The sequence below is a fragment of the Mastigoproctus giganteus genome, chromosome 1, assembly GCF_048544385.1.
Source record: "Mastigoproctus giganteus isolate SK-2022 chromosome 1, ASM4854438v1, whole genome shotgun sequence".
NCBI lineage: Eukaryota > Metazoa > Arthropoda > Arachnida > Uropygi > Thelyphonidae > Mastigoproctus > Mastigoproctus giganteus.
In genome coordinates, this window is record NC_143575.1 from 259768314 (window position 1) to 260056671 (window position 288358).

Genomic DNA, 288358 nt, shown 5'->3' on the forward strand with positions numbered 1-288358 from the left:
ATAAGACGATTCGTCATAGCATGAAGGTTTAGGAAAAAGGAAGACCTTTGTAAAATTTGCGTCGCACATCCTCACGGATGAGCAGAAGCAACGAAGAGTGTCATCGTGCAAAGACTTCATCCAAGCTTGTCAAGACAATCCTAATTTCGTCGTCGACTGTATTGTCACTGGAGATGGGTGTTGAGCGTTTCAGCACGACCCAGAGACGAAACGTCAGGTTATGCAGTGGACTTCAAAATCATCACCAAGGCCCAAAAAGTTTCATTTACAGAAGTCTACTATCGAGACCACTTTTTTGATAAACAGGGTGTGATTCACAAGGAAGTTGTACCTGAAAGAGATGAGTCAATACTGCATTCTATGTATAGATGCTTCCAAGACTATTGAAGAGCATTTCCCTGGTGAGGCTACAATTTCGAGAGAAAGGTAGCTGATTCTTATTGCACGTCATTGCCCCAGCTATTAAATTTGTTGAGAAGACATTTCTGACAAAACATAGCATGTAGAGATCAACCATCCACTCTTCTCTCCGATCTAGCACCAGCGGACTTCTTCCTCTTTCCCAAGGCAAAAACTGTCTTCAAAGGAAAGAGATTTTAGGATGTTGAGGGCATAAAGAAAAACATAACCGCCAAACTGGACATCATCTCTTTGGACACCTTCACTGAATCTTTTGAGAAACTTTTATAACAGTATAACAAATGCATTAAATCAGGTGGTAATTTCTTTGAATTAAAACAAAACTATTTTTGAGCTCCATCGCTTTGTGTTCTTTTTATTGCACCAGTTCAGGAACTTTACTGCCACACCTCGTATATGAGTTTCTCGCTTTCCATCTTGTATTCAAATCTTCAAAGTTAGAACACCATTCTTATAAATCACTAGCAGTCAGTATAATATTAACCTCGTCAGCTGTCTGAGCTGAGCCATAAATAATAAAGTACAAGCACCATTGTTACTCTTGAGAGAAAACTGCCACAACAAACGCTCCCAGCAATTTATTTAAATTAAAAGTTTAGACTTCCCGATTGAGCTCGCACAGTTGTTAATTCACATCACTTAGTGCAGCCCTTAACTCAACGTAGAACTAAATGAGGTAAATTTATTAAGGAGCTGTTCAACCACGAATGCTCCTATTAAACTTGAGGAAATGTTCGTTAAAATTAATCAATCACTGCAAATTAAGAACATAGAGTTTTTAATGTGTTATATGATGACATTGATCAAGTTTTTAAAAAGAACGTTGTTTTTCTTGGGGAACAGATTTTTTTTGGTCCATCGTCTACTATGATTATAATGGGTGGATTCCAATGATATCTTTATATTGTATATTATGTCTGTGCGAACGCCAAAGTAACTTTTACTTCTAGAAGTTATTTTAAATTAAATAACGTATGATTCATTAAATTGAATAAATCATATTCAGTTTAATATATCATAAAATTGAGATTGAATTAAAAATAGTACAGGAAGAATAGTAGAGGAAGAGTATTTGGGACTTATGATTTTGTTAGATATGAAGTTCTTCGAGTAGGGAAGTGTCATGGTGACTTGTTTGTTAGTAGAGTTTTAGGAGCATCAGCAGCTAAGGCCATATTGAGCCGTATATAATATGTCTGCAAATTTCGTGTGTTCTGAGATCGATTTTCTGTTTGCTGGACGAATAACCCGAGTTTCCGGGATGAAAAGACCATGCTACTATTCTTGAAAAAGGCCCAGTAAAAATTCATTCAGTCATTGAAGGGACTCGAGCTCAGGTCTTTTCCACTCGGGAGGACCGCGATTCTACCAACTGTGTTATTCACGAAAGGTCATGGTGACATATCGATTATTTATCGATTACTTCCTTATAAAATTACTATAAGATTACTTCCTTACTTCCTGCTAGCTTGGGGGGAGACAAAGACCAATAGATTGACAGTAGCCACTGGCAGAGGTGAAAGAGATTCTTGCACTGCTTCTATTAGAATGAGCAGAAGCCTGAAAAACAAGAGGCATGATATTTCAGAGACTGCTGGGAGCCATTGCGGTACAAGTAAACACAAGGGTTGTGTTAGGGTAGCTAAGAATAGAAACGGGTGCAGGTATACTTGCGTGTACACCAATGCTAGGAGTTTAGTAAATAAATTTGATGAATTTGAGGTATTGCTCAAAACATCAAAGGCAGATATTGTTGGGATATCAGAGACGTGGTGTCACACAGATATAAGGGATGCAGAACTGGAATTTGGGGAGTACAACGTCTACAGAAAGGATAGACAGGATAGGAAGGGGGGAGGGGTTATGCTATTAGTTAAGAAACACATAAAAACCAAGGAAGTGAAGCCAGTCGACATCGCCGGACAGTGCAGTGTTGAGTCAGTTTGGTGTGACATAAGCATTGGGAGATCAAAATTGAGAGTAGGAGTGTGCTATACGCCTAATGACTCTGATGAGTATAATAAGGAACTGTACAGGGAAATAGAGTGGGCCAGTAAATCAGAGAGTCTTATAATGGGAGATTTTAATTTCCCAGATATTGACTAGAATTTGGGGGCTGGTTACTCACACACTAGCAGGGCTTTTGTGGATTTACTGGATGATTGTTTTCTACATCAGCATGTTCGGGAGGCTAAAGGGAAGGGTTATTGCTTCCGTAAAGGCGACTACGATGGAGTGAGACAGTATTTAAATTCTATACAGTGGGACCAACTGATGATGTTACCAACAGCAAATTCAAAATGGGAAGCATTCAAAGAACTTATCTTGGAAGCTACTAGGCTTTACATACCAACTAAGAAATATTGTTCAAGGTTTAGGCCAAAATGGATGTCAGATGAACTAATGAGGCATATGGCAGAGAAGAAAAATGCATGGGATACTTACAAATTAACACATGACACAGAAGCCTATGATAGATACAAGTTGATATGCAACCAAGTTACAAAGGAGGTTAGGCAGGCGAAGGCAGATTACGAGAAATCCTTGGCAAGGGATGCAAAGAAAAACAGCAAAGAGTTCTTTACTTATGTAAACTCTAGAAGGAAGGGGATGAATCAGATTGGTCCACTTGATATTGATGGGTCAACTGTTGATGATCCTGCTCAGGTAGCTAACAAACTAAATCAATATTTTGCATCGACATTCACACATGAGGAGTTATTTAGCAAGGGGAATGCCAGAGGTGTATTCAACTCTAGCAGTAAGCTACAGAATCTTGAAATAACTGGGAGTAAAGTGGAGGAGAAACTGTTGAAGATAAACACAAGAAAGGCACCCGGGGTGGATGGGATCTATCCAGTTATATTAAAGGAGGCAGCAAAGGAAGTAAGCAAACCCTTAGCCATAATTATGAGAGCTTCCTTGGACTCAGGGGAGGTACCCATAGACTGGAAATGTGCAAACGTGACCCCAATTCACAAAGGAGGATCAAAGGCTGACACAAGTAATTATAGACCTGTGAGTTTAACTTCTGTTCCCGGAAAATTAATGGAGGCACAGGTTAAAGAAGCATTGCAGGATCATCTAGACAAGACTTCAGTTATAGCTCGGACACAGCATGGTTTTGTTAAGGGGAAGTCTTGCCTGACCAATTTGATTGGATACTATGATGCAGTCACAAAAGAACTGGATGCAGGGAATAACTTTGATATTATATACTTGGATCTTAGAAAGGCTTTTGATACTGTTGCACATGGAAGACTGCTACACAAATTGGAGCAGTGTGACATTGGAGGCAAATTGCTGCTATGGATAAAGGGGTGGTTGAGGGGGAGAAGACAGAGAGTGGTAATCAATGGACACTGCTCATCGTGGACTAATGTTATTAGTGGAGTCCCTCAGGGCTCAGTGTTGGGTCCATTATTGTTTTCTGTATTTATAAATGATATTGATGATGGTATATCAAGCTTAATGTCCAAGTTTGCAGATGATACAAAGGTTGGCAGGGTTGTCAAGGACACTACTGACACTATGCTGCTGCAACAGGATCTGGAAAGGTTGAGCAGATGGGCTGAGAGGTGGCAAATGAAGTTTAACATTGACAAATGTAAAGTACTACACATGGGAAACAGCAACCCCAGAGCAACGTATCAACTCTGTGGTACTACACTGACAGTGGTAGAGAATGAAAAGGACCTGGGGGTAATTGTGCAGGCAGATATGAAGTTCTGTGAGCAGTTCAGATGGGCTGCAAGAGTAGCTCATGGTGTCTTGTCAATGATGAACAGGATATTTTCTAGCAAGGTTAAGGAGGTGATTATTTCCTTGTATAAGGCAATGGTCAGGCCACAACTTGAGTACTGTATACAGGTCTGGAAGCCTCATTTCATGTAGAGCTGCTGGAACGAGTACAGAGAAGGGCAACAAGATTAGTGAACGGAACGAAGGGTTGCTCTTACGAAGAAAGGCTTAAGTTTTGCAAATTACAGTGTCTGGAGACTAGTCACCAGCGAGGTGTTCTGACTGAGGTGTATAAAGTCTTGAATGGTTTGAGCATGCTCAATGCTGATGGGATTCTTCCTCTTGCTGAGAATAATCACCTGAGAAGGCATAAATTCAAATTGAGGAAGGACAGATGTAGGATAGATGTGCGGAAATTTGCCTTTAGCCAGCGGGTAGTTGGTTGGTGGAACAGACTTCCATCCATTGTCGTGGAAGTTGATAGCCTAAATAAATTTAAGGCTCAGCTGGACAGGTATTTCGAACGAACGGAAGGCTGAAGTGGAAGTGTTTTTTTTTTTTTTTTGGCGGATGCTGTATAAGCATGCTTTCTTGCATCATATGCCTCTACTAATGCTAATGCTAATGCTGATGTTTGCGGGGTGATACTGTGTACCAACCTCTCGCCAGATTAGCTGACGTCCAGAATCGCTGCTGAGACTGAATCTACTCTCATCAGTAAAGAGTACCTTAAGTACAGATTTTGTGGTTGTAACTTTTAGAAATAGCATTGGTCCTTAAGTTTTGCACACCAGTGTATGTTTGGTTGTCATGATTACCATTTGCATGATTTCTCATATTTCCATTAATTACGCTTTTTACCCTTTCGGAAGATATTTATAGCAGTTAGGTATATCAGGTGGAGTCTTTATTGAAGTTCATTCACAAAGATATATATCCCATCTAAAAAATGCAATTGGAACATTTCTGGAACCCACAATGCAGCTCAAAACACATTATTTGTAAAATTCACAAGTAATGCAGTTTTTTTGTCCGCCACTGTATGTTGTCTGTGGTCAATTTGATTTGTGCCGACAGAAAACCCGAGTTTCCGGAAGAAAAAAATCCATGCCACCGTTATCTGAGATCGAGTGACGCAGAATCAAATAAGAGGCACATAAAAATTCCTCCCGTCATTGACGGTTCAAGCTGAAGTCTTTTCCATCCAGTGGGGATGGACGATGAGTATATCAGCTGTGGTTCCTATGAAGGCAAAAGGTCCAGTTCGATAGCCGCTACCTATCGAACAGAACTTTGACCACACCAAGAAAATATTAGTGTCTCCAGGGCTGTTTTAAGAACTCTCGAGTCCCCCCCAGGCGATTTTTAAATGTTGCTCCTATTCAATTTAATTTTTTTTTTCTTCCGGGTCTTCCTTAGTCGCATTTCTAACCATAAGTTAGGACCCCAGTAGGACGAGGCCCCTGGCGTCCGCCGGGTGCGCCCATCCGTTAAAACGGCCCAGAATGTCTCTGTTTTCTTTGGTTTTTTCCTAAGATTTTTGGTGCCCTTATTAAAAATATATGGGCTACATGCATAAATTTATCAATAGCTACTCAGACATGATTGTGAATGCTCTGCAGAAATCTGAGAGTAGCAATATCATCGGCTGGCTGTGCTTTATATTTTTGATAGGCTTTGTTACATTGAACGTGCATGCCAAAAAAGAGTTTGAGCCACTATTCGAACCTAAGGTCATCCAACTCATTGTTAGGGGGGGTGGTTATAATTCAACCACTGAATGTAGTAATATACACTGTGCTGCCACTTTATTAGGTACACCTACCTAGTAGCGTGTTGAGCCACCTTTAGCCTTCAAAACAGCCTGAATTGGTCAAGGCATGGATTGAACAAGATGTTGAAAACGTTGCGCAGGAATAGAGTCCATGCAGACATGAGTGTGTCACGCAGTTCCTTGAGATTCGACGGAGGTGTAGGCCTGCTGCGAACAGCCCTTTCCAGCTCATCCCAAAGATGTTCAATAGGATTAAGATCCGCGGACTGAGCAGGCCACTGCAGCAAAGAACATTGCCATGTTCCTGGAAACATTCCATAGTGATTTGGGCTTCGTACACCGGCTGATTATCCTGCTGGAAGTAACCATCTGACTGAGGATAAACTGCCAACATGAACGGATGCACTTGGTCAGCAACGACGTTTAGGTACGATGTGGCATTCAGACGTGAATCTATGGACATCAATGGACCGAACATGTGCCAAGAAAACATTACCAACACCATAACACTTCCCCCACCACCTTGCACAGTAGTCGTAAGACATGCTGGGTGCATGGATTCATGTTGTTTTCGCCAAATTCTGAGCCTTCCATCAACATGTTGCACCAGGAACTTCGACTAGTCAGACCAAGCAACTGTTTTCCAATCCTCGATAGTCCAGTGCTGGTGTTGCTGTGCCCACAGGAGGCGTGCTCTTTTGTTCTTCATTAATAACAAAGGTACGCCATGTGGCCGTCGGCTGTGGTATCCCATTCGCGACAAAGTGCGACTAGTGGTCCGTTGAGATATTTTGTTCTGCACACCAAGGGTGTATTCTGACGTGATGTGCGACATTGTGGTCCGTCTGTTTCCTTGCACAGTTCTAGCCAACCTCCTCTGACATCTCTCTCATCAACAAGCGATTTTCTTCCACAGGAGTGCTGTTGAGAGGATATTTTCTGTTCGTTGCACCATTTTCGATGCACCCTTGAAACTGTGGTGCGTGAAAAGTTCAGGAGAACTGCCGTTTCAGAGATGCTTTGTCCAGCACGTCTTGCACTTATTATCATGCCACGTTCGAAGTCCGTTAGATCACTCATTTTCCTCATTCTTGCTACAGTTTGTACGCTTAACTGATACTACAAAGGTTGTTCTGCTGCATGTGACTTGCAACGTTGTGGGACAAACCATTTGTGTGCACAGCAGCAGTGTACCTAATAAAGTGGCAGCACAGCGTATTTTGTCAATATATTTTTTGTTTTCACTTCAGTTATATAAAAAAATATTTTCTTCCGAGTATTTTGATCCATCAACCCAATTTCGAGATTGTTTTGTAGGAATTTATACACACCACGAAAAATATTTTTAGGTATCTTTCAGAACTGCACAATAGGTCTTTTGTTTTCCCTATGTTAGGTTCCAATTACATAAACAAACATCTCATGCAATGTACTCAAGGACAGCTAGATAGTTAGCAGTTATTTATAGTCATTGAATTTATATTTTTCAGTTATGCAACGTTGTAAAATCCGTTTCCTGTAACAGCTGGTTGTACATTTACCTCTATGAACTCACGAATGAATGCCACAGGTTTAAAATAACTATAATCAGATTTATTATGAAAACTAATTTGGTTCCATGGTCTATAGCAGTGGGTTGCAAATCTACTGGAAAGAAAATCTCTTTTCAATATATCTTTTATCAAAAGCAAATTTGTTTATAATAACAAAGAATTACCAGTTCTTAGAATGTTAATGACATATCAATAACAACATTCAAATGTTTCTTGATCATTCTAAGGTGGGTTTTTGCAAGTTTAATTTTACTGCTTTTAATCAAAAGAAAATACTTCACACATCTACAATCATCGACCTCCTACACTCATTATATTCGCTTTCTGTGCGAATATAATGACTGTAGAGGTCGAAATGAGTTGTTGTTGGGTTTTTAGAATCATCGGCGACTAAGGCAATGTTGCTCCGTGTGTATTGCCTGTAACCTGCGTGTTCTGATGTCGATTTTTTGTTTGCTGGAAGAAAAACCCTAGTTTCCGGAGAAAAAACTTCTACTCTCGCCTGAGACCGACTAACCCAGCCACGTTATAAAAAGACCCATAAATGTTTCTTCCGTCATCGATGGGACTGAAACTCAGGTCTTTTCTACTTGGTGTGTGGGGGGGGGGGGGATGAACAGTGATCTACCAACTGTCCTACCACGAGATTCAGGTCGAGATAAGTAAGATGTATTGAATGATACATGTTACAGCAGCATATACGTTTTGAATTAATCATTTTGCATGAAGGAATGTCATTTTACATTTTATTATTATATCGTATGTCTTGTGATAATCATAAGACGTTTCTTTTTACCTGAAATATTTTGGAGTCTCCAAACAGTGAACCAGATGTAGGAACAGATCTAAACGTAGTGTGCGGGAAGCAACAGATATATCATGTACGAGAGAGAGTTAGCATTAGCATTATTTGAGGCATATGATACAAGAAAGCAAGCTTATACAGCATCAGCAAAAAAAACCTTTCCCATTTCACCCATCCGGTCATTCCAAATGTTTGTCTAGTTCGGCCTTAATTTATTTAAGCTATCAACTTCCACAACAACAGATGAAAGTCGCTGTCTACAATCACTACCCACTGGCTAAAGACAAACTTCTGTACATCTATTCTATTCTACAACTGTCTTTCCTCAATTGGAATCTATGCCCCCTCAGGTTCTTAATCTGAGCAAGCGGAAGTGTCCGTCAGCATTGAGCCTGTTCAAACCATTCATGGCCTTATACACCTCAATCAGATCACCTCGCAGGTGACTAGTCTTCAGATGCTGCAACTTGCAGAGCTTAAGCCTATCTTCGTAAGCGCACCCCTTTGTTCCTCTCACCAATCTTGTTGCCCTTCTCTGACTCATTCCAGCAACTCTACATCCTTCTTAAATGAGGCTTCCAGACCTGTACGCAGTACTCAAGGTTTGACCTCCTGACCATTGACCATTGAATTATACAGAGGGATATCACCTCCTTGTCACTGCTAGAAAAATTTCTATATATCATTGACAAAAACTCCATGATTTGCTCTGGCAGCCCATCTGCACTGCTCAGAGAATTTCATATCTGACTGCGCAATTAGCCCAAGGTGTTTTTCATTCTCCACCTCCCTGAGTGTAATACCACACAGTTGGTACGTTTCTCTTGCGTTACTGTTACCCATATGCAGTACTTTGCATTGGTCAAATGTTAAAATTATAGGGGACAGGGTATTTAATGGTACTTCAAGAAGTCATTGTGTCCAACGTTTGAACCTTGCAAAACTAACTGTAATCAACACAATGAAAAGATGAAAAGAAAAAAAAAAGTTTAATGAAGGTGTGTGCAAACAGTAAGATAGGACAAAAACTGGTGGATAGGGAATTACTGATCCCCTTAAGAAGCGAATCCGAGCGACATCATTGGAGTCCAAATGTCTCCAACTGTGTTCAAGCTCTGTAAGGAGCTGCTTACAAGCCCCCAACATCATATTCATGAACACCGGACATCTTTATATGATTCAGGAACGATGATACATACCCAGCCTATCATTCTTGGTCAACGGTGAAAACAGGTAATAGTAGTAGTAGTGGCGTGTGATGTAGAAAGCAAGTGTATGAGCTTATGCAGCATCAGCCAAAAAAAAAAAAAAAAAAAAAAATCACACCATTCCCTACAAATGCCTGTCCAGTTCCTCAAATTTATTTAACCTATCAACTTCCACAAGACAGATGGAAGTTTATTCCAGCAATTAACCACCCGCTGGCTAAAGGCAAATTTCCTCACAATCTATTCTACATCTGTCTTTTCTTAATTTGAATTTATGCCCCCTTAAGTTTGTAATCTGAAAAAGTTGGAAGGATCCCATCAGAATTCATCGTGCTCAGCCCATTCAAGGGCCTTATACACCTCAATCAGATAATCGCGCAGGTGCCTAGTCTCCAGCCACTGCAATTTGCTGAACGTAAGCCTCTCTTGGTAAGAGGATCCCTTCATTCCCCTCACCAATCATGTTGCCTTTCCCTGTACACACTCAAGCAAATCTACATCCTTCCTAAAATGATTCCTCCAGACCTGTGTGCATGTACTCAAGGCGTGGCCTGACCATTGCCTTATACAGAGGGACAATCACCCTCCTTCTCCTGCTAGCAAAATTCCTATATATCATTGACAAAACCCTATGACCTGTCCTGCAGCCTGTCTGCATTGCTCAGAAAACTTCATATCTGACTGCACAATTACTCCCCAGGTCTTTTTCATTTTCTACCACCTTAAGTGTAGTACCACACAGTTGGTACGTTTCTCTGGGGTCATTTCTACCCATATGCAGTACTTTGCATTTGTCAAGGTTAAACTTCTAGTTGCCACTTCTTAGCCCATCTGCCCAAATTTTCTAGATCCTGTTGCAGTTGCACACTGCCATTACTGTCATTAACAACCCTGCCAACCTTTGTATCATCTGCAAACTTCGACGCTAAGCCTGATATACCTTCATCAATATCATTGATGAATATACAAAACAACAGCGGACCCAACACCGAACCCTGTGGGACTCCACTAATAACATTAGTCCACGAAGAGCAGCACCCATTAATTACCACCCTCTGTCTTCTCCCACTCAACCATCCTTTTATCCATTGTAGCAAATTACCCTTATTACCATTCTGCTCCAATTTGTACAATAGTCTTCCATGCAGGTTTTATAGGACGAGCCGAGTTAGTTTTCAGATCAGACGGTCGAGTGTGTGTGTGTGTGTATGTGAAGAATTCCTGGAAACGTCACTTACCGTAAGATATTGTGCCCATAACGAAGTTCGAACAATGCTAACCATGGTGTGAAGCTGTTTGTTGTTGTGATTAGGACCGTTGGTCGTAGTGCAGTACCATCAACATTATATCGTGCACTATCTTCTTAAACCAGAGGGTCTCCACTCGTTGGCACACCTATGCAAGTGGCTTCATCTTTATATTCTAGCACAATAATCCTCTACAGCGATCAGGATGACAATCTAATTTGGGAAAGATGGTCCAACAACTTGACTGACTCAAAGTCCGTCACTGAATCTGAAAGAATACCTTTTGAGAATATATAGAGCCAGAATATGTTACAATTAATACGCCCTTCTTCTATATATTTGTTTGATAGGACATGAGTTCTTTGTTTTTGCTTTCTCCTACAAGAAAGACTGCCAAATCGAGTGCAAAAAAAAAGTTTCTGAAATCAAGAGACTTTTGGCTAGTGTTTTCAATACAGATGAACCTCAGTCTTAAAACTGATCTCAGCGTGTTCTCATCTGGAGGTGAGAGAGATATCACATTTCCATATCTCTAACATCATGGAAAGGGAGCTATCGTGACAGTGGCCTGAAAATTTACATTATAAAGGTGGGCACACTATGCTTTCTCTTATTGAAAGAAATACCTCGTTTACTCAAAGGTAGAGGGAAAGAGAACCTTGAATCTGAAGTGAAGCTTTTTATATGTGCTATATTTCCTGAATTCTTTTTCATGAATAATGTTGTTATCCATGATTAATTAATAACTTGGGGTAATTGTGCGGTCTTATATGAAGTTCTCTGAGAGTGCAGACAGGCTGCAGGAACAGCTCATGGGATTTTGTTAATGATATACACAGGAATTTTGCTAGCAGGGATGAGATCATTATCCCATTGTATAAGGCAATGGTGAGGCCACATCCTCACCATTGCCTTATACAATTACCTCCTGCAATGGGTACATTCCATTTTTTCCCCATTTATTAATACACACAGTTTACATAATTCATATACTGTACAGGGTGATTCACTACCAGTGCGACAAACTTGCAGGAGGTGTAGGGGCACAAAGGCGAATCGGAATCACATAGCATTGCAGGGTCCGAAATGCCTTCGTCATGCGGTTGAGGACGTTGAACGGGAGGTCGCGTGAAAAACGACCCCGCTGGAAGTCAGCATTTGCGAACCGGTTCCTGAGGCAGAAGGATGGACGAGTATTCAAACGCTGAACTGGCCGACATGCACCTCTCGTATGGAGCTGCGGACTGTAACGGGCGCGTCACTCTGCGCTTGTACCAGGAACGTTTCCCGCACAGGCGTGCTCCTCATCATACGATTTTAATCGTATAATGAGAAGGTTACGTGAGACTGGTTGTTTCACGAGAGGTACCATGAATCGAGAGCGAACGACGAGGACGGCAGACAATGAGGAGAATGTCCTACGTCTTGCAGAAGGCAATCCGAGTACGAGTACTCGAGCGATAAGCCAACGATTGGGTATTTCCGAATCCACTGTATGGAGGATACTGTCAACAAACCAAATGAGTTCATACCAAGTGCAACGCATCCAATCATTGGAGCCTGTGGATTATCCACTCCGGAGGACTTTTGCTACTTGGTTTCTTCAACAGAAACGGTTCGCAAATGCTGACTTCCAGCGGGATCGCTGTTCACGCGACCTCCCGTTCAACGTCCTCTACCGCATGACGAAGGCATTTCGGACCCTGCAATGCTATGTGATTCCGATTCGTCTTTGTGTCCCCTACACCTCCTGCAAGTTTGTCGCACTGGTAGTGAATCACCCTGTATATACAAAACTTATAGATTTATATATAATTATATATACATTTCCATCATTGTGTGCTTGTATGTACGTGCATCATGGTGACTCCAATACCCATTTCCACCTTTGTTCTCTGTGTTGGTGTAGAAACTCTAGGCCACTTCGCCACCAGGGAGCAGCAAACACCTGGGCAGCTGTCCTATATGTGCACAAAATCCCACACCCACCAGAGATAGTGCAATACTGATGGGCCAACAATCCCATTCCAAGGTTGCCCAGACATGGAAGCCAGGGAAAAAAAAAAAAATAATAAAATACAAATAAAATAAAGTGGCTTAGTTACCCATACTAGTACCACTACATATTTTTAGGTAAACATGGCACCGAATGAATGTTTAAATTATAGAAATTTAACATTTATCACTACTTAAGTTTACTCATAATAGTACCGAGTCCAAACAAGTCCTGGAGTAACACCAAAACGAGTAAACCTTTGAACATTACATTATATTCACTATTTACAATATAAACATTCAGTTGTTGCCAAAGCCCAACTCAGGCAAACACAACAGCATCTTAACTTTAATATCTTCTCCCAAACTTTACAAGTGCTAACCTCAGAGCGATGTACTTTTGCCTAGCAGTTTGAGCTCAATTCTCTTCTTGAAAGCCAAGATGGAGAAAATCTGTAATGGTTTGAAATTAGTTTTATTTTTAGTGCAGTGGGTACAAATTAAATTATATTAGGGCCACCCATAATTTCTTACATCTACCCAAATTTTTCAGTAAATTGCGTGTTCTCTGGTCGATATGCCTGGACGAAAAAACTCCAATTTCTGGGGGAAAAACCTTGCTATCTATGCCTGAAGCGACTAACTCAGCCACGGAGTGAAAAAAGCCCATTAAAATTCCTGGCGTCATTGACGGGATTCGAACCCGGGCCCTTTCCACCCGGTGTGGGGAGGACGGTGACGATACCAGTGTGCTACACGTGCAGTGGGTACAGAGAGGACCAACGAGATTGGTGAGGGGAACAGGGTGCTGTACCAAAAAAAGGCTTCAGTTCCTCAAATTACAGAGCCTGGAAACTAGTCACCTGCAAGGTGATCTGGTTGACGTGATTAGGGCTAAAATGGCTGGAGCAAATTTAGTGTTGAAGAACTCTTTCTTCAGACTATGTACACAAGGAGCAAAAATTCAAATTAAGGAAAGATCGTTGCAGAAACGATTTGCAGAAGTTTGCCTTCAGCCAATGGTTGATTATTGGAACAAGTTTCCATCTGTTGTTGCGGCAGTGGATAATTTGAATAAATTCAAGAAAGTGTGTTGAATAAATTCAACACACTTTGGAGGGGATCAACAGATGAAATATTTTTTTTTGATAATACTGTATAAGCTTGCTTTCTTGAAAATTTGCCACTACTAATACTTGACACTACGAATAGGCAGATAAAATGGGCAATTAGATCAGATTTGAATTCGACTGAGCGTGACTGTACTTTATGGAAATGTAAACCATTCCAGGTACAAACGGGCATATCAATCCCTTCTCAGAAAAAGCCATGCTATAAAATCTATTTCAGAGAAATAGATTCTCATTCCAACCGAATATTTTACCGTTAATATCTTTATGGGCCTGTCATATATAAAATGCCTTCCATCAAAGATTTTACAAAATTCCATCACTTCTTTTCTCAGTTCGAGTAGTGCTTTAGGAGCATTTGTGACCAAGGCCATGTTGCATGTCTGTGGTTGATTGTTTGCTGGATGAAAAACCGTTTCCAAGAGAAATAAACCATGCTACCCTCTCACGAGACAAACTAATCCAGCCACGACAAAAAGCCCGTAAAAATTCCTCCTGCCATCGACAGCACTCTAACCCACTTTTTCCACCAAGCATGGGGAGAACAGCAATGCTACCAAATATGCTAAGTACGAGGGTTCATTTTCTCAGATTTATGATTGTTTATGAGCGTACACAAAAATTGCCATGCTAATATACCTAAATGATTAAAAGTGAAAATAAGCAGGGTATTGAATCATGGCGGCTGTATGAGAAATTTTATTAGCTGCAAGATGGTAAAGATGGATTGCTGCAGAGCAGAAGGTTGTGATTAACGGATATTCTTCAGATTAGTGAAATGTCAGGAGTGGGGCCCAAAGGATTGGTTCTTGGACCAGTTGTTTCTCATTTTCATAAACGAAATCAATGAATGGATAGAAGGAGTGACATCAAAATTTGCAGACAAAGATTGGTAGAGTAATTGATTCATTGAAGAGGCCTCTGGAGTCGGGAACTCTAATTCATCTGTAATGTTATTGAAAAACAGGCTCGTATTTATAAAATGCCTTTATTATAATAAAATATATGCATACTGACTGTATATTAAATACTGTATAACGAGAGTAAAATACAATAAAATATAGTTAAAAGTGCTAAAAATCACTAAAAACCATTAACACAGCTTTCGACAGCAGCGGCCACCATCAGTAATAATGGTTACAGGTTATCTGACAATTTATATAACGCATTTCAGGTCTGTGACACGAACTATGGCATCTGCGCACGGTCCACCTCTCGTGCATTGGAACCAGAAATTGGATGGGCTACAAAGAGTGGATGAATGCGACAGCCCTTATCCCTATTAAGACTGTAGCGTTCGGACAAACATTCTTAAACTCTCCAGCCATGTCCAGTTCCAAAAGCCATGTGCTCTATCCACAATCACGGCTTTAGCTGTAATTCCATGCCGTTTCCCAGGCATGGCTGAACCTCAGTAACTAGCGGTCTTGAGGGCTCTATCATGTTCCCCCAGGTGATCCTGCAACCTGCGTTTCGTTTCTCCCACATTACACTCCCCACAATCAGGGCACTCAATTTCATATATAACCCCACTAGTGTCAAACCCTCCAACCTGGCCGCTGCACACAGTGTATCTTACACGAACGTAAGATATGGGAAATGGGCTCCGAAATGCCGACAGTAAGGAATGTATGCAGTGGCAACAGGTATAAAAGTATCTCTGCGACTATTACTCCTACCTCTTAAACCTATCTCAATAATGTTCTGGGGTAACTGCACGTTACAAGGTCGACCGTAACACGTTTATTCTCGTCAGCTTTCAGATGAGGAATGTGTTACAGCAGATGTAGTAATGTGCGGTTACCCTCAGAACCTTATTGAGAGAGAGGTAGGAGTAATAGTTACAGAAATACTTTTACACCTGTTGCCACTGCATACATTCCCTACTGTCCTGGCATTTCAGAGCCCATTTCCCATATCTTATGTTTGTGTAAGATACGCTGTGTGCAGCAGCCAGGTTGGAGGCTGCATACAGTAGTGTCCACAACCAAAGATCCTATTGCAGGTAATGACACTAGTGGGGTTATATATAAAATTGAGTGCCCTGATTGTGGGATCACCTTGGGGGAAACACAATAAAGCCCCCAAGACCACTAATTACGGGGGTTCAGCCATGGCTGAACATGCCTGGGAAACCGGGCATAGCATTACAGCTAAAGAAGTCATGATTGTGGATAGAGCACATGGCTTTTTGAACTGGAAATGGCTAGAGAATTTAAGAATATGTTCATCCGAATGCTAGTCTTAATTAATAGGGATAAGGGCTGTCGCATTCATCCACTCTTTGAAGCCCTTATCCTAAGGAGACGCACAATTTAGAATGGCCCGCCCAATTTCCAGTTCCAATGCACGAGAGGTGGACTGTGCACAGATGCCATAGTTCGTGTTGCAGACCTGCTGAAACATTATATAAATTGTCAGATAACCTGGAACCATTATTGCCGATGAAGGCAGCCGCTGCTACTGTGTTAATGGTTTTTAATGCTTTTAACTTTATATTTTATTCTCGTTATACAGTATTTATTTATTTTATTTTAATATAGTTGGTACGCATACATTTTATTCTATTATAATGAAGGCATTTTATAAACATGAGTGTTTTATAATAGCATTACAGATGAATTATAGAGTAATTAATGATCAGCCCCCAGTAGTGCCTTCAGAATGACTTGAACAGGCTTGTGAGGGGATACATTTGCACATCTCTAACTAGATGAAGGCATTCTCTGAATCTAAAGATGCTCTCATAATTATGGCTAATGGTTTGCTTACTTCCTTTACTGCCTCCTTTAATAGAACTGGAAAGATCCTGTCAACCCCAGGTGTTTTTTTGTTTAATTTCTCCTTCATTTTGCTCTCATTACAAAATCATTTAGCTCCCTGTTAAGAGCTTGATAAACTTCTGGCCTCCATTTCCCTACAGAATATCTGTGAATGTCAATGCAAAAGTCATTCAGTTTGTTAGCTACCTGAGCAGGACCATCAACAGTCGGACCAATCTGATTCACCGCCTTCCTTCTAGTTTCTTTGCATCCTTTGCTAAAGATTTCTTATCTGCCTTCGCTTACCTAATCTTCTTTGTGACTTGATTACAGGCCAGCTTATATCTACCATAGGCTTCTGTGTCTCCTAATAATTTATATGCATCCCATGCATTTTATTTCTCTGCCACAAGTCTCATTAGTTCATCTGATATCCATTTATACCTAAACCTTGAACAGTATTTTAGTTGGTATGAAAAGCCTAGTAGCTTAAAAGATGAATTCCTTGAATGCTTCCCATTTAGAATTTACTGTTGGTAACATCATCAGTTAGTCCCACTGCATAGAATTTAAAAGCTGAGACCACTGTAGTGACCCTTATGAAAGCAAAAGCATTTCTACCAGTTAGTTCTTCCTTTATCTGCAGATTCTTAATGCATGAATAATCACTGCTTATAACCTACTCACCAGGGGCTCACATCTGGTGAGTACTGGCTTGGCACACCCAGGGTCCTCAGCTGGATATCATCATTCTTCTCTTTCTTGGTGATTCCCTTCTACTTTTGTCTCTCTCTCTCTCTCTTTCTCTCTCTCTTAGGGTAACTTTGGAATTTTTTTTGGCTGGTGCAGCATAAGCCTCAGGCTTCCTTGCACCATATAGCTAATAATAACAATCAGATCAGCAGTGACTCTGGCCTCCCAAACATGCTGTGGAGAAAATAATCATCCAATAAATCCGCAAAATCGTACTAGTGTGTGAGTAACCAACCCACAAGTTCCAGTCAATATCTGAGAATTTAAAATCCCCCATTATATGGCCCACTCTATTTCCTTGTACTCATCAGTCATTAAGCTCACAACACATTCCAAGTCCCATTTTTGCTTTCCCAGTGCTTGTCACACCAAACTATCCCAATATTGCACTCTCCACTCATATCAACTGGATGCACTGCCTTAGATTTTGTTTCTTAATAGCATTACCCCTCCTCCCTTCCTATACACATTGTACTCCCCAAATTTCAATTCTTCATTCCTTATGTGTGACATCCCAACAACATCCGCATGCAGACATCACTTTCGATACAGCTACTCTGGACATTAAAAAAATCAGCAGTTTTAGTCACCGACACCCCTGCTAAACATGCACCAACAATTTGATCTCTTTGAAATTCAAATTGGTTAATCATTTTCATTTACTTTTTATATCACCTCTAAATAAACATCAGATTTTATCATCTTTCCTTCGCACAGCACTAACTGCATGTTCAAAAATACACCATACAGCCAATACAAAAATTACTACTTTCATATATCAGATGTTTCCAGTATTTTGTCCATCCTATATATATATAAAACAAAATCACAAAGGGAAACTGAAAAATCTTTAAAATTTTCACTTGTAATTTATAGTCATTTGGCTCACTGATCTGCAATGATGACAGTAAAGCCATTTAAAGTTAGCTTCTCAGGAACTAGAAATATATAAACAGTTTTTTTTGTTTTCTTGGTTTGTTCACTGTAAAAGGCAAAATAAGGTAGTGTACTATATAAAAAAAATCATAAAATCAGTGAAGTACACAAAAAAGTACATCCAGATTAATTTTTTATTTTTGTTAAGAGAATTTTGCATATGATTTTAAATGCATACAAACAAACATGATTTATTTCAGCTTAAATCTTTTTTTATTTTTAAAATTTCTTTCTTTTTTTTGGAAAGCTACAGTGAGTGTCCCACAAATACATTCAGGAGGTAGACATTTATATTTCTATGTATAAATAAATAAATAAATATATATATATATTTTTTTTATCTAATTATTTTTTATTATATATATATATATATTTATTCATAAGGTGCATTTGTGAAAGCAATAAAGAACTAATCCTCAAACATCCATTCCATTATTTTCTAAACTTTCAACAAATAACACTTTCTGATGGCTGTCTATGAATTGTTGTAATGCAACTACTTATAAGGTTAACATTCAAAAGCACAGAAATAGTAACCATACCAATAGGCACTATTGTACCCACCAATGCCTGACATGTACACACTCACTCATTCACACAAAACTGCACTGGGAGGAACACAGGCATGGCCTAACTAGGCATATTTCCCCCCCCCCCCTTTTTGTAATAGGTGTGTATTGTGGATGTGTGCATGTATATATATTTACAACACTGAACATACTGCACAAGGCAAACCTGCCCAAATATCCCTTTTCTATGAAACAAGTAGATTAGTACAACTGTCAAAATTAAACCTGTAAAAGAAGAGAATTTAACTTATCCACAGTTTTATCACTTCAGATCATATGGGCCATGCAATTATACTTAAGAATATTTTAGAATTAATGTTCAATTTTTGCATAACACTGAAATGTCAATCAGTGCAAAAAATCATATTCCCTCTGATTTCTTCAATCCATGGCTGATAAACCCATTGCAACCACAATATACTGTAAATGTTAATACTTACTAATAAACTGATTATCATATACAGAAATTTTTAGTAGTTTACAAAAAAAAAAAAAAAAAAAAAAAAAAAAATGTAGTATTGTGTACAAATGGGCTCAAGGCAGATAAGAAACTCAGGTATTATTCATTGCATTAATGAAAAATGTAAGATTAGTGGTGGATGTTTTTGAGATAACAAATATATTCAGAAAGGAATATCTCTACTTTTACATTTTTAGCAATACAGAGAAGATTGCAATTACACAGTTAAATCTCATTACAACGAGCTTAATTTTAATGGCAAATTCACTATAATGAAAACATTCCACTAACCCAAGCACGGTACTAAGTACTATTGGTTCTAATACCTCTCGTGTTTGGGATTCACATAAAAAAAAAAAAAAAGTCTCGGATTAACTTCCCTTGTATATATTAATAGTACCATGCAGGTTTTTTTTTTTTTGAATCAATTAGTTATGAAATTTTCCCTTAAAAATTATTTCCAGTCTAACTATATATAAAATAGGCTTGTTTATAAAGAATTAAAAATTGTTGGCAAAAAGTTTCTGTTAAGTACATGAATGAATAAACACTAAACCATTAGTCACATTTTTAAAAGATTTTAAAGAGTAACCTTTAGCTTAGATGTTGAATATCTGATATTGTAAGTATTAGAACTAAAAAAAAAAAATTCTCCAACAGAATGTCTTCAGTAAATGACTGGAGACACTGACTGTTGGAGAATTTTTTTTTGGAGTGGGGGGAAGTTCCTAATTTTAAAATTGTTAGAAGGGATGGGATATACTTTACTGTATGATCTTATATTGCAAACAGTATAAGACAACATCACATTAGATGAACTTTGAGAGAAAAATCATTAAAGACAAATTAAAAAAAAGAATATCAATGTTTGCACAAAATCAGCTGATCAAATTATGGAGATATATCCAAAGTGTTACAGCATCTCAAAGGAATTTGCTGAGCCTACATAATGAATTCAAAAGAGTATGGTTTTGTCGATGATATACAGGAATTTTGCTAGCAGGGATAAGGAGGCAATTATTCTTTGTATAATGGATAAGGCAACGGTTAGGCCACATCTTGAGCACTGAATACATGGGCGCCTCCGTAGCCAGGTGGGCAGGAGTAGCAGTGCGTAGCACACGCTTCTTGATTAGGCCAGGGTTCTAGCCCGTGACCACCAAATACGGAGGATAAGGAAAGGTTGGGGGAATGACCACCGCATATTCCCGGAGCAATATGGCCTTAGTTGCTAATGCTCCTAAAAACCAAATAACAACAACTGAATATATGTCTGGAGGCTTCATTTTAGGAAGGATGTTGTTTTGGTTTTTAGGAGCATTAGCAACTAAGGCCATATTGCTCGGGGAATATGCGGTGGTCATTCCCTTGACCTTTCCACATCCTCCGTTTTTGGTGGTGACGGGTTCAAACCCCGGTCTAATCAAGAAGCGTGTGCTACGCACTGCTGCTCCTTCCCACCTGGCTACGGAGGCGCCTTTTAGGAAGGATGTGGATCTGTTGTTGCCAATCTGGTTGTCCTCTGATCTGTTGGATCAGAGGACAACCAGATTGGCAAGGAGAACAAAAGGGTGCAGCTCTTACCAATCATGTGTAGTCTGAGCTCTTACTCTTGCTCAGACTACACACGAAGAAGCATAAATTCAAACTGAGAAAGGATGGTTGCAGGATGTGCGATATTGAACTACAGCCAGAAGGTAGTTGATTGTTGAAAGAAACTTCCATCTGTTGTTGTGAAAGTGGGTAATTTGAATAAATTCAAGGACTACACAAACTAGTGAAGTATGGACATGGTGTGGAAAGTGTTTTTCCTTCTTTTTTTTGGCTGATGCTATATAAGCTTTGTTTCTCGCATCATTTGTCATCATTCAGGTAATCCATGTAAAGCCTGTTTTGTACATGCTGCCCAATGAAGAAAGAGTAGCTACTTTTTCACTTAATGACATGCCACTGTACATGTTGCCCAGCTTATTGTTCTGCTGTGACAATAGTGACAAGCTATACAGCTTACAGTCAGTTCTCAATAATCAGGAATATGCTAAATTGTGCAGTATATGGTTATAATAATACTGTTAGTACTTAAATGAAACATACCTAGAAGCAACAATATGAATATTAAATACTACTTTTTTCCAAAAAATGACACGAAGCATAAATAGCTTACAGAATAAAACAGAATAATAGTATACAAAATAAAAGGATAAAATATGAGTGACATTAAATATCTTCTGAAATCATTGAAGGAAAAGAAGAGCTTGTATATATTACAAGCACCACTTCTGCACCACTGTAATGGATATGCTGTCTGGGTTGAAACTCTTTTTGCAAATCAGATGAATTCACCAAGGTTTTTCCTTAAGTGTATATGCAAAAAATAAGGTGAATATGTGGTCTGAGATTCCTTGCCACTTACCTCAGCCTTTTCATTTTAAAATACATTATATACACATTGTTTAAGGTTGTTAATGCAGCATCAACAAGTGTTTGTATATGTATGGATTGTCTTAAACCCTAGAGGAACATTCTGCCATCTATTAACTGTGTTTACAAGTAATAGCAGCCATTTTGTTATTTATAATTTTGAAAAACTGGCATGGGAGGGTATAACCCTCCAATGGAATTTGGATCAAGAAGCTGATGAAACCGAATCAAATAATATATAAATGTAGAGGATATTACTGCATTTAGAAAAAAAAAAAATAATTTTTTTATGAAATTTATTTTGATCTTGACTTTATTTTTGATAATCATCTCACTATAATGTCGAACTTAAAGCTGAAATAGGAAAGAATATTTAAAATTAATTTCCACTTTTTAAAAACTTACAAATTTGTCAAAAAACTCACTCCAGATGGCATTCATTGTGGTGAAAATAAACAAGGGTGTACTGCTGTGCACACTGTCCCACCAACTATTTTGCTAGGATGTAAATTCTCAATAACCAGGAATAACTCAGCATTTTTAAAATAATTTGCAGTAAATTTTGGTTTATAATGTTTAATTGTACAGCATATGGTTATCCCAATACTGTTAATATCAATAAAACAAACATTAAAGCAACCATACAAATGTTAAATATACTGGTGTGCAAAACTTAAGGACCAACACTATTTCTAAAGGTTACAACCACAAAATCTTTACTTAAGGTACTCTTTACTGATGAGAGTAGATTCAGTTGCAGCAGTGATTCTGGATGTCAGCTAATCTAGCGAGAGGTTGGCACACGGTATCACCCCACAAACATCACTGAAAGGGATCGATATGGCGGTCAAGGTATTCTTGTCTGGGGAGCCTTTATCTTGGATGGACATACACAAGTCCAGATACTGGAAGGCGGTACTGTAACCGGTGCATGCTACTGTACTGAGGTAATCCTTCCCCATGTGCGTCTATTCCGAGGCGCCATCAGCCCCGAGTTCATGTTTATGGATGATAACGGCACACCCCATCGCCCTGCAGCTGTTGATATGCTTTTGGAAAGTGAGGACATTGTTCGTATGGATTGACCTGCCTGTTCCACTGATCTAAATCCCATCAAACACATATGGGATGCTGTGGGGAAATGCCTTGTGGCATGTCCACACCCACCAGAAAATGTTCACCAGCTGAAGATGGCACTGACAGAGGAATGGATGATGTTACTGCAAGAACTTATCAACAACATTGTTCTAAGTATGGACAGGCAGTGCAAAGCCTGCATCGACATTAGGGGTAGCCATATCTCCTACCGAGGACCACCTCTTCCCTTTGTTCCATTTTTGGCAGTGATGTATCATGGCAGCCAGTGCTATGTTGCCATTTTTGTATAAAGTCCCTCTGTACCGTTTTGTTTCCATTGCCATGTCGGTGTTGTTTCCTTCATCATTTCTGTACCTCACGAGGTTCCTTTGGTATGCTTTTCCGATATCCAGGCCACTCCTATGAGAAGCTACAGGTAAAAACCTAACTGGTCCTTAAATTTTGCACATCAGTGTACTACTCTTTTCCTAAAAATGACTGTATGAAGCAGAAATGGCTTAACTGCATGCAAAAGAAAGGGATAAAATTATTTAGAAAAAAAAGTGAAATAGCACGTTCTAGGCATTTGCAACTCATGAAGGCAGTTCTGTGAGCATTGACAAATTTATTATACTGTATTACAACTATAATTAGGAGAACAATTCTGTCCTAATCCAACAATTTAATAATTAGGTTATTAATATTGTAATTAGCAAATTATTAAATTGCTAATTTTATTTTATTTAATTATTATTATTTAATTCTGTTCCTGGTTTTAACAAGAAGAAATGGTAATGTAAGAAGTGCAAAGAAAGACATTATGTCACAAATTTTCTCAGTCAATAAATAATTACTTGCTTTTCACCATGATTGACTGCATTCAATTCTGGAGTGGTAGTGGAATAACAATTGGCAAAAGCAGCATAGATGCACGTATAGTGCTGCCACAAGGTCTAACCAAGAAAAATAAGTCTTAACGATTCACAGTTCCTGAGGATTTCGTTGTAATGAGATTTTACTGTACCATAAGAAACAGAATTTACTTTCTTGAACAAACATATAGCATTATTTAAAAACTATGACCAAGAAATAAGTGCAATAAGTTCTGCATAACAGTAGGTAATACACATTTGTTCCAATACAAATGACAGCAAATACCATTATGTCATACATCATCCAGTAATATCACTTTGATAAAAATAAATCAGGTTTTAAATCAAAAGAATTTTCCCATGCTCTATAAAAAACTCTAAATTCTGGCAATGCCAGCAGGAAACATAAAGGAGAAAAACTGCTTGAGAAATACTAGAGCTAATAAAGCATTTTAAAAAAAATTGGGCAATTAGGTCCATTTTGAAATGCTCAACTTCAAATGGATTTAAAGTATACTAAAATTGAAATACATATATATAAATATGCTTTAATGATTCGAATGCCTTAAATGAAAGGTTATCAAATTGTATTAGCTGAAATTGCAGAGAAACTTATTGCATTTTTGCTATGTTATACATTAAGCACTATGATTAAAATGTGAAAGTATTCTACATTTCTAACTATATGAGAACACGGCAACAATAACTACCATCTGTACAACTGTTAAAATGTAATCATATATTTACTATTACCAACAAATTAATGCAGCTCATTGGTATATCTACAAGGCTTGGAAAATAAAACAAAAATGCACAACTTATTACTGCATCGTCTTGTATGGTTTATGCTACTCATTATTTTTTATGTTCTGAAAGCTCATGTTGAGCTGGAAGAAGTAGAAATAAAATTTTCATTGAGTTTTTTTTTTTTTGAGCCATCCAGAATATTTAATTAGATGGGATCATTTGGCATAAAGATATACAACGCAAAGAAATTACACACGAAAGTGCCGTTCTAGTGGTTATTAATTTATATTTTGAGCACTAGATCTATATTAATTATACCAAAAATAGACTTCTGTCTTCTAATAAAGACTAATATCAGATAATACAGAGGTGTATTAATTACTGTTTTGACAAGACATGTATGATCAATTTTTCTATGATCTAAAATGCTATTACAAATTTCTAATTAAGATACTTTGTTTTTATGTGTCACAATTTTCAATACAAAAAAAAAGAGAGAACAATCAAAGTAACTGTTAATTTGAATTTCAAACCTTCAATCACTTTTTTTTTAATAAAAAAAAAAAAAAAAACTTGTTGTATTAAAAAAATATGCTACTTTAATATTCTTTAAATTAGTGAAATCTACTGTAAGCAAACACAAACAACTGGCATATCTGTATAACTGACACAATGGAATTTTTAATGCTTTTCTAATATTTAACAATGACAATTATTTGTATTATGCTATCCATAAAGAAGAAATTTTCTTTCTAAGAGAAATTTCTTTTCTCCATTTTCTGTATCATGTAATAGCTGTAAAATTTTCTTTCTTACAGCTTAGAAACTACCTCTTTGAAATGAGGCAAATTTAATGCATCGCACTGTTGTGAAAGAGAGTTTCAGTGTGGTAAAATATTAAAAGTTATCTAGACCAATGGTTTCATAGCTATTAGAAAGTAAACTGCTAAAAAAAAAAAAAAAAAAAAAAACATTTCTAGCATTTTTAATATATATGAGGTGTAGCTGTTAAATAACAAGACTATGCACACAGCCACTATACATCAAGTGCCACTTGTGAAACAAAACAAAGGCACAGCAGTTGATCTTGAGCCTTTCCCTAGTTGATTGCCAAATCATGTTCGAACACACTCATTTTCTTTGCAGTTTGTTGGAAAAATGACAGACAAAAGAATTGAACAATGAATAAACTCATGTGTTTGAATGGCATAAAAGATTTTTAGAAGGAAGAGAGAATGTGGAAGACAATGAACAAACAGGTCACCCAGTATCCATGAAAACTGATGAAAATGTGAACAGGGTAAGGACATTGATTAGAAATGATCATCGCTTAAGCATTAGAATGGTTCCTCAGAACTCAATATGGACAAAGAAACAGTTAGACAAATTCTAACCGAAAATTTAGGCATGAGAAAAAGTGAGAGCCAAGATGGTGCCAAAAATTTTGAATGAAGATTAAAGAATGAGAAGACTCCAAGTTTGGGAAGATGTTTTGAAAAAATCTGAAGATCTGGACTTTGAGTAACGTAATTACTTGTGATGAAAGCTGTCTGTTCCAGTACGACCCAGAAACTAAAAGACAGCCAATGCAATGGAAGACAAAACAATCCCCAAGACCAAGGAAGTACGAATATAAAAATCAAAAATGAAAACCATTCTTCTTGTTTATTTTTATATTAAAGGAATTATTATGGCTAAATACATCTCGCCAAATCAGACTGTCAATCAAACATACTACATTGAATTTCTGTCAAGGTTGTGTGAAAAAATTTGAAGGAAGAGACCTGAATCATGGAAGGATGGTTAGATACTCCATTGAAACAATGCTCCAGCACACAATGTGATCTCTGTTTGCCATTTTTCAGCAAAAAAAAAAAAATTCTGTGTGAGTGTGAACATGCACCCTACTTACCAGACACCCTGCAGACCTAGTCCCTTGAAACATTTTTTCCCTTCTCTAAACTGAGAAGGGTACTTAATGGAAAATTTACATTTTACACTTTGGATGTACATCCCAGATAATTTGCCTAAAGTAAAATAATAGATTGGATTCCTACAGTCTGTCCTCGTATAGCACGATAGTTGTGTTCCTAGAAACTCTCGTGCAATGCAAAATCGTGCAATATAAACAACAGGCCCTATGGGAAAAGTGGGGTTAGGTGCCGACCACCCAAGATTGAGCACACATTTGGAACCAAAACATTGCCAAACACAATAAATAATCGGGTAATTTTAATCGTTATAAAATACTTACGTATTTTATAACGATTAAAATACGTAATAAAAAATATAATATATTTTTTATTATAATATAATAAATAATAAAAAATAAATATTTTTTATTATATTATAATAAAGTATTTTTAGTATTTTTTAATACTAAAAAGTATTTTTTACGAATAAAATACGTATTTTATTCGTAAAAAAATTATTATTTTAAATAAAATAGTCGTAATAAAATACTTACGTATTTTATAATACGTAAGTATAAATTATAATACGTAAGTCGTAATAAAATGCTTACGTATTTTATTACGACTATTACGTAATAAAATATTGCTAGCTTTTGCTTCTATCGTAAGCAAACTTGTGTTTTGTTTGATTTTCTATCCAAACAGATGACAGCCGTTCCATCTCTTCCAATTCTTGTGTCTTAATCTAATGAATTTTAATTACACTTTGAGTTGTTCCCGCTATGAAAGTTGTTTTTATTTTCTCTGCATTCTTTCTAATTCTCGGCGTTGCCTCATTTCGGTCTGTAGCACGTCCAACATCACATGGTCTTTCATTTCGCTCAAAGCGTTTCACAATTTCATATTTTTTTCTCTATCGACAGAGGCGGACTGGCCATAAGCCTTACCCGGGAAATCCCGGTGGGCCGGAGGCCGGTGTGATTTTGCCATAAACCGTAGTATGAGGCCACTATAAATTTTCCCGGGTAAGAATTTTTGATCCAGTCCGCCTCTGTTTATCGATGTTTTCCTTTTATTTTTCTCTCTGAATATGCAGTGTCTTCACCAGGACGCTTCCTTTTCACACCTTTTAAGTATTTTACTAATTTTTAGGGAATAAAGCACAATTACAAACGAGGTGGCACGCTTGATACACATAAACAAAGTTGCGCGCGTGTAGCAACTGAATAAACAACACCGTAAAGGCCGAGATACACTATTAACACCCCACATTTTACTAAAGCACATTTCTGGGGGTTACTACCATAAAACAATAAAAACAATTTCCAGTTGCGTTTCTGCTAGTGGAATCTGTTATAAACTGGTAGTAAACTCCATCTAATTGCATTTGCTATTATATCGATAGCTGGAATTGTGTTGGTTTTTATGTTATTATGGTGAAATGTGTTTCCCCTTCACTGATATAAGAAACATAAATACATTTTCAGAATCTTCTTCATTCCTATCGTGTTGCGTTCAGTTGGGGTGATTCCGCGTTCGACTGCCATTTCTTGTAAACACAAAGGCGAATCGTGTATAAGCGAATTCGGTTCGTGTTATATAAGATAACGTTCCCCTATTTATAAATCGTGTATGATCGAATTCGTGTAATGTAAACACGTGTTATACGAGGACCGACTGTATTTCTGATGAATCCAGTGGATGATTCATCTGCAATAAAAAGAGAGTGACATGTTTGTAAACATGTATTTTCATTGCATTTTGGGAATTTAGTGAACAGCCATAAAGGATATTTTATTTTCAAACTGTGATTGTAGCTATCAGACATCTGTATAATAATCTATCATAATGGCATTTAATTGGATGAGCCATATGCATGTATTTTTGGAAGTCTACAAAATTTGAGCGTGCCTGTGGAGCAATAAGTATCAGGATCTTTCACAGCAAGTTCAGTTAACAGTTTTGTTGATGCTCCCAACTGCTTTTGCTGCTTGATCCACAGTTTTATCCACCAATGACAGCATCAATGTTTTTTTTCTTCTTTAATTTCATTTAATAATTTAGTACATTCTTCTGCAAGGGCTATACGTTACAGGCTAAAAGTGATGTCAAGAAATTTATTAAAAGTTTAATGACATACATTGCAAGTAAATGACACTTATTAAATTAACTCCAACATTCACTATTTCAGTTACCGACATTTTGGAAACTGATGAAGTGAAAGCTGCATTAAAAATATTGAATCGTGTAAATTGTGTCAGCTTTCAATTCTGTTTCACTGTGGGTGAATCATCTGGGATGTACATCCAAAGTGCAAATTCACCTTAAAGAAACCCATTTTTAGTTCATTGAAGATATTCAGGAAGAAACAACTGAAGTGTTAAAAGGACTTACAGAAATGTTTCTATGCTTGGAAGAAACATATGGAACAGTGTATGTAAACACAAGGCAATTATTTGACATAGCCCAGTGGTCAGGAGTGTGAGTGCAGTAGCACATGCTCTTTGAGTGGACCAGAGTTCAAGCCTGTGACTGCTAAATACGATTAACATTTGTATTGATTGATTTATTGTAAACTCTACTGACTTGGTGGTCGTGCTGGGGTATAAACAAGAACTTTTTTTTTTTTTTTTCTGAAGGGGATAATTTGTTGTTTGTTTGTTTGGTAGTTGTTGGCACATCGGCTTCTGTGGCCATAATGCACCTCCCAAGGTTTTTTGCAGTACTTTGATCCAAGCCCGAGGCGGGATTCGAACCTGCGACCTTTGGGTTGCTAGGCAGGCACTTTACAAGTTATCGCTAGCTGGGTGGGTAAAGTACAAAGTGTCAGTCTTGTTATTTAATAGGCATACCTTGTAAACCATTGCAAAAAAATAATACTAACCATAATCATTTCACTCAAGAAGAATCACTAAAGAAATCATTGCTTTTAAACTAATAGTACTGAAACTGTAATACTGGGAAATTTTCCAGAGTATCCTAATTTATCAAAAACTAATAAGCTATAATGATATTTAATGAATATAATAAGATGTTAACAGTGGTCATTAAATTCTGATAACCAATCTTACTTCTAAATTAAAATTCTACTTTGTTCATTTATAAATGCAAATAATCCTACATTAACCTTGTAAAATATTTTAAAAGAAGAAATAACTTATTTTCTTTATCTGTGCAGGTTCTAGAGAAAATAATTTCATACCCTGTATTTCAATGGTATGTCTTAACCACAGATATGGTCCATAAACATTAACATATTAAAAGATGGTGCAGTCAAGAAATTTATTAAAATTTTAACAACATACATTGCAAGTAAATGACACTAACTGGCAAATACAAACTGTTAAATTACAAGGATTGGCAACCTATAGCACCACAAGATGGTTCGGTTCAACTTAATTGTTTTAATAAAGCAGAAAAAAAATTCAACAAAAACAGACAATTGTGTTCCAATTTAACTTTAAAGCGGAGTCCTCCAAGTGCATTTCAAAATCCCCCAACTCATGTGTTGCACTCATTTTTAAGAAAATCAGAGTAGTTGCTTCAAAAAATTCACTACTGGTACAAAAAACCCAGAACCAGAGCAAATCCAGCAAAGGACGACCTCCCCACAAAACCAGAATGAACTTAGTACACCACTTATGGATGGTTGCCAACTCCTGACCTACAATAAACAGTTAAAAACACAGTTTTGTTTTGTTTTTTTCTGAATTAATTTTTTTACCTGTCAGAAATTAATTTTTTAGATTCATTTCTTCTAATCGGAAGGAGGATCCTTGATTTTAAAACAAAACTATGTATAAAGACTAAGCAAAACTACTTCATAAGACTATAAACTCTAAAGGAAATAAATGTTAATATTAAACTGATAAAACAAAAACCTTGTCATTTGGAAGAAAGAACTATTCTTGGTTGAAAGAAATTGTGACACTGCTTTTACAGGTACAAAGAAAATCACTAGAAACATATTATTATAATGTGTGTGTGTGTGTGTGTGTACGCGCACGCTAATGAACTGTAATATAAAAAATATTACTTAAGAGTAACTTCTGGCCTTGATTTTTCTAACCATCATTTTCTATATATATTTTTTCTGCCACAGTTTGATATGTCACATCTTATCTTTGACAAAATAAACTGATCAGTAGCTGCTCAAATTTGTCTACTTCAGTGTATAACTACCCATACAATTACTACATCTACAGAAGAGAATGAAGTCCAATGACCATACACAGAAAATAACAATCTTACCACATATCAATCTGATGTAAAAAATAAGATCATCTCGTTGTTAGGCATCCTGATAATGTAAAAGGGGAAGACATGAAACATGATACAAGTAAACTAAAACATCCCTGAAAAGTTCTATAAATCCACATAAGAATTTTTAAACTCCTTAGTTAAAAATGAAGAAGAAAAACATGAATTAAAAACTCAGCTACAAATAATACATATACAAGGCACTGAAATACTATTTTGACCAAAATTAGCATTTAACACATTACTGTTAGGAACATGGCACTTATAAAGTTTTCTTCGCTCACATATTGCAAGTTGTAGACTAAATATATTTTCACATGTGTACTCTCATGTTAATTAAAAATTGCAAAAGACAAGAATTTTTTTTTACTGCAACATAATTATGATTAATTTGCTATAAACATAATAAAATAATCTAAATCAAAAATTACAGGTAGGATTAACCCAAATGACATGTCACAAAAAACAAAATTTTGTTTCAATGTAGTTTGTAACTAAAAGCTAACCAACACAAACAAGTTCTTGTTATGTTAGAGTTTATTGAATTTGACAGCATTTGCCCCTTTCAAAACAATGGTTCTTATTTTTTGTTAGAAAAATTCACTTTAATATCAGTCTACAATATATACATAGTACTGTCATAAACACCAATACAAAGTTTAAGCAATGAAATATTTTAAAAAATTACACTATTTAGTTCTTATTAATGGCAAATGATGCAAATAATTTTATACAGAATCATAAGCAAAAAAAAAGCAGCCAATTCCCACATTACTTGTCCATCCACCCTAAGCCAGCCCACTTCCCTCTTGTTGGGACAAACCTCCACATCTATCCTGTAACTATTCAACTTACTCCATTCAAAGCCCTAAATACTGCAATCAGATATTGCAGGTGTCTAGTTTCTAGATGATGGAATTTGCAGAACTAAAACCTTCCTTGATAAGAGTTCCCTTTTTATTCTTGACAAATCACATTCCTCTTCTCTGCACTCACTCCAACAGACTTGCATCCTAAAATGAGGCTTCCAGACCTGTATGCAATACTCAAGATGTGGCTTTACAACTGCATTATACAGTGGGATAATTACCTGGCAAAACTCCTGCATATCACTGATAAAATTCATTGAGCTGTCCTAGTGGCCCATCTGCACTGCTCAGAAAACTTCATAGTTTGACTGAACAATTACCCCTACATCTTTTTTGTTCACTTCCCTGAGTATTGTACTACATGGTGTTATTCTGGGATTACTGCTAACCATATGCAGTTCTTGTATTTGACAATGTTAAACTTCAACTGCCATTTCTCAGCAAATCAATTTTTATAGACCTTGTTACAGTAGCATATACTGTTTACTGTCATTAACCACCCTGTCAACCTTCATATCATCTCAAACTTAGACATTAGGCCTGATATGTCTGCATCAATACCATTAATAAATATTGAAAACAATGAGTGCAGCAAGCCAGGGCACTCCACTAATAACATTTAGTCTAAAAAGAGAAGTGCACATTGATAACCACTCTGTCTTTTTCTCCCATTCAATCGCACCCTCATCCGTAGTAGTAACTTGTCCCTAATGCCACACTATTCCAATTTTTACAGCGGTCTGTCATGTGGAAGCTTTTCTGAAATCTAATATGTGATGTCCTGTTCCTTTGTTATTGCATCATAACCCATCAGACTAGTCAGACATAACTGCCCCTTAATAAATCTTTATTAAGGCATTATTTCTTTTAACCATTTAGTGCATTCTTTGTGTGATGCATACCAAAATAAGTAATTATACTGTTCCCTATGTAAACATTTGCACAGAGTGGACTGCACCATGTAGCTAAGTGGTCAAGCATGGGAGTACATGGCACATGCATTTGAGCAGACCTTAGTTCAAGCCTTCATGACTGCTAAATGTGGTTAATGATTGTTCTCATTTTCTGAAATAATTGTAATCTTCTCTGACCTAGTGATTGTACCAGTTTATAAACATAGCTGAGTGGTCAGGGATGAGTGCAGAAGCACATATGTTTGACTGGACTGTGGGGGTTCGTCTTGTGATTGCTAAATACAGTTAATGAATATATTCATTGTTGAAATGATTAAATGGAATCTTCTTTGATCTCCAAAGTATAAATAGAACATTTAAGAACACTGAATAGCTGTCATAACACTACAGAAAACAGAGCAGTGCTTCCAACATTTCCAGAGTATTGGAGTCATTAGGAATTAGCAAGCAATTTTGCTACTGTACCATTAAAAGATACAGTGATAGCCCAGAACAGATGTCTGTACTATTAAAAGATATGATATCCAGAAAACAGATGATACTGAATCTCTTCTTCTATGCACAGCAAAGACTCTAGAGGGGATAAAAGCTATTAACAAATTTATTGAAATTATTTTTGTGAACAAATGTTACAGCTGGGGGAAAATGGTGTATAACCTCATGTTATATAGGAACTCAGGAGGCTACAATCAAGTGTTACTGCAGCATTATAAAAAAACAGATAATGAAAAGGACATTCATTCCTGAGCCAAAATTAAATTTTTAAAATAAAAAATATTCCAAAAGAGGTTGCTGTTGTTATGCATAAGATAGAGAGGGGTCATTATTGTGTATCTGCAATAGTATGGAGGCGCCTTCGTAGCCAGGTGGGCAGGAGCAGCAGTGCGTAGCAAACACTTCTTGATTAGACCGGGGTTCGAGCCCATGACCACCAAATACAGAGGATGTGGAAAGGTCAGGGAATGACCACCGCATATCCCCGGAGCAATATGGCCTTAGTTGCTAATGCTCCTAACAACCAAATAACAAACAAGCAATAGTTTGGTGGGGTGTGTTAAACAAAAATTCTGCAAAGGTTCACTTTTTAGACATTTTAGAGTGTGCAGCCTCTTAACCAAACCACATTCTATGGAGGCACTGGATCTTTTAACAGGATTCAACCCCTATTCATGGAATAGGGGTTGAATCCAGTGAAACATGGAATCTGGGACTATGTCCCAGATTCCATGTTTCACTGGAATTGCTTTCTGGATTACAGATTATGATCAGAGCTGGACTTTATGCCATGCCACAAAGGCAGTGGATGGGCATAATTGAAATAATTGATTATGAAATTTTGATAATCAATTATGAAAATGCAGATGTGGGCTATTTGGAGGGGGGAATACATGTACAGAGAGAGAGCAAGAGCATACAATGCCAGACTTAAGCTTTAGTTTTAATAACATCAGTTAGAATCCCTCCACTACCTTTTTTTGTTTCCATAATTGATTACTAGTCATTTGATCATGCTTGTAACTACACAAAATACACCTAAGCCAGGGGTGGCAAACCCATGGCATGTGTGCCCAAAGTGGCACACATACAAATTTTTTGGGCATGCGGAATTCAGAGTGTCCCAAAAATTTTTCAAATTTTATGCAGTGATTTGTTTGAAATCAGAGTAGTGAGACATACTGACGAAACTGTGAAACAAAATTAAGAAAAAAATTCTTACCCATTTACTTAGAACATAAGTTATTGGTAAAGTTATGTGATATATATTATCCACATTCAGTATTTAGTGTAGCCTCCTTCATTGTCAATTACAGTTTGTATGTGGTATGGAGATTATTCTTCATTAATTCCCATAAATATTTTAATTGCTATTTATCCATTACAGATTGTTCAGATTGTCAGCTCAACCAGCAAAGAAACAAAACCATTCAAATGAAGAGGGGAGTAGCAGAGACTTTCAAGAATCAGTGAAAGATGTGGTATGATTAAAAAGGATAATAAAACATTATGCAGTTTGTGTTCTGAAATGCAAGGGTAGTTTTTAAAAGATGTAGCTAATTTTGGCATGCACCCTTAAAAAAGTTCACAACCCTTGCCCTAAGTGATTTGGTCAGAGCACAAAAAACTACACAAGGGTAGTTTTTTTTAAAAGATTTAGCCAATTTTGGCATGCACCCTTAAAAAAAGTTTACAACCCTTGCTCGAAGCGATCTGGTCAGAGCAGCAGCTAATATTTCACTGGACACTATGCATACTACAATAGATCTGGTACCACAAGACTATGCTATAGCTAAGAGGATAACCATTTCAAACAACACTGCTGAATTCTGTTATTTTGTTTACTGATATATCAATAAATAAATCCCATAAACTAACACTTTTCTATATATTTTCTAGTAATAATTGCATGAAGAACTTTTGCAGCAGTATTTATTACAGTACTGTGTATAAAAGACAAGTTATTTCTTGTTCAGTTTCTTTTTCATCTTCTTATACTAAAAAAAAAAAAAAGTTAAGTTATTCATGTTAGTCAGCTTGTGATAATTTTCCATATTTCAATGCAACTTTGTACATTTACTTTCTGTTCAAAGTATTAGTACATTTCTCCTGTAATTATTAGGGAAAATTATATACAGAAATGTAATTCTTTTATTTGAAAATCAACTTCCTGAAACTCCCCCCCCCCCAACCCATCTCTTGATATGTCCAACAGAAATTTCCATAGAATTTTCTTAGATATGCCAAAAATAATTAGTATTACTACAAAAATGAGAAATCTGATGAACAATACAGGAAAGATACTTTCACTTTGTGTCAGTTTCTATTTCCAGAAGGGAACTGTATAGGTTGGGGCACAATACTTGTGTGGGACACCTTATCAATAACAAAGATACTATTTTTGTTAACAGAAATCTTTCAATTCTATCAACATTTATTAATGGGGGGAGGGGGAGAGAAAAGAGTATTTAGTCAATATGGTACTATAATTGAAACAGAGTAACAATCAGCATTTCAACTTAAAATAATTTATGTATGCTGATGATAATGAAATTTTAAGAGACCACCACAATGGTGAATTCATAAAATATTGGGATTTTTTAAAGCAGTTTATCAGAGATGGAATTAGAAAACATCCTGCACTAATTGTAGTGCACAATCTAATATGACCCAATGATATGGGTCATATCATTGGGTGGGTCATATGGGTCATATCACCTTTATTACCTTTTTTTTTTTTTTTTTTTTTTGTGATGAAGATTATAGAAATAATCTTTATTGCTAAAAGTTATAAAGAAGTTTGTTGGTTATTAAAGAGCATGTCCTTTTTCTCTACAAATTTATGCTAGCAATAGCAAACAAACACAAGAAAAATCAATGGAAATGAATATTTAAGTTTTATCTGTATGATGGACTAAAACAAATTAACATGAAGGATGGATTTAGAATCCTGAGATGAGGAATAAAACAGATTCACTTTGGGAGCTTAAGAAAAACTTCAAATGTTTTGACAGCTTCATGAACTTTATTATAGGAACTATGGAACTTTTATCAGGGACTTTAAAAAATGTATATACAACACTAGATAATTTATTTGGATCTCAGATCACTGAATCAGTTAAAATAGCATCTTGCTAAAGAAATGTAAGACAAATTCATGTACTGATAAAAGAAAAAACAAGGAATGTTAGATTTCAGAGGGGTTGGAGAGACTAAATCACATGTGAATGTGATTTTTTCTCTTCCTCAATTACTACTGATAATGTAAGGGAATAAACAGTGAATCACACACTCAAAGAGAATAAAAATTATAAAATATTATGAATATAACAAAGGACACTTGCTTTTTTACACATTAGCATTGCACTGTGCATTGCAATTTTAGTTCATGAGGTAGGATAGCATAGCAGGATACAATGTTGTTTGAGTAACCCATTTAATTCACTTCTGTAACATTAAGGCATTGTTAAAATGTTAAATTCATAACTGTTATTATACCACATGGCACATTAGGATTTATCAATCACTATGGAATTAAAGTTCACACACATCTATATTCCATTTTTAAGAACTTTTCAGGATGAAAGTAACATTCATGTAATAGATTTCATATACCTGAAGCAAAGCAATGTTTAAATTTTCAACTTAACCAAAAATTTTAATCTATCAATGAATATTACTTTGTTTTTGAGATGAAATTAGATAGATGAAATGAATGCAAAGGTATTGATAACTTGATTAATTTCCTTAAGAGGATTTTATGATATCCTTGAAATTGCTACCTACATCAAGTGGTCATGCTTGTTTTTGTCCTGCCAAATTATCAAAAGCAGGAAGAATTTAATAGAATTCCTATTAACAATGCGAAATTCTTAATTCAGTGAATAAGCTAAGTGTTTAATTATCATTTATTGTTTTTACTAGAAAATTTTAAAAGGCAAAAATGATTTCAAAGGGATTGGGGGAAAAGATAAACAGTCACATTTGAAATTAACTGACCGATATAGTACTTTTCCCCCTTAATTACTACTGATAAATAAATCAGAATGTTTTAAATGATGTCCACATAACTTCAATTTTTATAGCAAAAATAGTTGATGCAAAATACCAATGGAATTAATTAAGTATGAGGTGCTACCCAAATGTTATGAGAATGGCCATATAATACTACTACTGATAACGGTACAAATTCTTCTGACTAGGTGGTGATACACATACTTTTGCAATAGTTTGTCTAGTTCTATATAGACAAACTATTGTAAAAATTGTATATATATCATTCTTCAATTCCAATGTTTAGTGAAGGATATAATATGCTCTGCAATTTTTTGAAAAGTAAGCAATTCAAAAGAACTATGAATTTATCAAGTTTTGTTTCAAGATTGTTGACACTATCTTGAGAGGAAAAAACAATCTTGAAAAAAGTTGTTTCAAGACAAACAATCTTGCTTTTGATAATGCATCTTCACCAAAGATTGTTTTAACAATCTTTGGTGAAGATGCAGTATCAAAAGCACAAAAGTTTAGGCAGTTTTCAAATTGGTACACTCACCCTGTCTGTAAAACAGTTTCCATCCAAGAATCAAAGATGAAATTGAAACTCAAAGGAAAAAGATTTAACATCTTGGAGATTCAGCAAAAACTGTGGGAGTTACTTGAAATTTATGTATTATGAATTTCAGAAATGCATCTAATGATGATAGGATCACTATATTAGGTATTTGAAGGATTAGGTAAGTTAGGTGAATATTTGTTTTTAAATTCAATCTCATAAATTTTGGGTAGCACACTGTAAATTAGCAAAATACAACAATAATTTGCAAATACTGAGGTTAGATAATTATGACTGAAATATGGGGCAATTATAAAGTAACTTCTTGAGTTTGAGAGGCCTTATATGGAAAGAGTTGAAATATTTCTATAGCAGGCATGTGTTTGAGATATCCAATGTTCGATTTGCATAATTGCATAGTTTGAGTTTGTGTCATCAGGTGTAGGATAACTATTTATTGATGATGACACTGATGGGGTGTAACTTGATGTGATGAAGCATTGGTATATGCAGGATAAAATGTTGAAGCTGTGTATGGTTAACTGAAATCCAAAGGGTACCACTAGTGATTTTACTTGTGATGAAAGATAACATTAAACTGCAAAAATATATATTTATGTGGTCTAATGTTGCATAAATATATATTTATGCAACATTAATAAAATTAATAAAAAAAATATTTTTTTTCCTGAATTCAAAGATAATGAATGTGGAAAGTATCTTTTGGAATATGCTGTGCCTTGGAAAAATATATAAACCAATTAAAGAAGAGGGATGAAAAATACTAATAAAATAAAAATCTAAAAAAAATATTTGAAGGTATTATTGCAGATGGGGAGGGATATAAAACTCAGGACTCTATGAAAGTCTAAAAGTAGTTCTCAACTGAACAGAAATTGTCATTCCAAGAACACCTCCAATTAACCTATGTCCAGGGGATCAACTAACACTTATTCTGGAACAAACCAAATTTAGCCTTCCAAGGTAAGGGTCAATATTTAGAATTTTCTTGGATTAGCAATTTACATTTGGTTGCAAACTGTTATCAGATTTTAGACTTTTATAAAGTCATGAGTTATATATCTCCCCTCTTGCAACAATACCTTCAGATTTTATTTTTCACTTTGTTCCAATCAATAGCAGTTTTCATATCCTGTCTTAATTGGTTCATTTATTTTTATTTATATATTTTTCTAAGTATTCTGTTAGGTAGATTTCCAATGAAGGTTGTAACATGCAGTATCACTGAATTTGCACAAACATTTTTGTGGTCAAATGTGTATGTAATCATTCATCTTTCTTATTTTGTTTTATTATTAATAGTGATTTTCATATTCCCATCTTAATTGGCTCATTATAGATTGTATTTAAATATTTTTCTAAGATACTGCTGTGTAGCAGAGTCCCAAAGAGGATTACCATATCCAGTATCCTTGAATTCATAAAATTTTTTTTTGCATTCTGCAGTGAGTGTTATTCTTTCATTATTAGGACTGCTAGTTATATGCAGTTTCTTCTCAGTTGGAGATACATTTATCCAGAGGCTCTGTAAAATATGTAACTTTTCCCCATTCCAAGTTCGTGTACTTCAAGCAGATGGCTATGGCACGTGTCCTATACTTTCTTGCCAACTTAGAAGAGGTTATGAAATGGACAAATGGCATTCTATGGACAAACACATTTCACTTTGTCAGGTTGCATGAGCATACCAAAACATGTCACCTGGGGAAAGTGACATGATATGAAAGTAACAATCTGGTATGGATTCATTCTTAACCTCATCATCCTTGGTTGATATTTTGGGAAATTAATGGAGCAAGAACTAAAAACATGTACCATCATGACAGTGGTGGTATTGCTGTTATCTGTCCACGGTACACCCACTTGGCAAGACTAGCAGGCAAGAGAAAAGGTTAGCTACATGAGATGGTGCTCAACTACACATTGGCCAATAATTCAGGGAGATTCTTAAACATTTTTCTGGCAATGTAATTTCACATAAATTTCCATGCACATGGTCTTCCTAAATGTCAGGCTTAACATCAGCAGATTTCTGGTTATGGTGATACTTAATCAGGGGTTGCCAACCTGTGGCTTGCAAGTGGGCCATTTTTTCACACTGGATGGACTGTGGCTATGTAGGCAGTCCTGAGTGTTGTGTATCCTCCAAATAAGAAACTATAGTTTCGCATTGGTTTTTGAAAATAACCATTTTTAGTAATACAGTGGATTCCAGTTATTTAGGCCACTGGTTAATCGGGGCAGCCATTTATTTGGGACAAATTTCAAAGAACAGAACCCAATCGAGAAAATAGCAAGACCAGGGTTTACTTCACTTAATTGGGACAACATGCCATTTAATCAGGGCAGGAGACTGCGGCACTTGAGATTACCCTACGATTGTCTCCGACCATACCACATGGTTTGTGATTTCTGGAAGTCACAACCATAAAACAATTAACAGTCCCATGTTTATTGGGCTTTTCTGTTAGTGCAATCTATTATAAACGGATACTAAACTCAATCTTATTGAATTTGTGATAATACCGACAGCTGGACTGTGGGTTATTATGGTGAAATGTGTTTACACTTCCATCAAATCTTCAATCTATATAAAAAAATAAATTTTCAGAATCTTCTCTTCATTCCTATTTTTTAAGCTTCGTAACTTGTTACTCCATTCTCACTTGCGTGTATCGTGTTATTTGCAATTTGTGTGTGCCATGTTCTTTGTTATCGTTTGCTTATCTTTTTTACTGTTTTAAATTTTAACCCCTCCCCCAAAAGTCAGTGAATAGAAATATCAACTAGTGTAGTTAGTATGTACATATCACAGTACGTATTAATTAAGCTATGCATGTAAGCGTAATTTATTTTTATTTTACTAACCTGTGGAAAATATTCTTCCGATTTTCACGCATCATTTAATTGGTAAGGTAATAAAGTGTAAATTTGCACTTAATATATCTTTACTTTAATAGCCTATTGATAATATTCCTCCTATTTTCGCTAATTAGAATCACTGTTTAGTAGAATTAAATTCAATTTACAAATGTTATCACAATGAATGGCGCTTACTACATATCGTATAGTGAACGGTAGTTTGCTATGGTGAGTCCATCGTAACGTGATTTGATTGTACAGAGAATCAATCATAAAGCAGGGTTCAATTGTATTTTTAGCTATTTACGTGAAACTTCGCATAATTTAGCAGCCGCTTAATCAGACCAAAATGCACTAGTCCCGAAGTATCCCAAATAACTGGAATCGACTGTATTAAATTTCTCTATATTGTTTTTGTCCTGATTTTTATGCATCCTCTCTCTCTCTCTCTCTCTCTCTCTCTCTCTCTCTCTCTCTCTCTCTCTCTCTCTCTCTCTCGGTATTTAACAATATTATCACAACCACATAATAAGATATCATTATTAATGTCATAATAACACTGAGCAACAATGAAGCAGTTTTACCAATAGAAATATTGTGAACTGTGTATTTTTTTTGATGGTGAATTTGAATGTGCAGCCTAATTTTTCCTATCACCCTCAGTTTGTTAGATATTTCATATTTTAGTTTCACATACTTTGATTTTGTCAATCTGTTCATACAACTACTATTACAAGTGGATCAAATAAGTAGAGGCATACGATGCAAGAAAGCAAGCTTATACTGCATCAGCCAAAAAAAAAAAAAAAAAAAAAAAAAAACCAAAAAAAAAAACACCCTTTCCATTTCACCTATCCATTTGCTTCAAATGCTTGTCTAGTTCTTTCTTGAATTTATTTAGGCTATCAACTTCCACAACAAAAGATGGAAGTCTGTTCCACCAATCAACTACCTGCTGGCTAAAGGCAAACTTCCACACATCTATCCTACGACTACCTTTCCTCAATTTGAATTTATGCCCCCTCAGGTTTGTAATCTGAGCAAGAGGAAGAAGCCCATTAGCATTGAGCCTGCTCAAACCATTCAAGACCTTATACACCTCAATCAGATCACCTCACAGGTGCCTAGTCTCCAGACACTGTAATTTCCAAAACTTAAGCCTTTCTTGGTAAGAGGACCCCTTTGTTTGTTCCCCTCACCAATCTTGTTGCCCTTCTCTATACTCGTTCCAGCAGCTCTAGATCCTTCCTAAAATGAGGCTTACAGACCTGTATGCAGTACTCAAAATGTGGCCTGACCACTGCCTTATACAAAGGAATAATCACTTCGTTATCCCTGTTACCAAAATTCCTGTACATCATTGACAAGACCCCATGAGCTGCTTTTGCTGCCTGTCTGCACTGCTTAAAAAACATCATATCTGACTGCACAATTACTCCCAGGTCTTTTTCATTCTCCACTACACCGGGTGTTGTACCACACAGTTGGTACATCATTAGGTGTACTGCTGATTATTGATTGAGAAGATCTGGAGTGAGGGGTTTCCTAGTTCTTGCTGAGTGGTAAGCATTTCTATTTACAAAGTTGTAGACTTTCTAGGTCTAAATCCTGGCCATATAAAAAAATCATTGCTTTCTCTACAAATGGGACAATCAAGCCAAAACTATTCATCATGAAACAAAGATTTGCCCCTTACATGAATCTTGTACTCAGAAAGAAATATGTCATCCATAAGCTGCTAGATGATTGAACAAACATATTTTTACCACCAACTCATATAAGGTTAGGTCTAATGAAGAATTTTGTAAAAGCCATGGACTGTAATGGAGATTGGCTTTCAATAGTTAAAACTAAAGTTTCCATACATTCTTTTTCTTCAATTGTTGTCAGTCCCCTGCACGATGATCTCCCCCACGTCTCTCCATGTTTATCTTATTGCTGCAGTTCCTATCCATACATTTCTGCAATTTTCTGGATTTCGTCTCTCCATTATTGCACTAAGTTTTCTTCTTCCTTATTTACCATATGGTCTATTCCATTAATTTTCAGGTCCATCTTTTTTATCACTACACCATGTGATATGTCTAATTCATATTCACTTTAAACACTTAATATGCTATTATGTCAGTCACCCCTGGTTTTCCTCTGACCCACTCATTTGTCTTTCTTCCCCTTAAGGTGATTCCCAATATACTTCTTTCCATCATCTGTTGTGTGACTTCCAATCTTTGGCCTAGTTTATCTGTTAAACACCATATTTTTTCCATATATTACAAGCAAAATGAACAGATCAAATACTCTTCATTTTCAACTTGCCTGAAGTTTATTTTTCCATATGTTGTCTGACCAATGATCAATCATATTTTCATTTGATTATTCAAGCTGTTCAGAAATCAGTTAGCCATATTTTTGTTTAGATAAAACAAAAGAACAGTGTAACATTAGAAAGAAACCTTTAGTTGAGTTTTTTTTTTTTAAATGGTGTATTTTTTTGCAGTTGAGTGCAGGAAAGGAATGGCAAGATCTCCCATTATTTTTCAATGGAGAGTAACAGAATTTTAAGTGTCATGCTTTTCCAAGTAAATTTCCAGGGTCGATTTACTTATCAGCATAACCAAATTATATTCAGTGCCAAGCTTAATTATTCTTTCAATTTCTTCCCTTTGTCTATTCTCCTGTGCTTATTATATGCCAACATTGTTTCAATTTTTATTTTGCTATTTTAACAGTTCTTACAGGTTCCTGTAAAATGCAAGGTTTTAGATTTGGGGAACAGCAACCACAAAATAACTTATATACTTGGGGATGGGGGTTGAATTAAAAACAACAGAGGAAGAAAAGGATTTGGGAGTTACAATTCAGGAAAGCCCATAATTTATTGAACATTTACTCATTAAGACAGGGAGGTTATAATTCCACTGCATAAGGAAATAAGAGAACACTTAGAATATTGTGTTTAAGTATGGAGACTGCACCTGAAAAAAGACAAAGCTTTTTGAAAGGATCTGAAGATGAGCAACATGTCTAGCGAGATCAGAAACAGGCACATGTGAGGAAAGAATGTAAGCTACAGAGCTTCATAACTGAACACCTTGAGGAGAGCTAAATGAAGTCTGAGAAAGAATAGTAAAATGAACAAGGGTGAAATTTTCACTTTTATAAATGATTCCAGAAGTAGGACCATAAATTTAAATTACAGGAGAAGAGGTTTTGAGTGGATTGCAGTAAGTTTTCTTTTAATTGGCAAGTTGTTAATTGCTGGAATAAGTTGCCTCCATGGGTAGTTGAGGCAGACAGCTTAGGAAAATTCAAAGGTCAGCTGGACAGGTACCTATTTGAGGAGGGATTCAAATAGGTAGTTTATTTTATTATTTATTTTTTATTAAATATTTTTTTTCATTCACTATTTTTTCACATATGGCTAAAACTAATACTAAATGACACAGTAGTAATCGATAGAAAATGAAAAGAAAATTCAAGACTTCCTAGATCTGGATGCTTACATAAATTAAAAAAAAGACCCATAAACATGACAGAATGAAAGGTTAAGACAAAATTAAAAATGTTAATTACCAGACCAGAAGAAAACAGATTATGACCTTTACAAATGCTGAATCCCCACTTGAAAGCCCCATATATCTTTAAATATATATTAATAATAGCTGACTGGTAGATTTTTTACCAAGACAGTACCAAAAAAGCCAAGAGCTGTCAAAAACCATGATGCCCTTTTTGAAAGGTTAAGAGCAATATATCTCCAACCTGATCTACTGATAATCACACCTACATTCAACATAGCTAAGAGTAAAAATGGCTCTGAAGGTATGGTAAGATATTCATCTTCTAAAAACCCTTAGAAGATGAATTTCAATATATCAGATACATGGCAAAGAAGAGAATGCCTATTCTGATAATGAAGATTTCAACAGAAGAAAGTAGACTGAAGAAGAAATGAATCAGCATAATCCAACAGTGGAACTTTAACAATACTTTATATCTCTGTACTAATACAACAAATTTCCAGAACACCTAAACAGTGTTTGAAATATCCACTTATCACACAGGTTACAGTGCCATTAAGAGCATTCCATAATACAGCAACCTGAACAACTTCAGAGGTCCAAAATACACCTATTTGTGAATGCAAATAAGTCTATACTGGTAAATCAAACTGATGGTTCAACAAAAGAAAGGAAAACCACATAATACATATATAATATGGAAAAGTTAAGAAGTTGGATCCTACATGCATTGGAATGAAGACTGACATTCAGAGCCAGGAAAACAAAATTTCCACTGCTCTAGGGTTTGAACAGGACAATGCTACCAGTTAACCCAGGAAAAACTTTGGAAGCAGAAGGCAGTGGAGCAAAAATTTCCATTGAGAACCAGAACCAAATATCCTATAAAACTCAGATACAGAAGATGCTAAGAGAAGATATTCAGGGTTTATGTAATCTCTTTTTGTTAATAACAAATAACCAGATATTAGTTGCCCATTTTTACAGTAAGGTTTAATTCTGATTAGTAAAAGATTTGGACTATTTGCAATAATAATCTAATTTAATAATTGGTAGTAAAAAAAAAAAAGAAAAAAAAAAAAAAAAGAAAAAAAAAAAAAAAAGAAAAAAAAAAAAAAGAAAAAAAAAAGGAAAATTTGTTACATTAAAAGTAAGAAAACAAATAATCTTATCAAAAAACTTATTCACCAGGACAAAGTAAGACAATTACATTGGCCAATTGCAACACATGATGATAAATACTGTAGCTTTTTCTGCACAACAATTTACTCACTTTCAAGTTAGCCACTGAGCCGAAACCCCATCAAGATTATTAGCTGATTTCACATTTTCAATCATTATAAAAAAATATATAAATAATATTACGGTTTAGAATAGGGTTTTTTTTTTATAATACAATAGAACCTTTACAAAAAATTTTTTTACTGTGTAACAGTATACTAAAATGAAACTTTTCCTCTTTTTACCCAGACTTGAGAATAAACCACAAAATTTGGCTTCATCACTAAAAAAAAACAGAGGTCTCCAACTGGCTGAATACAGGGTCAATTTACTTATCAGCAAAACCAAATTACATTCAGTGCCAAAATTAATTTAAACTTCAAATTTATGTGGAGTTAAGTGTCCTTTACTTAGGATCATTGTAAGTAATAAATTTAAAATATGATTTTCCCACTCCCACATGTCTTTTACACAACACTTAAAATGTAAAGTTTGTATACCAGTAATAAAGCTTTCTGACAGCCATGTTGTTTTAATTTTTTTAAATCAGTTTATTAGTCTTATAATATTAATTTTTCACCTAGTGGCACAAACTCAAACTATGCAATTATGCAAACAAAATGCCTATGCCTAAATATAGGAATATCTCAAGGTTTCACTCTTTCCAATAAGTACTTTTAGAGATATAAGGTCTCAGAATCCCTGGAAGTTTTTATTATTATTTCTGTACATGCCTAAATATAAACAAAAAAAGGTTAGGCAGAAAAAGAAGGTGGGGGAACACATTTCCTTAGCCTCATAATTGATACCATATAATGTATTACAGTAATTGTGTTGTATTTCCATGTTTAATTTTAACAATGTATACAGGACAAAAGAGGGCAGCTTCAAATATTTTCAAACTATGCTCTCACAGGTCTATGATAATAAAATCTAGACTTTCACATCTAATATTTCTCAACAAGTATTAACCATAACAATCACAATTTAAGACACACTAATTTTTTGCCACCCTTACAAGCAGAAATTATCCAAAGGATAATTCAAAATTTTAGATAAATCTCCTAAAAACTGATAAAAAAATCTATCAATGTCTTATGCACATTATGACTCAATATAGGCTACAAACATGCACAATTAATGTCCTAGATACGGAAAAGACTTTCATATCAAAATCAACACTTTCATAAATGAAATATCTTTTTTTCCCTGCACTGTCAACTTTTCCTTTTGATAATCTACTTTATAAAATTAATTCTTTAAATATAACATTATACTATATTTACAATGACTAAGTATAGGATTTCAAATAACATCATGTAATGGTGCCTCTTGCCTCACAACGAATACTGGAGAGAGAGAGAGAGAGAGAGAGAGAGAGAGAGAAACATACATTTTCTCTTAATTCAATAAGTTACCCACAAAGAATGAAGATTTAACAGACAAATCATCTAAAGATAGACTATAACCATGCAGAAAATTTTCATAAAATAATTAAGTCATATAAGACTTAAATTCTTGCAAAGGGACTTTGAATTTACTGTAATTCTTTTATATTTTAATTAAGCTGTCTTCAGATAATTCAGTTAATTCCAGTTTATGTTTTATACTGAACGATTAAAACAGCATACCAACTTTCTTAAAATTTACTTATAGCATAACTCTAAACTCAAATTACCATTAAGTTTGTGAAATTACTAAGAAGAACTGAAGAAAGGATATTCGAGATTTAGAGGGAGAACAAACTTGAGAAAAGGTAGTTGTAATAAAACAGAAGATAAAGATATGAATGGTAATGTCAGTTATTTCTAAATTTATCACCAACAATACAGTAGGCATTAAAATGTGTGAGGTAGTTTTGGCATTACATGTGACAATTTAGTAAGCCTACCTAAAAACCAGCTCATTTCATTACATGCACAGAGCTCAAACTGCCAAAAAAAAAAAAAAAAAAAAAAAAAGAAAGAAAAAAAAAAGTATGTGATCTTTATAAAATGCACATATAGATAACAACAATAAAATCTATACATAATGAAAATCCCAATGACAAGGATATCATCTACACATAAATTAAAACTGGATGTTTTTCTAAAAAATTATAAATGGTACAACAAAATCAGTGTAGTTTTATTTCTTGAGCTGAAGCAATTTCATTAATTATTTAATTTAGCTGCTATGCACATCTACAAAAATATCATACATTACAATAAATTTACAAAAAAGTTAATTCTCTCTTGATTCACTGTCATTATTCTCGGTGGGAGGAGTCTGAGTGCCAGTGGTTTGGGTTTGAGGTTGTGTAGTTTGTGTGGCAGTAGACAACATCTGATGTGATGTTGATGACCCTGAGTTATTACCATCTCTTTGTACTCCCAGCGATATACTAGTTGTATCCCTTGATCTCCGATTTCTGTTGTTTCCTACTAGTTCCTGTTTTTCACTGTTCATTGGAGCTCTGTGAGTAAATGAATAATTTTGTAAGTATTCAATACCATGTCCTAATATCAAATTCTATATTAAATATGTGGATAATTTAATTTTTAAAAATCTTAATTCATGTTAAATCCCACCCCCCATCCAATAGTAACACCTCAAATCAAATTTGGGTTGATTTATAAAATGCACATATAGATAACAATAAAATCTATACAAATTTGGGTTGATTATAGAAAATCACTCACACACACACTGTATTTAAAGTTTACAGTCTATATGTTTCTGCCACATTTATTATTCAGCACAACATTTACACAACATATTTAAGGCACCATTTTAGAGAAATGGTGCCTTAAATTAGCAGAAACACAACACTGGTCATACCAATCAATTAAAATAAATAATATTATTTCCTATGGATAAATCTTCCCTGCTTAACTCAGATTCTTTATTGCTGTATTTACAGCTCCAATTAAGAATGCTTAGTGGGAGAAACCTATATGTCACTGAGAGAATCCCAAGAGTTGTCCTAGCAGACTGTCTGCACTGCTCAGAGAACTTCACACTGGATTGTATAATTACCTGTAGGTCTTTTTCATTATCCACTACCCTGAGTCTGGTACCGCACAATTGGTATCTTACTCAGGGATTATCACAAACCATATGCAGTAACTTGCATTTATTAACATTAGAACTCAACTGCCAATTTTTCTGGCTATCTGACTAATTTGCTTAGGTCTTGTTGCATTAGCAAATCCTGATTCTTGCCATTACTCATCCTATCAACCTTTGCATTATCAGTAGGCAATGAATTATATGCACTAAAGAACAGGTCAAATACGCATACAAATATGCACTACAATTTTTACATTTATTACTTATTTATTACAATTAATCGAACCACAGTTTCTTTGTATTCAACATGCTAAGTAATACAACCATTTATGAAAAGTGTTTCCTTTAAAACTCAACTGGAATAATTTTTATTATAATACACAATAATATATATATCTCAAAGTGGTCCACTGTAAATTTGTAGCATTTATCGTCCAAGATCATTTTATGCGCAGAGAATGACCTTTCTGCTTTTACAGACTAGGCTGCATTTAAAAATGTGATCTTTTGAAGCCTCTACTTGAAATGAAAGTTAATTTCCTTTCCCATTTATGAATTCATCTATTTTCCCTAAAGTGTGAAATCCTGAGTTCTTTTCTAAAACATTATTGTATTTTCTTATTTCTTCTCCTATGCCTCCAGGCACAGCTGAAATTTGCAATAAACTTTTTTCATCTCTCCAATTGCACTGCTTAAACAAAGTCCCATTTCAAGTTCGGCTATATAACTAGGAAACCAGCTGAAATGAATCAAGACAAACAAATATTTTCTAACCAAAGAACTGGAAAGCATTGTCTTAGCACTAACAATAGCTAGCCGCTGAATGCATACTATCCAAGGAATTAACAAATTCTTTTATAAAATCAAAATTTTTAGCATAAAACGATGCTGCTTGTAACAATGTTCCCCATCTTGTGAGAATGGGAGCAGGTGGGAGAAGGAAAGGGAACATATTTCTATAAGTTGCTATTCTCAAAGGCACTTTTGACAAAATCTTTTTTATACTAGAAATAATTTTGTTAATTTCACCAAAATTCTCTCGAATTGCCTCTACCAACTTACATAAGCCATGGGCTATGCAAGTAACATGGATCAGATTTGGATAGAAAATTGTAACATAGAAGTAAATTTTACCATGTTATGAAGCAGCATTGCACAAAATTGAACTCTTTCACTATGGGTAAATTCTGGCCATAATAACTGCAAAGAATCATTACAAAATTTTGCTATTGTAGAGTAATTCACTTTTTTTGAGGGCCTTACAAGCAAATAAATGTGGATGAGTTGGTTCTGCATCTAATTTTCCCGCATATGAAATGTGCAACATAGCAGCCACAAATGGCTGTCGTTTCATCAATGGGCATCCAAACGTTGTTTTCTCTAATATCTTGATGAATTTCGCCAATAATGTCATCATAAATAGCATAGATAATTCTTTCAAAAAATTGCTTGAAGGCTCAATTGTTTAACATACTGAAAGGGATATTGCTGCTTACTAGGGTAAAACACAAATCCTTTGAAAAATCACTTTTCTGTTGAAGTGCATGGCTTGGTTAAAAGTGGCTGCTCTGGAAATTTTTCCTTGCTTTTCCTTTGCTTGGTCATATTGTGTGATGCTGTTTTCACATGTTAGTTGATCTGGAATTTTTCCTTGCATGGAACTATCTTTTCGCAAGCAACAACAGAACACAATAATGCCATCCATAGTGAAATCCTTTCCACGACTGGCAATCTACGATTCCATACAAAGTTTTCTAACAGATTTAATTTTTGGCATGTTTACCGAAAACATTTCATATGATGCAGTCGATAGCATGAGAATTAATAGCAAAATAACATTAAAACTGTTGGGCATTTACGTGTTTAATTTTTTTTCTTTCCTTTTACTTGCTAGCACTATTTTCTATATTTGCATATTACCCTCTCTTTCTGGGACCCTTTTCCCACAGAATTACCGGTTGTTTTCTATATCTGCCACCTGCTAGACAACACTCACCAGTTGGCTCTTTTATCCATAATTTTTGATGCACCACCACTGTCCTCCCCAATTCTATAAGGGTTCCCATTATAGACCTCTAATGTCTACCAGATTTCCACTCTCTTGATAGTGTAGTAGGGGTCTTCACATCTTTATACCATGATCTGGAATTGCTTATTCCTTTCATCTCATTTTCAGTGTTTTCACATACTCCCTATTACTTCCCTTGCTTGAAGATACTCAGGTGGTACCATTTGGCCAAACAGTTAATTCTTGTGTTTACTACATACGACGCAGTTTACTCTCAAAGCACTCATTTCCTTTCCCCCTTAACATTGCCCCTATTAACTACTCTCTACCAGCAGCACTCCCTCAACAACTAAAAATAAATATATTGCTTCCGTTTTCTGAAATTACAAGGAGTCCATTGATTGCCTCCTTTTAACATAAGCCTAGTCCTCTTTCTACCAAATTTTCTTTCTAAAACAATAAAAATATACATATATAAACATAACATTGGCTTTACGTAAGATTTAGAACTTACAAAATGTGTCCCATGTTGATTTGAGAAATTTTCCAATGCTAATTTAATTGCAATACATTGACTTATGTAGTTTCGAGATCAACATGAAAAAAATTATCAAGTTAAGTAATATTTTTTATAAAAACCCCAAACCATGAGAGGTACTAGAACCTAGAGAACCATTAGTACTGTGCATGGGTTGAAGACTGAGAAGAAAGAAGGTATTTGTTGACATTAGACTTGAACTGTAGATTGCAATATTTGGGTATGTATGAAGGCAGGTTGTTCCAGAAAATGGAAGTTGAATAAATAAATGAGGAAGAAGAAAAGGTGGTTCTGTGAGTGTGAAGCTGGACAGGATGCTGACTGGTTGTGGCACGTGTTCAAATTGCTTTGGAAGAGAGAGCAGGAATTATAGAAGCCGATTCAGAAGAACAGTGCTCATGGAAGTAACCACAGAAAAGGCATGTAGCAGAAACAGAACATCAATGAGACAGAGAGTGGAGAGACTATTAGAGATGAGTCATTAATTAAACTAACTGACCTCTTTTCTATGGAATATAGAAGCCTAAGAGAGGTTTTCGGGACACCAACCCCGATGCGGGAACAATATTCCATGGTAGGACAGATTTGCAATTTGTACAGAGTGAACAGCTGTTTTGAAGAAAAGTAATGCCAAGAGCGAAAGAGAAAACCCAGTTGTTTAGATGCAGAGGAAGAAATATTTGTAATGTGCTTATGCCAAGAGAGAAATCAGAGTGTCATCAAAGATAAGCATAGAAGCAGAAGAATCCTTTTTGCTAGACAAATGGGTCTGAGTTTTAGAAGGATTGAAATAAACTAAGTTATCTTTTCTTCATTGCAGAATTACCTGGAGATCAGCATTTTCAGAATTGGTAGTGGATATTCAAGAAGTTAAAGCTGTTTGTGCAAGACACTGTTTCTCAAACTGGAATGCAATGTGCTATCATCAGCAACACTATGAATAGGATTTCAATCAATGGAAGAAGGTAATTAATATACAAGAGGAGAAGAGTGGAAAAAAGAACTGGACATTGGGGAACACCAGCATTAGTGGAGAAGTCAGAAGACAGAGCCATCTACCATCACACATAGCAGTGTGTGTGGTCAGATAGAAAACTGGTTACCCAATTACAAAAATCAGTTGGCAAACCATAAGATGGAAGCTTATTTACAAGACCTTTATGCCAAATATGATCAAAAGCATTTGAAATATCAAGACTGCTTGAGTTTAACCAAACTTTTCCACTGAATTTGTCCACAGATGGGTAACATAAGCCAGATTATCACCAGTGGATCAACATTGATGGAATCTATACTGGCAATCATTGATCAGATGGACAGTTTCTAGATAGTTTAAGAGTTGGCAGTTAATTGATTTTTCCATTACTTTAGAAAGAGTAGAAGCAAGAGGGATTTGTCACCCTTTTTAGGAACTGGCTGAATATGAGAAAATTTTCTTGCAGACAGAAAAACACCTCTGGAATAAGAAAGTGAAAAAAAAAAAAAAAGTGACAAAGAACAGGAAGAAGTTCAGGAGCACAGGTTATGAGAACAAGTGGAGAAATGCCATCAGGATATATAGCTTTCTTAGCAACAAGATTGATCAAAATTCTTCTGATATCCTTTTAGCATAAGACCACAGGAGGCATTGAATTGAGTGTTCTGGGAATAGTGTGAGGTAGTTTACCCACTTCCCACCATTCCCAGTACACTTGATAGAGATAGATTATCAATACAAGAGTTGAAAGAAAAATAGGATGCTAGCAGGTCAGCTTTATCTTTGGGTGAAGTCACATAGAATATTTTTTTTTTTTTTTTTTTTCTTGTTAGTTGTTGGTGCATCAGCTTCTATGGCCATAATGCACCTCCCAAAGTTTTTGCATTTTACTGTGATCCAAGCCTAAGGCGGGATTTGAACCCACGACCTTTGGGTTGCCAGGCAGGCACTTTACCCACCTGGCTAGCCCGGTCGGCTGGTCATAGAAGGCACAAGAAATGAGTGAGTTGCTTTTGTCTAAATGCTAATGAAAAATCTGTGGTATTGAAGCATTCAGTTTCTTATCCAGCAAAAAATTCAAGTTGCACCCAGTGCAGGAAAGATAATGGCAACCACCTTTCTTTGTGACATTCCAGATGCCACTTTGATCAATTTTACTCTGCATGGCATAATAATCAATGCAACAGTGTTTCAGTACATATACCAGACAGAAAAATGCTGTTTGCTGCAAGAGGTCTAGTCTGCTATCAAAAGGAGTACCACTGCTGCATGGTAATGTATGCTTACACACTTAATACACCATGTGGGAGAATTGGGGGAAAGAGTGATTCATCACCATCAGAATGCTATCTTTTCCCAAATTTAAAGAGGCGTCTGTGAGGAAAATACATCAAGAGGCTGTCCAACTTTCTCGATCACTATGATAAGTGCCCTATCTGTATCCTCGGTTATCCCACACAGGGGTCTCATGGGAGTTATAGAAAGCTGAACTGGGCAACACAAAAAACTGAAATTCTTGGTAATAAAAAGTTCACTGTTTTATTTCTGCAGCTTTGTTCATTTTGTTGTAATAATTTTTATATATTGGGATCTAATTTTTACTTTTGAAACACACAGACACAGGGTGTTTCAAAAGTGTGTGAAAAATTGTTGGGACATGTTTTCAAATAATATATATATGTAAACATATGCCTGAAATGTACACACAGACACAGGGTGTTTCAAAAGTGTGTGAAAAATTGTTGGGACATGTTTTCAAATAATATATATATGTAAACATATGCCTGAAATGCTATATATTGGAATTACTACATTAGATTTTCAAAAAACATACAAACCTTAATTAAGGTTCATATACTAATTTTAGAATTGTTTGAAGTGACATCAATGCAGACTTTGGCTAATCAAATTAGTGACTGCTTGAGGTATTCCAAATGCGATGCCTGCGGCAGATACTGGGCATCTCACTTCACGACTGTATCACTAATGATACCATCCGCGGCAGATACTGGGCATCTCACTTCACGACTGTATCACTAATGATACCATCCGCGCCAGATGCCAACAGCAACCAACCATCGCTGACCAAATACCTAATATATATATGTAAACATATGCCTGAAATGTACACACAGACACAGGGTGTTTCAAAAGTGTGTGAAAAATTGTTGGGACATGTTTTCAAATAATATATATATGTAAACATATGCCTGAAATGCTATATATTGGAATTGCTACATTAGATTTTCAAAAAACATACAAACCTTAATTAAGGTTCATATACTAATTTTAGAATTGTTTGAAGTGACATCAATGCAGACTTTGGCTAATCAAATTAGTGACTGCTTGAGGTATTCCAAATGCGATGCCTGCGGCAGATACTGGGCATCTCACTTCACGACTGTATCACTAATGATACCATCCGCGGCAGATACTGGGCATCTCACTTCACGACTGTATCACTAATGATACCATCCGCGCCAGATGCCAACAGCAACCAACCATCGCTGACCAAATACAGAAGCGAAGGTTTAGATGGTTTGGCCATGTATGTAGAATGGGCGCGAATAGAATACCATCCACACTCCTTTGGAGACAACGACCCACCCAATGGAGCATTCAACGGACCGTGCCTAGCAAAACGTGGGCCAAGCAAGTGGAAAATGACCTGAAGGGCCGACATCTCGACCTTAATCAGGCCAGGACTGACGCCATGGATCGTAAAGCATGGAAGAACATCACAGAGCAAGTCCAAAACCCTGCGGCACCTACAGCAGTATACTGGTTGCGTGGCCAACTGCTTCCTCCAGCCGCCAGCTAAGGACCAAAGAAGAAGAAGACTGTTGAACAAGCCCGAACATTCCTGCAACAGTGCAGACTGTTTTGCAATAACATTCAATTTATTACAATACTGCAATTTTGAGATATCCATTATCTTTCATGCACTAGGCTTCAAATAGCACCAGAAGGCTTAGTAAAGGAGATTCAAATCACAGACCATACTGGTCAAGCAATATGGCTTCCTCAATCTACCATCTAAGTGGTTAAGTAGAAGTGAAGTGAGCCTTTGTTCGCTGGCTGAAATTATGAACGAACCAAATGTCACAACTTATCCAGAGGAGAGGAACATCTTCAAGAAATCTAAGAAAAATATTTAAGCAAGCCTGGCTAGTCAGTTGCTACAGAAGGATATGTGGCCAACTAAAATATGGAACCAGATGTTAATAATAGAGAATTGCTCTTGATAGACCCTTACCATTACACTCTACAGATTTTCTTTCACCACTTGTAAGTTGTGCAAGTTGATTCCATCCTTGGGAAGAAACTGTAATTGGTCTTACAAACTTCCCAGAAACTAAAAAGGAACAAATACTGATCATTTGGTGTAAATCTATTTTCTTGAGGGATGCTTGAATAACCAAACTAATATAGCTTTTTGAGTGTGTGTGTGGGAGGGAGAACGAGGGCACTGTTGAATTGGAAATGATAATAAACCTTCCCAGAGACTAAAAGAACATAACCAGAAAATTTTGTATCAATCTGATTTTATTTTTTATTGGGTAATGCCCAAACATAAGAAATATACTTTCATTTATGCACAGAAACTCTAAATTTTATGGGGAGGAGGAATGAATTTCTATTAGTCCAGTTTTAATTAAATTTGGGATGACATGATAAAATTTTTCTAAAAGAGTCAAATATAACATTTCATGAAAATGTATCCTCTGGGAATCAATTTATCATAAGCAGAGATGGACACGAAGACAATAAGCACTTAAAAACAGCTAAAAGGCTTTAAAATTTTTGCAAATAACCAACTGACAGTAACTTTGCAATCTCTATAGATGTGCAAAGTAAAGAATTTTTGCAGGAATAAAAATCATTGTATAAGAACTCTTGTACTGAAAAGAATAAAGATTATGCTGAAAATTAATAATAAATTTTCTTATTTATGTTTTCTGGTAAAAATACTAACATTTTAAATCCCCTTTGCATAAATGTAAAAAAAAAAAGTATTTTTAAAAGTAAGAAATTAAACTCCTAGCACTTGATTTCAAAAGTGAAACTGAAGGTCTTAATATGAATGCTATTTGCTAATACAGTGGAACTTCTCTATTACGAACTTCTATTTAACAAATTTCTCTATATTACGAATTTTTTTCGCAAAACATTGCACCTTGAAACGAAATTACATGTAAAATTAACCCCATATAACAAAGTGTTAGTCTCTCTATAGCGAATTTTTAAAAAAAATTAGTGAAAGCATTTTTGAAGATTTTCAAGCATTTACTGCTAAACAGCAGCTCAAATATACTGCCTCCTTCCTTCCAAAATTGCACATTAGCATCCAGAATTAAATAATAATCCTTTTAGTGAACACTTGTGGCTATTGACTCCCGTAGGAGGGCTTTTGTTTCATTTTTGTTACAGTTATTAAACCAATTTCTTAAAAGTTTTCTTAAAAGGTTTTCTTAAAAGTGGTTGTAAACTTTACAATAAATAGGGTAGATTTGTAAATTGATGTTGGCTCATTGAACAATCGACAAATTGAATTTGCCGATTGTCGATTGTTCATTTTTCTCTGAATTGGCAAAAGTTTGGACAAACGATGTCACTGAATACACTATTCAAAATTGTTTTTTGAAAGTGGGATTTGCATTGAATACAGAAGTCGAACAACGACTGGACGAACAAGATGAACTGCCCCTTTCACAACTGAAAAACGTTTGGACATTGTTAGAATCGTCTGGAAACATCGAAAATGAAATAACACTGGATAGTTATGTTTATGTAGATCACAGCAGAACATCCAAATGAAGATGAAATACTGTTAACATGATCACGAAGAAATTAACGATGACGCTGAAGATGAATCAGAACAACCCGCAGAAAAGCCAATTCACAAAGAAATGATTAACGCTTTTAAAACGGCTTGTATGGGTCTACAGTTTTGTTAAAAATGTTCCTGATAATGTTTTTAATGCTATGAACAAATGTGAGGTTTTCTTTGAGAATCAGACAATTTTTTAATTGTACTGTGCAAATGAAAATTACAAATTTTTTTAATTTGTGATACTTACCAGTGAAAATTGTGTAAACGTAATTTAAATAAGTATGTTTTTGAAATAAAATACATTGAAAATAAATGTAGATTCGTTTTCATTTTCTAATTAGATAACAATTTCTAATAAAAAAGATATTCTCTGTATAACGAAATTTCTCTATAATGAATTTTTTCGCTGGATTTATCGAATTCGTTATAGGGAAGTTCAACTGTAATTACTAAAGTCTCAGTTGATAATTTATGGATTATTCTCTAACTCCACTTCTATGGATCTGAACATTGATCTGTCAAAAGAAAAATCAATGTTGAGATCTAAGATGTGAAACAAAATTTTTCCTCTGACACAAAAACAGGATAGACAAATTTAGAAAAAAGAATAAATTCTAAAATGCAAATTAAATCACATATTAGAAAAAGAGAACATCCTATTCTTTTTGATTCTGAAAATAAATAAATAACTGATATATAAATAAATAACTGTTGTGTATATATAGGCTATACACAACAGTGAGGGTTTAAAAGAAGTTTTACTTTATAAGTTACAATTATGAAAACTTGAGAGCCAATTATAAATTGGCTCTAAGTTGCCCGAAGAGTTAAGAGAATAGATCAATTCATCCAAAATTCCCTACATATTGAACCTTTCTTTGAAGGTTTCAATCTGGTAAAAGTGGCTAGGAATAATTTATAACACAGATGGTACTATATCCCTTGCTGCCTGAATGGCATGAACCAACTCAAGCAGAGAGTAATAAAAAGTTATTATATTAACACAAGGCTTTTTTCATGTATAATTCCTATAATAAAACCAGATTGTTATACACTTTAATTAATCTGTAAGTGATTGCCTGTTTTTATTTTCTCATGCTGTTCTTGGCACAAAGTAACAAATAATAAGTATATTGTAAGGCTTAAAAAGACAGCAAAATACTCACACTGGCCTACAAATACAAAGACAGCCTCTATTAGTTCCATAAATAAGGCCTTGGCCAGCCTGAGGTAACCAACGTACAGAGTTTAGGCTAACTTGTGGTTGCTGCCCTACTCCAGAAAGCTGGGTTAAACTTCTCACATGCTGAAACACATGCAGAGCACAATAAGAATTATTTATTATGGTTGTCAGTTTAGATGAAATATCTTTATTATCAAAAGAATATTTTTTGTTTTTGTATAAAAAAATATATAGAAAAGCTTTACAAATAAGAAATCCAAAACCTCCTTACTACTATCACTGATATGAGTTCTCATATATCAAATTATCAATTATGTAAAACTCTATAAAAATACCATTTATGGTGAACATAACAGGTTTGAATTAGTTATCATAAAATTCCCACTGTACAAAATCAAATTTTAATGTAGACTAAACATTTCCTAACCTTTAGAAAATTAGGGGGCCAAAGACTCTTGAAGCTAATCTTTAATCTCTGTACGCCACAAGAAGTGAATGTGACCCATGTAAAACACCAAAATAATGGTGTTCATGATGTGAATAAGAAGTGTGATAGTTGAAGTCAATATTATTCTTTTGCAAAAAATGATTGTTGAATAGAACAAGACTGTGACAGAATTATATATAAAACGATATTGGACAGAGTGTTTTTGCAACTAATATTTGAATTAAACAATTTTGTCTCTCATATTATTAATAACTATGCATCTTGCTATAGCTCATATAATAACATGAATGTAAGTACTACTTAAACTCCTACCAATCCAAGCTGGAGAGTCTATTCACAAAAAATAATAAATAAATAAATAACTGTTAAAAAAATAATTAGCTTTACAGAAGGTGATTTCTACATGTTAGCATGGGGTTGTCAAGCAACTCCACTGTGTGTTGTTTTACAACCTTTACAATGGAAGATGCTACACAGCTTCCATTTAGCAAGCACAACTGGTTTCTATAGCCATGGGAGAAGAGGTTTAAGTCAAAAAAAGCAGCCCTGAGGGGGGGGGGGGAGTGGGTGCCAGAAGAGTTGTTTGCACTGTGTGTGTTTTTTTTTATGAAAACTCCAAACACGAGAGGTATTAGAACCTAAAGTACTTAGTACCATGCATGGGTTTGAGGTTGAGAAGACGAAAAAATATACTTGTTGACCCAGACCAACTTCTGTAGACTGTAGTTTTCAGAAAAATGTAGGAAACAAGGTTCTTCCAGAAAATGGCAGCTGAAGGAATAAATGAGGAAGATGAAAAGTTGGTTCTGCGAGTTTGAAGTTGGACAGAAAATGGATGTTGGCTGGTGGCGGCACATGTTCGGATTGTTTTGAAAGAGAGAGCAGTCATTATAGAAGCCAATTCAGAAGAACAGTGCTAATGGAAGTATCTGTGGAAAAGGCATGCAGCAGAAACAGTATGTCTATGAAACATCAAGTAGAGAGACTCTGTTAGAGAGGAGTCATTAATTAACCTAACTGCCCTCTTCTGAATGGAATCTAGAAGCCTGAGAGAGGTTTTGGGGGCACCGCCCCAGATGTGGGAACGATATTCCATGGTAGGGCAGATTTGCAATTTGTACAGAGTGAACAGCTGTTTGAAAGAAAAGTAACACCGAGAGCAAAAGAGAAAACCAAGTTTTTTAGATGCAGAGGAAGCAATATTTGTAATATGCTTGTGCCAAGACAGATAAGAAGTCAGGGTAATCCCCAAAAGAGATATATTATTTTGCCTAGAAATTGGAGTGTCACCAAAGATAAGCATAGGAGCAGAAGAACCCTTTTTGCGAGATATAAGAAAAGATTGAGTTTTAGAAGGATTGAAATCAACTAAGTTGTCTTTGCCCCACTGGAGAATTACCTGTAGATCAGCATTTAAGGAATTGGTAGCAGATATTCGAAAGTTGAAGCTGATTGAGCAGGGCAAGGTTTCTCAAAATGGAAAGTGGAATGCAATGTGCTATCGGCAAAACTATGGATAGGATTTCCAGTCAATGGAAGAAGGTCAATAATATACAAGAGGAAAAGAACTGACCTTGGGAGACACCAGCATTAGTGAGGAAGTTAGAAGACAGAGAGCATCTACCATTACCCTCAGTAAGCGATCAGAGAGAAAACTGAATAACCAATTACAAAAAACAATAAGATGGAAGCTTGTTTAGAAGACCTTTATGCCAAACACAATCGAAAGCCTTTGAGATGTCAAGAGCAACTGCTTGTGTTTCACCAAACTTTTCCATTGAATTTGTCCATAAATGGGTAACATAAGCCAGAAGGTTTCTAGGTAGTTTAAGAGTTGGCGGTTAATTGATTTCAGAAAATCAATAGTTAATTGATTTCAGTAAATCAATAGTTAATTGATTTCAGTAAATCAATAGTTAATTGATTTCAGTAAATCAATAGTTAATTGATTTCAGTAAATCAAAAATAGAAGTAATTTCAGTAGAAATCACTTCTTTTTTTGTATTACTTCTATTTCTATATTTACTTCTATTCAAAATAGAAATTACTTCTATTTTCTAAAGAGTAGAAGTAATTTCAGTAGAAATTACTTCTACTGTTTAGAAAGAGTAGAAGTAATTTCACTGGGACGATAATTGGATGGGAATGATTTGTCACCCGTTTAAGGAACTGGCTGGATATGGGCAAATTTCCAAGTAGAAGGAAAACCACCTTTGGAATAAGAAAGTGAAAAAAGGTGGCAAAGAACAGGAGTAAGTTCAGGAGCACAGGTTTTGAGAATAAGTAGAGAAATACCATCAGGACCTGGAGCTTTCTTAACATCAAGATTCGTCAAAATCTTTCTGACGTCCTTTTGACGGAAGACCACAGGAGGCATTGAATGGAGCAATTTGGGAATGGTGGGAGGAGTTTTACCAAGATCACTAATACATGAGTTGGAAGAAAAATGCGAGGCTAGCAGGTCAGCTTTACCCTTGGCTGAAGTGACAACACAACCCTCTGCTTTTGACAGAGGTGGGAGCAGAGATGTGCAAAAGTTATGGCCAATAGCTTTGGCAAGAGACTAGAATGCTTAGCTACCATTAGGGCAAGAAGCAAGTTTTCAACTCTTAGTCTGTTCAAATCTAGTTTGAACTGATTAATAACTGCTTTACAATTATTGCGAGCTTTGGTGTAGGCAGAAAATGAAATTGAAGAATTAAAAACAAGCCAATTATGATATGCAACTTCTATCAAACAGCCTTAGCACATTTTTTGGAAAACCAAGGTTTAGATAATGGATGAGATTTTAAAGTGGAGTGTGGAATAAAGGATTCCGTTCTACAAGAAAAATTTCACTGACATGATCTGAGTAAATGTTGACATCAGAAGTTTTGAAACAGTAATCCGACCAAGGAAAAGAAATCTCACAGGTCATCCCATTTTGCATTCTTGTAATGCCAAACAATACGAGGTTGGGAACAGCCATGAGATAAAGGCTCCATTGGAGAAGAGACAGTCACCAAGTTGTGATCTGAGGTGCCTAAAGGACCACTCACTTCGACAGTGTACTTAGAAGGGTTGTTTGTGAGAAAAAGATCAAGCATGTTGGCTGTATGGTCTTGTAGGTAAATGAACAATCTGTGCAAGGTCATTAGTAATTGCAAAACCCTCAGCATCTCGACCGGCTGGGTCAGTTAGGAAAACGGAAGCCAGTTGAACTTGTGACCATTAAAATCACCAAGGAAAATTACCTCACTGTTAGGAAATTTGGACTGGAGAAAGTCAAGTTGCAAAGAGAGGAAGTCAAAGAGTTCCAAGTGATTAGTGGAGTTGGGAGAACGATAAAGACAACAGATAAATTTGACACAATGAAGTAGAGATTTTAAGCCAGAGAAGATTGAAAAGAGAAGATTCCAAATTACCAAGTCTCTGACAAGGAATATCGGAACGGACATATGCATAAGTACCATCTTTGAGACGAAAGGAATCAAACAGCGAATAATTTTAGCAACTTAGATGAGCAGTAGTTGAATCAACCGATAACAGATTCTGTCAGAAAAAGTAAATGGGGTTTGGTAGACTTCAAGTGGAAATGGACATCATTGAGATTAGAATTGAGACCACGTATATTTGCGAAATGAAATAGGATGTGTTTAGAAGGGTTAGATCTTTTGGCAGATAAGCTTACTTTATTAGTTTGACGATACGATGGTTGGCAGGGTTGTCAAGGACACTACTGACACTATGCTGCTGCAACAGGATCTGGAAAGGTTGAGCAGATGGGCTGAGAGGTGGCAAATTAAGTTTAACATTGACAAATGTAAAGTACTACGTATGGGAAACTGCAACCCCAGAGCAACGTATCAACTCTGTGGTACTACACTGACAGTGGTAGAGAATGAAAGAGACCTGGGGGTGGTTGTGCAGGCAGATATGAAGTTCTCTGAGCAGTGCAGATGGGCTGCAAGAGTAGCTCATGGTGTATTGTCAATGATATATAAGAATTTTTCTAGCAGGGATAAGGAGGTGATTATTCCCTTGTATAAGGCAATGGTCAGGCCTCACCTAGCGTACTGTATACAGGCCTGGAGGCCTCATTTCAAGAAGGATGTAGAGCTGCTGGAACAAGTACAGAGAAGGGCAACAAGATTAGTGAATGGAACAAAGGGGTGCTCTTACGAAGAAAGGCTTAAGTTTTGCGAATTACAGTGTCTGGAGACTAGGCACCAGCGAGGTGATCTGATAGAGGTGTACAAAGCCTTGAATGGTTTGAGCATGCTCAATGCTGATGGGATTCTTCCTCTAGCTCAGAAAAATCACCTGAGAGGGCATAAATTCAAATTGAGGAAAGACAGATGTAGGATAGATGTGCGGAAATTTGCCTTTAGCCAGCGGGTGGTTGGTAGGTGGAACAGACTTCCATCCCTTGTCGTGGAAGTTGATAGCCTAAATAAGTTTAGGGCTCAGCTGGACAGGTATTTCGAACGAACAGAGGGGTGAAGTGGAAGTGGTTATTTTTTATTTATTTATTTTACTTTATTTTTTTTTTTTGGCTGATGCTGCATAAGCTTGCTTTCTTGCATCAAATGCCTCTACTAATGCTAATGCTAATTCATGGTGTATTCAAAAGTAAGAAAAAGTATGGGGGTGGGGGGGGTTTACATGCTGTATGAAGTAATGAAATTTTTGGATATGGTGTACACATGGTAAGAATATACCCAGATCCTTGACGTAACATGGCCTTGACAAATATGGCGTAACATGGCCTAGCGAATAATTTTAGCAACTTAGATGAGCAGTAGTTGAATCAACCGATAACAGATTCTGTCAGAAAAAGTAAATGGGGTATGGTAGACTGCAAGTGGAAATGGACATCATTGAGATTAAAATTGAGACCACGTATATTTGTGAAATGAAATAGGAAGTGTTTAGAAGGGTTAGATTTTTTGGCAGATAAGCTTACTTTATTAGTTTGACAATTCATGGTGTATTCAAAAGTAAGAAAAAGTGGGGGGGGGGGTTACATGCTGTATGAAGTAATGAAATTTTTGGATATGGTGTACACATGGTAAGAATATACCCAGATCCTTGATGTAACATGACGTAACATCAGAGAATAGGAGAGTACTTGGACACATTGAAGCAGAACCTCCTTGCCCGCAACAAGAGACTATGCCAATACAAATAGAGCTCTCAGAGGAAAATAAAGAACTGAATCCTTGATGAGGACCAAAGAGGCTTCTACAGGAGTCTCAGAGAAGATGGGAAAGAAAAGAACGGAAAACCCGAGCAGAAGACGATTGAGGAGTTCTGGGGAAACATATGGAGCAGGGAATTAAGACATAACAGCTGAGCCACCTGGATAGAACTAGAATCCAAGAAATCCAAGGATGTACAAGAAATGAGAGAGTGGGAGATTCGGGAAGAAGTAAAACAGATGATCAAGAACTCTCACAAATGGCGAACTCCAGGAATAGATAATGTCCACAACTATTGGTACAAGAAGCTCACTTGCACACACAAGCACATGGCAAAGCAGTTAACCCACATGGTAAGGCACTCAGAGACAATCCCGAAGTTTCTCACTCAAGGAATCACATATCTGAAGCCTAAAGACGAAGATACAAGAAACCTGGTGAAATACAGGCCAATCACCTGCCTCCCAACGATGTACAAGATCCTGACCAACTGCATAACCAGGAATATATCAGACCATTTGGAGAGCCAGAACATAATGGCTGAACAGCAGAAAGGATGCAAGGAGCAAGTAACCATAGATGCCGCAGTTATGATGTAAGCCTACAAGAAGCGCCTCAACATGTACCCAGCCTACATCGATTACCGCAAGGCCTTCAACTCTGTACCTCATAGCTGGCTTATAGAGACCTTGAAGATCTACAAGGTCAATCCAATAGTGACAAACTTCTTAGGAGAAATGATGGCGAAATGGAGTACCACCATTAAGGTCGAAAACATCGTAACCAGGCCAATTCCCATCAGGAGAGGAATTTTTCAGGGAGATGCCCTGAGCCCATTGTGGTTCTGTCTAGCACTTAACCGGCTATCTACCATGCTCAACAGTAGCAAGTACAGATATAACCTCAAAGAAGGAAGGAAGGAAGAACCTGTATACCCTCACCCACCTGATGTACAGGGATGACATCAAGCTCTATGCGGGAACCGAGAAGCACCTCCAGCAACTACTCCAGATCACCAAAGAATTCAACAATGATATTAGGATGGCATTTGGCCTAGACAGATGCAAGACACACAGATTGCACCAGGGAAAATTAGTCAACTGAAACTACCAGCTGCACACTGGTAAAGAGATCAAAGCCATGGCAGAGGAAGAGGCCTACAAATACTTGGGGATGATGCAGGCTCAGCAGGCATAAGGAAATTAAGGTCTGCCTGACAGAAAAATACCATCAGACTCAGAAGCCTGCTGAAAGCAAAGCTGAACGGAGGGTACACAGTTAAAGCCATAAACACCTATGCAGTCCCAGTGCTAACATACTCCTTCGGGTTCAGATTGGACTAACACCAAGCTGGAGGATATCATGAGAAAGACAAGGACAATGATGACCAAGATATACCAACACCACCCGAATTCAGCCGTGGAGAGACTGACAATTGCCTCGAAAGGAGCCTGATAGACTTCATTGAGCAACAGAAGACAGCGATTGATAACCTGAAGGATTACTTCCATAAACATACAGCAGCGAGAGGCCATAAGGAAGATAGACAAGTGGTATACCCCACTCAACCTACACGAGGAGTACCCTCCCAACCATGAGGCACAAACAAAGCTAGAAAGATCGGCAGAGAAGACATTACATGGCAGACACTACAATGATCTCCATCAAGATCACATAGATAAAATTGCTTCCAATGCATGTCTCACGAGCGGGATGCTCTTCCCCGAGACTGAAGGATTCATGTTCGCCATCCAAGACCAGGTAATCAACACCAGGAACTAAAGAAAATACGTTCCCAAGGAGCCCAGAGTGTCTGATGACACATGTCGACGATGCTACCTGGCCTAAAAAACGATCCAACATCACCACGGGATGCAAAGTTATCATCCAGACTGAGTACACTCACAGACACGACCAGGTAGCCAGGATAATACATCAGAAGCTAGCAAGGAAATACCAGTTAATTGAAGAAAGTGTACTGTACTACAAGTACGAACCCCAGGAAGTATAAGAGATCCCAATCCACAAGCTGTACTGGGACTGCACCATAATAACGGATAGGACAATCCCGCACAACAGACCGGACATTACCCTTATGGACAAGAAGGAAAAGGCTACCTATCTGATTGACATAGTGGTACACCCAACTCTGGCAACCTGCAGAAAACCCATGGGAAAAAAATCAGGAAGTACACGAACCTAAGACAGGAGATCAAAGAGATGTGGTATATGCAACAAGTAACGACCATCCTGATCATCGTGTCAACCATTGGTACGGTGCCAAAGACCCTTCATAACAGCCTAGCAGCAATAGGTCTCCCAGCGAACACCTACAAGGAACTCCAAAAAGTCACAATCCTGAACACCTAGCATTAGCATAGGCATATGATGCAAGAAAGCAAGCTTATTCAGCATCAGCCAAAAAAAAAAAAAAAAAAACCCACTCCCATTTCACCCCTCCGTTCGTTCGAAATACCTGTCCAGTTGAGCTTTAAATTTGTTTAGGCTATCAACTTCAACAACAAGTGATGGAAGTCGGTTCCACCAACCAACCACCCGCTGGCCAAAGGCAAATTTCCGCACATCTATCCGACATCCGTCCTTCCTCAATTTGAATTTATGCCCTCTGAGGTGATTATTCTGAGAAAGATGAAGAATCCCATTGGCACTGAGCATGCTCAAACCATTCAAAGCCTTATACACCTCTATCAGATCACCTCGCCGGTGCCTAGTCTCCAGACTCTGTAATTTGCAAAACTTAAGCCTTTCTTCGTAAGAGCAACCCTTTGTTCCATTTACTAATCTTGTTGCCCTTCTCTGTACCCGTTCCAGCAGCTCTACATCCTTCTTGAAATGAGGCCTCCAGACCTGTATACAGTACTCAAGATGTGGCCTTACCATTGCCTTATACAAGGGAATAATCACCTCCTTATCCCTGCTAGAAAAATTCCTGTATATCATTGACAAGACACCATGAGCTACTCTTGCAGCTCGTCTGCACTGCTCAGAGAACTTCATATCTGCCTGCACAATTACCCCCAGGTCCTTTTCATTCTCCACCACTGTCAGTGTAGTACCGCAGAGTTGATACGTTGCTCTGGGGTTACTGTTTCCCATATGCAGCACTTTACATTTGTCGATGTTAAACCTCATTTGCCACCTCTCAGCCCATCTGTTCAACCTTTCCAGATCCTGTTGCAGCAGCATAGCGTCAGTATTGTCCTTAACGACCCTGCCAACCTTTGTATCATCTGCAAACTTGGACATTAAACTTGATATCCCATCATCAATATCATTCATAAACACCGAAAACAACAACGGACCCAACACTGAACCTTGAGGAACTCCACTAATAACATTAGTCCACGTTGAGCAGTGTCCATTGATTACCACTCTCTGTCTTCTGACACTCAACCATCCCCTTATCCATAGCAGCAATTTGCCTCCAATGTCACACTGCTCCAATTTGTGCAGCAGTCTTCCATGTGCAACAGTATCAAAAGCCTTTCTAAGATCCAAATATATAATATCAAAGTTATTCCCTGCATCCAGTTCTTTTGTGACTACATCATAGTATCCAATCAAATTGGTCAGGCAAGACCTGCCCTTAACAAAACCATGCTGTAATTGTAGGATACTCAGAGAGTTCCATGACCAACAGTAACACCAGACATAACTACCCTGTCTACTTGGTAGTAATACCCTTCATGAGGTGGAACCCCCAATCAGAGAGAAATAATATAAAAGCAATAATAATAATCTGTGGTAATAGTGCCATAGGAGGCACTAGAGATGTACACATATCTAACAGCTAGTTCTTAAGCATTAACCATTAGTATTTGCTGATTATTATTGGAGTAGGTGTACTTATGACTGAGTTCCACTTGAGCAGAGAACAGTCACCCTACAACCAACCAGACAGGACAGCTGTGCTCTAGTGGAGACCCATATCTATGCAGTTAATTAAGGTTATACAGAAAAGGACAGACTTAAGAGTGGGGTATATGTTTTTGGTCTAAGTGGTGGGAGATATGCTTTTAGCTAGGAAGCACAGATTCTAAAAAAGTACAACCACTGAATATGAGTTGCCGGTATAATACTGAGCCAGTCTCGTATGATATAAGTAATCAGAATACAAAAACAAGTTAGTTAATATAAGCAGTGTATTACATTTCAAGTGTGTTATCAAACAACAATGATTTATAATAAATAAATCAACTCATCTACATGAAAATTTCTAACAAAAATTCATCAAATATTCTAAGTAATCGCGGAAATTTTGAAATGGATCAGAGCTCCTGTTACAAATTTACAGTAATATATTTGTAGGGAAAACTGGGGAGGGAATGCTATGAAACTGAAATTGAACTTGGAACAATTCCAGCAGCTAACACAATATATATTGAAACCTTTGGTAACAATCTGCATTTTTCTTGTTGATTAATATGAAAAGAATACTTTCATTTAAGCTGATTTTTGTAGGGGGGGGGAGAACAAGGGTTGTGAAACTGTAATTAAACCTGAAAATTTCCCCACGAACAGACTGCAGGTTGCAAATTTGGCCTCGATCCAACTTTTCATTCTAGAATACTAGGAAAAATATGCATTTATTTACATGAATGGATTTCTGTAGCAGGAAGGGGAAGGCTACGATTGATCTTAAAAGTTTTCCAGGGATCAATGAAATGAAAGCCAAAAATGTGATAGATCGAACATTTTCTTAAGTAATGTCTGAACGTCTGATAACATATTTCCATTAGAAGTTAAGTAATGTACACAGTGCATTACATTACAAATGAATTCTATTTTTATTTAAAATTAATTGAATTGTTTTTATTTTTTGGTGACTGCCTGAAATGAAAGATAAATATATCTTTTTATCAAATAATTATTAAGATTATAACTTTATAGAACGCTTAATACAACTATACAGTTTTATGTGCTCAAAACTTATAGCCATTCCATTTAATTACCATTGTATAATAATTGTTACTCTCCTCCTGTATACTTTCTTCTGTTTGTTTTTCTCTGTAAATGTACATAGATATCTTCACAAATGACAATTCGTTCACGAGTTGTACATAACAATATACACAAAGCATGCATAGACTGTCTAAAGCTAACAATCTGCATTAAAACTACACTTGAACTATAAATTTCTTTTCTTTTTTACCCCCATACAAATTGTATGGAAAAAAAAGAAATAACTGTTGGATTTCTATTTGTCTGATTTTGAAAAAATCTAGGATGGCTCAACAAATCTTTCTATATGAACCAAATATAAGATTTCATGGAAATCCATCCACCGCAAGTCAGGCTATTATTTGCTGATGGACAGACATATAGGTAGACAGGGTGAAGACAAATATGTGCTTATGCATATATACTGATGAGCCAAAACATTATGACCAGCAATTCATTATGCAATTCAAAGCAACTGCAGGTGAACTACAGCGCGTGCGTGATTCAGGACATGGTATAAAAACACCTGATACTGAGCTCCGTTAATCAGTGTTAGTCTTGTTCTTCACACGGGAAAGGCAGAGACTTAGGTGACTTTGACAAAGGCCAAATTGCAATGGCCAGACAATTGGGTCAGAGCTTATCCGAAAAGGCACAGCTGGTGGGGTGCTCATGGTCAGCCGTGGTTAGTACCTACTGAAAGTGGTCCGAGGAGGGGAAACTCACGAACCGCCAGCGAGGTATTAGACGACCACGGCTCATCGATGCTCAAGGTGAGCGAAAGCTCTCCTGGATGGTACGTGGCAACAGAAGGGCAACTAGCCGGTAATTGGAATGCTGGTGACAGGAGTAATGTGTCACAACACATAGTACATTAAACCCTGCTGAAAATGGGGGCTGCATAGCTGCAGGCCGCTCTGAGTGCCCATGCTAACCATGGTTCACTGGTGACAGAACCTACAATAAGCGTGAATGCATCAAAACTGGACCTTGAGTGATTGGAAGAAGGTCATCTAGTTCAATAAATCACGTTTCCTGTTGCACCATGTGGAGAGCCGGGTACGTGTGCGTCATTTACCTGGGGAAGTGATGGCGCCTGGATGCACCATGGGATGAAAACAAGCCGGTGGTATCATGCTTTGGGCGATGTTCTGCTGGGATACCCTGGGTCCTGTCATCCATGTGCCAGGCACTCTGATGTCTACCACCTACCTAAATATCATTGCTGATCAGGTACACCCTTTCATGGCAATGGTCTTCACTTCTGGCGGTGCTGTCTTTCAGCAGGATAATGGGCCATGCCACATTGCCTGGATTGTTTAAGACTGGTTTGCGGAACATGAGGAAGACTTCCAGGTATTGCCCTGGCCTGTATAAACCTCCACAACTGGATGGCATGAAGCAGACTACCACACTAATAACACACGTGTACTGACAACTGACAGGCACTCTGCACCATCGTAGGCAAAAGAACAACCTGCAAGGATGATATGCGCAAACACAGCCCCTGGCTAGCGAACCTGTGGACTAGCACGTCGAGTGCAAGGGAAACAGACAACCGTGATCAGGAAGAAATACCAGCTGAACAGTGACAAACCACTGGACTTTCCTCCGGCAGGGGGAGCAGAGGGGACGGCCTTTTCCATTCCCCCTCCTTGCCACTCCTCTCTTTGCCCAGTTGGGGCATGGACCTGCCCCACTGATTATCTGGGGTTGCCTTCTCTATCGTCCCCATATTTGGCATTCCTACTCAATTTTCTTAACCCCCACCAAGCGAGAAATTTATTTTTATTTTTTATTTATTTATATTTTTTTTTAGGTCCTAGGAAATCTCAGGAAATTAGGTGGCAGGACCTGCCACAGTAAATATTTCAATACTAGTGTACCTGGCCTGCCTCAATGAGGCATAGAGTGGACAACATTGGCCCCAGCCCGGTCTAGTGGCTAAATGGCCAGAAGAACAACGATACACAACACCACACTTACAAAATCCATACACTTTTAAATCTCTGGCCTTTACAGTGAACTGTCACACCCACAATGAAAGCAACATGGAGATGGGGGAACCCCTGGTGCTGTTAGACAAGAACACACTATACACTATTGCTCTGGCCTCCAAATCCACAGACATCAAGCATCTGTGGCTTGTGTTGAAGCAGCAACTCCGATCTGCGGTGTCTCAACCATGGATCTTACAGAAGTTAAAGGATCTGGTGGTTATGTGTTGGTACCAGATACCAAAAGACACATTTAAAAATCTTGTAGCATCCATGTCTCGCTAGGTACAAGCTGTTTTGGCTGCACATGGAGGACCAACATCATATTAGGTAGGTGGTCAATGTTTTGGCTCATCGGTGTATACTAAAGTGTCTAATGAAGTAGGAGTATGTATAAGCCAAATAGAGTGGGCCAGCATATCAGAATGTTTATTGCAGGGGATATTAACTTTCCAAACTTTGAGAAGATGACTGTTTGCTACATCAACATGTTAGGCAACAAGAGAATGCAATATTCTTTACCTGATTATCAGCAGCAGGGGTTATTCATTAAAATACCAGCTATTTTAATGAATGAAATTGAAAATGTAAAGGAACAACTAGGCAATAGTGGCTATAGTGTATCGGGATTTATTCAAAGAAATAACTACTGTCAATGGTTAAGGGGGGGGGAGTTATGCTTTTAGTTAAGAGTCATTAAATCTAAAGCATGTGCATCAAGTTGACATGGGTGCCCAGCGCATTGCTGAGTCAGTTTGGTGTGACATAAGCACTGAAAAAATGAAAATGAGAGTAGGAGCATGTTATAGGTCTAATTACTGTGGAGTATAACAAAAAACTTTAGAGAAAACAAAGTGGGCCAGTAAAACTGAATGTCTAATATTTTAACTTTACAGACATTGACTGGAACTTGTGGGTTGGTTACTCACATACTAGCAAGATTTTGTGGGTTTACAGAATACAGTCAGTTCTCTGTAACGGGGTACATGTGTTCCTAAAAATCTCTGTGTTATGGTATTTTGCACATTAAAAACAACAAAACTTATGGGAAAAATAGGGACAGAGACAGAGCACTCAAAAAAAAAAAAATTCAGTCTGGTATGTAAACGCTAAAAAATGTTAGAAACCCAATAAAATTGCTAACACAGGTTTAAACATCTTAAATTTCTAATAAATAAATAAATATTACAGTAAATATAGCACCTTGACAAGAAATGAAGTTTGCTTAATTGATATTTCTGTTCACTGACATTTTCTATTTTTTTGGATTGTAATATTTAAAACAGTAAAAAAGATAAGCAATCAATAATGACGAACATGGGACACACAAATTGCACAAGTGAGACAAGTTTATGAAGCTTAAAAAATAGGAATGAGGAGAAAATTCTGAAAATGTATTTGTTTTTTATATGATGAAAGATTTCATGGAAGGGAAAATACATTTCACCATAATAACATAAAAAACCCACAGAAATCAGCTATCGGTATTACTGCAAATGCAATAAGATCGAGTTTACTACCTGTTTATTAGATTATTAGTTTATTAGATTGCACTAACAGAAAAGCCCAATAAATTGGGAACTGCAAATTGTTTTTAGTATTTTATGGTAGTGGCCTCCCAGAAATGTGCTCCTTTGCTCACGCTATCACGCCTCCCGAAATTTCTGTTCGAACAGGAAAATGTGAGCTCCCGAAAACATGAGTCGACGTACAATATCACGTGTTATCTTGTGAATACAGCGAATGACAACAGTGTATTCTTGGCCAATGCAACTGCAGTAAATGGGAAATATAATACTCACACATTTGACTTTTGACATTTTTTAAGCTTCGTAAATTTGTATGTATTGCTGCGCAGGTTCTGGCTTGGTGCTGGGTTTTGCATTCACCCGGTGTTACTTGCAGACAAAATTGCGCATGAGTCAACACGAAAATGCTGGCTATAGCAGAACTGACTGTAGTTTTCTACAGCAGTATGAGAAACCAATACTCTTGATCTGATTATCAATAGAGATTCTTCATGCATTAAGAATCTGCAGGTAAAAGCCCTATGGGGTGGCAGTGATCACAGTGCACTGATGTAGGATTTACTGAAAGACAACTACACTTAAGGTGGTAGAAAATGAAAAAGACCTGGGAGTAATTGTGCAGGCAGATATGAAGTTTTCTGAGCAATGCAGACAGGCTGCCAGGGCAGGTCATGGGGTTTTGTCAACAATATATAGAAATTTTGCTAGCAGGGAAAAGGAGGTGATTGTCCCTCTGTATAAGGCAATGGTCAGGCCACGGCTTGAGTACTGCGTACAGGTCTGGAGACCTGTACGCAGTGAGGGGAATGAAGGGATTCTCTTACCAAGAGAGGCTTAAGTTCTGCAAATTGCAGTGGCTGGAGACCAGGCACTTGTGCGGTGATCTGATTGAGGTGTATAAGGCCTTGAATGGGTTGAGCACGCTGAATTCTGATGGGATCCTTCCACTTGTTCAGATTACAAACCTGAAGGGGCATAAATTCAAATTAAGAAAAGACAGATGTAGAAAAGATGTGTGGAAAGTTGCCTTTAGCCAGCAGGTGGTTAATTGCTGGAACAAACTTCCATCTGTCGTGGAAGTTAATAGGTTAAATAAATTTAAGGAGGAACTGGACAGGCACTTGGAGGGAACGGTGTGATTTTCTTTTTTTTTGGCTGATGCTGCATAAGCTCATACACTTGCTTTCTTGCATCACATGCCACTACTACTACTATTATTATTACTGTCAAGAGTAAAAGGAAGGGTTTTGTAAGGATGACTACGGTGGTACCAATGGATGATATTACCAACGGCAAATTCGAAATGGGACATATTCAAGGAAGTAATTGTAGAAGCTACTAGGCTTTTCATACAAATTAAGAAATACAGTAAACCCCCGCTATTCGCGGTATTTGTATTTGTGGTTTCACGATCGCTGATTTAATATAAAATGAAACCTAAAAAAATGTGCATTTTAAAGCGCCGTGAACATTTTCCGCCATAAAAAACATGGGTGTGGCTAAAATTATCTTTCCCGGTCAAAACAGCGCTCAGTGGGTGGGGGGAGAAGGGTGACAAAATTGCGAGCGTGGATATTTCTCCCTAATCCTTGTTCAGTATGTATTATGCGCTTGCCATTGAAGGTTTCATCATTTGCTTTTAATTTCTATGCTTATAAATTGAATAAATTTATCAATTTATAAATTGATATGCTTACAAAAGTGATAAATCTACCGTTTTGCAGTGTAAAACAGACTTTTTTTTCGGACAAGTTCTTTCTAACCCGTACAAAAATATGACTATGAACAACAAGGGAAATGTGAAAATATCAAAGAAGGTGATGACATTAGCGAATAAAATTGAGTTATTAGACAAAATTTCTAATGGTGAAAGTGTCTGCTCAGTGGCAAAACATTATAAAATCAATGAGTCAACGGTACAATCAATCAAGAAATCGGAAGAAAAAATCTGCCGTAGTGTCTGTGAAAACGTGCTAATTGCTTCAAAAATTTGCTCTGTAACTCGTGATGTTAAATTAAAAAATGGAAAAAGCTTTAAATCTGTGGATAGAAGACCGAACTCAAAATAAAATTCCGTCAAGTTCGCTCATCATTCGTGAAAAGGCAAAACTCCTTTATCAACACTTTAGCGAAACTAGTGATAGCACTGGGGATAAGTTTTGTTGCTAGCAAAGGCGCTGGTTTGAAATTTCTAATAAATATTAAATTGTTTCTTATTTTCATTTCGATGCCATATGCTTGCATTTCACTATGTACTGTCTATGTACATAGTCATTATGAAGGTACATATAATATATATACAAAATTTTAGACTAGTTTTTCTTATATATTTCATACTTTGGAACGGAATCCCTTTATTACTATGGGAGCCATAACCCAGTATTCGCGACATTTCTCAGGAACGTAACTCCCGCGAATAGCGGGGGTTTACTGTACTGTTTTAGGCTTAGATTTAAATGGATGTCAGACAAACTGATGAGACTTGCAGCACAGAAGAAAACTGCAAGGGATGCATATAAATTATCAGGTTATACAGAAGCCTACAGTAGACAGAAACTAATCTGAAATCAAGTCACAAGCTAAGGCAGATTATGAGAAATCTGTGAAAAAGAATGCAAAAAAAAGTAGCAAAGACTTCTTTGACCTATATTAACGGTAGAAAGAGTTGAATCACACTGGTCCACTTGATGTTGATAGTTTAACTGCTGATGATTCTGTTCAAGTTGCTAACAAACTAAACAAGCATTTTGCATCTAGATTCACAAATGAGGATTTCTTTAGGGAAGGGGATACCAGAACTTATTGAAATATAACAGGGAACTAATTGATTTTGTGATAACCGAGAGGAAAGTGGAAGAGAAATTGTTGAAGCTAAACATAAAAAAAAAAAAAAAAAAGGCACCCCACAGTGGATGGGATCTCTCCAATTAGAGCATACTTTTATTAGTTGGTTCCTGTTTTCTCACTTTGAATTTTTGGGGAACAAAAGGCTGTGATTGTTCATCCTCACTTTGAAATGTGACAATATCGTGTTCATCGATCACAGTTACACTACTAGAAGTACTTTGCTTCTTGTTTTAAAGTTCCTTTTTTCAACCACAAATCCATGGTCATATATTTTAATATTTCAAAATACTAATAATTGTTAAAAAAAAAATTATACAAGGAAGTGAGTTTAGTTATGATATTGGCTCGCTTCCTCCTCTCCTTCAACCTGTGTACTTCAGGCTAAATCGCATATGAATGGCATATTAGATCACTACATTGCTACTTTTTTTGTAGATATCATTACCTCTACGCATACTCTATGCAAAACAAAGCATTCCCACCAAAATAAAGCATTCCACAGTCTATATGATTATTAGTCTATGCCAGTATATTAATAACCAAAAAAATATATTCTGTTCATTCAGATTTGGCTATGTATTATTGATGCTTTCGCACTATACTTATACATAGTCTAGACTTTTCCATAGCTTGAGGCTTATGCCCTAAATGCTTTATAGACGAAAAAAAAAAAAAAAAAAGTTAAAAATTATAATGATACAAAAGTGGTGTACGCTACAAATTTGCAAAATTTATTTATTATTATTTTTTAATTGTTAATTATGATTTTTTACGGAACACAGTTTGGGAAACACCAATTTATTTATTCATTTTTTGGCTGGCATAGCAAAAGCCTTGGGCTTCTTTGTACCACATAGATACACTACATTTGCACCTAATAATACATAATACAGCAAGTCCTCAACATACGTAAGAGATATGTTCCAGGACTTCTTACGTAAGTTGAATTTTACATAACTTGGGAATGACGAATAAAATATGTCTACTATACCATGATATGCCAAAATTACAAAAACCACGTAATATCCTTAGAAGAATGAAGAAAAACAGTTATATATATAGTAAAAGTTACATATTTTTAATTAGTTCAATTAAACTTTCTGGGGACAGCAGTGAAGTAGCTGAAGTAGCAAATAAGAAAAGAAAACATAAAAGGAAGAAAAAACGCATGTTATTATACTGTAAAAATTGATATGTATTTCGTAGCCTTGGATATTAAGGTTGACTTCATTGGTGCAATCCCTTCACTGCTTCTCATATTCTGTCTTTGTCCTTTATTATTGTATTCACTGCTGACATTGACAAATCTAAATTCCACACGATACTTATTAATATTTGACCATTTTATTACATCTTTATTATTTTATTTTTCTGATCCAAATCATCAGCTTTCCTTTCCTTGGTATATTTACTAGTACTGCTGTCACTTATTCCCTTAGTTGGCACCATGATAATAGTCAAAATGAAATTTTCTCTAAAGAACTTCAAAGGGTAAAGATGGAAACACACTATTATCACCTCATGCAAGCTCACATTTTACTAAAGCACATTTCTGGACGTCACTGCCATAAAACAAAAATAATTTGCAGTTTCTCGTTTATTGGGCTTTTCTGTTAGTGCAATTCATTATAAATGGGTAGTAAACTCAATCTTACTGCATTTGTGATAATACCAATAGCTGGAATTCTGTGGGTTTTTACATTACTGTATTATGGTGAAATGTGTGTCCCCTTCACCAAAATCTTGTCATATAAAAAAAAAAAAAAAAAAAAAAAAACAACACATAAATAAATCTTCATTCTTATTTTTTAAACTTCATAAACTCATTACTCACTTGGTATCTCACTTGTGCAATTTATGCATGCCATGTTCATTTTTTTTTTTTTTTTTTTCACTGTTTTAAATTTTACAATCCTCAAAAAAAATTTACATAAGTCCAAAGTTACATAACTCGGGGGACTTAGTGTACTTAAAAAAAGGCTACGATGGCACTCCCAATACAAATGGATGAGAAATAACGCAGAAAACTGGGAAGAGATTCAGAAACAAATAAAAACTGTGGTTACAAAAGAATTAAGATGAAATGAAATGAATGAATTAGCATTTAAATACTTACTACTGGAAACTTGCATTTTCCATCTGTTTCAAGCCTCAAGATTTGAGCAACAGTCTGTTAGTAAAATAAGAAATATCACAATTTTTAAATATTTCTGAGAATTTATATATACATAATACAACAGATTTAAATAAAATTTTCATTTAATTAGATGCATGCAAAGAAACTTATTTATTCAGAATTCATTTTAATTTCCATTGCTATTTATTGCTTATATCTAAAGCATTTCTGTTCAAATGCAAGGAAACAAAATTCATAAGCTTGCTTTTTTAACCCTGCTGCAATTTGTTGAGACCTCTTTTTTTTTTTTTTTTTTTTTTGGCAGTAATCAAATAAACAGCAAATCTCCTTAAATGGCTTTGACTGCATATATAAAACGTTTTCGGTAACTGAGTTGAACAAAGATTGCCAATTTCTAAATTCTATTTGAGGTTGCTATTGTGCTTTTGGCACAAAACAAATTCATTTCCTATGAGTGTTGTTGCTTTAGATAACATAGAACTTTCCTGCATAGAAACAATGTTATACATCTCTGTGCTTTTGTCTTTAATTTGGCTCTCTGCTGAGTCAACAACATCGTTATGTGCAGTAACAGTAATATAAAGTAACCTTCTGAAGATCCTTGGTGTATTATTAGATCATTACTGGTGTAAACAAGTCTTATTTAAATAGAGAATCAATATTACTATAAAAAACCACCACTCATACAGCAATACTGATTATAATTCAGGATGGTATCAAGTTTCCTTAACCCAAATATAATGACTACCAGGGGAACGAGAAAATGGTTGTTATATCAGAAGGGCATTATATCGATTGTTCATAAATTAGCATTAGGTTAATCATAAATTGGTCAAGGCCAACAACATCGGATGTTACCATGTGTGGAACATAAAAAAGAGGGTAGCTATAAAGAACTTTGACTGTATATCAACATTGAGCTACTGAATAAGCTTGAGCAAGGGATAAAGAAAAGAACCTATCAAGAGAAAAGGATTCGATTAGAGAGAGAAATTAACCATGGCTTCAATCTAGTACTCCTCGAGGGAATGTGCCACTCTTAACCCAAATAGAAGGGAACCTGCCAAGCATTTGAGAAAAGTTTGGAAACTCCTTGCAAAGATTTAATGTGAAGCAACTTCTTGAGTGGAGGCCAATTTAAGTTTTTTATCACTGTGTGTTCACGCCATCTTTATAAAAGAAATGATTTAACAATCTAAGATACAATAAGAAGGGTAAGACTAAAAGGTGAGGTTTCTTGAAGAAAGAAATATATACGCACTAATCAGAATTAGTACAAAGGCCAAAATGGCAAAAATAATTAATAACCACAGCAATAGCACTGTTTGCCATATCTCATGAAGTGAGGTCAGATTTTAATTGAATCAGATTAAGCAATGAAGAGCACTTTCATAAGAAGTAGGGCACTTTCATAGCAGAAAGAGTACCACCCTGTGGAATTCCAGCAGATATTTCTTTAAAATTTAATGTTGCTTATATACATATTATTACATACAACAAAATGGTTATTGCAAAAACAGAGTACTAATATATTGTCGTCTTTCTTTTTAATTTTGCTGGTTGACCCTTGAAGAAGTCATTAGGATTTGTTGCACTTTTTGTTTTTTTTAAGTCATACATTATATTATGTCTTTTAACCTCTAAACAGGCAAGAAGAGAAGAGAACTTTCTGATATAAACTTAACATTTAATTTTTTTTGTTTTTGCCACAAAATTTCACATATTTATTTTTAAGAATCTATGGTCATAGAGGCTCTAATTTTGATACTTGGGGAAGCAAAAGGTAATGATTTATTGTGTAAATTTCTCTAAAAATCTAGATATTAATTTACATAAACTTCAAAAATCAAATTAAGCTTACCTCTCTTTCTACACTGGACAAATAAAGGCGAGAGGAGGCTAATCCCACTACGATGTAATGTCCAAGTGGAGAAAAACTGACTGAAATGGCATTAGGTTCAAAACCCCAGGTATAAAGACATTGGCCAAGAGTAAGAGGAGTAAGTGAATAGATGGCAAGCATAGCCGAGTTAGCTAAAATTGCAGTTGCTGGTACCAAAGCTGCTAGTAGTTCCCCATCACTGGAAATGTCTATACTAGCATCATTATGGATTTTGCATTTCCGTACTACAATATTTTTCTTTTCTAAAATAAAAATTCAGAATATTCAATAAGGATCAAATTTTGAATATAAAAATAAGTATAAAAGGGGAAAAAACAGTAGGGTTAGGGAATTAATGGAGATATGGTAATGCATCACAACTAGAAGATATAAAATAAATTAAAATCAATTTATTATGACACAGCAAATAACACATATATCTATCATAACTACAAACAAAATCAATGATGAAAAATAAGGTTAATCTGAGATCACAAACTAAAACCTTCAGGTGGAAGAAACCTCACAATGAGTGTATCAACCTACTTAACACGTTCACATTTAGACCACATTATGCATTTAGCCCAAGTATTGCATTTTTAAGAAATTTGAGAATTCTGGTGGGAGGTGGTTTTTTTTTTTTTTTTTTCATTTTAGTTTTATGCAAAATGTATAAATGTTAAGAAAATAATATGTCCATATTGGCCCTTTCTACCTCATAATAAAGATAGTATCTAAAATTTCTTCCATTTCAACTTTTCCTCTTTTTCAGTGATGCTTTCAGCTCCTTCATTCAGTAAATCAAAGTATTTATCCCATACTTCTAAAATATTCTTCTCTTCTGTTTTAACTTTAGCTTTATCATTAGCTTAATTATAGGTTTTTTCTCCTGTTCTGATATTTCTTAACTAATGTCAAAATTTTTCTTTCCTGGTACTTTTCTACCTACATTTTTCTCAAAATCTAGCCTCTTTCACTTTTCTTTATATTCAAATAAAGATTTATTTATTGGTTTTATTCCCAAAAAATTTTGTAATTTTGTACAATGTTTTTCATTTTCTCTAACTGCCTCTAACTTCTTTGATCTACCATGGCATTCTGAAATTCCTGTCTTTACAGATCTTTTCCCCAGAAACCACTTTTGTAGCTTCCCGTAAAGTTTTTAAAATTTTGCTATTCTTCATCTGAACTCATTATTAGCAGAAATGCTATTTAAATTTTGGGTAATTTCTATATTTAATGATTTTTTGAAAATCTGAGGATTATTCAATTTTTGTTTGTTGTTAACACAAATGAAAGCAAAACAAACACATCCTTGTGCCTTTGACTAGATGTTCAAGTTTCTAAAACGAGAATACAAACTATACTTTTCATGTTTCTGCTGTGCTCCATTCATGTTAACTTTTTATTGTTACAATAGTGCTTTTGGGTGCATCATTGACTTAGACCAAGGGTTGCCAACCTTTTCATGGTGGCTAATTTTGATATTAATTAAACAGTCGCGGGCACCAAAGAATAATACATTTATTAAGGGTTTTACAATGAAAGATATAAACTAGAAAATTAGTACATACATTACATACTCTGTCATACATAATGTTATCTTATGATTTTACTTTTTTAAATAATAAAATAAAATTTAAATAAAATTAATGTGAAACTTGATTCCATTTCATCAGTTATTGAATGAAAATCTGGAGTATAAGATGAACATCCAGCTCTCAAACAATCATTTAGATGTGCATCTGCAAGTCTAGATCTATTCTTTGACTTCATGAACTTCATGCTAGAAAATAATTACTCACAGAGGTACATTGAACCAAAGCAAGAGTTCACCATTAGTGCTAAATTTTTTTAACAAAAGATACTTATTCTTGTCCACCCAATTCTAGAAGCCATTATCTTTTTTATGACTGTAAAACAATGTTGCTTTGAAGGTTAACAATTTCTAGTTCAGTTTCTGCAATGCCTGTTTTAAATAAGTTTCCAATTAATTAATACTGAAATCTCAGAAATATCTACATTACTGAAGGGATTTAGAATATATTTCACAACTGGTTCAAATTTTCTTGAAATTTTGGAAATGCCATCTGAATTCTTGCTTTAGCCCTTAAAGATGTTCCACAAAAGGCTGAATATTAAAAAACTCTTTTCAGTGGCAGTTTCGATAATGAACTTTTTCAAATAAGGGAAGTGTAACAGTGACTTTTTTCTTATGTCAGATTCCCAAAAGTTTAGTTTACCTTTGAATGCACTGATTAAACTAATCATTTTGGCAAAATTCTTGTATTTTCCGTAAAGTTCAAGATTTAATACATGAAGTTTCAGATTCATATCTGTGAGGAATGTTAAATCTAACAACTAAGCATGGTCATTAAGTTGTTGATAATCCTCATTTCTGTATTTGAGAAATACTTGAACTTTGGGAAGTAACTTGCAAAATCTTTCCAGAATCTTCTCTCTACTTAACAATCGTACTACGGTGTGCAATATGTGCAATATCAAGTATGAAATACTCAAATTCAACTTCTTTCAAGGAAGATCTAAATAGCCTATGCTGCAAATGTGAACGAATGGAATTTATAATTTTTGTTACCACATTCATCACATTCTTAAAACGAATCACTTTTTCACAGAGTATTTCCTGGTGGATAATACAATTGTACGTAATTAGTGCCGGAAATGAAGTATCTTTCTTACACTGACTAATGAAACCGTTTCTGATACCTACCATTGCAGGTGCACCATCAGTGGTCATTGACACTAGCTTTTGAAGAGAAATTTTGTTTTCGGAAGTATAATCTTTAAATGCTTGATAAATATCTTCTCCTTCTAGCTTTGCCTTTCAACAAAAGAATTGTTAGAAGTTCCACTTTCACTGAATTATCTTAAAAAACTATTCGAACTATGACTGCTATTTGTGCTGTATCTGTTGTTTGTTTGTTATTTGGTTTTTAGGAGCATTAGCAACTAAGGCCATATTGCTCCGGGGATATGCGGTGGTCATTCCCTGACCTTTCCACATCCTCCATATTTGGTGGTCATGGACTCTAACCCTGGTCTAATCAAGAAGCGTGTGCTAGGCACTGCTGCTCCTGCCCTGACTATGGAGGCGCCTGTATCTGTTATGTCTATTGACTCATCAAATTGTAATGAATAGTAGGCACAGATGTGAAGACATAAATATAACGTCCTGTCCTAGTGTACCCCAAATTAGCAATGACCCAACAATAAAGCATGTTCTGGGGATCTACCGGGTGATCATTCTGATTTTTCACGTGGGCACATGAAACCCTTCGGTGGGCATCTTGGTGCCTGCAGGCATACGGTTGGTGATCCCTGACTTAGACCATATTGTGCTGTATGTATTATGTCTAAACTGTGTGTGTTCTGTGGTCAATTTGCCAGACAAAAAACTTGGGTATCCAGGAGAAAAAAAACCATGCACCCCCCCCCCACCCTAGACCAGCATTTCCCAAACTTTTTTAGTCATGGAACACTTTTCATCTCACAATATATTTAGGGAACACTTTTCCAACTCACAATATATTTACAGAACACTTACAAAACAAGTTTAGTGGAAGCCAAAGAACTATTTGCTAATATTTTATTACATACGACACACTATGTATCAGGGGCATCTTTATTTCCAACATATGTACAGCTGAAATTCAAATAACTGTCATCATACTTTCGTTTTTGTCTTTTATTAGTTGGTTTCTGTTTTTCCACTTTGGATTTTTGGGGAACAAAAGGCTACGATTGTTCATCCTCACTTTGAAGTGTGACAATATTGTGTTCATTTTCATTAACTACAGTTGCAATACTAGAAGTACTTGCTTCTCATTTTAAATTTCCTTTTTTCAACCACAAATCCATGGTCATTTATTTTAATAATAATATTTTGAAATACTGATTATCAAAAAATACTGAAATTATCAAAAAAAAATTTATACAAAAGTGAATCAGTTCACTTCCTCCTCTCCTTCAACCCATGTACTCCAGGCTAAATCGCATACAAATAGCATATTAGACCACTAACATTGCTACTTTTTTGTAGACGGCATTACCTCTACACATACTTCATATATTTCTATGCAAAACCCGCCAAAATAAAGTGTTCAGCGGTCTATTTGATTATTAGTCTATGCCAGTATATTAATAATTGAAAAAAATGTTAAAAATTATAATGATACAAAAGTGGTGTATGCTACAAATATGCAAAATTTATTTATTTTATTTTTTAAATTATTAATTACGAATTTTTGCGGAACACTGTTCACATCCCATGAAACACAGTTTGGGAAATGCTGCTCTAGACCAACTAACTTTCACAGCCATGTTGTGATAAAGGTATGTAAAAATTCCTTGTTTATTGACAGGATATAAACTCATTTCTTTTCCACCTGGTGTTGGGGAGGATGGTCATAATATCAACTGTGCAATCTATGAGGGCATGTAAACTTCTGGTTATCTGTAAGCTGAAATTTGTAAATGAGAATACATAGCTTGAACAAAATTCTAATAACTTTTTATCAATATTGTTGTTGTATCTTTCCAATTTTCCCAAAATACTTGTAATTCTTTGGATGTAATCGTCATTTCCTACCCTGCTATTTAAATTCTCAACTAATACTCTTTGGTATTAGTATTTGCAAATGATATAGGGAAGCAAGCTTATACAGCATCAACAAAAAAAAAAAAACAGCACTAACTGCATCACCTGTCCATCCCCTCTAATAATTTGTCTAATACTTTTTTAAATTTATTCAGCCTACCCATCACTTCCACAACACCAGATGGAAATTTATTCCAAAAGTCACTCTTTGGCTGAAAGCAAATTTTCACACCTGTATCCTAGCACCATCTTTTTTAAATTGAAATTTGTCCTCTAATGTGTACTAAAAAGAGTAAGGATGTTATCAACATTTAGCGTACTCAATTCATTTAAGGTCTGATTGAAGAAAACACTTCAATCAGGTTTCCTTGTAAGTGCCTAGCTTTCACATGCTGAAATTTGCAAAACCGAAAATTTTCATGGTAAAAGTACCCTTTTGTGCCCCTGAGTAATCAGCTTGCTCTTCTCTGCACCCATTCCAACAGATCCACAATGGAATGGTTACCTCCTGGTCCTTGCTGGCAAAAATTCCTGTATATCACTGACAGCACTAGGATGTGCTCTCCTAGTGGCTAGTCTGCATTGCTTGGACAACTTCATGAAAGACTGAAATTACTCACAGGTCTCTTTTGTTCTCCACCACCTTGAGACCTTGATGTTAAACCTCAATTGCCACTTCTCAGCCAAGTGCTTAATTTTTGTTAGGTCTTGTTACAGTAATTTACCTAATTCCTACATTATTCATCCCCCAAAAAAAAAAAAAAAAAAAAAAAACTTTTTATTATCTGCAAACTTAGAAATTAAGCTCGATATGCTTTCATCAGTATTTTTAAGAAATACTGAAAACAATAAAGGGCACAGCACCGAACCCCCAGGGACTCCACTAGTAACATTAGTCCAAGAAGAGCAATGCCCACAGACAGGGTTCTGTCACTCATCCATCTCTTTGCAGCAGATTTTCTTTTTCATTGGTTTTTACTGCTCTTTTTAAGATATTAAAGAACTCTTCTATTTCATCAGGAATATATCTGTAGATAAATTTTGTGACCTAGGTTTTCAACTTAAAATTTTCCCCCATAATTCTAGTGAATAGCTTCTCAACTAATGAAACTTTCTTTGAAAGTAGTTCTAAAAGTTGTTGCTACACCTTCCTAGCACTCTGTCTTACTTCCAAAAAAAATTGGTCCTTGAGGTTGTCACAGACATTCTCTCAGATATGCCAGACAAGCTGTACTTGCTACCTGGGAGTCTAAAACGCTGATGGAACTGATATTCGGGTGACACTCAAGTCAAGTGGACCCAATTTTGGCGAAGTCCGGACGGTCTGTGACAGCCAAATCCTCTGCTTACACCTTCACGATAGTGGGACTGTTAGTAATCCTGGGTATAACCTCCATGCACAAGTACATGGTGGGTGACCACCCAGATGTGAACCAACATAAGCAGGGATCGAGGTGTGGCGCACACACCACATGGAAGAACGCCGCCCCTCTATGTTACCAGGCAGTACTAGGTGGCAGTCTCCAGTGGGGCAAAGACAACTTAGTTGATTTCAACCCTTCTAAAACTCAGTCTTGTCTTATATCTCACAAAAAGGATTCTTCTGCTCCTATGCTTATCTTTAGTGACACTCCGATTTCTAGGCAAAATGATATATCTCTTTTGGGGATTACCCTGACTTTAATCTCTCTGGCACAAGCACATTACAAATATTGCTTCCTCTCCATCTAAAAAACTTGGTTTTCTCTTTCGCTCTCGGCGTTACTTTTCTTCCAAACAGCTGCTCACTCTGTGTAAATCGCAAATTCGCTCTGCCATGGAATGTTGTTCCCACATCTGGGGTGGTGCCCCCAAAACCTCTCTCAGGCTTCTAGATTCCATTCAAAAGAGGGCAGTTAGGTTAATTAATGATTCATCTCTAACAGAGTCTCTCCACTGACTTTCTCATAGACGTATTGTTTCTGCTGCATGCCTCTTCTACAGATACTTCCATGGGCACTGTTCTTCTGAATTGGCTTCTATAATTCCCGCTCTCTCTTTCACAACAGTCTGAACACGTGCATCCAACATCCATTTACTGTCCAACTTCAAACCCACAGAACCAACTTTTCATCTTCCTCATTTATTCATTCAACTGCTTTTTCTGGAACAACCTTCCTTCCTTCATACATATTTCCTGAAAATTATAATCTACAGAAGTTCAAGTTCAATGTCCACAAATATCTTCTTTCGTCTTCTCAACCTCCAACCCAAGCACGGTACTAAGTACTATAGGTCCTAATACCTCTCATGTTTGGGGTTCACATAAAAAAGAAAAAAAATGAATTTATGATTACTGTTAGCCGTAGCTTTCAAATATTCATTCTACTGGTATCTGTGACATCTGCTATTCTGATACTATAACCTATTTCTGGTTTCATTTCGTCCCAAAAATTCAAGAAAGTAAAATAAACCAATTATAAAGGGGTTTTTTTTTTTTTTTTTTTTTTCATGTTAAGTGGCATAATTGTTATTCATCATTTTGCTTTTCATCTGTCAAATAAATGAACAAACCCATATTTGCCACTAGTAACAATGTTTTTAGAAACTATATCATTCTCTCATTTTCTTTACTTAAGATTTAATGATTATAAGCAGAAAATCATTAATGAATACACCCAATTTGCTCAAATCTCATTTCTGCATATTAAAGTCTATATTCTACAAAAAGTTCCACTCAGAGTGCCTACCTTGTGTGCAATTTCATACAGGTAACTTCTAATATTCTGAAGAATATTTGAGAACTAAGCACACCTTGTAATTGCATCAAGCCCAGTCAAAGAATGGGAGGTCTTGGTGCTACCTCTGATCCAGTCTACAGCCTGGAACAGTGCAACCAAAACATGATCTAACAATAATATCTAAATATTTATTTTTGCTATAAATATGATTATTTTATTCATATATATTTGAGATATATGTGATAGTGGACCAGAGAGTAGATAACTTGATATTACACACAGATAAAGATACTATAATCAGAGTAATCAATCATTACTCTGATTTTAGGAAGAATGTAGAGTTGCTAGAACGAGTACAAAGAAGGGCAACAAGATTGGTGGGGGAACAAGGGGTACTCTTACCAAGAAAGGCTTAAGTTCTGCAAATTGCAGTGTCTGGAGAGTAGGCACCTGCGAGGTGCATTGAATGGGTTGAGCAAGCTGAATGCTGATGGGATCTTCTTGCTCAGATTAAGAACCTGAGGGGGGTACAGTTTCAAATTGAGGAAAGACAGTTGTAGAATAGATGTGCGGAAATTTGCCTTTAGCCAGCGGGTAATTGACTGGTGGAACAGACTTCCATCTGTTGTGGAAGTTGATAGCCTAAATAAATTTAAAGCTGAGCTGGACAGGCATTTGGAACAAATGGAAGGGTGAAATGGGAGGGATTTTTTTTTTTTGCTGATGCTGCATAAGCTTGCTTTCTTGCATCGTATGCCTCTGCTACTGCTAATTAATATTTAGGTCAAAAGGGGGGGGGATATTTTACAACTTATCATTTATGAAAACCTGTTCAAAACGTTTATACATTACCATCATTAATGCAAGGTATCTTGAAATGCGAGAAATCCCAACACTGTATTCGATGCGTGAAGCTGTGTGTTGCATCATGAATTCCAAAGAGAGTTCCTGTAATCAAAATTCATTATATCTGAATCCCTTCCACTGATATAAGAACATATATTAGAACATAAACATTATAAAAGTAGCAGTTTTAGACAATAAATAGGCACTAGCCTTCTACACAAAGATTATGAATCACTGCATGAAGAAGTTTTAAAGACAAAAATAACTGATATACATGTTTGTATTGATACAAACATATTTATGTTTAAATTATTTTGAGTTGAAACTGATTCCTCCAATCAAGCCAGAGGCATCTCTGTTTAATACTATATATCAATATATATATATATATGCAGGTCTTAAGGATTCTACTGATTGTCAATGGTGACAAATTTGTAAATTACTGAAACGTTATCTGACCTTAGCTTTTGTCATTTTATTTCTAAAGTCAAAAATTGCAGATACTATACAACCATTCTCACGAACAGAAAATTCAGATTCATAGCTTGCAAATTATAAATGGTACAGGGGGAAAGATACCTCATGTGAATAATGAAAAACTCTTTAGATTCATTTATGTATTTAAACTTTTATTCCTACATGCAAAGTGTCAAGGTGTGTTTGCTTTAATTGTGGTCTCCAGGGTTTCTCCTATATGCCGATGTAGCATCTGAAAAGGCCAGCAAGTGTATATATGTAGGTGTGTACATATATGTGTTGTTAGGTTGAGTGCTGCCACCTGGCAACTTGGCAGTCAGGGACTACTTTTAACAGAAACTCTTACTGGGGCTATCAGGCAAGCCTGGGAGCCCCAAGGTGTTTAGGGAAAGGAAGTGGGGATGAGAAGTATGGGAATTGGAAGGGAAAGTTGGATAGAATATAAGAGGAAGAAGCAATAGAAATACCCTGAAATAGAAGAGAAAAGCTTACAACAGTTTATAGAAAATGAGAGAGAGAAAAAAAAATTATCAAAGGAAAAGAAAAGAGAACTTAGAAAGAGAAGTAGGGGTTGGGAGGGAAGGGAAAGAGAATAGACAGATTGGAGATGAAAGACTGAGGCATCCCCTGGAAATAACTAAGAATGAAGAGAATAAAAGATAAATAGATAGAAATAAATTGACATATTATAAATAAATTGATAGAAATAAATAGAAATGAGCAGTGGACAATTTGACCCAGATAAAGTACATATATACAATGTATACTATTAGCTAAGTGAGTAAGATCACCACTCCAGGGGAACTTAATCAGAAAATCCAAAACTATGAATAGCAATCCATTACATTAATTAACACCATTTCAAAAGTATTACTATTAGGCCACAGCAACCACAGCAACAACCAGTCCAGTCATTATACAGGACTCAACTACTTAGCCTCTTAATAAAACACCATGATTATCTGATCCTACACTATCAGATTTCAGCATTAAACTCAGAAGGTAAATATAGTATACAAAACATAAAAAGCACCTTGTTAGTGTTGTACAATTCAATATCATATTTACAACATGCATAAACAACTTTTCCTCTGTACACAAAATCGCTATTATTATCCTGATAGTCTTTACAAGTCACACCTTAACAGGAGCCACTAACACGACCAACAGACAACCTGTCCATTAAATCCACTAAATCTAATTTTATATTTACAACAAATAATCTACAAAACAATATAACATTACCATTGTGGACCCAGGATATTTACATAAGAAAAGAAAACTAAGGACTTATTTACAGAAAACATATTTAATGGACAAAGTATAATAGTTCTTGTCCTAGAATACAAAATCTGGATTACAGGGCATTACTCTTTACAGATCAACTCCAATTAGTCTCTTCCTAATCACAAACAGTTTGTCTGCAAAATTAGAAAAGGCTAGGAAATTGTCTTTATCATTGACAAAATGTGGTAGGTACACTTTTTGTAAGAAGCTGTAAATCATTTCTTAAGTCTACATAGAGATAACAGTCAAATATTAAATGTTCCATGGTCTCAAGAGAACCACACTTACATAATGGAGAGGCAGCCAATCCCAGAGTGAACAATTTGGAGTTCAAGATGTCATGCCACGTTAGAGGAAAAGATACATTCAGACCTGGGCAAAAGCAAACCGATTGTTGCTTGATAAATTCTGACACGTTAGGAAAGTAACTAAAAGTGGATCTACCAACTTCTGCAGTGGACCAAGTTAATTGCCAACTATTAACAAACTCTCTTCTAATTCTAGAATTATCATCCTTAGTATGTCTAAATTAATTGAATAGTTGCTCACCCTTGCAGGCAGGGCTTTCCAAAAATAATATTGTAAGTAGTGGTACATAACTTCATATTGGATAGGAAGTTTTCCACTCAATACTTGGAGTGCCATTGTCAACATTGTTCTTCAATTTCTATTGATTGCAAGAAGAAAGAAACTTTGTGCTTGAGTCAAATATTTCAAGACCAAACAATTATTAACATGATAACCCCATGCAATGCAGCATAAAAAAATTATTGGTATAAAAATACACTCTTAGTATAACTTTAAAGTTGCAGGTTTAATCCCCCAGACATTTTTAGTTATTTTAATTATTTTACCAGTTAAGACATTTTATTCAGCACATTTTTAAATGTGCTGAATAAAAACTAAATCTATCGTCCATCATTATTTCAAGATACAGGTGACCCCCGCTTAACGCTGATAATTGGTTCCGTAAAAACAGAGCGCTAAGTGAATCCGCGCTAAGCGAGCGCCACATTCCCATAAGGTAACGTATGTATTTGTGAGTTGCGGTCGGTGCCATAGGATATTTCCTAATCAATAATAAACGGTAGTGAAAAGATGCACAAATGTCGGTCAAAATATTTAATATTCAAATATTTGTACATATAAAATATTCTGCATTACATACGTATATAATTATGTAGTAACTACTTAATTAAACAAATTGTATCAAAATTAAACATAAAATTCCAATTAAAATCATGAATTTAATTGATCTAAATTGATTTAATTTAATTGATGAATTTAATCAAGAAAAATGTGTCGATTTTGGGTTGAACTTTGGCCCTCTTCCAAATAAACTAAAAGGGGTATTAATTTTAAATCCCCCGCAGCGTTACCACCCAACAATAAAGTCAACCGATCCTTCGCCGCTTTGAAACCTGGCATGTTTTTTTTCTTCTTTACCCGGCATGTTTTTTTTTTTTCCTTTCAATATGAAACTTCTTTTAGGCATTCGTTTCCACAAAAGTCCTGCTTCATCTATGTTAAAAACTTTGTTGAGAAGTATAATACATAATACCCCTCTTCAATAATTTTAACAAGTTCTTTTATGAAAGTTTCGGCTCCTTAATCTGCACTTGCGGCTTCTCCCTGGATTTTAAATCTATTCAACCAGCCCTTACTAGTTTTAAATGGTTCCACATTTTTTTTTTTTTTAGGTGAGTTTTCTTCAGATCATTATATTGGCTAATCTCTCTCTCTCTCTCTCTCTATTTTAATAATATTAACCGAATTCTGCATTGGATATTATCTTCAATAAAATTAGTTAAAGTCTTTCCATTTCAATCCTAATAGCCGGCCTAGCCCTAGTTGCTTGCAGTGGAACAGTTATCTTTCCTGCTGCTAAAATTAATTCTTTATTATTTTTTTTTATAATTGTTCTTACAGTTAAACTTGCAAGTCCTAAATTATGGCACACACATTCGCTTGTCTTTGACCCGAATCGATTAGTTTCAAAACGTCTAATTTAATTTTCAAATTCAGTCTTTTTCCTTACATTTATAGTCTTCGTATCGCGCTCAGATGTTGTTGCTTTTTCATTCTTATCAGCCATTATTAACTCTTCGAAAATGTAACTGCGTTGGTTGCATTAATTACGATACAATGTTCAAGTAAACTGTCCGTTTCGCACAATGTCTAATACGATACTGAGTGATGAGTAGACTTCGGATAAATGCATACAACGCAAATATTACAAGCAATATATTTGAATATTTTTTTAAAATGTTGATCTCGGAACTACGTAACAAGTCACTGTTACTGCAATTAAATTAGCGCGCGAGAAAATTTCACTGAGCGTGGGAAAATTTCTCATGTCGGTGTGGAAAATGTTTTAATGCTGTTTTGCTATTCATTTTCAAGCTATCGACTCCAACAAATGAAACGATTTCGTTTAAATATGCCAAAAATTCAATCTGTAAAAGAGCGTTATAGCGATCTGTGACAGCGTTATAGTCAGATATGGGTTATAATATAAGAATAGCGTTATAGCGAATCAGCGTAAAGCAAACCACGTTATAACGGGGGCCTGCTGTATATGTTCTTACAATTTTAATGGATTATTCATTTTTACATTGGGGGAACGGGGTCTATTCAGGTTCAAATAACCTTTCAAAAGCATTTGTCTTAGTTTTGTCAATAGAAATCTGTAGTTTGAACTGCACCAACCATCAAGGTCTCCCAAGGTTTCATTTGTACATTCTTCTAGCTCCATATGAGACTCTCCAAAAAACCAATACGACCAAGTTGTCAGCATATATAGCTGCACCCTGAGCCACCCATTAAGAACCATATTCCAGCAGCCCAGTCCTAGGAACAATCCCAGAGGGCAGTCCTGAGTAACAGCACGAGCAAACGAACAGACACCAGAATTCACCACAAGACTACGACCATGGAAATAATCAGAAACTAAAAGATAAAGAGGAGCAGATACCTCGGCCTCCCGGAACCTCACCACGATACTTTGCCATTATAAGGTGTAGGCCCCTTTGAAGTGGTAGTAGTAGTGGCATGTGATGCAAGAAAGCAAGTGTATGAGCTTATGCAGCATCAGCCAAAAAAAAAAAAGTCCACAAAGAGGCCGAAGACATACTTGGAATCTGAATCTGTTACAAACTTCATAGCAACAACATTTGAACAGTCTTTTGTAAAGCAAAACTGAGTGTTTACTTGTAAATTTTTAGCCTAACATTTCATAAATCTAGTTACAATAACCTTTTCTAAAACCTTACCTAGCACTGGTAGTAAAGCAATAGGATGATAGGAGGAAGGAACATTGAGGGGTTTGTTAGGATATTTAAGCAGAATTTTAAGATTGGCTGGCTTGCTTCCAGGGAGCTGGAAAAAGCCCATTAGCCAAACAGAAATTAAGAAGATTAATAATTAGTTGTGGTTTGACTGACCAGATTCTTTTTAATACTACAACTTCAAGTAAATCCAAGCCTGGACATTTATCCCTCGAAGAATCAATAGCTTTACCAATTTCAAGGTTGGTAATGGGTCCTCATCAGTTAATCCAGTATACATCAAGTGCTTCATACTTAAATTTGTTTGTTTCATACTCTCCGGTACATAAATTTGCCAAGACTCCAGTCTTGGTAAATAATGCCATCCAATATTGCATTCATCGACTCTGTCCAAGAAAGAGTCTCTTGCCCATCTGTCAAGACAGAAGAAAAGATCTCACCAGGGTGCAATTTCTCTGATACAATTTTGTAAGCAAGTGCCCACAGTTCATCTTTTGGGGTCGACTTAACCAGTTTTTCTCAAGCATTCTTCTTTTCTCTGTAAATCTGATTAAAGTAGTTCTGCCTGGTCAACTTGTAAAGGTCAGCCTCAACTCTTGCCCCATTATTCCTCCTGACATGCTGGTAATTATGCTGAGCAGTTTTCAATTCATTTCATCACAGACCACCCTTATGAGGTCATTTAAGGCTTCCACCTGTTCCATTGCTGGCAGCTGCCCAATTCTCTTGATGCTATCACCTGTAGCTTCTACATACATCCTGTTCTCAAAAGTTTCCCAGTTTGCACCCTGGGTCCTCTATCTAGGAAAATCATGCGATTTTCCTAGATACAGGAAATTGTTGTTGTTGTTGTTTGTTATTTGGTTTTTAGGAGCATTAGCAACTAAGGCCATATTGCTCCGGGAATATGCGGTGGTCATTCCCTTGACCTTTCCGCATCCTCCGTATTTGGTGGTGACGGGCTTGAACCCCGGTCTAATCAAGAAGCGTGTGCTACGCACTGCTGCTCCTTCCCACCTGGCTACGGAGGCGCCTACAGGAAATTATGGAAAATCCATAACAATTTCAAATGTTATAGGGTTATGATCACTTGCTAACCACGTAGTTCTAACTTGCCAGTTTCTTGTTATGTCCAAATGTAGAGTTGTACACCATGATATCTATGAAGGATTGACCGAATGCAGAAACAAAAGTAGTGGGGTGCCCTACAGTGTTCCAAAGATGTATATTCTTAGTTAGGATTAACTCCTCTAATAACTTGCCTTTTTGATCTGAAAAGGGACTGTTCCATAATGTAGATGCAACATTTGCATCTATACACAATAACTCTTCTACCCACCAGCCTGTGGAGAAGATCCTCTACATAATTTAGGTAAGGCTCAATCTGTTGATGTTGTTGAGAGCACTAAAAATAAAATGAAATAAAATACACTTGCCCAAACGTACCCTCTAGACAGGTGCAGGCAGAATGTGTGTAGCACAAGCTTGTTATTTTTGTGACAATTATACCTGGATCAACTATAACCAGGGCTGCCCAAACACTGGCCACAGCATTCCTGACAATTCCAGTAGTTTCAGTATTAGATTGTACAATTTTGATGAAAATGGTAATCCCTTTACAACTCCTTTATACAAATATGCTTCCTGAAGGGCTAAGATTTGGATATCATGGTCAGATTATTCTAGTTAAGTCATTAGAGACCGAGATCGACCTTTGACAATTCAAGTGCAAAACTTTAACTGGTTCGCTAATATTACGATTTGTATTGCGATTAAATATAATTAGTAGGAAACCTGGTCACCTAGAAACCTTGTGTATCAATATACTCAGGACAGCCGTTGTCAAGGGTAGGAGTGATCTGCTTTCTTCTTTCATACTTTACAGTTTGGACAAGTTGCAGGGGAAGCCTTGTCAGGGAAAGCCTCAATCTGGTGCCATGATTACCACAATGCCCACAAGTATATTCAGGTTGATGACAATTACGTGTAAAATGCCTGCAACCAAGCCATTTAAAGCATCAACATGCTATAATAAAATTCTCAACTCCATGCGATGCCCATCCAATATATACAGGATTACCAGTATTTAATAGTATTTTCCTAATGTTGGCAGGAGTTTCAGTGAAAGTTATTCTTAATTTTAGAATTAATTTTAAATCTAACCTTGACACATTTTTTGAAATCATCATCTGTTATAGGGTAATCAGTAAGGTTCTTATCATATAAATCCTCAAGAAGATAATTAACAGTGATCTCTTTATTAAAATCATATATTATAAGAGTAGGATTCAATTTCTTAGGAAGATCCACATTCAAATTGTGATGCTTAAACTTACACTTTTTTTAGTTTCTCAAGATCATTATTAGAGGCAGCCTCAATTACAATACCTCTATCTCTAACCTTTCTTATTGATTTTATCTTAATTCTTTTCAACTCTGATTTAAACTCCTTTGTCTTATCTTGTCACTTGTTTTAAGTTCACTTTTGTTGTCAGCTGTTGTTGTTATTTGGTTTTTAGGAGCATTAGCAACTAAGGCCATATTGCTCCAGGGATATGTGGTGGTCATTCCCTGACCTTTCCGCCTCCTCCGTATTTGGTGGGCATGGGCTCGAACCCCGGTCTAATCAAGAAGCGTGTGCTACGCACTGCTGCTCCTGCCCACCTGGCTACCTTTTGTTGTCAGCACGTACTAATACCACATGTCTGGGTTGTGTCCTGGAGAGGATCACACTCACATTAACCTGTTTGCCCACACCAGGAACAGCTACACCTGCATAGCTAGCTGCTGAAATTTGAGAAGGCAATGTTTTACATGCAATTTCATATTTATTCCTACATGCAGGGTATAAACCTTGAGCCATTGGTCAAAATTTGAAACAAAAGGTTAACTTTCCTTCTGCTGAGCAAACATGGGTTTAACTTTCATAGCCAAAGGAGTTTTTGGGTTTGTCAAGTTAATGATTACGATCTACAATCAGATAACTCTAGATTTCTACGCAGAGTATACTTGAAAGAATCAGTGACCATGGTCAATATGTATAAAATATATTAAAAAATACCAAAATATACTTTATACAAAATTATACAAAATTTATACAAAGCCAAGGACCTAATCCTCTTTTTCCATATGCATAAGTGATCCATTCTTGACTAAGGTTTATTGAAGGTTCCATTTCAATCAGTTAATCATGCATAAAGAGTTAGGTTGCAAGCTGAACTTGGTTATCGGCAAAGAGAATTTGCCATTGGCTCCATTTATCACTAATCCAACCAAAATGGTTCTGTGCACATTTTCTATGGATCCCACGACATAGAGTCAATAAAATACACTGCCCGACAAAATTAACACAGCATGTAGAAGACATGGTGCAACTTGCGATTAATTGGAACAAAATATGGTATGGTGGTGTAGAATAATGACAAAATGGGGAGACAGGTATAGGGGACATTTATACGGGTTGTATAAGAATTACCAAAAAGGTCACATTACAGAAGTCAATACAAGATGCTCAAAAATATAGTCACATGACAGTATGCCATATGATTCAGATCCAATGGCAAAAAAGGCCTGACAGCGGTGAACTATGTTTAATATAAGAGTGTCTATAAGATTCTGTGGCAACAAATCCCATTCTTCCATCGGTACAGACCTTAGCTCACCAAGTGACCGAGGAGTTGGCGTTCGGCGTGCAATGTGACACCCAAGGGGGCATCCCATACATGTTCAATCAGATTTAAGTCTGGTGATCGTGCTGGCCATGGCAATCGTTGGATATCTTCAGTTTCAAGATATTCCTCCACCATTTGAGCTCTATGTGCAGTGGCGCTGTCAGGTATGAAAATAAAATCTGGATCAATCGCACCCATAAAAAGTTGCACATAGGGTTCGAGATTTGTTCTCAGTACCTCTGCACAGTTACAATACCCATATAAAAACATGAAGAGAGCGCGGCCATTGATCATTATTCCGCCCCCGACACGAGAACCCCCTCCACTATAGTGTCCCTTTCTCTGATGTTGGAGGAATGGTACTATATTCCTCTTTGCGTTCAGATGAAATACATTTAGAATTTGTTTGTAGTCTAAAATGTAACTCAGAGAAGTTAACTGTACCCCATTTGTCAGAGCTCCAAGTCACATGTTCATGGCACCATTTTCGCCAAGCTCTGCAGCAGCTTGGGGTTAATGGGATACAAACCAAACCACTGGCTTCCTTGTGGAGAGTCCATTTCAATTGAGCCTTCTTAATATAGTCCAGTTGGAAATATTTTCACCTGTAGCCACAGCAATCTCAAGAGACTGTTGATGACAGGACATCACAAGGTTCTGTCTTGCTGCTAGAGCCAGATAACAGTCTGTTCTGGTTGAAGTAGTCCTCGGGCAACTTCCAGCTCTTCTTGTAATAGTTTGTCTTCTCAAATTGCTTCCATAGTGCTGCAACTGTGTGACACATTAGGCCAACATGCTACCTCTGCATGCGACTGACCAGATTCAGGTCATTCAATGGCCTGTCATCTCAAAGAATCATCTACATAACGATGGTTTTCCATCCTCAGTAATGGACATGTGGCTATCCCACTGAGCAAGCCAAAAAATGGGAATGAAGTGATGTGGTGACAACCAGTGTTTTCATAGGCATGAATAATTTGCACAATCTGCAGCTCTGTGAGGTAGTCGATTGATTTCTATTGGATACTTGGAATTTGTACATAAGGATGCCTATTATTTCAAATATTTGCCTTTTGCAACACTAATCAGTGACCAGAATGTCTTATAATAGGGGGGGGGGGTTTAACTTCCCAGATATTGACTGACTGACCAATAAATCCACAAAAGTCTTGCACACTAGCAAGACTTTTGTGGATTTATTGGATGATTGTTTTCTACAGCAACACGAGGTAGTAATACTTTTTATCTGATTATCAGCAGTGATTTTCATGCATTAAGAATCTGCAGATCAAGGAATCACTAGTTGACAGTGATTACAGTGTACTCATGTGAGATTTACTTAAAGATGTAATTACAATTAGGTATAAATCGAAGGGGTTTTGATTTCTCGGTGATGATGGTGGTCTCTGTATTTAAATTCTATACAGTGGGACCAACTGATGATGTTACAAAAAGCAAATTCTAAATGGGAAACATTCATGGAAGTAATCTTGGAAGCTACCAGGCTTTTCGTACAACTAAGAAATACTGTTCAAGATTTAGGCCTAAATGGATGTCTGATAGAATAACGAGACTTGACAGAAGAAAAATGCATGGGATGCATATAAATTATCAGACAACACAGAAGCCTACGGTAGATATAAACTAGTCTGTAATCAAGTTACAAAAGAGGTAAGGCAGAAGAAGGCAGATTATGAGAAATATTTGGCAAAGGATGCAAAGAAAAACAGCAAAGACTTCTTTACTTATGTAGAACTCTAAAAGGAAGGGGATGAATCAGATTGGTCCACTTGATATTGGTGGTTCAACTGCTTTTCTAAGATCCCAACTGTAGATGATCCTTCTCAGATTAGCATTAGTAAAGGCACATGATCCAAGAAAGCAAGCTTATATATCATCAGCTGGGGGGGGGGGAACCTTCTCTTTTCATCCATCCACTCGGTCCAAATGTTTTGTCTATTAATTTTGCCTTGAACCCATTTAAGCTATCAACTTCTACAACAACAGTGGGTGGTTGATTGTTCCAGCAATCAACCAGCCACTGGCTAAAGGTAAACTTCCACACATCTATCCAACAATTATCTTTCCTCAATTTGAATTTATGCCCTCTCGGGTGATTATTCTGAGCAAGAGGAAGGATCCCATCAGCATTAACCATGCTCAAACCATCCAAGGCTTTATACACCTCAAATCAGATCCCTTGCAGATGCATAGTCTCCACACACTAATTTGCAAAACTTAAACTTTTCTTCAAACTTAAACTTTGTTCCATTCGCTATTCTTGTTGCCCTTCTCTGTACTCGTTCCAGCGGCTCTAAAACCTTCTTAAAATGAAGCCTCCAGACCTGTATACAGTACTCAAGGTGTGCACTGGCCATTGCCTTATCCAAGGGGATAATCACCTCCTTATCCCTGCTAGAAAAATTCCTGTATATCATTGCCAAGACACCATGAGCTACTCTTGCAGACCGTCTGTACCACTCAGAAAACTTCATATCTGCCTGCACAATTACTCCCAGGTCTTTTTCAATCTCTACCACTGTCAGTTTAGTACCACACAGTTGATATGTTACTCTGAGGTTACTGCTTCCCATATGCAGTACTTTACCTTTGTCAATGTTAAACTTCATTTGCCACCTCTCAGCCCACCTGCTCAACTTTTCTAGATCCTGTTGCAGCAGCGTACTGTTATTAGTGTCATTAACAACCCTGCCGACCTTCGTATCGTCTGCAAATTTGGACATTAAGCCTGATATGCCGCCATCATCAATATCATTAATAAATACAGAAAACAACACTGAACCCTCGGGGACTCCACTAATAACGTTACTCCATGAAGAATAGTGTCCATTGAATACCACTCTCTGCCTTTTCTCCCACTCAACCACCCCATTATCCATAGCAGCAATTTACCTCCAATGCTACACTACTCCAATTTGTGCAGCAGTCTTCCATGTGCAACAGTATCACAAGCTTTTCTAAGATCCAAATGTATGATATCAGAATTATTCTTTGCATCCAGTTCCTTTGTGACCACATTATGGTATCCAATCAAATTGGTCAGGCAAGATTTCCCCTTAAACCTATGCTGTGTCCGAGCTATCATTGAAGTCTTGTCTAGATGATTCTGAAGTGCTTCTTTAACCAGTGCCTCCATTAATTTCCCTGGAACAGAAGTTAAACTAATAGGTCTGTAATTAATTGTGTTACCCTTTGATCCTCCTTTGTAAATTCAGGTCATATTTGCACATCTCCAGTCCATGGATACATCCACTGAGTCCAAGGAAGCTCTCATAATTATGGCTAAGGGTTTGCTTACTTCCTTTGCTGCCTCCTTTAATATAATTGGATAGATCCTATTCCCCCCAGGTGCCTTTCTTATGTTCATCTTCAACAATTTTTGATCCACTTTGCTCTCAGTTATTACAAAATCATCTAGCTCACTGCCAGAGTTTAATTCCCCTCTGGCATTCCCTTTCCTGAACAATTCCTCATGTGTGAATGTAGAGGCAAAATACTCAGTTTGTTAGCTAACTGAGCAGGATCATCAACAGTTAAACCTTCGATATCAAGTGGACCAATCTGATTCATACCCTTCCTCCTAGAGTTTACATAAGTAAAGAACTCTTTTCAGTTTTTCTTTGCATCCTTTGCCAAAGATTTCTCGTAATCTGCCCTTGCCTGCCAAACCTCCTTTGTGACTTGGTTATAGACCAGCTTATATCTATCACAGGCTTCCGTGTCACTTGTTAATTTATATATATCCCATGCATTTTTCTTCTCTGCCACATGTCTCATTAGTTGATCTGACATCCATTTAGGTCTAAACCTTGAACAATATTTCTTGGATGGTATGAAAATCTAGTAGCTTCCAAGATTGAATTTGCTGTTGGTAACATCATCCGTTGGTTCCACCATAGAGAATTTATATACTGTCTGAGACCACCATAGTCACCTTTGTGAAAACAAAAACCCTTCCCTTTATCCCTGATGGTAGTTACCTGGAAGTAAATCCCACTTCAGCACACTGTGATCACTGCTACCTAGTGGTTCCTTTATTGCAGATTCTTAATGCATGAAGAATCACTACTGATAATCAGGCCAAGAGTATTACTCCCTCTAGTTGCCTACCGAACATACTGCTGTAGAAAACAATCATCCAATAAATCCACAAAAGCCTTGCTAGTGTGTGAGTGACCAACTCACAAATTCCAGTCAATATCTGGAAAATAAAAATCCCCCATTATAAGACTCTCTGATTTGATGGCCCACTATATTTTCCTGTACAGTTTTTTGTTATACTCATCAGAGTCATTAGGCCTATAACACACTCTTCTCAGTTTTGATTTCCTGGCATTTATGTCGCACCAAACTGACTTGATGCTGCACTGTCCAGCGATGTTGACTGGCTGTAACTCCATGGATTTTATGTGTTTCTTAACTAATAGCATAACCCCTCCTCCCTTCCTATTCTGTCTATACTTCCTGTACATATTGTACTCCCCAAATTCCAGTTCTGAATTCCTTATATCTTTGTGACACCATGTCTCTACTATCTCAATAAATCTGCCTTTGATGTTTTGACCAACACCTCAAATTCATCAAATTTATTTACCAAACTCCTAGCATTGGTGTACATGCAAATATACATGCATCTCTTCCTAATCTTAGTTACCCTAATACAGCCCATGTATTTATTTGTTCCGCAATGACTCCCAGCAGTCTCTGGAATCCCCTGTACCTTGTTTTCCAGGCTGCTGATCATTCTAATAGAAGCAGTGCAAGAATCACTTCCACCTCTGCCATCGGCTACTGTTAATCTATTAGTCCGTGTGTCCCCCCCCCCAAGCTAGCAGTTTTCCGACCCATCTAACACTGCTTCGATAGCATCAGCAAATATTCTTGCACCCTTTCTATTTAAGTGTATCCCATCCTTGTAGAAGCGGTCTCTCCTGTTAAGATTATTGACAAAAAATGACTATTTTGCAACTACATTCACACATGGGGAATTCTTTAGAGGAAATGGAGGACAGAAGCTTATTAAACTCTAACTCTGGACATGATATTGCCATGGGGGATGTCTTTGTATGTGCGCGCGATGCAAGGAGTGTAACGAAATCAGGCAACAACTCAGTGTTGTTATGGGCCTATATGAGAGCTTGAAGGACAGGGTGGATGCCCTCAAAGGAACTAAATTGAGGAGCCCATCAAGCTCTCAGCTGCCCACGTCAACGCCAGAGCTTGCACTTGGTCATCACGCAACACAGCGACAACCCCCAAGGCAGAATGCGCTGGTCCCACATAAACTAGTAGTTGTCGGTGATTATTGTCAGGGAAACTGGGAACATGTTTTGTAAAAAGGATAGGTGGAACAGGACCAGGGTATGTCTGCCAGGAGCAAAGGTAGATGACGTTGTAGAGCGGATATCATCTTTTAAGAGCACAAAAGGTGATATAGTTGTACATGTTGGCACTAATGATATCAAGAGTAGGAGACCAGCAGAATTACTTAAAAAGTACAGGTCACTTTTGAAAAAAAGCCGTGAATTAGGGTTGAATTTGAAAGTGTCTGCAATTATGCCCAGACACGATAGGAGGGAGTATATGATGAAAGCCTTGTCGATCAATTCGGAACTGGAAAGGTTATGCAAGGCTCAGGGGGTAGAATTTTTTCAGCCTGGACTGTATTTGTTAACAGGAGAGACTGCTTCTACAGGGATGGTATACACTTAAAGAGAAAGGGTGCAAGAATATCTACTGATGCTATCGAGGCAGTGTTAGGTGGGTCGGAAAAAAGCTAGCTTGGGGGGGATACAAAGACTAGTAGATTAACAGTAGCCACTGGCAGAGGTGAAAGTGATTCTTGCACTGTTTCTATTGGAATGAGCAGAAGTCTGAAAAACAAGATCCAGGATATTTCAAAGACTGCTGGGAGTCATTGCTGTACAAGTAAACACATGGGTTGTGTTAGGGTAGCTAAGAATAGAAACAGGTGCATGTATACTTACGTGTACACCAATGCTATGAGTTTGGTAAATAAATTTGATGAATTTCAGGTATTGCTCAAAGCATCAAAGGTGGATATTGTTGGGACATCAGAGACGTGGTGTCACACAGATATAAGGAATGCAGAACTGGAATTTGGGGAGTACAACATCTACAGAAAGGATAGACAAGATAGGAAAGGAGGAGGGGTTATGCTATTAGTTAAGAAACACATAAAATCCAAGGAAGTGAAGCCAGTCAACATTGCTGGACAGTGCAGTGTTGAGTCAGTTTGGTGCGACATAAACATTGGGAGATCAAAATTGAGAGTAGGAGTGTGCTATAGGCCTAATGACTCTGATGAGTATAATAAGAAACTGTAAAGGGAAATAGAGTGGGCCAATAAATCAGAGAGTCTTATAATGGGGGATTTTAATTTCCCAGATATTGATTGGAATTTGTGGGCTGGTCACTCACACACTAGCAAGGCTTTTGTGGATTTATTGGATGATTGTTTTATACATCAGCATGTTCGGGAGGCAACTAGAGGGAGTAATACTCTTGGTTTGATTATCAGTAGTGATTCTTCATGCATTAAGAATCTGCAGATAAAGGAACCACTAGGTGGCAGTGATCACAGTGTGCTAAAGTGGGATTTACTCAAAGAGGTAACTACCATTAGGGGTAAAGGGAAGGGTTATTGCTTTCGTAAAGGCGACTACGATGGTCGAGACAGTAATTAAATTCTATACAGTGGGACCAACTGAAGATGTTACCAACAGCAAATTCAAAATGGGAAGCATTCAAAGAACTTATCTTGGAAGCTACTAGGCTTTACATACCAACTAAGAAATATTGTTCAAGGTTTAGCCCTAAACGGATGTCAGATGAACTAATGAGACATATGACAGAGAAGAAAAATGCTTGGGATACATAAATTAACATGTGACACTGAAGCCTATGATAGATATAAGTTGATAACCAAGTTACAAAGGAGGTTAGGCAGGCGACGGCAGATTACGAGAAATCTTCGGCAAAGGATGCAAAGAAAAACATTAAAGAGTTCTTTTCTTATGTAAACTCTAGAAGGAAGGGGATGAATCAGATTGGTCCACTTGATATCGATGGTTTAACTGTTGATAATCCTGCTCAGGTAGCTAACAAAGTAAATGAATATTTTGCATCGACATTCACACATGAGGAGTTATTCAGCGAGGGGAATGCCAGAGGTGTATTCAACTCTGGCAGTAAGCTAGAGAATCTTGTAATAACTGAGAGTAAAGTGGAGGAGAAATTGTTGAAGATAAGCACAAAAAAGGCACCTGGAGTGGATGGGATCTATCCAGTTATATTAAAGGAGGCAGCAAAGGAAGTAAGCATACCTTTAGCCTCTGGGGAGGTACCCACAGACTGGAGATGTGCAAATGTAACCCCAATTCACAGAGGAGAATCAAAGGTTGACACAAGTAATTATAGACCTGTGAGTTTAACTACTGTTCCAGGAAAATTAATGGAGACACTGGTTAAAAAAGCACTGCAGGATCATCTAGACAAGACTTCAGTGATAGCTCGGACACAGCATAGGTTTAAGGGGAAGTCTTGCCTGACCAATTTGATTGGATACTATGATGCAATCACAAAAGAACTGGATGCAGGGAATAACTTTGATATTATATACTTGGATCTTAGAAATGCTTTTGATACTGTTGCACATGGAAGACTGCACAAATTGGAGCAGTGTGGCATTGGAGGCAAATTGCTGCTATGGATAAGGGGTGATTGAGGGGGAGAAGACAGAGAGTGGTAATCAATGGACACTGCTGATCATGGATTAATGTTATTAGTGGAGCCCATTAAATGATATTGATGATGGTATATCAGCCTTACTATCCAAGTCAAGGACACTACTGAGACTATGCTGCTGTAACAGGATCTGGAAACGTTGAGCAGATGGGCTGAGAGGTGGAAAATGAAGTTTAACATCGACAAATGTAAAGTACTACATATGGTATAGCCTAAATAAATTTAAGGCTCAACTGGACAGGTATTTTGAACGAACAGAGGGGTGAAGTGGAAGTGGGGTTTTTTTTTTGGCTGATGCTGCGTAAGCTTACTTTCTTGAATCATATGCCTCTACTAATGCTAATGCTAACATGGATCTAAATGATTTTGTAATAACGGAGAGCAAAGTGGAGGGGAAATTGTTGAAGTTAAACATAAAGTTGACTGGGCTGGATGGGATCTATCCAGTAATATTAAAGGAGATGACAAAGGAAGCAAACCCTTAGCCATAATTATGAGAGCATCCTTAGACTCAGGGTAGTTCCCACTGACTGGGGATGTGCAAATGTATCCACAATTCACAAAGGAGGATCAAAGGGTGACAAGTAATTACAGACCTGTTAGTTTAACTTCTGTTCTGGGGAAAATAATGGAGTCACTGGTTAAAGAAACCTTGCAGGATCATTGCCGGATCTTAGTAACCAATCTGATTTGTTACTAAGATGTAGTCACAAAAGAACTGAATGCCAAAAATAATTTTAATGTCATATACTTGTATTTCAGGAAAGCTTTTGATACTGTTGCACATGGAAGACTACTGTACAAATTGGAAGAGTATGCCATTAAGGGTAAGTCGTTACAATGGATAAAAGGATGGTTAAGCAGGAGAAGACAGAGTGGTAATCAATGGACACTGCTCTTTGTGGACTGATGTTATTAGTGTAGTACCCCAGGGTTCGGTGTTGGGCCCATTGTTGTTTTGTATATTTATCAATGGCAGACGAAGGTAAATCAAGCTTAATGTCAAAGTTTGCAGATGATACAAAGATTGGCTTGGTTGTTAACTACTGTAAGATACTGCAACAGGATCTAGATAGTTGAGCAGATGGGCTGAAAAGTCAGAACTGAAGTTTAATATTGACAAATGCAAAGTACTGCATATGGGTAGCAGTAATCCCAGAGAAGTGTACCAACCGTTTGTTACTAAACTCAGGGTAGTGGAAAATGAAAAAGATATGGAGGTTATTTGCAGGCAGATTTGAAGTTTTCTGAGCAGTGCAGACAGACTGTCAGAGCAGGTCATGGTGTCTTGTCAATAATATACATGGAAGACTTAGAAGGAAATTTGCCAGCAGTGATATGGTGATTATCCCTTTGTATAAGGCAATGGCCAGGCCACACTTTGAGTACTTCCTAAAACGAGTACAGAGAAGGACAACAAGATTGGTGAGGGGAACAAAGTGGTCTTCTTACCAAGAAAGTTATAGTGTCTGGACACTAGGCACCTGTGAGGTGATTGTATAAGGCCTTGAATGGTTTCAGCAGGCTCAGGGCTGATGAGATTCTTCCTCTTGCTCAGATTACAAACCTGAGGGGGCATAAATTCAAATTAACATTTGCCTTTAGATTTCTTCCTCTTTTCCATTTGTTAACTATGGATCTTGCAAACATTCATATAAATATAAAACTGCTATCAATATTATACCTGCCATGGTTAATACTGTTCTACCCCCCCCCCCCCCAAAGAAGTTCTTACCTACTATACAAGCTAAATTTGACCCTTTCCAATACATTTTTGAAATTTTTAAGGGCCCCCCCCACTTCCTCTAAAGTTAAGTTTCTGTTTCAAATTCAGGTAACAGCAACAAAATAAGCTCATTCACATAACGAACTACATTCCACAGTTAAGCCATTTAATTGCTCCACTGTTCTTTAACAGCTAACATAAGGTAATTATTTCAAGGTCTGTCATTAATCTTGTTTTACTTGCCCTTAAGTTAAATAAATTACTCTCATCCATCACTAAGATTATCTTACCAGTTACCAACTTATGAGTTGAACAATAATATTTCTGCAGCACTCTTCAGCTTTAAAATATATATTGAAATAAAAAAAATAAAACTATTCATAAAACATGCCTAAAGATTTAATATTACATATCCTTCATATCTAATAATGTTTCTTTTTTTCCTATACAACTCGACAAATCACACTGCAAGACTAAGTGCATAGTACAAATGGCATTCATTGTTGCTCCGACAGGAAAACTCTAGAGACTGGTATCAACACTTATAAACAGTGCTAAAACAAAACAAATTAAACAAATACAAGATATAAAATCCCAATGTAGTTTAAAAGGTTAACTTACTCTATTTCATTCTTTCTTTTTAAAATTTACACTTCACATTGCATGCTTGTATTTTAAAATGTCTAGTTCAGAACTCGAATTCAAAACAACAAAGAGAAATAATTAACTTACCACATCATCTATAGGTAATCAAGAGGGATGCTCTATACTATCTGCAAGAACATCAGTGATGAATATCACCTATTGTGCTGGCTGAAGGTGATATATAGAAAGCTGGAAAGGCATCAAAATGAATAATATGATGTACACCAGCAGTACCTAATGGTTCCTCTAATATAGATGTGACGATGATGTCAGTTAATTTAAACAGGAAAATTGTTGATTTGGATGTTAAAATGTATTTGGCAAACAGTGATCATAGAGTCATTGATTTTAAGTTATTATACACCTGTGATGGAAATACTTCCTTGGTTTTTAATTGGATTGTATAATTATAAAAAGATATATTGGGAGAAGTTTAGAGGGTCGTTGTCTGTTAGCTTTGATTATACCATGGGGGAATTAAATAATATGTCAGCAAAAGAGTTGGTATTTTATGTGCAGAGTTGTTTAGCTAATGCTCTTAGTTTCTCTGCCAGGAAGAAAAGGGAGAGGGGTAAAACTGTTCCATGGTGGTCAGCTGAATTGACCTTGATCAGACGGGAGGTTTTTAATTTACGGAAAGTATATCAAAGATCTAGAGTTAGGGGTGGGGAGAAGAAGAGAGGAATAGGGATCTTTATAAGCTCAAAAGAAAGTATTACCATCAGCAGATATTAAAATGTAAGGTTAAAGCGTGGCAAGATCTTGTGTTTGATGTGGGGAATAGCGATCCTTGGGGCCTCATTTTAAAGCTTACTAGGAATAAGTTCAATATAAGTAACTTGATGTATACTGTGGTGGTAAACAGAGTGGAATCCTCTGATTGGGTAACAACAGTAAAGGCAATTGTACAGAAGCTTTTTAGGAGGGATTGTTCAGAGGATGATAATGAATGGCAAAAAGAGATTAGAAGGCTGAATGAAGAGTATGTTGGGGGTGAGGAAATTATGTTGTTTAATACTGAAGAACTTGTGCAAGTCTGTTCGAAATTAAATTTTAATAAGAGTCCAGGAAATGAACTAGATTGAAAACAATTGTATTGTGAAAGCTATAGAGAATTTTCCTGCCATATTTTTGAACATGTTTAACAAATGTCTTTTGGAAGGTAAGTTTCAGGGTCCTTGGAAAATAGCTTTACTGAAATTGTTGCTTAAGCCTGGGAAAAATAAGAATGACCCAAAAGCCCTTTGCCCAATTTCGTTATTAGCGAATTTGGGGAAGGTATTTGAGTGTCTCTTACTAATTAGACTGCTATCTTTATTTGAAAACAACAATTTATTGTTTCCTTACCAATACGGTTTTCGTTTTAAGAAGAAATTTTCAACTGAGGATGCAATACATGATCTGTTGGATTATAACAGACTGGCAGTTAAAAAATGTGTTAGCTGTGTTTATTGACTTTGAGGGCGCTTTTGATAATGTTTGATATGAGAGCGTCCTCGAGGCTTTAAGGAGACCGGCATGTCCTAATAGGTTATATAAGACAATTCAAAATTATTTAAGCAGAAGGCAGGTAGTTATCAGATATCAACATTTAAGATATCAAGACAGCTTGAATAGGGGTTGTCCCCAGGGATCGGTATCAGGCCCAATATTTTGGAATTTGGTAATTAATTCTTGATCAGAAGGATTGCCACAAAGTAGCTTTTGGGGACGATGTGGTCTTGGCAGTGCAAGGAAATTCCAGAAATGAGTTAGAACTAAAAATTAAGGATATAATTGATAGCCTGATGTATTGGTCTACAAATAACAAATTGATGGTTTCCTCGAGCAAGACTGTAATGATGTTGTTTAAAGGGAAACTTGATTACAGACAATCACCCCAGGCTGCTTATTAACGGAAAGCAGGTACCATTGGTATCTCAAAATAGATATTTAGGAGTTCTGTTAGATGACAAATTACCTTTTTCCCACACTTGGATTTCTTAAGAAGTAAAGTTAAAAATTATACTGCATCTATTGTAAAGTTGACAAGAACTGAGTGGGGATTAAATAAGGGTTCTGGGGCTATATTATAAAGTTATTTTTATTCTAATTGTAACCTATGCGGCTTCGATAGTGTATGGGAGAATATCCAATGTTAAATTTAGAAATAAGTTTATGTCAATTCAAAGATCAATATTTTGTTAGTGATGGTAAGAGCTTGTAGGACAGTGTCAACAAATGCTCTGCAAGTCATTGCAAGAGTATTACTGTTAGATTGTCAGATGTTATATACAGCCTTTTGTTACTATTTAAGGAAAAGGATGCAGATATCATGTCTTGGAATAACTAATGATGTGACAGTGGGAGTTAAAGAAGGAAAAAAAAAAGATATTTTTATAGTAAAAAAGGCCTAGGTGCTCTGGATTCATTACGAAAATTTTTTTTTTTTTTTTTTGTTTCTCAGAGCAAACTAAACTAGAATTACAATTAATAAGCTTTCGGCTGGGAGGCAGCCTTCTTCAGATTGAATACATGAATGGCAGTTGGAATAGAGAAGTGCACTGCCAGGATGGTGCGTGAGGCGCATGGTTAATTGTTTGTTGATGTTTGTGGCTGTGACATATGGTGGTGATGTGGCCAGCGTTTGTCTATGGATAGAATTACTGCCTCTGTGATGGGGTTAACTTGGCAACCACTGTTCCTGTTCAAAGAGGCATCCGAGCATTTTACATTTAACGATTCCAACCAGGTGTGCTGGTTGGAATTGTTCCAGCTGCTACTTTGGAGAGACTGGACGTCGACTCGAGAAACGTCTCTCAGAACATAAAAGGGCGATTCGTTTGGCAGATGTAGAACACTCAGCTATCACCGAGCATGTCTGGACAACCCGCCACGACATCGACCCACACCGCGATGTCGTGGTTGTGGACAGGTCCCACCATTATCTAAAGCGCACCTGGTTGGAATCGTTAAATATAAAATGCTCGGATGCCTCTTTGAACAGGAACAGTGGTTGCCAAGTTAACCCCATCACAGAGGCAGTAATTCTATCCATAGACAAACGCTGGCCACGTCACCACCATATGTCACAGCCACAAACATCAACAAACAATTAACCACGCGCCTCACGCACCATCCTGGCAGTGCACATCTCTATTCCAACTGCCATTCATGTATTCAATCTGAAGAAGGCTGCTTCCCAGCCGAAAGCTTATTAATTGTAATTCTAGTTTAGTTTGCTCTGAGAAACAAAATAAAAAAAATTTTTGTAAAGATATTTTTGGTAAACTCTTGAAAATATGGCAGTATAGATGGGATGTAAGTGTAACAGGAGTGGTTACCAGATTATTTATTCCTAGAGTTCATTTTATATACCAAAATAAGCAGTGGTTTTTTCCTAAAATGTTGACATCCTATATATTAACGGGACATGGATCCTTAAGGAGCAACCTATATGATTTTGGTCTGGAAACCCAGCCAAATTGTAGTTGTGGTTATAATAATCAAAGTTGAGATCATGTATTGTAAGACTGTTTATTGTATGAGGAATATTGCCAATTGTTTAGGAATGAATTATTATATTTTGGAAGAGGATTTGAGCCTCATTACATAGCTAAGTCTAATTTTAGCAAGTTTAGTAATTTTTGTGAGTTAGTGTTTTGGAAGAGAAGAAGGTTACAAGTGTTGGTGGATGTTTTTAGGCATTCTGTATACTGATTAATGTTGCTGATTGTTGCCACTTCATGTAGTCTGATGCTTTTAAGTTTTTGTTTTCTCTTTAATAGTGTTAATATTGCTGTTGATATTGTTTTTTTTTTTTAGGACCACCTGGGTTAGGCCCCTTGAAGGTGGTGAAGATGATGCCCATTTGAATTGCACTACTATCCAATGGGCGTGGAGATGGTACTTAATACCAATAGAGATGATCCAGGCCTGGCTACAGGTACTTAGGGATGAGCACCAGGGGCAGTCATGCTTGAGTGTATGCATTCTGGTGGCAATGAGGTTTTTCTCCCCCCCCCTTCTACTAGTAGTAGTTCTCTTTTGGATATATGATATTGGGTGGAGATGGGTGCTTGCCTGGGTGCCACCATATAGACATTAATATATGATGATGATGAGTACCTAACCTTTTTTTTTTTTGTCTATGTACCCTTAGTCTCAATACAAGATGTCATCATGTATCTCCTTGGTTCTGTGAACATCGCCTTAGTACACGTTACAGAACTGAAAAATCATATTGGTAAATTCGAATTTAGTAGTGAGTGCTAAAGTTAGTACACTAAATAGTGATGTGACTCTAGCTTATTTCTGCCAAGCACAAAATTAACAAGCACCCTGTTCATAAAATTTTCCATTCTGGCTATGCACCTGCATGTGCACTAGAATGAATGAATGAGGGCCAACATAGCTGCAACTACATAAGGAAATTACTTTATATATCATAAATATCATTGTTAAAGAGTTGCTTATATATAATTTTGTTTTATATAATTGTTAGATATACAATATTATTATCATCATAATTTTTTGCATACCCCTGCAATTCCATCAGCCTCTGTTTGGGAGCATCTAGTTTAAACCGTAAGCATTCAATGGATGCATCAAAGTTCAGTTTAGTTTCAACTGAGTAAGTGGACATTGTGAATATCACTGTCGCTGTAACAAAATCTGGTGGAAGTTGTTCGAAAATATATTTTTATGATACAATCTAGATTTATCCTTTGACAGCACTAAATGCAATGATGAATGAAAAACTTAGTAACATTTTATACATTATGGCACTATCAGCCTTTATGTAATACTATGATTCAGACACACACACACATTTAATTGCATTGCACCTTATCATACTGCTCTGATACTGTTTGATTAAAGTAACTTTGCCAATTTGTCAAGGCCAGTCCAGGGCCTTGTCTGAACCAAAATGAACCTCTCTGGAACAATCTGAAATCCAAAGGGGCCCACGTCTACAGATTCAAATCCAACCCTAGTGGTGCAATATTACATTTTAAGATAACTATTAAAATTATGCAAGTAGCAATGTTACTAAAACATCCAAGTTCATCAGAATTTAAAAGTCTGAAATATATATTTTCAGTCAATAGTCAAATTTAATTCATCAAGGTAGATATTTTAACTAGTTTTCTGATTGAAGATGCTTAGTTTCCTAAAAATCTATAATTAAGCTGCATTGTAGGAAGTTAAAATGAAAATTGATAACCTTGGCTATTTTAAGAATAATTAGTTACATTTCCCTCCAACAATATGAAAAAATTTAGTTTCTTTTGTTTATAGAGATATATGATGTGCATGTGTACTCATACAATTATTTGAGTGACTTGTTTATATAATATTTTTAAATTCTAAGTTGCAAATAAGTTTTTCACTTACCTAACCTAGGCCTAAAGCTAGAATCATAAAGAACTGAGAGATATGGTGGCACCCTTCCCCACACACGAGAACCATCGTGATCACTGCCTGAGAGTATGGCTGACAAGGGTGGAGAACGAGGTCTTTCATGTGGTGGAAGAGGTACTGGATCTTCTTGAGGTGAGGATGAAACTTCAATTTGAACTTCTGGGATATGGAAGTGGGACACATGATCAGAGGCACTATGTATCCTTCTTACTCCATCCAGTCTTCCACTAGCACCTTGTCTCTCTGTTTCTACATGTTCTGGAGGAGATTCCAAAGTATCTTGGCTACCTGGAGAGTTTGAATCATTTTGCCTAAACCATGCAGGACTATAAGCAGGAGTACCCGAATCACTGTCATTTCTATTTTCTTGTGAGGAGACATACATATAATCAGGAACAGAAGAATTAGGCATCCTTATCCTCCTCCTGTGTCTGTTTGACAAGCCTGTTCCTGTACTAGAGCTTTCAATATTATCATCATCTGGCCATGGTATTCTTGGTCTATCTATTTCATCTATTCTATGTTCATCACTGCTGCTCATGTTATCAACATGTAATCTTTCTGAAGCTAGTTCATTTGGCTGTCTTCTCCACACAAAAGGAGAATTTTCATGCCATGATCTTGCCTGCCTTCCTCTGTTATCTGCATTAAAAAAAGGATTAGGTAATCTGGAATATGGACGCCGAGACCGTTGATTATGATTTGAGGATTGTGGATCTGTAGCAGCAGTACCTGAGGTTCTTCTTTTTGCCAGTCGATTAGAATGAGGTAGATTAGCAGTTTCTCTGTTTGCTACAGATGCTGTCATTTCATTGTTACTGTTATTATCTTGTTGACTACTACCAGATAATCTACTTGTGCTTGGAGAACCACTAGCTGTAGAGCTATTGCTTGTATCTGTTAATGACTGAGAGGTAGATGAAGTGAGGTGCATTTGTGTAAGTCTGTAGTCTACTTGTAAAATCCTCTGCATTTGGCGAGTTAGCTGAAGACTCATTTCTAGAAAAGAAAATGCAATAGAGAAATTAAAATAATAAAGCCACTAAATTATATTAATTATACAATATTTCTATGACAATATTTACTTATTCATCATTTGATCCTTAAAAAGCATTTATGGATCACACATTTTTTTTGTTAGTTTACTTTAGAACCTTTTAAAAAATGGAAATTAATGAATCTGCACAAATAATGTGTCGCATAATTTTTAATTTATTCAGTTTTAAACAGATTAATTCAATTCATGAACTGTTTTATTTATGAGAAAATAATTAAAATACCATTGGGATCTCATATTCTCTGCTTCAGGATTCACATTTTGTTTTAAACTGAACACCACCCACAAATGTGGTAGTCAGATTATTTATCAATATTTATTGTAATTAAATTTGTCCTCATTTAAAGAGGGGCTAAAGCACACAATTTTATTCAAAGACATTTTTCATTAGTCTGCAAAAATATATAGAAGTAACATGTAGAAATATCAAAACTTGATTAACTAATGCTGCTTACAAAACAAAGATGGGAATTAAAAGACAAACCTTTGAAAGACAAATACAATATAAGCAATATGTACAGATACCTGTACATATTCATGAAAAAAAATTTCAAAATAAAGATTAAATGTTTCTTCACTTACTGTTTTGATATGGAATACTTTAAAGTAAAAATAAGCTAACTTCTCTTTTTTTTTAGAAAGTTACACTAAAAATCTGTTCATAGGAAATACTCATTTTTCTGTATTTTATAATTGAAACATTGTCCTATTTGACAGAGATTTTAATTCCATTTTGTTCTTCTGACAAGAAGAAAATTCAACTAGTCTGTCTCTGAAAAATTCTACACCACTGCAAGAAAAATGAGGATGGACAAGACAATTTTTAGATATCTTCTACTGTACTTTAAAATTCCACTATTTCACAAGTAATGACTAATAGTCCATTGTGTTTGAACATTGGACATTATTAGTGGAGTCCCTCAGGGCTCAGTGTTGGGTCCATTATTGTTTTCTGTATTTATAAATGATATTGATGATGGTATATCGGGATTAATGTCCAAGTTTGCAGACGATACAAAGGTTGGCAGGGTTGTCAAGGACACTACTGACACTATGCTGCTGCAACAGGATCTGGAAAGGTTGAGCAGATGGGCTGAGAGGTGGCAAATGAAGTTTAACATTGACAAATGTAAAGTACTACACATGGGAAACAGCAACCCCAGAGCAACGTATCAACTCTGTGGTACAACACTGACAGTGGTAGAGAATGAAAGGGACTTGGGGGTGGTTGTGCAGGCAGATATGAAGTTCTCTGAGCAGTGCAGACGGGCTGCAAGAGTAGCTCATGGAGTATTGTCAATGATATACAGGAATTTTTCCAGCAGGGATAAGGAGGTGATTATTCCATTGTATAAGGCGATGGTCAGGCCACACCTAGAGTACTGTATACAGGTCTGGAGGCCTCATTTCAAGAAGGATGTAGAGCTGCTGGAACGAGTACAGAGAAGGGCAACAAGATTAGTGAATGGAACAAAGGGGTGCTCTTACGAAGAACGGCTTAAGTTTTGCAAATTACAGTGTCTGGAGACTAGGCACCAGCGAGGTGATCTGATAGAGGTGTATAAAGCCTTGAATGGTTTAAGCATGCTCAATGCTGATGGGATTCTTCCTCTAGCTCAGAATAATCACCTGAGAGGGCATAAATTCAAATTGAGGAAAGACAGATGTAGGATAGACGTGCGGAAATTTGCCTTTAGCCAGCGGGTGGTTGGTTGGTGGAACAGACTTCCATCCCTTGTGGTAGAGGTTGATAGCCTAAATAAGTTTAAGGCTCAGCTGGACAGGTATTTTGAACGAACGGAGGGGTGAAGTGGAAGTGGTTTTTTTTTTTTTTTTTGGCTGATGCTGCATAAGCTTGCTTTCTTGCATCAAATGCCTCTACTAATGCTAATGCTAATGCTAACATCATCTTTTATTGTAGCAATGGCAAAACCTCAAAAGTTGTGACTTCCTCTATAGTCATTTTTTGTTTCCTCATTCTTTGCAGATAGGATGAAGGGAAAATCAATTCCAAAATATCAAATGGAAGAAAATTTTCAATGATACTGATTCTGGAAACTTCTGCATTTTTTTAACATTGAGTCATATACTGATGATGAAATAATTCTCTTCTTCCTTGAGTGCATGTGTTAATTTAAATGTTTGGTTGCCAACTAGCAAATCACAGTAAATTGATTAATGAGGACTTTATTCTGAACAGTACTTATTTACTATTAAAATCATTACTGTTTGTAATTAATTTTGTCCTCATTTAGAGAGGGCAAAAGCACAGTAATAATGTTTGAGTAATGATAACACACTTCAAGCAATGAGGTACTTTTCACAGCATTGGTGCTGTAAAAATTTTGAGAGCAGTGATTATTAAATTATTTATTCAGTTTTTTTTTCAGTAAAGACTGCAGAATTCAGCCAACAGAGCTTGATGATGAGGGAATATAATATGATATAAACACGTGTTGGATAGAATTCAAGACTTCTTTGGCAGTTTCAATTCACTTGATGAATGGCAATACATTAGGAGCATCATTAGGATTGTGATTAATTTTGCTAGTATTTTTTATATTTTTAATTAATGGAAGAAAGTTAAATGGCAGCAACTGCAAACAGAAACAATCACGAAATACAGGTCAACCGTAACTAATCCAGAAGCACTGGGACCAGTGGGGTGCCAAATTAGTGAGTTTGCCAGATCATCGGTGGTTATTTTAGCACATACAGTTTACCCAACAGCTAACCACCTCAATCCTACCTTTAACACGTTGACTGCCAAGCTAGTTTAAGAAAAAAAATTCCCCAGGGGCCAAAAATATTTAGCAAATAATTTGAATTATTTGCTAAATATTTATAAGCAAATAGTTTTTTTCGCTTAAAATATAAAAAAAAAAAGAAGTGTCTTTTTTTTTATGATGCATATATGTGGCCGTTGTGGCCCAGTAGGTTACTTTATTTCTTGAGAAGCCGTGTTGGCCACATACATGTGACGCTATTACGGCATACATATGAAGGTCGTTTGTCATTAGTTTATTGCACGCTCTGTGAGCGCTGCAATAAAACTAATTGCGATAAAATAAACTCTCAAACGCCGCAATAAGTTTGTCAGCATCGTTAGAGTTTTTGTGAAAACAAGTTCGTTAGCATGCTGTATTATCCATCATATTGTGTTGTGTTTTTCAAAAGTTTGTACAAGTGTGTTGTAAAAAAAAAAAAAAAAAAAAAAATCTAAAAAGGAATGGCTAAAAGAAAATTACTAAAATAAGAGGAACTGAGAGAAATTGCTGGAATTTACAATTAAGCAGAGTTAAAACTTCTCACAGACACACCGTTGTCAAGTTTTTTCAGAAGTTAAATTTTATCTGTTATGGACAATGTACAGTGTTTGTGCTTTCCACCACAAGAGGTACTTCCTTTATGCACTGGAACCATAGCTGGGTCTAAATGTGAGCATATTATAATAATAAATGCAGAAAAACAAGTGGGAATGGCTTGCCAGTGTTTACGAGTTCGTGCCAACAGCTGATGCTGCAACCAACGCCACCAAAAGAGTAGCTGCAGTCGGTGCGCCAACCCTGGAAATTTGAAATTATATCCGAATTAGTGGTGGAACCAGATTACCAGTGGCCGGATTAGTGATGGTCGACCTGTAGTGTACCAGTTACTGGATAACCCTATTCATCTGCATAATAATACTAGATGACAAGCATATACAGTCAGTCCTCGTATAGCATGATAGTTGTGTTCCTAGAAACCCTCATGCAATGCAAAATTGTGCAATATAAATAACAGGCCCTATGGGAAAAATAGGGTTAGATGCCGACCACCCAAGATTGAACAAACATTTGTAACCAAATCATTATCAAACACAATCATAATAAAATACGTAAGTATTTTATTATGACTATTACGTAATAAAATATTGCTAATGCTTTTGCTTCTATCGTAAGCAAACTTGTTCTTTGTTTGATTTTCTATCCAAACAGATGACAGCCATTCCACCTCTTCCAATTCTTTGTGTCTTGATCTAATGGATTTTATTGCACTTTGAGTTGTTCCTGTTATGAAAGTCACTTTTATTTTCTCTGCATTCTTTCTAATTCTAGGCATTGCCTCATTCAGGCCTGTAGCACGTGCAATATCACATGTTCTTTCATTTTGCTCAAAGTTTTTCACAACTTCACATTTTTTTCTCTAACAGAGGCAGACTGGCCATAAACCTTACTGGGGAAATCCCTGTGGGCTGGAGGTCAGAAGTGTGATTTTGGCCATAAATGCTAGTATGAGGCCACTACAAATTTTCAAGGGTAAGAATTTTGGACCCAGTCTGCCTCTGTCTATCGATATTGCTTTTCTTTTTCTCTCTGAATCTGTAGTGTCTTCACCAGGATGCTTCCTTTTCACACCTTTTAAGTATTTTACTCATTTTTAGGGAATAAAACAATTACAAAATGAGGAGGCACGCTTGATACACATAAACAAAGCTGTGCAAGTGTAGCAACTGAATAAACAACACCATAAAGGTAGAGACACACTATTAACACCTCACTAGCTCACATTTCTGGGGGTTACCTACCATAAAACAATAAAAACAATTTCCAGTTGCATTTCTGCTAGTGGAATCTGTTATAAACTGGTAGTAAACTCGATCTAATTTCATTTGCGATAATACCGACAGCTGGAATTGTGTGGGTTTTTACGTTATTATGGTGAAATGTGTTTCACCTTCACTGATATAAAAAAACAAATACATTTTCAGAAACTTCTCTTCATTGCTATCGTGTTGCGTTCAGTTGGGGTGATTCCACGTTCAACTGCCATTTCTTGTAAACACAAAGGCAAATCGTGCTTAAGTGAATTCAGTTCATGTTATATATGATATTGTTCCCCTATTTATAAATCGTGTATGATCGAATTTGTGTAGTATAAACACGTGTTATACGAGGACTGACTGTATTTTATTTGATCCAATAATGATTATTTTTTTGATGTTGGGATGACAAAGAATTCACATATATAAAGTCCAATTGGTGTGAAGCATTTTATTTAGAGGTCAGATTTTCATGTGAAGTAAGTTGATTTCCCAACCACTCTTTTTATGACAATTCACATCTTCAATCTATCTTTCAAAAGGAAAGGGGGAAAAAATCTTCTCTTCATATCATCAAGGTGTATACTAAAATTATGGTTCTAAACTCAGGTGAGACCTAGATCTTTGTGTATTCTGCTTTGACTACAATCATTTTGTTTATACATACTGTGTTCATATATGTTTTCCTATATATAAAGACTATCTAAGCTTTCCGTTTGAAACTTATATACTTAAACAGAAAAGCTTAGATAGCTGATATTTATAATGAAGATTTTATGGTCTTAGAAACTCGGAGTGACATCAGATAACAGAGTGATCTGATGTTATCAAATTTAGGTTATCAATAGCATATTGCAGGAGCTGTCGTGTATTAAGACAAAATTCAAGAGACATTGGAAATACAGTACAGATAAAATTCATCCTTGACAATGCCACATTATTCTTTAGATCTAAAATTTGTTTTCTATGCTTCATGATGAATATCCTATTTTGTATGGTTTTTTTAAACCATTTATATTTCCTTTTATATTAAAATAAACTATGATGAATGCCAGGGAGTGATAATGTCAAAAATCCACTAAAAATTCTCTTAAATTCTAAATCTGCCTGAAGAATTATGCTCACTTTCTCAAATGCTGCTATGACACTAACATAAAGTATAGAATGCCTTGTTTGTATTAGAAGAAAGAAATATGAAAAAAATTTGCTTCAAGGAGCTTGAAACAAGCCTTTTTTTTTTTTTTTTTTTTTTTGTTATGTTGTCATCAGCAATAATGAAAAAGGCATTTGAAACTGATTTCCACTTTTTTGTCCTTACTTTTCTGATTTTCAGAGCTGGACACTGATATATTTTTCTCATGTTTTGGAAATTCCAGCTCTTTCCTTTTGTGTAAATTTTTACTGGCACAGATGAAAGTTTTAGTTTAAATTAAGGAACAGTTCTCATTGGTCAACAAATCAACCTCTGTCAAGGGAATGGCATCTTCTATACATATTTTACTTTCTTTTTGGCCTTTTTTGGTATAAAAGCTGGAAACTTCTTTAGTCCTTTTTTGGGCTAAAGGCTGGAAACTTCTTTAGCCCGGCAGGTTTTCAGTGCCTTCTTGAGAAAGCTCATGTTTTTTTGAATAAGATAGGTTTACTTATCAAGTTGGATAAATTATGGACAGTCTCCATCATTCCTTCCGGGTGGGAGAAGAAGGTGGGTCCAGGCGGAGAGGTTCTTTTTGGGTGAGGACATGCTGCCTGCGCTTACAATCTTAGATAGGTGGGAGTATTTCAGTGTTACGTTCTCCTTTACTGGGAAAACCTTGTTTGGGCTGATCTAAACCTGTAATTGGGTAGGCTGAGTAGAGCCCTTTTGAAACCACAACAGAGATTGTTTATTCTAAAGTATTTCTTAATGCCCAGATTTTTCCATCGTTTAGTTCTGGACAAAGTTACAGCTGGATGGTTGAATGCGAAAGACATGCAGATTAGATTGGCGGTGAAGAGATGGTTACATTTACCCAAAGACATTGTAACTCCTTATCTTTATGCGGATGTTTCTGCTGGGGGGGGGGACTACCTTCTTTTCATTGGGTAGTTCCAATCCATAAGCAGAAAAGTCAAGAAGCTGCAGTTTTCTTCCTCCCCACCGATTCAGGTTATCGCCTCTTCTCCCCTGAACGACAAGGTGAGAAATGCAAAGAGGCTTCAAGTGGATGGCAGGAATGTTATTAATTTTAAAGGCAAGTTGAGAGAATGTTGGAAGACACTCCTTTACAATTCCTTTGATGGACAGGCTCTGGAGGAGTCAACAAAAGTTCTGGCTCAGCATCAATGGGTCAGGAGATGGGACCCAGCTCTTGGATGGTCACACTTTTGTTGATCTGGACAAAACTGTGCAGGCACAGTTTTGATTGTGCAGGCAGATATGAAGTTCTCTGAGCAGCGCAGACGAGCTGCAAGAGTAGCTCATGGTGTCTTGTCAATTGATATACAGGAATTTTTCTAGCAGGGATAGGGATGTGATTATTCCATTGTATAAGGCAATGGTCAGGCCACTCCTAGAGTACTGTATACAGGTCTGGAGGACTCATTTCAAGAAGGATGTAGAGCTGCTGGAACGAGTACAGAGAAGGGCAACAAGATTAGTGAATGGAACAAAGGGGTGCTCTTACAAAGAAAGGCTTAAATTTTGCAAATTACAGAGTCTGGAGACTAGGCATCGGCGAGGTGATCTGATAGAGGTGTATAAGGCTTTGAATGGCTTGAGCATGCTCAATGCCGATGGGATTCTTCCTCTTTCTCAGAATAATCACCTGAGAGGGCATAGGTTCAAATTGAGGAAGGACGGATGTCGGATAGATGTGCGGAAATTTGCCCTTAGCCAGCGGGCAGTTGGTTTGTGGAATAGACTTCCATCACTTGTTGTTGAAGTTGATAGCCTAAACAAATTTAAGGCTCAGCTGGACAGGTATTTTGAACGAACAGAGGGGTGAAATGGGAGTAGTGGTTGTGCTTTTTTTTTTTTTTTTTTTTTTGGCTGATGCTGAATAAGCTTGCTTTCTTGCATCATATGCCTCTACTAATGCTAATGCTAATGCTAAAAACCCATATAAACATCCTCTCTACCCTCTCCAGAATATCAAGAGGGAGATAATTACATTGATCTTGTACAGCTGGGTGTAATGCTATTGAAACTGGCTCATGTTGCCTTGCTGTGCCACTGGTCCCAAGGCATGTGCATTAAAAGGCACGATGCAGTTGTAAGTCTTGTAAACAAGCGGTTGTGTCAAAAAGGTTGGTCGACTTTTATGAAGCCCTGATATACCACTAAAGAGGGTTTGAGAAAGCCAAATCTTCTCTGTGTAAAAGATGGTACATCGTACCTCATAGATGTCCAAGTAGCCTGTTCTGGATATTCGCTAGAGGCATCTCATCGCTTAAAGAAGAGAAAGTATGATGGAAACATCAGTCTTAAGCAGCAAATCAATAATGAGTTTGGAACTATGCCTTTAGTTTCCACAATTACTCTAAACTACAGAGAAGTCTGGTGTAAAACTTCTGCTAGACTTTCCCAGCATCTGGGATTATTCAGAAGTGATTTGAAAATGCTCTCTCTCTCTCTCTCTCTGTGTTTTCCAAGGCACTCTTAGTTGCTGGAAAGTGCACCAGCAAAGGACCACCGTGGTGTGAGAACCTGCTATGGTGGTTTTTTAAGGCGTATTTATGTAGGCTACCACTGCCATTAGCGGGAGCTTTGAGGGGAACAGGCATTCTGTGTGGTATCACACACTCAGTCTAAAAGATATTGGAAAAAGATATTGGATACTGATGGATCCAATATCTTTATTTCAGAAGATATTAGGAGAAATCCAGTTGGCCTGCCTCCATAAAATCCACTCATGCACACCTTCTCGATGGTAAGTCAAGCCCTGTTACATCACTTAGGTGACAACGAATGTGTAGAACGGTTCTCTTAAAGATGCCTGATCAGGGTGAAGAGGAAAAGACCAAACCCTCCAGCACATGATAGCACGACGAAACAAATGGCCCTCAGTCCCCAGCGGCTTTCACTCTTATGGCAGCGAGAGGACCAGAGTGGAAACAAAGGGTGCTAAGAATCTCTGGGTAGACCAGGCTGCCATGCACAGAAACTGAACTTGGACTGTTACAATGTAAGATCGCTAATTGGTGAAGATAGGATATTAGAGCTGGAAAAGAAATTAGAAAATGTGAATTGGAAAATCATCAGTTTGGCTGAAACAAGAAAAAGAAATTAGCATCAGTAAATGAATGAATCACTTATAAGTTTATCAAGTGGAAATATGCTGTACACCAATGGAAACAGTGAAAGGAGCAAAGGTGGAGTTGGCTTTCTGGTTCATAAAGAAATTAAAAAACAACATATTGGAATTCAAAAGTACATCACCAAGACTGTCAAAACTACTACTCAGAATTTCTAAGAGATACAAGATAAAGATTATAATGATATATATGCACCAACATCAAGCCATGATGGTGAAGAGTTGAAGAAGTGTACACCGAAATTGAGAGTCTTCTCAATGAGCAGAAAGACCCACTACACTATCATTATGGGGTGACTTAAATACTAAGATTGGAAAGAGACAAAACAGTGCAGAAAGGGGAATTATAGGAAATTTTGGAATTGGTGAAAGAAATGAAAGAGGTGAAAGGCTTGTGGAATTTGCAGAATCTCGAGGAATGTCAGTAATGAACACTTTTTTTCAAGAAAAGGGTGAACAGAAAGTGGACATGGAAGAGCCCAAAGATTAACAACTAATGAAATTGACTTCATCCTCACTAACAGAAGATATATTGTGAATGACGTTACTGTCCTGAACAAGAAAGTGATCACAGAATGGCAAGATGCACACTTGATATAAATGTAAGAAAAGAAAGGGAAAAAACTGACTTGAGTAAATAATATGAAGATCTCGGAGATAACAGAAGAGGAGAAAAAGCAGTATGTACTGTAACTTAAGAACAAGTTTGAGGTTCTGCAGGCTATTCAGGAACAAGATATCAATGAGGAATACTACAACTTTCTGAAATTGATAAAGCCCAAGAAACCTATATGTAAACAGAAATCCAAAGAAGAAAAATTAGTCAAGAAACACTTGTCATGATGAACCGAAGACGACAAATGAAGAGCAAGAAAAACACTGACAGGGAGAAAATTGAGTATACTGAGTATACTGATTATACTTCAATTGAGTATATAATTGAGTATATTGAGTATATTGAGTATATATACTCAATATTGAGTATATTGAGTATAATTGAGTAAATTGAGTATATTGAGTATACTTCCTGATGAGGCATCTTCAATGCCTCATCAGGAAGGATATCGATGAGGCATTCCTGAACATGCATTGAAGAAAATGAAGAATCAGAAAGCCCCAGGTAAAGTTACCGAGATTTGTTAAAATTTGGAGGAAGAGACATTAGCATATGATGCAAGAAAGCAAGCTTATGCAGCATCAGACCAAACAAAAAAAAAAAACGCTCCCATTTCACCCCTCCGTTCTTTCCAAATACCTGTCCAGCTCAGCCTTAAATTTATTTAGGCTATCAACTTCCACAACAAAGGATGGAAGTCTGTTCCACCAACCAACTATCTGCTGGCTAAAGTCAAACTTCCACACATCTATCCTACATCTGTCTTTCCTCAATTTGAACTTATGCCCTCTCAGGCAATTATTCTGAGCAAGAGGAAGAATCCCATCAGCATTGAGGAATAGACTTCCTTGAATGGTTGGAATGTTCCAACCATTCAAGGCTTTATACACCTCAATCAGATCACCTCCCAGGTGCCTAGTCTCCAGACACAGTAATCTGCAAAACTTAAACCTTTCTTTGTAGGAGCACCCCTTGGTTTCATTCACTAATCTTGTTGCCCTTCTCTGTACACGTTCCAACAGCTCTATATCCTTCTTAAAATGAGGCATCCAGACCTGTATACAGTACTCAAGGTGTGGCCTGACCATTGCCTTATACAAGGGAACAATCACCTCCTTATCCCTGCTAGAAAAATTTCTGTATATCATTGACAATACACCATGAGATACTCTTGCAGACAGTCTGCACTGCTCAGAAAATTTTATATCTGCCTGCACAATTACCCCCAGGTCCTTTTCGTTCTCTACCAGTCAGTGGAATACCACAGAGTTGATACGTTACTCTGGTGTTACTGCTTCCCATATGTAGTACTTTACATTTGTCACATCTCAGCCCACCTGCTCAACTTTTCTAGATCCTGTTGCAGCAGCGTACTGTCATTAGTATCCTTAACAACCCTACCAACCTTTGTATCGTCTGCAAACTTGGACATTAAGCTTGATATACCATCATCAATATCATTTATAAATACAGAAAACAACAATGGACCCAACACTGAACCCTGAGGGACTCCACTAATAACATTAGTCCACGATGAGCAGTGTCCACTGATTACCATTCTCTGTCTTCTCCCACTCAAGCATCCCTTTATCCATAGCAGCAATTTGCTTCAAAGAAACACTGCTCCAATTTGTTCAGCAGTCGTCCATGTGTAACAGTATCAAAAGCCTTTCTAAGATCCAAATATACGATATCAAAGTTATTCCGTGCATCCAGTTCCTTTGTGACCACATCATAGTATACAATCAAATTGGTCAGGAAAGACTTGCCCTTAACAAAACCATGCTGTGTCCGAGCTATAACCGAAGTCTCGTCTAGATGATCCTGCAGTGCTTCTTTAACCAGTGCATCCTTAATTTCCCTGGAATAGAAGTTAAACTAAAAAAAAAAAAAAAAGAGAGAGAAGTTAAACTAACAGGTCAATAATTATTTCTGTTGCCCTTTGATCCTCCTTTGTGAATTGGAGTCACATTTGACATTTGTACACCTCCAGTCCATGGGTACTTCCCTGAGTCCAAAGAAGCTCTCAAAATTATGGATACGGGTTTGCTTACTTCCTATGCTGCCTCCTTTAACATAACTGGATAGATCTTATCCACCCCCAGGTGCCTTTTTTCTTTTTTATGTTTATCATCAACAATTTCTCTTCCACTTTCCTCTCAGTTATTACAAAATCATCTCACTGCCACAGTTTAATTCCCCTTCCTGAATAACTCCTCATGTGTGAATGTAGATGCAAAATACTCATTTAGTTTGTTAGGATCACCTGAGTAGGATCATCAACAGTTGAACCATCAATATGCAGTGGACCAATCTGATTCATCCCTTTCCTTCTAGAGTTTACATAGGTAAAGAACTCTTTGCTGTTTTTCTTTGCATCCTTTACCAAAGATTTCTCATATCTGCCTTTGCCTGCCTAATCTCCTTTGTAACTTGGTTACAGACTAGCTTATATCTAGCATAGGCTTCCATGTCACCCATTAATTTATATGTATCCCATGCATTTTTCTTCTCTGCCATATGTCTCATTAGTTCATCTGAAATCCATTTAGGCCTAAACCTTAAACAATATTTCTTAGTTGGTATGTAAAGCCTAGTAGCTTTCAAGATAAATTAAAAATAAAATTAAAATCCCCGATTATAAGACTCTCTGATTTACTGGTCCACACTATTTCCCTGTACAATTTCTTATTATACTCATCAGAGTCATCAGGACTATAACACACTCCTGCTCTCAATATTGATCTCCCAATGCTTATGTCACACCAAACTGACTCGACACTGCATTGTCCAGCAATGTCGACTGGCTTCACTTCCTTGGATTTTGTGTTTCTTAACTAATAAACAAGGGGGGGATACAAGGACTAATAGATTAACAGTAGCCACTGGCAGAGGTGGAAGTGATTCTTGCACTGCTTCTATTCAAATGAGCAGAAGCCTGAAAAACAAGATGCAGGATATTTCAGAGACTGCTGGTAGTCATTGCGTTACAAGTAAACACATGGGTTGTGTTAGGGTAGCTAAGAATAGAAACAGGTGCATGTATACCTGCGTGTACACCAATGCTAGGAGTTTGGTAAATAAATTTGATGAATTTGAGGTATTGCTCAAAACATCAAAGGCAGATATTGTTGGGATATCAGAGACGTGGTGTCACACAGATATAAGTAATGCGGAACTGGAATTTGGGGAATACAATGTATATAGAAAGGATAGACAGGACAGGAGGGGAGGAGGGGTTATGCTATTAATTAAGAAACACATAAAGTCAAAGGAAGTGAAGCCAGTTGACATCGATGGACAGGGCAGTGTCGAGTCAGTTTGGTGTGACATAAGCATAGGGAAATCAAAATTGAGAGTAGGAGTGTGCTATAGGCCTAATGACTCTGATGAGTATAATAATATATTGTACAGAAATAGAGTGGGCCAGTAAATCAGAGAGTCTTATAATGGGGGATTTTAATTTCCCAGATATTGACTGGAATTTGTGGGTTGGTCACTCGCACACTAGCAAGGCTTTTGTGGATTTATTGGATGATTGTTTTCTACATCAGCATGTTCGTGAGGCAACAAGAGGGAGCAATACTCTTGATCTGATTATCAGTAGTGATTCTTCATGCATTAAGAACCTGCAGATAAATGAACCACTAGGTGGCAGTGATCACAGTGTGTTGAAGTGGGATTTACTCAAGGAGGTAACTACCATCAGAGGTAAAGGGAAGGGTTTTTGTTTTCGTAAAGGCGACTATGATGGTCTGAGACAGTATTTAAATTCTATACAGTGGGACCAACTGATGATGTTACCAACAGCAAACTCAAAATGGGAAGCATTCAAGGAATTAATCTTGGTGGCTACCAGGCTTTACATACCAACTAAGAAATACTGTTCAAGGTTTAGGCCTAAATGGTTGTCAGATGGACTAATGAGACATGTGGCAGAGAAGAAAAATGCATGGGATACATACAAATTAATGGGTGACATGGAAGCCTATGATAGATATAAGTTGGTCTGTAACCAAGTCACAAAGGAGATTAGGCAGGCAAAGGCAGACTACGAAAAATCCTTGGCAAAGGATGCAAAGAAAAACAGAAAGGAGTTCTTTACATACTTGAACTCGAGAAGGAAAGGGATGAATCAGATTGGTCCACTGGATATTGATGGTTCAACAGTTGAGGATCCTGCTCAGGTGGCTAACAATCTAAACGAGTATTTTGCATCTACATTCACACATGAGGAGTTATTCAGGAAGGAGAATGATGTAGGTAAAGTAAACATTGGCAGTGAGCTGGATGATTTTGTAATAACTGAGAGGAAAGTGGAGGAGGGATTGTTGAGGATAAACATAAAAAAGGCACCTGGGGTGGATGGGATCTATCCAGTTATATTAAAGGAGACAGCAAAGGAAGTATGCAAACCCCTAGCCATAATTATGAGAGCTTCTTTGGACTCAGGGGAGGTACCCATAGACTGGAGATGTGCAAATGTAACCCCAATTCACAAAGGAGGATCAAAGGCTGACACAAGTAATTATAGACCTGTTAGTTTAACTTCTGTTCCAGGTAAATTAATGGAGGCACTGGTTAAAGAAGCACTGCAGGATCATCTAGACAAGAATTCAGTTATAGCTCAGACGCAGCATGGTTTTGTTAAGGGCAGGTCTTGCCTGACCAATTTGATTGGATACTATGATGTAGTCACAAAAGAACTGGATGCAGGGAATAACTTTGATATTATATACAGGCATACCTCGGTTAACGTTACCTCTGATAACGAAGCCTCGATATAACGAAGTCCGCAATTTCAAGCCCCATTTAACATAAAAAAAATTCCATTTTTGTTTAATCACCTGAAATCTAAACAAACTGAAGAAATTACGGAAACCTTTGGGGCTTCTCGTGGTTGGTTCGAGAAATTTAAAAAACGGGCCAGGATTCATAGTGTAAAATTAACAGGAGAAGCTGCAAGTGCAGATGTTGAAGCTGCAAATAAGTTTCCAGAAAAACTCAAGGAAATAATTAAACGTGAAAATTTTCCACCAAATTTGGTGTTCAATGTTGACGAAAGCGGTTTGTTCTGGAAATGGCTACCAACAAAAAGCTTCATTTCTATTGAAGAAAAATCAGCTGCTTGGTTCAAAACAGCCAAAAACCGTTTAACGTTACTCTTTGGATCAAATGCCTCTGGCGATTATAAATTAAAATTGTTATTAGTTTACCATTCAGAAAATCCGAGGGCGTTAAAAGGTAACATAAAAATGAATTTACCTGTAATATGGAAAGCAAATAGAAAAGCGTGGGTTACCAAGGAGTTATTTACTGATTGGTTTGTTAACCACTTTTGTCCTGGAGTAAAACAGTATTGTCAAAAAAACAAATTTGAAGAAAAAGCTCTTTTGTTGTTAGACAATGCTCCGGGACATCCTACTGATCTTAACACGTTGGACACATGCATTCCTGTCAAAGTTGTGTTTCTTCCAGCAAACACAACTTCCCTGATTCAACCATTGGATCAGGGAGTAATAGCATCATTTAAAGCTTATTATCTGTGTCGAACTTTAAGCAATTTAACTGAACTAGAGGATAAAGAGGAAATGACAGTTAAAACTTTTTGGAAAAACTACACCATTAAAAACGCAATAGAAAGCATTGATAGTTCTTGGAAAGAAGTCACTAAGAAATGCTTAAATGGAGTTTGGCGCAAAATATGGCCAGAAGTTGTACAAGAAGAAGAAAATAACATCCAAGAATTAGAAATGAAGTTATCCAGATGGCTCAATCAAATAGGTTTTGAAAATGTCGATGAAGAGGATGTTAGAAATTTATTGAATGCAGAAGATGATGGTTTTTCAGTGGAAGATTTAGAAAGCCTTGTTAGCAACGAAGACAAAGATAGTGAAGGCGAAGTTAAAGAAGTACCTGCCGAAAAAGTGTTAACAACCAAAGATTTAAAAAGGTGCTTAAATGATATTGAAAACGTTTTAAATTTTTTTAGTGAAAATGATCCTGACTTAGGAAGAAGTGTTATAGTTAAGCGATCAGTGTTAAATGCAATAACTCCGTATAGGCAATTGTTAAATGAAAGAGGAAAAAAGCATAAACAATCAACTTTAACCTCATATTTTAAAATGTGATTTCACTTTGTATGTAAGTTGACTGTTTATTTAATAAAACTTTTCTTTGTTCGAAAAAAAGCTTTTCATTTTCTTTACGTAGGAACGTATCCCTATTCTGGCCATAGTATTTTTACCTCTGAAAACGAAGTTTCGCTTAACGAAGTAATTTCGTGGAACGCATCCTATTCGTTAATCGAGGTATGCCTGTATTTGGATCTTAGAAAGGCTTTTGATACTGTTGCACATGGAAGACTGCTGCACAAATTGGAGCAGTGTGGCATTGGAGGCAAATTGCTGCTATGGATAAGGGGATGGTTCAGTGGCAGAAGACAGAGAGTGGTAATCAATGGACACTGCTCAATGTGGACTAATGTTATTAGTGGAGTTCCTCAAGGTTCAGTGTTGGGTCCATTGTTGTTTTCGGTGTTTATGAATGATATTGATGATAGGATATCAAGTTTAATGTCTAAGTTTGCAGATGATACAAAGGTTGGCAGGGTCGTTAAGGACACTACTGACGCTATGCTGCTGCAACAGGATCTGGAAAGGTTGAACAGATGGGCTGAGAGGTGGCAAATGAAGTTTAACATTGACAAATGTAAAGTACTACATATGGGTAACAGTAACCCCAGAGCAATGTATCAACTCTGCGGTACTACACTGACAGTGGTGGAGAATGAAAAGGACCTGGGGGTAATTGTGCAGGGAGATATGAAGTTCTCTGTGCAGTGCAGACGAGCTGCAAGAGTAGCTCATGGTGTCTTGTCAATGATATACAGGAATTTTTCTAGCAGGGATAAGGAAGTGATTATTCCCTTGTATAAGGCAATGGTTAGGCCACATCTTGAGTACTGTATACAGGTCTGGAGGCCTCATTTCAAGAAGGATGTAGAGCTGCTGGAACGGGTACAGAGAAGGGCAACAAGATTAGTAAATGGAACAAAGGGTTGCTCTTACGAAGAAAGGCTTAAGTTTTGCAAATTACAGAGTCTGGAGACTAGGCACCGGCGAGGTGATCTGATAGAGGTGTATAAGGCTTTGAATGGTTTGAGCATGCTCAATGCCAATGGGATTCTTCATCTTTCTCAGAATAATCACCTCAGAGGGCATAAATTCAAATTGAGGAAGGACGGATGTCGGATAGATGTGCGGAAATTTGCCTTTGGCCAGCGGGTGGTTGGTTGGTGGAACCGACTTCCATCACTTGTTGTTGAAGTTGATAGCCTAAACAAATTTAAAGCTCAACTGGACAGGTATTTCGAACGAACGGAGGGGTGAAATGGGAGAGGGTTTTTTTTTTTTTTTTTTTGGCTGATGCTGAATAAGCTTGCTTTCTTGCATCATATGTCTCTACTAATGCTAATGCTAATAACATAACCCCTCCTCCCTTTCTATCCTGTCTATCCTTCCTGTACACATCGTACTCCCCAAATTCCAGTTCTGCATTCCTGATATCAGTGTGACACGTCTTTGATATCCCAACAATATCTGCCTTTGATGTTTTCAGCAATACTTCAAATTCATCAAATTTATTTACCAAACTCCTAGCATTGGTGTACATGCAAGTATACATGCACCTGTTCCTATTCTTAGCTACCCTAACACAACCCATGTGTTTATTTATACCGCAATGACGACCCACCTAACACTGCTTCGATAGCATCAGCAAATATTCTTGCACCCTTTCTATTTAAGTGTATCCCATCCCTGTAGAAGCATGACACAGAAACTTGCAAGACTCTTCACAAAATACAGTAAGAAAGGAGATAAATCAGAAATTGGAAATTATAGACCGATTAGCTTGTTATACCAAATCTACAAGTGGTTCACAAGGGTCATTACTAACAGATTAGAAAGGATACTTGATGAGAATCAACGAAAAGAACAAACTGGCTTTACGACAGGATTCTCAACTATGGACTACCATGTAATATCACAGCTAATGGAGAAAGCAAATGAACATAAAACACCATTATGCCTGGCATTTGTGGATTATGAAAAAGCATTTGACTCCATACAGCATAAGGCAATGTTTCGGGCACTGGAAAGACAAGGTACAGATACCTCATATATTATGATTTTTCAAGAAAATATATGAGAACACCACCTCCTTTATTAGACTAGACAAATACAGTAGTAAATTTAAAATTGAGAAAGGAGTTTGACAAGGAGACACAATATCTCCGAAGTTGTTTACGTTACTGCTGCCCTTGAGGAATTTTTTTAGATTAGACTGGTCGCAGAAAGGAGTCAATGTGAATGGGGAGTACCTAAACCATTTACAATTTGCAGATGACATTGTGATCATAAGCCATGATCTCAAAGAATTAGAGGAAAATCTTAATCAGTTGTGCAGAGTTAGTAAATATTTTGGACTAAAGATGAATATGGCTAAAACAAAAGTAATGATGAACAAGTATGCCACAGAAAGGGATATCACTGAAAGAGCAGTAATTGAAAAGGTAGATTCTTATACTTATCTGGGGCAAGTCATTAGCTGTAATAATGATAAATGGCTGGAATACAAGAGAAGAATAAATTCTGGATGGATTGCATTCATGAAATATAGTCACATACTGAAGAGCAATATCCCAATTTGTGTGAAACATAAAATAATGAACCAATGTATACTCTCCACCATGACTTATGGAAGTGAAACTTGGACACTCACCAAAACAATGGAAGAGAAGCTGAAAACTACACAGTAAGGAATGGAACGAATTATATTGGGAATCAGACTGTAAGATAAGAAGAGAAACACATGGATTAAGGCAGCAAACTCAGGTAAAAGGCATTCTTATCAAAACTAAAGAACTAAAATGGTCTTGGGCAGGACAAGTAGCCTGGAGACATGATGACAGAGGGACTAAGAAAATAACAGAATGGTACCCAATAGGAGCTAGAAGAAAACCTGGAACACAACAACGGAGATGGACAGATGAAATTCACATGTTCGTGGGTAGTAAATGGATATCCATTGCACAAAACAGAAGGAACTGGAAAGTTGCTGGAGAGATGTCTTCATCCAGCAATGGATTGAAAATGGATGATGATGACCACTGCCATTATGATGTTCGATTTCTCAAGGTACCAAAGTACCAAAATTACATCCAGTAGAATCACCTTCTAGGGCAGGTATGGAGGGAGGGTAGTGCATTCACAGTTGCTTGTACGTTACTTAATAAAATGTTATGACAATGAGCTTAAGATTAAGATTCACATCTGTATCATTGCTATAATTAGTTGAAACAGAAAATTTATAATCAGTTCTAAATAGAACTGAACAATGGTTGTTACAAGATTCATTTTCAACACAAAGTCCAAGGACCTCATGATCCAAACAGAAATGCCTGTGGGAATTTCCTGTGCAAATGCTGATTTTGTCATTTGTATAGCCTGTGGCATGTATTCAAAGGTCAATCTAGTACACAAACCAAACTCAACTGACAATCTTTCCTTTGCACCCAATATAAGGGGTGTACTAATCTCAAATTTAAAACTTGGTGAATTATGAGAATTTGAGTCACTGAAGAAACGGGTTCTCGCCCTAGGAACAACTGAAACCGGGAACTCATCAGGGACTCAAGTATCTTGTGACCAGCCAAGTGATGCACCCCTGATTCGGATCCCAGAACAAAAGTCATGTGCATACTGCTCTGGAGAAGGAAATTTAGTTTTATTGAGAGATTCTATTGTCGCAAAACAAGTAACACTTTGTAATAAAGATAGTGTGGACCAGAACCAGGGTGTTTCCTGGTAGCAACAATTTATGACATTACTAACAGACTGTTAGCTTTTAAGGAGTAAAGAGGGCATGATTATTCATCTGGGGCCTAATGATATTAAATGAACACAACCTGACAATACGTTGGATAAATCTAAGATCATGCTGAAAGAATTCTGCAAGCTAGGTCAGAATGAATGTGTCTGCAATTCTGCCGAAACAAGATAGGAGGCATTATATGCTGAAAGCCTTGTGGATTAACTCAAAAAACCTGAGGGATCTGCAAAGCTCTATGGAGGGGTGGAATTTTTATCAGCATGACCTGCACTTGTAGATAGAAGGGATTTATTTTGCAGAGATGGTATTCATTTGAGCAAAGGTGGTGCAAGGGTTTTTGCCAGTATCTGTTCAGGGAAACTGTTGGTTAAGGGAGAAGAGGAGGGTAATGCAAATTTATATGATGATATGGGTCAATGTAATGTTTGCACATATCAAGGTCCTTGAACATATCATTTGGTCTTGAGGTTGTCACAGACATTCTCTCAGATATGCCAGACAAGCTGTACTTGCTACCTGGGAGTCTAAAATGTTGATGGAACTGATATTCGGGTGACACTCAAGTCAAGTATACCCAATTTCGGCAAAGTCTGGACGGTCTGTAACAGCCAAATCCCCTGCTTGTACCTTCACGATGGTGAGACTGTTAGTAATCCTGGGTAGTAGTAGTAGTAGTGGCATGTAATGCAAGAAAGCAAATGTATGAGCTTATGCAGCATCAGCCAAAAAAAAAAAAAAAAAAAAAAAATCACACCATTCCCTCCAAATGCCTGTAAAGTTCCTCCTTAAATTTATTCAAGCTATCAACTTCCACAACGACAGATGGAAGTTTGTTCCAGCAATTAACCACCCGCTGGCTAAAGGCAAATTTCCGCACATCTACTCTACATCTGTCTTTTCTTAATTTGAATTTATGCCCCCTTAGGTTCGTAATCTGAACAAGTGGAAGGATCCCATCAGAATTCAGCGTGCTCAATCCATTCAAGGCCTTATATACCTCAATCAGATCACCGCGCAGGTGCCTAGTCTCCAGCCACTGCAATTTGCAGAACTTAAGCCTTTCTTGGTAAGAGGATCCCTTCATTCCCCTCACCAATCTTGTTGCCCTTCTCTGTACCCGCTCAAGTAAATCTACATCCTTCCTAAAATGAGGTCTCCAGACCTGTACGCAGTACTCAAGGCGTAGCCTGACCATTGCCTTATACAGAGGGATAATCACCTCCTTTTCCCTGCTAGCAAAATTCCTATATATCATTGACAAAACGCCATGACCTGCCCTGGCAGCCTGTCTGCATTGCTCAGAGAACTTCATATCTGACTGCACAATTATTCCCAGGTCTTTTTCATTTTCTACCACCTTAAGTGTAGTACCACACAGTTGGTACGTTTCTCTGGGGTTATTTCTACCCATATGCAGTACTTTGCATTTGTCAAGGTTAAACTTCAGTTGCCCCTTCTTAGCCCATCTGCCCAAATTATCTAGATCCTGTTGCAGTAGCAGACTGCCATTACTGTCATTAACAACCCTGCCAACCTTTGTATCATCTGCAAACTTCGACATTAAGCCTGATATACCTTCATCAATATCATTGATAAATATACAAAACAACAGTGGCCTAACACCGAACTCTGTGGGACTCCACTAATAACATTAGTCCAAGAAGAGTAGCACCCATTGATTACCACTCTCTGTCTTCTCCCACTTAACCATCCTTTTATCCATTGTAGCAACTTACTCTTAATACCATTCTGCTCCAATTTGTACAATAGTCTTCCGTGTGCAACAGTGTCAAAAGCTTTCCTGAAATCCAAATATATGATATCAAAATTTTTTTTGCATCCAGTTCCTTTGGAACCACATCATAATATCCTATCAAATTTGTCAGACAAGACTTTCCCTTAACAAACCCATGCTGTGTCTGAATTATTGCTGCAGTCTTGTCTAGATGATCCTGCAATGCATCTTTAACCAGCGACTCCATTATTTTACCCGGAACAGAAGTTAAACTAACTGGTCTGTAATTATTCGTGTCACCCTTCGATCCCCCTTTGTGAATTGGGGATACATTTGCACATCTCCAGTCCGTGGGAACCTCCCCTGAGTCCAAGGATGCTCTCATAATTATGGCTAAGGGTTTGCTTAGTTGCCTTGCCGCCTCCTTTAATATAACTGGATAGATCCTATCCACCCCAGGTGCTTTTCTTACGTTTAACTTCAACAATTTCTCTTCCACTTTGCTCTCAGTTATTACAAGATCATTAAGCACCCTGCTACAATTTGATAACCTTCTGCCATTTTCAAACCTTAATAATTCCTCACGTGTGAATGTAGATGCAAAATACTCATTCAGTTTGTTTGCTATCTGAGCAGGATCATCAACAGTCGAACCATCGATGTCAAGTGGACCAATCAGATTCATCCCCTTCCTTTTAGAGTTTATATAAGTAAAGAAATCCTTGCTGTTTTTCTTAGCATCTTTTGCCAAGGATTTCTCGTAATCTGCCTTCGCCTGCCGAACCTCCTTTGTGACCTGATTACAGATTAACTTATATCTACCATAGGCTTCTGAGTCGCTTGATAATTTATATGCATCCCATGCATTTTTCTTCTCTGTTACGAGTCTCATTAGTTCATTTGACAACCATTTAGGCCTAAACCTTGAACAATATTTCTTAATAGGTATGAAACTTTTAGTAGCTTCCACGATTAATTCCTTGAATGCTTCCCACTTAGAATTTACTGTTGGTAACATCTTCAGTTGTTCCCACTGCACAGAATTTAAAAACTGTCGGAGACCACTGTACTCGCCTTTACGGAAGCAAAAACCCTTTCCTTTACCCCTGATAGTAATTAAATCTTTAAGTAAATCTCACGTCAGTACACTGTGATCACTGCCACCTAGTGGTTCTTTTATCTGCAAATTCCTAATACATGAATGATCACTGCTGATAACCAGATCAAGAGTATTACTTTCTCTGGTTGCCTCTCGAACATGCTGCTGCAGAAAACAATCATCCAATAAATCCACAAAAGTCTGACTAGTGTGTGAGTGCCCAACCCACAAGTTCCAGTCAATATCTGGGAAGTTAAAATCCCCCATTATAAGACATTCCGATTTACTAGCCCACTCTATTTCTCTGTACAATTGTTCATTGTACTCATTCGAGTCATTAGGCCTATAACACACTCCTACTCTAATATTTGCTTTCGCAGTGCTTATGTCACACCAAACTGACTCAACAGTGCACTGTTCATCTATATTAACTGGATGCACTTCACGATGGTGGGACTGTTAGTAATCCTGGGTATAACCTCCATGCACAAGCACACTGTGGGTTACCACCCAGGTGTGAACCAATGCAAGCAGGTGTCAAGGTGTGGCACCCACACCACATGGAGGAATGCTACCCCTCTGTGTACCAGGCAATACTAGGTGGTAGATGACTCTCTTCAACTGGTGAAATACCACCACTTTGCTTATTGGAGGACTGAAGCGGTGGAACCCATGTTTAGTCTCCAGAGCTAAGTTCCGGTCAACTCTTCCCCACTCTTCCATCATGCAGTATGACTGATGACTTTGAGGTTATGATGGACATCATGGCAAGATCCAATCTTCCTTACATTTTGAGAGTACAGCTCTAAAACGGTGTTCGTAGGCCAGCCACTAGTTAGTACATAGGACTGAACCTATTGGTAACTCTTTAGGAGGTTTTCGGATTAGCTAGTGTAGAACCATGCTATCTCTATTCTGCTAGACAGTGAATGGAGGGAGTCTGAGTAATGTGTATGCAGGGGCGCTGTTGAGGCCACATTATGTCAAGGATTTGGGTATATTCTTACCATGTGTATGCCATAACCAAAAATTTCATTACTTCATACAGCATGAACCCCCACTTTTTCTTACTATTAAATACAACACGAATTGTCAAACTAATCGAGTAAGCTTATCTGCGAAAAGATTCGAAACCTCCCAAACACTTCTTAATTCATTTCACAAATATACATGGTCTCAATTCTAATCTCAACGACGTCCACTTCCACTTGCAGTCTGCTAAACCCCATGTACTTTTTCTGACAGAATCTCAGTTATTGGTTGATTCAACTACTGCTCATCTCAGTTGCCCAAAATTATTCGCTGTATGATTCCTTTCGCCTCAAAGGTGGTACTTGTGCAAATTGTCAGTTCCGATATTCCCTGTCAGAGACTTGGTAATTTGGAATCTCCTCTTTTCGGTCTTCTCTGGATTAAAATCTCTATCTCATTGTGTCAAATTCATCTGTTCTCTCTACCGTTCTCCCAACTCCACTAATCACTTGGAGCTCTTTGACTTCCTCTCTTTGCAACTTTACTTTCTCCAGTCCAACTTTCCTAACAGTGAGGTAATTTTCCTTGGTGATTTTAATGTTCACAACTCCAGCTGGCTTCAGTTTTCTAGTCACACTGACCCAACTGGTCGAGATGCTGAGGCTTTTGAGATTACTAATGACCTTGCACAGATTGTTCACTTACCTACAAGAATACCAGACAATCCTAACCATACAGCCAACACGCTTGATGTTTTTCTCACAAACAACCCTTCTAAGTACATGGTTGAAGTAGGTGGTCCTTTAGGCACCTCAGATCACAACTTGGTGATTGTCTCTTCTCCAATGGAGCCTTTATCTCATGGCTATTCCCTACCTCATATTGTTTGGCATTATAAAAATGCAAAATGGGATGATCTGCGAGATTTCTTTTCTTCTTTTTCTTGGTCTGACTACAGTTTCAAAACTTCTGATGTCAACGTTTGCTCAGATCGTGTCAGTGAAATTATTCTTGTAGGAATGGAATACTTTATCCCACACTCCACTTTAAAATCTTGTCCTTTATCTAAACCTCGGTTTTCCAATAAATGTGCTAAGGCCATTCAGGAGAAGAATGTTGCATATCCTAATTGGTTTGTTTCCAATTCTTCAGTTTCATTTTCTGCCTACACCAAAGCTCGCAACAATTGTAAAGCAGTTATTAATCAGTCCAAACTAGATGTTGAACAGGCTTAGAGTAGAAAACTTGCCTCTTGCCCTAATGGTAGTCAAGCATTCTGGTCTCTTGCCAAAGCTATTGGCCACAACTTTTGCCCATTTCTGATCCCACCTCTATCAAAACTAGATGGTTCTGTTGTCACTTTGACCAAAGATAAAGCTGACCTGCTAGCATCCCATTTTATTTCCAACTCATGTATTAATGATCTTGGTAAAACATCTCCCATCATTCCCAACACACTCCATTCAATGCCTCCTGTGGTCATCTGTGAAAAGGATGTCAGAAGGATTTTGACGAATCTTAATTCTGGCTTATGTTTCCCATTTATGGACAGATTCGATGGAAAAGTTTGGTGAAACACAAGCAGTTGCTCTAGACATCTGAAAGACTTTAGATCATGTTTGGCATAAAGGTCTAAACAAGCTTCCATCTTACAGTTTGTCAACTGTTTTTTGTAACTGGTTATCCAGTTTTCTCTCTGATCGCTCACTGAGGGTGATGGTAGATGGCTCTCTGTCTTCTAACTTCTCTACTGCTGGTGTCCCCCAAGGTTCAGTTCTTTCCCCCCACTCTTTTCTTCTTGTATATTAATGACCTTCTTCCATTGACTGGCAATCCTATCCATAGTTTTTCTGATGATAGCATATTGTATTCCACTTTCCATTTTGAGAAATCTTGCCCTGCTCAATAAGTTCAACTTCTCGAATATCCACTACTAATTCCTTAAATGCCGATCTCTAGATAATTCTCCAGTGGGGCAAAGACAACTTAGTTGATTTCAATCCTTCTAAAACTCAGTCTTGTCTTGTCATATCTCGCAAAAAAAAGGATTCTTCTGCTCCTATGCTTATCTTTGGTGACACTCCGATTTCTAGGCAATTTGATATATCTCTTTTGGGGATTACTCTGACTTCTAATCTCTCTTGGCAAGCATTACAAATATTTCTTCCTCTGCATCTAAAACAGTTGGCTTTCTCTTTCGCTCTTGGCATTACTTTTCTTCCAAACAGCTGTTCACTCTGTACAAATCACAAATCCATCCTACCGTGGAATATTGTTCCCACATCTGGGGCGGTGCCCCCAAAACCTCTCTCAGGTTTCTAAATTTCATTCAGAAGAGGGCAGTTAGGTTAATTAATGACTGATCTTTAACAGAGTCTTTCCACTCGTCTCATAGACATACTGTTTCTGCTGCAAGCCTTTTCTACAGATACTTCCATGGGCACTGTTCTTCTGAATTGGTTTCTATAATTCCCACTCTCTCTTTCACAACAGTCCACACACGTGCCACCACCACCTTCGAACTCACAGAACCAACTTTCCATCTTCCTCATTTATTCATTCAACTGCCGTTTTCTGGAACAACCTTCCTTCATATGTATTTCCTGAAAATTAGAGTCTACAGAAGTTCAAGTCCAATGTCAACAAATATCTTCTTTCATCTTCTCAACCTCCAACCCAAGCACGGTACTAAGTACTATAGGTTCTAATACCTCTCGTGTTTGGGGTTTTCATAAAAAAAAAAAAATAAATAAATAAATAAATAACAGCAGCAAAGGTTGGCAAGATTTTCTGAGGTGGCAATGTTTCAAATGAATGGGAAGAGAAAGCTAGGGAAACAAGTTGAAATAACTTCAAAAGGTGTGTTACTATAGAATAATACTTAGTCTTAACTGTGTCTACAATAATGTCAGGAACGTTGTCAACAAAATGGGTGATTTTGAACTCCTGATTAGTACAAATAATGCTGCCATAATAGGGCTAACAGAAACATGGTGCCATCTGGAATTGGGGATGACAAGTTCCATATGGTATTTATAATGTATTTAGGAAAGATTGCAAAAATAGAAGGGGTGGCAGGGTCATGATTCTCATGAAAATCAGCCTGAGCGCAAAAAGAAGTTAAGACTGAGTCAGAAATGACTTCAGCCATCATAGAATTTGTGGTGTGGAAGAAAAGACATAATGAGAGTGGCAGTAATTTACATACCAATTTCATATAGATTATGAGGAATCTCTACATTGAGAATCCTATTTTGGGCAACTTCAATTTTCACTGATTAGAATAAGGGGGAGGGAAACTCACCATGGAGAGCAAAATTTTTAAATAAACTAGATGATCATTATTTGTACTAGCATGTTGGAGAGAATATTAGGGGTAAGAAAATTCTTGACCTTATCATTACTCAAAATCAGATACATCACAGGACTTAAAGTACGTGAACCATTGGCAGGTAGTGATAGGGTGAATATATTAGAATTATGGAATACCTTCAAAACAATCACAGAAGCCATGAATGCATATACAGTAAAATCTCGTTAATAAAAACTCGGTTTATAGAAAGTACTCGTTTATATGAAGCATATACTATTCCCCTGCAAAAGGATAGGCTTTTCTATGTAAATATATTCATTTTTTACAAAATTCGATTAATATGTATTATAAAGTTCATTTTCACCCTGTGAGAAATAAATATTGTTATTTTGTATGTTTAATACAAATCTTAGCACAGCTGTCCGATTATTGCCTCTGGCCACCTGGTTCCCTGCTTTCCGAAGGATAGCACTGACTTGTTAGAATTTCCTTCTGTGTAAGCAAAACCAGTTTATGGTGGCTACAATGTAAGTGCACTCTCAAGAGTCATTGTGAAGGATGAGCTGTTAAATTAACAAAAGAATAAGAACAGTTTTTCTAAGTTGTTTACACACACATACTCCCTTGCTCTCCACAGGATTAAGGTCAGTTGAAATTGTTGAATCAATTATATCTGCAATTCAGATATAATTGATTCAGATATAATTGACTTTTTGTGCCATTTTATGTGAGCTGATGTCTTTTTTGGAACTTGTCATTAAATTAATTTAAAGTCTGTTTATATTAAATCTCATCTAGCAGTGCTATGGCGACAAAACATAAATGGATGGAATTAAACCTGGAAATTAAACTGAAAATTATACAAGAGACTGATAGGATGGAACAAAGCAAAACAGACATTGCAAAGGTATACAACATCCCTTTACCTACTTTATATGCAATACTGAAAAATCGAAAAAACTTGAAGTGCATGACATTGGAGCAGCGATAAAAAACAGGAAACAAATTCATGGTGAAAAACACGAGGAGCTCGAAGAAAAACTTCTCGAATGGTACTAACAAATGCCTGCATCTAATTTGCCAATATCAGATTCGATTATGCAAGAAAAGGCAAATTATCTAGCTCAGCAACATGAGATTATTAACTTCAAATGCAGCAATGGCTGGCTTCAAAGATTTAAGGCAGGAATATATTGGTTTTGCGACGAGTCTGGATTAGTTGACAAAGAAAAGGCTACAGACTGGTTATGTTCTGCATGGTCCTTTATTGAAAAATGAGACAAAGGATATTTTTAATCTTGACAAGAGACAGGTTTATTTTATAATTTTCTGTTCCAAAAAAAAACATTTGCTGTTTAAGGAGAGTCTTGTCATGGTGGAAAATTAAGTAAACAAAGACTCGCTGGTCTGTTATGCTGCAATTCAGATGGCAATACAAAACAATGCCCACTTGTGATTGGTAAGTTTTCCAAGCCAAGATGTTTCAAAGAAGTTAATCAACTTCCCAGTGATTATGAGGCCAATAGAAGTGCTTGGTGGTCAAAATGTTTCAGTCTTGGTTATCAAAAGTGGACAGAAGAATGGCTTCGGAAAAAAGGAACATTTTGATGATTCTAGATCGTTGTACAGCACATTCTGCCAAGACACTTAAGTTGATAAATATAGAGCTGTTGTTTTTACCTCCCAATACCACCAGTTTTATGCAACCACTGGATCAAGGCATTATTTATAACCTCAAGAGAGCATATAGAGCCCACCTGATAAGATACTTGATCCACATCATAGGAGGAGGGAACAATTTGCAGTCAAACTGGAACGTCTTGGATGCTATCTGTAATCTTGTTATTGCTTGGGACAGTACTGCATCAAGTGTAATAATCAACTGCTTCGGAAAGAGTAGCTTTGGAGAGAATATCATCAAAAAACATGGTCCAACAGACGAGAGGAATGGAGGAATTTGAAGGAGCATATGGATTTTGTTGGCAAATTTAAAGGTGGATGATGAAGTTGCTACCACAGCAACACCAGAAGAGCTGTGAGCACCAAGCAAAATGATTATGTTTTTGTTACCAGCAACAGCGAAAGTGAGGAGGCACACACACTGCCTCCTAAATTACACTGTAGTAAAAATATATACATATATAGCCGAATTTTAGAGCATATCAAACATGATTGCTATGTAATGAACTAATGCTAATTTTATTAAGATAAAATTTTTTTTAGTGATAACTTACCAACCAACCACAGGCAATGAGCTAAATCCCAACGTTGAATAGGTGAATTATCATCACCTCTCTGAACTGTTCTTCCTGCAGCTGAAAACATAAAAATGTCAAAATAATCTGATTAGGTCTAGAAAATTTAAAATTTTATAATAATTACATAATTCATTGGCTGTATATACAAAGGGATATACAAGGGATACAATACCCATCACAGAAAGAATGAAGAAATTTATAAACAAATGTAAAATTATTAATGAGTAAATATGAGTATTAATATGAGTAAATATGAGTATTAATATGAGCAAATTATGAGTATTAATTAAAATTAATATTAACATATTACAGCATAATCTTGATATTTGTTACATGTATAATTCATCATCCAGCTTATTTTGTCTTTTTTTTTTTTTCCAAGTCTCAACTAACTTCCCTTCCACTGGTTTGTATAAATCTCTCTCTCCTCCATTTAATTTGTGTTGGTTAATTCATGACAATCATGAAGGATACACCAGTGACCAATTACCAAGATTATACTGTATGGTAAACCCTTGATATTTGCAGAAGATATGTTACTGAAAATTGTAGCAATATCAAAACTGCAAATATCACAACACGGCTTGAGGGAAAACAGGATGGTTAGGTGGACCTTTTTTACAGAAATCAATACGAACATTCAGGATCAATGATAATTACACATATTGCTTAATATATCAAAAATAAATACTATGAATGTTTTATTATGAAGAATAAATAAATAATTAAATGCTAAAAAAAAAAAAAAAAAAAAACTTTTTATTCACTAATGATAAAGACATTGAAAAAATAAAGAAAGTGGGAATGATACAGCAGGATGGACCAGAATTAGAAGTATTAGTATAGGCAAAATGATGCAAGAAAGCAAGATTATGTAGCACCAGCCAAAAAATAAATTAAATAAATCAAATAAAAAAATTAATGTTACCTTTCCACCATTCTTTTACCCATTTCTTTTGAGCATCTATTCAATCTCTTTTTAACTTCAAATAAACTTCCCACCTCCAGCGTAAATAAGAATTTATTCCAACAGTCAATCACTTTTTGACTAAAGGAAAATTTTTGAACATCCAGTCTATCATTACAAAGGGTACTAGGAAAGTTTTGCAATATGATGCAACAATGAATCACAGGAAGCTGCTTGTTGCTGCATGTTGAGACATGTTCATACGTGCATAGTAGCCGCCGCGCCAAGTCGATGGGCTCAGTTATTCATTAGTAGTGAGAGTGTAAAGTGCTTGCGATGGCATCGTGGTCACGAAATGAGATAAGGACAGTTTTGCGGTATAATTTCGTGCGTGGTTTAACCATAGACCAGTGCTTAGAAGAAATGACTCTTGCACTAGATGATGATTGTCCACATCGTACAACGATATTCAGGTGGTATAGAGAATTCCAAAGGGGAAATTTCACTCTGGAGGATTCTGAGAGGCCGGGAAGGCCACGAACGTCAGTTACGGAGGAAAACATTACTGCAGTGAGGAAAATGCTTGACGAAAACAGGCGAGTGACCTACCAACAGATAGAGGATACTTTGGGCCTAAATGCACCAGCAATTCGTTCGATTCTGCAAGATCATTTGCACATGAAGAAACTTTGTTCTCTCTGGGTGCCGCATCAACTGACTGAAGAGCAGATGACACGACGTGTGACTTGGTGCCGGGAGATGTTAAAAAAGTTTGATAAGGGACAATCTCGGTATGTGAACAACATCGTGACAGGTGACGAGACTTGGCTGTACTATTACGATCTGCCGACCAAGGTTCAAAACAAAGTTTGGGTCTTTGATGATGACGACACACCCGTAATTGTCAGAAAATCCCGATCTGTAAAGAAGAGAATGATAGCTGTATTTTTCAAATCGAGTGGAATTGTGGAACGTGTCGTTTTGGACACGCAGAAGACAGTCACAGCTAAGTGGTATACTGAACAATGCCTGCCTAAAGTCATTGGATCTATGAAGAACCTGCGGCCAAAGTCAAGAATGGACACCTGGTACCTCCATCACGATAATGCTCCAGCTTACCACGCCAAAGCCTGCACCGAATATTTGACCACGACAGGACTGAAACTTCTCGAGCACCCTCCCTACAATTCAGACCTTGCTCCCTGCGACTTTGCACTGTTCCCGCATGTGAAAATGAAGCTAAAAGGGAGGCAGTTTTCCAGTGATGAGGACCTTCTACGGGCTTGGGACAACGAGTGTGCTTTACTCCCTAGTGAAACTTGGCAGAACTGGTTTAAAGATTGGTTTCGGAGGATGGAGAGGTGTATTGAATGTAGAGGAAATTACTTTGAAAAAATTAAATAAATAAAGCTGTATTGCAAAACTTTCCTAGTACCCTTTGTATTAGTTATCCTCTATTGATTTAAATTTATGCCTGTTGTATATGTGACAAAGCATAAAAATTCCCTCATTATTCAAACTGCAGATTATAAAAACTTGATAAGAATACCCCCCAATTGGGGCCCCTTAACCAATCCCACTGCTGTTCTCTGTACTATTTCCAACAAGTCCATATCTTTACTGAAATGGGGTCTCACCAAGCCTATATGATATTCAAGATGCAGCCTAGCCTCTGCTTTATATAACAGAATAATCAGCCCCATCTCTTAGCAAAGTTCATATATATATATATATCATTGATAAACACCATCACCTATCCATCCTACCTGTCTATAAACCTGTCTATACTGTTCAGAAAACTTCATATCAGATTGCATAGTTATTTTGAAGTCCTTTACATTTTCTACAATCTTGAATTTGGTAGCATCAACTTGGTATTCATTACCGTTAGGTTACTGATACCAGGATGCAAAGACCAGTGTTCAGTGTTGGGCCCATAACTGTTTTCAGTACAGTAAACCCCCGCTATTCGTGGGGGTTACGTTCCTGAGAAATGCCGCGAATACCGAAAACACGAATACTGAGTTATGGCTCCCATAGTAATAAAGGGGTTCTGTTCCAAAGTATGAAATATATAAGAAAAACTAGTCTAAAATTTTGTCTATGTATGTATTATAGGTATCTTCATAATATGACTATGTTCATAGACAGTACATAGTGAAATGCAAGCATATGGCATCGAAATGAAAATAAGAAACAGTTTAATATTAAATGTAATATTTATTAGAAATTTCAAACAAATCTTTCAAACTAGCGCCTTTGCTAGCTAAAAAACTTATCCCGCCAGTGCTATCACCAGTTTCGCTAAAGTGTTGATAAAGGAGTTTTGCCTTTTCATGAATAATGAGTGAACTTAACGGAATTTTATTTTGAGAGTTCAGTCTTCTATCCACAGATTTAAAGCTTTTCCATTTTTTTTAATTTAACATCACGAGTTACAGAGTAAATTTTTGAAGCAATTAGAAATTTTCACGGATACTATGGCGGATTTTTTCTACCGATTTCTTGATTGATCGTACCGTTGACTCATTGATTTTATAATGTTTTGCCACTGAGAAGACACTTTCACCATTAGAAATTTTGTCTAATAACTCAATTTTATTCGCCAATGTCATCACCTTTGATAATTTCACATTCACATTTCCCTTGTTATTCGTAGCCATATTTTTGTACGCGCCAGAAAGAACTTGTCCAAATAAAGTCACTTTCTTCCGTTAACACACTCGAAAAAGTCTGTTTTACACTGCAAAATGGTATATTTATCAATTTTGTAAGCATATCAATTTATAAATTTATTCAATTTTAAAAGCATATAAATTAAAAGCAAACGACGAAACCTTCCATGGCAAGTGCATAACACATACCGAACAACGATTAGCGAGAAACATCCACGCTCGCGATTTTGTCACTCCTCTCCCCCCACCCACTGAGCACTGTTTTGATCGGGAAAGATAATTTTAGCCACGCCCATGTTTTTTTATGGCGGAAAATGTTCACGGCACTTTATAATTCACATTTTTTTAGGTTTCATTTTATGTTAAATCAGCAACCGCGAATACGCAAAACCGCAAATAGCAGGGGTTTACTGTATTTATTAATGATAGTGATGAAAGCATAGCAAGCTTACTGAGTTTGCAGGTGATATAAAGGATAGTAAATAACAGGAATCAAGATGTACTATTGCAAAAATATCTAGAAAAATAGAACACATGAGCTGTGAGCGGCAACAGAGGTTTAGCATTGGTAAATACAAGGTACTGCATATGGGTAGCAGTAATCCCAGATAACATACCAACTGGGTAACCACACTCAAGCTGGCAGAGAAAAAAACACAGAGGGAAATGTACAGTACAACATGAAGTTCTCTGAGTGGGGCATACAGGCTCCTAGAGCAGCTCATGGGTTTCTATCAATAATAATAATAATATACAGGAATTTTGTCAGCAGGGTAATAGTTACGCAGCATCTTGAGTACTGCATATGGGTCTATAAGACTCATTTCAGTATGTGGATCTGTAGGAATGTGTGTGCAGAGAAGAGCAACAAGATTAGTCATGGACAAAAGGAATATCATGGAAGGTTTTGGTTCTGAAAATTGCAAAGCCTGGAACTAGGCATTTGTATGAGATCTGACCGAAGTATTTAAATAGACTGAAGAAACTAAATGCAGATGACATCATTACTCTTATTAGGACAATACACATAAGGGGATAAACTAAAATCATAAAAGGATGGTTGCAGGATAGTTATGAAAAATTTGCTTTCAGCCTGAGAGTGATTGATTGTTGAAGAAAAATTTCATCTGGTGTTGTGGAAGTGGGTAGTTTGAATAAATTTATGGAAGAGTTAGAAAGTTATTAAAGGGGATGGGTAGGGGGTTTTTTTTTTGGCTGATGCTGTGCAAGCTTATGTCCTTGTATCATTTGCCACCGCTAATACTATCTGAATTCCTCCTACCTCTTCTACCATATCCTTCCTATGGTTTTATTATTTACAAGTTGGGCTAACCTTTTGGCTAACCTTTTAATGCAAGATAATATTACTCTTTTATGATTTTAAATGCCTTAATTTTTTAACATTTCCAACACACACACACACACACACACACACACACACACACACACACACACACACACACACACACACACACACACACACGATACTAACCTTCAAATATCTGGTCTCTTAAACTAGTTAGCCTTGCCCTGTATCCACTCACATTTGCTAACCTTTCCAAAATTTCTGTAATTCTTCGGCGTACCTGAAGAAATAATTAAGTCCTAAAATTTTAGAAAAGTAACTATAATACAGCATGAAGTTTCATTATCTCTCATTGGTTCCTAATTGTGTTTCTAATTTCCCATTAAAAGCTTATTATTTTGAAATTAAAAGGAGTTTCCAAAATTTAATTTAAAAGACAACTGTATCAATTATAAAACAGTAATTAAATAAAAACATATTATCCTAAATCCACAGTTCATTGGTATTAATAAATTAATATAAGGGAAATATAAGCATACTTCAGGACATGCATTCAAAGATGCTACAGTTGTAGTGTCTGAACACTGGAGACACTATCATCAGAAACTTTTATCATTAGTTGAGAAATATATAAATTAACATACTATTTGCTTTTATAAAACAGAATTGCAATGGTAACTGAAAGCAAAAAACTAGGATTGCAAAGTAAAACTTATTACTCCTGGAGAAGCAAAAGACAAACACTCAGAAATTCGCAGCAACTGCACAGAATTTTTCACGAACCATGCTCAACAAAGTTCTCTTATCTTAGAAACTGATGATGGGGGAAATACAGTCCTAGATCTTCCCCTCCCATCTGTGACGACGTTTTCCATTAGGGTTTGATGGATCCAAGCAACTCTAGTTACAGTCACTTGCAGTCTACTCATCTGTAATTCAGGTTTGTATTATTTTCTATAATATGGGAAGGTGACATTTCTTACAGTTGTGCAAGAGAATGGATAATATGCAAATTCCAAAAGAATTTGTCTGACTATAAACTGGGATGAATCAACTTGCACAGAGGTGGATCTTTCCTCCTGAATGGAAACAGATGTTAGGTGAGTGTGCCCTATTTGTAATCTTAACTCTTCTTGTCTACTTAGCTGGATTTCCACAATTGTGGCTGATGTTTTATTTGCAACTGACAAATCTGTGACTAATCTACAACTTTCTGAATATGCATAAGAAAGTCTACATATGGCACTTGAAAAGAAGCAGGTGCTGTGGTAACTGATTGTTCACTTATTTGATCAACAATGCTAATTACTTTGAATATGCACATACCCAGAGAGCTAACAAAATCTGACAGAATGATTAATACTTGAATTTTTAAGAGATGAACATATTTGCTTCATTAGTGGATGTGAGGATGAGTATTTATTCTCTAAAGATTGCATTCATGGAATCTGTGCATTTGGGGGGAAGTTGATATTGTGGAGTGGTAACTTGATTGTATACAGTTTTGCCATATAACTACTACACTCAAATGGAAGAGATACAGAAACAGTAAGAGGGAAAGACTGAAGCAGTACCCACAACAGCATCAGTTTTCACACCATCAATGTATAGTATATTAGACAATTCTGGCTGCTATTAGGAGCATGTCCCTCATAACAATAGTCTGAATATACATATGAAGTTGTTGAACGTTATGGTTTTATAGTTTGCTCCACTGTTGAAAATAAGTATCACAGATGCATCATTTACCAATGAGGGTGGATCAAGTGAGTTAATATCTGGACATTTCAGCTGAAAACCAATTCTTGTGGTCTGATGAAATTGGGTCTATTTTCAGAAGGCTTACTGTCATCAACTGGGGATTAAAGAGTAGCGATTGAACAGAATGGGTTGGATTGGAAAACTATGGATTTTGGCAGCATATTTTAGAAGCAGCACATTCTCAAGCCACTGGAAATAATTATTTCCAGTGGCTTGAGAATATCTTCTACACAGCCAAGGCCCATTTTGCTTTAATCAGTAATATTTAGCATATACAATTACATCATTTGAGTAGAGGAATGATTGATTCCCACAGATGAGTGGGAATCAATCAAATTGCCAAATGTCAAAATGCTAAAAATTAATATTTTGAGAGATCAAAACACAGGCAGTCTTTAAGAAGTTAAAATGCCAACTGACTATTCTGCTGTTATGTAAAATTTTATTTTATTTTTCGACATTATGTAGAAAGGCAGATTGTAGCTGAAATCATGAAAACTGATGTATCACCAACGAAATATTATTACTAAAGCCTCTCAAGTTCCTTGAGAGTTTATCATCCTACCTGTTTGTAACCCAGATATGGAAGGAGTCTAGTGCAGTTGCCTTCTTATTTCCACTTTCTTGCTATTCTATTCAACATCTACATAATATATTTTTCAAATATATATTTTAAAAGTAGAGAATATACCTCCTGGCTTTTAGAAACTGGAATGTGAAAAACTTCTAATACAGATTCATTCATCCAAAACATTTTAGAAAATCTGTAAGAGCATACAGTGGCAAAAATGAATCACACAAACAAAACAAAAAAAAAAACCTGCTGCTGCTTTTGTTAGATCTATTACACAAAACAAAACCACAGTGTATACAAAGCATTTTCAGAATTTTTTTGAGGGGGGGGGGAGACAAGTGTGATTGTGTTCTGCTTGATATATGCTGCTGTCGACTCTAATTTTGAGCAGAGCAACAGTCACCTAACAGAGATCTGAGCTCATATTCCTCATATCTGAAAATATATATTTTTCGAATATATATTTTCTACAATGAAAAATATTGTGTTTATGAAAAGGCTGAAAAGGTGCAAATGTTAGGAAAAGTGTGAATGCAAATATGAGGCCACCTCACATGTCTCCACGTTCTAACAGCGGTGCATGCAATGTAAGTTATTTTTTCCAGAGCTAATTGCTTTTTACTGTTTTCATATCTCTTTACCTTTACTTGGATTACACTAATAAGTTGTTTCTAGAAATTTCTGTTGCCAATTCCAGTTTTTAATTTCTTGTCTTCATAGAATCAACTGTAAAGTTTACAAGCCATTTTCAAAAAAAAAAAACATTTTAACCCTTGTAAAAAATTTTGCTCCTAAATTTTTTTCAATTTTTTCAGTAACAATAAATTTAATTTTAATTTTTATTTATGCTCTTTACCTTTGGCTTGTGGTTTACATTAGAAATGAAAACATGTTGCTATTCTGCTTGCAATCCTGGCCACTGACATCAGATGAGAGGATGGTTTTGTAAGTTGTGTGGCAACAATATCCTTATTTTGTCAATTTTGTAATTATTTATCTCTTATACTTTTTTTTTTTTACCTTCTGTACCCTTTCCATCACTCTCTATCTCCCTTTTGTCTTTACTCTATTGTTGCTCTGCATAGATTTAGTATTTGCTGCCTTTGACTACACTAGACTACTTCCTCTTTTTTTAAAAGAGAAAGTAGTCTAGTGCAAGTTGCCTTCTTGTTTCCACTTTCTTGCTATTCTATTCGATATATATATAATATATTTTTCAAATATATATTTTAAAAGAAGAGAATACAGCAGAGCCAGTGTAAGCAGTAACTAACTAAATTTAATAAGTTTTAATATGACAAGTAGCTTTCGGAATAACGAACTCCTTCTTCGGCAAGTACATACAGAAATGCAAACATGATATAAATCGTTAGAAATGGAATAAATCATGCTAAATATGCTGAATGCGATCAGATGACTGGGAGAGCATGTACATGAGCACAAGTGATCAGTCATTCACTAGGCCAGATTAGGTGATTATTGTTGGTGCGCGGAGCGCATATTGGGTTGCTGGCGGCATTTTTCATGTTTCAACACTACTGACTCCAAAATTGGGCATAATCTTGTACCTCTACTGTGATTTAAAACTTTGTGACAGCTGGATATATTTAGGGACTCTAATCACAGGCGGTGATAGTAGTGTTGAGATTGATTGATCACCTCACTGTCACATCTGGGGTTGAGGCCATGATGAGTTGACCAAAAATGTTCTGCGACTGCAGAGTGTTCAGAGTCACCCAGATAGATGGATCTGTCATGTTCCGTGACACGCTCTTGAAGACGTCTGGAGCTTTCCCCTACATAGCAGCTGCACAATTGTGGCAAGTAATCTGGTATACAATACTGCTGTGTGAGAGGGGGGCAATGGGCGTTTTTAATCTCAAGACCAGAGATCGTAGACTCCCGCCAGGAAGTTGTAAGCATTTCATGCGATACTCATGCAGGATCTTAGAAATCTGGTCTGAGATGCCCAGGTAATATGGAATATAAGCAGTAGGTACACTGTCACTGTCACAAGGGGACAAGGACCTTGGATGGGTTGCAAGCACTTGTGCGTGTAGTAAGCACCTGTCTAACACACAGGCTGGGTATCCACAATTGGTGAGGTCAGCTTTTACTCTAGAAACCTCAGTGCGCCTGGCTTCCTATGAGCTGGAATGGCTCCAAGCTCGAGAGAATAGAGCACATGCCATGCTGTTTAGACGACAAAGTGCATGGGCTGACCTGTAGTTCGTGAATTGCCGGCAGCACATTGGTTTCCAAACGAGAGCCCACTCGTCTCACTTAAACATCTAGGAAAGGAAGTGTCCCGTTCGCTTCCAATTCCTAAGTGAACTGTATGAAGGGCAATAGGGAGTTGAGGTACTCTAACAGCGGTGCATCTGAACCTCAGGGGATGATGGTAAAAATATCATCTACATACCTGCACCACATGGTGCAGGTATGTAGACGATATTTGTACTGGTGGTACATATCTGCACCACATGGTGATTAGTACTGGCGAATTCAGGAATATACGTTCCTCTAACTCCTCCATTGCGATGTTGGCAATGACAGATGTGACAGATGTATCCATAGATGTACTGTGTATCTGTTTATAGAGAGAATCGCAAATGTGATGACACTGCCTGACAAACAAAGGTTAAGGGCTGAACAGATATCTTCCATAGATACAGATGTTCTATCCGATAGGTTGTGGTCATTCTCTAAAAGCTGTCTGGCACATAAAACAGCCTGTTGGACTGGAATGGAGGTAAATAGGGAGACAACATCAAAGCACGACATGATCTCATCATCAGGAACTGTAAGGTGTTTGATGAGGCGAAGGAACTCCTCGCTGCTGGAGACAGTGTGGATAGTATTTCCCACTAGGGGCGTTAGGAGATGGGTGACGTGTATTGATAGCTCGTATTGTCTCGTACTCGCGACAGTGTACCTACTGCTTATATTTGGTATTACCTGGGCATCTCAGACCAGATTTCTAAGATCCTGCGTGAGCATTGCATGAAATATATACAACTTCCTGGCAGGAATCTACGATCTCTGGTCTTGAGATTAAAAAATGCCTATCACCCATCGCTTACGCAGTGGTATTGTATACTGGATTACTTGCCATGATTGTGGCAGCTGCTATGTAGGGGAAAGCTCCAGGCATCTTTAAGACCGCCTTGCGGAACATGACAGATCCATCTGCCTGGGCGACTCTGAACACTCTGCAATTGCAGAACATTTTTGTTCAACTCATCATGACCTCAACCCCAAGTGCAATAATGAGGTGATCGATCAATCTGGACACTATCATCAGCTGTGTTAGAGTCCCTAAATATATCCAGCTGTCACAAAGTTTTAAATCACAGTAGAGGTACAAGACTACACCCAATTTTGGAGTCAGTAGTGTTGAAACACAATAAACATTGGAAGCAACCCCATATGCGTGCCACACACCAACAATCACCTGATCTGGCCTAGTGAATGATTGATTATTCGCGCTCATGTACGTGCTCTCCCAGTCATCTGATCGCGTTCAGCATATTTAGCATGATTTATTCCATTTCTAACAATTTATATCATGTTTGCATATCTGTATGTACTTGCTGAAGGAGTTCTTTACTCCGAAAGCTACTTGTCGTATTAAAACCTATTAAATTTAGTTAGTTACTGCTTCCACTGGCTCTGCTGTATTCTCTTCTTCTTCTAAACAATGGAAACCAGTGGCACAGAGATCCATTCTCTTTTATATATTTTAAATACACACAAACTTGACTGATATGAAAATAAAGTTTTAGTAAAACTATAAAAAGACACAACTTGGGAAAATCTGAGAAAACTGGAATACTTGGCAGGTCAAGAGAAATTAATCTTTAGGATTTTTCTGGACTTCATCCATGTTACAGTTAGCTGGTAGAGAATTTAAAGAAAATTGTTCCAATCTGAGGATCAATTCTGAAAGGGTGATAAGTTGTTTTTTTTTTTTTCTTTTTTTTACGAAAACCCCAAACATGACAGGTATTAGAACCTATGGTACTTAGTATAATAATATTCCACTAAGAATCTGGTAATACTTAAACAGAAGTGTTTCAGTATAAAGAATTATAAACCAAAATGTCTCATTTAATTCTTAATTTGGGTAGCATATATTGAAAACTAGAAGAGATATTGAATCAATGTGAAAGTTAGTATAAAAGAAATTCATTTTAATTATTAATTTTAAAATTAATAATTAAAATGAAATTTAATAATCTTTCATTCTATAAACTAGCAACGTTTCTTTTTTATAGTAGAATGTGTGACATTTTTTTTTTTCACATTAGCATGCAGAGGCTGGTTTTAATTCATTATTCACATTAGTATTAATGTGATTATTCATATAAATTTTATGGCATACTGAAGTGAATAATCATAAATATAATTATAATTATTCACTTCAGTATGCCATAAAATTTAAGGAATAACTTCTGTATTAGAATTTAATTTCCTTCTAACTTAGAAAATGCTAACCATATAGAATTTACCTGTTGACCTAAATTATAGCCTAAAATTAATAAAAATTACTTGACTTTACTTTAAACTAAATTATACTGTATAATAAACAAGTTAAACTTATAATGATGGAAAAAATACCTTGCATTTTTAATATTAAAATAAAAGATAAAACTTTTCAGTATTCAGACAACTGAAATTTAATTCACTGAGAAAATTTAAAAATTTCACTAAATCTGTTTACTTTTCAGATATATGCATAAGAGACTTTTTCTTTGCTTTGTTTTATATGTTACTAACCAAACAGATCCAGGTTAAATCTTCAATGTCTATTTCAGATAGATATATAGATCTGATTTTAGGATACTGGACTTGAAATATTTTTAAAATTGTAAATCCCTTCCCACCCAGACCCAACAAATAAACTACTGTTCTAATGAAATATTTTAGTGGCAGGGGAAGTTTCATACCATAAAGAAACTTTTTAAACAAAATGAAATTGCAACTTAAATAATTTCATTAAATAAACAGTATATTTAATTAAGAAAAATAATAACAGTAAAGTTGATTAAACATTACCTGCTGAATCTGCTCTTGGGCAAAAGCAGTAGTAAGGGCTGCGTTTTGAAGTGAATTTTGCAGTCTAGTAAGAAGACTCATTAAGGACTGAGAAGCAGCTCGAGAGTGTAAACCTCCATTTTGTTCTGGATTTCTTGAGATATAAAACCATTGTTTTTAATACACTTATTTAAACAATGAATTAAAAAGTAATTATGTAATGTGCATGTGTGTGGACTGTTAGTCAAAAAAGTATGGTTTACAAAAATAAAACACACTAATGCACTTGTATGCATTATTCATTAAAGTTAATATAACCTGAATAAAATATTTCAAATTGCAGATAATTAGTTGCTAAAATTCTTATTCAAATCAAATTTTCCCCACAACCAGAATAAAAAACAAACCGGAATAAATGCAACTGCACTCCCAAACAAAGAAGCTAAGGGACAGGATACAAGAAGTACACTTAAATCTAAATGGGTATTTGTTATTTGGTTTATAGGAGCATTAGCAACTAAGGCCATATTGCTCCGGGAATATGCAGTGGTCACTCCCTGACCTTTCCGAATCCTCTGTATTTAGTGGTCACGGGCTCGAACCCTGGTCTAATCAAGAAGTGTGTGCTATGCACTGCTGCTCCTGCCCACCTGGCTACGGAGGCACCTAAAATGGGAGCTAAATGACTTTACGATAACTGAGAGGAAAGTGGAAGAGAAATTGCTGAAGTTAAAAATAAATGAGGTTCAGGACTGATGGAATCTCTCAAATTATATTGAAAGCAGCAGCAAAAGAAGTAAGCAACAACTTTTAGTCGTAATTATGAGAGCATTTGTGGATTCAGAGAAGGTTGCTACAGGTTGGAGATGTGTAAATCTCTCCTATTCACAAAGGGGGGGGGGGATCAAAGGGCACGGTGAGTATTTAGTCAGGCTTCATGGAAATAATGGAATCAATGGTTAAAGAGGCAATCCAGGATCACCCTGTCAGGAAAACAGTTATATGGAAATCACGGTAATGATTCATTAGAGGGAGATATTTTCTGACCAATCTGATTAGGTACTAAGACATAGTCACAAAGAAACTGGATTCAAAAAATAATTCTGACAATGTACTGAAATTTCAGTAAATATTTTGATATTGCTTCACATGAGAAACTGCTGTGCAAATAGAGCAGTTGTGGTGGCATTAGGGGCAAGTTGCTATAATGGATAAAGGGATGGCTGAGTGATAGGAGACAACAGTTATTAATCGTCACAGCTCTCATAGACTAATATTAATAGTGGAATCCTAAGGGTTTAGTGCCAGGCCCCTTAATGTTTCCAACAATTATAATGATGCTGACGAAAGCATACCAAGCTTAAAATCTAAGTCTGCTGATGATAAAAAAGGTTAGCAGGTTGATCAATGACAGATCAATATTTGTTGATATTAAGGTTTAATATCAGTAAATGCAAGGTAATGTATTTGAGTAGCAATAATCACAGAGTATCATACTAATTGGGTGGTACCACTCTCAAAGTAATGAAGGATTAAAAAAATCTGGGGATATTCATTTCATGTCTGCACAGTCAGATATGAAATTCTTTTAGCAATGCAGACAGACTTGCTATGCACATGGGGATATCATTGGCACTGCCAAAGATATACAATAATTTTGCCAGCAGAGACAAGGAAACGATTATCCTACTGTAAAAATCAATAGTTCAACTGCATTTTGATTACTGCACACAAGCTTGGAAGCTTCATTTTAGGAAATTTAGCTCTTTTGGAACAGGTGCAGAAAACAGCAACAGAATTAGTCAGGGGCACAAAAAAGAGCATTCTTATCAAGAAAGACTTATTCTGTAAGCTGCAGTATCTGGAAACTAAGTACTTGCAAGGAGACCTGACTAAAGTGTTCAGGCTTTAAATGGATTGAGTAAACTAAATGCTGATGGCATCTTTACTCTTTCTCAAATGACAAACAAAAGTGGATATAAATTTAAATGAGAAAAGGATGGCTGTAGGGTAGACGTATGAAAATTAGCTTTTTCGCTGATATTTTGGAATAAATTTCCATAATATCAGTGAAAGGTTTTGGGTTTGTGGAAGTAGATAGTCTAAATAAAATTAAAGGATTAGATAATTTATCTGATGGCATGGGCAAATTGAAGTTTTTTTTTTTTTTTTTTGCTGCTGATGCTGCATAAACTTGTTTAATTTTGCCACTATGTCTTAGTTTGGGAAGAAAAGAAAACAAGGTTATAAATAGAGCAATACAAATCATAATGAAAATCCAATAACAAAGGAAACAAAATAAACATTAAGTTTGTTGTTATATGGGAGGCCCAGGGAGTTAGCCTGATACTTGAATGTTTGATATATTCTCTAGATACAGGTGAAACCTGTTATAACACAATGCTCTGGGTCCAAAGAACCACATCACGATATAAGTGGGATTGCGTTAGAAAATTCTAGCCATTTTTTACATTCAAACTTCATATGTATTATCAATTTTGCTTATCTCTTTTTTGTGCGATAATTGCAATGCTATGTCTAAGAAAAATCATGCAAAGAATAATAATGGAAATAATATGCAATTGTGTTGTTTCAATCTTTTATTGATGCACTGTACAAAAAAAGTATTTAAAAAAACAATATTCATGTTGTTAAAAATACATAAACACACATCTTTGGCACAAAAACAAATCAATACTCACAATAACTGCTTTTCCATGTGGCTGTACTGACTGTTACATTTGTGCTTTGAAATTAACAAACGGTTTCAGGAGAAAAAGGAAAACAATGTATTCCATGTTCTTTCAACTACTAAATAGACATTAGTGAACAAACTTTTGCACATTTTAGTATTACTTTCATTTCTTTTTAAAAAAATGACAATCAAGGGTTGACTGTTTCATTACATCTGTTTATTTTTAACAATTTCAATAAGGCATTTTAACTGTAAAATTAAAGGGGAATCTACTTTTTCTGTTTCAAGAAATTTACGTCCAGTTTGCAATCCAGCAAATGCCTCCACGATCTTAGGTGATGGTGGCTCTGGCTCTTCATTTTCATCGTCTTCAGTTGCATCTGGAGCATGACTTTCGCCAGTAACGTTTGATTATTTTGAGTGAATCATGTGCTCATATATATAGGACAGTTGTTGTCCCCACCTACCCAACATTCTATTGTCTTTCTCTATTGACAAACTGTGCTCTGGCTCAGCATTGGCCACGTCATCTTCCGTCAGGCTTCATTAGTGCACCTTTCCAAGACCTAGTCAGCAGCAGCATCATCATCATCTTTCTCTATAAAGCCCTCAAAGTCATTCTCTTCATCACTGTCACTGGCTACTTGGGAGTTATCTGGGATCAGACTTGTTTACTCTCCAACATTTTGAAATACACCTTTTCGTCACGGTTTCACATGCTTCACCACCAATGTAAAAAACTTCCTTTAAGTTCAGCTTCTTTAAAAATGAGGTAACAGAATCCACACTAGTGATTATTCACTGTATCAGTCTTACTGAAGTTCATTTTAAATGTTCATATAATCCCTTGATTCAGAGGCTGTATTTTTGATGTGGTGTTTTTTGATAAGTAGCCCGGTCAGATTTTACCATCTCTGCTATTAGGTTATCAGTAGAAGGATGAATAGGGCAGTTATCCAGCAGCAAGACAGCCCTTGTTGCGGAGGTGTTTACATACATCAGGTAAAAATTGTTTATGAAACCAGCTTTCAAAAATACTGGAGGACATACATGCATTTTTGCTAAAGTCATAGGCAAATGGCATAGAGGTCATGTTAACATGATGGAAGCACCGTGTTGGCTTAAACTTTCCTATGCAAAGTGACTTCGGTTTGTGATTTCCTGTTTGGTTTACAGAGAAAAGTAAGGTCACCCTGTCTTTCATTTTCTTGAAGCTTTGAGTTCTCTGAGCATCGTTCTTACAAGCCAGAGTGGAATTAGGTAACATTTTATAAACAAATGTCCGGTCTCATCACAGTTATATACTTGTTCTACGGTATAGCCACCATCTTCAATTATTTTATGAAGCTGGGCAGGATAAGAGCATGCAGCTTCATCATCGACTGAACTGATATATCCATTTTGGCTATTCCATGCCGCTTTTTAAAAAGTGTTAACCATCCATTACTTGCAGTGAATGCGTGGACTCATTTCCATGAAGATCATTGTAGAATTTTTTAGCTTGGGTTTTCAGATGGGGTCGAGATAGTGTGCCTTCAGATCATTCTTGAACAAACCACTGAAACACAGCTTTATTGAATTTTTGTTTTTAGGTTGTCGCAAACGTTTACGTTGCAGTCCATCAATTGTTTCCATAGACTTGGCTGCACCACAAATTTTTTCCTCTTCTTTCTTCCATCCATGCATTCTAGATTCATTCACTCCAAGGTCTCTAGCCACTTGAGTTTGCTGAACTCCATATTTGATTCTATCAAGAGCAGCAATTTTTTCTTCTATAGTAAACTTCTTCCATTTTTTTGAAATTTCAGACATTTCTTTAAATTTATACTTATTTTAAAAATACATCTTACAATTTGAGAAACAAGAAGTATTGACAGTTGGCAACTGATCTTGTGGGAGGGGTGTTTTCCAGCACAAACAACCCTACTTATTTCCCTCTTATTTGCATATCTCTGTCTAACTAATTTGTACAGACCCAATCACTATGTTATTTTTTAAACTTATTCATCGCATATGTTACTAACACACAACTTTGTTTTTCCTTAACAAGGAACCGTTACATCCCTAACTGATTATACTACTTCTGAACTATGCTGAGCCACCTTTTCCAAAAATGACTAAATGCTGCGTCTTAAGTGGGTGTGCGATAGAGGAATTAAACTGATGTTGACTACCTCCCTGAGCACCCTTTAAATACATGGTCATTCTACTTTACTTTGTCTATTGTTCCAACAGGCCCAGTCCCACTAACCAAAAATATTTCTGAAATGTTTTCTTTGTTCATAAAATCGTTTTATTTTCACATATTATTCTTGTCCAGAGAAATAGGTATTTGTAAGACTATCCTACAAACTTTTTAAAAATATATACTATGTTCAAACACTTTGCAGTAAAATTACAAGTAGTTTATTATTGTTCTTATGGAAATCAAAGGATAATGCATATCGTGATCGCATCAAACTGAAAATATCACCACATGTTCACAAAGAATCCAAAATGTTGATCTTCAGTGACTAAAAACACATTTCAACTGAAACAATGGGAGCCATGTTTGCATTGCATTATAAGTGGAATTGCGTTCTAATGGGTTTCAGCTGTTCATATATATTTAATACAAGGGCAGGGTTTCTATGATTAACATAAAGTTAACTCAAATCAAAATGTCATCAACTTTGTCAGTTTATTTCAAATATACTACATATATTTCTGTGACAAAAATGCTATCAAATGAAAACATAAATATGAAAGTTGTGTTTGCTGTAACAGATATGGGAAAGACATTGTAATGTCTGTGCCAGGTAGCACTGAATTCAAAATGGCGTCATCTATGGAGAAATCATGTTGTGGTCTCTGTTATCATGAAACAAAATCAAGTGTTTCAGTGCAGCAATCATTCAAACAAAATTTCACAGAAATCCACCAATTTGAGACTCCATCATTAAATGACATAGATAGTTTGTGGAGCGTTGCATCTCTGCAAGGGCAAAAAAGCACAGGTCATCCCAGCACAGAAAACATGACTGTAGAACGTGTGTGTGACAGACGTATCTTAGGAGTCCCTGTGAATCTACTGACAAGGCCAGTAGAGAGCTTGGAATTCCACTGAAAAGTGTTCAGCATGTTCTCAGAAGGCAACTATCCTTGAGTCCTTACAAAATTCAATTGTTACAATCCCTAAAACCACATGAAAAAGTTTCTAGGTATGAATTTTGCCATAACATCCAAAAACTATGTGATACTGTTTGAAAATTTCATGGTCAGATTACTGTTTACCGATGAAGCCACATTCCATCTCAGTGGTAACATGAATCGAAAAAACATTTGTATTGGTGGAGTGAGAATCCACACGAAACTGTTGAAGATGAACAGGGCAGTCCAAATGCAATGTTTTCAGTGCAATGTCCATGAAAAAGATTTATGGACCCTTTTTTTCACTGAAGACACCACGAAAGGCATTTTCTACTGTGACGTGCTGATTGAGTGGTTGCTGCCTGCAGCTGACATAAGATGGAAACAACTTCATTTTGCAGCAGGATGGGGCTCCATCCTGCTGCAAAATGAAGGTGTGAAAGTTTCTGAATGATAATTATCCCTATCGCTGGATTGGCCATGCTTCCTGCAATGACAAACCTTTTGGCCACTGAGATCCCTGGACCTCACTCCCTTAAGATTCTTATCTATAGGGTATTTTATGAAAGATTTGGTGTTTGTGCCCCTTACCATCACTTTGAAAGAGTTATGCAGGCATATCACTGGAGCTATCCTTCAGATCAACAACAATATGCTGGAGAAAGTGTGGCATAAATTTGATTACTGAATTGACATGCACAGGATCACATGTGGAGTTCATTTTGAAGAACTGAGGACTGAAAGGTAACTGTTAAAAACTTGAATATTTACACTTTCATTTGATAGCTTTTTTTACAGAAAAGATGTAGTTAATTTCAAATAAACTGTAAAAGTTGTCAACAACATAATATTTTGACTAACCCTGTATATATTAGTGTAATGAATATGCCCTAAAGGTCAGTTTTCTGCTTAGCTGGATAAAAAAACTAGAATTAATCTAGTAGAAATCTTAGAAAAGGTTGTTCCTGTCACCAAAAAGATTCAAAACAAGACTTTTTTATGAGAGTAAGCCAAAGCCAAGGAATACACAGGGTTTTTCCTGTGTACTGTTTCTGCACTCTTGTTGATGAATTATAGAAATTTCTAAACATAAACTGTACCTGATCTCAGAGTTCTTTAGAATAAATATTATATTGTACCTAACATTACTATTGCCATTGCATCCCATACTATTGCATTATATTGCTTCTACAAAGATACAAAACATCTGGGTAGAAGCAATCCTACAGTTTATGTCGGAGTGTCACCAAAGATAAGCATAGGAGCAGAAGAATCCTTTTTGCAAGATATGAGACAAGACTGAGTTTTAGAAGGATTGAAATCAACTAAATCGTCCTTACCCCACTGGAGATCGGCATTTAAGGAATTGGTAGCAGATATTCGGGAAGTTAAAGCTGATTGAGCAGGGCATGGTTTTTCAAAATGGAAAGAGGAATGCAATGTGCTATCATCAGCAAAACTATAGATAGGATTTCCAGTCAATGGAAGAAGGTCATTAATATACAAGAGGATAAGAGTGGGGAAAAGAACTGAACCTTGGGAGACACCAGCATTAGTGGAGAAGTTAGAAGACAGAGAGCCATCTACCATCACCTTCAGCGATAAGAGAAAAAACTGGATAACCAATTACAAAAAACAGTTGGCAAACCATAAGATGGAAGCTTGTTTAGAAGACCTTTATGCCAAACATGATCGAAAGCCTTTGAGATATCAAGAGCAACTGCTTGTGTTTCGCCAAACTTTTCCATTGAATTTGTCCATGAATGGGTACCATAAGCCAGAATATCACCAGTGGATCGAAACCGATGAAATCCATACTGGAGATCGTTGATCAGACGGAAGGTTTCTAGGTAGTTAAAGAGTTGGCGGTTAATTGATTTCTCCATTACTTTAGAAAGAGTAGAAGTAATTTCAATGGGATGATAACTGAATGGGAGGGACTGATCACCATTTTTAAGAACTGTCAGGATATGAGCAAATTTCCAAGCAGAAGGAAAAACACCTTTGGAATAAGAAAGTGCAAAAAGGTGGCAAAGAACAGGAGTAAGTTCAGGAGTACAGGTTTTGAGAATAAGTGGAGAAATACCATCAAAACCTGGAGCTTTCTTAGCATCGAGATTCATCAAAATCCTTCTGACATCCTTTTGACCGAAGAACACAGGAGGCATTGAATGGAGCATATTGAGAATGGTGGGAGGTGTTTTACCAAGATCATTAATACATGAGCTGGAAGAAAAATGGGATGCCAATAGCTTTGGCAAGAGACCAGAATGCTCGGCTACCATTAGGGCAAGAAGCAAGTTTTCTACTCTTAGCCTGTTCAAACTCTAGTTTGGACTGATTAATAACTGCTTTACAATTGTTGCGAGCTTTTGTGTAGGCAGAAAATGAAACTGAATAACTGAAAACAAGCCAATTTCGATATGCAATGTTCTTCTCTTGAACCGTAACACATTTATTGGAAAACCATGGTTTAGATAAATGATAAGATTTTAAAATGGAGTGTGGTATAAAGGATTCTATTCCTACAAGAATAATTTCACTGACATGAACTGAGCAAATCGGAAGTTTTGAAACAGTAATACAACCAAGGAAAAGAAATCTCATAGGTCATCCCATTTTGCATTCTTGTAATGTCAAACAATACAAGGTTGGGAATAGCCATGAGATAAAAGTTCCATTGGAGAAGAGACGATCACCAAGTTGTGATCTGAGGTACTCAAAGGACCATTCATTTCAACCATGTACTTAGAAGGGTTGTTTGTGAGAAAAACATTAAGCATGTTGGCTGTATGGTTATGATTGTCTAGTATCCTTGTAGTTAAATGAACAATCTGTGCAAGGTCATTAGTAATTGCAAAAGCCTCAGCATCTCAACCAGCTGGGTTGGTGTGACTAGAAAATGGAAGCCAGCTGGAGTTGTGAACATTAAAATCACCAAGGAAAATCACCTCGCTGTTAGGAAGTTGGACTGGAGAAAGTCAAGTTGCAAAAAGAGGAAGTCGTCGTTATTTTATTATTTGGTTTTTAGGAGCATTAGCAACTAAGGCCATATTGCTCCGGGATATGCGGTGGTCATTCCCTGACCTTTCTGCATCCTCCGTATTTGGTGGTGACGGGCTCGAACCCCGGTCTAATCAAGAAGGAGCAACAGTGCGTAGCACTGTTGCTCCTTCCCACCTGGCTACGGAGGCGCCTAAAGAGAGAAAGTCAAAGAGCTCCAAGTGATTAGTGGAGTTGGGAGAACAGTAGCGACAACAGATGAATTTGACACAATGAGATAGTGAGATGTTAAGCTAGAGAAGATCAAAAAGAGGAGATTCCAAATTACCAAGTCTCTGAAATGGAATACCAGAACGGACATATGCACAATTGCCATCTTTGAGGAATCATACAGTGTATAATTTGGGCAACTGAGATGAGCAGTAGTTGAATCAACTGATAACTGAGATTTTGTCAGAAAAAGTACATGGAGTTTGGCAGACTGCAAGTGGAATTGGAAATCGAGATTAGAATTGAGAGCACATATATTTGTGAAATGAATTAGGAAGTGTTTGGGAGATTTAGATCTTTTCACAGATAAGCTTACTCTATTAGTTTGACAATTCATGGTGTATTCAATAGTAAAAAAAAGTGGGAGGGGGACATGCTGTATGAAGTAATGAAATTTTTGGATATGGCGTACACATGGTAAGAATATACCCAGATCCTTGACATAAAGTGGTCTCGACAATACCCCCCGCATGCACACTACTCAGACTCCCTCCAGTCACTATCTGGCAGAATAGAGGTAGCAAAATTATACACAAGCTGATCCGGAACCCTCCTAAAGAGTTACCAATAGGTTCGGTCCGGTGTACTAACTAGCGGCCGGCCTGCGAACGCCGTTTTAGAGCTATACCCTCAAAATGTAAGGAAGATTGGATCTTGCCATGATGTTCATCATAACCTCAAAAATCATCAGTCATACTGCATGATGGAAGAGATGGGGTAGGGTTGACCGGAACTTAGCTCTGGAGACTAAACATGGGTTCCACCACTTCAAGCCTCCGATAAGCAAAGTGGTGGTATTGCACTGGTTGATGAGTCATTTACCACCTAGTATTGCCTGGCAACACAGAGGGGCATCATTCCTCCATGTGGTGTGGGCACCACACCTCGACCACTGCTCACGTTGGTTCATACCTGGATGGTCACCCACAGTGCTCTTGCGCATGGAGGTTGTGCATGAGATTGGCTAACTACAGCCCCAAATGAAGAAACCTTTAGAAATTCCTCCAGTCATTGACAGGATTGAATCCCAGTCTCTCAATGAGTTAAAGTGGAGAAAACAGTACACTGTCATGGAGGAAACAATTTCATGTGAAGTTCACTAAGTAGTGCAGAGACATAACAATAGCTCATGGAATTTTACAAATGATGTACATTGATAAATGAACAATATGACGTAAAACTGATAATACTGGAGATTAAAGACATCGGAAAAACTGCAGGTAAACAGATTAATGTCAAGGGTAGCACTTCACTATATTAACATAGCTTTTTTTTTATTTGTACTTTTGAAAACATTACACTGGGAGCACCATGTTTCAAAAGAAAATTTGTTCCTTTATCACTGTCTAAAATAAATTTTTAAAATATTTTAACCATTAATAAAGAATCATATAAAGATTGTTTTAAAAGATGGAGTTTAATTAAAATATGATTTGATATTTCCTATTTTAAGTACCTAGGAAGTGTATATGGAAATAACAAGGAGAATAGCAGCTAGTTAGAGTTTCTTCTGCAATATTAACAGCCTGTTATGGGCTAGGGAAGTTCCAATGAAGTGTAAAAAACTGCTTAAATAGGGCATATTTTGTCCACGTTTTGACCTATGCTGCTGAGGATGAATAAAAAGGATACCAGCAGAATCTAAGCAATAGAAATGAAGGTGTTAAGGACTATGCTAGCTAAAACTAAGAGACAAAATTAGAAATAGTGACATTAGTTTGAGGGAGAAGATGACTGCATCATGTTTGCAATGGTTTGGACACATGAAGAGAATTAACTCGAACAGAATACCAAGAAGAATGTTTGAGATGACAAAGGACAAGAAGCCAAGCGGAAGACCCCAGAAAAGATTAGCATTAGTAGAGGCATATGATGCAAGAAAGCAAGCTTATACAGCATCAGCCAAAAAAAAAAAAAAAAAAAAAAAAAACTCCTTCCAATTCCACTGATCCATTCATTCCAAATGTTTGTCTAGTTCTGCCTTGAATTTATTTAGCATTAGCATTAGTAGAGGCATTTGATGCAAGAAAGCAAGCTTATACAGCATCAGCCAAAAAAAAAAAAAAAAAAAAAAACCCACTTCCACTTCACCCCTCTGTTCGTTCAAAATACCTGGCCAGCTGAGCCTTAAACTTATTTAGGCTATCAACCTCCACCACTAGGGATGGAAGTCTGTTCCACCAACCAACCACCCGCTGGCTAAAGGCAAATTTCGGCACATCTATCCTACATCTGTCTTTCCTCAATTTGAATTTATGCCCTCTCAGGTGATTTTTCTGAGCTAGAGGAAGAATCCCATCAGCATTGAGCATGCTTAAACCATTCAAGGCTTTATACACCTCTATCAGATCACCTCGCTGGTGCCTAGTGTCCAGACACTGTAATTTGCAAAACTTAAGCCTTTCTTCGTAAGAGCACCCCTTTGTTCCATTCACTAATCTTGTTGCCCTTCTCTGTACTCGTTCCAGCAGCTCTACATCCTTCTTGAAATGAGGCCTCCAGACCTGTATACAGTACTCTAGGTGTGGCCTGACCACTGCCTTATACAATGGAATAATCACCTCCTTATCCCTGCTGGAAAAATTCCTGTATATCATTGACAATACTCCATGAGCTACTCTTGCAGCCCGTCTGCACTGCTCAGAGAACTTCATATCTGCCTGCACAACCACCCCCAAGTCCCTTTCATTCTCTACCACTGTCAGTGTAGTACCACAGAGTTGATACGTTGCTCTGGGGTTGCTGTTTCCCATGTGTAGTACTTTACATTTGTCAATGTTAAATTTCATTTGCCACCTCTCAGCCCATCTGCTCAACCTTTCCAGATCCTGTTGCAGCAGCATAGTGTCAGTAGTGTCCTTGACAACCCTGCCAACCTTTGTATCATCTGCAAACTTGGACATTAAGCTTGATATACCATCATCAATATCATTTATAAATACAGAAAACAACAATGGACCCAACACTGAGCCCTGAGGGACTCCACTAATAACATCAGTCCACGATGAGCAGTGTCCATTGATTACCACTCTCTGTCTTCTCCCCCTCAACCACCCCTTTATCCATAGCAGCAATTTGCCTCCAATGTCACACTGCTCCAATTTGTGTAGCAGTCTTCCATGTGCAACAGTATCAAAAGCCTTTCTAAGATCCAAGTATATAATATCAAAGTTATTCCCTGCATCCAGCTCTTTTTTGACTGCATCATAGTATCCAATCAAGTTGGTCAGGCAAGACTTCCCCTTAACAAAACCATGCTGTGTCTGAGCTATAACTGAAGTCTTGTCTAAATGATCCTGCAGTGCTTCTTTAACCAGTGCCTCCATTAATTTTCCTGGAACAGAAGTTAAGCTCACAGGTCTATAATTACTTGTGTCAGCCTTTGATCCTCCTTTGTGAATTGGGGTCACATTTGCACATTTCCAGTCTATGGTACCTCCCCTGAGTCCAAGGAAGCTCTCATAATTATGGCTAAGGGTTTGCTTACTTCCTTTGTTGCCTCCTTTAATATAACTGGATAGATCCCATCCACCCCATTTGCCTTTCTTGTATTTATCTTCAACAATTTCTCCGCCACTTTACTCTCAGTTATTACAAGATTCTCTAGCTTACTGCCAGAGTTGAATACACCTCTGGCATTCCCCTCGCTGAATAACTCCTCATGTGTGAATGTCGATGCAAAATATTCATTCAGTTTGTTAGCTACCTGAGCAGGATCATCAACAGTTGACCCATCGATATCAAGTGGACCAATCTGATTCATCCCCTTCCTTCTAGAGTTTATATAAGTAAAGAACTCTTTGCTGTTTTTCTTTGCATCCCTTGCCAAGGATTTCTCGTAATCTGCCTTCGCCTGCCTAACCTCCTTTGTAACTTGGTTGCATATCAACTTGTATCTATCATAGGCTTCTGTGTCATGTGTTAATTTGTAAGTATCCCATGCATTTTTCTTCTCTGCCATATGCCTCATTAGTTCATCTGACATCCATTTTGGCCTAAACCTTGAACAATATTTCTTAGTTGGTATGTAAAGCCTAGTAGCTTCCAAGATAAGTTCTTTGAATGCTTCCCATTTTGAATTTGCTGTTGGTAACATCATCAGTTGGTCCCACTGTATAGAATTTAAATACTGTCTCAGTCCATCGTAGTCGCCTTTACGGAAGCAATAACCCTTCCCTTTACTCCTAATGGTAGTTACCTCTTTGAGTAAATCCCACTTCAGCACACTGTGATCACTGCCACCCAGTAGTTCCTTTATCTGCAGATTCTTAATGCATGAAGAATCACTACTGATAATCAAATCAAGAGTATTACTCCCTCTAGTTGCCTCCCGAACATGCTGATGTAGAAAACAATCATCCAATAAATCCACAAAAGCCCTTCTAGTGTGTGAGTAACCAGCCCCCAAATTCCAGTCAATATCTGGGAAATTAAAATCTCCCATTATAAGACTCTCTGATTTACTGGCCCACTCTATTTCCCTGTACAGTTCCTTATTATACTCATCAGAGTCATTAGGCCTATAACACACTCCTACTCTCAATTTTGATCTCCCAATGCTTATGTCACACCAAACTGACTCAACACTGCACTCTCCGGCGATGTCGACTGGCTTCACTTCCTTGGTTTTTATGTGTTTCTTAACTAATAGCATAACCCCTCCCCCCTTCCTATCCTGTCTATTCTTTCTGTAGACGTTGTACTCCCCAAATTGCAGTTCTGCATCCCTTATATCTGTGTGACACCACGTCTCTGATATCCCAACAATATCTGCCTTTGATGTTTTGAGCAATACCTCAAATTCATCAAATTTATTTACTAAACTCCTAGCATTGGTGTACACGCAAGTATACCTGCACCTGTTTCTATTCTTAGCTACCCTAACACAACCCATGTGTTTACTTGTACCGCAATGGCTCGCAGCAGGCTCTGAAATACCATGCATCTTGTTTTTCAGGCTTCTGCTCATTCTAATAGAAGCAGTGCAAGAATCTCTTTCACCTCTGCCAGTGGCTACTGTCAATCTATTGGTCTTTGTCTCCCCCCAAGCTAGCAGTTTTCCGACCCACCTAACACTGCCTCGATAGCATCAGCAAATATTCTTGCACCCTTTCTATTTAAGTGTATCCCATCCCTGTAGAAGCAATCTCTCCTGTTAACAAGTACAGTCCAGGCTGAAAAAAATTCTACCCCTTGAGCCTTGCACAATCTTTCCAGGGCCGAATTGATCGACAAGGCTCTCATCATATACTCCCTCCTATCGTGTCTGGGCAGAATTGCAGACACTTTCAAATTCAACCCTAATTCTCGGCTTTTGTTCAACAGTGACCTGTACTTGTTAAGTAATTCTGCCGGTCTCCTACTCTTAATATTATTAGTGCCAACGTATACAACTATATCACCTTTTGTGCCCTTAAAAGATGGTATTCGCTCCACAACGTCATCAACCTTTGCCCCTGGCAGACATACCCTGGTCCTGTTCCACCTATCTTTTTTACAAAGCATGTTCCCCGTTTCCCTGACAACAGAGTCACCAACAACTACTAGTTCCTTCGGGACCAGCGCATTCTGCCTTGGGGGTTGTCTCTGTGTCACGCGATGCTCAAGTGCAAGCTCTGGCGTTGATGTGGGCAGCTGAGAGCTTGATGGGCCCCTCAATTTAGTTTCTTCGAGGGCATCCACCCTGTCCTTCAAGCTCTCATATAGGCCCAGAAGAACGCCGAGTTGTTGCCTGATATCGATACACTCCTTGCATTGCGCACACACAAAGACATCCCCCTTGGCAGTATCATGTCCCGTACCCGTCTGCTCTGCAAACATCAAGCAAACAGTGCATTTTAAAAGGCTGTGAGTCAGAGGACAACTGCCCCCCTCAGTTCTGTTCTGAGCCACAGCACTTCCATTAGCTTGAGCCTTTTGCTTTGCTGCTCTGGTCTGAGTCATGATTCTATTAATTTATTAATTAATAATTAATTATGTTATGTTATTAATTATGTTAAATATAATTAATTATATTACGTTTGTAATCTAAGTCGTTATACGTATTTTTTTAAACGTACAATTTAACTGCTAACGAAGTTCAACTAACGCTATCTAGTACGGTATATAACTATCGTATCACAAAGGCAGGAAAATTTCGAACGGTAGCGGAGTTGAAACACGTGGAAACCTTTACCGATACTTTTATGCAATTACAAGGCCGAGTAAAGAATAAATACACCAAATTAATCAGAAAATCACAAAATAATGTTATACTACTAAATTTAAATCAAAAGTTTTAGAAAAACAATAATTTCAAATCAATAAATAAGAAAAATCCACTTAGCGGCTTTGAACACGACCGTCTCTAGTAGCCGTATTTAGTAGTAGTAGTATTTAATTTATCGACTTCCACAACAACAGATGGAAGTTTGTTCCAGCAATAAACTATCCACTGGCTAAAGGCAAATTTCGCACATCTATTCTACAACTGTCTTTCTTCAAGTTTGAATCTATGCCCCCTCAAGGTTTGTAATCTGAGCAAGAGGAAGAATCCCCTCAGCATTAAATCTGCTCAATCCATTCACGGCCTTTTACACCTCAATCAGATCACCGCCTTGCAGGTGCCTAGATGGAGAGATCAGATTAAGGAAGATGTGGAAATGAAGGGAATTGAGTGGGAGAGATTGACAGAAGATATGATCTGGGAAGGTAGAAAAAGATGGAAGGCTTCGATTCACCTGACCCAACCCTAGGTTGTAACAGTGAGAAAGATACAGATTGATATTTCCTAAATCTGGAGAGGAGATTTAAAAAAAAAAAAAAAAAAAATTTTCGAAGAGCAGGCATGTGGTTTACTTTATACACAATTTAGTTTTTTGGGAATAGAAGGCAAAAAAATATATAAATGAAAATAGTGCACTTTATAATATTGTTCTTTATTCTGATATTCTATTGGATAATAAGAACAAATAGTATCATTAATAACAGTTTTGTTATCCAAAAAACCTTTCTGATTATGGCCAAATCTCAGGGGTAGCAGTGTAGACAAAAATGAAGGGAAACCAGCTCAATGGAAAAAACATAGAAGCAGGTGTGCAGCACACATTTTACACAAACACTGAGCCATAAAGAATTTTTTACGGCTGTACTTTTTCAATTAAAATAAAATATATTTTTTTTTATATCCAGTATAATAGGGTGTACATTAGAGAGGTAGCAGTGAAACGTCTCCCTCATCAACTAGATATGCAGGGCTTTACCAGTAGAGATAAAGAGGTGCACATTTCATGATAAAAAGCAATGTTAGGCCATATCCTGAGTATTGCAGAATGTGGCCTAAATTTCAAGATACAGAACTACAGGAAATGGTGCAGCAAACAGAATTAAGGGCACAGAGTTATTCTGTCAAATTTGTTCTCTTTAAGTGGCTGAAATCAAACAGAATTATCTCAGTGTTGGTTAGTCTGAAGTAATGCAAAAGAATTAAAAGATGGAGTGCAGTTGTGGTTGTGCCACTCCTGCACATACAAAGCCAATATATTATGTATGATAAAGTTTCCTCTCTTCTGAAAGCAGCTCTCAATCCCATGCTAGGCCGATCGGGCTAGCCAGGTAGGTAAAGTGCCTGCCTGGCAACCCAAAGGTTGCAGGTTCGATTCCCGCCTTGGGCTTGGATCACAGTAAAATGCAAAAAAACTTTGGGAGGTACATTATGGCCATAGAAGCTGATGCGCCAACAACTAACAAGGGGAAAAAAAAAAAAAAAAATCCCATGCTAGCATCTCTGCACCCATAACATCAATTTCTGAAGTGAACAATTAAACTATTAACAGTTCTTTCAGAGAATGAACTAAACTATTCAGTGGCATTCTTTTTTTTTTTATTTTTTTTTTATTTTATTAGTTGTTGGGGCATCGGCTTCTGTGGCCATACTGCACTTCCCAAGGTTTTGCATTTTCTACTCTGATCCAAGCCTGAGGCGGGATTCAAACCCGCGACCTTTGGGTTGCCAGGCAGGCACTTTATCCACCCTGCTAGCCCGGTTGGCGTGGCATTCTTACCACATCAAGATGGATGATTCAATTGTAAATCATCCATCTTCCACTTGTAAATACCCTAAAGTCTCATATATATATATATAATGCACACCACATCCTGAGACTATGCTCCAAGAGTCTCGAAATTGTCTTGTACATACATGCATGCATAACGGGGTGCATAAATTGATAATGGATTCTATTTTTTTTTTTTTTAATGTAAAAATGTGAAACGGTTGATAGTAGAAGAAATCAACTTCTCGCAGAAGTGGATTTCATAATTTAGTTGATAATGATTGTAGAACTGCATTTACTTCATAACTTTAACTCTCATTATCAAGGAGTGACCACAGGAATATGCTACCTCCACCTTTTTTATTCTTTCCAATTTTCCATTAGTCACTAAACTCTGACTGAATGGTTGGTAAGGACAAACATATAGGTCTATATTGTTTATATAGTGCATCATTGTCGCTACATTTTAGTTAATGGCAATACTGTGAATTGAACTTTGTTTGCTCAACTTAAAATTGGAAGCAGAAATTCCATAGGTGCCATCAGAACTAAAATAAATTGTATTTATTTTAGTAATAAAGGCTCCCTTTATAAAGAAAGGAGGAAAGCAAGGAAATCATATAGTGCACAGAAAAAAACTGGAATTTATAAGCTATGCTGAGGTTCATGGAAATCATTCTGTAGCTCGACAATTTGAGGTTGGTGAATCTAGTGTGCAAGAATGGCAGTCTCAAAAAGCATTATTAAACATTTTACCTGCAATGAAATGAGCACAAAGGAAACAAAAAGAGGTCTAGCCACATCAGATGAAGAGCCATCAATGTAGTGCTTTGCCAAAGAAAGCAAAAATATTCCCGATAATATATTGCCAGATTCACTTCTTGAAGTACTGAATAATGTTGACTTAAATTATGAAACTGAATCTGAGAATTTTGAAGTATAATGAGTTTTCATTTAATAAATATCAAAACAGATTTTGAATTAAAAGGGGCATGCCTATATGTTTTCATTATTGCGAAATTAAAAAAAAAATTACTGTTGCAGAGTTGCACAAAAGTAATCAACTTACAATCATATCATATTCAATAATTTTACATTTAAATAAAAATTTGTCTTGAAAATGTACACCTTATAGATAACATGCACACAAAAATTACTTCAAAGTACCTTTAAAAACATTGTATAATACATCCTATCTACTTTCACTTGATAAAAAAGCAATAATCCATTTGTGAGAGCCATGAGCATTCAATTTTTATCATTACCTTTGATTTAATGCAATTTTTCCCCCCTTTGTATAATCAGTTCTGTTAAAAGGTTAAACAAATAGGAACCATGCTTAGTTCCTACATATTTTTATTTATTATGTTGTGCAATATAACTTCAATGTTGCACAAAAATATGAATACTACTTTCAGCTACATTGCACAAATTTATGTTGTGCAACATAGCTGAAAGTAGTATTCATATTTTTAAATCTAGAAAAAAGTAAACATTTTCTGTTTCAAATAAAATAACCAAGCATTTATCTATCAAGTAACTATTCTAATGTGTGATATTTAACTGTGCAAGAAACATGTTAAAATGTCTTTTGATAATAAACAATTTGAAATAAAAATATTTAACTTCTAATATTTTCTTAAAGGACAGTCAAGATTTTTTCAATAAAAAAACTATTAGGTACCTGACAGTTTCTGAAGTTTCTTCTATATCTGTTTCTCTGTTTTCTTCTTCCTCAGAATTTCTAAATACTGCTTCAGTAGCTCTTTCAGTTGTATTATCAACCTGAGATTCAGTGCTTTGTTGTAACCGTTGATGATGTTGCATTGTCCTTTCTAAACTGGAACATATAGACCTTAGTCGCTGAAATGTTGTCCAGAAGTCTCTAGTTGTGCCACCATTTTGACTCCCTGTTAGATTGTCGCCACTATGTATTTCATCTTCTTCCTCCTCTTCTTCCTCCTCTTCATCATCATACACTCTGTTTTCCATATGTTGAATACCTGATGTACTGGGTTGAGGATCATCTAAGATATCATCATTTCTTGTATTCTTTAAGAAGAAAAACTGGTTATGAAAAGGAATTTAAAAATGAACGGTTTAGCTTATTATTTCACATCAGTATATTTATCACTTTAACACAAAACTCAAAAGCAGAAACAGTGGTAACTAATCCACTGTCTGTGGACTGGACCCAGTCCCTAGTCTCTCTCTCTCTCTCTCTCTCTCTCTCTTCCTTAATCTCCAATTTCATCTTTGAAAACAAAAATTTGCAGGAAACAAGTTAGAGAGCAAGGGGTTTGAAATAACTGGCATTTGGTACCTTGCCAGAAGCTTTTTGATAGACAGGGGAATACCCCATTAACTTGTAACCACCTGAATGTTTGTGTTTCTGAAGCTGTTTTACTAAATTTGAAATAAAACTCAGTGCAGACTTTTTTTTGCTGAATCACTCATTTAAAAAAATATCAAACTGCAGAGCATGTTATATATATCTTCACATATGTGGCAAATATGAAATTTAATCTATAACCACCATGCTGGAAAAATTCCCGTATTATCAGTAACAAAATTACATATGTTTTTATAGGCATTACTGGATTACACCCTATCTTGAAAGGGTATAATATTTTGTATATATAGTGTTCATTTAGGAAAAAAGGCTAGATACCATTGATTTAGAATGTTCCAAAAAATTAACAGCTCAATGACGAAGACTGAAAATTTCAGAGAAACTAAAATAACTTCATTGATTTTTGTACTACTTAAGGGCATAACAGATAAATGTCATTGTGTTACACTTAGAGGCCGCAATTTTATTAATCTCAGAGGTTTGTGTTAGAAAAATTTGATTTTGGGATAACTTCAATATTAAAAAACAAATCTGTTCAAAGTTGTATATAGTTTAATGAAAAAAAAATTTTTTTTTAAAGGATTAACCCGAGGAAGATGTCTGTTAGTATTGGTATTGGTGTTTAAAGGCACAAGGGCAGCTAAGGCCAAAATGTGCCAGGTCCTACATTATTATTCTAAGATAATATAATATGTTCTATTTTGGCATCATAAGAATTCATATATATGTATTTCCTTCAGAAATGTATAGTGTAGCTAGGTCAGCACTATTGCCAATCATGTGGTTAAGCGATAACGGTTCTTGTAGTTGTGATTGAGAGTGGAAAATTCTTCTGAAAGGAGAATAGTGAGGACAATCTAAAAGTATATGCTTGACTGTAAGCGGTAGTGAACAATGTGTGCATCGAGGTGGGTCATCCCCCATGAGTAGAAACATATGGGTTAGATGAGTATGTCCAATCCTTAGTCTTGCTAGAACAACTTCTTCCTGTCTATTTTGTCTAAAGCTGGAAATCCATAACGCAGGTTCTTTTTTGATTTGGAGCAACTTGTTATTACTTTGTGCCTTCCATATTTCTGTCCACTGAAACATATAGACTTTTTTTATATGCTTCAAATAATCTCTATATGGTACTTTATAATTTGCTGGTGTTGTACTATTTGGATTTTTGGCTGCCTGATCTGCTCTCTCATTGCCTAAGATACCAGAATGCCCTGGGATCCAGCAGAATTTCACTTTATGATTCCTACTTCGTAGGTGGTTTAAGTAGCAAATGATTTGTTTTTCGATTGGTTGTGATATTGAAAACTGATTACCCAAAGCAGACACTGCACTCAATGAATCAGTGTATATTATACTGCTAGTATTGTGGATAGTGTTAATATTCTGTAAGGCTAGTTTAATTGCATATAACTCAGCAGTATAACTGCTACATTCAACTGGTAGTGATATGGAGACTGTAAAAGATGGAAAGACAGCTGCGGCACCAACTGTAGAATCTGTTTTTGAGCCATCTGTATATATTTGGTAGCTTTTTATATTGTCGAGGGCATGTTCTTTATGTAGTTTGATATTTTCATTTGCCAGGGAGTTCTTTCCCCATTGCTGAAAGTGCGTATCACAGTGAGGGAGATTTACAGACCAGGGTGGATCAGGAATATCGCTTTCTTTAAGTATGTTATCAAAATCAATATTCCAGGTGTGAAGTAAATCTTTTAGTCTCATGCCAGTTGGTCTATTTTCATTCGGTTTACTGTTATAGAACGTTGTCCACTCAGGGTTGGAAAGCAATGGTCGAATGGGATGGTCTGGAAGGCTCTGAATTTTAGCTGCATAATTTAGAAGCAACATTTTCCTTCGAAGGTGAAGTGGAGGTTCGTGTGCCTCTACATACAGACTCTGAACAGGGGATGTTCTAAATGCGCCCAGAGCAGTTCGAAGGGCACTGTGTTGGACGGTATTAAGTCTGATTAATGCGCTTTTCCTAGCTGAATCATATACAATAGCACCGTAGTCTAAACGAGATCTGATAATAGCACGATACAAATGTAATAGAGTATATCTATCAGCTCCCCATGTCATAGCAGAAATGGACCTAAGTATATTAAGTTTCTTTAGACAGACAGTTCGGAGGTATGTGATATGTGAAACAATGTTCAGTTTGGTGTCCAATATTAGGCCTAAAAAATGGAAATTACTGGTGAGAGGGATCAAATGGTTTTTTAATCTGAGTTCTGGTTCTGGGTGTAGCTTACGTTTTTTGCAAAAGTGAACTGCAATTGTTTTTTGATCTGATAAACGATATCCATTTTGCATTGCCCATGCCTCCAACTTATTTATAGAGAGTTGCAGCTGTCTTTCAATGGTATGTATATTTTTGGAACGGCAAGATATAGTTAGATCATCAGCATACATATATAGTTCTACAGTATTTGGGATGTTGTGTGTTATGGTGTTTAGTCTAAGTGAAAAAAGGGTAGAGCTCAGTACTGATCCTTGCGGGATACCTTCTTCTTGAGTGTAGGACCGGGAAAGTACAGATTGATAGTGGACCTGAAAGGTTCTGTGTTGAAGAAAATTTTTAACGAATTCTGGTAAGTGCCCTCGCAATCCTATGGAATGAAGCTCTCTCAATATGCCGTATCTCCAGGTAGTGTCGAAAGCCTTTTCTATATCGAGACTTACCATTACAAGATGTTCGTTTTTGACGTAAGCATTGCGGATGTTGTTCTCGGCTTTTACCATTAGATCTAAAGTGGATCTGTTTTGTCGGAAACCAAACTGATTGTTGTTCATCAGTTCTTTAGTTTCAAGAACCCAGGTAAGCCGTCTGTGTATCATTCTTTCTAGGATTTTACTTAGGCAGCTAGTTAGGGAAATAGGTCGGTAATTTTCTGGAAATGTGTGATCTTTTCCTGGTTTAGGAAAGGCCAAAATGATGGAATGATGCCAGGAAGATGGATATGTACCCTCAAGAAAAATCCGATTATAGAACATTAATAGTAAATTCAAGGCTGTACTGTTTATATGTTTCAGCATTACATAATATATACCATCAGGTCCAGCTGCACTATTAGGTGATCTCTTTAATGCTGTTTGCAGTTAAATAGGTTAAACGGTTGATTATAGCCAATATATTGGGAAGTATGGAATTTTATTTTGTACCTTTCTGCTGAAGCTTTGATTTTAAGAAATGAGTTGCTATATGCTGCCGTGGCAGATGTTTGGTAAAAGTTCTCTGCAAGGACGTTAGCTATTTCTTGACAAGAAGAAATTTCCTGTCCATTTTTGATTAAGATGAGAGAAGGAAGAGGTGGATATTTCCCATTTAATTGCCGAATCTTTTTCCAGATGAGACGACTGCTAGTATCCTTTGTAATAGTGGAGGCAAACTGTATCCACGATTCCTTTTTGGCTTTTCTTCTAACTTGCCTAGCTTTTGACTTTAGCCTTTTATACTGAATTAGGTTGTTGGTAGTTGGGAACTTCCGGAACAGGTTCCAGGCTTTATTTTTTTCCTTTTTGGCATTGGTACAAGCTTCATTCCACCAGTGTTTAAGGTTTTTGTGTTTAAATGTGGAGGCTTGAGGTATTGCTTCGGAGGCAGTGGTCAGTATTTGTCTGGTAATATGCTCTGTGGCATCATCAATGGATTGTAGTTAGATCAATTGGCTATCAAAAGAAAGACGGGCTGAAAACTTTTTCCAGTCTGCTCTGGAAAATTTCCATTTTGAGCGATTATCAGGATATGATGTTTGAAGCGTTTGGATTCTGCATATGATTGGAAAGTGATCACTGTTGTGTGGGTCATTTAATACTGTCCATTCTATACTGGGGTATAATATGGGGGAACAGAGTGTTAAATCAATTGCTGACATAGATCCAGTGGGAAGGTGAGTATAAGTATTTTCACCAGTGTTCAGTAATGTTAGATTCAGTTGGTCTAGTATCGTCTCGATCAAGTGTCCTCTACTGTCCATGTGATCTGATCCCCACAATGGATGATGTGCGTTGAAATCACCAAAGATACAAAAAAGGTGGTGGTATCTGTCTTATAAGGTCTTCTAGTTCTTTAAACGTGCACATCTTGTTAGGTGGAAGGTACAGAGATACTAGAGTTAGAATTTGCCCAACTGATACACGTACGGCAATGGCTTCTAAGTGGGTTTGAAGCGGAATGTTTCTAGATGGTATTTTACAGTCAACTAGAATCGCAACGCCTCCACGTGCGGATAATGAGGAGTTTCTATCTTTTCTGTAAAATGTAAAATTTCTGATTGATGGAGTGACTTGTGGAGTTAGATTAGTCTCTTGTATGCAAACGGCTATAGGACCATATCGGGAGATTAAATCATAGATGTCATCGGTATTGCTGCGTAAACCTCTACAATTCCATTGAACAATGTTCTGCATTATCGGGGTTTGAGGAGAGAAGACGAGTCTGTCTGTTTCTTGTGAGTGGGTTGCTTTTGACGGTCGTATTTCATTTTATCTTTCCTAGGAAAATTGGGACATCCGGAATCTGTACCCTCTTCTACGTCATCAGTTTGACCTGATGAAAATCCAGTCTCCATATCATCTTCTGCATGAAGATCAAGGACTGTTTCATCGTGTGTAGTTATATTTTCAGAGTCCATTCTATTTGAGTTTGTCTTTTGTAATTCAGTGGCTTGTTGCCTTCGTGATTTATTTGACATTTTATCGCATGATTTTATTTTAGGTGGAACTGTGATAGGGGTATTGCTTATTTCATCAACTACAACGGGTTTGCTGGTAGGTTGAGGTGTTGATAGCACAGATCGTGCCCATTCTGCAATGGATGTATTGGGTGGAATTGATACATCAGTTTGGGTTGAAACAGCTTGGCATTTTAGTGTAATGGCAGCGTACGTGGTTTTTGGGATAGTTGACTTTATTTGCTTTCTTGCTTCTTGATATGTGACCTTATTCTCAGTCTTGTACTTTTGTATTCTTTTTTCAATTTTTCAGAGTTCGCATGATTTGGAGTATGCTGGATGGTCATTCTTGCAATTTGGACATTCCGGAGCCTTTGCAGTGCACTCTGTTTGTGAATGGTTTTTTGAGCCGCAGTTAGGACAAGTATTTTCACCTCTACATGTTGTTTGGGAGTGACCAAACTTTTGGCACTTGAAACATCTTAAAGGGTTTGGAATGTATGGGCGGATACGGCAGTTTAGGTAGCCTGCTTTAACTGAGGTCGGCAAATTTGGTGTACTAAAGGTCAGTATAATATTACGTGTGGGAACAAGTTTGTCATCCTTCTTTATCATAATTCTTCTTGCTTGAGTTACTTTCTGTTCTGCTAATTCCACGACTATCTCTTCTTCGGTTACGTTCAACAAATCCCACTCACTTATTACTCCTTTTGAGGAGTTCAAGGTGTTATGTGGTGAGACTTTGATTGGGATTCCGCTTATAGATGTCATTTTTAATAAAAATTCTGAATGCCTTGCTTGAGTGGTCTCAATTAAGAGATCTCCTGATTGGAGCCTTTTCACCATTTTCGGTGTACCTGCTGCATTCTCCAGACATCTCTGGATGACAAAGGGAGAGAGTCTGCTTAGCGGCTGAGTCGATAAAGAATGTACAATCAGAAAAGCTGGTGGTTCTGATTTGTTACAGTCTTTTTTCATTCTTTTTGCCAGATTGGAATCGTCTTCCATTCTTCGAGTCTCAGTATGTTGAGAGCCTGTCGGCTCTAGTGGTGGACATGTATCACAGTCCATTGTTGCTCCTTTTAGCCCTGGGAGTGAGCGCTTTTCCTCCCAGATTTCCGGCCCCGCCACGTGGAGGCAGGAGCGGTGCCACCTAGTGGCCAAGCGGTTGGAGAGGTTAGTTTGTTAGTGCAAAAAATTAATAAATATACTACGAAAAGAAAGGTAATTTTCCTTTCTGGGTTCTTACTTAGGATCTGTTAAGTACAGAACCACTTACAAAGAAATGAGTATGAGAAAAGCACTGGAAAGAAAATATAACAAAATCACTGGGAAAGAGCACTATATATCGCTTTGGAAAATCGCTTGGACACTATCGCTTGGCACTCGGGGCCATGTCTGTTAGATTAATGTTTGAATTATCACAGAGTAAGTTTTACATTTTTGCATGGGATGCTCAAATCATGTAAAAAACAATGTGTATACCAGACTCATAAATAGTCAGTCCAGGTCATAACAAGAATTCAGTATATAAGATTGATGCATTTGAATCTCTAGCCATTTCTTATTTCAAATAGCAAAAATCTCTACTGAATGTGGTTTGTACAAATAACACTTTGTGTGAGTGTGTCAAGCAAGGCACATGATGCCTTCCTTCCATTTTATGTTGTAAACTAGTTGAGAGGAATTCTGAAGTCTTCATCTGTCTTTCTTGGTAATCATCATATTCATTTTATTCTAATGAAAAACTATTAAGAACATGCACATATTCTCTCCAAGCTAATTCTAAATACCTCCCTTTTTTTTATTAAGTTACAACAAACTTACAACTCTTAGTTCTTTTTTTTTAATAAATACAAATTTTCAATATTTGAATTCTTCAGATACTACTTTATTTGTTCAAATGTAAGTCAATGTATGGAAAATAATGCTGATTTTGACACTCATCAAAAAATATTCCTTCAATCTAAATTGAACAAGATTTAAAGATGCTGTGCTACCTTTCAAATGCCTTTCAAAGAACACTTCAGAATGGACTAGATTTATATCTTTAAAAATTCACCATATCTAAAAATCCAGTTTGTCCACTGTAATTCCTAATATTGTGTTCTTACTTCCATTAGTCAAGGAATCTGTTATTTGAGCTATCAGTGCTCGGGTTACATCCGCTTCACTCTGTATTTCCGATTTCATTCTTCTCCATTAATCAATATATTTTAATAGGAAGTATACCTCTTTAAGGAATTCACAGCTGAAGTTGTAATGTTGCCATTAATAGTTTGTTCATTTGAATTTTTTTGGTGCATCACCAACTACAGCCACAGTGCCATAGTTGATAATTTCAGTAAAACCATAATGGTAATTTCAGTTGGTGTCGAACTGTTGTTGCTTTGTTGTTGTTGTTGCAGACTGCTCAGGACCAAGATATTGACGAGGAATATTACAACTTTTTGAAAGTGATAAAGCCCAAGAAACCTATAGGGAAAAAGAAATCCAAAGAAGAAAATATTAGTCATGATGAACCGAAGACGAGAAATGAAAAGCAAGAAAAACACTGACAGGGAGAAAAATGAGTATACTGAGTTATGCAAAGCCATTAGAAAGAGACTCAGAGAGAACATAAGAAGATTTAACACAAGAAAAGTAGAACAAGCATTAAGGGAAAACAAAGGATTTAAATCAGCAGCCAGGAGCAGTAATACAGAAAGACAAATGATACTGAAACTGAAGAATCATAAACAGCAGAGAAGGCATAATTCAAATAGCAGAAGATTACTATAGAGAATTATACAAGGAGCAGGGGAATGATGCCAGAAGTGGGGAAGATGGATTGCAAAGTACCAACACATACGACATACCCGATATTCTTCCTGATGAGGTAGCACATGCACTGAAGAAAATGAAGAATCAGAAAGCCCCAGGGGAAGATGAAGTTACTGTAGAGTTGTTAAAATTGGGAGGAAGAGACATAACAAAAAAACTGGCAAGGCTCTTCACAAAGTGCATTAGATAAGGTGTGACGCCTAAGCAGTGGAATAATGCAATTATAGTTTTGCTGCATAAGAAAGGAGATAAATCAGAAATTGGAAATTATAGACCAATTAGCTTGTTATCCCACATCTACAAGTTGTTCACAAGGGTCATTACTAACAGATTAGAAAGAATACTTGATGAGAATGAACCGAAAGAGCAAGCTGGCTTTAGGACAGGATTCTCAACTATGGATCACCTTCACGTAATATCACAGCTAATGGAGAAAGCAAATGAATATAAAACACCATTATGCCTGGCATTTGTGGATTATGAAAAGGCATTTGACTCCATACAGCATAAGGCAATGTTTCGGGCACTGGAAAGACAAGGCATTGATACCCCACATATTATGATTTTGAAGAAAATATATGAGTGTGCTACCTCCTTTATTAGACTAGACAAAGACAGTAGGAAATTTAAAATTGGGAAAGGAGTTCAACAAGAAGACAATATCTCCGAAGCTGTTTACTGCTGCCCTTGAGGAAGCTTTCAGAAGATTAGACTGGTCGCAGAAAGGAGTCAATGTGAACAGAGAGTACCTAAACTATTTACGATTTGCAGATGACATTGTGGTCATAAGCCACAATCCCAAAGAATTAGAGGAAAATCTTAATCAGTTATGCACAGCTAGTAAGGATTTTGGACTAAAGATGAATATGGCTAAAACAAAAGTAATGATGAACAAGTATGCCACAGAAAGGGAAATAATGATTGAAGGAGCAGTAATTGAAAAGGTGGAGTCGTATACTTATCTGGGACAAGTTAGTAGCTGTAATAATGATAAATGGCTGGAAGTCAAGAGAAGAATAAATTTTGGATGGATAGCATTCAAGAATATAGTCACATACTGAAGAGCAATATCCCAGTTTGTCTGAAACGTAAAATAATGAACCAATGTATACTCCCCCACCATGATTTATGGAAGTGAAACTTGGGCACTCACCAAAAGAATGGAAGAGAAGCTGAGAAATACACAGCGAAGAATGGAACAAATCATATTGGGAATCAGACTGTTAGATAAGAAGAGAAACACATGGATTAGACAGCAAACTCAAGTAAAGGACATTCTTATCAAAACTAAAGAACTAAAATGGTCTTGGGCAGGACACATAGCTCGAAGACATGATGACAGATGGACTAAGAAAATAACAGAATGGTACCCAAGAGGAGCTAGAAGAAAACCTGGAAGACAAAGGCGGAGATGGATAGATGAAATTCACGAGTTTGTGGGTAGTAAATGGATGGCCAGTGCTCAAAACAGAAGGAACTGGAAAGTTGCTGGAGAAGCCTTCATCCTGCAGTGGATTGAAAATGGCTGATGATGATGATGATGTTGTTGCTTTTGTGCAAAGGCAACTAAGGGTAGAAGGCTTTAGTGTGTCATGTCTGTAAATTGTGTCTAGATGGTTTGTTTGAATGTCTGCCAGATAAAAAAAAAACTGAGTTTTTCTGCAAGTGTTGGTTGAGGCAAAAATCCCATAAAAAAGCCCTCCAGTTGGAGCTGGTTCTCATGCATGAGTTATGGCCATGTTTCATGGCATTTTTTTGCAGGCCATATCTGCAATGGCAAACTAATGTGTCAAATTTTTACCAATGGCATAAGACGATACATATGTTTTAACTTTTTTTCTCATGCATAGGAAGAAATTTTTTTTTTGCCTTGGGCCATTGTCAAAAAATTTCCAAGTAATAACTTTAATTTTAAATATAAATACATATATCCAGTAAAAATTTTAATATACATTTAATTACAAATGGTTTGTAGCTTTCAAGACTAAACGGGCCTCTTCATCAGCAAATACAGACAGAGTGGAGACGTTAGAAACAAAATTTTAAAGGATACAGTTGTGCACGCAATGAGGCATGCATGGGCACGAGGTTGATCATTCAACCACTAGATTGGTATTCATTGTTGCTGCATGGATATGTGTGGTTATGCTTCCAGCGCTTATCTAGTCTCAAAACAGTTGCCTCCAAGATAGGGTCTAGTCTCATTCCCTTGCAGCAGTTCATAGTTCTTGAATTACATGATATATTAAGCAACTCCAGCCAAAGGTGGTGGGAAAAGTGTCGGGACTGGTCAATCTCTTCATAGTCACGCTTGGGATCAAGGTCGTGGTGGGTCGACCAGAAGTATTCTGCGATTGCAGATTGGTCAGTCTCAGCAAGGTGGTCTTGAAGGCATCTCGAGGTCTCCCCTATGTAGCAGCTGTTACAATCTTTGCAAGTTATGCAGTATACTACACTGCTGCACAAGAGAGGGGCAACTGGAGTCTTCACATTGGAAATCAAAGAACGCAAGTTTCTACCAGGCAGCTGCATGCATTTTGTTGTATTCTCAAAGGATTATTGAAATCTGGCCCGACATGCCTAGATAGTACAGAATGTAGGTACACTCTCATGAGTTGATGACGGTCCCAAGTAGATCGCGAGATCCTGCGCTTGCAATGAGCACTTGTCCAATATGTGGGTTGGATAGTCACAATTGACCAAGTCTGTTCTCATCCTGGAAATCTCGTTGCACCTAGCTTCATCTGTGCTGCGGTGCTGTTGAGCTGGGTTGGGGCATGGCCAGATCTGTAGTTGGTGAACTGATCGCACCACATTGGCTTGCGGTATACTGAGGTTTCCAGGTGTAGATCCATGCATTTTACCAGGACATCCAAAAATGGAAGGAATCCGTCACTTCTAACTCTAAAGTGAACTGGATGAACACTGACAAGGAATTGAGGTACTCCAGTAATGTTGTTTCAGAACCACGTGGGATGATGGTGAAGATGTCATCGACACATCTGTACCATGTTGTAATAGGTACAGGTGGGTTCAGGAATATCTGTTCTTCCATGGCAATGTTAGCCACGACAGAACTAACAGGAGCGCCCATGGCAGTGCCGTGCACCTGCTTGTATAAGGAATCTTCAAAAGGTAATGACGCTGCCTGATAAACACAGGTTGAGGGCGGTACAGATGTCATCAGTGGACAGTGATGTTCTGCTCGGTAAGTTTGGGACATTCTCCAGAAGCCTCTTGGTGCAGCTTACAGCCTGTTGGAAAAGAATCGAAGAAAACAGGGACACCACATTGAATGATGCCATAATCTCGTTGTCAGAGATTGAGAGCTCTTTAATAAGGTGAATGAACTTGCCACTGTTAGTGAAGTGTGGATGATATTTCCTGCAAGAGGTGTGAGGAGTCATGCAATATATTTAGATAGTTCATATGTAGGTGCATTGCTGCAGGACACAATGGGTCAGAGAGGAACGCCTGGCTTATGAATTTTAGGCAGGCCATAAAACTGAGGTAGTTGGCAGCCTGTAGCATGAAGCCACCAAGTCAAAGCAGAATTTCTTTGCTTTAAAGACTTAAGTCAGATGTAAACAAACTTGTCTAAGCATGGTTTAAAGGAAAGAAAATTTCTGCTTCGACTCAGTGGCTTCTTCATGCCACAGGCTGCCAACTACCTCAGTTTTATGACCTGTCTAAGATTCATAAGCCAGGCGTTCCTCTCCAACCCATTGTGTCCTGCTGCAATGCGCCTACATATGAACAATCTAAATATATTGCACGACTCCTCACACCTTCTGTAGGAAATATCATCCACACTGTCACTAACAGCGTTGAGTTCATTCACCTTATTAAAGAGCTCTCAATCTCTGACAGCGAGATTATGGCGTCATTCAATGTAGTGTCCCTGTTTATATTGATTCCTGTCCAACAGGCCATAAGCTGCACCAAGAGGCTTCTAGAGAATGACCCAAACCTACCGAGCAGAACATCACTGTCCACTAACAACATCTGTACCGCCCTCAACCTGTGTTTATCAGGCAGTGTCATTACCTTTGAAGATTCCTTATACAAGCAGGTGCACGGCAGTGCAATGGGCACTCCTGTTAGTTCCTTCATGGCCAACATCACCATGGAAGAACTGAAAGAACATATATATTCCTGAAACCACCTATACCTATTACAACATGGTGCAAATATGTCAATGACATCTTCACCGTCATCCCACGTGTTTATGAAACAACATTACTGGAGTATCTCAATTCCTTGTCAGTGTTCATCCAGTTCACTTTAGAGTTAGAAGTGGACGGATCCCTTTCATTCTTGGATGTCCTGGTAAAACGTGTGGGCCTTCACCTGGAAACATCTCAACAGCACTGCCCACACCCTATTCTCCCAGGCTTGGAGCCACTCCAGCACAGATCAAGCTAGGCACAACGAGATTTCCAGGTGAGGACAGACTTGGACTATCCAACCCACATATTGGGTTGGATAGTCACAGTTAACCCACAAATTCTCATGCATTACAGGTATTAAACAGCAAATAATATTCCATGACATGGACTGTGTGTACGCGCACGCACGCATGTGTGTGTGTGTGTGTGTGTGTGTAGAGGATAAGTACAGTCAGTTCTGCTACAGTGCACATTTTGGCAATGCGAATTTGCTCCAATGCAACTGATATATTAAGGAACAATGCGGTATGACACGATTTTTGCATTGGCTCGATCATGATTTTGTCTGTGAGTAACATCAGGTGAACGCAAAACCCGGCACCAAGCTGAACATAGCGACCTGTGCAGCAATACATACAAGTTCATGAAGCTTAAAAAATGCCAAATGTGTGAGAGCTGTATTTCCCATTTACTGTAGTTGTATTGATCTGAGACACACTTGTCATTCGCTGTATTTACAAGATATTGTACGCCGGCTCATGTTTTCAGGAGCTCACATTTTTCAGTTCGAACAGAAATTTCATGAGGAGTACATTTCTGGAGGTCACTACCAAAAAAAAAAAAATAAATAAAAACAGCTTGCTGTTTCTGGTTTATTGGACTTTTCTGCTGGTGCAATCTAATAAACGGATAGTAAACTCGATATTATTGCATTCATGATACTATCGATAGCTGGAATTCTGTGGGTTTTTACGTTATGGTATTATGGTGAAACGTGTTCCCTTTAACTGAAATCTTCAATCATATAAAAAACATAAATAAATTTTCGGAATCTTCTCTTCATTCCTATTTTTTAAGCTTCTTATTTTTAATGTGCAAAATTGTTCCTGCATATCTCACTTGTGCATGCCATGTTCATCATTATTGATTGCTTATTTTATTATTATTTTTTTATTACTGTTTTAAATTTTACAATCCAAAAAAAAAAAAAAAAAAAAAATGTCGGTGAACAGATATGTTAATTAGTATGTATATATTAGTGCTGTATTTACTTTAATATTTATTTATTAGAAATTTAAGATGTTTAAGCCTGTGTTAGCAATTTTATTGTGTTTAACTTTTTTTATTAGTGTTTTACTTACTATACTGAAATTTTTTTTTTTTTTTTGAATGCACTGGCCCATCCCTATTTTTTCCATAAGCCCTGTTGTTATTAATGGACAAAATGCCATAACACAGATATTTTTAGGTACACATGTTCTGTGTTATAGCAGAACTGACTGTACAGATTATATACATCAAACTCAGGACCATACTTACACTTTCAGGGCCTGATACCAGAGTCGGAGAAAAAAAAAAAAAAAAAAAATGCATATATAAATATAATCAGAAAAAAATTAAAAAACTTAAAAAAAAAACTAAAAACTAAAATTATTTTTAATGATCTGTTTAAACACAAACATTGTAATACTGCAAAATAAAGATTTGTGTTTTCTTTTTTACTTTTGCCAAAATTAACTTTATTGCCCCCCCCCCCCATATCTGCAGGGCCCCAGGCTGGTGCCTCATGTGCAATCCTCATCAAACTGTGCAACTAGTAATGGTGGAAAAAACAAAACTTAGCAATCTTGTTATCATATGCAAGAAATTTAATGAATTTCTTCACTGCATAATTGTTACCCTTTCCCATATTGATTAAATTAATGTATAATTGTGTACCCCAATGAAAATAAAAGATTACTAGCATTAGTAGTGGCAAATGATGCAAGAAAGCTAGCTTATAAAGCATCAGCAAAAAAAAAAAAAAAAAAAAAAAAAAGCACCTCCCATTTCACCTATTCATCCCCTCCAATAGTATGTTCAGTTCTTCCTTGAATTTATTTAAACTATCAACTTCCACAACAACAGATAAAAGTTTGTTCCATCAATCAACCCTCTGCTGGCTAAAGGGAAATTTCTGAATCTATTCTGCAACCGTCCTTCCTCAATTTGAATTTGTGCTCCCCCCTCACTCGTGTGTAGTCTGAGCAGGAGGAAGAATCCCATCAACTTTGAGCTTGCTAAATCCATTCAAAGTCTCACATACTTCAATCAAATTATCTCACACATGCCTGATGTTTCCAGATGCTACAATTTACAGAATTGTAGTATCTTGAGACTAGGCTGAAGCCTTTCTTGGTAAGAGCACTCTTTTTTTCCCCCTCACCAATCTTGTTGCCCTTCTCGGGTTCCAGCAGCTCTACATCCTTCCTAAAATGAGACCTCTATACTATAGATGTGGCCTGACCATTGCCTTATACAATGGGATAATCACCTCCTTATCCCTGCTAGCAAAATTCCTGTATAACATTGACAAAACCCCATGGGCTGGCTGTCCTGGCAGCCTGTCTGCATTGTTCAGAGAAGTTATTAATATGTTAAGTGAGAATTATGAATATTCTCCACACCTGAATAAGACCATCCAACTAAAATGGCTCACAATTTATTAATACCAAGATTTCTGAACTTGTATGGATACTCTGAACAAATTTAAAACAAAATTGACATCTTTCCCTTGAATTCTGAATTTACCAGGTTTTGTTGTTGTTTGTTTTCATCAGTTCAGTCACAGCTGACTTTCAGAGACTTTATGGGCAAGCTGCCTCCATACTGTCCGGTCTTCAACAGCTTCATTCAAGTCCTTCATTGTTGTTGTTATTTGGGGTTTTTTTTTTTAGGAGCATTAGCAACTAAGGCCATATTGCTCCGGGGATATGCGGTGGTCATTCTCTGACCTTTCCGCATCCTCCGTATTTGGTGGGCACGGGCTCGAACCCCGGTCTAATCAAGAAGCGTGTGATATGTTGATTGATCACTGCTGCTCCTGCCCACCTGGCTACGGAGGCACCTAAGTCCTTCATGCCCATGCCAGTGTCAAGTCAGCGTGTTCTTTGCCAACCTCTTCTCATTATTCCACTGACCTTTCCTAGCATTATCAATTTATTCTTGAGCTAGTTCATAAAGTTTTTTGTGAAAAATACTTGAGTAGGTCATGACACCATTTTTCAGCAGGTTTTGCTGTATTACAAAAGCTGGAGAGTACACAATTTAGAAATAGCATTTCTTAAAATGAAGACTTTTGCTGGGGATATAAAGTGTTAAAGAAATGCCAAGAATACATACATAGCAAGTAGCCAAATAACTTGAACTATACTGATGTATTCAGGCTTATATGTGTAGGTAGTATATCTGAAAGGTTTGATACATGGGGTACATTACTCATTTTGGTAACTTGCATTTGTATTCCAATAGCTGATGGCCTGAAGAAAAATGTGCCCATTAGACCACTAAAAACTAGTGGAATTAACAATAAAATTATGAAGAACATATGCCAGGCAGCTATACACAAGTGAATTGAGTACTACATTTCACTCACAATGAGACGTTATTCAACCACTTTAGTACTGATAATTAACTTCCTGTATGGACTATCCCTTGACCTAGCCTTTTAACATCTGGCTAATAAAATATTTCTTTTAAACATGGTATTCAGTTTGACTACTAATTATATATCATGTGAATAATATCTGTACATAATTAGGTAGAGTCCAGTCAGTGGAAGATATAATATTCCTTATCAATTTGTATTTTAATTTTATTTATTCTTTTTGGTAGTTCTGATTTTAACTTTTGCTAGTATGCAGTTGGCAAATGTCAGCTCTTCAGCATCACTTGTTGCAGCTTCCTGATGCCTTAGGAATATGATAAAAAAGCTAATTTTTAACTTTAGTTTTTTTTATATGAATTATCCATGTTCTTTTATCTGTGGTTACAGATTCATATAGAAAACAGCATGTATAAAGAATCACAAGCAATAATATAGGCTACACATAGAGAAGCAAATTGCATTAACCTGTGACATTAGATAATAAATTTTCTTTAAAGTTGAAAAGTAAGAAATTTCTTTCTATAAATAGATCAGGAGGGAAATTTCAATTTCAGGACCTGAACAGCAGTAATATTATTCAAAAATACAGCACATGAATTCAAATATGAATCATTAGGCAACAGGAAAGAAAAAAAAATTATTTCCTTGATAATTCATCCTGTTGGCAACATTAAGAGACTAAAGAATGGCTGTTTGCCACTCTGAGTGGTATACAGAACACAAAAAGGAAACTTGAAAGACAATAGGTCTAAACAGTTTATAACTTTCGTAAATTAAAAAGTTAGCTTATACAAATAATACTTAGGAAGAATGTGATAAAACCTGGTGTTTAAAGGATTAAAGTTGGTTCCTTTCACATTAAGTGTTCTGATGGACTGGATACTCAAAAAAAAATAAATAAATAAAATTAAATTAAATAAAAAAATATTTTTTTAAATATATATATATATATATATATATATATTTGATGTTCATTAGGAATTAATACTTCATATGTAAATTAATAATAGATTATGCAATATACCTGTTGAGAATTTCTGTGAAAGGTAGCTGCACGAGTAGCAGCTTCTGCATATTCCCTTGCTTGAAGAAGGGCTTCTTCTTGCATTGGAGATATCCCAGCCGAAGATTCTTGTGGATATGACAACTGAAAACAGATTTTTGAACAGCAAAATGTTTTGAATGACGAAATGTACAACATCCTGAAAAATATGCAAGGATCTCATTAAACAGGCCAAAAATAATAACAGAAAAGGAAACTGTTGTCCTGAAAAATACTGCTTATGCCAGGGGTATCAAACTCAAAGGACCAGAATCAAAATATCAAAACTGACTAGATAAGCAAGACTCCAAATAATATAAACTGATATAAAATGGTGGAACCATTTCATTCCTTAGTTTGCTGTAGTTGTACTGGAAATCTCATAATTTTGGAAAATTTTAATAAATAAAATAAAATTAAATCAAAAATAGTGATTACTCACCCCAGCCCCAACAAATCTTTTAGTGCTGGCTACATCCTATTATAATTTTCATGCAGGGTCACAGATTTTTCAAAAACATCATGAGCTAGATCCAGCCTGTAAGCCATGTTTGACACCCCTGGTTTACACAATCAAAACACTAAACTGAATAATTTAACTTTCCCCCCCTTACAATATTGTTGAAAACATCACATATACCATACCATCAATACAATGCAATGCAATAACAGCAATATGACAAAAATCACAAAATTTTGATCCCTGAAAATTTGTCTGCATATAACATAGGAATCGAGGCACTCTAATTTGTTTCCATAATATAGATTCTGCATATAATATATAACACATAACTTATAACTCTATTCCTATGCTATATGTCTGCACATAATACAGGAATAGCGGCACTCTAATTTGTTTCCACAATATAAAGATTCGTGTTTTCTTTTTTACTTTTGTCAAAATTAACTTTATTGGGTCCCCTATATCTGCGGGGCCTCAGGTTGCCGCCTCATGTGCCTGTGCCTAAGTACAGCCCTGATCAAATTGTGCAATTAGTAATTTGCAAAATTTGCGTATTGTGTGGGAAAATACTTTTGGAGAATCCTACTCCTTCCACCTGTGACATTAGCTAACTATAGCCCTGAATGAAAAGGCATTTAAGAACTCCAATTTCTATTCAAAATTCCTCTCCAAATGAGGAAGTGACAAAACTACTACACTTATCAAATGACAAGGAGTTGAATTGTTTGCAGGGAAACTAGTTTCCTATGTACTTTTATTTCTATGTATTATAAGACTGGGATGATCAAAGTGTGATCTGAACAGGTACACACCTGTAAGTCTGATTTCAGCAGCAGGAGAAAAAAAAAAAAAAAAAAAAAAAAATTATGGAATCTATGATTATAGGAAAAACTACTGAAGCTGAGAAACAGTAATGCTCTAGGTGTGGGTGGCACTCACATCCTTTCATATTAAAACATGCTGTGCATGAGTGCATCACTCCAGTGAAATCATTAACAGGATGATGTCCTACAGTTCAATGAGATCGCCATTAGACTTTGGGATGATCCCAGAGTCTAATAATGAATGGAGAAGTGCTAATATCTCCACAGTCTGCAAAGCAGTCGCAAAAGATGTGATGAGCAACTACAGATCAACGAGGTTGACCTCAGGTGGGAAACTTCATGGAGTCAGTGGTTAAGGATACAATACAGAATCATCTAAATAGGAATGGTATCCTTAAGGGATCACAATATGGGTTTGTGAAGGGGAAAGTCTTGCATGATCAACCTTGTTAACTGTTATGATGAAAGTTATAATAGCAGTAGGATAAAAGAAATAACTTTGACATTATTTAACTTTACTTTAGCAGAGCTTCTTCTAAGTTTTCCCATGAAAGGCTGTTATATAAATAGGAGTAAATTGGCATTACTGCTAGGATCCTACATTAATTAAAAGGCTGGCTAAAAGAGAGGAGACAGAGGATAGTTACAAATGGATGTTCTTCAGGGTGGACCAAAGAAACTCCACTTGCTACATCATGACACTGTATAGACCAATGTTATGCTGTAGGAAGTGGAGTCCCTCAATATTGGGGCCAATTCTTTCTCATCTTCCTTAATGATACTGATGAGAAAGTGCAGAATAAGTTGTCAAAATTGCTGGTGACTTAAAGGTAGGAAGGGTGGTTAATGACCAGAATCAGGCCATTTTCCTTCACAATGACAAAAAAAGAAATCGCAACAGGTTGATAACATCTAAAAGGGAAGTTGCAACATACATATACCATCAAAATTCGAGAGCTTATTTCCTTAATGTATGTGGTTCCAGTCTTGTCTGTTAAAATTTTGTATTAGTATGCAAAGGTAAATCAAAAATAAGGCAAGGTTAAGTTGTTTTGTTTTTGTTTGTTTGGGGATTTATTAGGTGCATTGGCATCTATGATCATAGTGCGGCTTACGTGGTTAGTATATATGCTATTTCTTCTTGGATAGAGTTAGTTGCAAAGCTAGTACTAGTAGATTAATGTTTAACTAGTTAAAGGAGGTGGTATACATTAATCACTTTGAGAAATGTAAAAATTCTTAAGACCTTTGTTTTATTATTTAAAAGTGAAGTAAGTGTAAGAGAGTCCTGTTGTGGCTGGAGTAAAAAGATTCTGACTTCTTTTGTATACTTTGTGCATTTGACAAGGATACGTTTCACTTAAAGCACAGTGTTACAGTGATGACACTGATGGGGTATCTCTCCCCTTAAAAGATAACCGTGAGTGATATTTGTGTGACCTATTTGCAGATGAGCCAATATTACCTCCTGCTGTTGGATCGAACTGAAGCTAGAAGGCCATCGTTCAAGGTTTGGCCTGATACTTTGAAGCTTATGTTAGGTTGAGTTTCCCATGATAACTGCCACTAGTACAAGCATTTTTCCTGGATTATTGGTCAACAGTCTTGATGAGGTACTTTCTACTTGCTGTCAGGTGGTAGGTTAGCCGATTAAGTAGCATTGTTTGCTAGTTCATTTCCAAGAATTGCCATATGTCCTGGGACCCAACAAAATTATATGTTCCTCCCAAGTTCTGATAAGGTATGTAAAAGATGTGATTATTTCTTTCACTACTGGGTGGGTGATGTTCATTTTGTTTTATAGTGCTTGAAGCACAATTCTGAGAAAACAAGAATCTGAGAAAACTATGCTGTTTTTAATATCAGAGGACTCAATATAATTCAGTGCAACCTGAATTGCTATTAGTTCGGTGGAGAAAACACTGAACTCGTATGACAATTGATATGCTAATATGATGTTTGGAAAAAACTGTGGCGATTCCAACGTGGGCATAATATTTTGACCCATCAGTAGGTACTACAACGAAGTTGGAAAACTGGTCCACTACTGAATAGTATAACTGCAGCGATTCAGCTGCAAGAAATTCTCTATGTAAAGTAGATTTATTCCATTCATGAAGGTGTAAGTCACACGTAGGTGTAGTGATGGTCCAAGGAGGAGGAGAGAATGGGATATGTGCCACATTGTCTAAGGATAAATTTAGTTCTTCTAAGAGGTGTTTTATTCGCCAGTAGGGCGTTATTTGGTTTTTAGGAGCATTAGCAACTAAGGCCATATTGCTCGGGGGATATGCGGTGGTCATTCCCTGACCTTTCCGTATCCCCCGTATTTGGTGGTGACGGGCTCGAACCCCGGTCTAATCAAGAAGCGTGTGCTACGCACTGCTGCTCCTTCCCAACTGGCTACTGAGGCGCCGCCAGTAGGGCGGTTTTGGTATAACCTGCTGTGCTGTGATGTGAAAAGTATCTGCCAATTTGTGTGTTCTGGCTAGATCTAATTTTATATGCATAGCGTAGTATCAGTCATTGTCTTCTGATTGAGAGAGGAGGTTCGTGTGCTTCAGCATATAAACTATGTATTGGAGATGTGCGATATGCTCCAAGGCAATTCATATTGAACTATGATGGATAGGGTCAAGCCAGTAAAGGTCACTAGGTCTTGTACCCTTCACTGGCTACAGAGCACCAGCTATACACTGGTACTCTATAGTCAAGCTTCGATCTTATTAAGGCCTGTACAATCATAACAAGGTAAGGCAATCAGCCCCCTACTTGGTTGCTGAGAGAATCCCGATGATATTTAGCTTTTACTGACAGGATGTTCTTAGTTTTTTAATATGCTCTAAAAAGGTAAGTTTATGGTCTAATGTGATTCCTAAGAACCATATGGTGGGGTGAACTGCTATTGGTGGCCATTCAGTATTAGTTCCAGATGTGGGTAGAGTTTATGTTGGAGGCAAAAATAGATGCACAATTTTTTGGGAACAAAGTTGAAAGCCATTAGTTTGCATCCATGAAATGATCTTAGTTATTGCCCCTTGTAACTGTCTCTCACCAGTATTCGCATGACACGAAATGCTAAGATCATCTACAAATAATGCTATGTCAAAAGTCTTTGGAAGTTGTTCAGAAATGGTGTTTATTGCATTAGCATAGACATATGATGCAAGAAAGCAAGCTTATGCAGCATCAGCCAAAAAAAAAAAAAAAAATTCCACTTCATCCCTCTGTTCGTTCAAAATACCTGTCCATCTGAGCCTTAAATTTATTTAGGCTATCAACTTCCACAACAAGGGATGGAAGTCTGTTCCACCAACCAACTACCCGCTGGCTAAAGGCAAATTTCCGCAGATCCATTCTACATCTGTCTTTGCTCAATTTGAATTTATACCCTCTCAGGTGATTATTTTCAGCAAGAGACAGAAACCCATCAGCATTGAGCATGCTCAAACCATTCAAGGCTTTATACACCTCTATCAGATCACCTCGCCGGAGCCTAGTCTCCAGACACTGTAATTTGCAAAACTTTAGCCTTTCTTCGTAAGAGCAATCCTTTGTTCCATTCACTAATCTTGTTGCCCTTCTCTGTACTCGTTCCAGCAGCTCTACATCCTTCTTGAAATGAGGTCTCCAGACCTGTATACAGTACTCAAGGTGTGGCTTGACCATTGCCTTATACAAGGGAATAATCACCTCCTTATCACTGCTAGAAAAATTCCTGTATATCATTGATAAGACACCATGAGCTACTCTTGCAGCCCATCTGCACTGATCAGAGAACTTCATATCTGCCTGCACTATTACCCCAGGTCCTTTTCATTCTCTCCACTGTCAGTATAGTACCACAGAGTTGATACGTTGCTCTGGGCTTGCTGTTTCCCATATGTAGTACTTTACATTTGCCAATGTTAAACTTCATTTGCCACCTCTCAACCCATCTGCACAACTTTTCCAGATCCTCTTGCAGCACCATAGTGTCAGTAGTGTCCTTAACAACCCTGCCAACCTTTGTATCATCTGCAAACTTGGACATTAAGCTTGATATACCATCATCAATATTATTTATAAATTCAGAAAACAATAATGGACCCAACGCTGAACCCTGAGGGACTCCACTAATAACATTAGTCCATGATGAACAGGGTCCATTGATTACCACTCTGTCTTCTTCCCCTCAACCACCCCTTTATCCATAGCAGCAATTTGCCTCCAATGCCACACTGCTCCAATTTGTGCAGCAGTCTTCCATGTGCAACAGTATCAAAAGCATTTCTAAGATCCAAGTATATAATATCAAAGTTATTCCCTGCATCCAGTTCTTTTGTGACTGCATCATAGTATCCAATCAAATTGGTCAGACAAGACTTCCCTTTAACAAAACCATGCTGTGTCCGAGCTATAACTGAAGTCTTGTCTAAATGATCCTGCAGTGCTTCTTTAACCAGTGCCTCCATTAATTTTCCTGGAACAGAAGTTAAACTCACAGGTCTATAATTACTTGTGTCAGCCTTTTATCCTCCTTTGTGAATTGGGGTCACATTTGCACATCTCCAGGCTTCTGGTAACTCTATTGATTCCAAGAAAGTTCTCATAATTATGACTAAGGGTTTGCTTACTTCCTTTGCTGCCTCCTTTAATATAGCTGGATAGATCCCATACACCCCAGGTGCCTTTCTTGCGATTATCTTCAACAATTTCTCCTCCACTTTACTCTCAGTTATTACAAGATTATCCAGCTTACTGCAAGAGTTGAATACACCTCTGGTATTCCCCTCGCTGAATAACTCCTCATGTGTGAATGTCAATACAAAATATTCATTTAGTTTGTTAGCTACCTGAGCAGGATCATCAACAGTTGAACCAACGATATCAAGTGGACCAATCTGATTCATCCCCTTCCTTCTAGAGTTTACATAAGTAAAAAACTCCTTGCTGTTTTTTTTTGCATCCCTTGCCAAAGATTTCTCGTAATCTGCCTTCACCTGCCTAATCTCCTTTGTAACTTGGTTACAGATCAACTTATATCTATCATAGGCTTCTGTGTCACGTGTCAATTTATATGTATCCCATGCATTTTTCTTCTCAGCCATATGTCTCATTAGTTCATCTGACATCCATTTAGGCTTAAACCTTGAACAATATTTCTTAGTTGGTATGTAAAGCCTAGTACCTTCCATGATAAGTTCTTTGAATGCTTCCCATTTTGAATTTGCTGTTGGTAACATCATCAGTTGGTCCCACTGTATAGAATTTAAATACTGTCTCAGACCACCGTAGTCGCCTTTACGAAAGCAATAACCCTTCCCTTTACCCCTGATGGTAGTTACCTCCTTGAGTAAATCCCACTTCAGAACACTGTGATCACTGCCACCTAGTAGTTCCTGTATCTGCAGATTCTTAATGCATGAAGACTCACTACTGATAATCAAATCAAGAGTATTGCTCCATCTAGTTGCCTCCCGAACATGCTGATGTAGAAAACAATCATCCACTAAATCCACAAAAGCCTTGTTAGTGTGTGAGTGACCAACCCACAAATTCCAGTCAATATCTGGGAAATTAAAATCCCCCATTATAAGACTCTCTGATTTACTGGTCCACTCTGTTTCCCTTTACAGTTTCTTATTATACTCATCAGAGTCATTAAGCCTATAGCACACTCCTACTCTCAATTTTGATCTCCCAATGCTTATGTCACACCAAACTGACTTGACACTGCACTGTCCGGTGATGTCGACTGGCTTCACTTCCTTGGATTTTATGTGTTTCTTAACTAATAGCATAACCCCTCCTCCCTTCCTATTCTGTCTATCCTTTCTGTAGACGTACTCCCCAAATTCCGGTTCTGTATTCCTTATATCTTGATGACACGATGTCTCTGATATCCCAACAATATCCGCCTTAGATGTTTTGAACAATACCTCAAATTCATCAAATTTATTTACCTAACTTCTAGCACTGGTGTACAGCAAGTATACATGCACCTGTTCTTTTTCTTAGCTACCCTAACACAACCCATGTGTTTACTTGTACCGCAATGACTCCCAGCAGTCTGTGAAATATCCTGCATCTTGTTTTCCAGGCTTCTGCTCATTCCGATAGAAGCAGTGCAAGAATCACTTTCACCTCTGCCAGTGGCTACTGTTAATCTATTAGTCCTTGTATCCCCCCCAAGCTAGCAGTTTTCCGACCCACCTAACACTGCCTCGATAGCATCAGCAAATATTCTTGCACCCTTTCTATTTAAGGGTATCTTATCCCTGTAGAAGCAGTCCCTTCTGTTAACAAGCACAGACCAGGCTGAGAAAAATTCTACCCCTTGAGCCTTGCACAATCTTTCCAGGGCCGAGTTGATCAACAAGGCTCTCATCATATACTCCCTCCTATCGGGTCTGGGTAGAATTGCAGACAATTTCAAATTCAACCCTAATTCACAGCTTTTTTTCAACAGTGACCTGTACTTGTTAAGTAATTCTGCCGGTCTCCTACTCTTAATATCATTAGTGCCAACGTGTACAACTATATCACCTTTTGCAATTATAAAAAGAAAGGGGAAACTCCTTCCTCTTGTAAGAATACTTGGGATAAGGAAATTTTAAATCATACCTGAAATGTGTGTTTGTACAGGGGCAAGGTTGAGTGTAAAACTAAAACTTCATGTCAGAACATGCACGCATGGCCATTATACCTACTACATCGTTAGACAAGTTTACATGTGTTTCTAGTTGCCAGCATTCAGTATGTTTTGCACAGACAAGGTGTAGACATTTTAGTCTGATTTCACTGTTGGTGAGGAACAAGCTACAATCAAATTTGTGTTCAGATAACAGCGCATTGCTCACAAAGGCTCAGATTCACAGAAGAATGTTATTACAATGTGAAGAAAAGTGCATTAGCCAACAAAATGTATGTGAATGGGTGGAAAGATTTAGAAGTGGCAGAACAAGTGTGGTCAACGAAGACTGTTCAGGCTGTCTGACAACTTCAACGATGGTAAACAATATTCATCAAGTTAATGCTCATATTCAAGAAAACAGATAGACCAATGTCACTGATGGTGGGTTAGATATCTGCAGGGTGGGGGGGGGGGATCTACACACCTGGTCATACGAACCCTAAAATCTGTGTAAGGCAGATCTCAATTTTTCACAGAGGATATGAGATGTGCTTGGAGAAGTAAGGGAACAACATGGAAAGTAATACTAAAATATTTTCCTTTTCTTGATTTAATAATAAATAAATTGCCTTTACTCTTTTGTTTACCTTATACCTACTCTAAGTGCAATCAAAGAGTTCACGGACTAACCCTGAAGTTGTGGTATTTACAGCAAGTTGCAACTTGTCACAACATATTCAGCAACTCATCTAAGTATAGTAATACAAGACTTATCCGCAGTTATTCTAATTTATCACACAGTGAACAGAAGATATTTTGTGTTCTGCTGCATTTTCAAATGAGTGATTTTACTTATCAGCAAATCTGCATCATATTTTGTTTCAAAATAGGGGAAAAGTACAAGAAACTGATGAAATATTAATTAAAAACAATTTCTGGAGAAGATGTGTGTGTCGTTCAAAGATGTTCTAGAGGTTCACAAAGTGTAAAGAGGAATCATTTTGTCTGTTGAAGATAATAACTCTGACTGTTCTTCAAGTTTAAAAACCAATGATTCATTCGCTCACATTTAGTATTAGTATTTAGTATTAGTAACGGCCGTATGGTGCAAGAAAGCCTATGGCTTATGCTGCACCAGCCAAAAAAAAAAAAAAAAAAAAAAAATCCGAACAAAACAATGATAAAAACAAAAATTAAATAAATAAATAAATAATAATAATTAATAAATAAATAAAAATAATAAAATGAAATTAAAAATTAAATAAAAAGGAAATTAATCCTATCATCCTATGCGCTTCCCTTACCCGAAAGTACTATCCAGATGACCTTTGAATTTCCCCAAACTGTCGGCCTCTACCACCCATGAAGGCAACTTATTCCAGTAATTTATAACTCGCTGGCTAAAATAATACTTCCTGCAGTCCAATCTAAACATTTCCCCGCGTAACTTGAATTTATGTCCCCTAGTTCTAGCATAATTTATAATCTTGAAAATTTTGTCCTCATTCATTTTACTGATGCCTCTCAGAGCCTTAAACACCTCAATCAAATCTCCCCTAAGGTGTCTAGTTTCCAAACTCTGCAACCCACATATTCGAAGTCTTTCTTCATACGGACGCCCTTTTGCCGATCTCACCAGGCGAGTTACCCTTCTTTGCACCCTTTCAAGAAGCTCGATGTCTTTCTTTAGGTGCGGTCTCCATACTTGAACACAGTATTCCAAGTGTGGTCTAACATAGGCCTTATATAATGGGATTATCACGTCCCTTTTGTACTTCAACCTTTAACCATTTGTAAATCTGTTAGTGAAACTGATATTTCCGAGTTATGTCAATCAATTTTAATAAAAGTTTTGGGAATGTGATGCATTTTGGTCAAAATGCATCAATTTGTGCCTTGCATCTTCACTGCTGATCCGAAAGAACAGAGTGTTCACCATGTGAGGATCATTGTCAATATGCTGCTGCCGACCCACCTTATTTTTTCCATCATTACTGGTAATGAATCTTGGGTTATGACTCAGAAACAAAAGCTTTTAACTTACACAAAACTACTGTAATTATTTGTAATGAATATTGACAAAATTAATGAATGCTGGTACTCTCAATGGAAGACTGTCTTCTCTAAGGGCCAAAAGAGCACAACAATCTTGTATTGTATTGTAACAATCATGCTTATTGTATTTTTTTTTGACTCACAGGAATGTTTTGCTATGAATTTTTCTCACGTGATCAAACAGCAAATCACAAATACTATAAAATAGTTCTATGGCGATGTACACAATGCTGTTCAGAGAAAGTGGCTGGAAAAGAGAGTTTGGGGGAATTGGTGTTTGCAGAATGGCAATGTTCCTGCACACCCAGTTCCACCGAAAAATTCTTGCAAAAACACTCCATCAATGTGGCTCCCCATTCCACTATACTATACTGATTATATTTAGCTCACTGTGATCCCCTCTTTGAAAAGCTTAAATCCCCCTTGAAAGGTTATACATAGATTTGCAACAACTGGGGAAATTATTCTGAATGCAACTAGACATAGGAACCATTAGCAATTACAAAAGAAGTCTGTGCTTCCAGGAGTTGCGGAAGACCGCACCTAAAGAAAGACATCGAGCTTCTTGAAAGGGTGCAAAGAAGGGTAACTCGCCAGGTGAGATCGGCAAAAGGGCGTCCTTATGAAGAAAGACTTCAAATATGTGGGTTGCAGAGTTTGGAAACTAGACACCTTAGAGGAGATTTGATTGACGTGTTTAAGGCTTTGAGAAGCATCAGTAAAATGAATGAGGACAAAATTTTCAAGATTATAAATGATGCTAGAACTAGGGGACATAAATTCAAGTTACGGGGGGAAATGTTTAGATTGGACTGCAGGAAGTTTTATTTTAGCCAGCGAGTTATAAATTACTGGAATAAGTTGCCTTCATGGGTGGTAGAGGCCGACAGTTTGGGGAAATTCAAAGGTCATCTGGATAGTACTTTCGGGTAAGGGAAGCGCATAGGATGATAGATTTAATTTCCTTTTTATTTATATTGTTTTTTTTTTTTATTTATTAATTATTATTATTTAGTTATTTATTTTATTTATTTATTTATTTTTTGTTTTTATCATTGTTTTGTTCGGATTTTTTTTTTTTTTTTTTTTGGCTGGTGCAGCATAAGCCATAGGCTTTCTTGCACCATGCGGCCGTTACTAATACTAATACTAATTGCAATCCATGTATACGGTGTCAAGGAAACTAATTTGAAGGAGGCCCCATCTGAATAGCTTAATTTCCCAAATATTAGTTCAGTCTATAAACTTTCTGATCACACCTAATATGGAGTGGGGGGGGGGGGGGAATTATATATTATAAGCCTTTTGTGGCAATGGGAAATTGTGGGAGCGAAGTTAAAAAATATGTAATTAATGATATTGAAATTTCGCAAGATTATTTAATGAAAAAACTTTCAAGCCTACAGACCAGTAAGGCTCCTGGAGTTGATGGAATATACCCTATAATCTTGAGAGAGGCGGCAAGCGAGTGCATTGAACCACTGAGGCTGGTTATGCAAGCATCACTAGACTCTGGGGAGATTCCCTTGGATTGGAAAAGTGCAAATGTATCTCCCATACATAAGGGTGGCTCTAAAAGTGAAGTGGGAAATTATCGACCTGTCAGTCTGACTTCAGTGGTGGGGAAAATCATGGAGGCAATGATCAAGGGTGGAATTCAGGATCATTTGGATCGAATTGAAATTCTCAAGGATACTCAGTATGGTTTTGTAAAGGGAAAATCATGTTTAACAAATCTGGTTCGCTATTTCGAAAGGGTCACTCACGAGCTGGATTTAGGGAATAATTTCGACATTGTTTATTTAGATTTCAGCAAAGCTTTTGACTCAGTCCCACATGAGCGGTTGCTTTATAAGCTGGAACAGGTTGGAATCACTGGGAAAATCCTTAGATGGATAGAAGGATGGCTTCAGGGCAGGAGGCAGAGGGTTGTGATAAATGGCTATTCCTCAGATTGGGTTGATGTAAGAAGTGGGGTTCCCCAAGGATCAGTATTAGGACCACTGTTGTTTTTCATTTTCATAAACGACGTTGATGAAGGGATAGAGGGTGTGATGTCTAAATTTGCAGATGATGTTAAAATTGGTAGAGTAGTTAATGATCACAGAGAGACCTAGATAGACTTCAAGAATGGTCAGAAAAATGGCAGCTATGCTTTAATCCAACAAAGTGTAAGGTATTACACCTGGGAAACAGTAATCCCAAAATAACTTATTCACTTGGTGGAGTTCAACTAAACCCAGTACTGGAGGAAAGGGACTTGGGTGTTACGATACGGTCAGACATGAAATTCTCTGAGCATTGTAAACAGGTTGCAAGGAAGGCCCATGGTGTCCTATCGATGATCTATCGAACTTTTGCAAGTAGAGATAGGGACGTGATAATCCCATTATATAAGGCTTATGTTAGACCACACTTGGAATACTGTGTTCAAGTATGGAGACCGCACCTAAAGAAAGACATCGAGCTTCTTGAAAGGGTGCAAAGAAGGGTAACTCGCCTGGTGAGATCGGCAAAAGGGCGTCCTTATGAAGAAAGACTTCGAATATGTGGGTTGCAGAGTTTGGAAACTAGACACCTTAGAGGAGATTTGATTGAGGTGTTTAAGGCTCTGAGAGGCATCAGTAAAATGAATGAGGACAAAATTTTCAAGATTATAAATGATGCTAGAACTAGGGGACATAAATTCAAGTTACGGGGGGAAATGTTTAGATTGGACTGCAGGAAGTTTTATTTTAGCCAGCGAGTTATAAATTATTGGAATAAGTTGCCTTCATGGGTGGTAGAGGCCGACAGTTTGGGGAAATTCAAAGGTCATCTGGATAGTACTTTCGGGTAAGGGAAGCGCATAGGATGATAGGATTAATTTCCTTTTTATTTCATTTTATTATTTTTATTTATTTATTAATTATTATTATTTATTTATTTAATTTTTGTTTTTATCATTGTTTTGTTTGGATTTTTTTTTTTTTTTTTTTTGGCTGGTGCAGCATAAGCCATAGGCTTTCTTGCACCATACGGCCGTTACTAATACTAATACTAATATATATATATAATTACTAATAATACAAATTAGGCATAAGAAAGAAATAAAAAGAACAGATATCTACAAACGTAAGTGGCAGCATAATGCAAAATCCAACAATATGTGTAAATTATAAAAGAAATGTAAATTAGACAAAAAAAAAAAAAAAAAATGCAGAAGAGCAAAAAAATAAATAAATAACATGGACAGAAGAGAAAAATGAAGATATGTGGTAGGAAAATATGTATAAAAATTTTTAAATATTAGATAAAGGGCAAATAATGCCAAATTAATATATTAATTTGGCTAAATTTACCAATAAATGTTAAATTTAGACCACAGCCTGCTTGTTAACACAGAGGCCAATACAATATGAAATATTACAAAAGAGACAATTAACCTACTACTAAAGAAGATAGACATAAGATGAACCACAAGGAACAGATAAAAACAACCATTATATCCATTCTCAGAGGCCACTGGACATAACGGCTGTGAATATTTCTGCATTTCGAAAGCAACAAAAGTTACTGCAACTGCTGTAAACTCAAACATCAACCCAGCAGAGCAATAAAATAACATCACGGAGATCCTAATGCAGCAACAGAAAAAACAGGAAAGATTAAAGTACACTTTGCTAAGCCGGATAACCACCAGAATGAAGAACTGAAGCTGATAACCAGAAATATGAACCAATTATAGAGGTCCGTATAAGTAGAGCAAAACAAAGCAACTAACACAAACTACGTGCAGGAAAAAAAAAAACCAAGCACAGTAAGTAATGACAGACATAAGTGGCTGCTTAAAGCAATATCCAACAACGCATTGTGTAAGCTATAATAATTAATAATAATATAAATTTGGCATTAGAAGGAAAAAAAACAGATACCTGCAAACATAAGTGGCAGCATAATGCAAAATCCAACATGTTGTGTAAACTATAAAAGAAACGTAAATTAGACAAAAAAAAAAAGTTGGAAGAGCAAAAATCAAACAACACAGACAGAAGAGGAAAATGAAGATACATGGTAGGAAAATATACAAAAATTTCGAAATATTAGGTAAAGGGCAAATAATGCCAATAAATGTTAAATTTATACCGGCACCCACTTGTTAATGCCGAGGCCAAGACAGCGTGAAATATCACAAGAGACATATGAACCTACCATTAAAGAAGATAGACATAAGACTTTTACACACACACACACACACACACACACACACACACACACACACACACACACACACACACACACACACACACACACACACATGTGTGTGTAATTCTGTATCTAAAATGTTTCTATTTATAACATTTCATTATGACAGTGACATTATTTTTTTGTGACTCATAACGTCCACTATAAAAAGAATAAAATTGAAGTGCTATAACTTTTAATATGTACAGCATGACAATACGTAAGTTTTTTTTTTTTTTTTTTTTTTTTGTTCCTAAGCAGCTCCACATGTGCAGAAATCATGCATAAATTCTCTGTCAGTTTGCTTCATACTATGACAGTGTTAGAAACAGTGCAAAAATTTTATCCAAATCACTCCTAATCTTACAAATGTGTAGAAAATGGTTTGTTATTTTGTTTTTTTTTTTTTTTAGGAGCATTAGCAACTAAGGCCATATTGCTCCGGGGATATGCGGTGGTCATTCCCTGACCTTTCCACATCCTCTGTATTTGGTGGTCACAGGCTCGAACCCCGGTCTAATCAAGAAGTGTGTGTGCTATGCTCCTGCCCACTTGGCTACGGAGGCACCTGCAGAAAATGGCCAGAAAGCATTACAGTGAAAGCAATCTGAATAATGACAATGTTAGAAATGTTAAAATTGGATACAAGGGAACATGCAATGGACATAAGTCAAATATTTAACTTACACAAAACCTCTGTATTGATGATCTGTAAGAATACTGATAAAATTAAATAATGTGCCAAGTGCAGCACTAACAAGCACTGCCAGAATTATGAATGGAAGAGACCAAATGAATAATATGGAAAAACTTAAAAATGTGTATGGAATAGGAACCTGATGACAATGACTTAATCCTAGAATTAGATAATTTCATAAGTCTTCATGTACACTAAGGATTATTGCAGGGTGGAAAAAAAAAAAAACTTTGGACAAATTTGTGCCAATCCTGGATAATTCATCTACTTTACTTGGAGGAACTAGCTCATAAAGCAAAGGTTGTGTTTATGTCACTAAATAGTTTCTTAATAAACTGATGATGGATCCAGGTGTGACTGTAATATTTATGGTTTACTGCCACACCATAAGCCAGCTGGCATGGAATATTGGCATGGAACAGACAGTGACACAGCTATGAGTAGAATGTGCCATGGTAAAATCCCACTGGAAAACCCATCCAGATAACTATATGTTAAAGAGAAAACCTATCATCCTTTTGAGTTTGTGATATTTTGCTACCCATGCCTATTGAAATATCACTGAGCACAGATGACAAAGATAAACCAAGGGTATGCCAAATAAGATAAACAGCTTCCTCGGTAACACATCCTCTGCTTATACCAATTATCCCAATGGAAACAATACGTTTAGGGAGAAATGTGAAATTTTTTTTTTAATCCTTTCAACTTATGTAAAGTAAAATCTGTCTTTAACTTCTAAAAAAAAAAATCACGGATAATCCTTAATATACAAAGGGTACTAGGAAAGTTTTGCAATATGATGCAACAATGAATCACAGGAAGCTGCTTGTTGCTGCATGTTGAGACATGTTCATACGTGCATAGTAGCCGCCGCGCCAAGTCGATGGGCTCAGTTATTCATTAGTAGTGAGAGTGTAAAGTGCTTGCGATGGCATCGTGGTCACAAAATGAGATAAGGACAGTTTTGCGGTATAATTTCGTGCGTGGTTTAACCATAGACCAGTGCTTAGAAGAAATGACTCTTGCACTAGATGATGATTGTCCACATCGTACAACGATATTCAGGTGGTATAGAGAATTCCAAAGGGGAAATTTCACTCTGGAGGATTCTGAGAGGCCGGGAAGGCCACGAACGTCAGTTACGGAGGAAAACGTTACTGCTGTGAGGAAAATGCTTGACGAAAACAGGCGAGTGACCTACCAACAGATAGAGGATACTTTGGGACTAAATGCACCAGCAATTCGTTCGATTCTGCAAGATCATTTACACGTGAAGAAACTTTGTTCTCTCTGGGTGCCGCATCAACTGACTGAAGAGCAGATGACACGACGTGTGACTTGGTGCCGGGAGATGTTAAAAAAGTTTGATAAGGGACAATCTCGGTATGTGAACAACATCGTGACAGGTGACGAGACTTGGCTGTACTATTACGATCTGCCGACCAAGGCTCAAAACAAAGTTTGGGTCTTTGATGATGACGACACACCCGTAATTGTCAGAAAATCCCGATCTGTAAAGAAGAAAATGATAGCTGTATTTTTCAAATCGAGTGGAATTGTGGAACGTGTCGTTTTAGACACGCAGAAGACAGTCACAGCTAAGTGGTATACTGAACAATGCCTGCCTAAAGTCATTGGATCTATGAAGAACCTGCGGCCAAAGTCAAGAATGGACACCTGGTACCTCCATGACGATAATGCTCCAGCTCACCGCGCCAAAGCCTGCACCGAATATTTGACCACGACAGGACTGAAACTTCTCGAGCACCCTCCCTACAGGCCAGACCTTGCTCCCTGCGACTTTGCACTGTTCCCGCATGTGAAAATGAAGCTAAAAGGGAGGCGGTTTTCCAGTGATGAGGACCTTCTACGGGCTTGGAACAACGAGTGTGCTTTACTCCCTAGTGAAACTTGGCAGAACTGGTTTAAAGATTGGTTTCGGAGGATGGAGAGGTGTATTGAATGTAGAGGAAATTACTTTGAAAAAATTAAATAAACAAAGCTGTATTGCAAAACTTTCCTAGTACCCTTTGTATTTCATGTAGCACTTCCTGTAGCACTTATTCAATGACACTAAAGATAGCAAAATAGGAAATGTTAGTAATTAAATTACTGTGCTTTATTTCTTAATTTTGAACTTAATTATCTTTAACTAATCAATTAATGGATAACTGATTAATATTAATAGATTAATTGTTAATTTAATAGGTAAATCAGTGATTATTACATAATAATAATTACAAAACTTGTCATTATGTCCATTTCACATGCAAAGACAACTAATTAGTGTGGTCCATCAAATGATCCAAGTCTGTACTTTGCTCTTATATTCATAAATTATTTGCATTGTGAACTACTTCACTTACTTCCACTGCAATTTAGCAATACCATACTTGCCATACACTGAATAAATTCCATACTTGAAAACTTACATGAAAAAACATACTTGCCATACACTGAGTAAATTCTATCAAATTCAAAAATGCAATTAACAGAAAATATAAAATAAATATAGATAGATAATCTTACCTCTTCTAAACCTTCAAGACGACGATACATGGTCATTAAACGACTTAAAATGCTGCGCCTTTGAGAAAAAATTGTGCGAGTAGGAGGGGGCCGTGTTGCTCCTTGACCTAGAAGTGTATCGAGAACACTATTTCTCATGTTTTCAGAAGAAATATTGGAAATTCCTGTTATCAGCCTATTGCCAAGTGGATCAAATTTAACATACCTATGAAATAGAGAAATTGTGACTAAAATGGCATGTAAAAGATAAAAACCAAATGCTAGTTTTTAATGCTTCAACATGAGAATGTTGAAGCATTAAAAACTAGATTAATAACATAGCAAGACTATGAGGATAGTTCCTTCTGTCCTCATAGTCTTGATCAACTGAATGTCTAAAGAAGATTGAATACAGAGTGATTCCTGTGCCTAAAACAAATGGCAGTCAGTCTGTTGGATTTTTAATCACTCTCAATTACTTTAATCTGGATTAAATTATTAGAAAAATGTATGCTTTGCCACTTATCAACCCAAATCTTCCATAAAAAGCCAATACTTACCAACTCTAGAACAAGAAAATGGTCTACCATAACATGCTTAGATATCGTAATTCTCAATGTGTTTCGAATTGGATGGACCTTCATGCTTGTCCTTGATATATATATCTACTGAATTTGGCTCTTTTCTATTAATTCCTATTTTTCTCTATCCAATTCTTTCTAATCAAAAATTCTGAGTACTATTTGATAGAATTAAACTAATTCTATCAAAAAGTAACTCATATCAAATTTGAAAATCAATTATTAACTGAAGACTCCAAAACAGAGATCCCTAAGGGTAGTTTCTTGTAAGTCCTACCTTTTGTTACCCTCTTTATACATTTCTTAATAAAAACCAGAGGTTTCATTCATAAACTTAAAGCAGATGATATTATCTTCACTTGATCAACATTTTCAAACTGGAAATCCCTAATAGTACTAGTCAAAGAGGCATTAAAAATATTTCTACCATTACAGGCTTCAATAATTCATCTTCTTTAACTAAATTCAGCCAAAACTCAATATGTGAACTTCTTTAGCACTAAGACTTCTCTTCTCTTCTGCCAATTCTTGTCTAAGACCAACTCCTAATGCAGTTCTGGAGTTAAGTTTCTTGAAATCTTAATAACGTCTACAGAAAGGATAGACAAGATAGGAAGGGAGGAAGGGTTATGCTATTAGTTAAGAAACACAAAATCCAAGGAAGTGAAGCCAGTCGACATCGCTGGACAGTGCACTGTCGAGTCAGTTTGGTGTGACATGAGCATTGGGAGATCAAAATTGAGAGGAGTGTGCTATAGGCCTAATGACTCTGATAAGTATAATAAGAAACTGTACAGGGAAATAGAGTGGACCAGTAAATCAAGTCTCATAATGGGGGATTTTAATTTCCCAGATATTGACTGGAATTTGTGGGTTGGTCACTAACACACTAGCAAGGCTTTTGGGGATTTATTGGATGATTGCTTTATAAATCAGCATGATTGGGAGGAAACTAGAGGGAGCAATACTCTTGATTTGATTATCAGTAGTGAATCTTCATGCACTAAGAATCTGCAGATACTGGAAGCACTAGGTGGCAGTGATCACAGTGTGCTGAAGTGGGATTTACTCAAGGAGGTAACTACCGTCAAGGGTAAAGGGAAGGGTTATTGCTTTCGTAAAGGCGACTACGATAGTCTGAGACAGTATTTAAATTCTACACAGTGGGACCAACTGATGATGTTACCAACAGCAAACTCAAAATCGGAAGCATTCAAAGAACTTATCTTGAAAGCTACTAGGCTTTACATACCAACTAAGAAATATTGTTCAAGGTTCAGGCTTAAATGGATGTCAGATGAACTAATGAGACATATGGCAGAGAAGAAAAATCATGGGATACAAATAAATTAACTTGTGACACAGAAGCCTATGATAGATATAAGTTGATCTGTAACCAAGTTACAAAGGAGGTTAGGCAGGCGAAGGCAGATTACGAGAAATCTTTGGCAAGGGATGCAAAGAAAAACAGCAAGGAGTTCTTTACTTATGTAAACTCTAGAAAAAAGGGGATGAATCAGATTGGTCCACTTGATATCGATGGTTCAACTGTTGATGATCCTGCTCAGGTAGCTAACAAACTAAATCAATATTTTGCATCTACATTCACACATGGGGAGTTATTGAAGATAAATACAATAAAGGCACCTGGGGTGGATGGGATCTATCCAGTTATATTAAAAGAGGCAGCAAAGGAAGTAAGCAATCCGTTAGCCATAATTAGAGCTTCCTTGAACTCAGGGGAAGTACCAATAGACTGGAGGTGCAAATGTAACCCCAATTCACAAAGGAGGATCAAAGGCTGACACAAGTAATTATTGACCTATGAGTTTAACTTCCGGTCCAGGAAAATTAATGGAAGCACTGGTTAAAGAAGCACTGCACGATCATCTTGAGAAGAATTCAGTTATAGCTCAGACACAGCATGGTTTTGTTAAGGGAAGATCTTGCTAACCAATTTGATTGGTTACTATGATGTAGTCACAAAAGGATTGGATGCAGGGAATAACTTTGATATTATATATTTGGATCTTAGAAAGGCTTTTGATACTGTTGCACATGGAAGACTGCTGCACAAATTGGAGCAGTGTGGCAAATTGTTGCTATGGATAAAGGGATGGTTGAGTGGCAGAAGACAGAGAGTGGTAATTAATGGACACTGCTCATCATGGACTAATGTTATTAGTGGAGTCCCTCAGGGTTCAGTGTTGGGTCCATTGTTGTTTTCTGTATTTATAAATAATATTGATGATGGTATATCAAGTTTAATGTCCAAGTTTGCAGACAATACAAAGGTTGGCAGAGTTGTGCAGTTGTCAATGATATACAGGAATTTTTCTAGCAGGGATAAGGAGGTGATTATTCCCTTGTATAAGGCAATGGTTAGGCCACATCTTGAGTACTGTATACAGGTTCTGGAGGCCTCATTTTAAGAAGGATGTAGAGCTGCTGGAACGGGTACAGAGAAGGGCAACAAGATTAGTGAATGGAACAAAGGGTTGCTCTTACGAAGAAAGGCTTAAGTTTTGCAAATTACAGAGTCTGGAGACTAGGCACTGGCGAGGTGATTTGATAGAGGTGTATAAGGCTTTGAATGGTTTGAGCATGCTCAATGCCAATGGGATTCTTCATCTTGCTCAGAATAATCACCTCAGAGGGCATAAATTCAAATTGAGGAAGGACGGATGTCGGATAGATGTGCGGAAATTTGCCTTTGGCCAGCGGGTGGTTGGTTGGTGGAACCGACTTCCATCACTTGTTGAAGTTTATAGCCTAAACAAATTTAAAGCTCAACTGGACAGGTATTTCGAACGAACGGAGGGGTGAAATGGGAGTGGTGTGTGTGTGTGTGTTTTTTTTTTTTTTTTTTGGCTGATGCTGAATAAGCTTGCTTTCTTGCATCATATGCCTCTACTAATGCTAATGACAGCTCGTCCCTGAGCACCAATAATTGACAAAATAAAAAAAGCACTCGGTATTTGGACTGATGATAGATCCCAAACAAACAGATCCCAATTAGACAGAAATGTAATTAAACAAACAGGCACTAAAAATTTATAAACATTTAAAAGAAAATGGAGAATCTTCTGTTAATCCAGAGTTTGTTCCCAGTAAAGGCTGGTTTGAGCAATTTAAAAACCACTTCTCATTATATAAGGTTTCAAGGGGGAAATGCATGAAGTATGCAGAGGAATTTCAAAATATTACTAAAGAGCACAGATGCACACTACATCAAGTTTTCAATGCCAATGAGACAGGTCTTTGGTGGAAAAATTTTTTTTTCCATAATAGGATGTTTATTTCAAAAAAAAAAGAGAAAACTGCACCAGGTTTAAAGGCATCAAAAGATCATGTAACATTACTTATGTACAGTAACACGTCAGGCAATTACATGATAAAACCTATGCTAGTTTATAGCTCCTCTAATCCACATGCAATGAAAGGTGTAAATAAAAACACGGTTACCAGTATGTTGAAAAGCAAATAAAAAAAGCTTGTGTAACTGCCAATTTATTTAAAGAATGGTTTCTAAATTGTTTTGTGCCAGCTGTGGAAAACTAAAGCGGAAAAATCTAGATTTCAAAGTTTTATTACTATTAGATAATGCACCTGGCCATCCAAAAGATTTGTCATCCAAACGTTGAAGTAATGTTCCTACCACTTAATACAACTTCTTTAATTCAGCCATTAAATCAAAGCATTATATCTATCTTTAAAACTCATTATATCAGAAAATCGTTGAAACGGATTTTGGAAAAAATTTATTCCAAATCTACTGAAGTGATGGAGGCATGGAAACTTTTTCAATTGTGGACTGTATCGGAATCATAGTTTTATAGCTCAAAGAAGCAAGTATAACCATCAACATTAAATGCGTGTTGGAAAAATGTTAGTTGGATTTTGATTTTATTGGCACAAAAGCGACTAAGACTATTGGAAAAATGTAAGACCAGAGTCAGTTCATTTAGGAAATATGGTCGAACTGGCAGAAAACAGAATCGGTGTGTTAGAAGAACTTGCTAAGTCAGTATGAGGGGGAAGGAAGGTTTCGATGATATGACTACTGAGGACGATCAAGAATTACTGGTAGAAAAAGAGGCTGGCGAAGCAGATATGGTAGAAATGGCATCGGAGATAAACCAAATCAATTCAAAGGATGATGGAGCAGATGAAAATTTTGAAATTCCAAATTTTACACTAAAAAGCATAAACTTAGCTGAACAATTAGAATCTTATTTTTTGAATGCATATCCTTTGAGTGAAAGGAGCACAAAGTTCAAAATGGAACTTCAAAAATGCTTAGCTCCATACAATGAAATTTACAAGATCTATCGAGCAAAAGAAAACAAACCCAGATTACTGATTTATTTAAAGAGAGAAGATACACAAAATCTAGATATTGCAGAAAAAAAGTTCAGAAGGTGAAGATATTCTGCAACAGAGAAAATGTTCTCATTTGATTGTGGTCAGTAATGATGAAGAGGAAGAAAATTAAATGAACGTACATTATCTGACATATATGTATCACAGTTTGTAAGACTTTGGCCAGTTATTACTATTTTTAATAAAAATTAAGTTTTCAATAGTTATAAAAAGTGGTGTATTTTTTTAGCTTTTGGAATGTAATCCCCCCCCCCCCTTTTTATACTGGTTCTTAGTTCTGTATAACACTGTTTGGCACTACTCAAGATTGTATAGGAACCTAACTACCATGTTATATAAGGGTTACTTGTAGTAGTAGAGGCATGTGATGCAAGAAAGTAAGCTCATGTAGCATCAGCCAAAAAAAAAAAAAAAAAAAAAAACATTTCACACATTCATTCCCTCTAAACATTTGCACCGTTCCTCCTTTAATTTATTTAAGCTATCAACTTCCACGACAGATGGAAATTTGTTCCAATCATCAACTACCCACTGGCTACAGGCAAATTTCCGCACATCTATTCTACAACTGCTTTCCTCAATTTGAATTTATGTAATCTGAGCAAGAGGAAGAATCTCATCAGAATTCTGCCTGCTCAACCCATTCAAGCCTTTATACACCTCAATCAGATGACCTCACAGGTGCCTGGTCTCCAGACACTGCAATTTGCAGAACTTACAACTTTCTTGGTAGGATAACCCCTTCGTTACCCTCACCAATCTTGTAGTCATTCTTGGTACTTGCACAAGCAACTCTCTACATCCTTCCTAAAATGACGCCTCCAGACCCATAAGCAGTACTCAAGGTGTGGACTGATCATTGCCTTATACAAAGGGATAATCACCTCCTTTTGCCCATTCATGTACATCATTAACAACACCCCATGACTTGCTCTGGCAGCCTGTCTGCACTACTCAGAAAACTTTATATCTGACTGCACAATAACTCCCGGGTCTTTTTCATTTTCTACGACCCTAAGTGTAATACCACACAGTTGGTATGTTTCTCTGCAGTTACTTCTACCCATGTGCAGTACTTTGCATTTGTCAATGGTAAACTTCAGTTGCCACTTCTCAGACCATTTGCCCAATTTTTCTAGATCCTGTTGCAGAAGCACACTGCCAGTACTGTCATTAACAATCCTGCCAACCTTAGTATCATCTGCAAACTCGGATGTTGTGCCTGATATACCTTCATCAATATCATTGATAAATATACAAAACAAAAGGGGGCCCAACACTAAACCCTGGGAAACTCCACTAATAATATCAGTCCATGAAGAGCAGCATCCATTGATATCCTACTGCTCCAATTTGTACAGCAGTCTTCCATGCACAACGGTATCAAAAACTTTGCTGAAATCCAAGTATATAAAAATTTTTATATCATATATAAAAAATATATGATATAAAAATTATATTTTGCATCCAGTTCCTTTGTAACCACATCATAGTGTCCAATCAAATTTGTCACACAAGACTTTCCCTTAACAAATCCACACTGTGTCTGAATTATTACTGCAATCTTGTCTAGATGATCCTGCATCGCTTCCTTAACCAGTAACTCCATTATTTTCCTTGGAACAGAAGTTAGACAAACAAGTCTGTAATTACCCATGTCACTCTTTGATCCCTTTTGTGAATTGGGGACACATTTGCACATCTCTGGTTCACGGGGATGTCCTGAGTCCATGGAAGCTTTCAAATTATGGCTAAGGGTTTGCTTATTTCCTTTGCTGCTTCCTTTAATTTAACTGGATAGATCCCATCCACCCCAGGTGCCTTCCTTATGTTTAACTTCAACAATTTCTCCCCCACTTTACTCTCAGTTATTACAAAATCGTTAAGCACCCTGTTACAGCTTGATAAGCTTCTGTCCACAACCTCCCTACAGAATTTATCATGTGTGAATGTAGATGCAAAATACTCATTCAGTTTGTCAGCTATCTGAGCAGGATCATTAACAGTCTAACCACAGTTATCAAGTGGACCAATCTGATTTATCCCATTCCTTCTAGAGTTCATATAAATAAAGTCCTTGCTGTTTTTCTTAGCATCCTTTGCCAACGATTTCTCATAATCCGCCATAAGCTAGTCTGTAATCAAGTCTCCTTTGTGACTTGATTACAGACTAGCTTATATCTACAACAGGCTTCTGTGTCGCCATTTTTATTCTCTGCCACAAGTCTCATTAGTTCATCTTGAACATCCTGTTTAAGCCTAAATTTAGCTTTAACAGTATTTCTTAGTTTATATGAAAAGTCTAGTAGCTGCCAAGGTTAATTACTTGAATGCTTCCCATTTAGAATTTGCTGCTGGTAACATCATCCGTTGATCCCACTGTATAAAATTTTAAAAATCTCTGAGACCACTGTAGTCATCTTTATGAAAACAAACACCTCTCCCTTTACCCCTGATGGTAGTAATATCTTCAAGTAAATCCCACATCAGTACACTGTGATCACTGCCACCCAGTGGTTCCTTTATCTGCAAATTCTTAATGCATGAATAATCACTGCTGACAACCCAATCAAGGGTATTACTCTCTCTAGTTGCCTCTCGAACATGCTGCTGCAGAAAACAATCATCCAATAAATCCACAAAAGTCTTGTTAGTGTGTGAGTGATCAACGAACAAGTTCCAGTCAATATCTGGGAAGTTAAAATCCTCCATTATTTCTCGCACACTATTTCTCTGTACGATTGTTCGTTGTACTCGTTAGACCTATAACACACTCTTCTCTTACTCTCATTTTCGCTTTCCCAGTGCTGATGTCACACCAAACTGACTCAACATTGCATTGTCCATCTATGTCAACTGCATGCACTTGCTTAGATTTTATTTGTTTCTTAACTAATTGCATAACTCCACCTCCCTTCCTATCCTGTCTATCCTTTCTGTACAGATTATATATAGTAGGGGTGGCCAACGTAATTTGCCATGCGATCTACTTTTTTTCTTTCAAAATGTGCTGTGATCTACCATCTCAAGAATTTCATTGCACGTGGTTAAAAAAGTTAATAAACACATATTTAAAAATGTTGTTTATAAATTTTAAAATTAAAAACAATTCAGAATTCTTATTTTAAATTCATACATATTTAAATTTTTAATTTATGTGAAGTTTGTGTCTTCATATCATCTGCCAAGCTTTTAAAATTGGGGATATGTGATAAAGCCAACCATAAAGAATCTTCTGTATGGAAGTCCGTAAGAGTAGAGCGATTCTTCATCTTTGTTTATTTCAAATATGAAAAGGCTGATTCACATAGATACGTGGAACCAAAGCATGAATTTAAAAGTTCGTTGTATTTTTTTACATTTGGGTAGTTTTCTTAGCAAACATATTTCCAGAAGCCTTTTTCTGATGAGCTGGCTTTTAGGAAGATATCATTTCGCAATATAATAATATCATTTTCAAGTAATATTTTCTCCATGTGAAAAATCTCAGCGATTTTTTCTGCAATTTGTTTCTTATATATGTCGACATTAAATTGATAAGAAATATATTGAACAATGTCTTCAATTGTTTTAAAATCACTGAATCTGGTTTCAAAATCATCCACAATTTCTCAATTTCAGAATCATATTTTTCACTATTAAATTCAAAAACAGGATATTTTTGCAAATGATCTTGCACATTTGCAAACTGATCAAATTTTTTTTCTTTGAGATCCTTAGCCATTGCCAAAAATTGATATTTATAGGCAGAAATACTACTAATCTTGTCACAGACATTTTTATTTTTTCCTTGTAATTGCAAATTCAGATCACTTAATTTACTGGTAAAATCTGCCAAGAAAGCCAGATCACACAACCATTCCATATCTTCTAGTTGCTAATAATCATCTCCCCCTTTAATCAACAACTTTTTTAATTTCATTCAGCAAATTTCAAAATCTCTGTAGAAACTTACTGACTCAGCCATCTCACATCTGTGTGTAATCTCAGATCTGGTTCATTTTCATCGACTTGCATTTTGAAAATCTCCTTTGAAGAGACTGTCCTCTGATGGAATTCACGATTTTGAAAACTATGTCCATAACACTTTTAGTGGCTAACACTTGTTGGTGGATGACACAGTGGTAACTCAAAAAATCTCGGAATTCATAATCCTTTTGGCACAATGCGATGAATCCATTAAGATGGCCCATCACTGCTTTAGCTCCATCTATTTCAACTTGTTGACTGTTGTTATTGATACAAGCTTAAATAGCAGTAATTTAATTTTTTCAATAAAATTTTTGAAATTTTTAAATATATCAAGGCCTCTAGTACTTTTAACAAAACCATAATGAAACCCAGCAGTTTTCTTTAGTGGCAGAATCATTGAAAACCATACAATAAAAACGAGCAATTGAGCTGTATCACTGACATCTGTAGATTCACCCAGTTGTAAAGAAAATTCATCCAGTTGTTTGGTTTGAGGACGAGGGTAGCCTGTGCGGACGTAGCTTATTGCCGCTCCTGGAACAGAGAAGTTTTTTCTGATTTATTTTCTGTTTTATTAGCTTAAATTGGCATATTAACTTATTTTCTAGAGTAGCTTTATATCCCTAGTTACGATACTTAGTTTAAAGTTTAACTTAGATAGAGATTTTGTAGGTATTACTTAGTATCGGTAAGGGTATCAAATCCACATGTTACAAGTTGCAGCTCCGTTGAACGAGAGGTTTTTTTTTTTTAACCATATTTAGCCGATTTATTAACCAATTGTTATATCAAATTATTTTCTGTAAGTAGCTAGTCAGGACCCTTAGTTTATTCTGAATTGACACAGCAAGATTTGGAAGTTAATCGATACTTAAGTGTCCGAAGATTTACTGTTCGCAAATTGCCGCCATTGTTAAGCAATACAAAATATCTCGAACTAGATAGCGTAAGCTTAGCATAGTACATAATATAATATTGTCAATTAATCAGTAAATCTATTAATCTTGTTGAACTTTATTGTCAATTAAATTGTACTTTTAACTATATACATATAACAACTTAGATTACGTAACATAAATAATTAGCAAAAATAAAAAATTAATACTTAACTTGATACGGAAGTTATATAAAGGGATTTCGTAGATAACACTCTACGAAACTGAAACATAAATATAGCGTTATAACTGTGTTGGGATACAAGTTTAGGGTTTTAATTTTGTATTGAAATTGAAATTTTTATAGAAATTAAATCGAAATCATAACTCAGACCAGAGCAGCAAAGCAAAAGGCTCAAGCTAATGGGAGTGCTGTGGCTCAGGGGAGAACTGAGGGGGGGCAGTTGCCCTCTGAATCACAGCCTTTTAAAATGCACTATTTGCTTGATGTTTGTGGAGCAGTCAGGTATGGGATATGATACTGCCATGGAGGATGTCTTTGTATGTGCGCGTTGCAAGGAGTGTAAGGAAATCAGGCGACAACTCAGCGTTGTTATGGGCCTATATGAGAGCTTAAAGGACAGGGTGGATGCCCTCGAAGGATTAAAAGTGAGGGGCCCATCAAGCTCTCAGCTGCCCACACCAACGCCAGAGCTTGCACTTGGGTATCACGCAACACAGCGGCAATCCCCAAGGCAGAATGCGCTGGTCCCAAAGGAACTAGTAGTTGTTGGTGACTCTATTGTCAGTGAAACAGGAAACATGTTTTGTAAAAAGGATAGGTGGAACAGGACCAGGGTATGTCTGCCAGGAGCAAAGGTTGATGACGTTGTAGAGCGGATATCATCTTTTAAGGGCACAAAAGGTGATATAGTTGTACACGATAGCACTAATGATAATAAGAGTAGGAGACCGGCAGAATTATTTAACAAGTACAGGTCACTGTTGAAAAAAAAGCCGTGAATTAGGGTTGAATTTGAAAGTGTCTGCAATTCTGCCCAGACATGATAGGAGGGAGTATATGATGAGAGCCCTGTCAATCAATTCGGCCCTGGAAACATTGTGCAAGGCTCAAGGGGTAGAATTTTTTTCAGCCTGGTCTGTACTTGTTAACAGGAGAGACTGCTTCTACAGGGATGGGATATACTTAAATAGAAAGGGTGCAAGAATATTTGCTGGTGCTATCGAGGCAGTGTTAGGTGGGGGCGGAAAACTGCTAGATTGGGGGGATACAAGGACTAATAGATTAACAGTAGCCACTGGCAGAGGTGAAAGTGATTCTTGCACTGCTTCTATTCGAATGAGCAGCAGTTTGGAAAATAAGATGCAGGATATTTCAGAGACTGCTGGGAGTCATTGGGGTACAAGTAAACACATGGGTTGTGTTAGGGTAGCTAAGAAAAAGAACAGGTGCATGTATACTTGCGTGTACACCAATGCTACGAGTTTGGTATATAAATTTGATGAATTTGAGGTATTGCTCAAAGCATCAAAGGCGGATATTGCTGGGATATCAGAGACGTGGTGTCACACTGATATAAGTATTGCAGAACTGGAATTTGGGGAGTACAACATCTACAGAAAGGATAGACAGGATAGGAAGGGAGGAGGGGTTATGCTATTAGTTAAGAAACACATAAAATCCAAGAAAGTGAAGCCAGTCGACATTGCTGGACAGTGCAGTGTCGAGTCAGTTTGGTGTGACATAAGCATTGAGAGATCAAAATTGAGAGTAGGAGTGTGCTATAGGCCTAATGACTCTGATGAGTATAATAAGAAACTGTACAGGGAAATAGAGTGGGCCAGTAAATCAGAGAGTCTTATAATGGGGGATTTTAATTTCCCAGATATTGACTGGAATTTGTGGGTTGGTCACTAACACACTAGCAAGGCCTTTGGGGATTTACTGGATGATTGTTTTCTAAATCAGCATGTTCGGGAGGCAATTAGAGGGAGCAATACTCTTGATTTGATTATCAGTAGCGATTCTTCATGCATTAAGAATCTGCAGATACAGGAACCACTAGGTGGCAGTGATCACAGTGTGCTGAAGTGGTATTTACTCAAGGAGGTATCTACCGTCAGGGGTAAAGGGAAGGGTTATTGCTTTTGTAAAGGTGACTACGATGGTCTGAGACAGTATTTAAATTCTATACAATGGGACCAACTGATGATGTTACCAACAGCAAACTCAAAATGGGAAGCATTCAAAGAACTTATCTTGGAAGCTACTGGGCTTTACATACCAACTAAGAAATATTGTTCAAGGTTCAGGCCTAAGTGGATGTCAGATGAACTAATGAGACATATGGCAGAGAAGAAAAATGAATGGGATACATATAAATTAACATGTGACACAGAAGCCTATGATAGATATAAGTTGATCTGTAACCAAGTTACAAAGGAGGTTAGGCAGGCGAAGGCAGATTGCGAGAAATCTTTGGCAAGGGATGCAAAGAAAATCAGCAATGAGTTCTTTACTTATGTAAACTCTAGAAGGAAGGGGATGAATCAGATTGGTCCACTTGATATCGATGGTTCAACTGTTGATGATCCTGCTCAAGTAGCTAAGAAACTAAAACAGTATTTTGCATCTACATTCACACATGAGGAGTTATTCAGAAAGGGGAATCCCATAGTTGAAGTAAACACTGGCAGTGAGCTAGATAATCTTGTAATAATTGAGAGTAAAGTGGAGGAGAAATTGTTGAAGATAAATACAAGAAACGTATCTGGGGTGGATGGGATCTATCCAGTTATATTAAAGGAGGCAGCAAAAGAAGTAAGCAATCCATTAGCTAATTATGAGAGCTTCCTTGGACTCAGGGGAGGTACCCACAGACTGGACATGTGCAAATGTAATCCCAATTCACAAAGGAGATCAAAGGCTGACACAAGTAATTATAGACCTGTGAGTTTAACTTCTGTCCCAGGAAAATTAATGGAAGCACTGGTTAAAGAAGCACTGCAGGATCATCTTGACAAGAATTCAGTTATAGCTCAGACACAGCATGGTTTTGTTAAGGGACGGTCTTGCCTGAACAATTTGATTGGATACTATGATGCAGTCACAAAAGAATTGGATGCAGGGAATAACTTTGATATTATATATTTGGATCTTAGAAAGGCTTTTGATACTGTTGCACATGGAAGACTGCTGCACAAATTGGAGCAGTGTGGCATTGGTGGCAAATTGTTGCTATGGATAAAGGGATGGTTGAGTGGCAGAAGACAGAGAGTGATAATTAATGGACACTGCTCATCGTGGACTAATGTTATTAGTGGAGTCCCTCAGGGTTCAGTGTTGGGTCCATTGTTGTTTTCTGTATTTATAAATAATATTGATGATGGTATATCAAGCTTAATGTCCAAGTTTGCAGATGATACAAAGGTTGGCAGGGTTGTTAAGGATGCTACTGACGCTGCAACAGGATCTGGAAAGGTTTGGCAGATGGGCTGAGAGGTGGGAAATGAAGTTTAACATTGACAAATGTAAAGTACAGTAATACCCCGACTTACGCTACCCCGACTTACGCGAACTCGGAGTTACGCGGTTCTTGATTTTTTCGTTTTGCAACGCTGCCGCCCACTATCTTCAAGGTCGTTTTTCATATGTTATCGATATACGGCGCGACGGCGGAGAATGAGAGCGAAAGATGAACAAAATTCAACTTTGCTGCTTTTATGTTTTTTATATCAGTGAAGGGGAAACACATTTCACCATAATAACGTAAAAACCAACACAATTCCAGCTAGCGGTATAATCGCAAATGCAATTAGATCGAGTTTACTACCAGTTTATAACAGATTTCACTAGCAGAAACGCAACTGGATTTTTATTGTTTTATGGTAGTAACCCCTAGAAATGTGAGGTGTTAATAGTGTATCTCTGCCTTTATGGTGTTGTTTATTCAGTTGCTACATGCGCGCAGCTTTGTTTATGCGTATCAAGCGTGCCTCCTCGTTTTGTAATTGCGCTTTATTCCCTAAAAATTAGTAAAATACTTAATTAAAAGGTGTGAAAAGGAAGCGTCCTGGTGAAGACACTGCAGATTCAGAGAGAAAAATAAAAGCAATTATCGATAAACAGAGGCGGACTGGCTCAAAAATTCTTACCCAGGAAAATTTATAGTGGCCTCACACTATGGTTTATGGCCAAAATCACACTGGCCCACCGGGGTTTCCCCGGTAAGGCTTATGGCCAGTCCGCCTCTGTCGATAGAGAAAAAATATGAAATTGTGAAACGCTTTGAGCGAAATGAAAGACCATGTGATATTGCACGTGCTACAGGCTTAAATGAGGCAACGGCGAAAAGCACATGACAATTGCAAACTTGACATGTTGAAAATTGAAAAGGGCTCAATTGTGAAGGGCTTAAAAATTTTAGAAAACATAGACTCCAACGAAGAACGCGTTATAGCTACAAAGCAAGGAATAAAAAAATTATTAGCTTGCTACGAAGAAATTCTGCGTGAAAAAAAGAAGGCGCTGTGTCGTCAGACGAATTTGTTAGATTTTATGAAGCCATCGACATCGAAATAACTTTTTTACGTAAGTCATTTGTTTTTTTTAATACATATTTTGTATTAATATGTATAAAGAACTGCAATTTTATTAATATTTTTCTTCTAAACTAGTGTTTTTGTTAGTCCTTGGTCCCAATTAAGCAAAATTTATATGTATTTATATGCAAAGTTGTACCCTGACTTACGCGAATTCGACTTACGCGATTTTTGTCGGACCCACCTATCGCGTAACTTCGGGGTATTACTGTACTACATATGGGAAACAGCAACCCCAGAGCAACGTATCAACTGTGGTACTACACTGACAGTGGTAGAGAATGAAAAGGACCTGGGGTAATTGTGCAGGCAGATATGAAGTTCTCTGAGCAGTGCAGACGGGCCGCAAGAGTAGCTCATGGTGCCTTATCAATGATATACAGGAATTTTTCTAGCAGGGATAAGGAGGTGATTATTCCCTTGTATAAGGCAATGGTTAGGCCACACGTGACCATTGCCATACAGGTCTGGTGGCCTCATTTCAAGAAGGATGTAGAGCTGCTGGAACGAGTACAGAGAAGGTTTGTTGTTTGTTATTTGGTTTTTAGGAGCATTAGCAACTAAGGCCATATTGCTCCAGGATATGCGGTGGTCATTCCTTGACCTTTCCGCATACTCCGTATTTGGTGGTGACGGGCTCGAACCCCGGTCTAATCAAGAAGCATGTGCTACGCACTGCAGCTCCTTCCCACCTGGCTACGGAGGCGCCTTACAGAGAAGGGCGACAAGGTTAGTGAACGGAACGAAGGGTTGCTCTTACGAAGAAAGGCTTAAATTTTGCAAATTACAGTGTCTGGAGACTAGGCACCGGCGAGGTGATCTGATAGAGGTGTACAAAGCTTTGAATGGTTTGAGCATGCTCAATGCTGATGGGATACTGCCTCTTGCTCAGAATAATCACCCGAGAGGGCATAAATTCAAATTGAGGAAAGACAGATGTAGGATAGATGTGCGGAAATTTGCCTTTAGCCAGCAGGTAGTTGGTTGGTGGAACAGACTTCCATCCCTTGTTGTGGAAGTTGATAGCCTAAATAAATTTAAGTCTCAGCTGGACAGGTATTTCAAAGGAACGGAGGGTGACGTGGAAGGGGTTTTTTTTTTTGTTTTTTTTTTGGCTGATGCTGTATAAGCTTGCTTTCTTGCACCATATGCCTCTACTAATGCTAATGTTAAAAAGAACACACAATTAGCAATTTGAGCACAGCTGTTCACTCACATTTTCACTCTTTTTTTTCAATGTGTCATATCACAGTATTTCGAGATAACCGTAGATCTTGAAGAGCACTTTTAATTTCATTTTTGTTCTTAAAATGTTCAAAAAGAGAATCTGTTATTTCTAAAAATGCATCTTTGATGAACCATCAGGAAATGGTTTGCATTTTTTCTGAAAGATGACTCACTTTAAATGATGCTACAGTTACTGCTTTAGATTGCAAATTAGGTGTCATGAAAAAATTTTGTTGTGCAAATAATCTGGATTTAAGTTTTTTTAATTTATTTTTCCTAAGGTCACTATTAGGCGGAAAATCCGATTGGGATTTACCATGGAGTGCATTGAAGTGCCTTTCTAAATTTCCTTTTTTCGGTATAGCCACAGAAGCATTGCAAATCAAGCAACAACATTTTTCTTTTACCATTACAGAAAAGTATTCTAGTTCCCACTCTTGATGAAAATTATATGTTTTACTCTTTTTCAAATTAAAGGGTATTAAATTAACGTATAAGTACTGTCCAGTTATTAATATTAAGTAAGCTAAATAAGAATTCGACACACACACTATGCTCTCCACAACGTAACTGCGTGAATTTGCACTAGACAAGCCAGGTGGCTGTGTGGCAACAAGAGTAGTCACGTGATTCAATAGATTTGTAATAAGTATGCGAGGGAGCACATAATAATAATATTTAGATTTTGACTAATCTTTTTTTTTTATATATATTTAAAATTCGTTGTGATTGACCGAAATTAAAACCACAATTGACTGGTAGATCACGATCGACTTGTTGATTTACTAATACTATATAGTATATATAATGCTAATGATATATACAAGTAGTTCCCAACTTTACGAGTTAATTTGTTCCTAGCGTGCACTCTTAAAGCGGGAATTTATTTCCCATATACATAATATTAAAAATAGGGGTTACGTTCTCAACAATGAATTTAGTTAGCTAATTGGTTTGTTTAAACAATGATTGATTTATCCAAAGAAATGAAAATGTAGCCTGTAAAATCAAGCAAATTACAATAATAAAAAAATTATTTATGACTTACAAATGTTAAAGAATGTTTATTCTTCATCATCATTCTTCAACTAAATGCACACTCATTGATCACTCATTATTGGCTTGGCACTCATTGGTTTGTTGCACAAGGAGTCGTCTTCTTTAGAAAAGCTTAAAGAGAGGTTTGTTGCACAAGGAGTCGTCGTCTTCTTTAGAAAAGCTTCAAGAGAGGTTTGTTTCCAAGATAATCTTCTCTTTTCTTTATAAATTTCAATAGCATGCATAAGCACTTTTTTACGGAATGCACAAATTGTAACTAACACAATTTGTGCGGAGTAACAAGTTTACGAAGCTAAAAAAAAAAAAAGAAAGAAATGAAGAGAAGAGAAGAGAAGATTCTGAAAATTTATGTTTTTCATATGATTGAAGATTTCAGTGAAGTGGAACTCATTTCACAGTAATACCGTAACATAAAAAAACCACCCAATTCCAGCTATCAGTATTTTTGCAAATGCAATAACATGGAGTTTACTACCTGTTTATAACTGATTGCACTAACAGAAAAGCCTAATAAATCGGAAAGTGCAAATTGTTTTGTTTTTTGGTAGTGATCTCCAGAAATGTTTTAGAAAAATATCACAAAGGCATTCAAAATTGATTCTTATAACAGAACATATGGTAACAATGAAAGTGTAGTGCATTTTAATAATTTGAATTGGTAACTAATACAATTTACACTATAAAAACGACCTTTTAGAGAGTTATATAGCAAAAATTTCAACCTTCAAGGTCATGGAACAAATTACCAAAAAACAATGAGTTATTGGGTTAAGATTACGATATTTTAATGATAAGATGGTGTAGTAGTAGTAGCAGTGGCATTTGATGCAAGAAATGCAAGTGTATGAGCTCATGCAGCATCAGCCAAAAAAAAAAAAAAAAAAAAAAAATCACGCCATTCCCTCCAAATGCCTGTCCAGTTCCTCATTAAATTTATTCAACCTATCAACTTCCACAACGACAGATGGAAGTTTGTTCCAGCAATTAACCACCCGCTGGCTAAAGGGATCCTTCCACTTGTTCGTAATCTGAACAAGTGGAAGGATCCCATCAGAATTCAGCGTGCTCAACCCATTCAAGGCCTTATATACTTCAATCAGATCACCGCGCAGGTGCCTAGTCTCCAGCCACTGCAATTTGCAGAACTTAAACCTCACTTGGTAAGAGGATCCCTTCATTCCCCTCACCAATCTTGTTGCCCTTCTCTGTACACGCTCAAGTAAATCTACATCCTTCCTAAAATGAGGCCTCCAGACCTGTATGCAGTACTCAAGGCATGGCCTGACTATTGCCTTATACAGAGGGACAATCACCTCCTTTTCCCTGCTAGCAAAATTCCTATATATCATTGACAAAACCCCATGACCTGCCCTGGCAGCCTGTCTGCATTGCTCAGAAAACTTCATATCTGACTGCACAATTACTCCCAGGTATTTTTCATTTTCTACCACCTTAAGTGTAGTACCACACAGTTGGTACATTTCTCTGGGGTTACTTCTACCCATATGCAGTACTTTGCATTTGTCAAGGTTAAACTTCAGTTGCCACTTCTAAGCCCATCTGCCCAAATTATCTAGATCCTGTTGAAGTAGCACACTGCCATTACTGTCATTAACAACCCTGCCAACCTTTGTATCATCTGCAAACTTCGACATTAAGCCTGATATACCTTCATCAATATCATTGATAAATATACAAAACAACAGTAGACCTAACACCGAACCCTGTGGGACTCCACTAATAACATTAGTCCAAGAAGAGCAGCACCCATTGATTACCACCCTCTGTCTTCTCCCACTTAACCATCCTTTTATCCATTGTAGCAACTTACCCTTAATACCATTCTGCTCCAATTTGTACAATAGTCTTCCATGCGCAACAGTGTCAAAAGCTTTCCTGAAATCCAAATATATGATATCAAAATTATTTTTTGCATCCAGTTCCTTTGTAACTACATCATAATATCCTATCAAATTTGTCAGACAAGACTTTCCCTTAACAAACCCATGCTGTCTGAATTATTGCTGCAGTCTTGTCTAGATGATCCTGCAATGCATCTTTAACCAGTGACTCCATTATTTTACCCAGAACAGAAGTTAAACTAGCTGGTCTGTAATTACTCGTGTCACCCTTCGATCCCCCTTTGTGAATTGGGGATACATTTGCACATCTCCACTCCGTGGGAACCTCCCGAGTCCAAGGACACTCTCATAATTATGGCTAAGGGTTTGCTTAGTTGCTTTGCCGCCTCCTTTAATATAACTGGATAGATCCCATCCACCCCAGGTGCTTTTCTTATGTTTAACTTCAACAATTTCTCCTCCACTTTACTCTCAGTTATTACAAAATCATTAAGTATACTGCTACAATTTGATAACCTTCTGCCATTTTCAAACCTTAATAATTCCTCATGTGTGAATGTAGATGCAAAATACTCATTCAGTTTGTTTGCTATCTGAGCAGGATCATCAACGTTTGAACCATCGATGTCAAGTGGACCAATCAGATTCATCCCCTTCCTTTTAGAGTTTATATAAGTAAAGAAATCCTTGCTGTTTTTCTTAGCATCTTTTGCCAAGGATTTCTCATAATCTGCCTTCGCCTGCCTAACCTCCTTTGTCACCTGATTACAGACTAGCTTATATCTGCCATAGGCTTCTTAATACACGAATGATCACTGCTGATAACCAGATCAAGAGTATTACTTTCTCTGGTTGCCTCTCGCGCATGGTTTTAAATAAGCTATTTATGAATGTTTAACATTCACTGTTTGCAATTAGTGTTCATATTTTCGATTTTGTTGATACTTGATACTTTGGGGGTTGATACTTGATACTTTAATATAACTGGATAGATACCATCCACCCTGGGTGCCTTTCCTATGTTTAACTTCAAAAATTGCTTGTTCACTTGGCTCTCATTTATTACAAAATCATTAACCTCCCCGTTACAGTTTAATAAGCTTCTGTTCTCCACTTCCCTACAGAATTCCTCATGTGTGAATGTAGATGAAAAATACTCATTCTGTTTGTCAGCTATCTGAGCAGGATCATCAACAGTCGAACCATCGATATCAAGTGGACCAATCTGATTCATCCCCTTCCTTCTAGAGTTTATATAAGTAAAGAAGCCTTTGCTGTTTTTCTTTGCATCCTTTACCAAGGATTTCTCATAATCTGCCTTTGCTTGCCTAGCCTCTTTTGCGACTTGATTACAGACTAGCTTATATCTATCATAGGCTTCTGTGTAGCCTGATAATTTATATGCATCCCATGCATTTTTCTTCTGTCACAAGTCTCATTAGTTATCTGACATCCATCCAGCTTGAACAGTATTTCTTAGTTGATATGAAAAGCCTAGTAGCTTCCAAAATTAATTCCTTGAATGCTTCCCATTTAGAAATTGTTGTTGGTAACATCACCAGTTGGTGTCACACATATATACAGTAATACCCCCACATCTGCGGGGGATACGTTCCAAGACCTACCGTGGATGGCTGAAACCGCAGATATAAGTGAACACCTGCTGACCTCATATATAACGTGATTTTCTTGAACATACATATGTATGATAAAGTTTAATTGATAAATTAAACACACAGTAAAACATCAAATTAAATACGGTAATAATGAAGTACAGCAGACTCTCAATTTAACGGGATTGCATTAACCGGGAAGCGGATTAACCGGAACTTTCAAGAATTCAATTTTAAAAAAAAAAAAAAAAAACAACCAGAAATCATAAAATTCAAGTAATAACTAGAACAGGTATAAACAGATATTTTGCAAGTGGTAAATAAGCAAGAAGAACTAGCATTATAAGATGTCATCGGGTGATTAGGGTACCTATTATCTTGCAACCCATTCAACCTGCTGTCTTCACACCTACGGCTCAAAACAAACAAAAAAAAAAAAAAAAGAGAGAGAGAGAGACCAAATGTTTAGTTTGATTTAGTGTGTCGCGTTGATTGTTGTGTTCCGTCGCACTGCAAAAGGACAAATTTTGTTTCGTTATTTTGTATCAGGGATTTTTTTTTTTTTATAGTAACTATTTTTATATTTTTTAGAAATCTCAAAAATGATGGGCAAACACAAGAGTTGTGCTTTCAAATTAAACAAAAAACGGTGTTTAAAAAAGTTTGAAAATGGTGCATCCGTTAAATCTCTAAAGAACCATTATAATGTTGGTGACCAAACCATATGCGACATTGTAAAAAATAAAGGGAAGCATCGTATTGGACACATGAGTAGTACATGTTAAGTTTTTTTTCCATGGTTAACCATGGGTAACTGAATAAACAGATACAGGGGCACATATAAATTGAAAAATTAACTAATTATGATAAAAGTAAAATTAATATCGCAAATATCATCGTTCCAATTCCTGTTTGGTACCTCTACGGATGTTCTGTTCCTCCCAATCTATCCTATGTATCTATTATGGTCGTTGGGATCCTTCTGCCAATATATATAGTGTCCCTAGTCCATAATCCACATCACTTCATTCTTGGCATAGTAAATTTTACTATTCTAATTAATTAGAATAGTAAAATTTAAAATAGCAGATAACTGAAAATAACTTTCAAAAATATGATATTCCTGAATACTTTTTATACTTACCTTACTTTTTCCTTTTCTGAGTTGGTTTTACATGTAGCAAATGGAGATGGCCGACTCCAGTCCCAGAAATGTATCTGATTGAATGTAGCAATAACCAAAACTTTATCCATTGGATGAAAGGCAAGGGATGTTATAACTGTATTCTGATCTGCTACCCAAACTTCACTTCCACCCTGAATATGGGAAAGGGAGGAAAGAGAGAGAAGAAAATATAAATGGTAAATTAAAAAGGTTTCAAAATTGTTATTTTATCAAAGTGAAATGACCAATTTTTTAGCAGAAAAATGTGATATTCAACTAAAAATAACTTAGTGTTCAATAGTTCTAAAGGTGGAATATATACATACACAAGTTTAGACTGTAACAAATCCACTGTTACCACTCACTACAATATGTGAAATATCAGTGACAACAGTAAGTTTAGTAGTGAAATGTATTATAATTTAACTTTGACAAAACTAACATGGTCAAAAATTAAGACATAAATTAGTCATTGAATTCAAACAGTCACCTAAGTACAAAGCCTCAAGCATCTATTCCAGACATTTTTGACAATTATGTTTGGATTTCTGCAGTGCAGGAAAAGGAACTAAGAACAGCAAAGTGCGAAAGACATTTTCACTACTGCTGAAGAAGTCCAAACTAATTCAGAAGAAACATCAAGAGCATGTATTTGATATACTTTGGGTCTTTTGCACTTTGTGACTAATTTTATAATTGGTTGTTACTTCACACTGGATTTGTCAAATTTAAACTGCAGCACATTAAATGTTTCACTGCTGAATTTACACATAATCATGTCTCTTTAATTTATATATCATTTTAATTTACATCATTACATATCCTGAGAGAACTAAACTGTCTTCAGGACTAATATCTGCAATGTGTTGCTATGGCCAAGTTACATTATAAGCTTAGGATATACATATTTTACAGTATCAGCTCTGTCAATTTCAGTGTGAAAACCAACCAAAAGCTATTATAAGAGAAAACAGAATTAATTTACAGTGGTCCTTGGTTAGGGAACTGACAAGTGCAGAAGGGAATTTGAAATATATAACAAAATAAATTATCTGAAGTCATGTTTTGCATTTTAACAATTCCTCAGAGCAATGCTGTGTGTGAGAGGTTATTCAAGCCTGGATACATATATATATATATATATATATATATATAAAAAAAAGCACTTCAGATCTCTTTCTAGTGAAACTTTGGAAAATACTCTTGACAGGAAAGTCTAGATACAGCATGCCCATTTTTATAAACAAAATTGATTCAACATTTCTGAAGAAGACAAAATCTTCACAATCTTTCTATTATAATCAGTTAGCATCCAATTATAGAAAATCTAAACAGAGATCCATAGGCTCTAAGCAGAAAATCCTACATATGCTAATATTTAAAAGAATACCTGTACTGGCAAAAAGTCCTGTGGCAGTATCTTAATATAAAATTAATATGTATTCAGTGATATTTAAGGTCAAAAGTATGAATTTATATGGGAAGAAGAAAAAAAAAAAAAAAAAAAAAGGCCTACTTCACAGTTTGAGTCAGAGTTGTTGTTATTTGGTTTTTAGGAGCATTAGCAACTAAGGCCATATTGCTCTGGGATATGCGGTGGTCATTCCCTGACCTTTCCGCATCCTCCGTATTTGGTGGTCACGGGCTCAAACCCCGGTCTAATCAAGAAGCGTGTGCTACACACTGCTGCTCCTTCCCACCTGGCTACGGAGGTGCCGAGTCAGAGTTGTCAGCTACATATCTATTTTACATTACTTTCTACTACACTACACATTAGCAATACTAGTGGCAAATGATGCAAGAAAGCAAACTTATACAGCATCAGCAAAAAAAAAAAAAAAAAAAAAAAAAAAACCACCTCCAATTTCACCCATTCATTCCCTCCAATAGTTTGTCTAGTTCTTTCTTCAATTTATTTAAGATATCAACTTCCATAATGATGGAACTTTGTTCCAACAATCAACCACCAACTAACTAAAGCCAAACTTCTGCACATGTATTCTGCAACCATCCTTCCTCAAGTGGAATTTGTGTCTCATGCAGGTAGGCTGACCAAAAGGAACAATTCCATCAGCATTGAGCCTGCTCAATCCATTTAAAGCCTTGCACACCTCAATCAGATCACCTTCCAGGTGCTACAAACTTGCAGAACTGAAGCCTTTTTTGGTAAGAGCACCCCACTGTTCCCCTCACCAATCTTGTTGCCCTCCTCTGTATTCATTCCAGCAGCTCTACATCCTTCCTAAAATGAGGACTCCAGACCTGTATGCAGTACTCAAGATGTGGCCTGACCATTACCTTATATAGTGGGATAATCACCTCCTTATCCCTGCTATAAAAATTCCTGTATATCACTGACAAAACCCATGAGCTGTCCTGGGAGTGTGGCTGCATTGCTCAGAGGACTTCATATCCGATTGCACAACTACCCCCAGGTCTTTTTCATTCTCCACTACCTTCAGGGTAGTACCACACAGTTGGTATGTAACTCTGGAGGTTACTGCTACCCATATACGGTACTTCACACATGTCAATGTCAAACTTCAATTGCCATCTGCCTAACCTTTGTAGATCCTGTTGCAGTAGCATACCATTATTCCTGTCGTTAACCACCCTGTCAACTTTTGTATCAATCTGCAAACTTGGACATTAAGCCTGATATGCCTTCATCAACATCACTGATGAAGGCATATCATCGAAATCAATCAGGTACTGTCAGCATTATTACGTGTCACTTATAAGAAGCTTACACACTGTAGTAATTGCTGTTACAAAAAAAAAAAGCAAAGGACTCAAAACCTAATTCTGGGAATTCCTTATAAAGAAGTCTGCAAGGTCACTAATCTTTGATTCCTTGAATATGTATGGTGGTGGGGAAAACTTGACCTCATGAAAAAGAACCTTGATATGAAATAAAAACCTAAAAGTGTGTCATGGTGGCAAGTCAAAATGTGATGAATGGCATCCAGTAAGGTATCCCTCTATACAACAGTCTCAGTAAGACCAGTCAAAAAATGGCAGTAAGTGTAAATTCCATTACATTTCAAATATGAAACATCTCAATGCTGCGAATGAGAAACTTAGGTTAGAAAGATGGGATATAGCCATCAAAAGTTACTGTGAAGTTTATTTGCCTGGAGTTTATTTGAAGTCGTTTTATTTTATATATTTCTGATTTTAATGTGAATAGTGTTTATATTTTTTAGTATATGTAAGCTGTTCTTTGTTTTAATAAATATACCACTCTTTAAAATTCTGTTTCGCTCCAAAAGCATCGCACATTTATTAATGTGCGATGCTTTTGGAGTATTGTACATTTAGTAAAACAGAATTTTAAATGTGTGGCCACAGAGATATTTTTTAGTATCTGAGATTTTATATTTACATTATCCTTAGTTTGTGTTTATTCTTAATTTCAGAATTCAATTCTAGTAGTCATAAATCTTACTTACATGGAGGTCCCAAACTCTAACTTCACCACCGAGACACCCTGATGCTAAAATATCATTTGAGGAAGGATGAAATGCCAAACACCATGGTGTTCGAGGATGACCCTCTAATGTATGAAGTAACTTTCCTGTTCTTACATTACAAACATAAATTTTATGATCTCCATGTGTGGATGCCACTTTGGTGCTACAAAAAGAGATATTTAAATTGCATTAAAAAAAAAAAAAAACATTTCTTGAGAAATGTTTGCTTTTTTTAACATCTAACTAGCCAAAATTTCCTATAAAACTAAATTTCAGAAATACAGTGTCCTGATTCTAATTAGATATATTAATAATACAATTCAGAACTTACCCATCAGGACTAAATGCCATCAAAAATGTTGCTCTTACAGAACTTGGAAGTCTACAGTGCTAAAAAAAAAAAAAAAAAAAAGACATTAAGCAAAAATTAAATTTTCAGCACTATTAATTACTGCTAAACATATACAGCACAGATTTCTAAATTTACATTAATTCTGAGTCTCCTTCACCGCTTGCTTGATTTAAGAGCACTCGCTCTCTCTATTAGCATTAGAATTAGTTGAGACATATGATGCAAGAAAGCAAACTTATACTGCATCAGCCAAAAAAAAAAAAAAAAAAAAACACCCTTTCCATTTCACCCATCCGGTCACTCCAAATATTTGTCTAGTTCTGCCTTAAATTTATTTAAGGCTATCAACTTCCACAACAACAGATGAAAGTCTGTTCCAGCAATGGCTAAAGGCAAACTTCCACACATCTATTCTACAACTGTCCTTCCTCAATTTGAATCTATGCTCCCTCAAGGTTCTTAATCTAAGCAGGCAGAAGTATCCCATCAGTATTGAGCCTGCTCAACCCCCATTCAAGGCCTTATACACCTCAATCAGATCACCTCGCAGGTGTCCAGTCTCGAGATGCTGCAACTTGCAGAACTTAAGCCTCTCTTGGTAAGAGCACTCCTTTGTTCCTCTCAATCTTGTTTCTCTTCTCTGTACTCGTTCTAGCAACTCTACATCCTTCCTAAAATGAAGCCTCCAGACTGTACGCAGTACTCAAGGTATTCTATTCTCAAAGTACTCTAGCCATTGCCTTATACAAAAGGATAATCACCTCCTTGTCTCTGCTAGCAAAATTCCTATTGCAACCTGAAATTAAGATGGACATAGTACGCTTAACATTGAAACCTACTGTCACAGCATGTAGGCTAGGGATTATAACATGCTAAGAAACAAGGAGAAAATTACATAAGTAATGGGTATTTACAAATAAGAAATTTAAAGTTAATAACAAATAGAGACAGCTCTTCACACCTCCAGTTTTGCTCTTACAGAAGTAAAAAAAGTATTAGTTAAATATCTTTGTACAGCACATGATAGTTAATTTTTTTGGTCCAACTATTGTCGTTGCACGAATAAGACTTCCTTTCTATAGCAGGCAGACAATACGCTAATCAAAAATTGATCTGCCCTTATGTAGTACATGCAACATGTGCCTTGATGTCTCAGTTTTTGTCTGGGATACTAACATTCACTAAACTATCAATGTTACATGATTTGCCAGTAAAATTACACAGTACACTGTTTTAGGTTGTTTCACACAAGTGCGCGCACTCACACAGCTGGCACAGTAAGTACCTACTATCTTCACCAATTCTGTCTGCATATAAGAGAGGGCCTTCAAGTGGATGGATTTTCACTAAATTTTATATTTGAACTTTTAAAAACATTTTTCAGGCCAAACCAAATTTCATTAAAAATCAGACAAACAGAAATCTGGCAATTATTATTTATTTTTTCATACAGTTTGTATGAAAAAAAGAAATTCATATATTAAATGTAGTTTTAATGCAGTATTGCTAACTTTACAGGGTCTGTGCATGCCTTGCATGATATATTGTTATGAAAGTCAGATCCAAATCAAAACTAAATTTGATTTGGATCAGACTGTAAGAAAATTATTTTAAAAAAATAATCACAGGGTTAATGCCTCCAAAGGAATTAAAATGAGGGACACATCAAGCACTCAACTGTTCAGCTCAGTGATAGAGCTTATACTCCTGCAACTCCAAAGGCAGAAAGTGCTGATCCCACAGGAAGTAACTATTGTCAAGGAAATGGGAAATATAGTGCGTAAAAGGACAGGTGGAATAGGACCACGGTAATGCCTGCCAGGCACAAAAGTTAATATGTAGAACAATTATCTTTTAAGAGCACAAAACATTGTACATGCTAGTACTAATGATTTTAAGAATGGGAGATCTCAGAATTCACTTCAAAAGTATAGGGCAACGTGGAATAAAAGCCGTGAGCCGGATTAAATTTGAAAGTGTCTGGAATTTTGCTAGGCATGAGAAGGGGCAGTACACAATAAGAACATTATCAATCAAATTGGCCCTGAAGAGGTTGTGCAAGGCTCATGGGGTAGAATTTTTTTTTTTTTCAACATGGTCTGTGCTTAACAGGCAAGACCATTTTTATAGGGATACAAAAATATTTGCTGAGGCTTTCGAGGCAATGTTAAGTGTGTTGGGAAACTGCTAGTTTGGAAAAAGATATACAGATGATGATCATCATCATCAGCCATTTTAAATCCACTGCAGGATGAAGGCCTCTCCAGCAATTTTCCAGTTCCTTCTGTTTTGAGCACTGGCCATCCATTTACTACCCACAAACTCATGAATTTCATCTATCCATTTCCACCTTTGTCTTCTAGGATTTCTTCTAGCTCCTCTTGGGTACCATTCTGTTATTTTTTTTAGTCCATCTGTCATCATGTCTTGAGCTATGTGTCCTGCCCAAGACCATTTTAGTTCTTTAGTTTTGATAAGAATGTCCTTTACTTGAGTTTGCTGCCTAATCCATGTGTTGAAACAGATGGATTAGGCAGATGGATAAACAGATGAACAGTTTAACAGCAGCTACAAGCAGAGGTAAAATGAAACGTGGTACTTCCAATGAGACATACAGCAGCCTGAAAAACAAGGTATGGGGTATTAGTAGGCCTTCTTGGGGATGGGGGAATCCTCAAGGAACAAACAAATACAATAGAACCCGAATAAGAAGTTTTGAGGTTAAGAACTTCTTAAGCAGGAAAATTTCTTAGAAGGGAAAATGACCTAAGGTTATGAAATATTAACCATAAAAATGAAAAGATACAAATACATAAGTTAAAGATAATTTTTAAGTACTATTTCAGAATTTATAAATATTTCACTCTGCCTATGGGGAAACATTTTTAAACTGAGGATTTCTAATTGCTTAACATTCTGTTCATTAAGCTCCTTACCAAATACTCATTATCTATATATAAACAAAGTATTCAACTAAGACATTATACAACTAAGTGAGACAGATCAAAGAACACGAGTGTCGAATAGGCAATTAACTGCCCAGTTAGTAAATAATTGCAACGTGGACAGATACTAAATTGAGGAAAGACAGATGTAGGATAGACGTGCGGAAATTTGCCTTTAGCCAGCGGGTAGTTGGTTGGTGGAACAGACTTCCATCCCTTGTCGTGGAAGTTGATAGCCTAAATAAATTTAAGGCTCAGCTGGACAGGTATTTCGAACGAACAGAGGGGTGAAGTGGAAGTGGGGTGTTTTTTTTTTTTTTTTTGCCTGATGTTGCATAAGCTTGCATCATATGCCTCTACTAATGCTAATGACCAAAGGCAAAAAAAAAAAAAAAAAAAAGTATGCTGTTTTGTTTAAGGATTTTCTTTTACAAATTTTATTATAAAGTTTTTCTATTTTTTCATAGTGGGATGAAAATTTCTTGGGCTAAACATATTTCTGTTTTACAATATTCATTAAAATGAAATATTTTAATGTTAGGGAATGACCACCGCATATTCCCAGAGCAATATGGCCTTAGTTGCTAATGCTCCTAAAAACCAAATAACAACAACTTCATCCGTGAACAAAACATAGGCTGGAAAATTCAAGTCTTGAACACTTTCTTGGAGAAACCACTGCGCAAAAGCCACACATGCAGGATGATCTTGGGGAGAGCAGTAACTGAACCCTTTGGAGATGAAAGGGGTGTAAGGAATCGTTGTGCCAGACATGCTGTACACTGCAACGAGACACTCCTAAAGCAGAGGCAACAGCACGTGTGCTGGTAGTAGGATTATTCTGGACGGCATTCAACACACTTTCTTCCATGGCGGGAGTTCGTGTTGAATGTGGGCTGCCCGCACTACTCCTGTTAACTCTAAATGACCCATAATCGCACAAATTTTGATGCACACGCGCAAACAAACGGTGATCCAGTACATGTCTGTCTGGGAAGCGTTCTCCATAAATTCGTTGAGCAGCTCGTCCATTGCCCTCTGCTAATCCATACACTAGGTGCATGTCTGCCAGCTCACAGTTCATATATCGATGCATGCTCTTCGTGCGGCGAATACTGCTTGAATGAGTAAACCAGAAATTTTCCCTCTCGCGAACTGATGAACAGCACCGTCTACCAACTTACGGTGACGTTTCCAGTTATGGGTTCCTATGCAATTCACATTCCTTTACATCCCCTAAACGTTTGTACAAATATTTTTGAGACACCCTGTACATGAAGAGGGACTACAACTGGAATTCCATTGAATACTGCAGCATTTGGTAACAATTCTGAATGTATATAATGGTGGTTTCTACTAGTTTTTTTTGACAACCTGTTTTAGGTTTTATTTACACTAATCTACAACCTGTTTTAGATTTTATTTACAATTTCCAGGTACCTTTATATTACAACAAAAGGTGAAAGCATACTGCTTGGCTGATTTATCAGGGAATGCAAAATAAAAAATATAGAATATGCAGTTGGTTTGTGTCGGTCCTTTGTCTTTTTGCATTTGGAGTTTGATAGTCATCCTGTAGTCTCTGTAGAGTCTGTATTAGAGAGACCAATCTGTGATGTATTTAAGCATTTCATAATGGCTTTTATCCCTAGAAGCAGACTTTTCATGGATCACCAGCCCAACCATGAGGAGGCAACAGTAGTATCAGGTAGTGACCAAGTGGTTAAGAATCAACAGTTAGTCTTGTTAATGAATGAATAAATAAATAATAATAATAATAAAAGGGCAATTTCCTTCTGAACCTTTTGGTTACTTATTTGAGAGAGAGAGAGAGAGAGAGAGAGAGAGAGAGAGAGAGAGAGAGAGAGAGAGCTTAACACTACTGCTGCATAAGAAATGATTTTAGAATCACTTATGGATTTCAAACTCAACATAATGTTAAGTAATGGATTTGTAATTCCTAAATATTTTGTTTCCCTTCCTTGCACACTTTTTAAACTGAGAGACTTGTCGTTTGAAGTTTCCTTGCTCTGACAAATTTATTCCATAGAAATATCACCACACACTGCAGCTGAAATCACTGTCACTGAAATGTTGAGCCACTCTGAGCCTGAAATGAATTTATTTCTGCTTCTAAATTAGCACCCTGCTAATGTTGTTGCACGTTTATCCACTGTGTTATCTGTCCTCCATACACTTTCCCTCAAAATGTGCAATACTGTCCTCTGAACAACTGGATTTGTGTCTTGGTGTGTTTCAATCTCATTCTTTTATGGAACTTGCACACCATACCTTGTATAATTTTCACATACATCAATTCTTCAGAACTTCAAGACAAGTTATATAACTAATTCCTAATTCTTTTCATACTCTAGTACAGCCCAAAGATGGCTAGAGTAGTTTATTTCATTCTAGCTGTTATTTCCCAGTCAGGCTCGGCAACATACATACCAGTGCCCATGTGCATTACCCCAGGATTATAACTAGCCTAAACATACTAGCATCCTTCATATATAAAACTGGCTTATGGACAGTGCTACCCCTTTAAAATTATATAATTATACCAATTTTTATAAGTCTTTCCCTGGAGACTGAACAATGAAGGAATATGGGAAAAAAAGTTAAAATTCCACAAAGTAACGATGGAGAAATGTGTGATGGTTCTCAGCAGAATGAGGAAATAGATATGCATACTATTTGACTAAAATGCTGAAACATTCTAGTTCATAACAATGCCTGCTTTTTTTTCCATTTGCTCTGTTATGGTTGTATGTAATTGTTCATATGACATTTCAACCAGATGGTGCAACTAAAATGGATCAGCATACAGCAATTAAAAACAGAATGCTGATTGTGTATGGTGAAGGTTTCTACTCAAAAACTGCTGATGCAGAGTGGTTGAGAAAGCTAAAAAGGATGGGTTTGCAGTGGAAGCATCCTCAGTTTTAGTTTGATGGGCAAATCCTGGATTTTATAGGAAAAGTATGGCAACTGTTTTCTTTAACCACAATAGTCTTTATGCTGTTTGATTTCAAACAGCGTAAAGACTGATGCTAACAATGAACTAGGGATGGGAATTCCAAAATGTTGAACTATCTACTCTCACGCAAACATTAAGTGAGAGGAACAACTGACAAAAGGAAAAATTCTGCTTTGTGATAATCAGTATTATTCATATAATTCAGCCTCGCATCGAAACATACTGGAATGGAGTTACTCAACACTCTTCATACAGTCCAAATCTGCCATCGTGTCATTTTCGTGTTTTTGATCCAGTGAAAAAATTCTTTAAAAGGATACCATTTCAGATTGAAATCAAAACCAGAATGTTCCTAGGGTTATATATGCCAGTGTGTAAATTTAAAAATTTGCCATTTTATTGCTGAAAATTTAATATATGAAAGTAAAATTTGTCACATCTCACAGCTTTCTGCCTGCTTGTTGGTCCTTGCACGTATGAATGACCCAGATGAAAGCAGCCAATGAAGAATGGGTCTGCCTACATCCAAGAAAGAATTTTTTAGAAGAAAAAGACTACAGAGTGGTGAAGCAATGGAAAAAATATCTAAATGCTAAAAGTGACTTTTTCTAAAAATTTATAAAAATATATTTTTAAAACACATACATCTTAATTAAACAATTCTCTCATTATCAATTACAGCAAATAGTGGTTCTGCAGTTAGGCTTTTTTTTGAAATTTTGTTTATTTCATAAGCCACATTGGGTTTTACCTCCAAGAACTTAAATGCTGTTTTTAACCAATTTTTACGTGTAGATTTCGAAAATCACCATGCTAGTTTCACATCACAGTTATTAAATATATAGAGTTACATTTTAAAAAATATTCCAATTTCACATAATCTAGGCAGTAGTGTATGACATACTGATTTATTTTAACAGATATAAGCTAATTCTCTTAATTTTAGAAATCGATTCTGGCCTCTGTTTTCTTCTACCCAAATTCCAATGCAACAATTTACAATTTGAAGAGAGCACACAGTGCTTTTGGTGAAGATTTTTGTAGGCTGTGCCAAGGTTTTCCAAGTATTAACTAATCTTGACATATTCTCAAGCTTGTAAATTTATCCTCCAAACACTTCAACACTTGTATACTATATATTTTATATATTTTAACATTAAATATTAGTACATCTTTTGATGTAGACGTGATAGTTTATGATGATTTGCGGAATCAGAACGTTTATTTTCTCCAGAATCACATATTTTTATTGCGATGGTATGACAAAAAAATTTTTTTGTTGGCTAGTGTTTGCAGTGACTTATTACTGTATAATCCGATCCAGAAGTAAAATAACTGTCAGACTTTAAATAACAATGGGCAACTCAAAGGTCTTCTAGTTAAATTAATTTATTTCCAGTCTAACTATTCATAGTGAGGTTCATATGGAGTAATATCTAAATACAATCTCAGAGAAAAACCGTGACTTACAATTTCTTCCATTTCTGAGACAGCAGCCTTGTCTTCTGCAAGCTTCTGCAATTCTTGAAAAGTAGATCCTAATCTCTTCCATGGTCCTTGTTCTCGACTGGTCAGGAGGGATACTGCATTCAGAGGAATCCCAGAACTGCTGCCAGACATTTTTTTTATCTAATTTATGAAAACAAATTTAATATTTTAAATTATAAATAATAAAAAAAAAAAAAGTGTTATATTTTTCCTTGCATTTATTTCACTAATTCATATACATAAAAAGATTATTTATGTTTATATTGGTATGCCAAATATTCAAAAGCTATAATACATTTGAAAATAATGCTATTCAAATTTGACGGCTGGTAGAAAAAAGTATCTTTTGCACTGTACAGAGCCAAAAGGGAAATGCCATTTCTATTTCCTAACATCTATAAATATGAATGACATTATTCAGCAAAAAGAACATAAAAATAACCGCCTACTGTATTTCAATTATGAATTTACATTGATTTTTGTAATAAAACAGGCAACCTTGGTCCTTCAGGTTGTCACCGACATTCTGAGATATGCCAGACAAGCTATACTTGTTACCTGGGAGTCTAAAACGCTAATGGAACTGTTATTCAGGTGATATTCAGGTCAAGTGGACCCAATTTCGGCGAAAACCAGATGTCTGTGACAGCCAAATCCTCTCCTTGCACCTTCATGATGGTGGGGCTGTTAGTAATGCTGGGTATAACCTCCATGCACAAGCACACTGTGGCTAACCACCCGGGTGTGAACCAATATAAGCAGGGGTTGAGGTGTGGTGCCCACACCACACCACATGGAGGAATGTCGCCCCTCTGTGTCACCAGGCAATACTAGGTGGTAGATGACTCTCATCAACCATGCAATACCACCACTGCTTATTGGTTGTTTGTTTGTTGTTTGGTTTTTAGGAGAATTAGCAACTAAGGCCATATTGCTCCGGGAATAAGCACTGGTCATTCCCTGACCTTTCGGCATCCTCTGTATAAGGTGGTGACGGGCTCGAACTCCGGTCTAATCAAGAAGCGTGTGCTACACACTGTTGCTCCTTCACACCTGGCTACGGAGCCACCTCTGCTTATTGGAGGCTTGAAGTGGTGGAAACCATGTTAGTCTACAGAGTTAAGTTCCGGTCAAGCCTTCCCCATCTCTTCCATCATGCAGCATGACTGATGAATTTGAGGTTATGATGAACATCACGGCGTGACTCAATCTTCCTTACATTTCGAGGGTACAGCTCTAAAACAGTTTGCAGGCCGGCCGCTAGTTAGTACACCAGACTGAACCTATTGATAACTCTTTAGGAGGCTTCTGGATCAGCTAGTGTATGATCTTGCTATCTCTACTCTGCCACAAGTGACTGGAGGGAGTCCGAGTAGTGTGTATGCATGGGGGAGGGTGCATTTTCGAGACCATGTTACGTCAAGGATGTGGGTATATTCTTATCATGTGTACACCATATCCAAAAATTTCATTTCTTCATACAGCATGTCTCCCCCACTTTTTCTTACTATTGAATACACCATGAATTGTCAAACTAATAGAATAAGCATATCTGTGAAAAGATTTGAACCTCCCAAACACCTCCTAGTTCATTTCACAAATATACATGGTCTCATTTCTAATCTCAACAATGTCCATTTCCACTTGCAGTCTGCCAAACCATGTACTTTTTCTGACAGAATCTCAGTTATCGGTTGATTCAACTACTGCTCATCGCAGTTGCACAAACTTATTCGCTGTGCGATTCCTTTTGCCTCAAAGGTGGCACGTGCATATGTTCATTCCAATATTCCCTGTCAGAGACTTTGTAATTTGGAATTTCCTTTTTTTGATCTTCTCTGGCTTAAAATCTCTCTACCTCTGTGTCAAATTCATCTGTTGTCTCTACTGTTCTCCCAACTCCACTAAACACTTTGGGCAACTTTACTTTCTGCAGCCCAACTTTCCTAACAGTGAGTTAATTTTCCTTGGTGATTTTAATGTTCACAACTCCAACTGGTTTCCGTTTTCTAGTCACACCGACCCAGCCGGTTAAGATGCTGAGGCTTTTGCAATTACTAATGACCTCGCAAAGATTGTTCATTTACCTACAAGAATATCGGACAATCCTAACCATACAGCCAATACGTTTGATCTTTTTCTCACAAACAACCCTTCTAAGTACACAGGCGAAGTGAGTGGGCATTTAGGAACCTCAGATCACAACTTGGTGACTGTCTCTTCTCCAATGGAGCCTTTATCTCATGGCTATTTTCCTTGGTCAGATTACTGTTTCAAAACTTCTGATGTCAATGTTTGCTCAGATAGTGTCAGTGAAATTATTCTTGTAGGAATGGAATCCTTTATTCCACACTCCACTTTAAAATCTCATCCTTTATGTAAACCTTGGTTTTCCAATAGATGTGCTAAGGCTGTTCAAGAGAAGAAGGTTGGAATTGTAATTCGCTTGTTTCCAATTCTTCAGTTTCATTTTCTGCCAACACCACAGCTTGCAACAATAATAAAGCAGTTATTAATCAGTCCAAACTAGATTTTGAACAGGCAAAGAGCAGAAAACTTGCTTCTTGTCCTAATGGTAGGCTACCATTAGGAAGCCGAGCATTCTGGTATCTTGCCAAAGCTATTGGCCGCAACTTTTGCCCATCTTTGCTCCCACCTCTGTCAAAACCTTTCACCTCAAAGGTGGCACGTGCAAAACTTCAGCCAAGAATAAAGCTGACCTGATAGCATCCCATTTTTCTTCCAACTCATGTACTAATGATCTTGGAAAAACATTTCCCACCATTCCCAACACGCACCATTCAATGCCCCCTGTGGTCTTCCGTCAAAAGGATGTCAGAAAGATTTTGATGAATCTTGATGCTAAGAAAGCTCCAGGTCCTGGTGGTATTTTTCCACTTGTTTTCAAAACCTGTGCTCCTGAACTTACTCCTGTTATTTGTCGCCTTTTTTTCACTTTCTTATTCCGAAGGTGTTTTTCCTTCTGCTTGGAAATTTGCTCATATCCAGCCAGTTCCTAAAAAAGGGCAACATATCCCTCCTAACCAGTTATCATGCTATTGCAATTACTTCTACTTTTTTCTAAAATAATGGAGAAATCAAATAAACGCCAAATCTTAAACTAGCATTAGTAGAGGCATATGATGCAAGAAAGCAAGTTTATGCAGCATCAGCCAAAAAAAAAAAAAAAAAAACACTTCAACTTCACCCCTCCGTTCGTTCGAAATACATGTCCAGCTGAGCCTTAAATTTATTTAGGCTATCAATTTCTACAACAAGGGATGGAAGTCTGTTCCACCAACCAACTACCCGCTGGCTAAAGGCAAATTTCGACACATCTATCCTACATCTGTCTTTCCTCAATTTGAATTTATGCCCTCTCAGGTGATTATTCTGAGTAAGAGAAAGAATCCCATCAGCATTGAGCATGCTCAAACCATTCAAGGCTTTATACACCTCAATCAGATTACCTTGCAGGTGCCTAGTCTCCAGACACTGTAATTTGCAAAACATAAGCCTTTCTTCATAAGAGCAACCCTTTGTTCCATTCACTAATCTTGTTGCCCTTCTCTGTACTCGTTCCGGCAGCTTTACATCCTTCTTGATATGAGGCATCCAGACTTGTATACAGTACTCTAGGTGTGGCCTGACCATTGCATTATACAAAGGAATAATCACCTACTTATCCCTGCTAGAAAAATTCCTGTATATCATTGACAAGACACCATGAGCTACTCTTGCAGCCCGTCTGCACTGCTCAGAGAACTTCATATCTGGCTGCACAATTACCCCCAGGTCCTTTTCATTCTCTACCACTGTCAGTGTAGTACCACAGAGTTGATACATTGCTCTGGGGTTGCTGTTTCCCATATGTAGTACTTTACATTTGTCAATGTTAAACCTCTCAGCACATCTGCCCAACCTTTCCAGATCCTGTTGTAGCAGCATAGCGTCAGTGGTGTCCTTAACAACCCTGCCAACCTTTGTATCGTCTGCAAACTTGGACATTAAGCTTGATATACCATCACCAATATTATTTATAAATACAGAAAACAATAATGGACCCAACACTGAACCCTGAGGGACTCCACTAATAACATTAGTCCACGATGAACAGTGTCCATTGATTACCACTCTCTGTCTTCTCCCCCTCAACCACCCCTTTATCCATAGCAGCAATTTGCCTCCAATGTCACACTGCAGCAGTCTTCCATGTGCAACAGTATCCAAAGCATTTCTAAGATCCAAGTATATAACATCAAAGTTATTCCCTGCATCGAGTTCTTTTGTGACTGCATCATAGTATCCAATCAAATTGGTTAGGCAAGACTTTCCCTTAACAAAACCATGCTGAGTCCGAGCTATAACTGAAGTCTTGTCTAGATGATCCTGCAGTGCTTCTTTAACCAGTGCCTCCATTAATTTTCCTGGAACAGAGGCTTAAGTTAAACTCACAGGTCTATAATTACTTGTGTCAGCCTTTGATCCTCCTTTGTGAATTGGGGTCATATTTGCACATCTCCAGTCTATGGGTACCTCTCCTGAGTCCAAGGAAGCTCTCATAATTATGGATAAGGGTTTGCTTACTTCCTTTGCTGCCTCCTTTAATATAACTGGATAGATCCCATCCACCCCAAGTGCCTTTCTTGTGTTTATATTCAACAATTTCTCCTCCAATTTACTCTCAGTTATTACACGATTATCTAGATTACTGTCAGAGTTGAATACACCTCTGGAATTCCTCTCGCTGAATAACTCCTCATGTGTGAATGTCGATGCAAAATATTCATTTAGTTTGTTAGCTACCTGAGCAGGATCATCAACAGTTGAACCATCGATAACAAGTGGACCAATCTGATTCACCCCCTTCCTTCTAGAGTTTACATAAGTAAATAACTCTTTGCTGTTTTTCTTTGCATCCTTTGCCAAAGATTTCTCGTAATCTGCCTTTTCCTGCCTAACCTCATTCGTAACTTGGTTACAGATCAACTTATATCTATCATAGGCTTCTGTGTCACGTGTTAATTTGTATGTATCCCATGCATTTTTCTTCTCTGCCATATGCCTCATTAGTTCATCTGACATCCATTTAGGCCTAAACCTTGAACAATATTTCTTAGTTCGTATGTAATGCCTAGTAGCTTCCAAGATAAGTTCTTTGAATGCTTCACATTTTGAAATTTGCGGTTGGTAACACATCAGTTGGTCCCACTGTATAGAATTTAAATACTGTCTCAGACCATCGTGTTGCCTTTACGAAAGCAATAACCCTTCCCTTTACCCCTGATGGTAGTTACCTCTTTGAGTAAATCCCACTTCATCACACTGTGATCACTGCCACCTAGTGGTTATTTTATATGCAGATTCTTAATGCATGAAGAATCACTACTGATAATCAAATTAAGAGTATTACTCCCTCCAGTTGCCTCCCAAACATGCTGATGTAGAAAACAATCATCCACTAAATCCACAAAACCTTGCTAGTGTGTGAATGACCAACCCACAAATTCCAGTCAATATCTGGGAAATTAAAATCCCCCATTATAAGACTCTCTGATTTACTGGGCCCCTCTATTTCCCTGTACAGTTTCTTATTATACTCATCAGAGTCATTAGGCCTATAGCACACTCCTACTCTCAATTTTGATCTCCCAATGCTTATGTCACACCAAACTGACTTGACACTGCACTGTCCAGCAATGTCGAATGGCTTCACTTCCTTGGATTTTATGTGTTTCTTAACTAATAGCATAACCTCTCCTCCCTTCCTATCCTGTCTATCCTTTCTGTATGCATTGTACTTCCCAAATTCTAGTTCTGCATTCCTTATATCTGTGTGACACCACGTCTCTGATATCCCAACAATATCCGCCTTTGTTGCTTTGAGCAATACCTCAAATTCATCAAATTTATTTACCAATCTCCTAGCATTGGTGTACACGCAAGTATACATGCACCTGTTCCTATTCTTAGCTATCCTAACACAACCCATGTGTTTACTTGTACCGCAATTTTTTACTTGTACTTGCACCTCTTGTACAAGTAATAGTTTACTTGTACTTCTCCCAGCAGTCTCTGAACTATCCTGCATCTTATTTTCCAGGCTTCTGCTCATTCCAATAGAAGCAGTCCAAGAATCACTTTCACCTCTGCCAGTGGCTACTGTTAATCTATTAGTCCTTGTATCCCCACAAGCTAGCAGTTTTCCGATCCACCTAACACTGCCTCGAAACCTTCCATCTGATCAATGATCGCCAGTATGGATTCCGTCAATGTTGATCCACTGGTGATATAAAGGCTTATGTTACCCATTTATAGGCAAATTCAATGGAAAAATTCAATGGAAGACACAAGCAGTTGCTATTGACATCTCAAAGGCAAAGGCTTTCGATAGTGTTTGGCATAAAGGTCTTCTAAACAAGCTTCCATCTTATGGTTTGCTAACTGTTTTTTGTAATTGGTTATCCAGTTTTCTCTCTGATTGCTCACTGAGGGTGATGTTAAATGGCTCTCTGTCTTCTATCTTCTCCACTAATGCTGGTGTCTCCCCAGGTTCAGTTCTTTCCCCTGATCTTTTCCTCTTTTATATTAATGACCTTCTTCCATTGATTGGAAATCCTATCCATAGTTTTGCCGATGATAGCACATTGCATTCCACTTTCCATTTTGAGAAATCTTGCCCAGCTCAATCAGCTTCAACTTCCTGAATATCCACTACCAATTCCTTAAATGCCAATCTCCAGTGGGGCAAAGACAATTTAGTTGATTTCAATCCTTCTAAAACTCAGTCTTGTCTTATATCTCGGAAAAAGGATTCTTCTGCTCCTATTCTTAGTGACACTCCGGTTTCTAAGCAAAATGATATATCCCTTTTGGGGATTACCCTGACTTCTAATCTGTCTTGGCACAAGCTTATTACAAATATTGCTTCCCCTGCATCTAAAAAAAATCTTAGTTTTCTCTTTCACTCTCGGCATTACTTTTCTTCCAAACACTCTACAAATCCATCCCACCATGGAATCATTTGGGGTGGTGCCAAATCCTCTCTGAGGCTTCTAGATTCCATTCAGAAGAGGGCAGTTAATTTAATTAATGACTCCTCTCTAACAGTCTCTCCACTTGCTGTCTCATTGAGGTACAGATACTTCCATGGGCACTACAGATACTTCCATGGGCACTGTTCTTTTGAATTGGCTTCTATAATTCCTGTTCTCTCTTTCAAAACAATCTGAACAAGTGACACCACTAGCCAACATCCATTTACTGTCCAACTTCAAACTCACAGAACCAACTTTTCATCTTCCTCATCTTTTCATTCATTCAACTGCCGTTTTCTGGAACAATCTTCCTTCGTACATATTTCCTGAAAATTACAGTCTACAGAAGTTCAAGTCTAATGTCAACAAATATCTTCTTTCGTCTTCTCAACCTCCATCCCAAGCACGGTACTAAGTACTATATGTTCAAATATCTCTCGTGTTTGGGGTTTTAATAAAAAAAATAAAAATAAAAATACAAATTGTAGTTTGAAAATAGGGAAGGGGGTGGACTTTTCATAGTGGCAATTTATTATCCAAAAAAAAAAAAAAAAAAAAAAATCCCACAATCCTCTCTATAACTCTGTCCCCTTTAATCTGAATTTATGGACCCTAGTTCAAACATCCCAGGGGCTTGGGCTTGACACACCTACTGTACTGAGCTGGATATCATCATTTTTCTCTTTCTTGGTGATTCCCTTCTACTCTCTTTGTCTCAGGGTAACCCGGGAATTTTTTTTTTTTGGCTGGTGCAGCATAAGCTTCAGGCTTCCTTGCACCATAACAGCTAATAATAATAATAAAAAAAATCTTTATATCTGAAAATTTCACCATTCTTCATTCACATTTATTATCCCCTCTCAGAACCTTATACACCTAAATCAGATCTCACTCTAAGGCATCTAGTTATGAAGTCTGTAACTCACATATTAAAAGTCTTTCCTTATATGAATGCTCTTTGACCAATTTCACAGGCATATTGTCAATCTTTAACCTTTTATTTTTTAAGAAACTATCTTATTTAAGTGTATCTTGTATATTTAGACACTACTAAATTATGGGCATATATTTTTTTTTACAAAACTTGCAATCATCATCATCATCAGCCATTTTCAATCCACTGCAGGATGAAGGCCTCTCCAGCAACTTTCCAGTTCTTTCTGTTTTGAGCACTGGCCTCTAAACCCCTCAAAACTTGCAATACTTGCACTCAACATTATTAACTTGAATAACTGTATTAAATAATTATTAAATACACAAAAATGTCTCCATAATTAGTTATCTGGTGACAGAAAAAGCAAATTTCTATCTTCAAACCATAATAAAAATGAAGTTAACTATTTCCATGGAAGTTATTTCAATTTTATTTAGAAAAATCAGAGGAGCTAATCATGAATGGAATGCAAAAGAACCATCAGGGTGTAAACAGAAGTGGCGGTATGGATGGAAAAAAGTTGTGGTCAAAGAACAGCTATGTCAAGTGTCATTTGGACAAGAATCAAGTTTTCTACTTTTAGCCTGTTCAAAACTGAGTTTGCATTAATTGTTTTACAATTGTTGCTAGCCTTACTGTAGGAAGAAAATAAAGTTGGAGATATGAATACAAGCCAAATGTTATATGCCATGTTCTTAGGACATTCACTGAAAAACCAAGATTTAAATAGAGAATTAGATTTCAGGTAGAATGAGAAATAAATTATTTTCATCCCTAAAAATGATTTTGCTGACATGACCAGAGTAAACATAAGGATCAGAAGATTAAAAATATCAATGCAATGAAATGAAGGAAAAGAGGAACAGAAATGTCAGGTCATCCCACCTCACATTTATTAATGTCAAATGATATGAGGTCAATAATGGTATTGGAGAGATACTTCACTAGAGAAGACACCATCACCAAATTCTAATCTGAGATACCTTAAAGACAAATGAAACTGGGAACTCATTGTTATCTAGTGCCCGGGCAAGTAATGTATCCATTCGGGCCAAAGAACAGAAGTCAAGTGCACACTGCTGTGGTTCAAGAATATTTAATTTTACGAGGAGACAGGTAACATTTTTTGTAATAAGAATATGTCGAAACCAGGGTGGGTGGGTGTGAATGCCAGGAGAAACAATTGAAGTTAACGGATTGTAAGATTTTAAGAAAGTAAAGAGAGCATTATTATATGTAGGTAGTAATGGTATTAAGCATTAAGTGGAATTACTCAATGGTATTAAATAATCCCACACACGATAGGTAGGATTATATGATGAAAGCCTTGTGGATTAACTGAAGACTTGAGGGATTCGGGCTCTTTTTTTGGGGAGGGGGGATTTTTTTTTTTTTTTATCAGCATAGATTTTGTAAAGATGGGCTTCATTTGAACAAAGATGGTGCAAAGATTTCTGCTATTATCAATGAGAACACTGTAAAGGTTTCAAGACCTGCTAGTTGGTGTGTGGGGGGGGGGAACAGGAATATAGAAATTTATTTATATAATAACAGGGATCAAATTAATGCCTGCACTCATCTCAAGAGTTCGTTTGTTGCAACAGCTGATATCGGCAAGAGGCCTGAGGAAAGCACTTTCAACGAAAGTGAAGCTCATGCTGCGGCAACAAGTTTAAACAACTTCAAGGGATATATCTACAGTGAGTAATGTCCGTTTCCACTTACTTGTTTTTTTTTTCTTGTTAGTTTGTTGGCGCATCAGCTTCTATGGCCATAATGCACCTCCCAAAGTTTTTGCATTTTTTTACTGTGATCCAAACCAGAGGCAGGAATCGAACCCGCGACCTTTGGGTTGCCAGGCATGCAATTTACCTACCTGGCTAGCCTGGTCGGCGTTTCCACTTATAGTACGCCAAACCCAACCTAATTTTTTTGACTGAATTCCAGTTATCAATTGATTCAACCACTGCTTATCTCAGCTGTCCAAATTATTCGCTGTATACTTCAAAGTTTCCCTTCTCTTCAAAGGTGGTACTTATGCATATGTCCATTCTGATATTCTATGACAGTAATTTGGAATCTCCTCTTTTTGATCTTCTCTGGTTTAATATCTCTCTGGACACCTCCGTAGCCAGGTGGGCAGGAGCAACAGTGCGTAGCACATGCTTCTTGATTAGACCGGGGTTCGAGCCTGTGACCACCAAATACAGAGGATGTGGAAAGGTCAGGAAATGACCACCATATATCCCCGGAGCAATATTGTTAATGCTCCTAAAAATCAAATAACAACAACAACATATCTCTCTTCAACATTCTATCAAATTCACCTGTTGCCTTTATCATTGTCCCAAATCCACTAATCACTTGGAACACTTGGCTTCCTATCTTTGAAACTTTATTTGCTCCAGTCCAACTTCCTAACAGTGAGGTAACTTGCCTTGGGGATATTAATGTTCACAACTCCAGCTGGCTTCCATTTTCTAGTCACATGGACCCAGCTGTCGAGATGCTGTTGCCTTTGCAATTACTAATGACCTCGCTCAGACTGTTCATTTACCTACCAGAATACCAGACAATCTTAACCATGGAGCCAACATGCTTGATCTTTTTAACCCTTCTAAATACACGGTTGAGGTGAGTGGTCCTCTAAGCACCTCAGATCACAGATTAATTGATAATGGTCTCTCCTCCAATGGAGCATTCCTCTCATGGCTATTCTCAACCACATCTTGTTTGGCATAATAAGAATGCAAAATGGGATCATATGCGTGATTTCTTTTCTTCTTTTCCTTGGTCGGATTACTGTTTCAAAACTTCTAATGTCAACATTTGCTCATATCGTGTCGTGAAATTATTTGTGTAGGGATGGAATCCTTTATTCCACACTCTACCTTAATATCACGTCCATTATCTAACAATTGGTTTCCCAATAAATGTGCTAAGACTGTTCAAGAGAAGAATGTTGCATATCACAACTAGCTTGTATCCAAATCTCCAGGTTCATTTTCTGCCTATACCAAAGCTCACAACAATTGTAAAGCAGTTATTAATCAGTCCAAGCTAGATTTCAAACAGGCTAAGAGAAGAAAACTTGCTTCTCCAAATGGTAGTTGAGCATTCTGGTCTCTTGCCAAAGCTACTGGCCACAACTTTTGCCCATCTCTATTCCCACGTATGTCAAAACCAGATGGTTGTATTGCCACTTCAGCCAAAGACAAAGCTGACCTGCTAAGGTACTATTTTTCTTCCAACTCGTGTATTGATGATCTTGATAAACCACCTCCTACCATTCCCAGTACACTCCATCCAATGCCTACTGTGGTCTTCTGTCAAAAGGATTTTGAACCATCTTGATGCTAAGAAAGCTGCAGATTCATGTGGTATTTCTCCACTTGTTCTCAAAACCTGTGCTCCTGAACTTACTCCCGTTTGTTAGTGCCTTTTTTCACTTTCTTATTCCAAAAGTCTTTTCCCTTCTTGTTGGAAATTTGTTCATTACTAGAAAGGATGACAAATCCCTCTCATCCAATTATCATCCCCTTGCAATAACTTCTACTCTTTCTAAAGTAATGGAGAAATGTATTAACCACTAACTCTTAAACTATCTAGAAACCTACTGTGTGATCAATTATTGCCAGTATAGATTCTGTCAGTGTTGATCCACCTGGTTATATTCTGGGTTATGTTACTCACTTATGGACAAATTCAATGGAAAAGTTTGGTGAAACTCAAGCAATTGCTCTTGACATTTCAAAGGCTTCTGATCGTGTTTGGCATAAAGGTCTTTATAATAAAGGTCTTCTAAATAAGCCAACAGTTTTTTCTCTGACCGTTCACTGCAAGTGATGGAAGATGGCTCTCTGCCTTCTAGTTTCTCCACTGATGCTAATGTTCCCAATGCTCAGTTCTTTCTACCACTCTTTTCCTCTTGTATATTAATAACCTCCTTCCATTAATCAGAAATCCTACCTAGTTTTGCCGATGATAGCACAACATTGCATTCCAGTTTGAGAAACCTTGTCCTGCACAAACAGCCTCAACTTCTCAAATATCCACTGTTAATTCCTTAAATGCTGATCTCCAGGTAATTCTGCAGTGGAGCAAAGATAACGTAGTTAATTTCAATCCTTCTAAAACTAAGTGCTGTCTTATATCTTGCAAAACGGATTCTTCAGCTCCTATGCTTATCTTTAATGACACTAATTTTTATGTAAGATCATATATCTCTATTGGGGACTACCCTAACTTCTAATCTCTCTTGGCATAAGCATATCACAAATATTGCTTCCTCCACATCTAAAAAAATTAGAATTTCTCTTTCACTCTTGGCAGTAATTATTTATTTGTTCAAGAGAAGAATGTCGTGATTTGTACAGAGCTGTTCACTCTGTACAAATTGCAAATCTACCCTACCATGGAATATTGTTCCCACATCTGGGGCAGTGCCCCAAGACCTCTCTCAGGCTTCTAGATTCCATTGAAAAGAGGGCAGTTAGGTTAATTAATGACTCATCTCTAATGAAGAGTCTCCACTCTGTCACAGACTCTGCTTCTGCTGCATGCCTTTTCTATAGATACTTCCATGGGTACTGTTCTGAATTGGCTTCTATAATTCCTGCTCTCTCTCTCTCTCTCTCTCTCTCTCTCTCTCTCTCTCTCTCTCTCTCTCTCTCTCTCTCTCTCTCTCTTCCAAAGCTGTCCCAACATGTGCTGCAACCAGTCAGCATCCTTTTACTGATCAATTTCAAACTCACAGAACCAACTTTTCTTCTTCTTCATTTATTCGTTCAACTTCTGTTTTCTCGAACAACCTTCCTTTATAAGTATTCCGTGAAAATTACAATCTACAGAAATTCAAGTCTAATTTCAACAAGTATCTTCTTTCATCTTCTCAGCCTTCAGCCCATGCACGGTACTAAGTACTATAGATTCTAATACCCCTTGTCTTGGGGTTTTGTAAAAAAATTAAATAAAAAATACAAAACGTAAAAAAGTCACAGTTAAAAAAGTCTAAGTACTAACTGTGTCTGAATCAGGTAGCCGAGTGGTCAGGAGCGGGAGTGCAGTAGCACATCTCTTTGAGTAGACCGGTCAAGCCCCTGACTGCTGAATACGGTCAATCTGCCAACCCGCACTGGACCAGCGTGGCAGATTATGGTCCATTTCCTTCAGCACGAATTGTTGAGGAGGCTTCCATCCTGCAGTGGGTTGATAATGGCTGCACTTTACCTTTTACTAACTGTGTCCAAAAGTAATATGTCAGAAGTGTTGTCAATGAAATGAGGGAATTCGAACTCCTGGTAAGAACAACCAATGCTAACATAACAGAGCTGACAGAACAGTGATATCACCAGAAACAGGGGATGATGATTTTTCACTATGGAACATACAATGTATTTAGGCAAAAGATAGGCAAGATAGAAGCATGAGGCTGATGCTTCTTATCAAGAACAGCTTGATTGCAAAAAGCTTTCACACATTCAGAAGTTACACACACCAGCACAGATGTGGTGAGAGTTAGTTGGAAACAAAGGTATAATGAAAGTAGGAAGAATCTACAGATCAGAAAGCTGTGAAGAGCTGGAGAGTCCCTACATGCAAATGGAATGCGCAAGCAAGCATGAGTATGTTATTATGGATGATTTCAATTTTTTTTTCCCTAAATGACTGAAGTAAGTGGGAGGGGAACTCATCATGGGGACAAAATTCTTAAATAAACTTGATTATCATTTTCACCAGTATGTCAGAGAAAATACTAGGGATAAGAATATTCTAGGCCTGATCACTACTCACGTATCATATGAAGTCATAGGTTTCACAGCACAGCACACTTCCAGAAAGTGATCAACACAGTGCTAGTTGGAAGATGAAGAAAGATGTTGTAGTTGTTAAAGGCATGGGATTTTAATTCCAGGAAAAGGAGCTATGACAGTTTAAGAAGCTACATTGCATATGTTAAACTGGGCAGCCTGCAGAAGAAGGATAAATATATTTCAATTATGGAATACCTTTAAAGTGAATCAGAAGCCATAAATGCATAAATACCATTAAGAAAACAGAGTACGGGCAATATGCCGAGATGAATATGGAGCTGGCCAGTCTAATAGAGCACAGAAAGATGGCATGGGAAAGTTAGAGCAATGAAAAGTATTGAAGCCTACAACAGCTACAAGTTGATCTGTTAACATACCACAGAAAAGGTTAGGAAGGCAAATGCTGAGTACGAGAAACACTGGCTAACAGAGCAATGAATGAGAGCAAGGAATTTTTCATATATGTGAATACAAAGAATAAGAAAACAAATTAGATCAGCTCTTTGTATAATGGGGGTGGAAAGTCTTACATAATGCAAGTCTTAGATAATAAAAGAGCCTTTGATGATGAGGAGAGGCAGAAATATATGAAATTAGATAATTCAGAATTATAGGTGAGTGGCTGTTCATCAGAAAAACTTTCAAGCCTGAAGGCAAATAAGGTTCCCAGAGATAGTATTACCCATGTGGTGCAACAAAGCCCAAAGTTCTTGATGCAACAGCCAAAAAAATAATAATAATAATAAATAAATAGATAAAATAATAATAATAAATATTTAATTAACAAAATAAAATTGAATAAAACAAACAAAACCAAGCCACCTATTTGACTCCCTCCTCAACAGGTACCCATCCAATTTACATTTGAATCTCCCCAAACTGTCAGCATCAACCAGCCATGAAGGTAACTTATTCCAGTAATCAACAACTTGCTGGCTACAATAAAACTTACTAAAATTCAAATTAAATACCTCTTCTCCTGTAATTTGAATTTATACCCCTAGTTCTGGAATAAACTATAAAAATGAAAACTTCAACCTCATTTGTTTTACTTTCTCCCCTCACAAGTCTATGAGAACTATAGTTCTCAAAGCCTTGTGCACCTCAATCAGGTCTCCTCCAAGGTGGTTAGTTACCAAACATAGCAAGCAAAATATGCAAAGGCTTTCCTCATAGGTATATCCCTTTTGACAATTTCACCAGGTGCACTGCCCAGCTTTGAACCCTCTCAAGAAGATCGATGTCTTTCTTTAGATGCAGTATTCATAGCTGAACACAGTATTCGAAGTGTGGTGTTGCAATTGCCTTATAAAGTGGGATTACAACATTCCTGTCTCTACAAGAAAATGTTCAATAATTCATCAATAGGTCACTATGGGTCTTTCTTTCCATCTGTCTACACTGCTGGGAATATGTCATGTCTGGTCATACCATAACTCTATCTTAAGGCACCTGAGGTGGATGGGATCTATACAAATATATTAAGAGAAGAAGCAAAAGGAGGTAAAGCAAACCCTTAGCCATAATAATAGAGCATCTTTTGAGTCAGGAGAAGTTCCTTTTGCACATCTCCAGTCAGACTGGAGATGTGCAAATGTATCCCTAATTCACAAAGGGGATCAAAGAGTGACATGAGTAATTACAGACCTGTTAGCTTAACATTTTTTCCAGGAAAAATAATGGAGGCACTGGTTAAAGAAGTAACGCAGAACCATCTAGACCAGTGGTTCCCAACTTTTCTTTGCTCATGGCCCACTTCTGAGTTTCATTCGCCTCTCTGGCTCCACCCCTCATATTGTTTAATTATAATAAATGTAATATTTATAATAAATATGTACTTTATCAACTGCAATTTTTATTTATAACATGTATTATTTGTTTATAATATAAGAAATATTAATAAGAGGTTTGTTAACTACGATCTGTATTTATAATAGAATTTTTGCTCATATAATATTTTGTTTATTTACAATGCATATAAAATTATGCTCCTAACAAAAAATATTACAATAATATTATTGTCCCTTAGTTTAGTGAGATCCTTTTGGCTGATGAGAACAAGCAAGTTTTGTATATCTGGTTGCAGCATTGTTAGAGAAAACCTAAGATCACCTCTCTTCACAATATCGAGACAGTTACAAGCTTTTGATAGCAGATGAAGAACTCAACTAAATCCAGATTAAACAAGATATCTAGACAAGGCTTCAGTTATAGCTCGGACACAGCATGGATTTGTTAAGAGAAAGTCTTGCCTGACCAATTTGATTGGATACTATGATGCAGTCACAAAAGAACTGGATGCAGGAAATAACTTTGATATTATATTTGGATCTTAGAAAGGCTTTTGATACTGTTGCACATGGAAGACTGCTGCACAAATTGGAGCAGTGTGGCATTGGAGGCAAATTGCTGCTGTTTGTTTGTTATTATGTTTTGAGGAGCATTAGCAACTAAGGCCATATTGCTCTGGGATATGCGGTGGTCATTCCCTGAACTTTCTGCATCCGTATTTGGTGGTGACGGGCTTGAACCCCATTCTAATCAAGAAGCGTGTGCTACGCACTGCTGCTGCTCCTTCCCACCTGGCTACAGAGGCACCCAAATTGCTGCTTTGGATAAAGGGGTGGTTGAGGGTATCGTTCGCAAGTTGAGGTAGCTAAGAAATACGCCTCTTCTATTTTATATTATATTGAGTTAAATTTCTGTTATTCTTCTACAATATTGATTTCAACGTAGAACGTATTGAGCGTCATAGCTCTGTTATATAGTATCAAACTTGGATTTCAGGAAAGTGTTTGATACTGTTGCACATAAAAGACTGCTGTACAAATTGGAGCAGTGTGAAAATAAGAGGTTATTGTTTGGATAAAGGGATGGCTGAGTGGGAGAAGATGGATTGATTATTAATGGAGTCCCACAAGGTGGGTGAACTGTTGTTTCCCTATATTTATTAATGATCCTGATGAAGGTATATCAGGTGTATTATCTAAGTTTACAGATGATACAGAGGTTGGTAGGGTGGTTAATAACAGTAATCAGGGTAATCTACTGCAAAACGATCTTTAAAAAAAAAAATTAGGCAAATGGGCTGAGAAACGGCAGTTGAAGTTTAACACTGACAAATACAAGGTACTCTTTACAGGTAGCAGTAATCTCAGATTAATGTACAAACCATATGATACTACAATCGGGGTAGCAGAAAAGGAAAAAGATGTGGAGTAATTGAGCAGTCAGATAAGAAGTTCTCTGGGCAATGCAGACAGACCAGCTCATGGGGTTTTATTAATGATATACAGGAATTTTGTTAGGGATAAGAGGTGATTATACTATTGTAGAAGGCAATGGTTGGGCTACATCTTAAGTACAACATACAGGCATGGAGGCCTCATTTTAGGAACGACGTACATCTGCTGGAACAGGTGCAAAGAAGGGCAACAAGACAGGCGAAGGGAATGAAAAAGTGGTCTCATCAAGAAAGGCTTCAGTTCTGCTAATTGCAGAACTAAAGTTTCTGCGAGGGAATCTCACTGAGGAAGCTCAATGCTAATAGCATTCTTTTTCTTACTCAGACTATACACATGAGGAGATAAATTCAAACTGAGGAAGTACAGTTGCAGAACAGATGTGTGGAGGTTTGTCTTCAGTCAAACAATCAACCAGCACTTTCAATCTGCTGTTATGAATGTAGGTAGTTTGAATAAAAGGAAGAACTAAAAATAAATTATTGGAGAGGTTGGACAAGTGATGTAGGAGTGCTGTTTTTAGTTCAACCCCACCAATTGTATAAAGTTATTTCGGAGTTGCTATTCACCCAAGTATAAATACCTGCATTTTGCTGCATTAAAACTTATCTCGCACCTTACTTGTCTAACCAATCCTGAAGTCTACAGTATATATAGGTTGTCCTGAAGTGCTTCTTCTCAATGATTACACTAGTTTACAAATTTAAGTTTGTTCACTAAGGTTTGAATTTCAATAGGTCCTACTGCCGAAATGAAATATGTTGCTGTGATTTCAAATATGACAGATTTTTTTCTATCACATCCAGATACATCACAATTAAAGAAATAAAGTATTGTGTTTTTTTTTTTTTTTATGAGAACCCCAAACACGAGAGGTATTAGAACCTATAGTACTTAATACCGTGCTTGGGTTTGAGGTTAAGAAGACGAAAGAAGATATTTGTTGACATTGGACTTGAACTTCTGTAGATTGTAATTTTCAGGAAATACGTATGAAGGAAGGTTGTTCCAGAAAACGGCAGTTGAATGAATAAATGAGGAAGATGAAAAGTTGGTTCTGTGGGTTTGAAGTTGGACAGTAAATGGATGTTGGCTGTTGGCGGCACGTGTTCGGACTGTTTTGAAAGAGAGAGCAGGAATTATAGAAGCCAATTCAGAAGAACAGTGCCCATGGAAGTATCTGTAGAAGAGGTATGCAGCAGAAACAGTGCGTCTATGAGAAAGCGAGTGGAGAGACTCTGTTAGAGATGAATCATTAATTAACCTAACTGCCCTCTTCTGAATGGAGTCAAGAAGCCGGAGAGAGGTTTTGGGGGCACCACCCCAGATATGGGAACAATATTCCATGGCAGGGCGAATTTGCGATTTATACAGAGTGAGAAGCTGTTTGGAAGAAAAGTAACGTCGAGAGCGAAAGAGAAAACCAAGTTTTTTAGATGCAGAGGAAGCAATATTTGTAATGTGCTTGTGCCAAGAGAGATTAGAAGTCAGGGTAATCCCCAAAAGAGATATATCATTTTGCCTAGAAATCGGAGTGTCACTAAAGATAAGCATAGGAGTAGAAGAATCCTTTTTGCGAGATATAAGACAAGACTGAGTTTTAGAAGGGTTGAAATCAACTAAGTTGTCTTTGCCCCACTGGAGAATTACCTGAAGATCGGCATTTAAGGAATTGGTAGCAGATTTTCGAGAAGGTGAAGCTGATTGAGCAGGACAAGGTTTCTCAAAATGGAAAGTTGAATGCAATGTGCTATCATCGGCAAAACTATGGATAGGATTTCCAGTCAATGGAAGAAGGTCATTGATATACAAGAGGAAAAGAGTGGGGGAAAGAACTGAACCTTGGGGGACACCGGCATTAGTGGAGAAGTTAGAAGACAGAGAGCCATCTACCATCACCCTCAGTGAGCGATCAGAGAGAAAACTGGATAACCAATTACTAAAAACAGTTGGCAAACCATAAGATGGAAGCTTGTTTAGAAGACCTTTATGACAGACACGATCAAAAGCCTTTGAGATGTCAAGAGCAACTACTTGTGTTTCACCGAACCTTTCCATTGAATTAGTCCATAAATGGGTAACATAAGCCAGAATATCTCCAGTGGATCGACACTGACGGAATCCATACTGGTGATCGTTGATCAGACGGAAGGTTTCTAGGTAGTTTAAGAGTTGGCGGTTAATTGATTTCTCCATTACTTTAGAAAAAGTAGAAGTAATAGCAATGGGACGATAATTGGATGGGAGGGATTTGTCACCCTTTTTAGGAACTGGCTGGATATGAGCAAATTTCCAAGCAGAAGGAAAAACACCTTTGGAATAAGAAAGTGAAAAAAGGCGGCAAAGAATAGGAGTAAGTTCAGGAGCACAGGTTTTGAGAACAAGTAGAGAAATACCATCAGGACCTGGAGCTTTCTTAGCATCAAGATTCATCAGAATCCTTCTGATATCCTTTTGACAGAAGACCACAGGAGGCATTGAATGGAGAGTGTTGGGAATGGTGTTAGGTGTTTTACCAAGATCATTAATACATGAGCTGGAAGAAAAATGGGATGCTAGCAGGTCAGCTTTATCCTTGGCTGAAGTGGCAACAGAACCATCTGGTTTGGACAGAGGTGGGAGCAAAGATGGGCAAAAGTTGCGGCCAATAGCTTTGGCAAGTGACCAGAATGCTCGGCTACCATTAGGGCAAGAAGCAAGTTTTCTACTCTTAGCCTGTTCAAACTCTAGTTTGGACTGGTTAATAACTGCTTTGCAACTGTTGCGAGCTTTGGTGTAGGCAGAAAATGAAACTGAAGAATTAGAAACAAGCCAATTACGATATGCAACATTCTTCTCTTGGACAGCCTTAGCACATTTATTGGAAAACCAAGGTTTAGATAAAGGACGAGATTTTAAAGTGGAGTGTGGGATAAAGGATTCCATTCCTGCAAGAATAATTTCACTGACACGACCTGAGCAAACGCTGACATCAGAAGTTTTGAAACAGTAATCCGACCAAGGAAAAGAAGAAAAGACGTCTCGCAGGTCATCCCATTTTGCATTCTTGTAATGCCAAACAACACGTGGTTGGGAATAGCCATGAGATAAAGGTTCCATTGGAGAAGAGACAATCACCAAGTTGTGATCTGAAGTGCCTAAAGGACCTCTCACTTCGACTGTGTACTTAGAAGGGTTGTTTGTGAGAAAAAGATCAAGCGTATTGGCTGTATGATTAGGATTGTCAGGTATTCTTGTAGGTAAATGAACAATCTGTGCTAGGTCATTAGTAATTGCAAAAGCCTCAGCATCTCGACCTGCTGGGTCGGTGTGACTAGAAAACGGAAGCCAGCTGGAGTTGTGAACATTAAAATCACCAAGGAAAATTACTTCACTGTTAGGAAAGTTGGACTGGAGAAAGTCAAGTTGCAAAGAGAGGAAGTCAAAGAGCTCCAAGTGATTAGTGGAGTTTGGAGAACGGTAGAGACAACAGATGAATTTGACACAATGAGGTAGAGAGATTTTAAGCCAGAGAAGATCAAAGAGAGGAGATTCCAAATTGCCAAGTCTCTGACAGGGAATATCAGAACGGACATATGCACAAGTACCACCTTTGAGGCGAAAGGAATCATACAGCGAATAATTTGGGCATCTGAGATGAGCAGTAGATGAATCAACCGATATCTGAGATTCTGTCAGAAAAAGTACATGGGGTTTGGCAGACTGCAAGTGGAAATGGACATCGTTGAGATTAGAACTGAGACCACGTATATTTGTGAAATGAATTAGGAAGTCCTTGGGAGGTTTAGCTCTTTTCGCAGATAAGCTTGCTCTATTAGTTTGACAATTCATGGTGTATTCAATAGTAAGAAAAAGTAGGTGGGACATGCTGTATGAAGTAATGAAATTTTTGGATATGGCGTACATGTGGTAAGAATATACCCAGATCCTTGACATAACGTGGCCTCGACAATGCTCCCCGCATATACACTACTCGGACTCCCTCCAGTCACTATCTGGCAGAGTAGAGGCAGCAAGATTATACACTAGCTGATCCGGAAGCTTCCTAGAGTTACCAATAGGTTCAGTCCGGTGTACTAACTAGTGGCCGGCCTGCGAACACCGTTTTAGAGCTGTACCCTCGAAATGTAAGGAATATTGGATCTTGCCACGACGTTCATCATAACCTCAAAAGCCATCAATCATACTGCATGATGGAAGAGATAGGGAAAGGTTGACCGGAACTTAGCTCTAGAGACTAAACACAGGTTCCACCATTTCAAGCCTCCAATAAGCAAAGTGGTGGTATTTCACCGGTTGATGAGAGTCATCTACCACCTGGTACTGCCTGGTAACATAGAGGGGCGGCGTTCCTCCATGTGGTGTGGGCGCCACACCTCGACCCCTGCTTACGTTGGTTCACACCTGGGTGGTCACCCACCATGTACTTGCGCATGGAGGTTATACCCAGGATTACTAACAGTCCCACCATCGTGAAGGTGCAAGCAGAGGATTTGGCTGTCACAGACTGCCTGACTTTGCCGAAATTGGGTCCACTTGACTTGAGTGTCACCCGAATATCAGTTCCATCAGCGTTTTAGACTCCCAGATAGCAAGTACAGCTTGTCTGGCATATGGTAATGACAAATCGATAGGATTACATTTTCATATATCAAAAAATACGTAAATACTAACAAGTATTAATCAAAATTGAGGAAGGACGGATGTCGGATAGATGTGCGGAAATTTGCCTTTGGCCAGCGGGTGGTTGGTTGGTGGAACCGACTTCCATCACTTGTTGAAGTTGATAGCCTAAACAAATTTAAAGCTCAACTGGACAGGTATTTCGAACGAACGGAGGGGTGAAATGGGAGTGGTGTGTGTCTTTTTTTTTTTTTTTTTTTTTGGCTGATGCTGAATAAGCTTGCTTTCTTGCATCATATGCCTCTACTAATGCTAAATGCTAATGCTAAAAATTCTGAAACTTTCGTTCATCAGACCTCAGTCTCTTTGTTTGAAAAGAACGTTTAATCGTTTTTCTTTTATGTACAGTGCCAGGTTTCTCTCTTTTTAAAAACCAGCAGTAGTTGGCCATCATGCTTGTATTCCACCTTCCTTGGTACCTCTGCTCCATTTCTTTTGTCCTGATGGAATCTCTCCCCTTGTTCTTCGCTCATCTGTGCAAGGTTTTCGGGGAAAAAATCAAGATGGGCATGCAAAAAGTGAACTTTGATGCTCGTATTGCAACCTAAATTGCAAAGCTTTTCGAGAATATTTTGAACAATTTTTTCTTAATCCTGTGATTTATGATTTCCTAGAAAGTTGTCCATTCCATTAAAAAGCAATCCAGTCTTCCCTTTCAACGTCAGTCATAGTAGTTTCAAACTGACCGGCCAAAACCAATTTTCTAATTTGGGGACCAATGAAGATACCCTCCTTAAGTTTTGCATCAGGTAAACCAGGAAATTTACTGCAGCAAAGGTACTTAAAGCAGTTTCCATCCTTATCCAATGCTTTAACAAATTGCTTCATTATGCCTAACTTGATATGCAGCGGAGGTAAAAGTACTTTATCTGGCTTCACCAAATTTTGGTACACAATATTTTTTAACCCTTGTGTAAGATTGTGCCTCCGAGGCCATTGCTTCTTTTTCCAATGCAGCGCTTTAGCTCTGCTATCCTATTCACAAATAAAGCATGGCATTTTAGTGTACCCACCCTGTTGCCCCAAAAACATACATAACACTTAAGTCTCCATATAGTTGCCATTTGTGATCTTGATATTTAATTTTCTCCAGAAGCAACTTTAGATTGTCATAAGTTTCTTTTAAGTAGACTGAACTGGCACAGATGTGTACTTATCTCCATTATACAAGAGAACACCTTTTAAACTAGCCTTAGAAGAGTCTATAAATAGTCTCCATTCACTAGGAACATATGATGGAGCTCCTAAGGCACTTATTAAACCAGCGATATTACTGCAATATACGAGAGGACCTTGTGAAAAATTCTGTATAAACTCCCTTTCACGATTTCTGTACCAGAAAATGATGTACCTGGAGCAAGTAAGTTCGCTTGAAGTCTGGATCCCAGAATTTCAGCAGCATACTTTGGAAGACCTAAGTCCCTTACTAAATCGTTCAGTTTAACTTGCGTGAATTGCTGTGGCGTTAAAATATTTTCTGGTTGATAACATTCCTCTTCACTAATCTCTTTAGCTTCTGCTTCGGTGGAAGAAGATATGGACTCCAAAGTTTCTGGTGGAGGTTTTACAGGCAGATCAGGTCCATGCAGAACTGGTCTTATGGCTGATGGTAGATCTGGATATTGATGTCCTTTTTATTTTTTGAATTGTAACCTTTAACGTCACATACACAAAAGTAACATTCGGCATGGCTTACTGGCTCGCACCACACCATAGGAATAGCAAATGGCAAGCACACCTTTTTTCCTTGACTCAATTTTCTAAGCTGTTCGACAAATGTAGGGCATACTTTATGCGGTGCCCACGATTTATCCTGATCGCCTAGTTTTATGTCAATGTATGCATAATACGATTTTTTACAAAATCGGTAATATTTTGCCTTTTCTTTACAGGAAGAAAACAACCACATATGTAACAAAATATGTTGGGACTGTTTACACACTTTCTGGTTATCATACTAAAAGAAAACTAACACACAATGATAGCTCACAATGGTTTTTACAGGAGTACTGTGACTGCATAAGGGATGTGCCACTTATATAGGCTCTGTGGTTGAGTGGACTGTACAAACAAGTGAGTACATGCTCAGACAAGTTTAACCCGTAACTACACACAGGAGTCTCCCAGACTCCACTCAGAAAATAAAATTCTGGGAATTACAGATGGGCCGGAAGAGCAGGGGACATCTACCTTCCTGGGTCAAGGTCGGCTACCTTGCAGTGTGTTAGTTACGGGTTAAACATGCACAATCTGTTGTATTTGAAGCAAATATTTGATACTGATTAAGAATATAGGGGTATAAAACTTGTAAACCACTGCAGAAACTAGTTATGTACACATTTGCTTATAATAATAAGGTATATTTTGTTAATAAATTGTGAAAATTCTTTATGTGATAGAAACAAACGGACTTTGACGTAGTAATCAGTAAACATGAATAAATAACTGCCACATACTTTTACTCAAACCCCAGATACACTGTAAACCAGTGTTATTAACTCCTCTACCGATTTTGATATCTTCTGCAAATTTTGACATCATGATCTGATTGCACAGTACCAATTGTTGTGGGAACCCTAGTTTTATGTTGGCCAAATTTGAAGAATAACCATTAATCACAACCCTCTTTCTTGTACCTTGAAACCATTCTGTTAAGGATTTTTACTGTGATTCCAACAGACATAAATACACCTGACGGAGTAATCTGTAATGTAGGAGTGAGTCAAATGATTTGCTGAAATCAAAGTAAACATATTCAGTAATTTTGAGGGAGGTGACAAGGGAGAGTGGATTGAACCAGCCTTAACATTTAATATGAGAGCATCACTGGACTTGGGAGTTCCTTTGGACTGGAGAATTGCCAACATATTACCAATACACAGAGGCAGTTCTAAGAGTAGTATAAATGGCATTCTGAAGGATGCACAACATGGTTTTGTTAAGGGAAAGTTACATTTAACTAATGTAGTTAAGCTATTTTGCCATAGTTACTGATGATCTAGATGTGGGAAATAATTTTAACAGTTTATTTGGATTTTCGAAAGCATTTGACTCAGTCCCTCATTAGAGGCTACTGTATAAACTGAAGCATGCTGGGATCGCAGGCAAGATTCTAAGATAGTTGCGGGGTGGCTGCTACAGTGCAGAAGGCAGAGGGTTTGATTAATGGATATTCTTCAGATTGGTGTAATGTCAGAAGTGGGGTTGCCCAAGGATCAGTTCTTGGACCACTGTTTTTTCCAATTTTCAGGGATAGAGGACATAATGCTAAAATTTGCAGATGTAAAGAATGGGAGAGTTGTTAATAATCAGTGTGAAGTGGCACTCCTTCAGGATGAATTGAACAGGCTTCAAGAATGGTCAAAAAAGGGGTAGCTATGCTTTAATGGAGCAAAATACAAGGTCTTACACTTGGGGAATAGCAATCCCTAAATAACTTAAACATTTGGTAAGGTTGAATTAAAAACAGTAGAGGAAGAAAGGGATCTCTGGGAGTTATGATAAGAGTGGCTATAAAGTTCTCTGAGCAGTGCAGACAGGTAGAAAGGAAAGCCTATGGCATCCTATCAATGATTTATTGAACAACAGCCTCTAGAGAAAGGGAGGTCATAAAAGCAATTGTAATTCCATACTTGGAATACTATGTCCAAGTATGGCAACTTCACCTAAAAAAAAACAGGGTTTCTTGAAAAAAAGCAGCTCTTTTTTTTTTTTTTTTTTGTTAATCCAAAGGCAGGCAACCCACACGGGGAAAATCAGCAAAGGGATGACTGTATCAGGAAAGACTGTGGGTTAAACAGCGTGGCTGTAACCTAAATAAATGAAGGAGAGACATCTTAGAGGGCATCCACTGTATTTTGATGAAGCTAAAGGGGGAGGGGTGAACCCCAGGGGTTCACATCTGGTATGGGCTTGGTGGCAATTCCTTTCTCCTTTCTTCTCTTTCTCTCTCTCTCTCAGGGTAACTCGGAAAATTTTTTTTTTGGCCAGTGCAGCATAAGCCTCAGGCTTCCTTGCACCATATGGCTAATAATAATAATAATAAAAATATCGTGAAACAATGAAATTTTTCATGTGGTGTACATAGCAAGAACAGTACTCTGACTCCCTCCAGTCAAGCTAGAAGAGCAGAGTAGCAAGATTATATACTAATTAAGATGTTTCATGGAGCTTTACTAATTGGTTCAGTTCTATGGCATTATCTAGCAGCTGGCATGCAAAGACCATTTATAGTTCACCCTTAAAGTCAAAGGAATAGTGAATCTTGCCATTAATACCTGTCATAATGCTAAAAGACAACCGATACTGAATGCTGGAGCTTTACTCTAGAGCAGGGGTGGCCAACTTAATTTGTGATGTGATCTACTTTTTTTCTTCAAAGTGTGCCGCAATCTACCATCTCAAGTGTTTCATTGCACATGGTTAAAAAAAGTTAATCAACAAATATTGAAAAATGTTGTTTATAAATTTTAAAATTATCATCTACCCAAGCTTTCAAAATCAGGGATATACTGCGATTAAGGCCAATCGTAAAGAATCTTCTGTATGCGAATCTGTAAGAGTAGATTGATTCTTCATCTTTGTTTTGTTTCAAATACAAAAAGGCCAATTCACATGGATATGTGGAACCAAAACAGAAATTTAAAAGTTCACTGCGTTTTTTTACATTTGGGTACTTTTCTCAGCAAACATATTTCCATAAGTCTTTTTCTGATGATCTGGCTTTTAGGAAGATATCATTTCACAATGCAATAATTTCATTTTCAAGTAATATTTTCTCAGTGTGAAAATTCTCAGCGATTTTTTTCTGCAATTTGTTTCATATCTAAGTCAACATTAAATGAATAAGAAATGTATTGAAAAATGTCTTCAATTGTTTTAAAATCACTGAATCTGGTTTCAAAATCACCCACAACTTTATGAATTTCATAAACATATTTCTCACTATTAAATTCAAAAACAGGATATTTTTGCAAATGATCTTGTATGGTTAGGGAAGGACATTACATGGTTTCTATCCATTTAAATTATAATATATACCAAAATACAACCCTATACCATGTGGAGTTTTAATATATTTTATTTAGGTGTTACCTAAACTAATATACATTGAGTAACGTTTCAGGTATCTTGCCAATGCCATCATAAGACCTTTTCTTTCTTGGCCATTGTCAAAAACTGATATTTATATGCAGAAATACTACTAATCGATGCGCTGAAGTGCCTTTCTAAATTTCCTTTTTTGGGTATAGCCACAGAAGCATTGCAAACCAAACAACATTTTTCTTTTATCATTACAAAAAAGTATAGTTCCCACTCTTGATGAAGATGGCACATTTTACTCTTTTTTGTGTGTTTTTTTTTTATTTTTTTTTTTTATGTAAACCCCAAACACGAGAGGTATTAGAACCTATAGTACATAGTACCGTGCTTGGGTTGGAGGTTGAGAAGACGAAAGAAGCTATTTGAGATATTTGTTGACATTGGACTTGAACTCCTGTAATTTTCAGTAAATACGTATGAAGGAAGGTTGTTCCAGAAAACGGCAGTTGAATGAATAAATGAGGAAGATGAAAAGTTGGTTCTGTGGGTTTGAAGTTGGACAGTAAACGGATGTTGGCTGGTGGCGGCACGTGTTCGGACTGTTTTGAAAGAGAGAGCAGGAATTATAGAAGCCAATTCAAAAGAACAGTGCCCATGGAAGTATCTGTAGAAGAGGCATGCAGCAGAAACAGTACGTCTATGAGAAAGCAAGTGGAGAGACTCTGTTAGAGATGAATGGAATTAGGAAGCCTGAGAGAGGTTTTGGATGGAATTAGGAAGCCTGAGAGAGGTTTTGGGGGCACCACCCCAGATGTGGGAACAATATTCCATGGCAGAGCGGATTTGTGATTTATACAGAGTGAGAAGCTGTTTGGAAGAAAAGTAATGCCGAGAGTGAAGGAGAAAACTAAGATTTTTTTAGATGCAGAGGAAGCAATATTTGTAATGTGCTTGTGCCAAGAGAGATTAGAAGTCAGGGTAATCCCCAAAAGAGATATCATTTTGCCTAGAAATCGGAGTGTCACTAAAGATAAGCATAGGAGCAGAAGAATCCTTTTTGCGAGATATAAGACAAGACTGAGTTTTAGAAGGGTTGAAATCAACTAAGTTGTCTTTGCCCCACTGGAGAATTACCTGAAGATCGGCATTTAAGGAATTGGTAGCAGATTTTCGAGAAGATTCAGCAGGACAAGGTTTCTCAAAATGGAAAGTGGAATGCAGTGTGCTATCTTCGGCAAAACTATGGATAGGATTTCCAGTCAATGGAAGTAGGTCATTAATATACAAGAGGAAAAGAGTGGGGGGCCAGAACTGAACCTTGGGGGACACCGGCATTAGTGGAGAAGTTAGAAGACAGAAAGCCATCATCACCCTCAGTGAGTGATCAGAGAGAAAACTGGATAACCAATTACTAAAAACAGTTGGCAAACCATAAGATGGAAGCTTGTTTAGAAGACCTTTATGCCAAACACGATCAACAGCCTTTGAGATGTCAAGAGCAACTACTTGTGTTTCACCGAACCTTTCCATTGAATTAGTCCATAAATGGGTAACATAAGCCAGAATATCACCAGTGGATCGACACTGACTGAATCCGTATTGGCGATCGTTGATCAGACGGAAGGTTTCGAGGTAGTTTAGGAGTTGGCGGTTAATCGATTTCTCAATTACTTTAGAAAGAGTAGAAGTAATTGCAATGGGAGTAATCTGGATATGAGCAAATTTCCAAGCAGAAGGAAACACACCTTTGGAATATATATTTTTTTTTTTTTTTTTTTGGTAGTTGTTGGCGTATCGGCTTCTGTGGCCATAGTGCACCTCCCAAAGTTTTTGCAGTACTTTGATCGAAGCCCGAGGCGAGATTCGAACCCGCGACCTTGGGGTTGCCAGGCAGGCACTTGACCCACCTGGCTAGCCCGGTTGGCCCTTTGGAATAAGAAAGTGAAAAAAGGCGGCAAAGAATAGGAGTAAGTTCAGGAGCACAGGTTTTGAGAACAAGTGGAGAAATACCATCGGGACCTGGAGCTTTCTTAGCATCAAAATTCGTCAAAATCCTTCTGATATCCTTTTGATGGAAGACCACAGGAGGCATTGAATGGAGCGTGTTGGGAATGGTGGGAGGTGTTTTACCAAGATGATTAATACATGAGCTGGAAGAAAAATGGGATGCTAGCAGGTCAGCTTTATCCTTGGCTGAAGTGACAACAGAACCATCTGGTTTGGACAGAGGTGGAAGCAGAGATGGGCAAAGGTTGCAGCCAATAGCTTTGGTGGTATTCATTTTAAATCAAAGGATATTAAATTAACATATAAGTACTGTCTGGTTATTAATATTAAGTAAGCTAAATAAGAATTCGACACATACACTACGCTCCCAAAGCGTAACTGTGTACATTTTCACTAGACAAGTTGAACAGCTGTACGGTGACAAGAGTAGTCATGTGATTCAGATGATTTGTAATAAGTGTATGCAGTGGGCCCATAATAATAATATTTAAATTTTGACTAATCTATTTTTTTTATATATATATTTAAAATTCATCGCGATCGACTGAAATTAAAGCCGTGATCGACTTGTTGGCCACCCCTGCTCTAGAGATTAAATTTGATTTTCACCGCTGCACACTTCCATTAAGCAAAGTAGTCAAGTGGTACCAGGTAATGAAAGTCATTTATGCCCTGGTATCACCTAGTTCCACAGAGAATCAAACCATTCCACTGTTTGTGTGACTGCCATATAACCAATGCTTACAACTGGGCGGTCACCTCCAGCATGTCGAGTGCAGTGTTTTTTAATCATGTACAAAGAGGGACCTACCAATGTTGCTAACAGTCCCACCAATGTGATGGTCCAAGCAGAGGATTCAAATGTTATGGAATGAGCTAACTTGGGCAAGATTTAACCCACTTAATTCACAAGTGGGGTCAGAATATCGGTTCTATCAGTGTTTTAGATTCCCGACCTTAACAGTCACTGGTGAAAGAATGTCCATAACAAATCTCAGGGATTAATTTAAGAATATGCTAGTAATGGGCTTACAAATAAGTCACTTACAGTGCAAAAGTCCTTCAAGGTAGCACCACCAGCGATGTTGTGTGAACAAATCCATCTCATAGTACACCCGCATCATCAAAAGTCCCTTCATCTCCAACTGTACAAAATCCAACTTTCCAAACCATTGTTACTTTGATGTTATTTCATTCTACGTGAACTCAATGGCTATCTTCATAACAATCTTCAATTTTGAGACTTTCTCCAGATTCAGAAGTAGGTACTCTTTCTTTCAATAACATTTAAACTTGTGATTATGCCTTGGTCCAGTGACTAATCTTTGAAATAGCTTTCAGATGCTGTACAGTTGCCAAACATCAGCAACACTTTTTGTTTTGCAACCAGTTTCCAATCAAATTGTACTATCCATTTGCTGACTATTGAACTGGCAGTGATACTTCACAATATTTTGTTCTTAGCAAACTAGGAAGTTAATGGAAGGCATCGATTTAATTGTATCTCATATTGTGATTACCTTCACAATGAGGTTACCACGATATTAGCATTAGTAGAGACATATGATCCAAGAAAGCAGGTTATACAGCATTAGCCAAAAAAACAAAACACAAACCTTTTAGCATTAGTATAGGCATTTGATGCAAGAAAGCAAGCTTAGGCAGAATCAGCAAAAAAAAAAAATAAAATAAAATAATAAATAAATAAATAAATAATAACCACTTCCACTTCACCCCTCTGTTCGATCGAAATACCTGCCCAGCTGAGCCTTAAACTAATTTAGGCTATCAATTTCCACATCAAGGGATCGAAGTCTATTCCACCAACCAACCACCCGCTGGCTAAAGGCAAATTTCCTCACATCTATCCTACATCTGTCTTTTCTCAATTTGAATTTATGCCCTCTCAGGTGATTATTCTGAGCAAGAGGAAGAATCCCATCAGTATTGAGCATGCTCAAACCATTCAAGGCTTTACACACCTCTATCAGATCACCTCACTGGTGCCTAGTCCCCAGACGCTGTAATTTGCAAAACTTAAGCCTTTCTTCGTAAGAGCACCCCTTTGTTCCATTCACTAATCTTGTTGCCCTTCTCTGTACTCGTTCCAGCAGCTCTACATCCTTCTTGAAATGAGGCCTCCAGACCTGTATACAGTACTCTAGGTGTGGCCTGACCATTGCCTTATACAAGGGAATAATCACCTCCTTATCCCTGCTAGAAAAATTCCTATATATCATTGACAATACACCATGAGCTACTCTTGCAGCCCTTCTGCACTGCTCAAAGAACTTCATATCTGCCTGCACAACCACCCCCAGGTCCCTTTCATTCTCAACCACTGTCAGTGTAGTACCACAGAGTTGATACGTTGCTCTGGGGTTGCTGTTTCCCATATGTAGTACTTTACATTTGTCAATGTTAAACTTCATTTGCCATAATTATGAGAGCATCCTTGGATTCAGAGGAGGTTCCCACGGACTGGAGATGTGCAAATGTATCCCCAATTCACAAAGGGGGATCGAAGGGTGACACGGGTAATTACAGGGCAGTTATGTTTAACTTCTGTTCCGGGTAAAATAATGGAGTCGCTGGTTAAAGATGCATTGCAGGATCATCTAGACAAGACTGCAGCAATAATTCAGACACAGCATGGGTTTGTAAAGAGAAAGTCATGTCTGACAAATTTGATAGGATATTATGATGTGGTTACAAAGGAACTGGATGCAAAAAATAATTTTGATATCATATATTTGGATTTCAGGAAAGCTTTTGACACTGTTGCGCATGGAAGACTATTGTACAAATTGGAGCAGAATGGTATTAAGGGTAAGTTGCTACAATGGATAAAAGGATGGTTAAGTGGGAGAAGACAGAGGGTGGTAATCAATGGGTGCTGCTTTTCTTGGACTAATGTTATTAGTGGAGTTCCACAGGGTTCGGTGTTGGGTCCACTGTTGTTTTGTATATTTATCAATGATATTGATGAAGGTATATCAGGCTTAGTGTCAAAGTTTGCAGATGATACAAACGTTGGCAGGGTTGTTAATGACAGTAATGGCAGTGTGCTACTGCAACAGGATCTAGATAATTTGGGCAGATGGGCTAAGAAGTGGCAACTGAAGTTTAACCTTGACAAATGCAAAGTACTGCATTTGGGTAGAAGTAACCCCAGAGAGACGTACCAACTGTGTGGTACGACACTTAAGGTGGTAGAAAATGAAAAAGACCTGGGAGTAATTATGCAGGCAGATATGAAGTTTTCTGAGCAATGTAGACAGGCTGCCAGGGCAGGTCATGGGGTTTTGTCAATGATATATAGGAATTGTGCTAGAAGGGAAAAGGAGGTGATTATCACTCTGTATAAGGCAATGGTCAGGCCACGCCTTGAGTATTGCGTACAGATCTGGAGGCCTCATTTTAGGAAGGATGTAGATTTACCCTCTTATCAAGAGAGGCTTAAGTTCTGCAAATTGCAGTGGCTGGAGACTAGGCACCTGCATGGTGATCTGATTGAGGTGTATAAGGCCTTGAATGGGTTCAGCACGCTGAATTCTGATGAGATCCTTCCACTTGTTCAGATTACGAACCTAAGGGGGCATAAATTCAAATTAAGAAAAGACAGATGTAGATTAGATGTGCGAAAATTTGCCTTTAGCCAGGGGGTGGTTAATTGCTGGAACAAATTTCCATCTGTCGTTGTGGAAGTTGATAGGTTGAATAAATTTAAGGAGGAACTGGACAAGCATTTGGAGGGAATGGTATTTTTCTTTTTTTTTTTTTTGGCTGATGCTGCATAAGCTCATACATTTGCTTTCTTGCATCACATGCCACTACTACTATTACCTCTCAGCCCATCTACTCAACCTTTCCAGATCCTGTTGCAGTGGCATAGTGTCAGTAGTGTCCTTGACAACCCTGCCAACCTTCGTATCGTCTGCAAACTTGGACATTAAGCTTGATATACCATCATCAATATCATTTATAAATACAGAAAACAATAATGGACCCAATACTGAACCCTGAGGGACTCCACTAATAACATTAGTCCACGATGAGCAGTGTCCATTGATTACCACTCTGTCTTCTCCCCCTCAACCATCCCTTTATCCATAGCAGCAATTTGCCTCCAATGCCACACTGCGCCAATTTGTGTAGCAGTCTTCCATGTGCAACAGTATCAAAAGCCTTTCTAAGATCCAAGTATATAATATCAAAGTTATTCCCTGCATCCAGTTCTTTTGTGACTACATCATAGTATCCAATCAAATTAGTCAGGCAAGACTTCCCCTTAACAAAACCAATCTGTGTCTGAGCTATAACTGAAGTCTTGTCTAGATTATCCTGCAGTGCTTCTTTAACCAGTGCCTCCCTTAATTTTCCGGGAACAGAAGTTAAACTAACAGGTCTATAATTACTTGTGTCGCCCTTTGATCCTACTTTGTGAATTGGGGTCACATTTGCACATCTCCAGTCTATGGGTACTTCCACTGAGTCCAAGGAACTCTCATAATTATGGCTAAGGGTTTGCTTACTTCCTTTGCTGCCTCCTTTAATATAACTGGATAGATCCCATCCACCCCTGGTACCTTTCTTGTGTTTATCTTCAACAGTTTCTCCTCCACTTTACTCCCAGTTATTTCAAGATTCTGTAGCTTACTGCTAGAGTTGACTACACCTCTGGCATTCCCCTTGCTGAATAACTCCTCATGTGTGAATGTCGATGCAAAATATTCATTTAGTTTGTTAGCTACCTGAGCAGGATCATCAACAGTTGACCCATCGATATCAAGTGGACCAATCTGATTCATCCCCTTCCTTCTAGAGTTTACATAACTCTTTGCTGCTTTTCTCTGCATCCCTTGCCAAAGATTTCTCGTAATCTGCCTACGCCTGCCTAAACTCCTTTGTAACCAATAGATTGATTACAAAGACCAATAGATTGACAGTAGCCACTGGCAGAGGTGAAAGAGATTGTTGCACTGCTTCTATTAGAATGAGCAGAAGCCTGAAAAACAAGATGCATGGTATTTCAGAGACTGCTGGGAGCCATTGCAGTACAAGTAAACACATGGGTTGTGTTAGGGTAGCTAAGAATAGAAACAGGTGCAGGTATACTTGCGTGTACACCAATGCTAGGAGTTTAGTAAATAAATTTGATGAATTTGAGGTATTGCTCAAAACATCAAAGGCAGATATTGTTGGGATATCAGAGACGTGGTGTCACACAGATATAAGGAATGCAGAACTGCAATCTGGGAAGTACAACGTCTACAGAAAGGATAGACAGGATAGGAAGGGGGGAGGGGTTATGCTATTAGTTAAGAAACACATAAAAACCAAGGAAGTGAAGCCAGTCGACATCGCTGGACAGTGCAGTGTTGAGTCAGTTTGGTGTGACATAAGCATTGGGAGATCAAAATTGAGAGTAGGAGTGTGCTATAGGCCTAATGACTCTGATGAGTATAATAAGGAACTGTACAGGGAAATAGAGTGGGCCAGTAAATCAGAGAGTCTTATAATGGGAGATTTTAATTTCCCAGATATTGACTGGAATTTGGGGGCTGGTTACTCACACACTAGCAGGGCTTTTGTGGATTTATTGGATGATTATTTTCTACATCAGCATGTTCGGGAGGCAACTAGAGGGAGTAATACTCTTGATTTGATTATCAGCAGTGATTCTTCATGCATTAAGAATCTGCAGATAAATGAACCACTAGGTGGCAGTGATCACAGTGTGCTGAAGTGGGATTTACTGAAAGAGGTAACTACCATTAGGGGTAAAGGGAAGGGTTATTGCTTCCGTAAAGGCGACTACGATGGACTGAGACAGTTTTTAAATTCTATACAGTGGGACCAACTGATGATGTTACCAACAGCAAATTCAAAATGGGAAGCATTCAAAGAACTTATCTTGGAAGCTACTAGGCTTTACATACCAACTAAGAAATATTGTTCAAGGTTTAGGCCAAAATGGATGTCAGATGAACTAATGAGGCATATGGCAGAGAAGAAAAATGCATGGGATACTTACAAATTAACACATGACACAGAAGCCTATGATAGATACAAGTTGATATGCAACCAAGTTACAAAGGAGGTTAGGCAGGCGAAGGCAGATTACGAGAAATCCTTGGCAAGGGATGCAAAGAAAAACAGCAAAGAGTTCTTTACTTATGTAAACTCTAGAAGGAAGGGGATGAATCAGATTGGTCCACTTGATATTGATGGGTCAACTGTTGATGATCCTGCTCAGGTAGCTAACAAACTAAATGAATATTTTGCATCGACATTCACACATGAGGAGTTATTCAGCAAGGGGAATGCCAGAGGTGTAGTCAACTCTAGCAGTAAGCTACAGAATCCTGAAATAACTGGGAGTAAAGTGGAGGAGAAACTGTTGAAGATAAACACAAGAAAGGCACCAGGGGTGGATGGGATCTATCCAGTTATATTAAAGGAGGCAGCAAAGGAAGTAAGCAAACCCTTAGCCATAGTTATGAGAGTTTCCTTGGACTCAGGGGAGGTACCCATGGACTGGAAATGTGCAAATGTGACCCCAATTCACAAAGGAGGGTCAAAGGCTGAAACAAGTAATTATAGACCTGTGAGCTTAACTTCTGTTCCAGGAAAATTAATGGAGGCACTGGTTAAAGAAGCACTGCAGGATCATTTAGACAAGACTTCAGTTATAGCTCAGACACAGCATGGTTTTGTTAAGGGGAAGTCTTGCCTGACCAACTTGATTGGATACTATGATGCAGTCACAAAAGAGCTGGATGCAGGGAATAACTTTGATATTATATACTTGGATCTTAGAAAGGCTTTTGATACTGTTGCACATGGAAGACTGCTACACAAATTGGAGCAGTGTGACATTGGAGGCAAATTGCTGCTATGGATAAAGGGGTGGTTGAGGGGGAGAAGACAGAGAGTGGTAATCAATGGACACTGCTCATCGTGGACTGATGTTATTAGTGGAGTCCCTCAGGGCTCAGTGTTGGGTCCATTGTTGTTTTCTGTATTTATAAATGATATTGATGATGGTATATCAAGCTTAATGTCCAAGTTTGCAGATGATACAAAGGTTGGCAGGGTTGTCAAGGACACTACTGACACTATGCTGCTGCAACAGCATCTGGAAAGGTTGAGCAGATGGGCTGAGAGGTGGCAAATGAAGTTTAACATTGACAAATGTAAAGTACTACACATGGGAAACAGCAACCCCAGAGCAACGTATCAACTCTGTGGTACTACACTGAGAGTGGTAGAGAAAGGGACTTGGGGGTGATTGTGCAGGCAGATATGAAGTTCTCTGAGCAGTGCAGACGGGCTGCAAGAGTAGCTCATGGAGTATTGTCAATGATATACAGGAATTTTTCCAGCAGGGATAAGGAGGTGATTATTCCATTGTATAAGGCAATGGTCAGGCCACACCTAGAGTACTGTATACAGGTCTGGAGGACTCATTTCAAGAAGGATGTAGAGCTGCTGGAACGAGTACAGAGAAGGGCAACAAGATTAGTGAATGGAACAAAGGGGTGCTCTTACGAAGAAAGGCTTAAGTTTTGCAAATTACAGTGTCTGGAGACTAGGCACCAGCGAGGTGATCTGATAGAGGTGTATAAAGCCTTGAATGGTTTAAGCATGCTCAATGCTGATGGGATTCTTCCTCTAGCTCAGAAAAATCACCTGAGAGGGCATAAATTCAAATTGAGGAAAGACAGATGTAGGATAGAAGTGCGGAAATTTGCCTTTAGCCAGCGGGTGGTTGGTTGGTGGAACAGACTGCCATCCCGTGTGGTGGAGGTTGATAGCCTAAATAAGTGTAAGGCTCAGCTGGACAGGTATTTTGAACGAACAGAGGGGTGAAGTGGAAGTGGGTTTTTTTTTGTTTTTTTTTTGGCTGATGCTGCATAAGCTTGCTTTCTTGCATCAAATGCCTCTACTAATGCTAATGCTAATGTAACTTGGTTACAGATCAACTTGTATCTATCATAGGCTTCTGTGTCATGTGTTAATTTGTAAGTATCCCATGCATTTTTCTTCTCTGCCATATGTCTCATTAGTTCATCTGACATCCATTTTGGCCTAAACCTTGAACAATATTTCTTAGTTGGTATGTAAAGCCTAGTAGCTTCCAAGATAAGTTCTTTGAATGCTTCCCATTTTGAATTTGCTGTTGGTAACATCATCAGTTGGTCCCACTGTATAGAATTTAATTACTGTCTCAGTCCATCGTAGTTGACTTTACGAAAGCAATAACCCTTCCCTTTACCCCTAATGATAGTTACCTCTTTGAGTAAATCCCACTTCAGCACACTGTGATCACTGCCACTTAGTGGTTCGTTTATCTGCAGATTCTTAATGCATGAAGAATCACTGCTGATAATCAAATAAAGAGTATTACTCCCTCTAGTTGCCTCCCGAACATGCTGATGTAGAAAACAATCATCCAATAAATCCACAAAAGCCCTGCTAGTGTGTGAGTAACCAGCCCCCAAATTCCAGTCAATATCTGGGAAATTAAAATCTCCCATTATAAGACTCTCTGATTTACTGGCCCACTCTATTTCCCTGTACAGTTCCTTATTATACTCATCAGAGTCATTAGGCCTATAACACACTCCTACTCTCAATTTTGATCTCCCAATGCTTATGTCACACCAAACTGACTTGACACTGCACTGTCCAGCAATGTCGAATGGCTTCACTTCCATGGATTTTATGTGTTTCTTAACTAATAGCATAACCTCTCCTCCCTTCCTATCCTGTCTATCCTTTCTGTATGCATTGTACTTCCCAAATTATAGTTCTGCATTCCTTATATCTGTGTGACACCACGTCTCTGATATCCCAACAATATCTGCCTTTGATGTTTTGAGCAATACCTCAAATTCATCAAATTTATTTACTAAACTCCTAGCATTGGTGTACACGCAAGTATACCTGCACCTGTTTCTATTCTTAGCTACCCTAACACAACCCATGTGTTTACTTGTACCGCAATGGCTCCCAGCAGTCTCTGAAATACCATGCATCTTGTTTTCCAGGCTTCTGCTCATTCTAATAGAAGCAGTGCAAGAATCTCTTTCACCTCTGCCAGTGGCTACTGTCAATCTATTGGTCTTTGTCTCCCCCCAAGCTAGCAGTTTTCCGACCCACCTAACACTGCCTCGATAGCATCAGCAAATATTCTTGCACCCTTTCTATTTAAGTGTATCCCATCCCTGTAGAAGCAATCTCTCCTGTTAACAAGTACAGTCCAGGCTGAAAAAAATTCTACCCCTTGAGCCTTGCACAATCTTTCCAGGGCCGAATTGATCGACAAGGCTCTCATAATATACTCCCTCCTATCGTGTCTGGGCAGAATTGCAGACACTTTCAAATTCAACCCTAATTCTTGGCTTTTGTTCAACAGTGACCTGTACTTGTTAAAAGTGACCTGTACATTGTCCAAAACCAATGCAATTTTTTTATTTTTCTTATCCAATTTCAAATCCCATTTACAAAGATAAACTTCAAATAAAGAAGCTGTGATCCAAGCATTGGTATTATTGGCATATTCAACAGGCAGCTGTTTTACTCCTTTAAAACATCTAAGCGATTTACTCTTGCCACGCCGCCTCCGTAGCCAGGTGGGAAGGAGCAGCAGTGCGTAGCACATGCTTCTTGATTAGACCGGGGTTCGAGCCCATCACCACCAAATACGGAGGATGCGGAAAGGTCAGGGAATGACCACCGCATATCCCGGAGTAATATGGCCTTAGTTGCTAATGCTCCTAAAAACCAAATAACAAACAAACAACTCTTGCCAGTAACTACGGCTTCATCTTGATTGTTCCCATCATGTTGCATGTTAAAAGAACTGTAATCCTGTCCTTGACCTTCTTTCCTGCAGATAGAGAGGAATTTTTAAAAATCATGCAGTGGTTTGGGGTAGCCCTGTAGTACACCCCTGTTTCATCTGTATTAAAATGTCTTCAGGATTATAAGTGCTTAACAGTTTGCCAAGAGGTTTCTCAGCCATCTGTCCGGCGCCTTAAACTCTCCGTGTAGTTTTTCAGCAAAATCATTAGCAAGTTGCTAATGATTTTGCTTCATCAAACATGTGAGGACTGATCAGGTGAGATTTTTTTTTTTTTCTTTTGTTGTTTTCAAGTTCTTTCTTGATGATTTGATGTTTTTCGCAGTAACTGTATATGTATGAGTTGTTAGTATCAGGTTCTCTTTATATCAGTGGTGGTGTGGGGGCAGCAGCCCCCAGAACAAAAAAAAAAAAAAAAGAAAATTTCTGTTGACTCGCATCAGCAATTCTCATTGTTAATGCACGTGAAATCATCTAGTAATGTATGGAGGAGAAGAATTGGTGGTAGTGGTGGTAATTTTTGTTAAAATTGCCATTTTGTCGTTTCTTTTTCTTCATTTCGGCTACAACATATTGCGATGTCACGTGACATCCCCCAGTAACATGCATGCGAGGAGGAGAGGAGAACAGCAGTGAGTGGATGTTGCCTTTATGTCCTATCTCTCTCCACTCTTTATATCTTTATATCCACTCTTTCTCGCCGAAGTATGGGATTATAGCCATGTTCTGGAGTATAACCCTGCGAAATATAAATATGAAACACAGACAATGCTGGACCAAGGTATTTCCATGCCCTGAGCAGAAAGATTTTTTAGCGCCCTTTTCTAAGGATATATATTTTTTTGCCTCGTTGTTCTTCTGTTTTTGGCATCCCTGCTAGCCTGTATCTTAATCCAGTACTCAACACAGATCCAGATAAGAAAATTAACGTAAGTCTGCAATTTCATTTACTGTATTTATTTCAAATGAATTATTTGCCTGCCGTGTTGAATACTAGTAAATGTTAACCAATCAGATGACCAGTGCGACTTCTGGGTAGGTGGAACAGGCAGTTGGATAGATTTTACGAGTACCACTAAGTTACAGAATTGTAATCCCTTTAACTCTTAATTCGTGCTAAGCAGCAGCGCTAATTGTTTCAATTCCCTGAAAGCCAGAGGTGCGAATTGTTAATGCGTTCCTAATTAAGTCTCTCGTAATCCAATGTAATTACAAAGGGAATTAAAAAAATATCGCTAAATAGAAAGTTTCGTTTTAAAGAAGTTCGTTAACCGGAGGTCCGACTTGTATATGTCAAAAATATTTTTGGCGGCCTCCTGAACTGCCGCCCATAAGCGATACTTACCTCGCCTACCCATTTGCGGCAGCCCTGATCTAGGATACCAGAATATATGATGATTTCCCATTTTGGATTATGTAATTTGTTGATATGCTGGCTGAATGAAAAGGCTTTGAATTTTTGCAGTATAATTCAGTAAAAGTACTTTTCTGTGAAGATCGAGTAAAGCCCATACGTTTTGGATATAAATTTTGTACTGGTGATGTTTGAAAGGCTCCTGAAGCAATGTGGTGTTTTCTGATGAAAGGAGTAATACATTTTAATGAGCTTTTCTAGCTGGGTTATAGATTGGGCTCCTTAGTCTAATCAAAATCTTTTGATGCAATAGGTTTGCAGTTAGTGATGGCAGTCAGCACCTCATAACATGGCAGATATTACACTGGGAATATTTAATTTCTGTAAACAAGTATTAATGTATTCAAAGTAATTTAGTTTTATCTATGATTAATCTGAGAAATTGGAACTCTAAGTAAGATTGCTTGATTCCCTATTCATAATTCTTAGCCAGGATGCACCTTGCATTGCATTTTGTAAGAAGTGTCTCTTTGTATTGAAATTATTATCAGTTATTGGTCTGTAGTGCTGTGTTAGAGCAACATGATTCATTCATTCTCTCCCCCCCAAGGAGATAGTTGATTGTTGGAACAAACTTCCATTGTAGAAGTGGGTACTTTGAATAAATTCAAGGAAGACCTAGGTAAACTATTGGAGGGGGGATAGACACAGGCAGGGGCATATTCAGTAGAGAGCAGAAGGGGAATATGCTCCCCTTAACCATGCGTATAAGTGTTACCAGGTCTATCTAAAAAAAAAACAATCAAAAATTATGATGATATCTGGATACAACAGTGGACATGGGTGATATGAAACATGTTTTTTTTTTTTTTTTTTTGTACAAGCCTGATTTCTTGAATCATTTGCTAATACTATTGCATCAAACTTCAAATGCCTACATTAATATCCTTAATAAACAAGTTAGTTAATGTAACACTGTTACATTTCAAGTGCATTAGTCATTAGTAATAATTCATGATTTACATAAACAAAAGAGCAAAAGGTAATACTATTGCATCAAACTTCAAATGCCTACATTAATATCCTTAATAAACAAGTTAGTTAATGTAACACTGTTACATTTCAAGTGCATTAGTCATTAGTAATAATTCATGATTTACATAAACAAAAGAGCAAAAGGTAATGAATTAATCGTGTGCAAACTGAAAAAAAAAATTGATTTCTGTACATCTGACACCTTGCCCATTCATTCCTCCAATCAGTGCATGGTAACAAACAAATAGTATCCAGTGCTTCAGTTACAATACACAGAGTATGGATAGCCTGTTGTGATATATATGAAAAAATTAACAAAGGTTGGATTTCTGTTGGTGCAATTTTAATGAAATTTGGGAAGAGTTGAAAAAGTTATAAAAGAATGTTTAATGATAAGAATAATGAAGTCACTGGTTAAAGAAGTAATGCAGAACCATCTAGACTAGAGGGCAGTTATACTTGAGTCACAGTATGAGTTTATTAAGGGGACATTTTGTCTGACCAATTTGATTGGATGCAGTGACAAAGGAACTGGATACAAAAAATAATTTTTATATCATATACTTGGATTTCAGGATAGCTTTTGATAAAGTTGCATACGAGTGTTGTTGTTATTTGGTTTTTAGGAACATTAGAAACTAAGGCCATATTACTCCGGGGATATGCGGTGGTCATTCCCTGATCTTTCCGCATCCTCTGTATTTGGTGGTCACGGGCTTGAACCCCGGTCTAATCAAGAAGCATGTGCTACTCACTGCTGCTCTTGCCCACCTGGCTACGGAGGTGCCCATATACAAGTGTATACAAATTGGAGCAGTGTGGCATTAAGGGCAAGTTGTTGCTGTGGATAAAGGGATGACATTTCTGCTGACGAGGCTACTAGTGACGGTCGTGTTCCAAGCCGCTAAGTGGATTTTTCTTATTTATTGATTTGAAATTATTATTTTTCTAAAACTTTTGATTTAAATTTAGTAGTATAACATTATTTTGTGATTTTTTGATTAATTTGGTGTATTTATTCTTTACTCGGCCTTGTAAAAGTATCGGTAAGGGTTTCCACGTGTTCGTAACTACCGCTACCGTTATTAACTTTCCCGCCATTGTGATACCGTACTAGATATACCGTAGGTTATATACCGTACTAGATAGCGTTAGTTGAACTTCGTTAGCAGTTAAATTGTACGTTTAAATAAATACATATGACTTAGATTACAAACGTAATATAATTAATAACATAACATAATTAATTAATAAATTAATAGAATCATGACTCAGACCAGAGCAGCAAAGCAAAAGGCTCAAGCTAATGGAAGTGCTGTGGCTCAGAGCAGAACTGAGGGGGGCAGTTGTCCTCTGACTCACAGCCTTATAAAATGCACTGTTTGCTTGATGTTTGCAGAGCAATCGGGTACGGGACATGATACTGCCAAGGGGGATGTCTTTGTGTGTGCGCGATGCAAGGAGTGTATCGATATCAGGCAACAACTCGGCGTTCTTTTGGGCCTATATGAGAGCTTGAAGGACAGGGTGGATGCCCTCGAAGAAACTAAATTGAGGGGCCCATCAAGCTCTCAGCTGCCCACATCAACGCCAGAGCTTGCACTTGGGCATCGCGTGACACAGAGACAACCCCCAAGGCAGAATGCGCTGGTCCCGAAGGAACTAGTAGTTGTTGGTGACTCTATTGTCAGGGAAACGGGGAACATGCTTTGTAAAAAAGATAGGTGGAACAGGACCAGGGTATGTCTGCCAGGGGCAAAGGTTGATGACGTTGTAGAGCGAATATCATCTTTTAAGGGCACAAAAGGTGATATAGTTGTACACGTTGGCACTAATAATATTAAGAGTAGGAGAATTACTGGAGTAGGAGAATGACCGGCAGAATTACTTAACAAGTACAGGTCACTGCTGAACAAAAGCCGAGAATTAGGGTTGAATTTGAAAGTGTCTGCAATTCTGCCCAGACACGATAGGAGGGAGTATATTATGAGAGCCTTGTCGATCAATTCGGCACTGGAAAGATTGTGCAAGGCTCAAGGGGTAGAATTTTTTTCAGCCTGGACTGTACTTGTTAACAGGAGAGATTGCTTCTACAGGGATGGGATACACTTAAATAGGAAGGGTGCAAGAATATTTGCTGATGCTATCGAGGCAGCGTTAGGTGGGTCGGAAAACTGCTAGCTTGGGGGGAGACAAAGACCAATAGATTGACAGTAGCCACTGGCAGAGGTGAAAGAGATTCTTGCACTGCTTCTATTAGAATGAGCAGAAGCCTGAAAAACAAGATGCATGGTATTTCAGAGACTGCTGGGAGCCATTGTGGTACAAGTAAACACATGGGTTGTGTTAGGGTAGCTAAGAATAGAAACAGGTGCAGGTATACTTGCGTGTACACCAATGCTAGGAGTTTAGTAAATAAATTTGATGAATTTGAGGTATTGCTCAAAACATCGAAGGCAGATATTGTTGGGATATCAGAGACGTGGTGTCACACAGATATAAGGGATGCGGAACTGCAATTTGGGGAGTACAACGTCTACAGAAAGGACAGACAGCATAGGAAGGGGGGAGGTGTTATGCTATTAGTTAAGAAACACATAAAAACCAAGGAAGTGAAGCCAGTCGACATCGCTGGACAGTGCAGTGTGGAGTCAGTTTGGTGTGACATAAACATTGGGAGATCAAAATTGAGAGTAGGAGTGTGCTATAGGCCTAATGACTCTGATGAGTATAATAAGGAACTGTACAGGGAAATAGAATGGGCCAGTAAATTAGAGTGTCTTATAATGGGAGATTTTAATTTCCCAGATATTGACTGGAATTTGGGGGCTGGATACTCACACACTAGCAGGGCTTTTGTGGATTTATTGGATGATTGTTTTCTACATCAGCATGTTCGGGAGGCAACTAGAGGGAGCAATACTCTTGATTTGATTATCAGCAGTGATTCTTCATGCATTAAGAATCTGCAGATAAATGAACCACTAGGTGGCAGTGATCACAGTGTGCTGAAGTGGGATTTACTCAAAGAGGTAACTACCATTAGGGGTAAAGGGAAGGGTTATTGCTTCCGTAAAGGCGACTACGATGGACTGAGACAGTATTTAAATTCTATACAGTGGGACCAACTGATGATGTTACCAACAGCAAATTCAAAATGGGAAGCATTCAAAGAACTTATCTTGGAAGCTACTAGGCTTTACATACCAACTAAGAAATATTGTTCAAGGTTTAGGCCAAAATGGATGTCAGATGAACTAATGAGGCATATGGCAGAGAAGAAAAATGCATGGGATACTTACAAATTAACACATGACACAGATGCCTATGATAGATACAAGTTGATATGCAACCAAGTTACAAAGGAGGTTAGGCAGGCGAAGGCAGATTACGAGGAATCCTTGGCAAGGGATGCAAAGAAAAACAGCAAAGAGTTCTTTACTTATGTAAACTCTAGAAGGAGAGGGATGAATCAGATTGGTCCTCTTGATATTGATGGGTCAAGTGTTGATGATCCTGCTCAGGTAGCTAACAAACTAAATGAATATTTTGCATCGACATTCACACATGAGGAGTTATTCAGCGAGGGGAATGCCAGAGGTGTATTCAACTCTAGCAGTAAGTTACAGAATCTTGAAATAACAGGGAGTAAAGTGGAGGAGAAACTGTTGAAGATAAACACAAGAAAGGCACCCGGGGTGGATGGGATCTATCCAGTTATATTAAAGGAGGCAGCAAAGGAAGTAAGCAAACCCTTAGCCATAATTATGAGAGCTTCCTTGGACTCATGGGAGGTACCCATAGACTGGAAATGTGCAAATGTGACCCCAATTCACAAAGGAGGATCAAAGGCTGACACAAGTAATTATAGACCTGTGAGCTTAACTTCTGTTCCAGGAAAATTAATGGAGGCACTGGTTAAAGAAGCACTGCAGGATCATTTAGACAAGACTTCAGTTATAGCTCAGACACAGCATGGTTTTGTTAAGGGGAAGTCTTGCCTGACCAACTTGATTAGATACTATGATGCAGTCACAAAAGAACTGGATGCAGGGAATAACTTTGATATTATATACTTGGATCTTAGAAAGGCTTTTGATACTGTTGCACATGGAAGACTGCTACACAAATTGGAGCAGTGTGACATTGGAGGCAAATTACTGCTATGGATAAAGGGGTGGTTGAGGGGGAGAAGACAGAGAGTGGTAATCAATGGACACTGCTCATCGTGGACTGATGTTATTAGTGGAGTCCCTCAGGGCTCAGTGTTGGGTCCATTATTGTTTTCTGTATTTATAAATGATATTGATGATGGTATATCGGGATTAATGTCCAAGTTTGCAGACGATACAAAGGTTGGCAGGGTTGTCAAGGACACTACTGACACTATGCTGCTGCAACAGGATCTGGAAAGGTTGAGCAGATGGGCTGAGAGGTGGCAAATGAAGTTTAACATTGACAAATGTAAAGTACTACACATGGGAAACAGCAACCCCAGAGCAACGTATCAACTCTGTGGTACAACACTGACAGTGGTAGAGAATGTAAGGTACTTGGGGGTGGTTGTGCAGGCAGATATGAAGTTCTCTGAGCAGTGCAGACGGGCTGCAAGAGTAGCTCATGGAGTATTGTCAATGATATACAGGAATTTTTCCAGCAGGGATAAGGAGGTGATTATTCCATTGTATAAGGCGATGGTCAGGCCACACCTAGAGTACTGTATACAGGTCTGGAGGCCTCATTTCAAGAAGGATGTAGAGCTGCTGGAACGAGTACAGAGAAGGGCAACAAGATTAGTGAATGGAACAAAGGGGTGCTCTTACGAAGAACGGCTTAAGTTTTGCAAATTACAGTGTCTGGAGACTAGGCACCAGCGAGGTGATCTGATAGAGGTGTATAAAGCCTTGAATGGTTTAAGCATGCTCAATGCTGATGGGATTCTTCCTCTAGCTCAGAATAATCACCTGAGAGGGCATAAATTCAAATTGAGGAAAGACAGATGTAGGATAGACGTGCGGAAATTTGCCTTTAGCCAGCGGGTGGTTGGTTGGTGGAACAGACTTCCATCCCTTGTGGTGGAGGTTGATAGCCTAAATAAGTTTAAGGCTCAGCTGGACAGGTATTTTGAACGAACGGAGGGGTGAAGTGGAAGTGGTTTTTTTTTTTTTTTTTTTTTTTTTTGGCTGATGCTGCATAAGCTTGCTTTCTTGCATCAAATGCCTCTACTAATGCTAATGCTAATGAGTGGGAGAAGACAGAGTGGAAATTAATGGACATTGCTCTTTGTAGATTAATGGAGGCCCCCAGGGTTTTGTGTTAGAATAGTGGTGTTAGTAAAGGCACGCAGGGTTTTGTGTTATAATCATTGTTATTTTCTATATTTATCAATGATATTGATGAAGGCATATCAGGCTTAATGTCCAAATTTGCAGACGATACAAAAGGTGGAGTGTGGTTAATGACAGTAATGATGGTCTGTTACTGCAACAGGATCTAGAAAAGTTAGGTAGATGGGCTGAAAAAGGGCAACTGAAGTTTAACATTAACAAATGTCAAGTACTGCATATGGATACAGTCACTGCAGAGTAATGTACCATCTGTGTGGTGCTACACTCAGGATAGTGGAAAATAAAAAAGATCTGCAGGCAATTGTGCAGTCAGATAGGAAGTTCTCTGAGAAGCGCAGACAGGCAGCCAGGACAGCTCATGGGGATTTTGTCAATGATATACAGAAATTTTGCTAGCAGGGATAAGGAGGTGATTATTAGTATTAGTAATGGCCGCATGGTGCAAGAAAGCCTATGGCTTATGCTGTACCAGCCAAAAAAAAAAAAAAAAAAAAAAACCCCGAATAAAACAATGATAAAAAAATAATAATAAATAAATAATAATAATTAATAAAAGAAAAGGAAATTAAACCTATCATCTTATGCGCTTCCCTCACCCGAAGGCACTATCCAGATGACCTTTGAATTTCCCCAAACTGTCAGCCTCTACCACCCATGTAGGCAACTTATTCCAGTAATTTATAACTCACTGGCTAAAATAAAACTTCCTGCAGTCCAATCTAAACATTTCCCTCCGTAACTTGAATCTATGTCCCCTAGTTCTAGCATCATTTATAATCTTGAAAATTTTGTCCTCATTCATTTTACTGATGCCTCTCAGAGCCTTAAACACCTCAATCAAATCTCCTCTAAGGTGTCTAGTTTCCAAACTCTGCAACCCACATATTTGAAGTCTTTCTTCATAAGGACGCCCTTTTGCCGATCTCACCAGACGAGTTACCTGTCTTTGCACACTTTCAAGAAACTCGATGTCTTTCTTTAGGTGCGGCCTCCATACTTGAACACAGTATTCCAAGTGTGGTCTAACAAAAGCCTAATATAACGGGATTATCACGTCCCTATCTCTACTTGCAAAAGTTCGATAGATCATCGATAGGACACCATGGGCCTTCCTTGCAACCTGTTTACAATGCTCAGAGAATTTCATGTCTGACCGTATCGTAACACCCAAGTCCCTTTCCTCCAGTACCGGGTTTAGTTGAACTCCACCAAGTGAATAAGTTATTTTGGGATTACTGTTTCCCAGGTGTAATACCTTACACTTTGTTGGATTAAAACATAGCTGCCATTTTTCTGACCATTCTTGAAGTCTATCTAGGTCTCTCTGAAGAAGCTCAGCTTGACATCATAATCATCATCAGCCATTTTCAATCCACTGCAGGATGAAGGCCTCTCCAGCAAGGTGGGAGGGGAACAAAGAGATTCTCTTATTGAGAAAGACTTCAGTTCTGCAAATTGCAGTGTCTGGAGACTAGGCACCTGCGAGCTGATCTGATTGAGTTGTTTAAGGTTTGAATGGCTTGAGAAAACTGAATGCTGATGGAATTCTTCCTCTTGTTCAAACTATACACATGAGTGGGCATAAATTCCAATTGAGGATAAGTGGCGCCTCTGTAGCCAGGTGGGCAGGAGCAGCAGTGCGTAGCACACGCTTCTTGATTAGACCGGGGTTCGAGCCCGTGACCACCAAATACAGAGGATGCGGAAAGGTCAGGGAATGACCACTGCATATCCCCGGAGCAATATGGCCTTAGTTGCTAATGCTCCTAAAAACCAAACAAACAACAAACCAATTGAAGAAGGATGGTTGCAGAATAGATGTGCATAAGTTTTCCTTCAGCCAATGAGTGGTTGATTGCTGGAATAAGCTGCCATCTGTTGTTGTGGAAACAGATAGTTTGAATAAATGCAAGCAAGAACTAGACAAACCCCATTGGAGGGGATAGACAGGTTTTTTTTTTTTGGTTTTTTTGCTAATGCTATATAAGCTGCCTTTCTTGCATCATTTGCCACTATTAATACTAATAATTAGAACAGGAGATTAGTGAGTTATAAAGTGACATGGTGTTGAAATCAAGGTAAAATTCTGATTTGAGAGCATTAGCATTAGTAGAGGCATATGATGCAAGAAAGCAAGCTTATGCAGCATCAGCCAAAAAACCCTCCCATTTCACCTCCCCATTCGTTCCAAATGCCTGTCCAGTTCAGCCTTAAATTTATTTAGGCTATCAACTTCCACAACAAAAGATGGAAGTCTGTTCCACCAATCAACTACCCGCTGGCTAAAGGCAAATTTCCGGATATCTCTTCTACATTCTTTCCTCAATTTGAATCTGTGCCCCCTCAGGTTCTTAATCTGAGCAAGAGGAAGAATCCCATCAGCTTTCAGCTTGCTGAAGCCATTCAAGGCCTTATACACCTCAATCAAATCACCTCGCAGGTGCCTATTCTCCAGGCGCTGCAATTTGCAGAACTTAAGCCTTTCTTGGTAAGAGCACCCCTTTGTTCCCCTCACCAATCTTGATGCCCTTCTTTGTACTAATTCTAGCAACTCTACATTCTTCCTAAAATGAGGCTTCCAGACCTGTACACAGTACTCTAGGTGTGGCTTGACCATTACCTTGTAGAACACGGCATAATTACCTCCCTGTCTCTGCTCGCAAAATTTCTATATATCATTGATAAGACTCCATGACCTGCCCTGTATGCCCATCTGCACTGCTCAGGGAATAATAATGTCTAACTGCACAATTACCCCCAGGTCTTTTTCACTTTCCACTTCCCCGAGTGTAGTACAACACAGTTGGTACGTTTCTCTTCAGTTATTGTACCCATATGCAGTACTTTGCATTTGTCAACGTTAAACTTCAGTTGCCACTTCTCAGCCCATTTGCCAAACTTATCTAGATCCAGTTGGAGTAGCATAGTGTCTTTACTGTCGTTAACAA

At 37.3% G+C, this 288358-nt stretch overlaps 1 protein-coding gene across 1 annotated transcript; it reads right to left on the reverse strand.

The window, feature by feature from the left end:
* Positions 1-47321: 47321 nt before the first annotated feature.
* LOC150091838 (activating molecule in BECN1-regulated autophagy protein 1-like) lies at positions 47322-239175 on the reverse strand. Its single transcript, XM_090369921.1, has 16 exons — positions 239026-239175; positions 231610-231668; positions 231258-231441; positions 227785-227957; positions 206467-206671; positions 189038-189160; positions 172031-172398; positions 153238-153370; positions 146031-146124; positions 140933-141013; positions 111112-112137; positions 86861-86956; positions 78650-78933; positions 76768-76821; positions 57672-57811; positions 47322-47553 (listed from the first exon to the last, which is right to left on the reverse strand). The coding sequence occupies exons 1-16, from the start codon at positions 239173-239175 to the stop codon at positions 47322-47324; spliced, it is 3402 nt and encodes a 1133-aa protein (XP_090226047.1).
* Between the last annotated feature and the right edge of the window lie 49183 nt (positions 239176-288358).

Coding starts and splice junctions, on each gene's coding strand:
- LOC150091838 (XM_090369921.1), bottom strand. CDS start 239,175: ATGTCTGGCAGCAGTTCTGGGATTCCTCTGAATGCAGTATCCCTCCTG. Junction 146,125..153,237: donor CCCAAGAGCAGATTCAGCAG/GTAATGTTTAAT, acceptor TTATTTCTTCAG/GTACGCCGAAGAATTACAGA. Junction 141,014..146,030: donor AAGAGACCAGATATTTGAAG/GTTAGTATCGTG, acceptor TTATGTTTTCAG/CTGCAGGAAGAACAGTTCAG.